This window comes from Podarcis pityusensis, assembly GCF_964106645.2.
Source record: "Podarcis pityusensis genome assembly, chromosome: 13".
In the NCBI taxonomy this organism is placed as follows: Eukaryota; Metazoa; Chordata; class Lepidosauria; order Squamata; family Lacertidae; genus Podarcis; species Podarcis pityusensis.
This window is the reverse complement of record NC_138038.1, coordinates 17,243,601-17,525,512: the sequence shown is the minus strand read 5'-3', so window position 1 is coordinate 17,525,512 and position 281,912 is coordinate 17,243,601. Positions and strand designations below refer to the sequence as shown.

General features: G+C 47.6%; 11 protein-coding genes across 31 annotated transcripts in view; 4 read left to right on the top strand and 7 right to left on the bottom strand.

Annotated features, from left to right (window-relative positions):
- Window positions 1-1,142: 1,142 nt before the first annotated feature.
- Window positions 1,143-10,843, bottom strand: FUZ (fuzzy planar cell polarity protein). The gene is made up of 11 exons (XM_080976911.1): window positions 10,564-10,843; window positions 9,219-9,340; window positions 8,023-8,107; window positions 6,954-7,022; window positions 5,618-5,722; window positions 5,012-5,209; window positions 4,837-4,932; window positions 3,431-3,537; window positions 3,194-3,264; window positions 2,992-3,093; window positions 1,143-1,903 (listed from the first exon to the last, which is right to left on the bottom strand). The coding sequence occupies exons 1-11, from the start codon at window positions 10,663-10,665 to the stop codon at window positions 1,698-1,700; spliced, it is 1,263 nt and encodes a 420-aa protein (XP_080833037.1). The 5' UTR covers window positions 10,666-10,843; the 3' UTR covers window positions 1,143-1,697.
- A 126-nt stretch (window positions 10,844-10,969) lies between these two features.
- MED25 (mediator complex subunit 25) lies at window positions 10,970-37,159 on the top strand. 3 transcript variants are annotated; one of them, XM_080976692.1, is made up of 20 exons: window positions 10,970-11,102; window positions 13,004-13,149; window positions 13,709-13,754; window positions 14,821-14,945; window positions 15,757-15,855; window positions 17,608-17,728; window positions 18,620-18,776; window positions 20,141-20,271; window positions 20,362-20,455; window positions 21,180-21,376; window positions 23,060-23,182; window positions 23,287-23,369; window positions 25,526-25,583; window positions 27,858-27,965; window positions 29,065-29,238; window positions 30,921-31,022; window positions 31,691-31,765; window positions 33,761-33,934; window positions 35,859-36,066; window positions 36,900-37,159. In XM_080976692.1, exons 2-20 carry the CDS (start codon window positions 13,013-13,015, stop codon window positions 37,007-37,009), a joined length of 2,322 nt encoding a protein of 773 aa, XP_080832818.1. In that variant the 5' UTR covers window positions 10,970-11,102; window positions 13,004-13,012; the 3' UTR covers window positions 37,010-37,159. The 3 variants fall into 3 exon arrangements, with proteins under 3 accessions (XP_080832818.1, XP_080832817.1, XP_080832816.1); XM_080976691.1 differs by having other exon boundaries at window positions 23,284-23,369; window positions 29,068-29,238; XM_080976690.1 differs by having other exon boundaries at window positions 23,284-23,369.
- Window positions 37,160-38,626: 1,467 nt separating this feature from the next.
- LOC308460580 (lutropin subunit beta-like) lies at window positions 38,627-43,565 on the bottom strand. The gene is made up of 3 exons (XM_080977158.1): window positions 43,515-43,565; window positions 40,987-41,181; window positions 38,627-39,116 (listed from the first exon to the last, which is right to left on the bottom strand). Exons 1-3 carry the CDS (start codon window positions 43,527-43,529, stop codon window positions 38,886-38,888), a joined length of 441 nt encoding a protein of 146 aa, XP_080833284.1. The 5' UTR covers window positions 43,530-43,565; the 3' UTR covers window positions 38,627-38,885.
- A 13,968-nt stretch (window positions 43,566-57,533) lies between these two features.
- SAXO3 (stabilizer of axonemal microtubules 3) lies at window positions 57,534-66,043 on the bottom strand. Its single transcript, XM_080976997.1, has 5 exons — window positions 65,797-66,043; window positions 64,894-65,082; window positions 62,774-62,935; window positions 59,879-60,006; window positions 57,534-58,085 (listed from the first exon to the last, which is right to left on the bottom strand). Exons 1-5 carry the CDS (start codon window positions 65,950-65,952, stop codon window positions 57,731-57,733), a joined length of 990 nt encoding a protein of 329 aa, XP_080833123.1. The 5' UTR covers window positions 65,953-66,043; the 3' UTR covers window positions 57,534-57,730.
- On the top strand, window positions 62,250-175,512 carry SNRNP70 (small nuclear ribonucleoprotein U1 subunit 70). 4 transcript variants are annotated; one of them, XM_080976873.1, is made up of 11 exons: window positions 62,250-62,259; window positions 161,626-161,700; window positions 162,937-163,096; window positions 163,235-163,297; window positions 163,531-163,585; window positions 163,785-163,849; window positions 165,087-165,149; window positions 166,047-166,128; window positions 172,711-172,812; window positions 173,892-173,979; window positions 174,561-175,512. In XM_080976873.1, the coding sequence occupies exons 3-11, from the start codon at window positions 162,950-162,952 to the stop codon at window positions 175,249-175,251; spliced, it is 1,356 nt and encodes a 451-aa protein (XP_080832999.1). In that variant the 5' UTR covers window positions 62,250-62,259; window positions 161,626-161,700; window positions 162,937-162,949; the 3' UTR covers window positions 175,252-175,512. The 4 variants fall into 4 exon arrangements, with proteins under 4 accessions (XP_080832999.1, XP_080832997.1, XP_080832998.1 ...); XM_080976871.1 differs by lacking the exon at window positions 62,250-62,259 and having other exon boundaries at window positions 161,611-161,700; window positions 162,940-163,096; XM_080976872.1 differs by lacking the exon at window positions 62,250-62,259 and having other exon boundaries at window positions 161,622-161,700.
- Window positions 70,293-73,510, bottom strand: LOC308460556 (neurotrophin-4-like). 2 transcript variants are annotated; one of them, XR_013978577.1, is made up of 2 exons: window positions 72,422-73,510; window positions 70,293-70,994 (listed from the first exon to the last, which is right to left on the bottom strand). XR_013978577.1 is itself a non-coding variant. In XM_080977121.1 (2 exons), exons 1-2 carry the CDS (start codon window positions 72,521-72,523, stop codon window positions 70,430-70,432), a joined length of 657 nt encoding a protein of 218 aa, XP_080833247.1. In that variant the 5' UTR covers window positions 72,524-72,580; the 3' UTR covers window positions 70,293-70,429. The 2 variants fall into 2 exon arrangements, 1 of the variants encoding a protein (XP_080833247.1); XM_080977121.1 differs by having other exon boundaries at window positions 72,432-72,580.
- Window positions 74,759-93,173, bottom strand: LOC308460566 (neurotrophin-4-like). The gene is made up of 3 exons (XM_080977138.1): window positions 89,664-93,173; window positions 78,700-79,078; window positions 74,759-76,741 (listed from the first exon to the last, which is right to left on the bottom strand). Exon 3 carries the CDS (start codon window positions 76,718-76,720, stop codon window positions 76,106-76,108), a length of 615 nt encoding a protein of 204 aa, XP_080833264.1. The 5' UTR covers window positions 76,721-76,741; window positions 78,700-79,078; window positions 89,664-93,173; the 3' UTR covers window positions 74,759-76,105.
- KCNA7 (potassium voltage-gated channel subfamily A member 7) lies at window positions 125,808-156,340 on the bottom strand. The gene is made up of 2 exons (XM_080976858.1): window positions 155,156-156,340; window positions 125,808-133,694 (listed from the first exon to the last, which is right to left on the bottom strand). The coding sequence occupies exons 1-2, from the start codon at window positions 155,729-155,731 to the stop codon at window positions 132,813-132,815; spliced, it is 1,458 nt and encodes a 485-aa protein (XP_080832984.1). The 5' UTR covers window positions 155,732-156,340; the 3' UTR covers window positions 125,808-132,812.
- Window positions 175,513-179,272: 3,760 nt separating the features above from the next.
- On the top strand, window positions 179,273-195,428 carry LIN7B (lin-7 homolog B, crumbs cell polarity complex component). Of its 3 annotated transcripts, XR_013978578.1 has the most exons (7): window positions 180,599-180,827; window positions 181,375-181,493; window positions 183,264-183,335; window positions 185,935-186,144; window positions 187,548-187,711; window positions 190,050-194,834; window positions 194,980-195,428. XR_013978578.1 is itself a non-coding variant. In XM_080977131.1 (6 exons), exons 1-6 carry the CDS (start codon window positions 180,472-180,474, stop codon window positions 190,069-190,071), a joined length of 618 nt encoding a protein of 205 aa, XP_080833257.1. In that variant the 5' UTR covers window positions 179,273-180,471; the 3' UTR covers window positions 190,072-195,428. The 3 variants fall into 3 exon arrangements, 2 of the variants coding, with proteins under 2 accessions (XP_080833257.1, XP_080833256.1); XM_080977131.1 differs by lacking the exon at window positions 180,599-180,827 and adding an exon at window positions 179,273-180,502 and having other exon boundaries at window positions 190,050-195,428; XM_080977130.1 differs by having other exon boundaries at window positions 190,050-195,428.
- Window positions 195,429-208,775: 13,347 nt separating this feature from the next.
- Window positions 208,776-270,438, top strand: PPFIA3 (PTPRF interacting protein alpha 3). 13 transcript variants are annotated; one of them, XM_080976517.1, is made up of 30 exons: window positions 208,777-209,014; window positions 220,109-220,428; window positions 232,650-232,751; window positions 235,339-235,503; window positions 236,914-236,988; window positions 239,925-240,005; window positions 240,142-240,354; window positions 242,638-242,784; window positions 243,234-243,368; window positions 243,870-243,953; window positions 244,924-245,055; window positions 246,136-246,198; window positions 248,364-248,443; window positions 248,676-248,820; window positions 250,685-250,884; window positions 252,299-252,521; window positions 253,720-253,883; window positions 254,714-254,859; window positions 256,532-256,625; window positions 257,537-257,618; window positions 259,096-259,296; window positions 259,434-259,496; window positions 261,094-261,120; window positions 262,490-262,665; window positions 263,995-264,092; window positions 264,238-264,413; window positions 265,717-265,785; window positions 265,880-266,051; window positions 267,581-267,655; window positions 269,407-270,438. In XM_080976517.1, the coding sequence occupies exons 2-29, from the start codon at window positions 220,192-220,194 to the stop codon at window positions 267,637-267,639; spliced, it is 3,609 nt and encodes a 1,202-aa protein (XP_080832643.1). In that variant the 5' UTR covers window positions 208,777-209,014; window positions 220,109-220,191; the 3' UTR covers window positions 267,640-267,655; window positions 269,407-270,438. The 13 variants fall into 13 exon arrangements, with proteins under 13 accessions (XP_080832637.1, XP_080832643.1, XP_080832642.1 ...); XM_080976516.1 differs by having other exon boundaries at window positions 208,778-209,010; window positions 253,717-253,883; XM_080976519.1 differs by having other exon boundaries at window positions 208,778-209,014; window positions 250,700-250,884.
- Window positions 270,439-277,794: 7,356 nt separating this feature from the next.
- The window catches only part of HRC (histidine rich calcium binding protein), an 8,446-nt gene continuing 4,328 nt past the window's right edge, over window positions 277,795-281,912 (bottom strand). Inside the window, exons 3-6 of the mRNA XM_080976845.1 lie at window positions 280,052-280,120; window positions 279,868-279,919; window positions 278,390-278,426; window positions 277,795-277,963 (exon numbers count right to left, since the gene is read on the bottom strand). Coding sequence (XP_080832971.1) covers window positions 277,927-277,963; window positions 278,390-278,426; window positions 279,868-279,919; window positions 280,052-280,120 — 195 coding nt within the window. The 3' untranslated portion in view covers window positions 277,795-277,926. The remainder of the gene's footprint in view (window positions 277,964-278,389; window positions 278,427-279,867; window positions 279,920-280,051; window positions 280,121-281,912) is intronic.

Sequence of the window (281,912 nt, the reverse complement as noted above, 5' to 3'; positions counted from 1 at the left end):
CCAAAGTAACACAAATTTGTGTGGCTCAATTCATAGATTTTCAGAGTGCCTTCTTAATGACCTAAGAAAAAACAAGGAGCCTAGTCTTCTTACAAACCCAAATTATATTGCAAGGTGGCTCATTAACAGCCTGATCAATGAAGCCCTGCCTGGAATTTAATATTTATGTATTACAGTGGTGCCTCGCAAGACGAAAAGAATCCGTTCCGCGAGTCTCTTCGTCTTGCGGTTTTTTCGTCTTGCGAAGCAAGTCCATTAGTGGTTTAGCGGATTAGCGCTATTAGCGGGCTTAGCGGATCAGCTGATAAGCGGCTTAGTGGCTTAACGGATCAGCTGTTAAGCAGCTTAGCGGATCAGCTGATAAGCGGCTTAGCGGCTTGGGAAAAAGGGGGGGAAAGGAAAAAAACTCCGCAGGAACTCGCAATACATTTTCGTCTTGCAAAGCAAGCCCATAGGAAATTCGTTTTGCGAAGCACCTCCAAAACGGAAAACCCTTTCGTCTAGCGGGTTTTCCGTCTTGCGAGGCACCACTGTACTTTAGAGGCAAATGTTTGACTCCAATTCCCACCATCCCTGATTATTTGCCTGGAGCTGATGTCCAAGATTTGGAGAAGCAGATTAGCCTGCTCTGCTTTTACAGTGTTCAAAGTGCCTCATAGCTATCATTTCACTAATACACACAGTAGACTTGTAATAGAGGTCAAGCAGTTATGGTGATTGAGGCCAAGGAATCAGTACTTGCTTAATGACAGGCAAGATTTGGGGATTTCCAGTTCAGCCATGGCCACTGTAGCACATCAACTCATAGAAAGAGAGTATCGAAGATGCTGCACTGCTGCAGAAGGAAAGAGCTATTCCTACCGGAAAGGGTGAAATCAGGAAGGAAAAGTATGAGAAATAAATAGAAGCAAAGAAATTACAGCAGCAGCAAACGCACAGTGCTATAAATACCACACTGAAAGCTGGCAACACCAATTTCAGTCATTATCGAATATCCCATGGTGCTGTAATACTCAGCATGCGACAGACCAGACATAATGGCTGTCCTGAGGTGTACTTAATTGGATAGAAAGCACCATTTCAGCACCCTACCTCTGCCACAGGTTAAGTTCAAAAAAATCAATCTCAACTCTTCCCCAGAATCAGGTACAAACAAATTTTATGGATGCAGCATTTGAACTGATATGCCTTCCAGCAGAGACTGGTTTATTAGGGCACTGCCCCACCTGTCTGCCTTCTTACGTCAACCATTCCAGGGCGAAGTATTTGCTATCAGCTTCCTCCTCAGTTTCACTGTTGCCCTTGTGGAACTCAGTGAGGAGAATGGGAGACAAAACTAGAATTTACTTGGCTGCCCCTAATATCGCTCTTCCTGCCAGCCCCGCCAGCTACACTGATGCCTTAATACAAACATGTCTAGACAATGGTGGCTTTCCATTTTTTCCTCCCAAGAGTAAGGAACAGATATGCAAGACCTAAACTGGTACTCATCGCCATTGCTAGCCCAGCGACCTCTCACTTCCATAAAGAGCAGGGAGTGAGTGGATTAACTCTAGTCTGTAGAATCTCTCCTGCCCCCCCCCCCCCCACAAATCCAGGCTGGTCCAATGCAGGGTAATCAGAGCTTGCATGGGAGGTCTAAGGGCTCTGTCTCAGTGCCCACATCTCATCTTGGGAGTCTGGTAGGGAACATCCCCTCAGAAGGCCGAGTCCTCAGATGTGAGGGTCTGGAGGGTGCTGGTTGCCAGAGACCGCAGAGCAAAGGTAGGCACATCTGGCTTCACAATCAGGAACAGCTGGTGCCGCTTCCCATGGATGGCATAGGCCTTGTACGTAGAGTAAACCAGGTAACAGTGCTGAGGACAGTGGGAGAAGCCAGCCTGGAACTCCTCCTGCAGAGGGACTGAGGAAAGGACAACGAATATCAAGCTCCACAGGATATAACAGAGGCTGGAGGGCAAGTTTGGCCCCACATGCAGAATAGCAATTTTAAATAATAATTTATTATTTATACCCCGCCCATCTGGCTGGGTTTCCCCAGCCACTCTGGGCGGTTCCCAACAGAATATTAAAAACACGACAAAACACCAAACATTAAAAACTTCCCTAAACAGGGCTGCCTTCAGATGTCTTCTGAAAATAAGATAGTTGTTTATTTCCTTGACATCTGACAGGAGGGCGTTCCACAGGGTGGGCACCACTACCGAGAAGGCCCTCTGCCTGGTTGCCTGTAAACTTCACTTCTCGCAATGAGGGAACCACCAGAAGGCCCTTGGCGCTGGACCTCAGTGTCCGGGCTGAAAGATGGGGGTGGAGACGCTGCTTCAGGTATACTGGGCCAAGGCTGTTTAGGGCTTTAAAGGTCAGCACCAACACACTGGATTGTGCCCGGAAACATACTGGGAGCCAATGTTGGTCTTTCAAGACCGGTGTTCTGTGGTCTAGGCGACCACTCCCAGTCACCAGTCTAGCTGCCGCATTCTGGATTAGTTGTAGCTTCCTGGTCACCTTCAAAGGTAGCCCCACATAGAGCACATTGCAGTAGTCCAAGCGGGAGATAACTAGAGCATGCACCACTCTGGCGAGACAGTCTGCGGGCAGATAGGGTCTCAGCCTGCGTACCAAATGGAGCTGGTAGACAGCTGCCCTGGACACAGAACTGACCTGCACCTTCATGGACAGCTGTGAGTCCAAAATGACTCCCAGGCTGTGCATATGCAATCTGCCACCAGGGAATGTTGGCTTTGGTTATGGAAAAAAAGGAGGGGAACTATCTTTAAGCCTTTGAAGTTACAGTAAAAAAAAATTACTTAGAAAAGGTCCCTATGGCCACTGCCTCGCTGAGTCACCAGGAAGTTCCACCTGTCACAAGAACCTGAATTTTGCATAATAATAAAATGTTCCAACATGCAAATACTTGCCACAACTTGAGATGTCACAGAAGAACTTTCTGATTCACAGGACGAAAGGGATAAAAAATCAAGAACTCACCTGCACTCTCTTCGAACTTCTCACAGGGGAAGTACAAGGAGACAGTGAGGGAATAGAAGGAGCGGAGGGCAGAGAGGCGATTTTTCAGGGGCATCTCAGATCCTGTAAAAGTGCGGAAAGATACATATTTAAATGCTCTGTTGAGAGAGAAAGGGCTGGGCTCTCTCTGGCCTTCTCCAGCACAATGCAGCTTGCGCCATACCTTCAGCTGAAGTGCCCTGAGGCTGCACGGTGAAGAGGCTTTTCCTCTGATCTTGGTTGATCAGCAACAGCCTGTAGGAGATGAGATTGTGAACAGCAGCTGGTTATACTGGAGGCCGGGGGGGGGGGGATGCTGGCAAGACTGGCAGTATAATTTTCAAAAGGGTGGAACAAACATGAAGCCAGCCCCTACAGGGGTTCAGATCCTCAAAGCGCTCTCTTCTCCCAGAAGACTCACCCCAGGATCCCAGGGGCAAGAGCGATGCCAGGAGGCAGGCACCGAGGAGGGGCTCTGGCACTTGCCTTCAGAAGATCCAGCAGCGGCTGCCAAAATCGCTTCACTAACTATAGGAAGAAAGAGAAAGGGCTTGGTAGCGCCACTCGGTTCCAGTTCTTTGGAGGGATAGAGAGAATGCCCTAAACAAGGAAAACCCCAAAGGCTCCCTTCTTCCTTGAATAATAGTAATAATAATAATAATAATAATAATTTATTTATACCCCACCCTCCCCAGGCAAAACATCAAATATATGACACATTACCATAAAATCAAGCAATCAATTAAAATACATCCTAAAATCAACTCAGAATCACAGTGAAATCCAATCAGATGGCAGCCTGCAAAATAGGGATGGGGGCCTTAAATGCTCACCAGGCCTAACTGTTTATACTGATCTTATATGAGCCTGTGAGAAAGGTTGGGGGGCCACTTTCATGCAGGTTCTTATAAGGAGAGAGGGGGAGTCAGACTGGCTCCCGGCCAAAGGCCTGGCAGAATAGCTCCATCTTGCAGACCCTGCAGAAAGATGTTAAATCTCGCAGGGTCCTGGTGTCGTGTGACGGAGCATTCCATCAGGCCGGGGCCACAGCCGAAAAGGCCTTGACCCTGGTTGAGGCCTGTCAGGGAACTGCAGGCAGCGAGGGAGGAAAGAATTAGAGGATACAGGGAACGATCTCCACTGCTCAGTACTGAGTCCTCCTCAGAAGACAGAGAAGAGGATAGTGAGTCTGGGGAGGAAGGGGTGCTTCAGAGAGAGGGGGATCCACGTCACAGGGGAAAACGGAAGGGGCTGATCTCGAGGGAGAGGGAAAAGAGAAACTAGTCAGAGCAACGCGTCATGAGAGACGGATCGCTTTGTTTATTCTGCATGTAATCTTGTCAGAAGGAAATAAAGAAAGGAATTTATGGCTGGCTGCCGGGAGTGTTTTCTCTGCTAAGTGCAGCAACGCGTGCAGCTGGCTAGCTGACAAGGCCAGTCTAATTTCCTTGAGGCCCGGGACCTCCAAGATGTTATCATTTGCAGACCGTAAGGTCCTCCGTGGGGCATACCAGGAGATGCTGCCCCATGCAGACCAGCAAAAGTGAAAGGATGAGGATGGCAACCAATGCCCTTTGCAAGGGGAGGGGCAAAAAACTGAATTTCTCGTTCTTGCCTAAAGGGAATGGCCAGGAAATGGGTAGCACAGTCCGTAGAGCTATAATGGCACTCTTAATCTCAGGGTTGTGGGTTCGAGCCTCATGTTGGGCAAAAGATCCCTGCATTGCAGGGGGTTGGACTAGATGACCCTCGTGGACCCGCCCAACTCTACCATTCTATGATCCTATGAGTCCAAGTCGCTTCACTTCCAAGGTCTCTCTCTCTCACCTCATCAGCCAAGAACTGTAAGGAGGGCTTAGGCCCACACAGCAGCAGCACCTCCAAACCAGGCACGAGCTGGAGCGTCAAGAAGCGGTGGGGGACCTGTTGGGAGTGAGGGACACGGAGAATCAGAAAGCTACACTCCTCTAATGGCCCCTCCCTGAATCGCCAGCCAGCTCACCGTGGGGCTGCCATGAGGAAGGTAAACGGGCAGATCGCGGGAGGTGTGAGGGGGCAGCGAGCGCACCAGCCACACCAGCAGCATGGCCTCCGAGGCTGCCAGCTGCCACCACTGCTCTGTTGCACACAGCACCTGACCGCCCACAAGCAGGCTGCCAAACCGCGACTCTGCTGCAGAGGCAAAGACTTCCAGGCACTCCTGAATCGGGAAAGAGCAAAGCAAGACAGAGAATGAAAGAACAGCCACAACGGATTAGACCAAAGTTCCATCTGATCTGATTCAGCATCCTGTTCTCATCTAGGGGAAACCCATTAAGTGCACAACAGCACACTTCCCATGAGCGATTCCCAGTAAATGTTATTGAGAGACATACAGCCTCTGATATATACAACTAATCCAGAATGCGGCAGCTAGACTGGTGACTGGGAGTGGCTTCCAAGACCATCTAACACCAGTCCTGAAAGACCTACATTGGCTCCCAGTACACTTCCAAGCACAATTCAAAGTGCTGGTGCTGACATTTAAAGCCCTAAACGGCCTCAGCCCAGTATAGCTGAAGGAGCAGCTTCACCCCCAACGTTCAGCCCAAGAACAAGCCAGTCTCACCTGCAGTATTGCCCTGGAGGGCACCACTGTGCATTCCACACACTGGGTCAGGTCAGCACTGCATTTGCCAGGCTCCAGGAAACTGTCAATCAATTTGTAACATGCCTAAATTGGGGGAGGAGGAGGGAAATTAAATATTTAAGCTACCAGGGATAAAAACTGACTTCCAAACACATGGAATAGGTAATGAAATCCATTTTTAAAATATTTGAGTGATAAATGTGTAATGTGTGAAAGAAAAAGAAATCTGCAGGTAAGAATTCAGGCTTTGCCTAGTTTTTCACTAGGTCCACCTATTAGAGACAGGGCAAGACAGATTACCGTATTTTTTGCCCTATAGGGCACACCGGCCATAGGGCGCACCTAGTTTTTTGGGGGGGAAATAAAGAATTTTCCCCCCCCCAGGCGCTGAGCTGGGGCGGGGGAAGCCCGAGCTTCCCCCGACCCCAGCCCCCAGAACAGGCTGCTATCCGCAAGCCTGGGGAGCCCAGTGGGAACTCCCGCTGGGCTCCCAAGGCTTGCAGATAGCTTCCTGAAGCCTGGAGAGCGAGAGGGTTCGGTGCACACCAACGCCTCTCGCTCTCCAGGCTTCAGCGAAAGCCTGCATTCGCCCCATAGGATGCACACACATTTCCCCTTCATTTTTGGAGAGGAAAAAGTGCGTCCTATAGGGCGAAATTGTGATGTATGGAAGTGAGAGCTGGACCATAAAGAAGGCTGATCGCCGAAGAATTGATGCTTTTGAATTATGGTGCTGGAGGAGACTCTTGAGAGTCCCATGGACTGCAAGAAGATCTAACGCATCCATTCTTAAGGAAATTAGCCCTGAATGCTCACTGGAAGGACAGATCCTGAAGCTGAGGCTCCAATACTTTGGCCACCTCATGAGAAGAGAAGATTCCCTGGCAAAGACCCTGATGTTGGGAAAGATGGAGGGCACAAGGAGAAGGGGACGACAGAGGATGAGATGGTTGGACAGTGTTCTCGAAGCTACAAACATGAGTCTGACCAAACTGCGGGAGGCAGTGGAAGACAGGAGTGCCTGGCGTGCTCTGGTCCATGGGGTCACGAAGAGTCGGACATGACTAAACAACAACAACATAGGGCGAAAAATACGGTAGGTACGAGGGAAGAAGCAGGGTGCCTTTGAGCATATGCTAAACCCAGGAATCTGCAACCAGAACAAGAACCAAGTTGTTCCATGAAAAAATCCACTACTGGTTCCACCCATTCTGAAGTATTTTTTATCAACATCATTCGGAGGGAAGAGCTTTTTAGTTGTTACAATTGATACAGCAACCTCCAAGTCGCTAGCCATCCTCAGGTCAGGCATTACCTTCAGGTCTTTTTTGAGACGTTCAATGTTGCGTGCATTCACCAGCTCCTCCAAGCCCAACACCAGCACCTGTAGTAAAACACACAATTGCCTCCTAAAGATCCTCTGGTCATTCCTCCTGCTTAAAGATTCTTAGAAAAAGATCCTCTGGTTATCCCTTCTGCCAAAGAGGGTATGTACCACCTTGCCACAGAGAAGCACAGCACCCAGTTCCTGCATAAGCCAAGCAGGTTTCTAGACACAGCTTGATATGCATGTGCTCTAGTGGATCACAAGCTGTGGCAACAGAACACCCGTGTATTTTAGGAGCCCAAACTCCTGACTTCTCTGGCCTCAAATGTATACGTTACGCCTTCAGATTAGCTTATCTAGAAATAACCCCCTGCAAGTCTCCTCTCCACACCTAAGGGTGCCCTGGAAGTGGTGCCCACCCTCCAGGTTCCAAATTTGCATTCTCTGCCATTCTTTCTACAAATGCGAAAGGGTAGTTAAGGTGTGCTATGGTTAACTAATGCACAATTAGCAATCAAACTGCACAAAAGGCTTAGCAGGTAGGACAGGTAAGCAGCTGGGAAATGAGAGTTCTTGGGAAGATTTTAGGGGAGACAAACTTTCCTTTTCCATATCTTACTGAAATAGACCATTTCCTATAAGACACCAGACTGGGCTTGTGGGTTTTTTTGCTATTCCGCATCAGCCTTCATCAACCTGGTGCCCTTCAGATGTTTTGTACTACAATCAGCCCCAGCCACCACAAGGAGCTGTAGTCTAAAATATCTGGAGGAAGCCAGTTTGCAGAAGTTTTCTCTAAATCAGCAACAGTAGCTCTAGGCACACATCACAACTAAGATATCTTGGCTGAAGAGGATCAGTACGCTATGAAGTTTATATAACTATTTAACAAACACACACAAACACTAGAAAGCACAGTTGCTTAAAACTGAATGCCACTCAACTGAGACAGCTGCTCCCTTTGGAATTATGTACCATTCCAATGCACTGGCTCGCCTCCCACTTTCCTGTTACAGACTAAGGCCGAAATGACATTCCACCACCTTTGACTGCTCACCATGGCACTGAAGACATTTTCAAGGAGTCTTCCAAGGCTGAAGTCACTGGCACCTTCATCTGAGGACAGGACAATGAGGGTGATGCTGGGAACACCAAACACAAAAATGTTAAGGATATAAATATAGGCAGGAAATCTACAGGAACTCTTCACCTTAAATGCCACCATGTTCAACAGAGATGCAGCCTACAAACAGCTGTCTACAACCATGATGGCTGGCAACTTGATTTGGTTTGCCATCACAAAAAAATATGTGAAAAACTTGAGTGAACCCTATAAAGCAATATTGTATTTATGTGGTAGCCTGCTAGCCATGGATGGCAAGGCACTGTGTGCAGGAAAGTGAAAAGGCTGATAGAGGAAGGAGGACAAGCATAGTAACACAGCCCACTTTCCTTCCTCTGACAGCCGCAACTGACTAGGAAAAAATTATGTAAGTTAGCAACTGTTGCCCCTAATTTACTAGGTATCTGCTGCTACATTAAAAAAAAAAAAAAGATCATTAGGGCTGAAAAGCCTAATGAAAAGAAGCTTGTGTGTGTTTCTGCTCAACTCTTTAGTATTTTTGTGTTAAAGGGTGGCGCTGTGGGTAAAACCTCAGTACCTAGGACTTGCCGATCGTATGGTCGGCGGTTCGAATCCCCGCGGTGGGGTGAGCTCCCGTCTTTTGGTCCCAGCTCCTGCCCACCTAGCAGTTCGAAAGCACCCCTAAGTGCAAGTAGATAAATAGGTACCGCTTTATAGCGGGAAGGTATACGGCGTTTCCGTGTGCTGCGCTGGTGCCGGCTCGCCAGAGCAGCTTCGTCACGCTGGCCACGTGACCCAGAAGTGTCTCCGGACAGCACTGGCCCCCGGCCTCTTAAGTGAGATGGGCGCACAACCCTAGAGTCGGACACGACTGGCCCGTACGGGCAGGGGTACCTTTACCTTTACCTTTATTTTTGTGTTACATTTTAGAACAGAGTTTTGCAACCATGAAAGCAAGAATGAAATACAGTTATTAGGGCTTGAAGAAGGCCCCCTGGGATTAAATAAAATATATAAGAAGGCTGCACAGGTCTTATGAGACATTACAAATGAGAGGGATTTGTCCCTCTGCCCCCGCTGCTCCTGCTAGATTGAAATTCGTGCCCTCTGCTGAAGCAAAATGCACCCCTCTTACCGCAACGAACCCTGACGAAGGCATGGAACCTCACCTATTATGAAACACTTTCCACACCACTCGAGTATTCTTTGTACAGGCAGCTGTCAGTAGGACATCCAGGTTGGAGCCAAACATATGAACCCCATTCAGGGAGCCAATCACAGAGAATGGCAGCTGTGGGATAAAGGTAAGCTTTAGTATTCTATATATTAATATGCAAAGCTGTTATATACTTAGTCAGACTCCTAATTTTCCCCATTCAGACTGACAGTAGCAATTCAAAGTCAGTGTGGAGGCTTATTTTTTTGCCCTGCTAATGGAAGGGGTTTTAAATCAGCTTTTGCTAACCTGGTGCCCTGCAGCTGTTTTGGACTCCAACTTCTGTTACCCCCACCAGCCAGTGGTAGCCAGGGCTGATGGGAATTGTAGTCCAAGGCAGCTGCAGGGCTGTAGTTTGGTGAAAGCTGCTTTAACTTTATCGTGTTTTTAATCTGTTATGTAATCTCTGTATTTGAATTGCTCCTCTCTGATTTTAAGTTGCTTTGATACTTTTTTTGTAGAAGGCAATGAGAAAAAATCCCATATCAGATCATTCAGTATTGACTGACTGATAATGACCCCTGCAAAATATCAGGCAGAGAGAGTCAGAGAGGTCTTTCCCAGGCCAGCCAACTGAAATTAGCTGCAGATTGTCAAGGGTTGTAGCAGGAACCACCTTCAAAGCATGTTGCTATACTGCTGAAAAATGGATCTTCCGTACAAACCTATGAAGTCGCTATGTCATACCACTGGGCCACATACCCCAAGGCTCTCTACTTTGACTGACAGCATCTTTGCAGGCGTTGCTCTTCCCCAAAGGTAATTCCATAAACAAAGTATATGCTGTACCCACAAAGAATTGTAGAACTGTAGAGTGGGAAGGGACCATGAGGGTCAGCTGGTTCAACACCTTGCAATGCAGGAATCTTTCACCCCAAAGGGGTCTTGAACCCATGACTTTGAAATTAAGAGCTTCCTGCACTACTGACTGAGCTCTCTTTGATGAACAGCCCTGAGATCTTGCGATGAAGGGTGGTATATAAATCTAATACAGTGGTACCTTGGGTTAAGTACTTAATTCGTTCCGGAGGTCCGTTCTTAACCTGAAACTGTTCTTAACCTGAAGCACCACTTTAGCTAATGGGGCCTCCTGCTGCCGCTGCGCCGCCGGAGCACGATTTCTGTTCTCATCCTGAAGCAAAGTTCTTAACCTGAAGCACTATTTTTGGGTTAGCGCAGTCTGTAACCTGAAGCGTCTGTAACCTGAAGCGTCTGTAACCCGAGGTACCACTGTATATAAATCTAATAAATAAAAACAAGGGCGCAGCGGGGTGGGAGCAGAGGCCGCAACCCCCCACCTGCTGCTTGGAAGAGCCACCTCGGCTCCTGCAATACAAAGGCACTCCGCTGCTGGCCGTGAGGCACAGCAAAGTCACGGAACCTCCTGCTTCGTCCCACATCTTGGGGGCTCCTCCGCTCGCTCTTCTCCGTCAGCGGCTCTGCGCAAAGGAAGAAACACCCCCCCCCCCCGATCACCGCCGACGCCCCGTCAGGTCTCCCCGCCGCTCTTTCCGCTCCTCCAGCACGACCACATCAGCCGCCATCTTGGGGAGCCCGAGGCACGCTGGGGCGCGAGCGACGCCGTCGCCGTGGCAACAGGCGCCTCTCAGTGATTGGCTCGTTCGCTCCCCTTCCCTTCCCACGCCACGCCCCCTCTCTATTTCCATTCGGTCCTCCTGGGACCAGGGGGCGGGAGGCGGTGCTGTCAATCCAGAGGGGAGGGGAAGGCGCCTACGCGTTGCGTCCTCGGCGCGCGCCGGGGAGCGGACCAGAAGGAAATCGCTTCCGGTGAGGTTCAGAGGGAGAGCGAGGAAGAGAAGCCGGATGTCTGCGTTGGGTATGGGAATTGGAAGGGGGGTGGGGCTGGAGGTGGGGGGCCGTTGCTTAGGACAGGTGGGGGTTTTTTTTGGGGGGGGGTCCGAGGAGAGCACAGAGGCTGAAGCTACAATTCCCCTCCCTGCTTTTCTTAGTAGGCGCACCTCCCCCCCTTCACCGTGCCTCCCTCGCCCTCAAACTCTCCTCTTCTCCAGCAAAGCCAAAATGTTCCTTTATAATTTGTTCAGGAGACCACTCTAAGCAAGTGAAAACATTAGCAGGATTTTCATAACACTTGTAAAGTAGCAATTATCATGGACAATATGGAGAGATAAACAAAAATGGATTATGGAATCATATGCAGTTGGAAAGGTTGACAAAGGGACCCATGGAGGGCACGGTGGGAAGCTTGGAGATTCAGGGAAATCTCTAAATATGGATATGTATTTGATATTGTTATAGCTTTATATTTGTAAAATCAAATAAAAATTATTTCCAAATATATATATGTTGCACGATGGGGAGAAAATGGGGGGGTGTCCTCCTCCCTCCCACCCCAGAACTCAAAGCCAAGCAGCAGAAACTTCTGGGCTGCAGATTCACGGCCGGCAAGCGAGGAGCCTTTGTTTTGCCCAGTGCAGTGTTATTACATTTAAGGAACTCGCTGAAACAAGATGGAAGAGGGAGAAAGGTTACGCTAGTGCAGTTTTATTTAAACAGAAATAGATGGCTTAATGTTGTTTTTCAAAAGGGGAACTGTCAACTGGTGCTAAGCATGACAGCTACGTGGCTGCTGCTGCCCCACCCCCTAAACGAAGGCTGTTTCTGAAAACCGGTTTGGGGTGGGGTTGTTATTAGGTTTCTCATCTGCCTAGCGCCGTGAGGTTACAGCAATATAAAAAGGCAATGCTGAAATCAGTTTAAAAGCAAGCTAGAAGAATAGGGTGGGTCCTAAAATATATATTTCTGCTGTCAGAGGCTTGTAGACTCATGGGAAGTAGCCAGCCAGCCAGTGTGGGAAGTGGGATGTTGGACTAGAATCCCTTTCTCACCACATGACAAGCTCCTTTGTTACTGCTGAGCTGTCACTTTCCCTCTCTGTAATTGTCTTCTCTCTTCACCACCTTATTTGGATTACAGCCCAGGAACGCGGGTGGCGCTGTGGGTTAAACCACAGAGCCTAGGACTTGCCAATCAGAAGGTCGGCGGTTTGAATCCCCGCGACGGGGTGAGCTCCCGTTGCTCGGTCCCTGCTCCTGCCAACCTAGTTCGAAAGCACGTCAAAGTGCAAGTAGATAAATAGGTACCGCTCCGGCGGGAAGGTAAATGGCGTTTCCGTGTGCTACTCTGGTTCACCAGAAGCAGCTTAGTCATGCTGGCCACATGACCCAGAAGCTGTACGCTGGCTCCCTCGGCCAATAAAGCAAGATGAGCGCCGCAACCCCAGAGTCTGTCACGACTGGACCTAATGGTCAGGGGTCCCTTTACCTTTGCCTTCACCACCTTATTTGGATTACAGCCCAGGAAAGGGGGAAAGGCGATGAAGGGCTGGGGTTGGGGTTAAGGAGAGGCCCTTAGGTTGCATCTGACACATGTGCTGGAATTTCCCCACCCTTGGACTAGAATTTTGCTGTGATTGAGCAGGTCTTTTGCATCTACTACCCACCTGCCTGACCCTACGTTACCTTCAGATCCACTTCCATTTGACTTGCTTCTCTCTCTTTTACCCATTTCTCATTTCCCTCCTTCTCCTCTTCTGCCCTGCTTATTTAATGAAAAGACAGTGACCCCTTAAAGAGACCACAAGGTTCTGTGTTTTATACAGCATGTGTGCCTTTGCTATGGAATAAATGTTAAATAGCCGTTGATTTCAATCTTGCCTCTGTTATTAATGTTTTTGCCACATTACCTCACCACGGGTAGCTGGAGGAGATGGTGGTGCCAACCCTGGACATGCCTGCTCAGCCCATGGGGATGGTTGCTGATGTGGTTTTCGTCATCGAGGGCACTGCCAATCTCGGGCCCTACTTCGAGTCCTTGCGCAAGCATTACCTTCTTCCTGCCATTGAGTGAGTGTTTTGCATGGCCCCAGGATGCAACTGCAGTAGTAGCTTTGTTGCAAGAAAGGAGAGGCTCTTGGGAGACCCTCATAGGGAAGGAACTGTTGGGGGAATGCTCCTTTCACGGGAAGGACTGCAATCACTCACTTTGCATCCTATTTGGAAATGAGCTTCACTGAAATTGATGAGATTTGATGCTTAGTAAGAGGCATTGGAACAAGGGAGTGCAGGATTAAAATATAGTCCAAACAGGGTTTTTCATCAGCTGAAGAAACAACTGTAAGTAGAAAGATTTGTTAACTTTCCTGATCCCAAATGACATAATTTTGGGGCATGGAGAGGAATCTAAATTAAAAGAAAAACACATTTGCAGAATTAAACTATCATAAATAATTTTATTTATGTTTGCCCCAGTAACCAGGCAAGTAGAGCATGTCAAGTGACTAAATTGGGAATAGTGATAATAGAAAAAATAATCCTGTGATTTCACATCCTCAAGTGCATTCCAGTTTCTCTAATGTGAGCCAGCCCTTCTGCATTTTTGTCAAATCTTCTCTTTTATTGCCAGGTACTTTAACGGTGGTCCCCCTGCTGAAACAGACTTTGGTGGAGACGTAAGTGTGTGGATGCACTTTTGAATTTGTTAATGAATTCAAGGAATTTTGTGGGCTCTGAAGATCACCTTTCTTTGAGTATACCTAGCTGCTTACTTGCTTACCTGGTTGCTTGCTTGCTTACTTACTTAAAGCATTTTTAACCTACTCTTCAACTGAAAAGATTGAATGATAGTTCCAACCCTAAAGCTCACAAACACACAATGTCAAAGGAAAAGGGATATTGGGGGGAGGGGAGGAGCAAGTAATTGACTAAGTCATTAAGCTGTGCATGTCAAAGGGTAAGTGGATAGCACATGAACACAGCAATGATTTTCAAACTTGTGAAGAATCATCCACATGCAGCCAGTGAGCTGCCTGAGATTTGCCAGTGAGCTAGTATTAGTTTAGTTTTTCCTGTTTTCAAAAATATATATATTTGGGGGTTAAAATTAAAAATGTGAGATGTAACTAATAACAATTTCTTCCATACAAACAACCACACAAATTTGTGCACACACCTCAATGGCACAGACACACACTTCTGCAACTTTGTAAAAGTTAATTTTCAAATGCCAGAATTCTTGCATGTAGATTCCTGCAGCCTGTGTGTTGATCCACATTCAGTCATCAGCCTATTGCTTTTTGTCATGGGGAGGTGACAGGAGCTGTAACAAGCAATGGAGTCTCTTTCCCTGGCTGCCCAAATCTCTAATCATACAATTTTTGATAATGTTGTCATTATTTAAAATGTCCTTTTTAATAATGAGAACGGGCAGATTCTCTTCTCATGAAGATTGATCAAGGCACTGGGGGATAGTCAACATGGTGCCCTCCGGATTTAATAGACTACAAATCCCATCACCCCTGACCATTGGCCAAACTGGCGGGGGATGATGGGAGCTGTACCCTCCATATCACCTAGAGGGCACATGTTGGTTACTTTAATGGAAGCCAAAGCTCCTGATTAGCGACACAGCCAAGCAGAAGACCAATGTCCTTGCTTATGATAGTCAGGGTACTGAAAATTCATTTGGCCCAGAGCTACCCTATCTAACCAGCTTCTGCCTCCCATCCTCGTCTACAGTATGGTGGTACCCAATACAGCCTGGTGGTGTTCAATACGGTGGACTGCGCCCCTGAGTCGTATGTGCAGTGCCATGCACCAACTAGCAGCGCTTTCGAGTTTGTCACATGGCTCGATAGCATTCAGTGAGTCTGGGACCGTACATTATGTTCTTTTATTGGCTGCATTGTGCTACACAAGGGTTGCATTTTCGTGTGTAAGGGCTTAGTACTGAAGAGGAATCTGATGTCTTGTGACTTTTTGCAACCAGGAAATACGTCTCAGCAAAACAGCACAGCAAATGTTATGGGGGAATAATGTTCAGTTGCCCTTAGTTTGGGTCCATGGCCTGCCTCACAATTATCTTTCTCCTCTGCTTGTGTAGCATGCTGAGGCCTAGGTTCATCTATGAAGAGAATGGCCTGGTTGGGAGAGGGATGGGTCATCCATTTCTGGATGATGGAATGGAAGGAAAAGCTTCTGGGTTTTCTAGGATTGGTATCCAAGGTCTTCCAAGTTTCCTGGGAAACATATGAAGTCCTATATCTGAATCTTGACTCCATGACTTCACAAATATTTTATTAGCTCTTTCAAGTTAATCAATTTAAAGGATTTGGGTGGTAGACCTGGGAAAGAATCTCTGCATAAAACCTTGGGAGATCCACTGCCAACTGGAGTAGACCAGCCTTCTCCAAGCTGGTGCCCACCAGATGTTTTGAGCTACAACTCCTCAGCCCTAGCAAGCGATACAAAAGGTTGGGGATAATGGGAGTTGTACTTCAAAACATTTGGAAGTGATCAGGGTCAGGTTGAGGAAGACTGGAATATTGGATTAGCTGGACCAAAAGCTTGATGGTATTTAGCATTTGTGTGTATTCCTGGGCTCTGGGGTTTGAGAAGGAGACCTTTGGTTCCCTGCACTGGTCCTCTTTATCATTTTGGTTTCCCTAATTTCAGATTTGTGGGTGGTGGCGGCGAGAGCTGCAGTCTCATCTCAGAAGGGCTCAGCACCGCTCTGCAGCTCTTTGATGACTTCAAAAAGATGAGAGAGCAAATGTAAGTGGATTTTTGTGTGAAGGGAGGGCAGGAAGGATACAATGGGTGTGCATCTGTGTTTAATACTTACAGAACATTAGATGTTTAAAATTGTGAAACCTTTTCGCTTTGCTTTGTGGTTTCCCTAGATCTGGAGTTGTTTTGCAGAAAAAGGGCAAAAACATCGGTCCAGGTTGCATGCCATATTGAAAACAAACTACTTCTGTGATTGAGCAGTGTGCTGGTGCACTGTACTGTAATGTTCTTGCTCTGCTACTCCCTTCCTCCTGCTGCTGGGATACAAATGTTAGTCCAGCTTGTTATGACATCTGAACTCCAAACAGATCCCAAGCAGTAAGCCAAGAGCATACCTTGATCACTACAGTCGTACTTTGGTTCTCAAATTTAAACCGTTCCAGGAGTCTGCTCGACTCCCAAAATGGTTCAAAAACCAAGGTGCAGCTTCCGATTGGCTGCAGGAGTTTCCTGCAGCCAATCAGAAGCCGCTCCGGACATTCGGCTTCCAAAAAACGTTCGCAAACCGGAACACTCACTTCCGAGTTTGCGACGTTCAGGAGCTGATTTCTTCGACATCTAAGGCGTTTGACTACCAAGGTATGACTCTACTGGGTTGTGTTTCTTGTCATGGTGTTTTTCAGAACCATTTGTGATTTCCTTTGGAAAGTCATAAGATACCTAGAAATGAAAGGTCTCATGGGTGGGGGTGGCGCTTGAGCTTCTGTGCCAACTATGGAAGCTTTTTCATGCCCTTGTTTGTTTGTTTTTTAAATTATGTGCTTCCCATCTCCCCAAGTGGCTCAGAGTTCCTGGGGCAGCTATACCAGCTGTTGTTTTTAGATGATTTACAAATTGCTTACATTTTAGGGGTGAAATATAAGCAGTTTACAATATATCTTAACATCCTCAATAAAGATCAAATACAAACAATGCTATAAAAGTACCTGTATTACAAACACCAGCATTAAGTAGGGCATCCTCTTAAACATCAGAATAAATATTAGACATGAAAGTTGACTACAAAAATGCAATGGAAATCCCACATTTTAGAACAAGTTAACTGAACAAAGCATCTTCTAAACTTCAGTATAAAAAACTACAAGTGGAAATTAACTACAGAACGATATATTCCGTATTTTGAATTAACCTAATCGTTATTTTTGGAGAGAGCACAGGAGATACATTCAAATACAGTGATACCTTCCATCTCAAACTCCTTGGCTCCCGAACAAATTGGCTCCCGAATGATCGAAGCCTGGAAGTGAGTGTTCCGGTTTTCGAATGTTCTTTCGGAAGCCGAACATCCGATGGAGCTCCTGCAGCCAATCAGAAGCCACGCTTTGGTTTCCAAACGTTTTGGAAGTTGAACAGACTCCCGGTACCGATTCTGTTCGACTTCCAAGCTACGACTGTACTTGCTTTAGTTGCAAATATTGAAGCAGAGTTGAAGGCAGTTTCATCCCTGAAAGCTGAAGGAAAAGCAATTGCTTTTCTGAAAGCTAGGATTGGGGAATCTCCAGGTGGGATGCTCGAGGCTCAGGTCAGCAGGACATTGCAGATGGGCTGATGTGCACCTCCTCACAATCCCTTCTCACTTTATTCCCCCATGGGTTCTTTGAGCATCTTAGTAGTGCCATCAGAACGCTACATTGCTTTTGAAAACCTAACTGTATCAAAGCACTGCACGCTTGGACCTTTTGGTCCCCAAGACTCACCTGTTTCTCCCCCCACTCCCCATGTTCTCCCCTCAAACAGAGGTCCCACACATAAAGTCTGCATCCTAATCTGCAACTCCCCGCCCTACCTGCTTCCAGCTGTGGAGAGTACCACATACTCTGGCTACACAACAGAGAATTTGGTGCAGAAGATTGGTGATGTGAGTAGAAGAAGCTTGGTTGAAACTAGACTCCTCGTTTCTCCAGATTCATTCATTCATTATTACATTTTTATACACCTTTTCTTCTAAGGAGATCAAGGTGGTGTTTATTGTTCTTCCTCTTCCCCAGTTCATCCTCACAACCAAACCAAGATAGGCTTGTTGTTGTTTAGTCGTTTAGTTGTGTCCGACTCTTCGTGACCCCATGGACCAGAGCACGCCAGGCACTTCTGTCTAAGATAGGATTAGTTCTGTCTAAGATAGGCTTAGTTCAGGGATATTTAAAAAATAATAATTTTATAAGTCATGCGTCCTTGTTTCTCAATTTGATCATTTTATGTGGTTTTGTACATTTTGTGTTACTTGTAGCTTTGTAAGCTTTTGTGGTATTTTATGCATTGTTGCTTTTTTTTATTATAGTTTAGTCTTTGTCGTAACTGTTAAGTGTAAACCATTTCATTGTTATTTGCCGATATTCAGTTTTACCGTTTGCTGTTGAACGCTAATGGATTATTGGATATTGCTTTATTTGATCTAAGTTGTTTATTTTAAAATTATGCTTTTATTGTGGCTTTTTTGTGTGTGTTGGATCAGATTTGTTATGAGGCGTGTGATGATCTTCGCTGTCTATTCTGTTGCTTCTTCAGCTTGTAAACCGCCTTGCGTGTAGCAACGTAGAAAGGCGGCATACAAATTAAACATGACGTGAAATTGAAATGAAAGGTGGGGCACCATGTTCCCTCCTCTGATCACCTACCAGGATTCCTTCCCACATGCCAGTCGGAGTTAGACAGTTCAGGGGATTTGGGGAGCTTTTAGGGGTCTCCTTTCAACATGGGAATGTGGGAATTGATGCTTCCTCTGCTCACCTGCTCCGTCTCTGTTCCGCAGCGTGGGATCCACTTTTCCATTATCTCCCCCCGGAAGCTCCCTGCACTGCGCATTCTCTTTGAAAAGGCCGTGACGGGGGGCATGATGGAGGGCCAGCTCAAGGACTACAGCCAGGACCCCCGGCATATGATCCTCATACGCGGCATGGCTCTTCCAGGTAAGATCTGGCCTGGGAACAAGCTGTGGGCAGGCTCTAAGAAGCATCACACACACCCTTTGAGTCAAGAAAGGGTCTTGGGCGTGTGTTTACTGCAGGGTGATAGCCGTGCATCAGGCTCTAGGACTGTGCTCTACAACAGAGAACTGTTTATGGACTACAGTTCCCATCATCCCTGACTATCTGCTAGCTAGGGATGATGGGAGTTTTAGTCCAAAAACAACCGGAAGACCCAAGCTTGGTAAACCTTCTGTTTACTGATATTTTTTGCCTTTCCGCTAGTCTGCTCAAGGAGGACAGATCAGTCTCCTTCCAGCCTGTGCTGGTTTCACACCTGTCAATTCAGAACTCTGTTCTTACTCATTTCTGCAGTGATCGGCCACAAACGGTCTAATGGACACCAAAGCACATATTTAAATGCAGCTTTTGAACATATTTTACCCTACAACAGCCATTCTAGTATGCATTTTGGTACGTTTCTTGAGCCGAGAACTGCATTGCAACATTTGGAGAAGCGGGAAACCTGAAAGATAACTGTGTTCTGATCCATACACAGGCCTGGGGCGTGTGTGTTAGCTCTGTCCCTATCAGAAGGAACAGAGGACTCAAACATCCCCTGCACTCGGGGTGTTGAGCAGCACTTGGACTAGAGAAGTTGGGCTAAACGAAGATCAAGATAATTTTAACAGTAGAAAATGGAGCAGGGAATTATAGGGACAGATCTACCTAAATTGTATAGAAATTTATTTATGTATGCTACTACAGCAGCAAGATTGCTACTTGCCCAAAAGTGGAAGAAGCAGGGGTCCCAGTAAAGGAAGAATGGATACAAAAAATTATGGAATATGCAGAAATGGCGAAACTTACTGGAAGAATGAGAAATCAAGATAACCAACATTTTATTTTGAAAAATGGAAATGGTTTATTGAATACTTACAGATAAATTGTAAACAGATGAAAACATTAGCGGGATTATTGTAGTAACCTGCAGTTTCATAAGAGTATATATCTACAGTAGATAATTAAATGAGCAAGCTAAAGGAATTTGGATATGCAGAAGATATTAAAAAATAAATTGAAGGAATTGCAGAAAGAGGGGTGAGGAAGTCAAATTTTGAAATGTTAAATTGATTGTAAAACTAATGAAATGTATTAATTTGGAAAGTATAAATAAAAACTTTTTTTAAAAAAGGAATTCAAAAAAAGAAAATGGGGCGGGGGAATGTTAGTCCCTCTTCTGTTACCGGCAGCAGGAGGGTTGAGTCAATGCACACATCCTGCTGTATGGGGGTGGGGGGGAGAGAAGTGTCTGTTGCGCACTTCCTGCTGATGACTAATATCTCCCCTGTCTTTTCCATTTGCAGTAGGCGGAGGAGCAGCCGCCAACACGCTGCAGGCCAAGCAAGCCGTGCCCCAGCCCCAGCTCCCCACGGTTCCACCCCAGCTCCCTCCCACCCCACCTCAGGCCCTGCCGGCAGTTTCTCAGCCATACCAGGTACATCCTTTGCCCTGGTAGGTGGCGGTGGTGGGATGCCGCCTCCTGAAAGCTCATCCTTCTCCAACCTTGCCCATCTCTTCTTTTTAGGTGACGCCATCGGCTACGCTCACTGCGGCCCAGGCTGCAGCTCAGTCTGCCGTGGAGGCAGCCAAGAACCAGAAAGCCAGCTTGAGCAACCGCTGTGAGTCCCTCGTCTCTTCCCCCAGGATTGGGGTTTGTTGGGGAGGGAAGGAGGCTCCAGGCTAAAGAGGGGTGAGGCAGTGGAATTTTTCGTGGTGGAATACAGTGGTACCTCAGGTTACATACACTTCAGGTTACATGCACTTCAGGTTACAGACTCCACTAACCCAGAAATAGTGCTTCAGGTTAAGAACTTTGCTTCAGGATGAGAACAGAAATCGTGCTCTGGCGGCATGGCAGCAGCAGGAGGCCCCATTAGCTAAAGTGGTGCTTCAGGTTAAGAACAGTTTCAGGTTAAGAACGGACCTCCGGAACGAATTAAGTACTGTATTTTTCGCTCTATAAGACGCACCAGACCACAAGACACACCTAGTTTTTGGAGGAGGAAAACAAGAAAAAAAATATTCTGAATCTCAGAAGCCAGAACAGCAAGAGGGATCGCTGCGCAGTGAAAGCAGCAATCCCTCTTGCTGTCCTGGCTTCTGGGATAGCTGCGCAGCCTGCATACGCTCCATAAGACGCACACACATTTCCCCTTACTTTTTAGGAGGGAAAAAGTGAGTCTTATAGAGCAAAAAATACGGTACTTAACCCGAGGTACCACTGTAGTTAGGGGCAGAGGTGTCAGCTTGCAAGGGCGATTGGGGTAGGGAGAGGAAATGTCCTGATGTTGGGGTTCATGGTGGCTGGTCCCGTGACCGTATTTCCTTCTGTCTCTTCCATAGTTGCCTCCTTGAACCCCATGCAGCCTGCCTTCAGCCAAGCTCCCGCACAGACCCTCCCCGCAGGCTCTGTACCAGCCCTGCCTCCCAAGCTCCCGGCTTCTTCGCAGGCCAGTCTGGTCTCCACGGTAACCACAGGCTCCGGCCTCCTGGTCCCACAACCAGTACAGGCCCCGCCACCGGCTGGGCCCTCAGCCATGGTATGTACGGTAGGCCCCCGGAGGTCTTTGCGTGAGATGCATGTGGAGGGGAGAAGTGTGTGTATCTTTGGGGGGGGGGGGGAGGCCGCCTTGTCCTTTGAGAAGCGGTTGTGAGATGTATGCTTTGCGCAAAGGGTGACGGCCGAAACACTATCAGAACACTCAGTTTGCAGGGAATGCTTTGGAAAAGGAGTGTGCCAAATTCTCCTCTTGGCTCTCAAACCGGCTGCAAGCAACTGGTTCATTTTGCTGTTGCTTTATTCCACCTCCCCACACTTGCCTCTGCACAGGACATAATGCCAAGAGATCCAATTTCTTTTCTTTAATGATTCTTAATTAAAATGCAAACTCAAGAATAAAACAAAATCACAAAAACAGGTATGAAATATTGAAGCTGAGACAAAAGAGGGAGGGGGTCCAAAGGGGGGGTTATTGGGTTGTCGTTTTTATTCTGATTATGTATTTTGTGGTTTTACATTTTGATTTTATTCTGTGAACCGCCCTGAGACCTCTGGGTATGGGCCAGTATATTAATAAGAATAAGAATAAAAAGAATAAAAATAAATAATAATAATAATAATAATAATAATAATAATAATTAATAATAAAACTTCATTGAGAACAGATATTTACTTACAAGCTGATATACAGATGCTATTTAACTCCAAAGAAGCTACCTCAAATGCACAGAAATGTATCAAACAAGTGTTGGAAATGTAAGGACTGTGAGGGGTCGTTCTGTCATACGCGGCGGACTTACAGGAAGGCATATATAATGAAATTAAGGACAATCTTAAAGTGACTTTCCCAAGAGGCCAGGATCCTTCCAGCTGGGGATACTAGACAGCGAAATCCCAAAGGATGCCTCGGCAGTATTTATGTCTGTGACTACACCACAAATTCTGTGTGCTCACAAATGGCAGGAGAAGAGAACATCCTCAAAGGAAGAATGTTTGATGAAAATCTTGGAATACACAGAGATGGCAAAATGGATGACGTTGATAAAAGATACGAGTTTAGAATCTTTTAAAGAAGACTGGAAACCCTTTCTAGTCCACATTCGAAGATCATAGCGAGGGTTGAAGTGTTAGAAAACAGCAGAAACCCATATTAAGGAACATGATAAAGAGGGATGAAATGAAATAAGGTGGAACCTTAAGACGCAATTGTATGTAATTTGGGTTATAGACATCAATGTTGGGTGAGCAGGAAGTCACTTGTTTTGTTAGAGTACCGTAGTATCTCAGAAGTCAAATGGAATCTGTTCCGAAAGTCCATTTGACTTCCAGAACATTCAGTAACCAAGGCGTGACTTCTGATTGGCTGCAGGAAGCTCCTGCAGCCAATCAGAAGCTGTGGAAGCAGCGTCAAGACGTTCAGGTTCCAAAGAACGTTCGCAAACCGGAACACCCACTTCCAGGTTTGTGGCATTTGGGAGCCAAAACATTCGATTCGCAAGGCGTTCGGGATCCAGGGTACGACTGTATAATCGTTGAGTAACGAATGGAAATAAAATAAAAGATCATTATAAAAAGAGAACAAAAGTTTACAGACATGTGAGAAAGCCCTCTGGAAATCAACGGCCTCAGGGCCTGGTCTCAAGAGCGTTGGGCTCCAGACCCTGATAAAACACAGCCTGGGCTCCCAAACATTATGTCTCTCTCTTCTCTCCCCACCCCACAGCCTAGTGGCGTCCCTCCCAACAGCATGAACGTGGCTCAGCCAGCGCAGCCACAAATCGGGGCCACACAGCAGTCGGTCACGAACAAGGTGATAGCGTGGAGCGGCGTGTTGGAGTGGCAGGAGGTGAGAGCTGACTCGTGGCGTGGGGGGAAGGGTGAGCCGAGAGCACAGAACCGGTTTTGCCTGGCATGTTTTGACAGTCTGCCCCATCCCTCTTCCCCCAGAAGCCCAAGCCGGCTTCAGTGGATTCCAACACCAAGCTGACTCGTTCCCTGCCCTGCCAGGTGTACGTCAATCAAGGAGAGAACCTGTGAGTGCCTGTCTGCGGGTCACCAAAGGAGGGGGAGAATGCGGTGGTCAATGGCTACGGGGCAAAATATAGCGATATTCTGCCTCCACTGTCAGAGGCACCGAGTTTCTGGGCACCGGAAGTAGGGAGAACTCAGCTGTGATCAGGGGCTGCTTGCGGGGTTTCCCATAGGCATATTGTTTAATTATCTGATGGATCAAGTGGTTGCATTTGTATCCCATCTTCTTCTCTAAGGATCTCCCAGGCCCTAGGTCAGCACTCTAACCACTGCTCCGCACTGCCTCTCAAAGGCGTCAGGATTTGAACCAGGGGCCTCTTGATCTGCGGTCAAACGCTCTGCCCTTCTTTTGGCTGCTGTGAGGAGACCAGATGAGCCATTTGGACCGATCTAGCGCTGTGGGTTAAACCACAGAGCCCAGGGCTTGCCGATCAGAAGGTCAGCGGTTCGAATCCCCACGACGGGGTGAGCTCCCATTGCTCAGTCCCAGCTCCTGCCAACCTAGCAGTTCGAAAGCACGCCAAAGTGCAAGTAGATAAATAGGTACCACTCCAGCAGGAAGGTAAACAGCGTTTCCGTGTGCTGCTCTGGTTCGCCAGAAGCAGCTTAGTCATGCTGGCCACATGACCCGGAAGCTGTACGCTGGCTCCCTCGCCCAATAAAGCGAGATGAGCGCCGCAACCCCAGAGTCGGCCACGACTGGACCTAATGGTCAGGGGTCCCTTTACTTTACCTTAGCAGGGCTTTTCCAAATGCTAAGTTTGAGAGGCGTTGTTTGTGGTGAGGCAGCCACGTTGGAATAAAGACAGACTTAAGATACTGGAGGAATGGACATGGGGGCGCGGTTCAGAGTTAGGTAGGTTTTCAGAAAAGCATGCCAGCAATGAAAGTGGGCAAGGAGCTTCTGATCCCACCTCAGCCATGCTCTTGTTTGCTTTTTAAGGGTGCCTGGGAAGGATCTGGGGGCAAGAACGGGTGCAGCTGTCTTTAAATTCCAAAAGAATAGCAGCCTCCCTGGTTTGTGACAATTAATGGGGGAAGGATACATTTGCCGTAACCCGAGGTGGAGAGCCTCTAAACCAGGGGTGGCAAGATGTCTCCAGATCCCACCATCCCTGACTATTTGGCCATGCTGTCTGGGACTGATGGGAGATGGAGTCTTTTTTAAAAATCTGGAGGTTCCACAAGTTCGCCACTAACGCTATCAGGCTCAGCCGCCGGATAAGGCCCCTTTCCTTTTTTTGAGAAATTACCGAATTTTTCCGTCTATAAGACACCCTCATGTATAAGTTGCCCCCTGTTTTGGGGAACTCTGATTTAAGAAAATGGGGTGAGATGGGCCCCGTGTATAAGGCCCCCAAATTTTGGACATTATTTTTTAGGGGGGGAAACCTAGTTTTATACACGGAAAAATACGGTAGATCCCATCAGGGTGCTTGGAGCGGGGCCTTCTCAGTGGTTGCAGCTGCCGAGTGGCCTCCTTAGGGAATCCCAGTGAGTTTTTCCCCTGGCTGATGTTCAACATGTTGTAAAGATCTCCACCCCCAACCACCCCCGTCCCCAGGAGTTTTAAGCTGAATTTGGTGGCTATGTGGATGTGTGGTATCTCCCATCGGCGTGTTTCCTCGTTGGATTTTGATCATTGCTAATTGCTTATCATCATCATCATTTTTTATTTCTTTGCCACTTTTCCACAGTTAAAAAAACAATGCTCAAGGGGGCTTACAGCATAACAAGATTTACATAATTACAACAGTCATAAACAATAAATAAACCACATTAAAAAAATACACAACCAAATGGGAAACAATTTCCACATAAATCTAAAACTAGGAATACAGCATTAATATCACAGTTTAAAATGACATAGGTAAAAAATAACAGCAATTTAAACAAAAACAAAACAGAGCCCTCTCTGCCCAGCGGCAGCAGCAGCGGCAGCAGTCCTTTATAGAGCCCATCAGGCCCCGCCCTGAGCCAGGTTTTGAGTGGCAGGACTGGGGCCCTCAGGCGCTGAGCAGAGGAGTCCTCTGTTAGATATTTTGCGGCTGCGCATAGCCTTATTTTAAGGGGCAAATAGTACACCAGGTTAATACAATGTGGCGTTGCTGTGGGGGTGGGCATGCTGCTAACTTGCCTGTGTTTTGCTCCATTCCAGGAAGGCGGAACAGTGGCCCCAAAAGCTCATCATGCAGCTGATCCCCCAGCAGCTTCTGGTAAGAGGCGAGATCCAGGTGGTTGTAGGCGGAGCCTGTCATAGTGTTAGGCTATAACCCAGGGGTGGAGGGCTTTTTCCAGCTCAAGGGCCACATTGCTTTCTGTGCAGCCTTTCAGAGGCCGCATGCCAGAGGTGGTAGAGGTCACAGGCAAAAAATAAATAAATAGCCAGTGCAACTACTAAACCTTGCCATTGTACAGGATGCTGGTTTCAACACACAGTTGCACATCCCTCCCTGTCACGGCTAAAAATTGGCCGCTGTTTCTTTGATGCTAAAAGAACTAAGTCAGCATGAGTCAGCGGCCTACAATGACTCAAGCAACCTTTCACCAAATTGTACCTGTATATATAGAGTGGTCGGGGACGCAGGTGGCTCTGTGGTCTAAACCACAGAGCCTAGGACTTGCCAATCAGAAGGTCGGCGGTTCGAATCCCCGCGACGGGGTGAGCTCCCGTTGCTCAGTCCCTGCTCCTGCCAACCTAGCAGTTCGAAAGCACGTCGAAGTGCAAGTAGATCAATAGGTACCGCTCTGACGGGAAGGTAAATGGCGTTTCCGTGCGCTGCTCTGGTTTGCCAGAAGCAGCTTAGTCATGCTGGCCACGTGACCTGGAAGCTGTACGCCGGCTCCCTCGGCCAATAAAGCGAGATGAGCACCGCAACCCCAGAGTCGGCCACAACTGGACCTAATGGTCAGGGGCCCCTTTACCTTTACCTTTATATAGAGTGGTCAGTGTTAGTGTTGGGTGTGGGTTGGTTGGATGGTAGAAAGCTGGTTGCGTTTGGTGTGTGTAAAAGGTGTCAGTCGTGGTTGGAGAAGAAGACTTTTTAAGAATAAAAGCAGCAATACCCTGCAAGAATACTCTTTCTCAAATACTCTTTTGTGCCAACTAAGGTCCGAGGACTAGGCAAAGGAGTAAAAAGCAGGTCAAAACCTTTTCTTTTTCAAACACAGTTACTCCCTACTATTCATTTGTGCAAGAGAAAGGCCCTCATCCAGCCCACCAGTGCATCCAAGCACCAGTTTAAGACAGTTACAGCCTCCTCTCCTGATTCAAATCACACACAGAGAGAGACAGAGAGCTTGGCACCATGAGCACATTGATGACGTCACGCCCCCAATCTCCTAATGGCCGCTCCTGAACAGCATCTGTGTTTTTAACGTATCATTTTTGTTTGTTCAATTTGGTCAGCGATATCTTTAAGCTACTGAGAGATCAAACAAGAGCAACATAAGTTGCACCTATGCTGCATCAGGTACGGCGCTCGATTGGCTGCACGACTGAGTTTGAAACTCCCTTGTGCAGCCAATCCCTGCAGAAAACAGCCAGTCCAGCCCACTTGCTTGGGGAGTCCCAGGTCTCTTGTGTTAGTTTCTGTTTTGTGCCACTGTGCAGCTGCTTGGAATCACAGGACTCTGTTTACATTACATTACATTACATTACATTACAACAACCTTCCAGGCTGTTGGAAGTCTCACGGAGATGGGAGACGGATGTGACATACTGGTTTCCTTTTCCTTTGTTCCTTTATTTCAGTTGCTCTCTGCTTTCATAGAGAGAGGATGTATTTTTTGAGAGACAGTGTGGTGTAGTGGTTAGGAGCGGTAGACTCGTAATCTGGTGAACCGGGTTCGTGTCTCTGCTCCTCCACATGCAGCTGCTGGGTGACCTTGGGCTAGTCACACTTCTTTGAAGTCTCTCAGCCCCACTCACCTCACAGAGTGTTTGTTGTGGGGGAGGAAGGGAAAGGAGAAGGTTAGCCGCTTTGAGACTCCTTCGGGTAGTGATAAAGCGGGATATCAAATCCAAACTCTTCTTCTTCTTTTCTGTCTGCGTAGCTTAGAAATAAAACTCTTTGCAATGTAGCCATAAATCTCATCACTTCCGCATGCTGCTGGAAACTCTGCTTAATGGGAACGTGCCTGAGGCCTCCTCAAAGGCTCAGGTCGTTAATTATTCTTCGGAGGCGATTCCGAAGGCTCGGCCGGAGGAAAATGAGGCTTTATCAGCTTGGCTGAGCGGAGATGGCGACATCTTGCACTGCAGTTCCCAGACACCCAGCAACCAGCTGGCTGCCGGGTGCTTAGGAAGCACCGTGCAAGAGACTTGCAGCCCACCTGCCAGTTATCCTGCGATGCAGTGGTGTCAGGCGATGGGATGCAGGTGGGTTGTCAAAGCGGAGTTATAGATAGCAGATGGGCTCACCAAAAAACGTTTGGTTTGCCGTGCGCAAGCTCAGGCTCCTAACTGTGCTTTTCCTTTTCCCCTGCAGACGACTCTGGGCCACCTCTTCCGCAACTCGCGCATGGTGCAATTCCACTTCACCAACAAGGACCTGGAATCACTCAAGGGCCTCTACCGCATAATGGGCAACGGATTTGTAAGGCACTACAGGGGATGGGGGGGGCGTAACTCAGGTGATTCGGGTGGCATCTCCTCAGGGTGGGTTGGGCATGTCAGGCCAGTCAACATGATTATACAAGCCTCCCATATCTCTCTGCAAACCGACCGACCGATCGGTGCGTCTGGCTGTTAACCAGAAGGTTGGCGGTACGAGCCCACCCAGGGACAGCTGCGGGCAGGATTCCTCCATGGCAGGGGGTTGGAGTAGATGACCCTTGGGGTTGAGGATACGCAGAACACAAGGCAAATGCAGGATTGATTCCCAGTTGCCCCACCACACTACTTTCTTGCCAGAGTGGCTGTTCAGTTTTGAACATCCCTGATGGTAGGAGGTGGGTTTTTCACCCGGAGGGTGGCTTCCCTTGGGAATTCAATTTCTTCCCATGGGGGACACAGTCTTGCAACAGACAAACCTTGGCCATAGAGGGCAGAACCTCCCATTTATAGACGGAGCTTCTTGGTTATGGGGACGGAACCATCATCTTCTGAATCAGGCAGCAATAATAATAATTATAATTATAATAATAATTTTACTATTTGTACCCTGCCCATCTGACTGGGTTGCCCCAGCCACTCTGGGCAACTTCCAGCATATTTAAAACATAACAAAACATTAAATGTTAAAAACATCCCTATACGTGGCTGCGTTCAGACGCCTTCTAAAGGTTGCATGGTTACTTATTTCCTTGACATCTGACAGGAGGCCATTCCACAGGGTGGGCGCCACCACCGAGAAGGCCCTCTCCCTGGTTCCCTGTAACTTCACTTCTTGCAGTGAGGGAGCCACCAGAAGACCCTGGGAGCTGGATTTCAGCGTCCAGGCTGAACGATGGGGGTGGAGAGGAGGAGATGGGGGGGGGGGCAGGTAATTTTCTCTGTGGGCCGGATTCTGTAGCACAGGGGTGGCTAACCTGCGGCTTCCCAGCAGGCGTTGCTGAGCTCCATCTCCCATCACCCCGACGATTGGCCTTGCTGGCCCAGGGGGCTGCTGGGAGTTGGTGCCTCAGCTGCGCCCAGAGGGCCGCAGGTTAGCCACCCCTGCTTTAGCAGATGCATCCTTCTCGTCGTCACATGAGCAGGCGGGCTGCGTCCACTTCCCTCACACGACGCCCTGCGAGGTGCGGGTGCTGATGCTGCTCTACTCCTCCAAGAAGAAGATCTTCATGGGCCTCATCCCCTACGACCAGAGTGGCTTTGTCAACGGCATTCGGCAGGTCATCACGAACCACAAGCAAGTCCAGCAGCAAAAGGTGCGGGCAGCTGTTTCCCCTGAAGGCACAGCTCTGTTCTCTTCGGCTGCGTACGCACAATACGTTCAGAGTGCATTTTTCTCCTCAGAGAATTCTGGGTGCGGCTGTTGTTTCAGAAGTGTTTCTGTGAAACTGTAGCGATGTGAGGAAACCGCAAGGCCCAGAATTCTTTGAGAGGAAAAACATGCTTCAAATGTGCTTTTTAATAGTTAGTTCAAAGGTATACAGAAATGCATACCCACTGCAAAAGTATCTTTTTTATAATACACAGAAATAAAACAGCTGCTTAATATAAAGAAAGAACAAGGGCAGAAAGGAGAAAAGAAAAGAATAACCTAAAGAGATGCAGTGATACCTCGTGTTACGGACGGGATCCATTCCGGAGGCCCGCCCGTAATGTGAAATCCCCAAAACTCAAAGCGCTGTGTCTGCGCAGGCACGCGGCGCGATTTGGCGCTTCTGTGCATGTGCGAAGTGCGATTTAGCGCTTCTGCACAAGCGGCAAAACCCGGAAGTAACCCGTTCCGGTACTTCCAGGTTGCTGTGGGACATAACGCGAAAAGACAAACATGAAGTGGACGTGACACGAGGTATGACTGTACAGAGACAGTAGGGCTGGGTGATTGCCGGTTTTCAACATTGCAATACAGTATATCACCAGCTAACCATTGCGATATACTGATATAGCACTATGTCTGAAATAAGGATGGAGCTATGCAGAGGCGTTGGCTGGCTTCATGGTTTTCCCCACATTGTGATTTTTGCAAAGCACATGCACACATAATAATTCGCAATATATTGCCAGGTCAAAAACTATCAAACCGATATCATGGTTTGGATTTCAGACTGGTTTTGGATGAAATATCACCCAGCCCTAAGCGAGAGAAGAAAAAGAGAAAAGCTTAGAGAAAGATAAAGAAAGATAAAAGTACTTCCCCCGGCTATAGTATTCACTCATTAAGATCCAACCATTCTATCGTCTGTAAACCAGTATTTTTTCGATCTTCAAATCCTGATATTACAAATTCATGTTCTCTTTTGTGCAAAAAGTCCACAAGTTCAAATGGACTTTAAAGGAGTTTGTATTACAGCCTCCATCTCCTTGTCTCTCTCTTTTCCCCCACCCAAAGGCACATTGGCTCGTCACATGTTGAAATCTCTATGACTCTCTCTAACCGCATCGCATCGTGCACTGTCTCCCAGCTGAAGTTGGGTGCCACAGCCCCCCCCCCAAAAAGCCCCAACGTCACAGGCCATTTCTAGTCATGTTTCCACATCTGCCTCTGACCTGTAAGCCTGGGGAGAAGACCCTCCAACATTAAGCTATTTGGCCATGGAAATAACTTGTGGGCACATCAACTGGAGTTTCTAGCCTCACTCCAACTATTTGTTGCATGGCTTTTATGTTTGCTAGCGAACCGCGTACTTCCTTGTGCACAGGTGGAGATTCATGCCTCTTCACAGGCATTTGCTCAAACGCCTGCCTCGATTTCCATAAGCCTTTAGTGACAGAAAGATACAGGCTATTATTTTATTTCTTTATTTTGGCTTAGGTGGTGCCTGGCCAACTCAGATGGTTTTCTCTCCTGGCTTTGGAATCTCCCGGTCTCTTCATTCCCATCGCGTGTCCCACCCCCCTCCTCAAGTGCTCATTGTTCTCCTGTCTCTTCCTCTCTTTGCAGCAAATGGGGGGGTCCCAGCCCCTGGGATCCACGGCCGGCGCACAGCCATTCCTGGCAAAGCAGCCTGGTGCTTTGCCGGTGACACAGGGGGTCCAGCAGCAGGTAAGAAGGGGGATGAGAAAGGAAGAGAGAGAGTGTGTAGAAGAGACATGAATGGAAGAATGTAGTGTTATTCAATATGGAGCAATGGTGGTGGGAAGTTAAAAAGGGGGGGGGGAATTGTTAACATTTATCAATAATAATAATAATAATAATAATAATAATAATACAATTAGGGAACCTATCTTGGACTTTTCGTAGGAAAAAGAAATGAATGGTTATGCGACACCTTGGCTTAAAAGAAATATTGTTTAACAGAAAGTGGATGTTTGTATGGATCAAAAGTTTTAAGTAATCATATTTTCTGGGGGTTTTTATGTAACCAGCAGATGGAAAACCGTTCTTTTGTTAATGTTTTCTTCTTCTTCTTTCCCCCTCTCTTTCTTTTCTTTATTTCTATTCTCCCTTACTTTTCTGTTTTTACTTATTCGATTTGTATCTTCTGCAGTTGGGATTTTACTGTATTATGGGATAATCTTAATAAAAAATCTTAAAGGGAGGAAAAAAGGCAAAAGAGAGTTTGCTCTAGTTGTTTGCCCGGCGAGGGTGGGAAGCAGCCGTAATGAGGAGCAATGGGGGGAGGCTATCCGTTGACAACCTTGGCATCGCACTGCCTGCGCTCCTTTCTCATTGGCCACCTCCCTGCGTAATGCCCCCCTTTTTTATTGCAGATGGGTGGGCAGCAGGTGAGCCCTGGCATGCCTCAGGTGGGAATTATGGAAGAGCAGCAACGGCAGCAGGGTCTGGTGAGTCACTTTGCAAAAGTGTCTTGGGGTGGGGGGCTCATGCCGCCCTCGGAGCCCCAGTCTTTCATGCAGCTCACCCTCACTGACCCCATGGGGCTGAGTCCTAAAACCCAAAGGGAGATGTATAGGGTAAGGGGGATACCTCTGGGGATTAACCTGGCTGCCTAATATCCTAACGTTTCCGAGCACAATTCAAAGTGTTGGTGTTGGCCTTTAAAGCCCTAAACAGCCGCAGCCCGGTATACCTGAAGGAGCGTCTCCACCCCCATCATTCAGCCCGGACACTGAGGTCCAGCGCCGAGGGCCTTCTGGGGGGTTCCCTCCCTGCGAGAAGTGAGGTTACAGGGAACCAGGCAGAGGGCCTTCTTGTAGTGGCGCCTGCCCTGTGGAACGCCCTCCCATCAGATGTCAAGGAAATAAACAACTACCTGACGTTTAGAAGACATCTGAAGGCAGCCCTGTTCAGGGAGGTTTTTAATGTGTGACATTTTAATGTATTTTTAATCTTTGTTGGAAGCTGCCCAGAGTGGCTGGGGAAACTCAGCCAGATGGGCGGGGTACAAATAATAAATTACTATTACTATTACTACTAACTGATGTGGCACTTCAGTTAGAAAACCCAGTACTCTAGCAACACCAACAGGCCTAAATTTTATCTCTGCCACTTGTTTTTCTCTTGCTGTCTCAGGCTGGCAGAAGCAGGCTAAGCGTGAGGTAATAAGACAGTTCTTTTACCCATGAGTACTTTTTTGCCAGAGAAAAACCCCGCTTTCTCACAACAGCCTGTCTTCCCTTCAGGCAAACCTCTGTGGTCTAAACCACGGAGCCTCTTGGGCCTGCCAATTGGGAGGATGGCAGTTCGAATCCCCACAACGGGGTGAGCTCCCGTTGCTCTGTCCCAGCTCCTGCCAACATAGCAGTTCAAAAGCACGCCAGTGCAAGTAGATGAAAAGGTACCGCTCTGGCGGGAAGGTAAACGGCGTTTCCGTGAGCTCTGGTTTCCGTCATGATGTTCCGTTGTGCCAGAAGTGGTTTAGTCCTGCTGGCCACAAGACCCGGAAAGCTGTCTATGGACAAACACCAACTCCCTCGGCCTGAAAGTGAGATAAGCGCCGCAACTCCATAGTTGCCTTTGACTGGACTTAACCATCCAGGGGTCCCTTAAAGGTAAAGGTAAAGGGACCCCTGACCATTAGGTCCAGTCGTGACCCACTCTGGGGTTGCGGCGCTCATCTTGCTCTATTGGCCGAGGGAACCGGCATACAGCTTCCGGGTCATGTGGCCAGCATGACTAATCTGCTTCTGGCGAACCAGAGCAGTGCACGGAAACGCCGTTTACCTTCCCGCCAGAGCGGTACCTATTTATCTACTTGCACTTTGACGTGCTTTTGAACTGCTAGGTTGGCAGGAGCTGGGACCGAGCAACGGGAGCTCACCCTATTGCGGGGATTCAAACCGCCAACCTTCTGATCGGCAAGTCCTAGGCTCTGGTTTAACCCACAGCGCCACCCGCGTCCCTAGGGGTCCTTTACCTTTACCTATAATACCCTTTTGCAATCTGGCCGCTGCGGAAGCATTGCAAATAATATGCGTACCTGCTCTGGGTGGCTGCCGATCTTTGTACCTATCAACTGAATCACTCACAGAGACACGTGCTGCTGTTGGTCCCGGATGGTGCTTTATTAGCTAACCCCCTCCATTTCGGCAAAAGGGTTTGGGTGGCAGCCCATCTTGTGGGTCAATCTCTGCATTGCCCTTTCACGTGTCTCTCATTCGCCAGGCACTGTTAGATTGTATATGGAGGGTGCAGGCCCAACCTAACCCTGAGCTGGGGTGACGCCAGCAGCACCACTTCACTGGGTGGGAACAGCAGGGCAGGGCAAGGCAGTACGGCCTGTTTCACCTCAAGCGCCGAAAGGGGATTCTCCACCCCTGGGAAGCCAGAATGGCAAGCTTGACCATGTTTCCTTCTTTTCCCGCCCCCCCCCCCCCCAGTTGCAGCTCCGAGTGCAGCAGCCTCAGCCAGCAGCTCCAGCCACCAACCAGCCTCCGCAGGCACAAGGCCCCCCCCAGGCCGGGCCCCAGGCCACACAAGCAGGCGCCATGCTTAGACCCCAGAACCCTGGAGCCAATCCTCAGCTCCGCAGCCTCCTCCTGAGCCAGCAGCCGGTAAGGGCGATCTCCCTCCTCTCTCCCATGGCATCCTGCTTTAAAAAAAAAACCCCATTCATTTACTTAGAACCATAGAACTTTCAAAGTGGTCATTAGCGCCAGGCGAAAATGTTCCTCTTTAGCCAGGCCTTTGGCTGATTGACATCCAATGCCCTTTTAAAATGTGTTATTGGGTTGCTCTTGTTTTTGTTTTTATTATGTATTTTTATGTTTTTATCTTGTGGACTCCCGAGACAGGCAGGTGCAGGGCGGTATACAAATTTAATAATAATAATAATAGTAATGAATGTGTTGTGGGAGAGGGGATTATTGGTTTGCTTGTGTTCTTATTTTTATTATGTAATTTGTGTGTGTATATATATATATATATATATATATATATATATATATATATATATTCATTTTATGTTGTGAATTTCTCTGATATCTATGGATGAAGGGCAGCCTTCAAATTTAATAAATGATGATGATGATGATGATGATGACGACAACAATAGCCCAGCCCTGCTCAGTTCAAGTCCTGTGATTTTGGTGCAAGAGAATGAGTCGGTTCAATCTTCTGCATAACAGCGTTTGAGCTGTTTCAAGGCAATTTCACGAAGGATCTGGATTGATCTGGAACCGTGCAAGAGCTGTTTTGGGAATGACAAGATTCCCCCATTTAGCTCTGCCAATAGGAGGGTCCACCGTGATTCTCTTGGACATAGAATCATAGAGTCGGAAGGGACCCTGAGGATCATGTAGTCCAACCCCCTGCAATGCAAGAATAGACAGCTGTCCCATATGGGGATCGAACCTGCAACCTTGGTGTTATCAGCACCGTATTCTAACCAACCGTTCTCTCTCAGTGGAGGAAGCCTGCTGGAGAGGGTGACTCCTCCATAGGAATATCCAAAGCAGGGCTAAGTAAACTGCTATACTCCTCTCCAGTAGAGGTCAGTCCACCGCCATCTCCCTGTCCGGTTCTGTTCTGCCTTCACTGGCAGAAGAAACGGAGAGCTTTTGTATAATCTCCAGGGCCATCGGCCACAAAGCTTTTCCTCTTAACCTAGATGTATATTCAATCCTTCACCGAAGTCCCACCCCACCCCTGCTTCTTTTAGAGCAGGAATGTCCAACAGGTCGATCGTGATCTACTGGTAGATCCCCGGGAGGTTTTGGTAGATTGCGGTCGATCGCTGGGTCCCTTTCCTTAGCGTTGGTAAAATAGAATCCTGCCCCGCCAACTCACCCTACCCTCCATTGTTGCACGGTCTGGGAAGACAGAGTTTACTCAGTGAGGCTGTTGGTTTGTTTCCCCAGCGATCTGTTGGCAAGTGGCTGATCCCCTTTCTCCCACAAGCTGTGACCTGAACCCCTAAAAAATGGGGCTATCCTCCTCCTTAAAAGCTCAACAACTTTGACCTGAACCCCCAAAAAGGGTGTAGATCACTGCCAGTTTTTAATTCTGTCAGTAGATTGCAGTCTCTTGGGAGTTGGCCCCCTCCCCTGTTTTAGAGGAACCAGGGTCCAAAGCCTATACTGAGCAGGTACACACTGCAGTACACCTGAAGTGCTGGCCAGGTGGGTGAAGGGAATGGAATCGCCTTCTGGTAGAGGGAGAAAATAGCCCCACGGCCTCTCATATGTGGAGAGATAGCCTTGTGCCTTGTGTTAGCCACTCAGGGCAGACCCTGGTACCTAGGAGAAAGGTGGCGGCAGCAATATTTGAGAGAGGGAGGGATGGAGACTTCTAAAGATGGAAGTAGTTGCATTCGGAAGGTGGGATGCTGAGGGCGAGACGGAAAGGAGCAATCGCTTTGCACTGTCTGCTCTGCAGTGTTGCTCAGAAGGTGTACCTGTTTGAAGACTCGTCTCCTCTTCCCACTGTGAATGAATCATCTCTTGCCCTCTGATCTTCTCTACCTTCCCTCCTGCACAGCCCCAGGCGGGAGTTCCTCAATCCCAGCAGCCCCTCCACCACCTCCAGCAAGGTTCTCCAGGAATGTTGCCCCACCAGCCCATGGGAACAGCTCTGGGGCATCAGCCTCCTGGACAGCAGCAGCTCCAGCTCGCTGGACAGACCCTCATGCACCAAGCTCCAGGGCAAGCGTGGCCAGGGCAGATGGGACCGCGGGCGGCGCTGCCAGGTAGGATGCGCGAAATCTGCCTAGAACCAAACAGCCAGATGCCTTTGCCACTCCGGAAGCAGCTGTATCTAAGAGCTGGGGGGGAGGGTCTTTGTTTTTGGCCCAGAGAGTGGCAGGGAAGAAACAGGGAGATCATCAGCATCTTGATGACACCTCACCCCAACTTCCCCGATGTTGGCACTCAGCGGCTTCTTATGGGATAAGGAGCTGATCTTTGCAGAACTCCACAACACAGTTGCCATGGGATGAAGTCTGCTCCCGCGAGCAGAAGCAGTGCCCCCCCCCAACTTACAGAGCCAGTTCTGGAAGATAAAAAGGACCCCTGACCATTAGGTCCAGTCGTGACCGACTCTGGGGTTGCGGCGCTCATCTCGCTTTACTGGCCGAGGGAGCCGGCGTACAGCTTCCGGGTCATGTGGCCAGCATGACCAAGCCGCTTCTGGCGAACCAGAGCAGCGCACGGAAACGCCATTTACCTTCCCGCCGGAGCGGTACCTATTTATCTACTTGCACTTTGACATGCTTTTGAACTGCTAGGTGGGCAGGAGCAGGGACTGAGCAACGGGAGCTCACCCCGTTGCGGGGATTCAAACCACCAACCTTCTGATCGGCAAGTCCTAGGCTCTGTGGTTTAACCCACAGCGCCACCCGCGAAGATACCCCATAGTTGATCAGAAAGAATCGGCAAGAGTTATGCTCCCCTCCTTCCTCTCAAGTCAAGGCAACCAAAGCTTTTCTCGGTGGCAAAACCAGGCTGAAACAGGTCTAGATAATCTGCTTCCACCTTTCTTCTTGTCTATAATGGCCTTCCCTGCTGTATCTCCCCCTCCCAGGTCAAATGCTGATGAACGCTGGTCCCCGGGGGCCAGTCTCCCAGCCAGGTTTGCAGCAGGTTCCTGCCCCCAGCATCATGGAAGACGACATCCTCCGAGACCTCATCTGATGGCGGAGGGTCCTGCTTCAACGCCACCCGGGGTGGAGATTGTTTCTGCGTTGTGGACAGTGCTGCTCTTCCGGAAAACATTGCCATCTTCCTTTCTTTGTGTGTAATATTCCCTCCACCCCCCGTTTGTTAATAAATGTTATCCTCTTCCCTTTGTGTCTTGGTCTTTCCTGAGACAGGTTCGTGCCCACAGCATCTCTGCCTGCCCCTCCCTCCCACCTCCAACCAGGCTCAGAGCTGAGGAGTGGACTCAGGGACCCTGCACATTAGCTCAGCAGCTGACCCTTCACAGAATTTGGGAGGGTGAAGATGGATGGGGGCGGGTAAGAAGCAGTTCCCATGCCAGCTTTGGTGAGGGTTTGCGCTGCAGAATTGTGAGGCTCCCAGAGGGAGATGTGGGATTGAATGAGTAAGAGCAGGGGTGATAAATCGGGATCTGTAGGCGATACAGTAGATCAGTAAGGGTATCTGACTCTCGGTAGATTGACAACAACAACCACTACTACAAAATAATAATTCTGTGCCACAGCTGGACTTGTGATGATCATTTATCTCTCAGCCTCAGTGTCCCTTACCTGTAAAATATAGAGTATTAAATGGTTGCTGTTGTGCAATTCTGCTGGCTGGTTTTAGTGTTTTATACAGTAGTACCTCTGAAACTGTTCTTAACCTGAAGCACCACTTTAGCTAATGGGGCCTCCCACTGCTGCCGCACCGCTGCCACGTGATTTCTGTTCTCATCCTGAAGCAAAGTTCTTAACCTGAGGTACTATTTCTGGGTTAGCAAAGTCTGTAACCTGAAGCGTATGTAATCCGAAGCATATGTAACCCGAGGTACCACTGTATTAGATTCCATGACCTGAAGTTTCTCAGGCAGAGATTTCTGATTTGAATACGTGCGTGATGGGAGTTCGCTTACACTATAATAATTCTGTTAGTCTTTAAGGTGCTGCAATATTTCTTGTTTTTCCTTCAAGTTACTAGCCTGACTATCCCTCCAAAAACAGAACTATCCTGTGTCCCTAACTTTCATGCTCCACTATCACTGCACAAAACATTGCAGTCCGCATTCAAGCTAGTTTTCAGACTGCCTAACTGTTGCGTTGCCCATTTTCTGAAATGTTAAGGTTTCTTAGTGGAGAAATCTAGTTCTGTGGATAACAGTGGCTTGAGGAAGGAGGTTAAGAACCACAATTTTTTTAGGAGTTAATGTTGTTTATTGTGGGCGAAAACTAATAGAGATGAGGAGATTGGAGCTCAAGAGTTCTTTAGGAAAGCTAAGGTGTACCCTGTTAGAGAGGAGTGGAAAGGGATACAGAATGGGCAGAGAACAAGCGAAACAGACTAGAAGCCAGGACTCCAGAGTTCTTTGTACCTATTGACTGAATCACTCACAGAGATGCATGTGCTGCTGTTGGTTCCGGATGGTGTTTATTAATAATAATAATAATAATAATAATAATAATAATAATAATTTTTATTTATACCCCGTCCTCCCCAGCCAAGGCTGGGCTCAGAGCAGCTTACAAGTAATAATAAAAACAAGTTGAATGATTACAACTTAAAAACAAAATTAAAACACAACATTAAAATACTGAAACATTAAAATATTAAAATGTAGCCTCCTCGCAGGAGGAGAAGAAAAAGAAAAAAGAAAGAGAGGGAGGGAATCAAATTGGCACCAAGCCAAAGGCCAGGTTGAACAACTCTGTCTTACAGGCCCTGCGGAAAGAAATCAGATCCTGCAGGTCCCTGGTCTCATGAGGCAGAGCGTTCTACCAGGGCGGAGCCAGAGTTGAAAAGGCCCTGGCTGTGGCTGAAGCCAATCTAACTTCCTTAGGGCCCGGGACCATTATTATTCGCTGCCCCCCTCCATTTAGACAAAGGGGTTTGGGTTGCTACAGGAGTTTGGCCCAGTGCCCTGAACAGTGCAGTCGCTGGAGGCCACTTTGCAGAGGTCGCAGTGGCAGCTGACAGCCACAGGGTACGTGAAGATCGGATCGACACCTGCTGGGCATCCGCGCAGCAGCATGGTCTCGTAGCGGACCTCCCTGTAGGTGCAGACTCTCTGGTTGAAGACGATTCGCTCGTCCTTCAGCAACATCTCCTGTAAAGGAAGTCACCGGGCAGGGAGGAAAATAAAGGGAAGTTATAGACATGCCTGACTCGCCCTTGCTAACATAGGAGGAGCAGGGCAGCAACCAAAATGAAAAACCTGACAGGGAACTTCGTAAACGTTGAGTTCTTTTCTAACCATCAAGCAGTGTATAAATTTCACGAAACAAATCGACCTTTAACATTGCCACACTTAACATATTTCTATCCCTCCCGTCTTCCAAGAAAGCCAAGGTGGTTTACATGATTCTCCCCCTGTAAGTAGCAAACCCAAACACAGACGGTGAGGCATAGTAATGTAAAGGACCCCTGGACGGTTAAGTCCAGTCAAAGGCGACTATGGGGTTGCGGCGCTCATCTCGCTTTCAGGCCGAGGGAGCCGGCGTTTGTCCAGAGACAGCTTTCCGGGTCATGTGGCCAGCAGGACTAAACCGCTTCTGGCACAACGGGACACTGTGACAGAAACCAGAGCAGCGCACAGAAACGCCGTTTACCTTCCCGCCACAGCGGTACCTATTTATCTACTTGCACTGGCGTGCTTTTAACTGCTCGCTTGGCAGGAGCTAGGACAGAGCAGAGGGAGCTCACCTCATCACGGGGATTCAAACTGCCGACCTGATCGGCAAGCCCAAGAGGCTCAGTGGTTTAGACCACAATGCCACCCACATCCTTTTATCTTTCTTTTCTTTTCTTTTCTTTTTTTCCCTTTTTTTTTTTCTTTGAGGCATAGTGCCAGCACAAAATTCTTATCTGCCCTTTTCTTAGCACTGCTTTTTGGAGGGCATAGTGACATGCTTACTCACTTCGGGGTTCAGTGCTAAAGCCCCCCAAAAGGAGTGCACTTGTGTGCCTTCTAATTTTCAAGAAAGACGTTTGTCAATCGTGTAGACCAGGGATAGGGAACTTTAGGCTCAGGCCCTGAATGGAACCTTCTGGGCATCTCTTCCTGACTTTCCAGGATGTACCTTCCTCAGTGCCTTTCCCTGGTCTCCACAACCTCCTCAAGTGGCTTAGGACTCTCGTATTTATGGGACCACCTCTCCTGGTCTGCTCCGCAGAGGACCTTAAGGTCCATGAATAACCATAGTTTGGAGGTCCCGGGCCCTAAGGAAGACTATCCTCCATCAGGGCCAGGGCCTTTTCAGTGATGGCTCCGACCTGGTGGAATGCTCTGTCCCATGAGACTAGGGCCTTCAGGATTTAACCTCCTTCCGTTGGGCCTGTAAGACAGAGCTATTCCGCCTGGCCTTTAATTTGAATTCAGCCTGATCTTTTATTTCCCTTCTCTTCCCTCCCCCTCCCCTTTTATGAAGATTACCCGCTCTGAGACCCCACAGCTAATTCTCCCCTGGCCTCCTCGCTGGCCCAAGTAGGACTAATTCAGCCAGCTAGCCCTGGTGACTAATGCTTATTAGATGGATTTCCCCCAAATTGATTTCTGAACTTTGAGTTTTATTGTTGTTCATGCTTTTATACTGTATTTTATGCTGCTTCTACAATTAAGTGTTTTAAATTTGTTATTAGCCGCCCTCAGCCCGGTTTTCTGAACCAGGAAGGGCGAGGGATAAATAAAAAATTATTTATTATTTAAGTGCCTTCAGCTGTTAAAATGTCCACCACAGTGCTGGCAGGCGAACTTTTCTCTCAGCTTGCCCAATCGGATGCACTTGATGCCAGGACCGATGGGAGCTGGAGTGCCGGCGCCATCTGGTGGGCTGCCTTGATTTAGCAACACATGCTCCGCTCAGGTCAATACTGCATAATTCTGAGCTTCAAATGGGTGCCTGGCTTCCTAGAATGGCATTCCCCATTCCCCCGCTTCACAACGCCCCACATATGCACACAAGCGCGCACATACACACCCTGGTCTCGCAGTAGCCACTGCAGATGGTGGTGGTGATGGGCATGCAGACGAGGCAGTCTTCTTTCTCGGCCGCGATGGTGACATTGATGGGGCGGCAGGCAGGGGTGTTGCTGGTGATGCCCGCGTTGCTCCTGCGGCTGGCGGTGGGGGTAGCCACCAACAGGAAGAAGGCTGCCAGCAAGAGGATCTTTCCCTGGTTGTAAAAGGAGGGAGAGGTGAGAAGCAGGGATTGAGGAGTCTGAGAGCGAGGCTAGTCTGAGGTCTATACCAGGTGTTGGTGAAATTGTTGCCATGGTGGTTTTAAGGGGTTGGGTGGGTGGGTGGGTGGGTGGGGGTACCAGAAGGAGGCAAGGTTAGAGCTAATGCGGTAGGAAGTGCTTGAGCATCAGGAGAAAAGTCTTGACAGCAGGAGCGACAACACAACTGTTATAAGAATTTTAAGGTCTCAAATATAAAATACCGTATTTTTTGCTCCATAAGACTCACTTTTTCCCGCCTAAAAAGTAAGGGGAAATGTGTGTGCGTCTTATGGAGTGAATGCAAGCTGCGCAGCTATCCCAGAAGCCAGAACAGCAAGAGGGATTGCTGCTTTCACCGCGCAGCGATCCCTCTTGCTGTTCTGGCTTCTGAGATTCAGAATATTTTTTTTCTTGTTTTCCTCCTCCAAAAACTAGGTGCGTCTTATGGTCTGGTGCGTCTTATAGAGCGAAAAATATGGTAAATGTTCATCAATCTACAAGGCAAACACATACGTAAGTATATAAACCACGTGTCTGAAATACAGTAGACGACCGGGTTGCGAACGTGATGCACGTTTGCAACCCATATCTGCGCATGCGCAGGTTGCGATTCGGTGCTTCTGCACATGCACAAAGCGCGATTTAGCACTTCTGCGCATGTGTGACTGCCAAAACCCGAAAGTAACCCGTTCCGGTACATCCAGGTTTCGGCGGTCCGCAACCCGAAAAAACGCAACCTGAAGCGGCTGTAACCTGAGGTTTGACTGTAGTACAGGAGAACAGTCCTGAAGCCATTTTGACTCTCCCAAATAAGCTTTCCAATTGTCTTTTTGACTGTAGGGACTTGCACCTCCCTTTTCAAATACAGTTTGGGAAGTATCTGTTAAGCTGAGCACACTATCAATATGTGTAAGAGATTCAGGAACTAAGTATTTACCATCATAAAGGAATGGCAAGGCTACAGATTTTCTCCTACCGATAGGGAACCCACCTAAGGACTCTATACAGGCTCTGGAATACCCCATAAGGCAGTGTTGTCCAAACTTAGGTCTCCATCTGTTTTTGGACTACAATTCCCATCATCCCTCACCCCTGGTCTTGGTAGTTAGAGATGATGGGAGTTGTTGTTCAAAAATAAATGGCGAGTTTGGGAAACCCTGCCATAAGGGAAAGGGAGCAGTTTTTCTTATAACACAACCAATTACCTAGAGCGGTGTTGGGCTCTCCTCCCTGCTGAGTTCTACAAGGGCAAAACCGAGGCACCACCAGCACATTTAAAGCAGCAGCATACCACTGTGAACAGGAATGCTTCCCACTTTAAGGCTGGTCCAACACATTTTGACGCCCGAGGCAAGACATGCCACAAGTACCCACCCCCAAATCCGGGCTCACACTCCTGCAGGATGGTAGGAGACCAGGATCAATGCAGCCGCTCTGGGCAGAAAGGGGGCATTCCACTAGCTGTTACCACTGTTTTTCGGTTTTCAGCTACCTCCTTTGGCTTACCCGAAACCGAGTCAGGATTGGGACCTCTCGCCCCCTCAGAGCATGCCTCCCAAAACAGGTCACCTCACACTGCCTCAATGGCACGCCAGCCACGCTCCAGGGCACTGAGATTAGGGCAGGGAATTGCCTCCTAAGCGTTTTCCCTCAACAAAAAATTGTAATTCTGTAAACCTTAAGATTCCCTTAGCCCTGCTAGTGTCTTTTTCACTATATAGCATACCCTCCAACATTTCTCTAATGAAAATAGGAACGTCATTATTATTATTATTATTATTATTATTATTATTATTATTTGTTTATAGCCTGCTCAGCCACTCTGAATGGCTTCCAACATGTATAAAAACATTTTTTAAAAATTAAAATTAAACATTAAACATTAAAAAACTTCCCTATAAAGGGCTGCCTTCAGATGTCTTCTAAAGGTTGTATAGTTACTTATCTCCTTGACTTGGTGGGTTGGGTCACGTATCTCCATATTTATCCAAGGAAAATTGGGACGTGCCGGGATCAAATGAGACACTAGGACGGCTTCTGCAAATCTGGGAAATAGGGGCACTTGGAGGGTTTGCCCGTAGCTTGCACGATACCCTTGCTGCCGTCGCACTCCCTGAAATGCTTAACCCATCTAGCATTCGAAAGACCCAAGCAGTAACCATTGCATTGCAACCTCAATAAACAGTTCATGCTATTCTAAAGTTGCTTCCCTCAGCAGTGAATGAGCAAGAACCGCACGCTGATCCCATGTTCTGCTTGAGTGGGCGCCTTATTCGTTTACACCTACCTGGATCAACTTCATCTCGTCTCCTGGGCTGGCCTGGATCGGAGTACCTCCGCCCCCTACCTTACACCTCCTTTTATAAGGTCTTCCCCCTCCCATCACCCAACCCACAGAAGCCTCAAGGACAAAGCAAAGGGGGATGTGATGATATCTGGTTGCCAAGCAGGTTGCAGCATCAAACAACGCCAAAAAGGCACTTTCACTGTTCTCTTGGGAAGCGCCGTTTTTCGGCGCTTCCTTTCCATTCAGCCAAGAACAGCACCCTCCAACATTTATCCAGTGGAAATAAGGGATGTCCGACCATACCCTCTAACATTTCTCCAATGAAAAATGTGTTGTTGTTTTGTTGTTTAGTCGTTTAGTCGTGTCCGACTCTTTGTGACCCCATGGACCAGAGCACGCCAGGCACTCCTGTCTTCCACTGCCTCCCGCAGTTTGGTCAAACTCAAGCTGGTAGCTTTGAGAACACTGTCCAACCATCTCGTCCTCTGCTGTCCCCTTCTCCTTGTGCCCTCCATCTTTCCCAACATCAGGGTCTTTTCCAGGGAGTCTTCTCTTCTCATGAGGTGGCCAAAGTATTGGAGCCTCAGCTTCAGGATCTGTCCTTCCAGTGAGCACTCAGGGCTGATTTCCTTAAGAATGGAGAGGTTTGATCTTCTTGCAGTCCATGGGACTCTCAAGAGTCTCCTCCAGCACCATAATTAAAAAAGCATCAATTCTTTGGCGAATTGATGAAAAATAGGGACGTCCTAAGGAAAGGCAGGATATTCCGGGATCAAATCAGAAATCAGGTGGCTTCTGTAAATCCGGGACTGTCCCTGGAAAATAAGGACACTTGCAGTATGACTACCATATGTCCAGGATTTTCAAAGGCTAATTTCCAAAATGTGGTGCTTTGTTCTGCATCTTAGGCAAGGCAACAGAAAATTCACGTTTTTTGGTGGCGTTTTTGTAGAAAAAAAGCTAAACAATTTTCGGGTTTTCTTTTAAGAAGCTCAACAATTTCGGTGGTTTCTAATAATAATAAAATAATAATAATAATAATAAAGCTCTTCCTAAAAACCCCCAGGCTGTCCTGGTTTTTACATTCTGAAATATGGCAGCCTTAACTTGGAGGGTCTCAGAGCCTTAAAGGCCATGGCAATGTGATATGATGTCCAATGTGCCTGAAGGCCCCAAGGCGGGCTTCGGCCCCTGACAGTCCTTTTGCCCATTCCCCGGGGTCTGAGTCAACTTCCCCTGCCTGCTAGGGGCACCTCCAGAGTCTAATCCCAGCCGTTTCCCGTTTCCCGCTCATTCCTCCTCCCTCTCTAACTGGTCCCGCCAAGGTGTCTCCACAAGGCTCATGAGTAGGGGTGGAGCAAGGTGGGGACGGGGGGGTGGACCGCCCCGGGTGTCATCACTGAGGGGGGTGACATTCGGCATGCCACACACCCGTCAGGGGAAGGGGGGAGTTGCACCGCTTTGCCAGCGGCCTTCCCCCTTCGTTTTGACATGGAGGAGGCAGGCAGGGAGATGACGGGAAGAAGAAAAGAAGAAGAAGAAGAAGAAGAAGAAGAAGAAGAAGGAGGAGGAGGAGGAGGAGGAGGAGGAGGAGGAGGAGGAGGAGGAGGAGGAGGAGGAGTTTGGATTTGATATCCCGCTTTATCACTACCCGAAGGAGTCTCAAAGTGGCTAACACTCTCCTTTCCCTTCCTCCCGCACAGCAAACACTCTGTGAGGTGAGTGGGGCTGAGAGACTTCAGAGAAGTGTGACTGGCCCAAGGTCACCCAGCAGCTGCATGTGGAGGAGCGGGGACGCGAACCCGGTTCCCCAGATTACGAGTCCTCCCTCAAAAAGCTCAACTTTGGCCAACCCTTCCCTTAAAAAAGCTCAACCACTCCTGCCTCCTGGCAATGATGACAATGAGTAGATCACAGCCAGTACAGTGGATGCTTGGGTTGGTAAACGTGATCCGTGCGGGAGGCACGTTCGCAACCCACAGCGTTCGCAACCAGCAACCCGCGCGTCTGTGCACGCATGGGTTGCGATTCGGTGCTTCTGCGCATGTGCAAAGCACGATTTAGCACTTCTGTGCATGTGCAAGCAAGGAAACCCGGAAGTAACCCGTTCTGGTACTTCCGGGTTCGGCGCAGTGCGCAACTCAAAATCGCGCAACCCGAAGCATCTGTAACCTGAGGTATGACTGTATTTTTTTACTGTGAGTAGATCGCAGTCTCTTGGGAGTCCAACTCGATTTCAATGGGGGGCGGGATGTGACAAGAAATTTTCCACACCGGGTACCACCTGACCTTGCTACGCCACTGCTCATGACAGACAAAGGCTCAGCAGGTTAACAGCAGGTTCTAGGCCCAGGGCCCGTTGAAAACATTTAGTTTCCTGAAGCAGTGCCACAAATTCCACCTGTCCTACAATACATATAGTACCTCAGGCCAGCCACGTTTTATTGGCGCCTGAGGAAGCGAATCCCACAATCCCCCTCTCCGCTCTCTGGCAATAAATATACAGTTATAATAATGCCTCCCTTATTATTTATTATTTTTTGAATTCATATACCGCCCTATACCCAGAGGTCTCGGGGCGGTACACAGAATTAAATCAAAATATAAAACCACAACTTCCATAAACAACAACAACACAATAACCCCCCCCCCAAAACCCCACATTTCCCTTGAAACTTATGTTTGTACAATGCTCTAAATTTGGGGAAAAGTGCTGGATTGTATAATTTTGACCATCCAGAAAAAGCTGAAATTTTCAGCAGAGAACATTATTCTGAACTGTATACCTATTGTGTGGAAGTTAACAACAGGACAACGAAAATGGATTCTATGCGCTCTAATGGTAACCAAGAGACTGATATTGATGAACCGGAAGGATAAATATATGATCCCCTTTAATAAATGGATTGACAACATGATAACACTCGCAACTAATGAATAGACTGCTTACAGACGTAGACTTTGTTTGGATAAATATGACAATATATGGAATATGAGTTTATGCAAAATGTAGCAGGCTATTAATATTTACATATGTATTAGGAGAATAATATCAAATTTATATGAGAATGTATGGGTTAGGGCATTTCTCATATATTGTAAATACAGTGGTACCTTGGTTCTTGAACTTAATCCATTCCGGGAGTCCCTTCGACTCCCGAAACCGTTCGAAAATCAAGGCACAGTTTCCAATTGCCTGCAGGAGCTTCCTGCACTCAAGCGGAAGCTGCATTGGATGTTTGGCTTCCAAAAAAGTTCGCAAACCAGAACACTTCCAGGTTTGTGGCATTTGGGAGCCGATTTGTTTGGGAGCAAAGCCGTTTGAGTACCAAGGTACCACTGTATTAGTATAATGCTTCTTTCTACACATTTTTTAGACCCCCCCTTTCCCTTTGCATCACTTTATTTCTTCATATTTGAAACCTTCTCAATAAAAATTTAATTTATAAAGTTACAAGAAATTAAATCGCAAAAAAACCCCCAAAACCTGTTGCCTCTTCAGAGCACCCAAGATCAGCTGCCTGAGGCGGCTACCTCACTCTGCCTATTGGTGGGGCCAGTCCTGTCTAGGCCTGAGATAAGGATCAAATTAATCCTGGGGGTGCTGGCGGATAATTAAAAAAAACTAATTTCATACCCCACAAGTGTTCTGGAAAAAAACAGGACATATTGGAGGTAATGTAATCTGCATTTCAAGATGAAATCAACCAGTTTTCATCTCCTGCTGCCAGCAGTAACAAAAAACAAATGAAGTGGCTAGAGATTTTTTCCTAGGCCACGGGTTCCTATTTCTTGTCCAAGGCCATTAGCTCTGGGCTACACCAGGTGTGTTGCTAGGTGACAAATCCCTGCTTCCTTTGACACATCCCTTCTACCTGAGTGGTGTCCCTGAAGCCAATCCCTGCCATGGCGGAAAGTGTAGGAAGACAGCAGCTTGCCTTGAAAAGCAGCCAAGTGCCGACTAGGCTTGAGCTTGGTTTCCTAAGAGACATGAGCCCGTTGGGATGCAAACGGTTCAGTTCTGTTTGGCGCTGGGCTGAGACCCCCTTAACACAGATGAGCTGATAATGATTGACGATGGGCTTTTTCCACAAAGAGATCAAAGGAAGTTGGCAGTGCCAGGTGGGAAAGGGATCACGAATTTTAAGGATAAAATTTATTGAGTGAGTTTACTTATATGCCACATCCTCCGACGTTTCTCTGATGAAAATAGGGACGTCCCATTCCACAAAACCCTACGCATCTTACTGGGTTGCCCCAGCTACTCTGGGCAGCTTCCAACATATGTAAAACATTAAGGTAAAGGGACCCCTGACCATTAGGTCCAGTCGTGACCGACTCTGGGGTTGCGGCGCTCATCTTGCTTTAATGGCCGAGGGAGCCAGCGCAAAGCTTCCGGGTCATGTGGCCAGCATGACTAAACCGCTTCTGGCGAACCAGAGCAACGCACGGAAACGCCGTTTACCTTCCTGCCGGAATGGTACCTATTTATCTACTTGCACTTTGACGTGCTTTCGAACTGCTAGGTTGGCAGGAGCAGGAACCGAGCAACGGGAGCTCACCCCATCGCAGGGATTCGAACCGCTGACCTTCTGATTGGCAAGTCATAGGCTCTGTGGTTTAACCCACAGCGCCACCCGCATCCCCACTTATACGCCATATCCTCCAACAGTTCTATGATGAAAATAGCGATGTCCCATTCCACAAAACCCTACACATCTTATTGGGTTGCCCCAGCTACTCTGGGCAGCTTCCAACATACTGTTGTACCTCGGGTTACAGATGCTTCAGGTTACAGACGCTTCAGGTTACAGACTCTGCTAACCCAGAAATAGTACCTCGGGTTAAGAACTTTGCGTCAGGATGAGAACAGAAATCGTGCGGCGGCGGCGCAGCAGCAGCGGGAGGCCCCATTAGCTAAAGTGGTGCTTCAGGTTAAGAACAGTTTCAGGTTAAGAACGGACCTCCAGAACGAATTAAGTTCTTAATCCGAGGTAACACTGTATTGAGAAGCAAAGTGGCTAGTAAGCCTGGTCTTTATTAAAGGAAATAAACTGTTGTAATAGGGTCCCCACTCACCACACGCAGGAGGGAGGAGGAACCCAGAACAATGGTGCGCAAGCCCTTATATAGATTTTTGATCTATACCACTGTATAAAACATTATTAAACTTTTTTTTTTTTAATCCCTATACAGGATTGCCTTCAGACAGCTCAGGGGCAAGATAACTCCATACCCTACCCTCCAACATTTCTCCAGTGAAAATAGGGACATCCTAAGGAAAAGTGGGACATTCTGGGATCAAATCAGAAACTGGGACGGCTTCTCTAAATCAAGGACACCCCTGGAAAATAGGGACACGTGGAGGGTCTGATTTGCTGCTTTCCCACCATGAGCTGTGCCCAAATCAGCTTACAGCAAACATTCAAAACATCAAAATACAAATATAAGAAAAATGCAGAGCACGTCAATAAATTTTTAAAAATGACTGAGATAAATTTAACAAACATAGAATAAATTAATATTGCAAAAAAGAAGGAAGGATGGATGGATGAAAGGGAGGGAGGGAGGGAGGGAGGGAGGGAGGGAGGGAGGGAGGGAAAGAAAGAAAGAAAGAAAGAAAGAAAGAAAGAAAGAAAGAAAGAAAGAAAGAAAGAAAGAAAAGCAGTTTTTGAGCTGGTTCAGGGTCAACCCTCTGGAACAGGCACCTCTTCAGTGCGCTGTTTATCAGAAGTGAAGCTTAGTATATGTCCTTGGAGCAAGCTTCTCTGAAATTGGATTACCCTGTGTATGCTGTTGTGAGTTGTTTTGCCAGATGGGCAGAGTGCAAATAAAACAGGATGGAACAATGATGGGCAAAAAATGACCCTCAAAAAGGGCGCTCAACTCCTGATCAAATGGAAAGGTAGCAAGGAATTGACAATGGAAACTGTTGCTCTCTTATCCTACCAAACAGTCTTCCTTGTCTTCCTTTTTGGTTTATTATACAGTGGTACCTCAGGTTAAGTACTTAATTCGTTCCGGAGGTCTATTCTTAACCTGAAACTGTTCTTAACCTGAAGCACCACTTTAGCTAATGGGGCCTCCTGCTGCCGCCGCACCGCCGGAGCACGATTTCTGTTCCCATCCTGAAGCAAAGTTCTTAACCTGAAGCACTATTTCTGGGTTAGCGGAGACTGTAACCTGAAGCGTATGTAACCTGAAGCGTATGTAACCCGAGGTACCACTGTATTATAGTAGGTTTCTTACACAGCTACACTCCCAAAGAGCCAAAGTTAACGCTGCACCTAGCTAGCTTTGTTAAAACACAGGCTTTAAAAATGCACTGAAACTTGTCTGCATATGTTTGTGTGCACTCAAAACACATTGCTGTGATTAACAAAACAGAGGAAAAAGGGTTTCGGAAGAACGTGTCTGACAAAGGCTGAAGCTGAAACATTTTGCCACATAAATAAAACCCCGATTCTGTTAAATCACAGTTACACATATATTATTTTAGTGATTAACTAAATCCCAGTCCCCAAAGGGATATGGAGCAAGCTTGTGGAAAGTGCTGTTGGATACCTTTATCTACGCACACGTACCTTTTGAAAGGTCTTTTCAAAACACACGCTGTTGATTAGAGCCGGCGCTACAGCTTGTGTCTGGAAACAGTTAAACTACACAGCAGTATTGAAGAGCTTGTGCTGGGTACTTTTTAAGAGATTCCCCCCTGGGCCACCAGCTGGTACCTGCTGAAGCAGTACTTCGAAAACACACTGAAGCAATGAAAGCCAAATTGATGTAGAAGCTAAAATGTATTTATTAACTCACTTCTTTTATCTATATATATTTTATTTGGTTTTACATATTTAAGTTTACAATCATACCACAACACATCCAAGGTTACAAGGGTCTCCCGAATCTCTGGACTTCTTCCCCTCCCTGGGTTCTGTTAATAAACCTTTTCTACTGCACCTTTTTTTAAATAATCCAAGTTTTTTTTTATAACTCCGTTGTGTCCATAGTTCTCGTTACATTACAAGTGTTATTGCAGGCCTGCTAATGTTTTCAACTGCTTACAGTGGTCTTTAAGGTAAATTGTAAATTTCCCCCATTCCTTATTAAAGTTTTGTTCTTCCTAGTTCCTGAGCTTTCTGGTTAGTTTTGCCATTTCGGCATCGTCCGACAGCTTCATTTGCCATTCTTCTCTGGTAGGGACTTTATCTTCTTTCCATCTCTGAGCTAACAGCATCCACGCAGCTGTCATCGCATACATAAAAAGTATTTTCTGCTTCCTTGGAATTTCGGCACTTATAATTCCTAATAGAAAAGCCTCTTTTTTATATAAAGGGTAGTTTAAACATTTTTTCCCCAATTCATTATATATCATTTCCCAGAATGCTTTTATTACCTTGCACGTCCACCACATATGGTAAAAGGTGCCTTCCTTTTCTTTACATTTCCAGCAGGTACAGTGGTACCTCGGGTTAAGAACTTAATTCGTTCTGGAGGTCTGTTCTTAACCTGAAACTGTCCTTAACCTGAAGCACCACTTTAGCTAATGGGCCTCCTGCTGCCGCTGCCATGCGATTTCTGTTCTTATCCCGAAGCAAAGTTCTTAACCCGAGGTACTATTTCTGGGTTAGCGGAGTCTGTAACCTGAAGTGTCTGTAACCTGAAGGGTCTGTAACCCGAGGTACTACTGTATTTGTACCTGTCATATATTTTTGCTGACATTGTTGTTGTTGTTTAGTCGTTTAGTTGTGTCCGAGACTTCGTGACCCCATGGACCAGAGCACACCAGGCACTCCTGTCTTCCACTGCCTCCCGCAGTTTGGTCAAACTCATGCTGGTAGCTTCAAGAACACTGTCCAACCATCTCGTCCTCTGTCGTCCCCTTCTCCTTGTGCCCTCCATCTTTCCCAGCATCAGGGTCTTTTCCAGGGTGTCTTCTCTTCTCATGAGGTGGCCAAAGTATTGGAGCCTCAGCTTCAGGATCTGTCCTTCTTTTGCTGACATACTTGGTATTAAATACCAACGGTACATCATTTCTGTTAGGTGGTGGGTTGACATAGCAGCCGGCACAGCGATTTCTTCAAGTAGCTCTTTATTATGGTAAGCTGGAATAGAACTAACTGCGAACAGCTCAGCCGGCCTGTATTTATAGGCAGCCGGCTGTCAACATTGTAACCACAACAGCCCAGAGTTCCCGCCTAAAATAACTGCCGCGGACCTGAGTGAAAACTATCTACAGACCTGAGTGAAAACTATATACAGTATCCCCCTGTTGGCCCAGGGTGAAACTACACTACATAACACCCCTCCCCACCGAGATAAGGCGTTAGTTACAATCGTAATGGTTTCCTTATATACAGCACTACGCGTAATGGTTCAATTAAGCACAAAAGCATATCGGTTACATTTCCCATACTTAGACCAACAGTGATACCTGTCCAACAACATAGTCCTTTAAATAAGTTGGGTGCTTGGAAACTCTGCCAGACCGCCGGGGACTGGTAGCCAAGTCCGGAGGGCCACACAGTTCTCGCTGAGGCTGTGGTGCGACCCTAGGTGGCGTTGGAACCAACTCCCCTGGATCCGTTGCTGTGGGTGGAGCCTCCGCAAGTGGAGTGGTCTGAGTCTGTTCTGAAACGGCTTGGTTCGGCTCCACGCTGGCAGTTTGTGAGGGAGGTGTAGGTGGGGCCTTGCCATCTGTACGTGTCTCTTCTGGAGCCGCAAGCGCAGTTGGGGGCACCTCGGTAGTGTCCAAGTCCCCAACCCTGCGCCTAAGCTGGTCTATGTGCCGTCGCCACAAGCGTCCGTCTTCGAGTGCCACCTGGTACGAGCGAGGTCCAGTGACTCCCACTACTGTGGCTGGCACCCCAGGGATGTCCCCCACATAGTTCCGGGCAAAGACCTGGTTTCCTGGGACAAATGACCGTGGTGCGTTGGCACAGCCTGGGGGTTCAGCCACGGCAAAGTCTGGGTGTAGCCGGTCGAGCGGTGACCTGAGGCGGCGGCCCATAAGCAGTTCAGCAGGACTCCTCCCTGTGGCCGCATGAGGGGTGATGTGTTGCACGAACAAGTATTCGGCGACCCGCTCATGCCAGTCTCCCCGGTCCAGGCGCGCCAGTGCCTCTTTTGTCGAGCGCACCATTCTTTCCGCTTGCCCGTTGCTGGATGGATGAAAAGGTGCCGTTAGGGCATGGCGGATGCCCAGTCCCAAAAGATACCGCTCAAACGTGCCTGACGTGAACTGCGGTCCGTTGTCAGAGACAAGGACATCAGGACACCCATGCGTTGCAAACAGGCCTCGCAGCACCCGGATGACAGCTTCGGTAGTGGTGGAGGGCATCAGGGCGACCTCCAGCCATTTGGAATAGGCGTCCACCACTACCATAAAGGTCCGGCCGTGAAAGGGGCCAGCCAGATCGATGTGCACCCTCGACCAGGGTGTCTTTGGCGTCTCCCAGGTGTGTCCCTTAGCTGCCGGTGGTGCAGGCCTCGACTCCTGGCACGCTTGACAGGCGGACACCCAGGCAGTGATGGCATCGTCCATATTAGGCCACCAGACGTAACACCGAGCCAACGCCTTCATTTTGACAATTCCCGGGTGGCCAACGTGCAGAGCCTCCAGGACGCGCTGACGGAGTCCCTGGGGAATCACGACGCGGTCTCCCCACAGCAGGCAGCCACGATGAGCTGAGAGTTCATGTTGTCTGGTTGCGAAGGGCTGGAACTCCGATGCAAAAGGCCCTTGTGGCCACCCCCTCCACACCCAGTTGAGCACCCGGCTGATGGTGCGATCCTGGGCAGATTCGGAGGCCACAGTGGCAGCCGATACAGGCGCTGCCGGAAGATCCTCAATCAGAAGGAGCGATGAAGCTGGAGCCGGGTCTTCCACAAATGCTGGAAGAGGGCAACGGCTGAGGGCGTCGGCATGGCCCATCGATTTCCCCGGGCGATGGATGAGCCGGTAGTGGTAGGCAGCCAGGAAAACAGTCCATCGCAGCATGCGTGGTGAGAGGACCGGTGGAGTTGGACGATCACCGGCGAGGAGGCCCAGGAGTGGCTTGTGGTCAGTGATGAGGTCAAAAGTCCTGCCATAGAGGTATTCATGGAACCTCTTCACTCCAGCCACAAGTGCCAATGCCTCCTTGTCGAGCTGGCTGTAATTCCGTTCCGTCGGAGATAGTGTCCTGGAAAAGTAGGCGAGCGGTGCTTCTCTTCCATCTGGAAAACGGTGACTAAGGACAGCACCGAAGCCAAAAGGTGAGGCGTCGCAGGCAAGGACCAGCGGCCTGGATTCACTGTACTGTACCAGCACACTGTCTGAAGAAAGGAGAGCCTTGACCGCGTTGAAGGCCGCCGTCTCCCGATGACCCCAGGCCCAAGGCGTCTTAGTGCTAAGGAGTCGGTGAAGAGGCTCAGCCACTGTGGCTTTGTGGGGCAGGAACATGTTATAAAAGTTCAGCAGCCCCAGGAATGCCTGCAACTCCGTTTTGTTCTTTGGGGTGGGGGCCTGCTGGATAGCGCGGATCTTGGATGTGGTTGGATGAAGACCGGAGGCATCGATAAGATAGCCCAGGAACTCTACCTGTGGAACGGCGATCTGGCACTTCTCCCTCTTTACCTTGAGCCCGGCCTCCTGGAACCTGGTCAGCACGGCACGGAGGCGCTCGAACAGCTGCTGGTGTGAGTCTGCAGACACCAAGACGTCATCAAAATATGGTACCACGCCCGGAAGCCCTTGCAGGAGACGCTCCATAAGGCTTTGGAAGATGCCAGGAGCCACACTCACCCCGAACTGCAACCGGCGGCAACGGAAAGCCCCCCGGTGGGTGACGATCGTCTGGGCTTCAGCAGTGGCATCATCGACTGGCAGTTGTTGATAGGCTTGGGCAAGGTCCAGCTTAGCGAAGACCTTACCCTCACCCAGGGAATGCAGCAGGTGTTGGACAACAGGAACCGGATAAGCGTGCTGCTGAAGTGCCTTGTTGATCGTGCACTTGTAGTCAGCGCAGATTCTCACCGACCCATCTGGCTTGACAGGCGTGACGATGGGGGTTTCCCACTTTGCGTGGTCAACCGGCTCCAAAACTCCTTGGGCGATCAGTTTGTCCAGTTGTTCATCCACCTTAGCCTTGAGAGCAAAGGGAACCCGGCGTGGCTTTAGCTTGATGGGGGCGACTTGTGGATCAAGGCTAAAGGAGATGGGCGTACCTGTATATTGGCCCAAGGTGCCGTCAAAAACCTCGGCAAAGTCTTTGACCAGACCCTCAGTCTCTGCGTTAGAGATGCAGTTGATGCCGGTGACTTCCAGGCCGAGGGCATCAAACCAGTCTAGCCCTAGGAGGCTTGGCCGCTGACCTTCGACCACCACCAACCGGAGCAGGCCCGAAAAATCCTTGAAGGCGATCCGGAACCGGCCAACGCCTACCACGGGAATGTCGTTTCCCTGGTAGTCTCTCAGGTGTACGCGGTGAGAGTCGAGTTGCCTTTTGGACACTCTGGGTACCAGTCTTTTGATGGTGCTCCATGACACGATGGACAGGGCAGACCCGGTGTCGATCTCCATGTCACATGGAGCTCCTTCAATGAGCACCGTGACGTTCAGCTTGCGTCGCGTAGGCGAGTCGGTTTGGCCAATCGTGGTTCCAGACGGGCAGCGGCAGTTGGTGAGAGCGAAACAACTTTCCTTGGCAGACTGGAGTGAAGACTTGGACTTGCGAATCGATGAAGGGGGGGTGTCAGACGGAGCCGATCGGCAGACCTTAGCGATGTGGCCCCTTCTGGAACACTTCCTACAGATGGCGTCTCTGAATCGACACTTGGCACGGGAATGGTTGCCTCCGCAGCCAGCACATTCCGGTTGGCCCTTGGACTTCTGTTGGAACTTCCTGCGCTCCCGCTTTGTCTGGTGCACGTCATCGTCTTCACTGGAGGATGCCTCCTCACTGCTGGCCTTTTCATGATGCACCGGAACTGGCTCCCTAGCAAGACGCGGGCTGCTGGACTTGCGGATCTCCTGGGCGGAGCGTTCAGCAGCTTCTGAGGCCACAGCCTCCTCAATGGCTTTCTGTAGCGTGAGGTCTGGCTTGGCTAGGAGGCGCCGTTGCAGATGGATGTCCCGGACCCCGCAGACGATTCGATCCATCAGGGCATCGTCTAAGTCTCGGAACTCACAGTGCATTGCAGCCTGTCGCAGGGCGGTGGTGTAGTTGTTGATTGACTCCCCCTCTGCCTGGTTCCGGTGGTAGAACGCATGGCGGGCAGCAATCTTGGACGGCTTTGGTGCGTAGTGGTTGCGGAGCTTCTCTTGGATCGTGTCCCATGGTGTTGCCTGGACTGCTTCAGGCGCAACCAACGCTCGGGCCGTCTCAAACACCTCAGGCCCACAGAGGCTGAGGAATAGGCCCCGCTTCCGCTCCTGTGATACTTCTGTCAGCTCGTTGGCTTGGAGGTAGCAGTCGAACCGAGCGAGGTAGGAGTCCCATGATTCAGAGGCTGGCGCAAACGGCGGTAGAGGCACAAGTGAAGCCATGATTCCGATGCCGGCGTGAAGGGCGATGGATGGAACACAGTGCTCTAGCCAGAACAGTCAGCTCTGAATTGGTTCTGCCCAGTGATTTCGCTCAGTGATTTCGCTCTGTGATTCAGCTCAGTGATTCAGCTCAGTTCAGAGGCTGGCCGCATCTGGCTGTGCTCTGATGTCCATCAATCCCACCTTCGTCGCCAGTGTTAGGTGGTGGGTTGACATAGCAGCCGGCACAGCGATTTCTTCAAGTAGCTCTTTATTATGGTAAGCTGGAATAGAACTAACTGCGAACAGCTCAGCCGGCCTGTATTTATAGGCAGCCGGCTGTCAACATTGTAACCACAACAGCCCAGAGTTCCCGCCTAAAATAACTGCCGCGGACCTGAGTGAAAACTATCTACAGACCTGAGTGAAAACTATATACAGTATCCCCCTGTTGGCCCAGGGTGAAACTACACTACATAACAATTTCCATATAATTTTCTTTCAACGGACAGCATGCCGTGAATTTCAAATCAGTTTTCCATGAAATATTTATCAACTCACTTCTGGTGTTTTGGACTACAACTCCCATCAGCCCCTGCCAGCTGAGGCTGATGGGTATTCTTCCAAGGAGTTCAAGGGAGAAGCATACATACTTCTTCCCCTCATACTGTTGTCATAACAACCCCATGAAGAAGGTGGAATGGTGTGTGGATGCATGTGATTGGATCACTGTCAACCAATCAGATCCAAGATGTAAACATGGATCACACCAGCCCTTATCCAATACTTGCACCCACAACCTCATATCGGCTCTGGAATGATGGACTTGAGCATGATTTGCTCCAGTTTGTCAAATCCATCCCTCCTTCCACGCCCACCTGTGTGAGTTAAAATGGGCAGGTGAGTACGCAAGGACAGCCCTCCTAAAGCTAAAAGTATAAATTACAAAATGGAAAACAACAACAACTGAAGATTTCTATCTCAGATCTGTGCCGTTTTCTGAATGCTTCTAAATGCCAGACTGTGAAGTATAATTCTTGAATGAACATTGAAATGGAAAATAACACTATAATGTGTCTGCATGTATACTGAGAAGCATGGCATGAAAATTTCCATTGAAGCGAAAGAAAACTGTGAGGAGAACCTAACAAGTTAATAATTAGTGAGTATATCTACTTGGCTCAGTCACATGGTGTTTAAAACACCTGAAATATGTATATGTTACAAGCACATGCTAATCTGTGGTCTTCTATCTTGGGAGGACTGTATCTTTGTTCTCAAGCTACTGAAGAGAATGGATGTTTTACTCCCTCTCTCTGGTAGAACAGCCTCAGCCTAATGGAGGCTGAAATGGAGAAGAGACAGAGCTTTAATTTTTAGTTCTGGAAGATATTCATAATCTAAGACATCTCACCTATGCCGGCATCAGTATATTATGCAACAAACTGGATGTAAATTTATTGCTTGAAGTCGAATGAAGTTTGAGTTCTGCAAGTAAAGCTTTCCGAACTGTATTTTTGGACTGGACAATTTTTATTTCAAAGAAGAGTCCGCTTTTATTCATCCAAACTGCTGCCCATATGTGCAGCGTTAACAATATCAATAGAGACTCGGTGGTCATCTCTGCAAAACGGACACAAATGCTAGATAAGATAGATTCTATAGGTTTGCTCTGCCTGATCCTTGCAAAACGCTCGCTGCCCCTGGCCTCTCACACCGGCATGGGCTTGCCACTCCCGTAGCATTTATACTCTGTTTCGTACATGCGAGGAACGCACATGATCTCCACCACAGGCACCCGGCAGGAGACCGTGGGAGGCTTCTCCACCGGGCAGAAGCGGTCCCAGGTGCGCTTGTAGTCATGGGGAGGCTGGTAGGATTCTCGGGTCAGGGGAAGCAGACCCCGGTGGGGAACGGCAGGTATGTGTGGCCCCAGACGGGGCACTCGGGTTGCTTTGAGGAACACCTTGATGTCCCGCATTGGTTCAGGATCACGGATCACGGGGTATTCGCCACACTGCTGGAGCGAGAGAGCATCCTTCCTAGCATAGCCTTGTCGTTCCTTGCTGCAGGAGAGAGAGGAGGGAGGAGGGATCAAAATGCGTCCATTTCTCTGAAAGTGGGGTGAAACCAAGCAGTTTAAAGGAGAGAACACTGTCTGGAAGGAGCTCCCTGTGTACACACCGCTACTCTTGGCACTGCAGAATATGATATTGTTTGGGAATAACTTGCCGTATTTTTCGCTCTATAAGACGCACTTTTCCCCTCCTAAAAGTAAGGGGAAATGTGTGTGCATCTTATGGAGTGAATGCAGGCTGCGCGGCAATCCCAGAAGCCAGAATAGCGAGAGGGAGAGCTGTGCAGCGCTCCCTCTCGCTGTTCTAGCTTCTGGCTTAGCCATGCAAAGCCTCCGCAGGGCAGCGGGGAGTGGCTCTGTCCCTTCCCCCACCTCCCAGAAAAGCCCCCAAGAGCCGCGCCCAGGAGAGGCTTCGGTGGCTATCCCAGAAGCCAGAACAGCAAGAGGCTATTCCAGAAGCCAGATCCCTCTTTCTGTTCTGGCTTCTGGGATTCAGAATATTTTTTTTCTTGTTTTCCTCCTCCAAAAACTAGGTGTGTCTTATCGTCTGGTACGTCTTATAGAGCGAAAAATACGGAACCTTTTTCTTGATCCTGTGATACACCATACTTTCTTTGCATGCCTGCACTCGGGTAGCACACAGACGTTTATCACTGGTATTTCATTAAAAGCAGTAAAAATACTGATACCTACGGTGCCGCCTCTCCTGGTACGTCCCACGGAGGACCTTACGGTCTTCAAACAAAAACATATTGGAGGTCCCGGGCCACAGGGAGGTTAGGCTGGCCTCAACCAGAGCCAGGGCTTTTTCAGCTGTGGCTCCAATCTGGTGGAACGCTCTGTCACAAGAGACTAGGGCCCTGCGGGACTTGACATCTTTCCGTAGGGTCTGCAAGACAGAGCTGTTCCACCAGGCCTTTGGCCAAGGCACAGTCTGACCCCCTCCTTTGGCAATCCTCACAGAACTCTAGCCCAATGGTTGCCATTAATATGATTTTGAATTGATTTTAAAATGAATTGATTTTAGAATGCTGTGTTACTTTTATTGTTGTTAGCCACTCTGAGCCCGGCTTTGGCTGGGGAGGGCGGGATATAAATAAAACTGTTGTTGTTGTTATTTCAACAGCAAATGGGATACCATACATAAATCGGGCAACAGCCAATATCTGCCGTAATCACAGATATCATAGAGTTGGAAGGGACCCTGAGGATTTTCTAGTCCAACCCACTACGATGCAGGAAGATACAAGCTGTCCCTGACGGGGATCGAACCTGCAGCCTTGCCAGCACAAACACTCCAGCCAGCTAAGCTATCCAGCTGTCCAGGCACATTAGGCATGGTTGTCAACCTAAAAAATACAAGTTCTGTGCCATTGTAAACAAGTTGTCCTAGCGATAGCAAACAAGGGTCAAAGAGTGGAATGTGGGTTCAGAGACGAGACAATAAATAGACGAATAAATAAATGAAATAATATTTATGCCCCACCCATCTGGCTGGGTTTCCCCAGCCACTCATTAAAAACACAATTAAACATCAAACATTAAAAACTTCCCTAAACAGGGTTGCCTTCAGATATCTTGTAAAAGTCAGATAGTTGTTTATTTCCTTGACATCTGGTGGGAGGGCGTTCCACAGGGAGGGAGCCACTACCGAGAAGGCCCTCTGCCTGGTTCCCTGTAACCTCACTTCTCGCAGTTGCACCCTAGAGGATTATGGGAAGGGAGTGTAGGCAGTGGCAGAGGTGTCTGGGGTGGGGAGAGAACCTTGGAAGTGCTACTTACTCAGTGAAGGGATGGAAGTCCCGGCTGGTGACAGAGATATAGGGGTCATTCAGCCGCAGAACTGCCTTGTCCCGGATGTAGAAGGGTTTGCCTGCCATCTCTTCATTCCGTGTGCTGGCCACAATGGACTGCGGAGAGCAAAGGAACAAAGCCACTGTTGTGCGTGGAAATCTTGAACTCCTCAGCCCACCATAGTGGACAACCCCAACCAAGCCTGGTATTACCACGCAACATTCTTGAGTGCCACCCACAAAAGAGGATTGGTCATTCAAATTAGCTGAATTTACAGAATTGGCGAAATTAACTGCAGCAATAAGATATAAAACAAATCAGAAATTAAGGTCACAATGGGTATGGTTTGAAGAATATATGAGTAAACACTGCTCTAAAGATAGCATGCTGATATGTTTAGACTAAGCTTGTAAAGTTGATTTAGATAATATATTAGTACAATAAAATAAGTAAGGTATTTATTTATATTATATTATATTATATTATATTATATTATATTATATTATATTATATTATATTATATTATATATTTTATTTTATTTATTTATTATAAGGTATTTATATATTATTTACATGAATTGCAATGTAAATAAGAACTTTAAAGGAATAAAGATGATGAGCACTGGTGGAGGGAAGTCACAAGGGTGTGTCACACCATCCACCTATTTTATGCATTTTTTCTTTACCTATATCTTCTTTCCTTTTTTTGGTTTGTTTGCTTGCAAGTATACGTATGTTACTGGTTTGTATGTATGTTAAATAAATAAATAAAAACATTTTTTTAAAAAACAACGTTCTTGAGTGCCTCCCAGGGCCCAACAATGACTGAGCCGCCATTTTAATTTCCCACAATGCCCCTGGAGCAATGCTGTCTTAAGGGCATTGTAGGGGAAAGGAAAGGGTGTAGCTCCTTGCGGCTGCCAAGGAAACCTGCCAGAATCAGGAGGGGACTCCCTCAGATCCTTGACCCCAGCCTTAGTTAGAGCTCTTGGGTCTCAAGCACATGACCTGCTTTCTTTGATTGGCAGGCCAGCAAAATAAAGAAGGATGTCAAAGAAAAGACCAGGCATGTTGGGGAAGGGATAGGGAAGCCCCAATGTGAGGCCCAATACCAAGATCAGAATCCCACCTCGAACTTGCTGCAGAGGCACCGAGGATAGCCCAAATACAGTCCATACCTCGGGTTAAATTTGCTTCAAGTTGAGCGAGTTCGAGTTGCGCTCCGCGGCAACCCGGAAGTAACAGAGCGCGTTACTTCTGGGTTTCGCCGCTTGCGCAGCTTGCAGACGCTCAAAATGACGTCACGCGCATGCGCAGGAGTGGCGAAAAGCGACGCGTGCGTGCGCAGACGTGCCGTCGCTAGATACGTTTACCTCTAGATGCGAACGGGGCTCTGGAACGGATCCCGTTCGTATCTAGAGGTACCACTGTATAAGCAGTTAGGCCAGGGATAGAGAAGGAACTGCAAATGTTGTTGAACTACAACAGCTCCCATCACCTCTCACATCATTGACTGCATTGGCAGCGGCTGATGGGAGCTGGGGGTCCCACAATATCTAGAGGGACACAGGTCTTCCTTCCCACTAAAAGCAGACAGCACCAACCTTCCCCACACGCCAGGAAATAATGGATACTGATTGGTCTGATTCCATGGGTAGCAGGGAAAGATGTGCAAGCTTTTGTTGGAATCCATCTGTCTCAAGAGACAATGGAGTGCACCTCTGGGGGTGAAGCCAAATTGACCTCCCTGGGGCGCAAGCCTGGGCAGTGTGTATGGAGGTCCTGGGCTGCCCAAATGACAAGACCCACCCGCCCCTGGCCTTATTGATGTGGTCCAAAGGACAGCAGAGCAAGACATTTGGCACCAGCTGAGCTGCAAGAGTTGCCGGAAGGAGGTGCACAACGTGTCTTAAGGACTCCACTCTGGATTTGTGTAGCATTTACTTTACTCCTGTTATGTACTGAGCTGAATCCTAGAACAATAGGATCCAGAATGCAGCAGTCTGATTGGTCTGCAGGAGCAGCCAATCAGGCTCCTGGATGAAGTGACTCAGCGACCTGATTGGCCTGCAGGAGGAGCCAATCAGGCTTCTGGAGGAGGTAAATCCGCAACCTGATTGGCCTACAGGAGCAGCCCGGAATTAGCCAATCATGCGGGGCCCATTGTGTAAATAATGTATATATAGCTACATGTTTTGGGGAAAGATTCATTCATTGCTACTATGAGCTGAATAAAGGGCATGAAATTCACACTCAACTTCGAGTATATTTCAACTCCTTAGCCTTTTCTACTCCTGAAGATGTCCCACAAGGCAGCAGAGGTTTGGATCAGTTTTCCTTCTCCTAGATGAGCTACCTTCCCAGCCTGACAAGTCCTATCTGCCTCTCACTTCCTTCTACAGATGGTGCAAAAACTACCTTCTTGACCGCTAGACCCATGATTGGTCGCATCTCTTCAATCTGCCAGAGCCTGTCTTGGCATGCAAATTAAAGTCCCTAACTCACTGAGGCTTTGAGACCCATCAGCCAATCCTCACCTGCTTTAGCCGGCCAGTCAAAGGCATTCCTGGGGTGTGGCCACTGTTGTATACTGACAGCTTCTAGGAGCCACAGGTGAGAGCTGAGTGCAGGTGGGGACCAAAGGTGAACAAACCACCCCAGAAGTAGCACAACATGTCCCCCACCAAAGGCACTACCCCCTCCCCTAACACCCTAAATATATATGCAAGCAATTGTTTGTAAGGTATGCAAAACCAAGCATCCTTTAGGTAGAGATTGTCAACTGGTTAACCTAAAACAGAACACAAAGATGTCTTGGTCAAAAGGAAGAAGATGTCCAGCATAGGGGGGATGTCCTCTCCCTGCTTCAGAAGCACCAGATACCTTGGATGGTCCATCCAGGTGATGGTCAGCCAAGCTAAATGGCTGAGGCCCAGCATGGAAGGTGGGCTCTTGTGGGAGATTGGGCCAGCCAGGGTAGCGCTCCCTCGTCTCGCTCTTCTGGTTGCCCATGGTCAGCGGGAACCTCCATGCTCTCAGCTGCAGCTGTCGGGGAGAAGATCAGAAACAGGGGTACAGAGAAGAAGGGGTTGGGGGAACGGTCACCATGACTGCACAAGGACACCCTCTCATGCAAATGTTTCCTCATTTGCCTCGGGGAGTTTGCCTCCTCCAGCCTCTTGTTTTCAAACAGAGCCATGGAGGAAAGATGATTTGTCTTTCCATCACCTTGTCACTTGAGGGCCTTTGTTCTTCCCCTTGAACAGGGGCTTCTGCTGAAAAACATCTTCATGTATGCAACACCGGCCGCAAGAGTTTTAATAGCACAAGGATGGAAGACTGAAGAAACCCCAACTAAGGAATCATGGCAAGAAAAATTGTTGGACTATGCAGAACTGGCAAAACTGACATACAAGCTACGGGACAAGGATAACTGTGACTTTAAAGATGAATGGGAACCCTTTACAAAGTACTTGAAGACGCAACAAAGCGAACTGGACTCTTTGGCTGGCTTTGAATAAACATTCACAAACTTTTTATTGATAATAATCAGCTAAATAGTTTTGAGGATCTATACAACTGTATAACATGCAGAAAACAGCATTTTTAGAGAAATCAAAGACTGGAACTGAGGGAAGTCGGGGGATGGGGGTGGGTGGGTTCTGTGGGGGGGAGGGAGGAAAAATGGGGGAGGGAAAATAAGGATGATATGTTTCTGGATAATATGTTTTGTTTTAATTTTGAATAAAAAAGTTATTTTTTAAAAAAAGAAAGAACAGGGGCTTCTGGGAAACTCTGCAGAATCCTCGCCCCTGTCCCATTCTCCTGCCTGGACGGCAATCACAGAGTAAGGGGTGTGTGGGGCTCCATCGATGATATTTCAAGATTACTCCCTGAATGTCCAGCTGATTCAGTGTGCTTCTAAATGGGGGCTTTATACAGCAAACCTGTTCCTCAGGTCTGATTTTTTTGTGTTTTGTATTTGGCACACCCCCCCCCCCATTTTTTCCAGTCACAGGTATTCACTGCTATTCCACCACTGCTTGCTCATCAACACTAGTGGGCGGAGTTTGACAGAATGTGTCCAATTGGGTTTTTGTGGGGGTGGGATTTTTAAGTGTGTGTGTGTGTCACCCATTGCCTTTAACTTTACTGGGCATGCATGTGAATACTTCTGTACCTATTTGCATACATCTTTAAATTAAAATAAAGGAACCCTAGAAAAGCATACAAGAGCAGATGCTTCTCATCTTAATATTGTCATGTTTTGGAATGAACAGAAACGGGGGCTTGTGATTTTTCAGAGCAGGTAGGCTGCAAGTAAATAAATAAAAATACTTAGCTAAAAGTAGAAATAATCAGAATATTTGAAACTGAAATGCTCGCTGAGGTCACTTGGGTGATGTTGTGACACATTCTAGCGATGCAACTGGCAACCTGACTGAGCAATAGGCATGGCTTCCGCAAACTGGCCAATCGCAGTGCAGGTAGCTCGGTCCTGGCCCCCCCCCCCCAAATCCTGACTATGCCCAGGCTCAATTGAACTTACTTCTGAGTAAGCTCACACAGAACCAGTCTGTAATTTACAGACTGGATTCATTCCACCCATTCCCTCCTCAGTAAAGCCACCAAGCCTAGGGAACTTCAAGAACTGTCACTATTTGGGGGTGGGATTCAGTCACAAATTCAGGTTGTGCAGTTTAGTTGGCTGGAAACTCTTGCGCAACAAACCTGCTTCTGCAAAAGATCAGACTTTTTGCAAGAAGCAAAGTGACAGGGGAAAAAACACTGGGAGTTCCCATAACACTTGGGTTGACACAACACCATCTGACCTCCCTGAAAGCAAATCATGACAAAAGCAGATTAAATTGCCAACTTTGTCTAATCCCCCTGCAAACAAATGCGGACAAATCCTCAAGACACTGGCCATCTGGATGTACCCATTGACCATTTGGGCTTCTATTCCCCTTCCCAGATCTCAGAACTTCCTGCTTGCCCCTTACCTTCTCTCTCAAATCTTTGTTGTAGAGGACGTCCCAATGCGCATAGGCAACAGAGTAGCGGGGGTGAGCCAGGACTCCCCCGTGGGTTTTCGGGCCATAAGCGAGTTGTGAGGTGGTTGTCAAGCGTGGGATGACCTCATCTCGGAAGACTTTCTCAGATGCCGGGGGCAGCGGCTCATAGATCGTAGACTGGCGATGAGCGAAGCGGGGGCGCGAGGGAGGAGGTGTGGGAAAGAGCAGCAATGGGACAAACCATCAGGAAATGGGAAAATGAGTGCATGGATGAAAAATAGAACCAAGACCCCGCCCCCCGTAAGACCCATTTATTCCCGCAGGAGTTCTGGTTCCAGGCAGCATTAGCCCGCCTGCAGAGTACCTAGACAGGGGTCAGCAAACTTTTTCAGCAGAGGGCCGGTCCACTGTCCCTCAGACCTTGTGGGGGGCCGGACTGTATTTTGGGAAAAAAATATGAATGAATTCCTATGCCCCACAAATAAGATGCATTTTAAATAAAAGGACACATTCTACTCATGTGAAAACACCAGGCAGGCCCCACAAATATCCCAGAGATGCATTTTAAATAAAAGGGCACATTCTACTCATGGAAAAACACACTGATTCCCGGACCGTCTGGAGGCCGGATTTAGAAGGCGATTGGGCCAGATCCGGCCCCCGGGCCTTAGTTTGCCTACCCATGACCTAGAGGCATAGCTGTCAACTTTTCCCTTTTCTTGCGATGAATCCTATTCGGAATAAGGGAATTTCCCGTAAAAAATGGAGAACGTTGACAGCTATGCCTAGAGGTAGAGAGAGGGGGTGTCAGTCCCCCGCTACAAACCACATCGCTTCCACTAATCCGAATTGCACCAGCCATCCCCCTTAAAGTCACCAGCTTTGGCTCACTCGTGCATAGGGCGGCGGGAAGGGCAGTGGGGGGCTGTAATTGAGCCCCACTCCGCTGCTGGTCAGCCTCCAGTCATGCCTGCGTCCCTGCCGGGGCACCAGCGTCGGGGAGTCCACCTCCCAGTCGAAGGGGAAGGCGGAGAAAGTGCCCGCCATGTCCGCCTCCGCTTTTGGGACATGGTTGCCGGGCGGCCGGGCGGAGGAGGAGGAGGAGGCGGCTGGTACCCTGGGCACCAGGAAAGGGGCGGGGCCCCTGGAACGTTAGCGACAAACGTCGCCATGGAGATGGAACGCTCGGCAGCCGGGCGTTCTAGCGCCCCCTTTGATCGAGCCCTAGATTCCATCCGGTCCCGTCCTAACGAGTCCCAATGGGATGCTGGACCGCTGTGGGAGGGGGAGCCAGGGCTTGCACCTGGATTTCCTGGGGGCCGGAAGGCCTGCTAAGGATCGTTGCTACTGAGTGCTAAAGGCCGTGGCTGAACGGTTGGGGTGCAAGCTCTTGTTGTGCGCAGCCCACCCTATTCGTGTTTACTGAGGAGTAAGCCCCTACCCGGTCCCTCAGCCCTTTCCACCTTGCTCCCAAGTAAGCGTGCATCGGGACTGTAACTTCAGTCGGAGGATGACGGTTCCTATCATCCTTCATTGCATGCATGCACAAATGGGAGCTGCAACATAATGTTGCAGTATGGCAGGGGCAGAGGACCTGTGCCCCTTCCATTGGTGTTGGACGCCAACTCCCATCAGCCTTTTCTAGGACATCTGGTCTCATCCCACCTCTGTTTTCTGTCTCCACACGCCCCACGCCCCACTGCCTGCCTCCCATGGCCACTGATCAAAGCAAGCAGTTATTGCAGTTCAAAGGCCTTTAGAAGACATATTTATTATTAACATTTTTATTGTTGCTGTTGTTAATATGATTATTGAAAGGTTATGTCCAGTCAAATTCGACTATGGGGTGCGGTGCTCATCTCCGCCTTCAGGCCGAGGCAGCTGGTGTTTGTCCACAGACAGCTTTTCTGGGTCATGTGGCCAGCATGATTAAACCACTTGTGGCACATGGGACACCGAGAACATTACTGAAGCTCATGGAAACACTGTTAACCTTCCTGCTGCAGGGGTACCTATTTATCTACTCGTGCTGGTATGGTTGGCAGGAGCTGGGACAAAGAGACAGGAGCTCACCCCATTGCTCGGATTCGAACTAACGATCTTATGATTGGCAAGCCCGTTGTTGTTGTTGTTGTTGTTGTTTAGGACATCCCTATTTTCATTGGAGAAATGTTGGAGGGTGTGACAGACCCTCCAAGTGTTTTGGATTTACAGAAGCCTTCCCTGTTTCCGATTTGATCCCAGAATGTCCCACCTTTCCTTAAAAGGTAAAGGGACCCCTGACCATTAGGTCCAGTCGTGGCCGACTCTGGGGTGGCGGCGCTCATCTCGCTTTATTGGCCGAGGGAGCCGGCATACAGCTTCAGGTCATGTGGCCAGCATGACTAAGCCGCTTCGGGCGAACCAGAGCAGCACACGGAAACGCCATTTACCTTCCCGCCACAGCAGGACCTATTTATCTACTTGCGCTTTGACGTGCTTTCAAACTGCTAGGTGGGCAGGAGCAGGGACAGAGCAACGGGAGCTCACCCCGTCATGGGGATTCGAACCGCCGACCTTCTGATCGGCAAGTCCTAGGCTCTGTGATTTAACCCACAGTGCCACCCGCGTTCCTTAGGATGTCTCTATTTCCATCAGTGAAATGCTGGAGGGTGTGGAGTTACGCATACCCCCCCCCCCAATCCAAGTAGATAAGTAACTATACAATCTTTAGACATCTGAAGGCAGCCCTGTTTAGAGAAGTTTTTAAATGTTTAATGTTTTAATATGTATATGTTGGAAGCTGCCCAGAGTGGATGGGGCAACCCAGTCAGATGGGCAGGGTATAAATAATAATGTTATTCCTTTTATCATTAGGGAATAGGACTTCCCTATTTTCACTGAAGAAATGTTGGAGGGTATGCGGGCAGAGACCTTGATGAGTCAGCTCTTCCAACCTTTCCCAAGCCTTGTTAGCTCCCAGGGAGATACGTCAGTGGGACGTCATGCACCATTGATACTCTTGTGTAGGCCTTCCAAGGGGCAGCGGGCAGAGACAGCCCTGCTCAGAGAAATTGGATAGGAGAAAGCTCTTTAATGCAACAAAAGAAGCAAGAACAATTTAAACAATGGGTCTGCTAGGGCTGCAAGAGACCCGTCTCAGGTATGGACGGCTTAAGAGAGCAGAGCCTCTTGCGTGGATCTTAAAAGCCGGGACTCGTTCATTACAGGGAGGAAATGGTTTCTGGGGTAACCTGGTCCTAAGCCATTTCTTAGGGCTTCAAAGGTCATTGCTGGCACTGCTAAATGGAGCCCGGAAACAAACAGGCAATCAGTACAGATGGAATCAGTTCTGATCTTGAAGCGCCGGATAACAATCTGGCGTTTTGTACTAATTGAAGTTTCCGGGCTCTTTTCAAAGGGCAACCTTGCAATAAAGAACATTGCAGTTAATCCTTCCTAGAAATTAAAAAAGGAGAACCTTTTGCAATTTTACAGTTGGGTGCTTTCTTCAAATCGTGTGTTTTCCAGCTATCACAGGTGTGGCGGAGAACCTTGGTCCCTCCAGATATTGCTGAGCTGCAGGGGCCAGTGAAGGGAATATTTATATATTATATATTATATTTATAATATAACGTTGCAGGGTGGAGAGCTGAATTTCAGAATCCCATCCCATCCGCTCCGTTCCATTTCCCCTTCCTCCCTGCTTTCCCCAGTGTGCTGTAGCAGTTGGAGCATCAGACTAGGACCTGGGAGTCCAGGGTTCGAATCCCCACTCAGCCATGAGGTTCACAGGGTGACCTTGGGCCAGTCACTGCCTCGCAGGGTTGTTGTGGGGCTCAAATGAGGCAGGGGCGAAACCGTGAGCTCCTTGGAGAAAAAGGGTAGGATATGAATATAATCAATCCATAAATAGTCAGTGACCATGCAGGCTGCTTGGAGGCAGGGTTCCTTATGATGTTATTCTAGAGGGCTTTTGTACTTCTGCAAGCTGAGAGACTCCCCCAAGGCTTCTGATGCCCAAAGCTCGTGTGCAATCCTAAGGAGCACCCATCAACTGCAACCCACACCTCCAATAATAAAGACTTGCCATTTTACTTTCAGCCATCCGATGGCACTCAGGGTCAGTGCACACTATCACTTTTGGAGTTCCAGGTGGGTGGGATGGATTTGGAGAGGGTGGGGTGCATTTTATTGGTTTATTTATTGAATTTATATACAGTGGTACCTCGGGTTAAGTACTTCATTCGTTCCAGAGGTCTGTTCTTAACCTGAAATTGTTCTTAACCTGAAGCACCACTTTAGCTAATGGGGCCTTCTGCTGCCGCTGCGCTGCTGCTGCACAATTTCTATTCTCATCCTGAAGCAAAGTTCTTAACCCAAGGCAATATTTCTGGGTTAGCGGAGTCTGTAACCTGAAGCATATGTAACCTGAAGCGTCTGTAACCCGAGGTACCACTGTACCACCCTATATCCAGGGGACTCATGCATGCTCCTAGCAACCCTGAGAACCAGTGAGGGCCAACTTGAATTAAAATGGGGGGGGGGAGCCCTGCCCCGCATAATTGATTACATGACACAGTGCATGTGTGCCACGGCTAAAAATTGGCCGCTGTTTCTTTAACGCTAAAAGAACTAAGTCAGCATGAGTTAGCGGCCTACAATGACTTTCACCAAATTGTACCTGTATATATAGAGTGTTCAATGATAGTGTTGGGTGTGAGTTGGTTGGATGGTAGAAAGCTGGTTGTGTTTGATATGTATAAAGCTGTCGGCCGTGGTTGGAGAAGACAACTTTTAAGAATAAAAGCAGCGATACTCTGCAAAGTACTCTTTCTCAAAGACTCTTTTGTGCCAACTAAGGCCTGAGGACTAGGCAAAGGAGTAAAAAGGAGGTCAGAACCTTTTCTTTTTCAAACACTGACAATGTGTACTATTTTAATGGCAATGCCCATCAACTTTGGGGGTCCCTGGCCCCCTCAAATATTTTATTGGTGGGCAAAGACCCCCTTGGCTCCTAAGAGTTGGCTCCTGTGGTGTGATGTCACACAGGAAAAACGTGCCCTTTTGACAAACAGGGCTTGGAATTGGGTAGGGGGAGCGAGCAGGTAGGTGAGGAGGAGTTGTGTGGGGCAAGAGGTGTTCTGGGAACAAGAAGGAGGAAATAGGTAGAACTTGGTGAGGGGTGTGTGTGTGAAGGCCATCTTGGCACAGGGGCAGGGATATGGGGTTCACGGTGCCTTGGGTATCCAGTGCTGCGTTGCTGGGGAAACAAGCCCCTCTTGAGATCTAATGCTCTCCAAAGGAGACTCGGGCGTGAATAGGTGTTAAGAAGCCATTTTTCTTAAAGACATGACCGTCTCCGACACGTCTCGATTCCCAATGGAAACATGACTCTGGAATCTGGCTACCGCTTGGCACAGATGGGGGTGGTGGCTCCATTTGTTTATTTGTTTCAAAAGGCGAAGGCGATGTAGGCCCTTATCCCCAAATACCTGTGGTGGCTAAGGCCTCCCAGGGTCGCCTGCTGCCCCAGCAAAGCCTGTTATGATATCTCCTGCCCGCCATATTCCGCTGCGTCTTGCTGCTGCGGTCGTATTTTGCAGACACACCCTGTGTCTATCCTGACAAAGCGCCAGGCAGCAGCCTTCTTGGAATCCATAGTGAAGGCCCTCACATAGGTCTGGGTCGTCTGGCACTCAGAGATCCAGTAGTTTCGATCCACCCCGCGGCAACCGCCCGCAGTTCCCCTTCTGGGTGTGCACTTGGTCTCGAAAAAGTACTGCCTCAGCCGGCCGTGAGGCGTCTGAAACTCAGAGAGCAGCGTCACATTCCTGCCACGGATGTCCACAGCTGTATGTTTGTCTGCCACCCAAGTGCTCGTGCTGTCACACACGGCCAACATCGCCTCAGCAGTGTCTGACAAGGGTTGGGTGGTCGGCTCACTTCTAGAAAGAGCAACACGGGGAGACAGGAACTCCTCGTCCCCGACTGGAGGAGCATGAGTGCCGAGGACGTCAGCAGCGTTGGGAAGCGGGGTGACATGAGAGACGACGCAAAGCCATGCGGTGACCACAGTAATCAGCATGGCTTCCTCTATGATGGGGAACCTGTGCAGGAAGTGGGGAAAGGCAAGCCTGGGAAAATGCGTCCGCCAATAAAACGTCCCATCCACAACACAGGTTGCCAGCACGTGGTCCCCCCCCCCCCCAAAGGCCACATCAACCTCATGGATTTAGGGCAAATCCTAGCTTCCCTGCCCCCCAATAATTTTCGTACTTTCGCAAACTTTGGAGCTCCCCTAAACCTGCTGATACCTCTTTTTTAAAAAAAAAAAAATGCATTACATTTATATCTCACTTTTCCATCAAAGAGCTCAAGGTAATGTATACAGTGGTACCTCGGGTTAAGTACTTAATTCGTTCTGGAGGTCTGTTCTTAACCTGAAACTGTTCTTAACCTGAAGCACCACTTTAGCTAATGGGGCCTCCCGCTGCTGCTGCGCCACTGCTGCACGATTTCTGTTCTCATCCTGAAGCAAAGTTCTTAACCTGAGGTAATATTTCTGGGTTAGCAGAGTCTGTAACCTGGTGTATGTAACCTGAAGCATATGTAACCTGAGGTACCACTGTACATGGTTCTCTTCCTCTCCATCTTAACCAAGGGTGCCAACCAGCGGCGTAGCGTGAGTTGTCAGCACCCGGGGCAAGGCAAGTAATTTGCGCCCCCTAACCCGGGGCAAGGCAAGTAATTTGCGCCCCCCCAACCCCTAACCTGCCGATCTGAGTCGAGTTGCTGCTGGCGCTGCCGCCCAAACCACGCCGCTTGCCCGGAGGAGGAGGGGGGCAGAGAGGCGAGGAAAATGCAACATGGCCCAGCAGCTGCAGCAGCAGCAGCGGAGGCGGGGCTGTGAGGAGGGGCTGCCTGGCACGTCCTCCGCGGCCCTGACGCGCGGGGCTGAGAGCCGCTGCCTGCCGGACGCCTTCAGCCCGGGCGCGCGCACAGCTCGTCGGTTCCACGAGACATGGGGCTCTGCTACAGCCTGCGCCCGAGGCTCTTCGGCGACTCCGGAGGCAGCGAGCGCGCCCCCCCAGATGTTGCGCCCGGTGCGGCCGGCCCCCCTGGCACCCCCCACGCTACGCCACTGGTGCCAACTTGGGGGATGGGCAGCCCCCTCAAATATTTTATGGGTGGGGAGGGAGACAAAGATATATTGGCCCCTAGGAATTGGCTCCTAGGCTCTCAACAACCCCGTGAGGTAGGTTAGGCTGAGAGATCGTGACTGTCCCAAGGTCACCCAGGGAACTTTATGGCTGAGCAGGGATTTGAAGCCCAGTCTCCCAGGCCCTAATCCAGCACTCCAGCAGTACTTCCTCCTGAACTTCACAAATAGAGGGAATGACAGTGAGGATTGTGTCCATCCCTCCACCTCTTATAAAAGTGATTTCCCCAACTTTTCTGCCAGACCCAGGGCCCAATTGTTAACAACAGCAACCTGCACCGAGGGAAATTTTCTTAATTTTGTATTTTTTTTTACCTTTACCTACTGGGATCTGTTCTCTCCTCTACTTCTTGATTCACTCTTCTTTCCTTTCCTTTCTTGCTCTATCACTCTCTCCCCTTTCTGTTCTGATGACATTTGCAGTGCTGCTGTTGCAGACCACAGTAAGTCAACAGAGCTCTCTCTTTTTTGGCTACAGCAAACAAGAGGTCAAAGTACCCGGATATGGTGTCTTTTAGGACTTTGTCCTTCTGTGGCCAACTAGAATCTGCTGAAGAGAACATTTGGGTAGTTTCATGAATTCCTCAGGGCCAGGGGCCTGAAGTTATTTGGCTGCACTAAACTAGAATCTGACAGAACTTATGAGATATACAGTGGTACCTCAGGTTAAGTACTTAATTAGTTCCGGAGGTCCGTACTTAACCTGAAACTGTTCTTAACCTGAAGCACCACTTTAGCTAATGGGGCCTCCTGCTGCTGCTGCGTCACCAGAGCACGATTTCTGTTCTCATCCTGAAGCGAAGTTCTTAACCTGAAGCACTATTTCTGGGTTAGCAGAGTCTGTAACCTGAAGCGTATGTAACCTGAGGTACCACTGTATACAGTCATCCCTTGGTTTTTGAACAGCTTAGTTCTCGAATGTTTTGGCTTCGGAACGCCACAGACCCGGAAGTGACTGTTCCACTTTGCAAACTATTTTTGGAAGCTGAGTGTCCGATGGGGCTTCCGCGGCTTCCGATTGGCTGCAGGAGTTTCCTGCAGCCAATCTGAAGCCACGCTTTGGTTTCCGAACGTTTTGGAAGTCGAACGGACTTCTGGAACGGATTCTGTTCGACTTCCAAGGTACGACTGTATAGAGGCACTTGCCTCTGTCGAATCACAGCTTGGGCATTTCATGGAGATTACAGCTGGGGAGGGTGGCAAGTACTGCAGGCACGTGTGTGGTGCCCACAGTGGTTTCTCTGGTTTGCTAATGTGCCCACAGGTCTAAAACAGTTGGAGACCATTGCCCAAAGGCAGTCCAACTCTTCATAAGGACTTGCAACTCCACATCAAGCCATCAGGTGGCGCTCAGGGCCAAAGGACACTTTCCCCTTCCAAAGCTACAGCAGGCGAGGACTATAGCATGGGTAGGCAAACTAAGGCACGGGGGCCGGATCCGGCCCAATTGCCTTCTAAATCCGGCCCACGAACGGTTAGGGAATCAGCGTATTTTTACATGAGTAGAATGTGTCTTTTTATTTAAAATGCATCTCTGGGTTCTTTCTGGGGCATAGGAATTTGTTCATTTTTTTTCTTTTTTCCAAAATATAGTCCTGCCCCCCACAAGGTCTGAGGGACAGTGGACCGGCCCCCTGCTGAAGAAGTTTACTGACCCCTGGATGATAGTGTGGATGTGCAAAACACAGCTTGTGGAGATAACACACCACACATTTAAAGGCTCCCCACCTGAAAAGAATACGCTTCAGGTTACAGACTCTGCTAACCCAGAAATATTATCTCGGGTTAAGAACTTTGCTTCAGGATGAGAACAGAAATCACGCAGTGGCGGCGCGGCAGCAGCAGGAGGCCCCATTGGCTAAAGTGGTACCTCAGGTTAAGAACAGTTTCAGGTTAAGAACGGACCTCCAGAACGAATTAAGTACTTAACCCGAGGTACCACTGTACTAGGGACGCAGGTGGCGCTGTGGGTAAAACCTCAGTGCCTAGGACTTGCCAATCGTATGGTCGGCGGTTTGAATCCTCGTGGCGGGGTGAGCTCCCGTCTTTCGGTCCCAGCTCCTGCCCACCTAGAAGTTCGAAAGCACCCCTAAGTGCAAGTAGATAAATAGGTACCGCTTTATAGCGGGAACGTAAACGGCGTTTCCGTGTGCTGCGCTGGTACCGGCTCGCCAGAGCAGCTTCGTCACGCTGGCCACGTGACCCGGAAGTGTCTGCAGACAGCGCTGGCCCCTGGCCTCTTAAGTGAGATGGGCGCACAACCCTAGAGTCGGACACGACTGGCCCGTACGGGCAGGGGTACCTTTACCTTTACCTTACCACTGTACTTGGTTAAGGGTGCTGGGAATTGTAGCTCTTCATGGAGCAAACTACAGTTACCAGGATACTTTGGGGGCTGTGCAAAAGGTGCCTTTAGATGTTTGTTGTATATGCAGCCTGAGAGAGCTACTAGGAAGGCTTGGGCTGTCAGGGAGGAGCTGGCTGCCACCCACATTTCTTTTCCATGAGTCTTGCTTTCTGCACGCTCCTTCCCCCCCCCCCCAGGAGCCCGCCCCCCCCCCCAGCCAAAAGGAAGACATTCAGGACACAGGAAATACAAGCAGCAGGCATCATGTCTTTTTGTTTTTTAATCCTCCCCACCCACCTCCACACACAGACATCACACACACTTTCCTAGAAATCATCCCCCCCCCCTCCAGAGTAATGAACGCAAATAAGTTAATAATTAAGACGACAGGATCAGGTCAGACACAGGCTGTAGCTGGAGGGAAGGGAGGTAATAAATATGAAGAGAGGAAAGAGAATGAGGGAAGGGAGATTCCAGAAGGAAACTTACACCTAGCAATCCCCCCCCCCCTGAAAGTATGTTCCAAAAGAACTCTAGGGATCTCTAAGACGCTTATCCCAGGCTCCTCAATGAATACCGTATTTTTTGCTCTATAAGACTCACTTTTTCCCTCCTAAAAAGTAAGGGGAAGGGTGTGTGCGTCTTATGGAGCGAGTGCAGGCTGCGCAGCTATCCCAGAAGCCAGAACAGCAAGAGGGATCGCTGTGCAGAATATTTTTTTTTCTTGTTTTCCTCCTCCAAAAACTAGGTGCGTCTTATGGTCTGGTGCGTCTTATAGCGCGAAAAATACGGTATATCAGTCGTGATGGACTTCAGATTCAATGGATCTCCCACTCCAATCGTCAGCTGGAAGGGAAAGTGGGGCGCATGCAAAGCGGCAGATTCGGCGCTTGCATTGAGGCTGCGTGCGTCTGAGGCTGTGCAGACGGCACATCTGGTGTGTACAAAGCAGCGGCGAGGCCTGGCAGGCGTGGTTGGTGCCCACACGTGTACAGACAACACGCCCTAAAACATTCCCCAGGATCCACCTGCCGTGCACACGCAGGGAATCTTTGGCAAATGCGCCAAGATGGAACAGGTTCCCCGAGGGTAGGCAGTCGGAAAAGCCCTGATCTCGCAGACTGCGCTGAGGGAAGGACTCTGGAGTCCACTGTGCACCGCAAGGGTGCAATGGCAGCACTGGTGTGTGTGTGTGAGAGGCAGCCGAAGGCAGGTTTAAGTGACTCTAAAGCAGCGCCCACAAGACACCAGTGCCCTGACACATGTCATAGGTATGAAGTTTTGACCACTAAGGACCACTTCATGGCCCCTCCAGTCCACAAAGTCTGCCTGGCTGCATCTCAATAATGCTTAAAGTTTGCTTCTCCACTGTAGAAGTGCAGCAACAACGTCTCTCCCGTCCAGCAAATGGCCACGTTTGCGACGATGAACCTTGTTGACAGGGACTTCGCGGGGCAATAAGCAGAGCCAGACAAGGCAGCCTGAGGCCTGCCAATCAGCCAGGACCACACACCTTTCTTCTTGTTCAATGGGAACCATGCACATTTCCCTTGGCCAAAGGGCGGCCATCTTGGGCCTAGCGGTCCCATTGCTCCATCTCCATCTCTTCAGTAGCCAAAGTGACAAAGGTAGATTACCAGTCGCCTGTCTCCCTACGTCCGACCAGTACGAGTGAGCAGGGTGCAGACGCACGCGGTGTCGATGCGGATCCAGCGCCAGGTCACGATCTTGTCAGAATCCATGGTGAGGGCCCTCACGTACGACTGCTTGGCCTTGCACTCAGAGATCCAGTGTCGGCGGTCCACACCCCGGCAGCCACTCGCCGTGCCCCCAGCCGGGTTACACTTTGTCTCAAAGAAATATTGCTTCAGCGGGCCGGTCAGGGTCTGGACCTCGGAAAGCACCGTCACGGTTTTGGCGCGGATGTCGACGGCTGTCCGCTTGTTGGTCACCCAGACGTTGACGCTGTCGCACACCGACATTTCTCCCCGGCGGAGGGATCCGTCCAACGACCGCTTGGACCTGAGAGTCCGGTTTGCGGCCTGCGCCGGCTGGGCGCTGGAGTCCTCCATGAGGAAAAGCAAGGGCGGCTCTGCCGGTTCGCTGTTGGAAAGAGTGACACGCGGAGAAAAGAGGTCCCAGTCCCTCAGGGGGGTCTCGGCCCAGAGGACATCGGTGGCGTTGGACTGGGTACTGGCGCTGGGAAGGGGGGCAGCACGGATGACGCAGAGCAGTGGCGTGACCATGGCATGGAACAGAACAAGCATCACTCTCTGCGCGGCGGGGACCTGGGAAGACAGGGAAAGAAATGAGTCTCCAGAAATGCTGCACGCCTGCCGACAAAGGGCTCAAGAAAATGAGACAGATCTATGGATCCCCGTCATTATTTTCACTATTTTTAATAGATAATTTTATTATTTATTTATTTTCCCTCATGTTCTCTTTCTTTTGATTTCTCCTTTCCTTCTCTTTTCTTCCTTCTGACTTTGTTCTCTTCTAGACTAAGTAGCTGTTTTATCTCAGTAGTATATTATAAAAAAGATACTTTGTAATGGGTATATATATTTGTATATCTTTGAATAAGTATCTTTTCTTTTTTTAAAAAAAAAATATATCAGTTTATTACCTATTGAAAGGCACTTAGAGAGATCTTAATACAGTCGTACATCAGGTTACAGATGCTTCAGGTTGCGTTTTTTCAGGTTACGGACGCGCCGAAACCCGGAAGTACCGGAATGGGTTATTTCCGGGTTTTGAAATCACACTTTGCGCATGTGCAGAAGCACCGAATCGCAACCTGCGTGTGCGCAGACACGGCGCTGCGGGTTGCGAACGTGCCTCCCACAAGGATCACATAAATAACCTGAGCATCCACTATACAATCAAGCGGTATAACGATTGTGTTACACAAAAGATAAATAATAAACCTCTTTAAAAATATTGCCGCAGCAACAGGTAAAAATGACACCAGCAGAGTGAAACAGTACAAACAGGCAGTGAAAATGGCAAATTAAAAATACTGGCAGTATTTGCCTTTAGGTTAGCTCAAAACAGGGTCAGAAGTATTTTGGCACCACAAAGCAACAATTGGACAGGGCACAGAGCTATTGGATGGGGTTTATGGTACAGTTGCCATATTTCAAACAGTTGCTAAGCTTCTTTTGGCAAAGTTGTTGACCTACTGAATTCAATAGAATAACAGAAAATCATAGAGCTAGATGAGAACCTCAAGGGCTGGGGCGATGCAGGAATTTCAACGTGTGGTCCCCCATCCAATTTGAAACCATAGCAGACCCTGCTTAACTTTGCAAATGTACTTGCAGTGTTATTCCTGCATCACAACAGGACTTCCTTCTGGGCAGACATGGTTAGAAACTGCACTGCCAGAAGCCTATTTGGGCAGCGAGAGACATATACCGTACTTTTCCATGTATAACCCACCCCCATGTTTAAGACGCCCCCTATTTTTGGGGACTCAAAATTAAGAAAATGAGGGGATGTTGCCAGGAGTTGTTGAGCTATGGGGGGGGGGGGGAGGATTGCCCAATTTTTGAGCTTTTTTTGGGGGGGGGGTGGCATAAAGTTGTTAAGCCTTTTTTCAGAGATTGCCGAAAATCGCTCACCCATCTGCCTGACGCTGTAAGCCACAAACTTACACAACCAATCAACCCCAGCCTTTGCCGCAACACGCCCAATAGCCGCTGACGATCTCTGGCTTGCAGCAGGAACCAATCCCACGTCCCACCCTATGCACTATCCATGTATAAAAGGTAAAGGGACCCCTGACCGTTGGTCCAGTCATGGCCAACTCTGGGGTTGCGGCGCTCATCTCGCTTTATTGGCCGAGGGAGCCGGTGTACAGCTTCCGGGTCATGTGGCCAGCATGACTAAGCCGCTTCTGGTGAACCAGAGCAGCGCACGGAAACGCCGTTTACCTTCCCGCCAGAGTGGTATCTATTTATCTACTTGCACTTTGACATGCTTTCGAACTGCTAGGGTGGCAGGAGCAGGGACCGAGCAACGGGAGCTCACCCCGTCGCGGGGATTTGAACCACCGACCTTCTGATCAGCAAGTCCTAGGCTCTGTGGTTTAACCCACAGCACCACCTGCGTCCCTTATCCATGTATAAGGCGACCCCAATTTTTGGATGTAACTTTTTAAGAAAAAAACCTCGTCTTATACATGGAAAAGTACGGTAAATTCAATTGATGGTGATGGGAGTAGATGGGGTGACGGGACAGTTACCTGTGGGTTCAATGCTTTCTTCAATCACAGCCAAGCAGATTCCAGGTTTTAATCATGTCCTTCCAGGCTGGCGTCCTGCTGTGTTGCTCCCTGATGTAAGCCAGTCTGGGAAGGAGGGGATCCTTTTGTTTCTGCAGCAGGAGCTGCTTTCTGATGCCCTGTCCCTTAATGGGTGCTGGTGCTTCCTCGCAGCTCACGTGCCCATAAGTCTAGGCTCCTTGGGACGTCTGCAGATCTCATGCTGCATCTTTGCTTCTCCATGGGATGAGCAAGAAGAAGGGACCTTTCTCACGGAAGCAAGTGTTTCGTCTCTGTCTCAGAGGACAGGAAGATGTTCTGGGGTGTCATTCACTTGAGGGCTTGATGCTACTCACAGCATCTGGCAGAGGAGATAAAAAAACAAACTCTTCAATGGACAAGATCAGAGTAGGCAACCTAAGGCCCATGGGCCACAAACAGCCCACGGGGGTTGTTTAACCGGTCTACAAGCTGCCCCCAAACTGAGCCGCCTGCTCAGCGAGTCCCCGTGCGCTGTGCTAAACTGGCACAGCACGATGCAGGGACTCGCTTCTGCGGCGCCAGAAATCGCGTCTATGGAGACGCAAAAGCTGGAAATCACGTCTATGGAGACGCAAAAGCTGGAAACCGCGGGTGGGCGTGCTCACACACATGTGCAATCTGGCCCACGAAGGGATCTCTGCTTGAGTGAACTGGCCCAGGCAAGGTTAACCTTGCCGACCCCTGGACAAGATTGAGGAGTCCCAGGTTTCCTTGCAAAAATCCTCAGGGGGTTTAGTACCATCACCTTTGCATAAAATCCCCTCTGTGACATATTGCAACCTTCCGTTGTTTCAGTTGGCTGTGTACACACCATAAACACGAACTCAGGGCAATACATGCTAAGAGGAAGGCATGTTTGGCAAATCCTCACCGTGATCAACTCCTGCCCGGAAATCTATGTCCCCACTGTGGAAGGACGTGTGGATCCAGACATGGCCTCCACAGTCACTTACGGACTCATTGTTAAAACCATATTCATGGAAGACAATCTAATTCGACTACAAGTGATTGCCAAAGAAGAAGAGGGAGGCACACCATACATTTAACATGCTTTACTTCCCCCCCAAAGAATCCTGCGAACTGTTAGTTTAGTTCCACAGGGACGCAGGTGGCACTGTGGGTTACACCACAGAGCCTAGGACTTGCCAATCAGAAGGTTGGCAGTTCGAATCCCCGCAACAGGGTGAGCTCCCGTTGCTCAGTCCCTGCTCCTGCCAACCTAGCAGTTCGAAAGCAGGTCAACGTGCAAGTAGATAAATAGATACCGCTCCGGCAGGAAGGTAAATGGCATTTCCGTGCGCTGCTCTGGTTCGCCAGAAGCGGCTTGGTCATTCTGGCCACATGACCCGGAAGCTGTGCGCTGGCTCCCTCGGCCAAACAGCAAGATGAGCGCTGCAACCCCAGAGTCGGCCACGACTAACCTAATGGTCAGGGGTCCCTTTACCTTTTAAAGTGATGAAAGCTCCTAAATTATTGGCTTGTGAGAGCCATGCGGTCTGAAGTGGAGCAAGCAGTTCAGACCTCACACGTTGATTATCTAGTCCCTCCCAAGGCGAGCTAAGCCTGGCAGGACAGCTTACTCTATGGCAGAGCTTTCCAAACTGTGCGTCACGACACATTAGTGCTCTGGCTGCAGTGTGTAGGTGTGTCATGCAAACGCTCCCTGCGCTCCTCCCGGGGCTGGAAAATGGTTAGTTTAACCTCCGGTTTGCTAGTGTCACGAAATGATGCATATCTAAAAAATGTGTCACCAGCATGAAAAGTCTGGAAAACTCTGCTCTATGGTCTATGGCATCAAATAGAATTAAGCATGTTTGAGGCTGGTTATCCCAGTTACCTCAGGGAGGGTATGGCTGGCTGACAGGAATACTGAACAGCAGAACTACTAGGAGGTAAGGATACACTGCAACAGGTGCTCAGTGTTTTCAGAGAACCTTGTGATGTCTCTTGCCTTTTTACCGAATCCAGAAGGTTCTGGATCTCTGTCCCATGGCTAAAGCTCACTCGATCTTTCTCCTTCCCAAGAACTCAGGATGGAGACATGGTTCTACATAACACCTGCTCTGGATCCCACCCAGTTTGCAAAGAACATAAGAATGCAAGTGCCCTTCCCAGCTCTTGTTCCTAATCCATCAGCAGCCAACATGGTGCCATGCAGATGTTCCGGACTACAGCTGCCAATCATCCTGTATAATTGGCCATGCTGCCTGAAGCCAAAACATCTGGAATGCAGCACAGTTGGCTACCTCTGCTCTAATCCACATGATAACATCAAGAACAATTTTATTTTATTTTTATGTTCCAAGGGCGCTGGAAGACACCCAAGAGATCATGCAGAACCTACCCCTCATTTATGACGATTTAATTAATTTATATACCACTTATAATTGCCAAAGTGGCTACTCAGCAGTTTACAAGTATAAAAGCAATTACGAAAAGAACATAAACGTGTGTAATTGAAAGACACAATAAAACGATCCTGCCAAAACATTAAAATAAACATCCGCAATTAGAATGTGTGAGGAAACCAGTCCATTAAAGCAGTTAAAACAGGAGGTTCAGGTTAGGAGATCAGGGAAATGCTTGTTTAAACAGGTCTGTTGTCAAGAGCTGGCAGGTTGCCAATATCGATGGGGGTCTCTTGTATTTCGGCAGGGAGAGCAACTCACAACGCTGGTGCCACGAGTGATATATCCTGCCTCTGTGTTACCGCAAGCTGATAATCGTCAGACCTTTGCAAAACTATCTGGGTTACGTTTGTTGATCGTAATCCCCCTACCAGACAATGGAAAGGAGCACCACAATATGCCATACAGCAGAAGGTAAAGAAGGGACGTGGGTGGCGCTGTGGTCTAAACCATTGAGCCTCTTGGGCTTGCCAATCAGAAGGTCGGTGGTTCAAATCCAGTTGCTCTGTCCCAGCTCCTACCAACCTAGCAGTTCGAAAGGATGTCAAGTGCATGTAAATAAATAGGTATTGCTCCTGGAACTGAAATGCTGTAATGCTGAGCTGGCCCTGAAGTTAGACTTCATGCCACAAGCAACCCACTTCCACCCAAAGACTGGCTCTGTGGTAGAGCCTCTGCTTTGCATGCAGAAGGTTGCAGGTTCGATCCCAGGCGTCTTTGGTGTAAAGTTGCGAGAGAGAAAAGTAAAGGGAAATGTAAAGGACCCCTGGACGGTTTAGTCTGGTCAAAGGCGACTATGGGGTTGCGTCGCTCATCTCGCTTTCAGGCCGAGGGAGCCGGCATTTGTCCACAGTCAGTGGACAAATGACTAAAGCACTTCTGGCGCAAAGGAAAACTGTGACGGAAGCCAGAGCACATGGAAACACCATTTACCTTCCTGCTGCAGTGGTACCTATTTATGTACTTGCAGTGGCATGCTTTTGAACTGCTAGGTTGGCAGGAGCTGGGACAGAGCAATGGGAGCTCACCTTGTCGTAAGGATTCAAACTGCTGACCTTCTGATCAACAAGTCCAAGAGGCTCAGTGGTTTAGACCGAGGGAACCACTGTCTGGAACCCCTGGAGAACTGCAGCCAGCCAGACCAATGGCCTGATTCCGTCTTAAGCCACTTCCCGGGTGGAGATAGAGGCTTACGAAACACCTTTTTAACTCAAACACTCGCCGCCGCCCCATCCCACCCCAGGGGCAGCTGGGAAACATCAGGTGACGCCTGCGAATCCTGCAGCTGCTGCCGGGAGCCAGGGGAATGGGATCCAGATGTAGCAACATCTGGGGAGGACAGCCACGTGGGGGATGGGGTTGGGAGGGTAGCTAATCCCTCTCGCCTTTGAAACTGACACTGATGGAGCTCTAACTCCCCCCCCCACCCGCTCTCCCTTTCTTCCCCCCACCCCCACCCCCTGCCATCCTCCAGCAGCCAATCTTGGCTGAGCTGAATCTATATCCCTTTACCTTCCTCACCCCTGCCATTCATCCTGGGGGGGGGGGACACAGGAGAATGGGGTGGAGCGGTGGGCAGGGAGGGATAGGGACTAGGAGGCGATTGGGGAATAAGCCGTCTCTTTGCCTGTGAAGGACTGGGAGAGATTGCATGGGAGGGGGTTACAGGGATCAGGCTGTATAAGACACAAACAAGACATACTGCACTGGCATCTCCTGAACATGCAGAGAAAGGCATGGACAGATTAAGGGGAGCCAGAAAGGAATTAGGACACAGTTAGGACCCCGCACTGTGGAGATTTGTCCATTAGGGCAGATGGGACAATGATGACCCACAACCTCAGCCAGCGCCCAACTGACTGGCCTCCTTACATCCTGTCCATGGGGCGGCACCAGCTGCCACCTTCTTCCTCCTCAGCCTTAGTGTTGCCATTATAGAGCTCAGGCTGGATAGCTCAGTTGGTTAGAGCACAGTGTTGATAATGCCAAGCTTGCAGGTTCGATCCCTGTAGGGGAGATCTGCCATATTCCCGCATTGCAGAGGGTTGAACTAGATTGTGGGTAGGCAAACTAAGGCCCGGGGGCCGGATCTGGCCCAATTGCCTTCTAAATCTGGTCTGTGGACGGTCTGGGAATCAGCGTGTTTTTACATGAGTAGAATGTATCCTTTTATTAAAAATGCATCTCTGGGTTATTTGTGGGGCATAGGAATTCATTCATTTTTTCCCTTCAAAATATAGTCCGGCCCCCCACAAGGTCTGAGGGACAGTGGACCGGCCCCCTGCTGAAAAGCTTTGCTGACCCCTGAACTAGATGATCCTCAGGGTCCCTTCCAACTCTACAATTCTATGATCTATAAACTCAGCAAGGAGGGAGAGGATGGGGGCAAATCTGTGATGGGTTGGCTCGGCTCTGGTGCCCCTCTGGTCCTCCATCTTTTGCCCTGCTAGTCACAGTGGGCACCATACCCAGGGCTATGGAACGGGTATAGAGGAGGGCAACCAAAATGATCAACGGTGTGGAAACCAAGCCTTAAGCTTGAGGGAGTTGGGTATGTTCAGCCTGGAAAACAGGAGACTGAGAGAAGGAGACATGATCGCCATCTTTGAATACCTTAAAAGCTGCCACGTGGAAGATGCAGTAAGCTTGTTTTCTGCTGCTCCAGAGTGCAGGACCCATGGCTTCAAGTCACGGAGATCCCAACTCAAGATCAGGAAGAACTTTCTAGTGCTAAGAGCTGTTCTGACAGTGCAACGGGCTTCCATGAGAGGAGCTGGACTCTCCTCCCTTGGAGGTTTCTAAGCAGAGGTTGGACGGCCATCTGTCATGGATGCCTTACCTGAGATTCCTGCATTGCAGGGGATGGGTTGGGCTAGATGACCCTCGGGTCCCTTCCAACCCTATAATTCTATGATTATAAAACTCCTGCTTTCCCTACCAAGGGGAAGGAAGAAAAGAAGGGGCTACAAGCTCAAGGGTCTCCAGGAACAAAGTGGAATCCAAACAGGTTAGGGCAGAGGAATCGGGCATCGAGCCCCCTTGGGGTGGGGGAGGACGGTGTTGTTTTGTGGCTGGGCAGCCTGGGGAAAGGACTCTGGAAGGCAGTATTCTCTGGCTTAGAGCAGGGCGAGGCTTGGGCTCCTGGCTTCCCTGGCAGGGGAGTGGTGCCTAGTGGCTAAGCAAACAACTCTGAAGAGAGTTAAGCCCGACCCTTGGGCTATTGGCAGAAGCATCTATCTGTTCTCCCCCCCACAGTGCCCAGTGCCCGTGACCTCTCCCTCTCCTGCAAGAAAGAGGGGGGGCGGGTTGTGGGTGCTGCTGCTGTGCGAAGCTGCAGGCAGTCAGCGCAGGGGAACCAGCCCCTGCTCCAAGGAGGTATGCGTAGCTTAGCACCGGGCAGGCTGCGACCTGCCACCTCGCAGTGCGAGCACCGAGCAGCAAGCAGGAAGCTGCGGCTTTGTGGAGGATGCCCAGAGTTCTGGCCCGCAGCTCCCACAGAGGGGGCTCCCAGTGTCCCATTCATTATTTCCTCTCCCTCGGTGGGGCATCTCGGCCTTCTTTTGCCCACACCCAAAGGCAGCAGCAGATCAGCTTCTGCAGGAAGGCAGCCCCAAGCTCTGTACAAGACAATCCAGTTCCCACAGCTTGGATTTCCGCAGCAATTGCTGGGTTTTTGGTTTGTTTGTTTTTTGCACAATGCCTTTCCCCTTTCTATTTCTAAAATCGAAGCTTCGCCCCCACCTCTGCCACACATGTATGTAGGCTTGTGGAGAAGGAGGAAAGGGAGTGAACAATGAGAAGCGGGTTATATAGGACCTGCAAGTACCGTATTTTTCACTCTATAAGACGCACCAGACCATAAGATGCACCTAGTTTTTGGAGGAGGAAAACAAGGAAAAAAATATTCTGAATCTCAGAAGCCAGAACAGCCAGAGGGATCGCTGCACAGCGAAAGCAGCAATCCCTCTTGCTGTTCTGGCTTCTGGGATAGCTGCGCAGCCTGCATTCGCTCCATAAGACGCACACACATTTCCCCTTACTTTTCAGAAGGGAAAAAGTGAGTCTTATAGAGCAAAAAATACGGCAGTACTCCAGGGGGAGACAAGAAGCAGCATGCAAAGTGCTGAAGCCCTCCTGTATGACTACTGCCCACAACCCGAGCCCTGACTCTGCCGCCCGTGCATGAAGACTAGAAACTTGCATTTGCCAAAGTGAAAGTCAGGATTCTGAGGCCTGTGTGGCTCCTTGGCGCAGGCACCCTAAGACCTGGTGAAATGCAGACTGCCCGAATTTCAACGTTGTTTAAATTAACCCTTTTAACCCAGGAGGCCCAGAATTCTCCCCATCCCCACAAACCTCTGCACTGAAGCCACCTTTCCGCCCCATCTCCCCTCCAGGACATTTTACAGCCTTGCCTAGTTGGCAGCTCTGAGCCATAAAGCACCCGGGAGTGCGAAAACATCGCAGCACCTGCCCCCATTCCTCTCTCCTACTGAAGGTGTTAGCAACACTTGGATGCCTCGCCCTGTCAATCAAGCAGCTCTGAATTCACCCTGAAGTGAAAGCAGATGCTTTGGTGTGATTGCTGCCCCAGGAAACCAAGTCTTGAAGCTGGAGGGAACCGGCGTACTTCAGAACCCGAGGGTGCTCTTGGGACAAAAGGCCGCGGAGAGGAAGGCCTCTCAGCCTTTGGATCGCATGACTAAAGAAACTCCCAGAGACTTGGGCTAAGAGGAGATCCGATTTGTTCCAGAGAACCCAGGCGTCCTGACATCTTTTTGACCCTCGAAAAGAATTCAGATAGCTTCTACCTACTAAGCCAGTGACTGTGGAGAACCATTTTTACTTTGGAGGGTTGCTTTCCTCTCTCTCTCCGTGTGTGTGTGTGTGTGTGTGTGTGCGTTTTGTGTGTGTGTAGCAGGTAGGCTACTATTAGGTGAAGCCCACGCTGATGACGGGTGGAGCCACAGCTGATGATGAGCACAGACAAAAGTGTCCTGGATTAACTAATCCACAATAAAAACAGCTCAGCTACTCTTCTGGAAAGCCAGTGAAAGTAATTCCTTTCTTAACTTTGATCTGCAACATACACAAACATAGATATATGGCAGAAACCTACTAATCCGTTGTCAGACAGCTGGGGTGGAGAGCTTCTTTTCCCCAAGCCATACAACAAGGGTTTTGTGTGTGTGGTTGTTGCTTTTTATTGCCTTGTTTTATCACATAAAATACTGCCTCTTCCAAATGTTCCCAACGGAGGGAACAGGAAGGAAGGAATTCAGAGAGAAGAATGGAGGCTACAGGTTGACTGCCTGGGATTTAAGGAGGGCTTTTTCCCCCAGCTGGAACTCGCTGGAACTCACTGCTGGCACAACAAGGGAGGCATTCATGTTGAGTTCGGTCACCTCTTTTTCTAGAAAAATAGAGCTGGCTTTAAGCTATGAGGTTGGGCACCCAGGAACCTAAGCCACTAGGCTGGGTAATTCACAGGTGCCAACTCTTAGGAGCTGAGCTCCCTTCAGCTCCCCCCTAAAATATTTAAGGGGCAAGCCGCCCCCCAAGTTGATGGGCATTGATATTCAAATGCTGTGTGCACCCCACGTCTTGTGATCGATTATGTGGGGCTCCCAATATTTTATTCAAGTTGGCATCCCTGCTACTATGACCACTCAGAGCAAATTAACCCACAAGCCATTGGGGCTGTGTAGACTTTTACGGGGACACGGGTGGCGCTGTGGTCTAAACCACAGAGCCTAGGGCTTGCCGATCAGAAGGTTGGCGGTTTGAATACCCGCGACGGGGTGAGCTCCTGTTGCTCAGTTCCAGCTCCTGCCAACCTAGCAGTTCGAAAGCATGTCAAAGTGCAAGTAGATAAATAGGTACAGTTCTGGTGGGAAGGTAAACGGCGTTTCTGTGCGCTGCTCTGGTTCGCCAGAAGCGGCTTAGTCATGCTGGCCACTTGACCCAGAAGTTGTACGCCGGCGCCCTTGGCCAGTAAAGTGAGATGAGCGCCGCAACCCCAGAGTCAGTCACGACTGGACCTAATGGTCAGGGGTCCCTTTACCTTTACCTAGACATTTAACAGCTGAAAGCACAACTCAATTGCTTGATTCCCCCTCCATTTCTATCAAAGCTGCTTTGGTGGGAAAACACATCCAAAGGCAGTATTTCGTAAGAAACTACAGGACAGAAACCGGATAGATACAGAGTGTGGCTAACACCACGTGTACTATTAGGACTGCCACATTTTCCCAGACATTTCAGCGACTTCCACCCGGACACTGTTTCTGACTGCCATATTCCGGCTATGTCCAGGAAATTCCAGAAGTATTGACAGCTCTATGTACTACGCTTCCCAAACCAGTGGTGGGAGGGCACTGGATGCCGGGTAAACAGGACTGCGTACACAGCCTGGTTCTCTGCTGATGTATCAGGATCCAGTCTTCCATCCCAGCTTGACCTAAACTAGATTGCAACAGCAGCATTGCCCCCTAAGAAAGATATGGTAAAACAAGAACAATAACAAGAAGAATGTATGTTTGGGCTAAATGTGGTGCTGGGGCCTGACATACTGAAGACTAGGGTTTAGTCAGAAAAAAATCATAACAAGTCATAATGCTCAGTTCCCACCCTGGTGGGACCTACTCCTGGGGAACCCCTTTTAGGATAAGGTAATTTTCAGACTATTATTATTATTATTATTATTATTATTATTATTAATTGAATTTATATACTGCCCTATACCCGGGGGTCTCAGGGAGGTTCACAAAATAAAATCAAGATATAAAAGCACAAGATACATAATAAAAATAAAAACAACAAACCAATAGCCCCCCCCCAAAAAAAACAGATTTTAAAAAGGCATGGGATCAACCAAAGGCCTGGTTAAAAAGGAACATTTTTGCCTGGCGCCTAAAGGTGTGTAATGAAGGTGCCAGGTGAACTTCCCTAGGGAGAGCATTCCATGTGTTTATTCCCTATGAGCATCTATTTTCTCAGACAACTCGCTGATTCTACCAGCTATTATGATATACAAGAAAATGAGTCTACAAAGCTACAAGTCCTCCTGTGCATCTCTGCACGGGAGAGATGTGCAAACTCTTGTACGGCATCTGTTCTAACTCCTGTCCCTTTCACAAAAGCTTAGGTCTTGGCTGTGTAACTCTGGGAAACAGGACGGAGGGTAGAGGAAACTTTAGGCTCAAGGGCACAAGACGCAGCCACCTTGCTGAAGCTAAGCAGGGCCAGGCCAGGTCAGTACCTGGATGGGAGACTGCCTGAAAATGCCATGTTGGCCAGCGATGGATGGAAGCGTAATGCAAAATAACCAAGCCAGCACCTGTAATTCTTGCCTTTACGGTCCAAGAGTAAATCTTAGTTATATGGAATAAGAAACCACTACCTTGCTGAAGCTAAGCAGGTCTGGGTCTGGTCTGTGCCTGGATGGGAGACAGCCCGGGACCTACATGTATGTCTTGGGATCTACGATGGGAGAATTGTTAGAAAATAGCCAAATAGTGCAATGATATCTGGAGATCAAGGAGCTGACTGGTATGTCCTTCATCATTTCTCTTGCCCACCTTGCTCGGGAGCAGCAGACAAACAGTATTTGATTGCACCAGGAGCCCGCCTCATCCCAGGTAAGCCCTGGACGGAGATTGCTGAGATCCGAACACGCTGGCCTTTAACCCCTCTCCCAAAGCTAGCAATCTGGGTGGTTCCTTCCTAGGGAGATTTCTGCTTTTCAAAGGTCAAGATTCTAATCCACCTTTCCTGGGTTCTGCGACTCTGGGAGAAAAGGGGCGAGTTTGTGTGTGTTTGTGTAAGGGGGTGACCCCGGCTTCCCTGTGCGTTGCATCACCCTCTTTTCCAGGGAACCCAGGCGTCCTGCTTTCCATCACCAGCAGGTAATCCAAACCAGGCGGGTGAAGGGGCGAACATGCAAGGGATATTTCCGCCTTTCCGTTCGTCTTCTCTCCAGCTGGTTTCCATCTAGCCCAACTCGTAGGCAAATGTGTGAGCGTGTGTGTGTGTGTGTGTGTGTGTGTGTGTGTCTATAAGGTGGCATATTTCCCTTGACCATGAACTTGTCCTCCCCTCCCCCTTTACCTGGGTGGGATGGACGGGCAGCAAAGTGGGGGCCAAAAACCCCTGAAGGGCTTCAGAGGTGCTCGGACTCCTGGGTTCTTTCAGAGGGGGGTGAGGTCTAATGTTGGGTGGATTGGGTGTGAGAGAGAGGGGGAGAGTTAGGACAATCCTGGATGCCTGGGTTCTCTGGAGTAACAGTCCATTGAGCTAGCATGCTGGAGTCCCGGATGCCTGGGTCCTAGGCAGAAAGGTGCGTGCGTGTTGTGCTGGGAGGGGAGGGCTGGAATCTCGGGCGCCTGGGTTCTTTGGGAGGGAATGGGATCTTGAAGCTGGATTCCCCCAGCTTAGGAAGCAGGCTTCCTTACGAGTAACCAAGGCTAGCTCTCTCTCGCCCACTTGCCTCCTTACCTTTACGGCGCCCTCGCTGCGCCCCGGGCCATCGTCCTCCTGCCCCTTGGCATCGGGGGTGAGGGGGGCACCCCTCCTCCTCTCCCAGCCAGACGGGCGCCTTCAGGTTTCCACACGCCCAAGGTGAGCCGCTGACCGTCGGGATCCCATTCCCCGCTTTGCTGTTCAAGCGAGCGCAAAGGCTGCTGGAGACGACTTGGAGATTGGAAGTGGGGGGAGGTTGGAGAGAGGGAGAGGGAGGCTCCTCCGCTCCCCAAATGGGGGGAGAAGGGGACGGGACGGCGCGGAGAGCAGGGAAAGACCCAGGTGGAGGAGGACCGGAGGAACTGGTTTGGAGGTGCCGGAGAAGGAAGGAAGGAAGGAAAGAAAGAATGAAAGAAAGAAAAGTGAAGATCGGCAGAAGGAGGGAGCGGGGTGTTGGAATCTAGACGGAGGGGAGACCGTCGAGGCTGCGCTGCGCTCTTCTTCCCGCTTCTGGAGGCTTCCCTCCTCCCTGCAGCTTGCCCGGTCTTGCCCTCCCCGACGCCCGCCTCTCCCGCCGCGCCGCGCTCGCTCTCCGAAAGGGCCCGCCAGGCGCCCGTCGAGGCGCAGACGTGACCTGGCCCCGCGCATGCCCGCCTTCTGAGACGCCGTCTTTCACCGCGGACTAGTCTCCCGCCCAGAGGGTTTCCTCGAACTCCCGGCGCCAGGGCTGGGGGGGGGGGGGAGGAAGTCCGAGAAGAGACCCCCACCCCCCTCGGGGACCCCGTCGAGGCATCTAAGCTAATGTCCTCCTTCATCTTTCGTCGCCACATCGGGGCTCGGCTTTCCGAGAGAGAGCCCGTGAAATCTACAAGAGGAGGAGGGCGAAGGAAGGAGAGAGAAAAACCCAGCCTGGGAGAGCGCCGTCGGTTAGAGCACCATGGTGCTGAAAAGGCCAAGGTTGCAGGTTCGATCCCCACGTGGGACCGCTGCATGTTAAGTTGGGTCCTTTCCAACGCTACAATTCTGTGGTCCAGAAGACGAGCTGAGCCAGCAACAGCTTCGACGACCAGAAAGGGCATTTCCCACAGTGACACCCAAACCCCGATTTGGGAATGCCAGCACGGTGTTGATAGCAGTTAAGGTTTCGGATTCGGAGCCTGTGGACCAAGGTTCGAATCCCCGCTCAGCCATGGGTTTGGGCCGGCCGCTTGCTCTCATCCTGACCTACCTCACAGGGTTGTTGTGAGGACGATATGGGGAGGAGGAGAACGACGTATGCCGCCTTGAGCTCCTTTTGGGGGTGCAAATGTAAATGAATACAGTGAAGCCTGTAATGCTGGTCATTTGCCCCCCCCCCCGGACGGCTGTGGGCAGGATTCCTGCATTGCAGGGGGTTGGACTAGATGACCCTCGGGGTCCCTTCCAACTCTACAATTCTATGAATCGATGATTCCGTGGCTTCGAATATAATGTGCAACCTAGGCAGCGGCTGCTTCCTCGCAACCAAATCTAAGAAAGGAAGGATAAGGAAGACGAACTGGTTTATTACGATGGGAGCTTTGTGGGCCAGAATTGACTTCAGATGTGTGGAGCGATATGTACTCAGTTAGGAAACAGAGTTTGTGCAAGCAGTGGGCCCATGTGCCCCTGAAATGTACAGGGCACAATTGGTGCCAGTTCTGTGTAAAGCTTACATGTGCTGTGCGTATCTTGTATGTATTCAGGCTTCGCATTAGAACTGACGCTGCCTGTGTCTTGTGCATTTCAGGGCCATCTGACCTCCGCAGTTGACAGTGTTTGCCTCTGTCGCAGCACATAGCTAGGGACACACTTTATGCCAGGGCTGTGTAACCTGTGGCTTTCCAGGTTTTGCCGGACGGCAGCTGCCATCATCTCCAATCATTGGCCATGCTGGCTGGAGCTGAGGGGAGTTTGGCCACAAGTTCCCGCACCCTCATGCTTAATGCATCTGAGGCAGAATGGCCGGCCCTACCGTTGGGGTGAGACAGCCGCCTCAGCTAGCTAGCTAATTTTGGGTGCCTATGAAAGGGTGGCAAATAGTTATTTACAGTGCTATCCTAGGCAGAAACAAGTGTCGCTGAGTTCAATTAGACTTACTTCCAGATGAGTGTGTACTGTATAGGTTTGCAGCCTGAATTTATTATTGTTGCATTTGTACTCCCAGGGAGAGGTGTGGTTTCCTGCCACAGGGGGTCAACATAACTTGGCCACCCAGGGGTATTATGCAATATTGCTAGGGGACAGTGCAGTGGGGAGGGCAAAATTGGGCAGAGAGATTGCCGCCCTGCCAAGTACAGCAAAATGTCTCTGATCAGTCCTGTTAGAAGGGGCTGTGGTTCTTGAAATTTTATGTCCTGTTCTAGCGCTCTCCATTCCTCATTTTTCCAATCTGAAATTCAGTTCTTTACATTTTGCAGCAGTTACCCCTCCCCAAAAGTTTTCATGCCACTCTCTTTTCATAAACACATTTTCGTACGCCGTCTTCATTCAATATATTCATTTCCACGCACACTTTCCTCTCCAGCATATTCATTTTTGTGAACTTTGGCTGGTCGGAGCACTGCCTCACAAATTGCAGACGAGTGCAAATTTTTGAAGGATGGTGGTGTTTCGGTCTTCAAATTATTTCAGAAAGTGTGAATTGGATCAATTCGGCTTCAAATACAGATGGAATCGAATTTGTCCTCCATTCCTTTGTAGGGAGTAAGGCTGCAATCCTAAACCCACAGACCTTGGAAGCAAATTCCACTGGATTCAATAGGTACTTCTTCATAAGCATGGCTAAGATTGTGCAGCATACTTATGTCATGAGATAATAAAGATAACAATATATGAGCGTACCAGAGCAATTCTAAGCATATTTTAATCCAAAGCTTTGCTGTGTTCAATGAGATTTTACTCCTGCAATAAGGGTGTTTAGGTTTGCAGACTGTATCTATTAGTCTTAAGTGCCAGAAGACTGTGCGTTTGATGTAACAACTCAAACATGGCTACCCCTCTGGAATTTGAGACCTAAAGAAGTTTCTCAGCTTCTGTAATGTGAATGTAAAATTTACACACGCTGCCATGTGCATTTGATTTGAACATTGGCTTTCTTTTCTCACTTCCATTAAAAACATTCAAGGTAGTGAAAAAGCAGTCACACAGAAGGGATGGGAACTGGGGACAGTGGCCTCGCAGCAAATCAGGTGACGGCAAAGTGATTTTTCAAGTGATCATCCCAGGGCTGGCCCTGTCATCGGACAGAGTGAGGCCGTTGCCTCAGGCGGCTGATTTGGAGTATCACAAAAAAGGCATCATGAACGTATTCTTTTTTTCCTTTCCTTTTTTTTCTGTAAAAGGCATTTAATTTGTTCTGATTGTCCCTGGTGGGACTTTGTTCTACCTTAGGCAGCCAAAATCTCTGGATCGTTCGTAAAATATGCCACACTTTTAATCTTCCTCATCACACTTTGCTCACATTTTAACCAATGTGCTATCCTGCCTGGGTCATAACTGCATGATTTATGCCCTTGCTGTGGAACCATCTGCAAAGAGCCATCTTTGGGTGCTTGACAAACCATATGTTTGGGTGCTTGACAAACCATAAGAGGCTTGACAACCAAATGTCAGGAGTGCTCTGATGGTGTTTCCTGCTTGGCAGGGGGTTGGACTCGATGGCCCTTGTGGTCTCTTCCAACTCTATGATTCTATGATTCTGTGATCTTCAATCATTATAGCCTGATACAAGAAATCAACCCATTGACTTGCAATTGTTGACACCTGCATCTTCACCTCCTCCCACCCACAGCGTTGCAATTCATTCATTCATGGTAATGCCCTACCTTTTCTCCCAAGAGTTCAAGTTTCTACTCCTCCCCCTGCCACATTTTATTCTCACAACAGCCCCGTGCAGTAGACTTGACAGATAATTATTGACCCGGTTATTTTCATGTCTGAGTGGGTTTCCCCTGCCCTAACCACTATACCACACTGTCTCTCAACTTAAAACCACCCTCCTCTTTGATTTACAACTTCTTGGAAGTCACCCAGAGCTGCCACTCTCATTTCTAGCTCTGCTAGTCACCTAGCAAAATTGTGATAGAGGCACAATGTGATAACAGGACTTTTTGGCGCTTCCAAATGACCTGTTTATTGAGCATTCATCCTGATTCATTTGCAGGGAGAGTAGATGATGTTTTGCGTCGCTGTTACCTGCGTTGAACCATAGGTGGAGTGTTCCGGAAGGCCTGCAGATGCCATCTTGGTAGCCAAGGTAACCCCAAAACTAATTGGCAGCTGCTGCAGGAATGAACTCATATACGTCTGTATTCATTTGCTTTGATATGTGCTAATTGGCGTGCTTTGATGCTTTGCTTATCTGTGCACCTTGGGGTGCTACGCTTTTGGCCCAGAGAAGGGAGCTATCTGTAAACTTTGTATAGTTGCCTCATGGGTGAGGTGGACTGATGAGAAGTTCTGGCCAAGCTGCCATAAGATGCTTTTTGTATATGTAATTAATATGCATTTTCATACCCTCCAAGTGTCCATATTTTCCAGGGACAGTCCTGGATTTACACAGACTGTCCTGGTTTCTGATATTATCCCGGAATGTCCCGGTTTTCCTTAGGACAGAGGTGCCCAATTTTTCCCCAAAAAGAGTCAGATTTGATGAAGTGAACATGAGTGAGGACCCACCAAAGATGTTGACCTTTTTTTTAGGATTGAAGTTGTTGAGCTTCTACGGGGGCCAGATTAAACCAACCGGCAGGCCGGATAAGGCCCCCAAGAGGGACTTTGGACATGCCTGCGTTAGGGCATCCCTATTTTCACCTGAGAAATTATTTTGGAGGATATAGAGTCATGCAACTTCTGAGCCAAGGAGATGAGTAACTGTACAGCCTTTAGAAGACATCTGAAGGCAGCTCTGTATAGGGAAGTTTTTAAATGTTTAATATATGTTTTTTTTAATATGTTGGAAGCCACTCAGAATGGCTGGGGCAACCCAGTCAGATGGCCGGGGTATTATTATTATTTTATTAGTATTATTAATATGCAACAGGACATCCCTAGGGGGGCGCGGGTGGCACTGTGGGTTAAACCACAGAGCCTAGGACTTGCCGATCAGAAGGTCGGTGGTTTGACTCCCCGCGACGGGGTGAGCTCCCATTGCTTGGTCCCTGCTCCTGCCAACCTAGCAGTTCGAAAGCACGTCAAAGTGCAAGTAGATGAATAGGTACTGCTCTGGCGGAAAGGTAAACGGCGTTTCCGTGCGCTGCTCTGGTTCACCAGAAGCGGCTTAGTCATGCTGGCCACATGACCCGGAAGCTGTACGCCGGCTCCCTTGGCCAATAAAGGAAGATGAGTGCCGCAACCCCAGAGTTGGTCACGACTGGACCTAATGGTCAGGGGTCCCTTTACTCTTTACCTAGGACATCTCTATTTTCATTGGAGAAATGTTGGAGTGTGTGCATTTGCCTAGGTGACGATCTCTCATTGTCTCCATCTGTAAAGGCCATGGGGCTCTGCAGACTGTGCTGCAAGTTTGCTCTTTCTTATAACAAGGCACTAGAATTGATCTCCCCAACATTTTTGACACCCTTCTTCGATATCCCTGCACCAAACCACTCCCACAAGCCCGCCTTTGGGCTGGTGGATTAGGCCACACACCCCCCACACTTGCCACTCCATTTCCCCCTTACTTTCCTTACGGGAAAAAGTCTGATCTTTTTTTGGGGGGGTGGAGAGTGGGTTTCTCATGCAGGACCTGCCAATCAACTGTAATGGAGCAACCTGAATCTGCCGGCATCTGACTGACTTCCACGCAGAAACAGCAACAGTCTGGAAGCGCTCTTGGTGGTTAGCTGTGGTAGGGAAGAGAATCTGAGCTGTGTGTTTATAATTCTGCCTTCTGATCAAGATAGCTAAATGTCGCCCCCAAGTAGCTTATATATTGCCTCTGCACTACAAAGCTGTTTGAACCCCCGTTAGAAGGTTTTTTATTTGAGGTTGGTGGGGATGGGATAGCTCAGTCGGCGGAGCATGAGAGTTATGGGTTCGAGTCCTGAATCGCAAGGGGTTGGACTAGATGACCCACAGGGTCCCTTCCAACTTTATGATTATTATTGATAATAATAATATATTTCCGTCCATGTGCTATGCTAGGGAGTCTCAGCAGGACATGGCTGGTTTCAGAATGCTTTTGCCTATCTCTGGGGCCCAAGTCCAACCTTTTCTTGCCTTTTGGGAGCCAGAATAACCCCCGATATCCCTCTTCCCTGGGCTGGGTCCTCCTGGCACGGAAAGGCACTGCGCTTTTGTCATGACAACAAAGCCAGCTGCTCCCTTTCAGCACCTCACTTCAAACAGGGCCGAGCAAATCCCAGACCTGTCTCTCCCTGGCTTTTGTTAGCATGAATAGGCGGCCTTGTCTGACTCAAAGAAGAGGACAGAGACACAAGCAATTATCTGCAATGGGCTTCTCCAGTTACCCAGGACAATATCGAAGGGAGGAAAAAAGACATAGTCCTCGCCTCCCCTTCGCTTCTCCGAAAACGGTTTCGTTCCAGGTGGAAACAAAACCTGCTGGAAAGAGGGTTTTAATAATAATAATAATTAATAATAATAATGAAAGGCTTCAAAGGAGGCCTACTCGATGCTTTCTTTTGAAGCACCTCTCTACATTCAAAAACCAGAATGTCCCACACAGAGAAGTTTGTGAAAAGAACTTTCTGACACCCAAGGGGAAAGCCAGCTCGGTTTTTTTGCATAAACTGACTACTTTGGTTTGTGGATACAGAAGGGGCTACAAAGACCCTTGAGCCGATCCCTAATTCAAAGGCAAAGCCATACGCTGCCCAGCTTAACTACAGCTCAGTCAAGAATTTGCCACAAAAAGAACAGGTGCAGACCCTTCAAATGTCCCTAATTTCCAGGGACAGCCCCAGTTTATAAAAGCCGCCCCGGTTGTGATTTCACCCCGGAATGTCCCGCTTTTCCTTAGGACATCCCTATTTTCATTGGAGAAATGTTGGAGGATATAGAGCTATGCGACCCCTTGACCCAAGGAAATAAGTAACTATACAACTTTTAGAAGACATCTGAAGGCAGCCCTGGATAGGGAAGGTTGGTTTTTTTTAATTAATGTTTAATGTTTTATTATGTTTTTCTATATGTTGGAAGGCCGCCCAGAGTGGCTCGGTATATCTAACCCAGTCCGATGGGCGAGGTATAAATCATAAAATTATTAGGATGGATATGGAATAGGACGTCCCTATTTGGGAGAAAAGCGATGACATCACCTTGCCGACAAAGGTCCATATAGTTAAAGCTATGGTTTTCTCTGTAGTGATGTATGGAAGTGAGAGCTGGACCATAAAGAAGGCTGATCGCCGAAGAATTGATGCTTTTGAATTATGGTGCTGGAGGAGACTCTTGAGAGTCCCATGGACTGCAAGAAGATCAAACCTATCCATTCTGAAGGAAATCAGCCCTGAGTGCTCACTGGAAGGACAGATCCTGAAGCTGAGGCTCCAATACTTTGGCCACCTCGTGAGAATAGAAGACTCCCTGGAAAAGACCCTGATGTTGGGAAAGATGGAGGGCACAAGGAGAAGGGGACGACAGAGGACGAGATGGTTAGACAGTGTTCTCGAAGCTATGAACATGAGTTTGACCAAACTGCGGGAAGCAGTGGAAGACAGGAGTGCCTGGCGTGCTCTGGTCCATGGGGTCACGAAGAGTCGGACACAACTAAACAACAACAACAATTTTCATCAGAGAAATGTTGGAGGGTATGCTGAATGTTATGGGAGCGGGGACAACAGAAAATGTTAGAATGGAATAGAGTGGCTGCACTCCTGACACACCACGCTGCAACATTTTATTGTAGGTCCCACCTCCCTTCTAGAAAACCAGCAGACATTTGTCATATAGACACTCCTGAGGGCCCTGAACTCAAGCAAAACAATAAAATAAAAATAAATCCCACCAAAGTCTTCCCAAATAAATTTTTATTGGGTACAAGTCCAATTCTCTCCCAACGTTTCACAGATGCTAATATTTGGGGCAGATAATAATATCCCGATTTCAAAACAAACATTGCTTTACGAGCCTCATTGCCTCCACTATTAAGTGTTGAAGGCTCTTGTCTGGCTGGCAGGCATGTTCTTTTACTCTGCAGTCTCCCCCCCCCCCCCCGCGCCACTTTGGTTAAAGATAGTAGAATAACATGTTACCTACAGGCCTTGTGCTCATATGCTGTCATGTCGCCTTTTGTACATGTATGCGCATGCTTACATCTGTGTTAGGCGTGTCCACCCACACAAAGATTTAGGACACAATCCTTTCCTTTAATTACACTAGCTGAGGAGCTGCAAGACAGGGTGGGGAACCACCTTTTTTTAATGCCCAAAAGCCACATTCCCTTCTATGCAACTTTGCAAGGCCCTGGATAGGTAAGTTGGTTAGAGTGGTGCTGATAATGCCAAAGTTTGCAGGTTCAATCCCCGTATGAGTCAGCTGCATATTCCTGCATCACAGCAGGTTGGACTACATGATCCTCACAGTCCCTTCGAACCGTTAAAAGAAAAACTGCTCCCTTTCCCTTATGGGGTATTTCAGAGTCCTTAAGTGGATTCCTATTGGTAGAAGAAAATAACAGAGGCCAACCAGAGTGTACAGTGGTACCTCAGGTTACAGATGCTTCAGGTTTACAGACGCTTCAGGTTACAGACTCCACTAACCCAGAAATAGTACTTTGGGTTAAGAACTTTGCTTCAGGATGAGAACAGAAATCGCACGGAAGCAGCAGGAGGCACCATTAACTAAAGTGGTACCTCAAAGTAAGAGCAGTTTCAGGTTAAAAACGGACCTTCCAGAATGAATTAAGTTCTTAATCCGAGGTACCACTGTATTGAGAAGCAAAGCGGCTAGTAAGCCTGGTCTTTATAAAGGAAACAAAACTATTGTAACAGGGTCCCGCTCACCACACGCAGGAGGGAGGAGGAACCCAGAACAATGGTGCACAAGCCCTTATATAGATTTTGAAATTGCCCACCCTGTAGGCCAAGACCCACCCCCCAAACATCATACATACATCACAGAAGGAGGCGGGTCTACTGCAGAAATCATGTCTGCCAGGGATACCTGATAGTGGTCACTGATTGCATTACCTGGGCAGCCTGGCCATTCTTTGTGATGGTTAATACTTTAGTTCCTGACTCCAGGTCACAGGCTCACCCTGTTCATACACAAATATGCCCTTGAGACAGGATTTGCAAGCAAAAAGACAACGGGAAGGCTTTTCCCATTTGCCTCCCTACTGCAGAGGAATATTTGAGGTCCCTGGGAGAGTCAAAATGCCATTAGGTTTGCTCTCCCTTACTATTTCAGACACATGGCTCATATATTTAGATATGTGTGCATTTATGAATATTTATTCTATGTTTGAGACCTTAAAAATTCTTACAACACAACTCTACAATTCTATGATTCTGTGAAGGGGCCAGAAACAGCAGCAAATGTCTCCCCCTCTTTGTACAGTAGGCTTGTTTCTATACGCAACTGAAGCATCCTTCTCTAACCCTCCATCCAGGGAAGCAAGAAGCATTCTCAGAGTTTGAGGGCAAATTTCAGCTGGGCAAAAACATGCCAGGAGGTGAAATGTAGGGCCAGTGAAGAGTGTGGGCCTGGAGAGAGTTTCAAGGGCCACATGGCGTGGCCCAGGGGCCGCATTCAGATTCTAGGCCTGCAGCCCCATCGCCGCTAGAGGATATGGCGAATGTTGCACCAGTGTAGTTTTGCTGCCGTATCTCTCTCGGCTCTTTGGCGTATTTGCAGTGTGCGACTGCTTTGCTCGCTTCTAGAAATCTGGAGAGGGATCTAAACCCTAGAGAATAACAATTAAAGCAAATCACACCAACATAAATTTAAGAAGACATCTCCCCCCCCCCCCCACCCTGCAAAGGGGTAGGTGCAGAAATAGGGATAGTGATACCCTAGGGACGGGTGCCAGGAAATAGGGACTGTCCCTGGAAATTTGGGACTGCTGTAGGATTTGAACTCAACGCCACCTTGACATTCTGCTTATAATGGTGGAAAGAGTTAATGTTATGTACTGAAGTTCTCACCCTGGGCCAGCAGGGGGATACTGTGGATAGTTATGCAAATGAAGGATTGAAAGTGACGTTCAGTGATTGGATAGTTTTAGAAAGTTGTTACAGTAACGTGGTACTGGAGCTCTATATGAGCAGGCTGACTGAGCCCTTCAGCTCAGTTCTGTTCTGGCCTCGGAATAAACAAGAGCTGTTTGAAGAATCGCTGTGTCGTCTGATATGTTCACCCACAACTTAACACCTCCAAAGAAAAGGACACAAGCAAATCATATGCATGCTAAGAGGGAAAGCCTCTCCTCCTGACCCTGGCAAGCCATAAATGAGAATCTGAATAAAAATTAGAAGATGGGGGTGCGGGAGTGTTTTGCCAAACATCTTTGCAAGAGAATATTCGTAACTGGCTTCTTTTGCCTTTGCTGTGATTTATGTGACACCCCACGCCCCCGGCCAAGGAGATACAACCATTTGGGACTCATCTACATTTGTAAAGATAAAGCGCTTTATATGCGTTATAACACTGTGACACCAGATGTCACTGTGGAATCCCGTTTTTCGCCAGTGAGATTTCCCTTTTAACTGACTTGCTTCTTTGATGTGTCTAGATCAGGCATGGGCAAACTTGGCCCTCAATATGTTTTGGGACTACAATCCCATCATCCCTAGCTAGCAGGACCAGTGGTCAGGGATGATGGGAGTTGTAGTCCCAAAAAACATCTGGAGAGCAGAGTTTGCCCATGCCTGGTCTAGATCCAGCTCTGACGTCAGCCCTGTGCAGGGAAGTCTAATGTCTTATTATGTTTTTTATATATGTTGGAAGCCTCCCAGAGTGGCTGGGGCAGCTCAAATCAGATGGGTGGCGTACAAGTAATAAAATTATTATTATGGAATAGGACATTCCTATTTTCATTGGAGAAACGTTGGAGGGTATGTTCACATCGTCTCTTTGCCATTCACGTGGATGGTATATAGTGGAATATATTGCTATCAGTGCAATAGTCCTGATAGTCTAGGAAGGCCTTTGCAATTCTGCTTGTAGTTTACTGTGGAAAAGCAATGATTAATAGCATGCCAAAAACTGCCCATCTGGAAACAGCCTGTTTGAAGTTCTGGAAAGGCATCTCTGAGCTCTGATGCAAAAGGTGATGGTGTCTTTTGCGCTAGGATGAAGGAAATATTGCAGCTGGTAGCATTTCAAACACCCTGTTTAGTATTTTGACATGCCAGCACGCACCAGGACTTAAACCTCCGTGGGTGTAGCCAGAGGGCGACAGGGGGCAGCTGCCCCCCCCCCCCCGATCAAGTAAATAAATAAAAATACTTAACTAACAGACCGATCGCATCACAGATAGCTCAGTTCTTTCCCCTTCCAATAAAAGTCCTGCCCCCCCCCAATTCCTGGCTATTGCCCATGATAACCTCCATTTTATCAGAGAGAGAAGTGCTGATATTGCAGCAGAATCCTGTTTTCAGGCGAGTTATTGTCTGGCAAACCCCATTTTAATCGTATTTAGTTATTTAATAAAGTTTATACACCACTTGATAGTGAAGAAGAAGAAGAAGAAGAAGAAGAAGAAGAAGAAGAAGAAGAAGAAGAAAACTCTTATTTATTTATTATTTAGATATCACATTCTTGACTATTTTTTCTCACCAAATTGTGTGTATCTGAAGGCACTTCCAGACTACCCTTGTTTTCGGGTAGAATTCAGTCACATACCAACTAGCTCGGTTTGCGCCGTTAAAGTTGATTTTGAGCTTTTTGTGCTTCACTCCCTGCCCTCTCAAAAGGAACTTTTTGCACGAAGGAAATTGATGGGTAAATGCTTTGGAAAGGGTGGGATAATAACACTTGCAAATGAATGAACGCTCAGGAAATAATAGCTGACGTTGCCTAACTAAGCTCCTGCAAACAAAATCAGGGCAAATGTTCAACGTACAGCTCATCTCGACGTGACCTAAATACTATACAGGTCAGGATTTCAAAACTTCATATGTGTCAGCGGCCAGAGAGCTGAGGCGGCCCTTGAGGTATTGTGGTCCTGAGCCGTTTAAGGTTTCATAGGTCAAAACCAGCACTTTGAATTGGGCCTAGAAACTAATTGACGGCCAGTGCAGTCAGACCAGGGTCAACCTGGCTGCTGAATTCTGCACCAGCTGAAGTTTCCAAACCAACTTCGTATAACTCATTGCAGTCAGTAATCTATCCTACAGGTTAAAAGAACTGCAACTCAGTGCAGTGGTACCTCGGTTTTCGAATGTCTCCATTGACGAACGTTTTGGAACTTGGAACGCCGTAAACCTGAAAGTAAATGCTTCCATTTTCGAACGCACCTCAGAAGTAGAACTTCCAAGGCGGCTTCCTGTTTGAGTTTTCCATATTGAGTTTTGAGGCTTCCGTATTGAGTTTTCAGTTTTCAATCGTTTTGGAACTCGAATGGTCTTCTGGAATGGATTACATTCGAAAACTGAGGTACCACTGCTTGAGCTTGCTTTTCCCTCCTCAATCCCATTCTTTTTTCCTCATTCGTTATATCCTTTTAGATTGTAAGCCTGAAGGCAGGGACTATACCTTAATACTGTTTTGCCAGCAAGCCACTTGAGGCTTTGGGGCTAAAGGGCAGGGAATGGATGCTGTACACAATTAAAAAAATAGGTGGCGCTGTGGTCTAAACTACAGAGCCTAGGGCTTGCCGATCGGAAGGTCGGCAGTTCGAATCCCTGCGACATGGTGAGCTCCCGTTGCTCAGTCCCTGCTCCTGCCAACCGAGCAGTTTGAAAGCACATCAAAGTGCAAGTAGATAAATAGGTACCACTCTGGCGGGGAAGGTAAACGGCATATTCATGTGCTGCTCTGGTTCACCAGAAGCAGCTTAGTCATGCTGGCCACATGACCCGGAAAACTGTCTGCGGACAAACGCCTGCTCCCTCAGCCAGTAAAGTGAGATAAGCGCCGCCGCAACCCCAGAGTCGTTCACGACTGGACTTAACTGTCAGGGTCCTTTACCTTTACCTTTAATATTGGATACCTTTGGCAGAAAATTTTCATGGTCTCTGGCCTGGTGTCCCTAACCACTTGCTACCCTCCTCCTGCAAAAGAACTCAGGATTGTTGGCTTGGCACACCCTGTTCCATTCAAGTTTAAATCCCTGCCTCCCTCCGTTTTGTCTCAGGCACAAACAGAAACACACCATTTGGACAAAGAATGTGAAATAATGGGTCAAATCATATGTTTTTAAGGGGTTTGCTGGGGGGGGGAGGGGGGAAGGATGAATGAACCAATCAAGAGCATTGCTGAGGTGGGAGGGAGAGGAAATTGCGGGGGGTGGGGGGGTTTGTCCCACATTTGGTAAATATTAGTGCCCTAATCCGCCAGTGCACAGCCATATGAACAATTCTTTTATTGTTCATTTTGCCCTTTTAAAAAACCATTTTCCAAATTAATAAAAGGGATGCTGGGAATGAATGTGCTTGAAGGGATATGTTTGCGAGGGCTTTGAAGTCTTCCCTTCCAGCCCTCTTAGATGGATGGATAGACGACTGGATGGATGAGGAAAAGGGAGGAACAGAGCAGGCAAGTAAATTAAAAATAACTGATGGCCTGGTTGTAACATCTGCTGAGCAAGCGAGAGAAACCTGATAACTCTTGAGCCCTCTTGTAATTCACAGGGACCAAAGAAATGCAAAAAAAAGGAGAAAGAGAGCAAAAGACCCCATGTTACATTTGTAAAAAGGTAAAGGACCCCTGACAGTTAAGTCCAGTTGTGAATGACTCTGAGGCTGCAGCGTTCATATCGCTTTACTGGCCGAGGGAGCCGACGTTTGTCCGCAGACAGTTTTTCTGGGTCATGACTAAGCCGTTTCTGGCGAAACCAGAGCAGCGCACGGAAACGCCGTTTACCTTCCCGTCGGAGTGGTACCTATTTATCTATTTGCACTTTGATGTGCTTTCAAACTGCTAGGTTGGCAGGAGCTGGGACTGAACAACAGGAGCTCACGCCATCGCGGGGATTTGAACCACCGACCTTCCGATTGGCAAGCCAGCGCCACATTTGTACCTCACAATAAATTCTACAAGAATAGATGGATGGATGGATGGATGGATATGGGGGAAATGGATAGAGGGAAACTGGGGGAAGGAGGAGGGAATGGTTGTGAACAATGAGGACTAGGGCCTTGCACAGAAGTAAGTACATAGGAAATGTCCTTATATCACAGGCCCATCCAGCTCAGTTTTGTCAATATACCAACTGCTGCTACGCTTTCTGACTGTGGTTTCCCAGTTTGAGCTGAGATGTCAGGGACTGCGTACGTAACACAAGTGTAGGGGAGTCAGGGAGAAAGAGGAGGAAGGCTTGTTAGGCATAGGCAGCCAGACAGATGGACAGATGGATCTCTGTGTGGGGATGCATCTGGGCTTCTCGGTCAAAACGAAAATTGCAACAGCAGCCAATCCAGTATGCACGATAAGTGACATCTGTTGCTGCCTGTAGGACAACACTATTTCCTAGAAATAAGGGAAGCCTGTTAAAATGATTGCATAATCCACCTGCCTTAATAAGGGTGGGGTGGGTGGTGCTTTAGATAGGGTTGCCATATTTCAAAAAGTGAAAATCAAAGCACAAGAGTTGAGCTTTTTCTTCTTCTTCTTCCCAAAATCTCAAAATAAAATAAAATGAAGTTCTGAACTATTTTAAAGGAAATTTGCCAAAATCTACACTTCCTGGATTTTCCTGGACATTTAAGCAATTTCTGCCAAAACGCTGTTCATGAGGGCTGAATCCTGGCTACGTCCAGCAAATTCCGGAGGCACATATGAGGAAGGTGGATGGGTGGATGGACGAACAAGTAGAAAGGACTTAAGTGGTGTAGTAAGCTGCCGATCAGAAGGTCGGTGGTTCGAATCCCCGTGATGGGGTGAGCTCCTGTTGCTCTGTCCTAGCTCCTGCCAACCTAGCAGTTCGAAAGAACGTCAAAGTGCAAGTAGATAAATAGGTACTGCTCTGGTGGGAAGGTAGACAGCGTTTCCATGCGCTGCTCTGGTTCGCCAGAAGCGGCTTAGTCATGCTGGCCACATGACCCGGAAGCTGTTCACCGGCTCCCTCGGCCAATAAATGAGCGCCGCAACCCCAGAGTCGTCTGCGACTGGACCTAATGGTGAGGGGTCCTTTTACCTTTACCTACCCTCCTATACCTGCACCACCATGGGGAGCGAAAATGTTGTGTCTGTGTGTTTGCTATTAAGTCTATCCCCCCCCCCCCCATTTTTCTGAGTCTATATGTGCAAACCCACCAAGTCTCCCTATTTTCCAGGAACAGTCCTGGATTCATAGAAGCCGTCCCAGTTTCTGATTTGATCCCAGAATGTTCCGCTTTTCTTTAGGACGTCCCTGTTTTCATTGGAGGATATGGAGTTCTGCGACCCCCGAGCCAAGTAACTATACAACCTTTAGAAGACATCTGAAGGCAGCCCTGGATAGGGAAGGTGGTTTTTTTTCCTTCAGTGTTTAATGTTTTATTTTTATATATATATAAACTGGAAGCCACCCAGAGTGGCAGGGGCAAGATGGGTGTGGTATAATGATAAATAAATATCTTTGCTCGAACACCCTTGAGCATTTTGGTTACTGATTTATTTAAGGCATTTAAATACCTCCCATCGTGCTGTTTATCCCAAGGTGGTTTGCAATGGAAATGAAAGCAAATGAATGTTATGCAATATATTGATATCTAAACAGCAAATTTATTTGTTTAATAGGCGTTTAAAATGCTTTTGTAGGCAAAATTGCATCCCAAAGTGGTTTTCAACCACATACAAATAAAATCTCCATAAAATACAACAATAAAACCATTTAAAACAAAATATCAATTTTTATCCCATAAACATACATAACAGGATACCATACAATTTCTATTATTTATTATATTTTTAAGTCACCCTTCCATCCATAACCTATAATCTAACTCTGAAAAACAAATAACACAATGGGATAGCAAGGAGAGCAGCAGTGAAAATGCGATTCCCGGTGTTTAAAATACAGTAGCCTTCCAGACCTAAAATGCAAGCTGTTAGAAAGCCGGGAAAATAAAAAGTACCTAAAACTGATGCCTAAAAGATAATTGCTGTTGTGTATTATTATTATTATTAGCAACTATCAAATTATGTGGCTTTACAGAGTAACACGAAGAACAGCAACAACAAAAAAGGGTTTCTGACGCACAGTATAATTAATATAAATCTCATTACATGGGGCAGTCAGTATGTTACATTCATAGCATGCAATTATCACAAAAAAACCGGTTCCCATATTGCTATTGAATTATCTCTCTCAGCAGCTCCAGACAACTTGTTTATTCAGCATCCACCCTGATCTGTTTGCACTGAGCTTATGCAGAGTTTGGAATGTGTCGGGACTTTATTTTTCACTCATTCGTTCTGATTTGCTCACGAGGCAGATATATGACGATGAGCATTCGCCCTGATCTGCTTGTGGGGAGTTGACACATCTTCCTGTTAATCGTTTGTCCCATCCCACACTTTCCAGTACAGTGGTACCTCGGGTTAAGTACTTAATTCGTTCTGGAGGTCCGTTCTTAACCTGAAACTGTTCTTAACCTGAAGCACCACTTTAGCTAATTGGGCCTCCTGCTGCTGCCGCACCGCCAGAGCACGATTTCTGTTCTCATCCTGAAGCAAAGTTCTTAACCCGAGGTACTATTTCTGGGTTAGTGGAGTCTGTAACCTGAAGCGTATGTAACCTGAAGTGTATGTAACCCGAGGTACCACTGTACATCCCTCTGTCACTTTCCTAATCAAGAAAAATAATCTGAGGGTTTTTTTTAGAAAAGTGAATTTGTTGTGCTAGGGTAACAGAGTGCACAAATCTAAATTTCTGGAATCCTTCCTGCAAATTAGTGACAGGCTAGAGATACACCTGGGACGCAGGTGGTGCTGTGGGTTAAACCACAGAGCCTTGGACTTGCAGATCAGAAGGTCGGCGGTTTGAATCCCCACGATGGGGTGAGCTCCTGTTGCTCGGTCCCTGCTCCTGCCAACCTAGCAGTTCGAAAGCGTGTCAAAGTGCAAGTAGATAAATAGGTACCACTCCGGCGGGAAGGTAAATGGCGTTTCCGTGCACTGCTCTGGTTCACCAGAAGCGGCTTAGTCATCCTGGCCACATGACCCGGAAGCTGTACGCAGGCTCCCTCGGCTAGTAAAGCGAGATGAGTGCCTCAACCCCAGAGTCGGCCACGACTGGACCTAATGGTCAGGGGTCCCTTTACCTTTACTTAGAAATACACCACCACCTCTCTTGATTCAATTGCATGGTCTCCTGCATTACAATTGCTGCAACAGGCAGAAGAAAATCCTTAAATGGTCCTCAGAAATTTTCAAGTGGCCCCTGGAGAAAAAAGTTTGGGACCCACTGCTCTATAGAGAGAAGCTTATTTTCCTTTCTATGAAGAAGCACAGAGAGGGGATAGACGGCTCTGTGATATCCTGCCATTCCTCCAGCAAACGTAATTGTCACAATAGTCTTTCCTCGTTACTATTTCAATTCCTTACTTTTTAGCTGAGTCACAGAATCACATAATTATAGAGTTGGAAGGGAACCTGATGGTCATCTAGTCCAACCCCCTGCAATACACGGATCCTGCCCACAACCATCCCTGGGTGGGCTCGAACCACCAACCTTCTTGACTTCCCTCCACTCCCCCTCTTGGCTTCATTGTTTAACACTTACTCATGCACTTCCATAAAACCTTCTTGTTGTTGTTGTTGTTTAGTCATTTAGTTGTGTCCGACTCTTCGTGACCCCATGGACCAGAGCACACCAGGCACTCCTGTCTTCCACTGCCTCCCGCAGTTTGGTCAAACTCATGCTGGTAGCTTCGAGAACACTGTCCAACCATCTCATCCTCTGTCGTCCCCTTCTCCCTGTGCCCTCCATCTTTCCCAACATCAGGGTCTTTTCCAGGGAGTCTTCTCTTCTCATGAGGTGGCCAAAGTATTAGGGCCTCAGCTTCAGGATCTGTCCTTCCAGTGCGCACTCAGGGCTGATTTCCTTCAGAATGGAGAGGTTTGATCTCCTTGCAGTCCATGGGACTCTCACGAGTCTCCTCCAGCACCATAATTCAAAAGCATCAATTCTTCGGCGATCAGCCTTCTTTATGGTCCAGCTCTCACTTCCATACATCACTACTGGGAAAACCATAGCTTTAACTATACGGACCTTTGTTGGCAAGGTGATGTCTCTGCTTTTTAAGATGCTGTCTAGGTTTCTCATTGCTTTTCTCCCAAGAAGCAGGCGTCTTTTAATTTCATAAAAACCTTAATTTAATTTCATAAAACCTTATATTCTTAATAATCCAATTTGAAACCTTCTTCATCTTAATACAAGTGACTTTTAAAAGTTATACTAATGTAAAAAACTACATAGATTTATGTATCATGTTTTTTACTGTTTTTTATTTTACTTTTTAAATCATGCTGTTGTTGTTTTTTATTTTTGGAAAATTAATAAATTGTTATATGTATAAAATAGAACCACCAACCTTCTGGTTAGCAGCCAGATGCACTGACCCATTGTACCACAGACAGGGTAATTATAGGTGTGTGCAATTCTAAAGCTGGTCATCTTACTGTTATATCTGCATATACTGCTTTGATTAATGCCAAATTGACTTTTGTGTGTACCACCATAATATTTATGGTGTGTGGTGTAGAGCCAGTGTGGTGTAGTGGTTAAGAGCGGTAGTCTCCTAATCTGGGGAACCGGGTTCGCGTCTCCGCTCCTCCACATGCAGCTGCTGGGTGACCTTGGGCCAGTCACACTTCTTTGAAGTCTCTCAGCCCCACTCACCTCACGGAGTGTTTGTTGTGGGGGAGGAAGGGAAAGGAGAATGTTAGCCGCTTTGAGACTCCTGAAGGGGAGTGAAAGGCGGGATATCAAATCCAAACTCTTCTTCTTCTTCTTCTTCTTATTGGAACGAGGGAAAGTAGGCATAATGTTTATATTAGCTAAACAGTACTAGGTTGAAATTTTATAAGTGATTACTGCTGTCTATGATTTCTCTTCTCCTCAACCCATTATGAATAAACTAAATCTAATTGTCCATAGTTGCCAGATATAATGAACTATGAAAGGTGAAATGTCAGAGGTCCTAACTTTTCAGGCCTGGGTGGGAGTGCTTGACTAAATGAACCTCCTGGTGTGGCCTTATTGGAATTCATCGATTGAGTCAGCATTGCTCCGGGACAGGAGGAAGGAAGTCAAACGACACCTGAGGTTGATTCAAAGAAAGAGTTTATTCTGCTCTCCGGATAGCAAAAGGCACTTGCGTGATCAGGTCCACAGCAAGTCCAAAGAAATGACAGGTTTCATGCAGTTTATATATCCTCCAGGCACTCTCTCACTCCTCCCCTAGGAGCCCAACCACATTGGCGTACGTACACAGGTTGACATCACATATGTTCCTGCTCTGGTACTCTCAACCATAAAAGGATCTTCCTTCCTGTACTTCTGACCATAAAAGGATATTCCTGTTCCTACTCCTATCTCAGAGCAAGAGGTCACTACTTCCGAGAACATGCTCTGGCGTTAGTCCCAGACTTGGGTCTCTGCGTCATTTGTGGTCAGGACATAAGATATGTCTGTGTCTGTTCTACTGGTAAAGTCAAGGCCAGTCTTGCCGTCAAACTGATAAGGGAGAGAGCTGTGTTCTTGTTTTGCATTTGCTCAACGGCTAAAGTTTATGCATTTTAGTTAGGAGAAATGGGGATTTTGGTGCAGTTTAAAAATTGCCTGCACAGTCAGTTTTGGGTTTTGGAAACCCATTCCTTCACTGGCTTTTAAGGGCTTCCATTCTCTCTGAAGGAAGGCAAGGCCATCTCCACAAAGAAGGGGGCAATGGGTGCTCTTTTAGCAGGTAATGCAAACCATCTTCTTCCAAACCCAGAGGCATCGGGGAGCTGGCAAAGAGACAAGTGGGAGGGAACAGGAAATATGGTTGACGATGCTCTACATCCTGACCCTAGGTTTGCCCTCCTGCAACATTTAGTTATACAGTGGTACCTCGGGTTAAGAACTTAATTCGTTCTGGAGGTCTGTTCTTAACCTGAAACTGTTCTTAACCTGAGGTACCACTTTAGCTAATGGGGCCGCCGTGCAATTTCTGTTCTCATCCTGAAGCAAAATTATTAACCCGAGGTACTATTTCTGGGTTAGCGGAGTCTGTAACCTGAAGCATCTGTAACCTGACGTGTCTGTAACCCAAGGTACCACTGTACTGTAGATACCATCCTTAAGGCTCATAATACCTTTCAATTAAAGGGACACGGGTGGTGCTATGGTCTAAACCACTGAGCCTCTTGGGCTTGCTGATCAGATGGTCGGCGGTTCAAATCCCCCAACAGGGTGAGCTCCTATTGCTCTGTCCCAGCTTCTGCCAACCTAGCAGTTTGAAAGCACACCAGTGCAAGTCGATAAATATGTCGATAAATAGGGAAGGTAAATGGCATTTCCGTGCACTCTGGTTTCCATCATGGTGTTCTGTTGCGCCAGAAGTGGTTTAGTCATGCTGGCCACATGACCTGGAAAGCTGTCTGTGGACAAATGCTGGCTCCGTTGGCCTGAAAGCGAGATGAGCGCTGCAACCCCATAGTTACCTTTGACTGGACTTAACCGTCCAGGGGTCCTTTACCTTTTTTTTTTTTTTAACTTTTCAATTGCAATAATGAGGAATTCAGTAATGTTTCCCTAAAACATTTTGTAAAGGTAAAGGTAAAGGGACCCCTGACCATTAGGTCCAGTCGTGACCGACTCTGGGGTTGCGGCACTCATCTTGCTTTATTGGCCGAGGGAGCCGACGTACAGCTTCCGGGTCATGTGGCCAGCATGACAAAACTGCTTCTGGCGAACCAGAGCAGCACACGGAAACACCATTTACCTTCCCGCCGGAGCAGTACCTATTCATCTACTTGCACTTTGACGTGCTTTCGAACTGTTAGGTTGGCAGGATCAGGGACCGAGCAACGGGAGCTCACCCCGTCGCGGGGATTCGAACCACCGACCTTTGTATCAGCAAGTCCTAGGCTCTGTGGTTTAACCCACAGCGCCACCCATGTCCCTAAAACTTTTTGCAAGGAGCCTCCAAATACTCCAATCATTTTGCGGAGCTCACAGTTCTTCATACCAAAAGGGATCTTATTATGCAGGCGACTCCCCATTTACATGGGGGGTGACTGTCCTTAGGGATTCTGCCATCTTCCATTCAGTGGATACGACCAAGCCAGTGTAGAGGTCGCTGAGACAGGATTTGCGAACATGCTGGGAATGTGAGCTTGAGAGAGAGCACATCTTTGCCAGCCTTTTGCCTGTTGACATCTCCTTCAAGTCTGCTTGCCGACTCTCTGGTAGGCAAGGGATGGAGGAGCCTGCTCCCGTTTCAAGCTATCCTCCGCGAAGCAGGTGTGGATTTCGGATTGACCTGACTTTCCCTGCCACTGCCAAATTATTTAATACCTGACATCTGATAGGAGCAAAACAGAGAGAGTGCGGAGGAAGCGAGAGGTGAAGAATCCAGATGGCATTGAAGAGAGAGGCCGGAGAATGAAAAAAGGAGGGCGCTGGGACTGTGGGAAGAAGAACTGGCGATCATCAAAGGGACACGCCAGAGAGAAGACGCTTCGCCCCGGCCCCCGCCACATCCCTGGCAGAGATCACCAGGAAGGCGCCCTACTAATCATTAAAGGGGTGTGCTGGCAGGAGGGTCCCTTCAACACTGAGGGGGCCAGACCCCCTGCCCAGAAATTTTTAGGTAGTTAGAACACCTGAATCTCAGCACCTTTAGCAAATGACAGCTCCCAGAATCCTTTGAAGGAAAGCTGTGACTGTTTCTAGTGGTATGCCGTAAATATGTGGCCTGACTGAAAAATGCACAGGGAAGTGCCATTATGCTCGAGAGCTTTCTCCACAGCCAAAAAGAGAGGCACACTCCTCCTGCGAAATGCAGAAGGCATAGGCAAGAACATAGCCTTGTTGGCCTAGTGTAATAATAATAATTGCTTTTGAATTATGGTGCTGGAGGAGACTCTTGAGAGTCCCATGGACTGCAAGAAGATCAAACCTCTCCATTCTGAAGGAAACCAGCGCTGAGTGCTCACTGGAAGGACAGATCTTGAAGCTGAGGCTCCGATACTTTGGCCACCTCATGAGAAGAGAAGACTCCCTGGAAAAGACCCTGATGTTGGGAAAGATGGAGGGCACAAGGAGAAGGGGATGAGATGGTTGGATGGTGTTCTTGAAGCTACCAGCATGAGTTTGACCAAACTGCGGGAGGCAGTGGGAGACAGGAGTGCCTGGTGTGCTCTGGTCCATGGGGTCATGAAGAGTCGGACACGACCAAACAACTAAACAACAACAACAATTTATTATTTATACCCCGCCCATCTGTCTGGGTTTCCCTAGCCACTCTGAGCGGCCTCCAACCGAATATTAAAAACAACACAGCGTCAGACATTAAAAACTTCCCTAAACAGGGTCGCCTTCACTTGTCTTTTAAAAGTAAAATAGTTGTTCATTGCCTTGACATCTGCTGGGAGGGTGTTCCACAGGGCGGGTGCCACTACCGAAAAGGCCCTCTGCCTGGTTCCCTGTACCTTCACTTCTCGCAGCGAGGGAACCGCCAGAAGGCCCTCGGCGCTGGACCTCGGCTCGGAAACATACTGGGAGCTATGCTTAGTTGTTTCGTCCTGCCGCTAATCTAGTCGTCTTTCCCACACGCAATCCATCACAGAGACACCCGATGATGTAAATCACATTAGCACTCCTGCGTGTGGTGAAGTTCCCTCAGTGTACATTTCTTCTTGTCTAATGGCCTGTGGAAGCACAGCTTCCCGGTGGTTTGTTTGAAACAGACCCAGTAGCCACCTGGGAAATGACCTTATAAAGACGTTCCAGAGGAGAACGTGTGTGAGTCTGATGCGTCTGACAAAGCAAACGCTACAATAAATTAGTTAGCCTTTAAGAAGCTGCAATGCTTGAGCGTGAAAACAGTTGCTGAGCAGGGTTAGGCCAGATGTTGTTTCCCCCCCCCCTCATGTTTTTCAAAAAGCGATTGGTGCCTTCGCTTGTCGTAAATGAGTCGTACAATACACCCAGATGACGAAAACCGATAGCCTGTGAAAGAGGATAATGGATATGGCAGCGTTCGGTTTATTAGCAACGTTAATGTTTGTTCAGGCGTACCCTGATATTTTATAGCCATCGCTGATATTTTATAGGAAGATTCACTGGTTATCTTGAAATACATTGTGTATGCTAGTAGGCCATGTTAGCGCTTTTTGGCCTGATTGTTCTTATTCTTCTCCAGCTGCTAAGTAAAGCTTTTCTCTCTGTTTACTTATGTTTCAAATAAAGTAAGACTGTTTAAAGGCTGGCTGGGCTATGCGTTGTGCTCTCTCCGAACTGCAGCACATTTATGCTGCACATTTTAGAGCTTCAAGAATACGCCATCGTTTTCAGCACTGTGGTGAGGTCCGCTTCTGGATTGCTTTCGAATTTGTCATGATTTTGAGGGAGGGATTCGAGAGCACAATCCAGAATCTTGGGTTTTTGCAATAAGGTGGATTAAAGGGCTCTGTGGGACGCGGGTGGCGCTGTGGGTTAAACCACAGAGCCTAGGACTTGCTGATCAGAAGGTCGGCGGTTCGAATCCCCGCGACGGGGTGAGCTCCCGTTGCTCGGTTCCTGCTCCTGCCAACCTAGCAGTTCGAAAGCACGTCAAAGTGCAAGTAGATAAATAGGTACCGCTCCGGCGGGAAGGTAAATGGCGTTTCCATGTGCTGCTCTGGTTCGCCAGAAGTGGCTTAGTCCTGCTGGCCACATGACCCAGAAGCTGTACACCGGCTCCCTCGGCCAATAAAGCGAGATGAGCGCCGCAACCCCAGAGTTGGCCACGACTGGACCTAATGGTCAGGGGTCCCTTTACCTTTACCTTTAAAGGGCTCTGTGGCCTAGCACAACAAAGCCACTTTTAAAAAGAACCAGGGTCATTGCGGTTTGGAAGTGTGGGGGGAATGAATGACCACTAACAGGAAGTTGTGTGAATACCTCACAAGCTTACGTATCTACTCATTGCATGAATACCCCATCTTTCCTCCCCATGTTATCCTTGCAATAACTACCCTGTTGTTAGGGTAGGCTAAGGCACTGTGAGTGGCCCAAGGTTACCCAGAAAGTTTCAGGGCTGAGCAAGCATTTGAACCAGAGTGGATTTGATTTAAATCAAATCGATTTAAATCACAATTTAAATCACTAGTCATTAAGACGTGATTAAAATCACTAGTCAGTAAGACTTGATTTAAATCATTTTTTTTTTTACAGAAAGACTCATTCTTGCTGGTATAATCTCAATATTTACAACCAGATGAAGATTTAATTTTTGGAATAATAAATTTTCAGAGTAGTTTTTACAGTTATATCAAAAATTGCTGATTTGGTTATAGTATTAGAAATATAAAGGCAGGTAATTATGAAATTATTGTTTATATTTGGACAACTTTTCTGCTGTACTTTATTGGAAGGAGAAAAAAAATCATATCCTTAATAACAAGTTAAACTATTTATTTAACTAAAACAATAACGTTATAGCATATGTATCCATGTTTGTTAACTGATGTGGTTAAACGATTAAAAAACCCCACCTTAGACTGAGTTTTAGCACACATGAAAAACTTAAAACAAATCCTTATTTCCTGATGAATAGCCTCTGGACTATAATGTAACTTAAATAGAAAACTATCTTTATAAAGATTTTTCCTCCAAAAGCATTTTATTTTTAAAAATCCGATTTAAATCAAAAAAATCTGATTTAAATAATAATAAAAAATTAAATTGCCTGGTGGCAAGAGCCGGGAAGGGATATAAAGTCAGCATTTTCCCTTCAGCTCTTTGCCACAGTAACACGTTCTCTGCCTTGCTGCGTTTGACTCCTTGCTTCCTGACCATCAGACCCCTGACTTTGTGACTTCTTGTGTCTTGATCCTCAGACCCTTGACTTTGTGACTCCTTGCTTCCTGACCCTTGGACCCCTGACTTTGTGACTTCTTGCGCCTTGATCCTCAGACCCCTGACTTCGTGACTCCATGCTTCCAGAACCTCAGACCCCTGACTTTGTGACTCCTTGCTTCCTGACCCTCGGACCTCTGACTTTGTGACTCCCGGCTCTCTGACCCTCAGACTCTTTTGGCTTTCTGACTCCTGGCTTCTGGACTCCTGTCCCTGCTCCCACCCCGTCATTTTGCCCCCAGTCCCGACGTCCCCAGCCAGGACTTTGATCGCCTGTGAACCGGACCGTGACAGATTGTTCATCTAGCATAGGTAGGCAAGCTAAGGCCCGGGGGGCAGATCTGGCCCAATCACCTTCTAAATCCAGCCCCCGGACGGTCCAGGAATCAGCATGTTTTTACATGAGTAGAAGGTGTGCTTTTATTTAAAATGCATCTCTGGGTTATTTGTGGGGCATAGGCATTCATTCATTCCTCCCCCCCCCAAAAAAAATAGTCCGCCCCCCCCACAAGGTCTGAGGGACAGTGGACCGGCCCCCTGCTGAAAAAGTTTGCTGACTCTTAATCTAGAGCAACATAACATGTTAATCCACTTTGATGCAATCCCTCCCACAAATGGCTAGACTTATAAGTGGTCGGTATTGTGGTTACATATAGAAATAAATGGAGCAGTGTAAAACTATGAGCTGCAGGGGGCAGCAGGGAGAAAGAAAAGAGAACAAGGGACACAGACAGGCTGCAAAAAGGTTTGCTGGGCAGCTTAATGCGTTACATCACATTTGAGCCACTCCCATTCAACTCATTACTGAAATGTTCCTTTTTGCCAAAGAGCTGTACGAGGAGTGAACACATGTATTCCTTCTCAGGGGAGGGAATCTCTTCTGTCTCCCCACTTTTCCACCCAGATGTGCCCCTGCCTTGCTGCCCTGCTTGCCTAATTTCCTGTTTTCCCCAGATGCTGAAAAGATGCTTTATGGGGGGTGGAAAGTGGGGGAATCTTGCTACTAATCCCAGATTGACACTTGTTTTCTAACTAATAGGATCAAAAACAGACCAGAGAACTAGATCTGGAAGGGGAAACGTACAGCAGGAGGGTGCCCAACCCAGGGATCATCTTTTCCTGGACTGCGTTAAAATAGAAAGGTTTCTGGGTTCCAACTCTCTGCAAGTTTGCTTATATATTATTGTTGTTGAAGAAAAAAAGGGCTTTTTGATGTTTTGTTTCATCATTATTCAGTGTGCTTTAATTGAAAGCAGAATCTAAAATAATTCACACCAGGCTAACCTGAAAGACCACCTGCTCCCTGTAGAGAGCTGTAGTTTGCAAACGGGTGCTGGGAATTGTAGCTCAATGGGGGGTAAACTAGCATTCTTTGGAGGGGAAGTCATGGGGTTTAAATATACGGTATGTATGTAACCAAGCGGATGTGGGTGGCACTGTGGTCTAAACCACAGAGCCTAGGGCTTGCTGATCAGAAGGTCGGTGGTTCAAATCCCTGCAACGGGGTGAGCTCCCGTTGCTCAGTCCCTGCTCCTGCCAACCTAGCAGTTCGAAAGCACGTCAAAGTGCAAGTAGATAAATAGGTACCACTCCATCGGGAAGATAAATGGTGTTTCCGTGCGCTGCGCTGCTGGTCACATGACTCTGAAGCTGTCTGCGGACAAACGCCAGCTCCCTTGGCCAGTAAAGTCAGATGAGCGCCACAACCCCAGAGTCGTCTGCGACTGGACTTAACAGTCAGGGGTCCCTTTACCTTTACCTTTTATGTAACCAAGAGGTCTCCCACTCTTCCTTCCCATCCTGCTATGTGAACTTTCAAAAGGAGATATCTCACAGAGCGAAGCCCTCCTGCACACTCCTCTTTTCTGTGTGGAGGTGTCAATTGTCTGCCCAACTAGATGGGCTCCAAACAGCTGCTGGAATGGGAGGATTGCTCACCCCCCCTTTTTTTTCTTCTTCTTTTATGGGCGGAAATTGCATTCTGGCCAGTAAAAGCCAGATGCAGCAGATGTAGGGAAATGAGACTTGTATTGTTGGAGGCTGGTGCGGGGGAAGAGCAAACTTTAAAAATGGGCATGGTTGGTTGTTGCTGAAGTTGTCTGCCCATAAAAGGCTTAGTTAGTTAGCAGATGCCTCTCTGTAGTAAGATGTGTAATGCTAAGGCAGGCTCTTACAAAATCCAAGATCAGGGAAAGAGATAACTCTTTGTACACCGGGCATCACCTTCTGAGGCAGTCCATTCCACTGTTGAACAGCTCTTACCGTCAGAACTTTCTTCCTAATGTTTAGTTGGAAACTCCTTTCTTGTAATTTGAATCCATTGGTTTGGATCCTGCCCTCTGGAGCAGCAGAAAACAAACTTGCTCTATCTTCCATGTGGCAGACTTTCAGATATTTGAAGATGGAGGCTCCAATACTTTGGCCACCTCATGAGAAGAGAAGACTCCCTGGAAACGACCCTGATGTTGGGAAAGATGGAGGGCACAAGGAGAAGGGGATGACAGAGGACGAGATGGTTGGACAGTGTTCTCAAAGCTACAAACATGAGTTTGACCAAACTGCGGGAGGCAGTGGAAGACAGGAGTGCCTGGCGTGCTCTGGTCCATGGGGTCATGAAGAGTCGGACACGACTAAACGACTAAACAACAACAACAACAACAACAACAACATCATATCACCTCTCAGACAATCGAGATATGCTACTTATACAGCATTCCCCTTATCAACAAAGCTTGTAACACTATGAAAAAAAGAAAAAATATTGGTCTGGCAATGGCCTGAAGGCCTTCAGTGTACCTGGCCAAAGAGGAAAGGACCCTGCCCCCCATGAGGCTGACAATCTAAAATATGGCATAGAAAAATCAAAAAGTGGGTATGAGGATCCTTTGCCCCGTCAGATGTTGCTAAACTACAGCTCCCACAATCCCTGTCCATGTTTGCTGGGGCTGGTGAGAAGTGTAGTTCAATAAATATATAGAAGACCAAAGGTTCCCCATATAAAGGAAGCAGTAAACAGGAAAAGATTTTTAGGATTTTTATTATACTGTACATTGTGATTTATAGGGGAATAATAATCGTAATCCAGTAGTGATGTACGGAAGTGAGAGCTGGACCATAAAGAAGGCTGATCGCCAAAGAATTTATGCTTTTGAATTATGGTGCTGGAGGAGACTCTTGAGAGTCCCATGGACTGCAAGAAGATCAAACCTATCCATTCTTAAGAAAATCAGTCCTGAGTGCTCATTGGAAGGACAGATTGTGAAGCTGAGGCTCCAATACTTTGGCCACCTCATGAGAAGAGAAGACTCCCTGGAAAAGACCCTGATTTTGGGAAAGATGGAGCGTACAAGGAGAAGGGGACAACAGAGGATGAGATGGTTGGACAGTGTTCTCAAAGCTACCAACATGAATTTGATCAAACTGCGGGAGGCAGTGGAAGACAGGAGTGCCTGGCATGCTCTGGTCCATGGGATCTCAAAGAGTCAGACATGACTAAACGACTAAACAACAGGACCACGGATAATAATCATAATAAATTGCACGGAAAATAATCGTAATAAATTGCAGGTAGCCATGCTGGACCAAAAGGACCTTTATAAAGGCCGTTGAAAATGCTGCAAAGAAGTCAAATGTTTACTTACATCATAACTGCTCATCAAGGGTGTATGACTAAGAGTTTTGATGAACCTAAAAGCTTGCACGCTTCTTTGTAAGCTTTTTACCTGGTACTTATTATCAAAAAGGCAGGTGATGACAGGTGATGCACCTGGGCAGAACGTCCTGTGCAACTTTTAAAGGTACAGCTGCTCTCTCTGCCTGCAAATATCAAGCCTATGCTGTCGTAAGGGCAGACTCCCTGTGTCAACACACTTCACTCTCTCACCTGGTAGAGGTGCATCTGAGGCTGGCTGTCAGGGCTGAGATTAGCAGCACAAAATAACTGGTGAAAAGATCGTGCAGCGGCTGGCCTCATCCTCTTCCCACTTTAGGCCCTGGAGGGATGTGGGAAGTTGGCAGTCTCCCTCCTTGGTCATGAATATGTCCAGGAGGAAAAGGGATTAACAGAGCTAACTATAAAACAGACAGGAGTTTATTTGGCCCAGGGCTGGGGAGAGGTAACAGCATGGAGGAGAAGGTGGAGTCAGGGGTCCTTGGGTAAGATCAAAGCGAGGGATGTATCTCACATCCTTCTAATAATAATAATAATAATAATAATAATAATAATAAATTTTATTTATATCCCGCCCTCCCCAGCCGAAGCCGGGCTCAGGGCGGCTAACAACAATAAAATAATGCAACATTCTAAAATCATTTCATTATCAAATTAATACAAATCAAATTGATGGCAACCATTGGGCTAGAGTTCTGTGAAGATTGCCAAAGGAGGGAGTCAAGCTGTGCCCTGGCCAAAGGCCTGGTGGAACAGCTCTGTCTTGCAGGCCCTGCGGAAAGATGTCAAGTCCCGCAGGGCCCTAGTCTCTTGTGACAGAGTGTTCCACCAGATCGGAGCCACAGCCGAAAAAGCCCTGGCTCTGGTTGAGGCCAGCCTAACCTCCCTGTGGCCCGGGACCTCCAAGATGTTTTTGTTTGAAGACTGTAAGTTCCTCTGTGGGACATACCAGGAGAGGCGGTCCCGTAGGTACGAGGGTCCTAGGCTGTATAGGGCTTTAAAGGTTAAAACCAGCACCTTAAACCTGATCCTGTACTCCACCGGGAGCCAGTGCAGCTGGTATAGCACCGGGTGAATGTGATCTCGCGGCGAGGACCCCGTAAGGAGTCTCGCTGCGGCATTCTGCACCCTCTGGAGTTTCTGAGTCAGTCTCAAGGGCAGCCCCACGTAGAGCGAGTTACAATAATCCAGTCTGGAGGTGACCGTCGCGTGGATCACAGTGGCTAGGTTCCCTGGGAGACCTTGGGAGACCACAGTGGCTAGGTTCCTTGGGAGACAGACATCTAGATTCCTTGGGAGACCAAAATGGTCGATCCGTGGTCCTGGAAGATGGATCGTTGTGTCTTTAAGAACTGTGTGAATGCCAAGCAGATGTTCAACAGATGAAGCTTTCCAGGAAATGAGCTAGTGGTAGAGAGAGCTCTCGTGTTGAATATCTGACTCCGTTAATGGCACAGGAATCCTGAAGTGAGACAAGTCAACAGCCCTATTTGTGAGGTTGGGTTCCTGGCAGGATCCAGCTCCATCCAGCTTTGTAGAGGACCAGGACAAACTCTCTCCCCTTCTCTGCTGGTGAGCCCTGATTGGCTTATTTGGTTGCAGCGGTCAAATCTCCTACAATGCCCAAGAATGATGCTAGGTGAGAAATTTGAAGGATGGTTAGATCTGGCCTCTGGTGCTGCTTGGAGAGCTGGATTGAGACGGGAGGAAATGGAGGAGTAATGCATGCCTCAGATGTAGGCATGACCAAGAATGCCAGCTCTGGTTCATGGGTCCTCAAGAAATAAAAGAGTTTTGGCTGGAAGAGATGTGAGAACAAGGAAGAACTGCCAGGGAAATTATGGCATGCCCACTTTCTCTAGAAGAAGAGAATTGCAAGAATACTGATTTTTCAGGAGTATGTCAAGAATATACGTACATCGGCTCTATATTTTGGAAAGCGATTTGTTTGTCAGTCTCGCTAGCTGTCCATCTGTTCTCTAGGTGTTCGTTCATGTGCCTCTCAATATATTGTTGCCTGATTTGGCACAATGGTTCCTTATTTCAAGGAGAGGGTTTTGGTCTTATTCTGGATACTATCCAAAGCCATATTCATTCAAGATGATGGACTAGGCTAAACTGGCACAAAGGTTTCTGAGATGGAGGAGCAGCTTTCGGTTTACGTTTGGAAACTGTTGGGTGCCATGTTGAATCAAGATGGCGGAGTGAACCGCTCTAAATCGCACTGATTTGTATATCTCTGAAGATAAGTAAAGGTAAAAGGACCCCTGACTGTTAGGTCCAGTTGCGGACCACTCTGGGGTTGCAGTGCTCATCTCTCTTTATTGGCCGAGGGAGCTGGCATACAGTTTCCGGGTCATGTGGCCAGCATGACTAAGCCACTTCTAGCAGCACACAGAAATGCCATTTACCTTCCCACTGGAGTGGTACCTATTTATCTACTTGCACTTTGATGTGCTTTGGAACTGCTAGGTTGGCAGGAGCAGGGACCGAGCAACAGGAGCTCACCCCGTCGTGGGGATTTGAACTGCCGACCTTCTGATCGGCAAGCCCTAGGCTCAGTGGTTTAGACCACAGCGCCACCCATGTCCCATCTCTAAAGATATTGCTGCCCAATTTGGCATGAAGATTCCTGAGATCGGGGAGCCTATGCTTGGACGTGGGACCTCATTTTGAATCAAGATGGTGGAATGAAACGTTCCAAATGGCACTAATTCGAATACCATTGGATGCCATTTTGAATCAAGATGGTGGACTGAACTGTTCCAAATGACGTGCATTTGCACACCTCATAAAAGTAAGATTTTGAATCAAGCTTTTGGACTGAACCTTTCGAAACTGCTTTGATTTGAACCAATTTTTGCAGGAAATGTATTGGAATGTCCACTAGATTCAGCCAAAGCTGCAACTCTGAATTGAATCAGGCCAATTCAGCTGTTCAGCGATGAAACTGACTCCCTCAAATGGTGGGCTGTTCTTCACTAGAGGTTTTCAGCAGAGGCTGAATGTCCACTGGTCAGGGATTCTTCAGCTGAGATTCCTGCATCATAAGGCATTGTACTCTTTGAGTTCCTTCCACCTCTACAATTCTGTGAATCAGTTCAGGTGGATCTGTGTTTTGACTGAGTCAGGTCAAAAAAGCCCTGAATTGCTCTAGGTTGGGCAGCCTGGAGCAACCGTCAGGGTGCAGGGCGTCAGACAGGAAGAACGAGAGGTAGATAGTGTCTGCCAAGCGCAGTGTGGGGCTGTTTTCAAGAAGGCCTTTGAACAGCCCTTATACTGCACTGTGGCTGTTTGTTTCCAGCAGAGGAAGACACACACATATGCCAGTCTGAGCTGAACTGACCCTCAACTCTCTTATCACTGCAGGGGTCTGTTATGCCAGCATTCTCCTTGCAGGGAATTCTGCACCCGGCAGAGTTGAACCCTCCTGCCCTCTGCAGGGCAGTCAGGGAGGAGGGGGAAAGAGACGCATCTCCTTATCACCCCCCCCCCTTCACTGTACAGGGTTAAAAAAAACCTCTTATTAGTAGACATTAGCTCTGCCCTCACCCCCGCCTGACTCCAGATCCAGATCATGTGTTCCCCAGATCCCTGGCTTGATCCAGCAGGAGAACAGCCGCAGCCCTAGAAACTAACAGAAAACACTATTTATAACTCTCGTTAATTTTTGTTTCTTAGAATTCCTGAGTGATACCTGGAACTTTCAACTGCTACTCTATACTGCATGGATAGGCAAACTAAGGCCCGGGGGCTGGATCCGGCCCAATCGCCTTCTCAACAGGCGATTGACAGTCCAAGAATCAGTGTGTTTTTACATGAGTAGAATGTGTGCTTTTATTTAAAATGCATCTCTGGGTTATTTGTGGGGCATAGGAATTCGTTCATCATCCCCCCCTTCAAAATACAGTCTGAGAATCAACTTGTTTTTACATGAGTAGAATGTGTGCTTTTATTTAAAATGCATCTCTGGGTTATTTGTCGGGCATAGGAATTCATTCATTTTTATTCCCCCCCCCAAAAAAAAATAGTCCAGCCCTACACAAGGTCTGAGGGACAGTGGACCGGTTCCCTGCTGAAAAAGTTTGCTGACCCCTGCTATACTGTATTGGGTTTGCTAGTTCTCATTCCCTTTGTAGGCACTGCCTCCTGGTGTACGCAACGGGGACCACTCCTTTCTTGTCACTGGACTCTAGAATTCCCTTTTTCCCCAGCACTGCCTCGAGGGCCTGGGATTACCTGAATTAAGGTCGGGTGGGGGCTCCTGTGGGCTAGGAAGGCTGCTTGTTGAGACATCTTTCCTCAGCCAAAAGCCTCCCTCTCTCTTGCGCAGCATTGAGTGGCATGGGAGCCCCTCTTGGGGGCAAAGAAGGTGGTGAAGTTTCCCTGTCAGGAATTACTGCCCCTCAGCGGGACATTCCTTTCCCCTCTGGGCTTTTCCCACTTCAAGGCCAAGGAGGAGGTAAACCCTGTTTCTCTCCTCCGCTTGATCTCTCATGTTACCAGGACAGGCTATTCTTAGCTACCTGGAGATGCAGCGTGTTTACGTTGGAGACAGAAGTTTGCCCTCAGCTGACGGGGAACCACGTGTGATTCCCTGGACCCAAAGTTAGCACAAGGCATATGGGGTGGGGCGTGTGACATCTGCCACTGCTGCCTCCAGTGACCCTGCTCTCAGATACCTACTTGCCTCCAGAATTACATATCTATCCATCCCTCCATCCTTCCATCTCCTCACTTGGAGCAAACATTACCTTTAATACCATGCATACAAGTGTTTTCGAACCTTTCTGGATCCAGGAGTCTCACCTTCTACTTTTAGCAAGTAGGCTCTACTTCTTACGCTGCTTATTATTATTAGTAGAAGCAGCACCTTTCTCCTCCATCTTTCCTCATCCTTCCTTCTGTGGCTTTTTGCTTCTTTCTTCCCTCTGCCATTTTGCATCAGCTTCGGACAAGTGTTCAGCTGCAGCCACCAGGGCCGGCCTAAGACATTTTGTTACCTGAGGCAGAACAGCAAATGGTGCCTACCACCCTCACCCCACCTGGCCACAAGTCCAGGTGCGCAGTATCCAAGGCTGACAAAGTTATTTGGGCAACTGAGACAGAAATACCCCCCCCCCGAACCTCTCTCTCGAAACAGGCAAGTAAATAAAAAGGCAGGGAAATCCATTTCCTGCTTTTTGTGACACACAGAATTAGCTATCTGAGGCAAATGTTTCACTCTGCTTAATAGTAGGGCCCACCCCAGTAGCCATTTTAGATGGACTTGTGGTCTATCAGCCAATGATCCCTCAGCTGAAGATTAGTAATGTATAACAAGAATAGCTCTCCCCTTATATCACAGACAGAATAATATTTACCATGTCATGGTTCCACTATGTAGCTCTAGAAAAAGCCCAGGAGCCCTGGGGGGAGATAAAGGTGGAAACCCACCACAGGTGATCTGACGCTGGGAGGTGCACATAGGGCACCACCATTGTCTGCCCCATAGAAATTGTTGCCCTTCCTCTGTTCTTAGGCTCCCTTCAAAACTTCCCTGCCCCTTCTCTGGTTGTGTACGGTATCATACAACTGTGGTTCGAAATGTGAGGAAAAAGGACCTCCTTGCATTTTCAGCTGCTAACGTGTACACACGGCCAAATTTACGGAGGGTTAAGACTATCAAGGGATGTGGGTGGCGCTATAGGTTAAACCACAGAGCCTAGGACCTGCCGATCAGAAGGTCGGTGGTTCGAATCCCCGCAACGGGGTGAGCTCCCGTTGTTCAGTCCCTGCTCCTGCCAACCTAGCAGTTTGAAAGCACGTCTAAAGTGCAAGTAGTTAAATAGGTATCGCTCTGTTGGGAAGATAAACGGCATTTCCGTGCACTGCTCTGGTTCGCCAGAAGCGGCTTAGTCATGCTGGCCACATGACCCGGAAGCTGTACGCCGGCTCCCTCGGCCAATAAAGCGAGATGAGCACCGCAACCCCAGAGTCGGCCACGACTGGACCTAATGGTCAGGGGTCCCTTTACCTTTACCTTAAGACTATCAATGGCTTCTAGCCACCATGGCTATTTTGCTGTGCCTCCACAGCCACAGGCAGTAGTGGTTCTGCTGGGAGCAGCAGGAGGGGAGAGGGGTCTTGATCTCAGGTCCTGCTTATGGGCTTCCCACAGGCATCTGGCTGGCCACTGTGAGAATAGGATGCTGGACAAATGAGCCACTGGCCTGATCCAGCAGAGTTCTTATTGGGTTCTTAGAGAGGGCACTTGGAAAAAGGCCCCGTTCTGCAGATCTTAAATTTTGGAGCAGGTACTACTCCTCTTCTATCCCTAAATGCTACAGACAAAAGGGGACAGATCGAAGGAATTCTGTGATGGTAGGTGGTGGTGCATGTAAAATATAATAATAATAATAAAAATAATAAATAAAATAATTTATTTATACCCCGCCCATCTGGCTGAGCCTCCCCAGCCACTCTGGGCGGCTCCCAATCGAGTGTTAAAAACAATACAGCATTAAATATTAAAAACTTCCCTAAACAGGGCTGCCTTCAGATGTCTTTAAAAAATAAGATAGCTGCTTATTTCCTTGACATCTGATGGGAGGGCGTTCCACAGGGCAGGCGCCACTACCGAGAAGGCCCTCTGTCTGTATTGTCAGACATCCATCCAAACTTGAAACCTTGTCCAAAAGCCCTAAACATACCAACAACAATGATGGCGGTATGTCTGTTTTCTTGTAAATCTGTACAGAGGGGAGGAGAATTCGTTTTGTGTGTGTGCATGCACCCTGAAGCTTTACAGTGCAAAATTTCAAACTCTTCTGTCGCCACGTACATTGCTTTCTATGTGCTAGCCAAGCCAAACTCAATTTAGCTGAATAATGCAGCCTTTCCCTCTCTAGGATTTGGTCCAAGGTAACCTCTTGCCAAGGCTTCATCTGGGCAACTGGTTTCCACAAGGGGACGCCCTCGCCCTCAGAGATGTCATCCTGCATTATGCCTTTTTTAACAAGAGTGTTCGGCTCCCCTAAAGTCTTGCTTGTCCAGCCAATTTTTTGTTGCCTGAGCCTAGTTGGAATCCAGGCTATTCTAGAAGCCTATATTTAAACTTTGCCACCTCAGCGGGCCAGAGGTGATGACTGGGCCTCCTAAGACAGGGATGGAGCTAGGCTTATGTACCATGAGGGAGAAGCTGAGAGGAGGGGCTAGCAGGAGGTTCATTCTGGGTTGCTCCTGAGCTAATCGAAGGCCTCTTTACCTCATCCTGGGTTTTGTTGACACAATCTGAAGAGGATCCCCGGTGGGGAAGGGAAATAGAAAACTCTTCTCTGTTCTCAACAAATAACAAGTGCCGTGTACTTTATTGTAGATAAATAAAACGGGATGAGAGACCTTTTCTCTTCACGGCAACATACAAGATGGCAGCTGGGAAGTTCTTCTATGAGAGAGAGAGAGAGAGAGAGAGACTTCTCTATAGCGAAAAGCAAAAGCAGTGTTCTGTAAAAAACACAACCTCTTACATCAGGTGGAAATCCAGAACCCCAGTAATCCATTGTGTCAGTCACTGGATTCATCAGTGTGTGACGTCTGGTTGAGAGTCCTCTTGAACGTCAAGTGTGAGTTTTTCAAAACGGCACTTGGCAAGCAAATCGGCAACTTCTCCAAATGTTGAAACGTGTCCAAATATTCCCCCGGAAGAAATGGCCTCATCATGAGCCTCTCATTGCTGACAGAAGCCAGTTGCCTAGGTACATAGGAAGATTGTTTCTTTGATAGAGGCCCAACTTAACTTCCGCTGGAAGGCGACAGAACTTCTGGTGAGCAACCATGGGGCTAGTAAGTCAGATAAATAAGCATCAGCACCTGAGGTTCATTCGCCTGGCTATTATCTTTGCAAGGGGCTGATCAAGCTGGAGGAACCAGGAAGCGTTTCCACTTCCACAATATGGGGTAGAGGCATTATCAGAGAGCAGACCTTGTGCCACTGCTGAAAGGTGTGATGGCATCAGAGGCAAAACATCGGGTGGGGTCCACTTGAAGCCCCCTTTCTTCTGAGGTTTCAAGACAAGGATGGGGAGATTCCATGTATGGAGAAGGTCAGAAGACCCCCTTGCCAAAGGTATATTAAACCCTGCCTCTGAAATATGATGGGGTATTGTATCACAGAATCGAGCAATTGCTATGTATATTTCACTTTTAACAAATTAGCTGTCATGGGAGATGCTTCACAGCATAGTTCCACAGTTAATCCTTGTGTGTGGACAATCCCCAGCAGGTATAGCTGCTACATAGCTGAGAACAACCAAACTGCCAATCTCTTATTCTGAAGCATTCCCACCCCCACCGCCCAATCATTTCCATGTTTACTCAGAAATATGTCCCACTGGGCTCACTGGGAAGCATGTGTCCTGGAAGCATGTGTACCACTGCAGCTTTAATGGTGCTGCTATGGGAGGAGTGAGGAACCAGTTGCTCTCCATAAGTTATTGGACTACAACTCCCATCATCCCAGGCTGGCTGGGGTTGATGGGAATTGGAGTCTAATAACATCTGGTGGGGCACAGTGTTTCCCTATCCCTGCACTATGGAGTGAATCACATGCATATTACTGTTCCATGCACAACAGTTACGATGTATGAATAGCACTTGCAACTAACATATGGTTACCAGATTTTTTTCAATGAATCCGGGGACACTTTTTTTTTTTTTTTTTAAGCTGAGTAGCAACAGGGAGTCAGTAGTGGGGATGGTGAGGCAAAAGACCCTGGGCCCAAGCACACATGCATATTGTATAAAGGTGCAAAGTCCTTCTTTCGCACCCTGTGAAACATAAATGCACAGAGTTTTTAAAAAACTGGGCAATGGCGCGCTGCGTGCCCATAACTCCCGAGCCTCCCCCAATCTCCTGCCCCCTTCCCCCTTTATTTTGACTGATTGGGCGGCCGTTGCCCAGGAGGGGCACAAGGCGTGCAGTTTCTCTGCCAGGCATGGTGCAAAGCCCTTTTTTCACACCCTGTGAAACATAAATGCACAGTTTTTAAAAAACTGGGCAATGACCACCTGCCCACAACTCCCGAACCTCCCCTGATCAGTCAAAACAAAGGGGGAAGGGGGCAGGAGATCTGTACCGCCAGACGTCCCCGGTTCCCCTTTGGCAGTGGCGGCGGCAGTCAGCAGCCCGGAGCCTGCCTGGTGGTGCAGTTGCCTCTAGCTGGCTTCAGAAGCTGCTGGCTGCCATGGCAGCCAACATTTTTCCTCACCAGAAGTCCCCATATGATGTGTTGCACACAAGACACATCATATGGGGACTTCTGGCAAGCAAAAATGGCAGGCGCCATGGCAGCGAGCAGCTCCTGAAGCCAACCAGAGCCAACTGCGCTACCAGGTTGGCTCCGGGCTGCTGAGGCTGCCACTGCCATGTTTCCTGGGGACAGATTTGCAAATCTGGGGACATTCTGGGGATGGAATTTGTCCGGGGACAGATTTGCAAATCCGGGGACTGTCCCCGGGAACCGGGGAAGTCTGGTAACCCTAAACTAACAGCAACTCTGGCAACTTACAGGGCTCTAATACCTTAAGGATTGCCTCTCCCCATATGAACTGACCCAGACCCTGCGCATGTCATCGGAGGCCGTTCTGACTGTATCTTTAACAGGTGCAGCTTTGGCTGTGGAATTTCTACCTGTGATGCAGCTGTTAAAGACCCAGAACCTCAATGGGGTGGGTGTGGGTGGGGAGAGAATGGCTGTCACTCTTATTTACTACACTATGCACTCAACAGTAGCACCAATTCAGAGAGTCATTCTCAGCAATTTACATGTCATTTTTACTTTTAACATGACAGCGCCCATCTCTAATGCCGTTTTTGTGCAGGTACACATAAGGCATTTATAAAATTCCCTATAATTGCAGTTCTGCAATGGTAATGGAAGACTTAGAACTGAGCTACTCATGCAGCAGAATCACATGGTAGCCTTTCCTGGACAAGATTGCAAGAGAGGAGCAGCATCTCTGAACATTCCCCTAAGACGGGGTTGTAATCTGCACATAGAAAACTATGTCTTAAGGGGGAAGCAAGTCTATCGTCATCACAGGCAAGGAAAATGTGTATGGGAAAGCATGTGTCTGAGGGCAACAGATGACCACTTTTCTATATAATAAACTTATGCAACAGTTTTCACGTGGGTTCTAGCTGTTTGGATCCACACAATAACAAGCCCCTGCTTCTAAACTATAACTTCTGAATTGTATCTGTTCTTTAAACAGTGACTTGTGTGTCCACAACAGCAGAGTAATAATTGCAAGGTAATTGAATATCAACAGCGACGCAGCCAGCGCAAGTTTGGTTAGCAACGACAGTGCAGCTATTCTGTACACAAATCACACTGCGGTTACTGGATTACACAGAGAAATTACATGCTACTCGGATGTTTGAAAAATGCAGCATACATGCGAGGTCACAGCTGTTACAGAGATGGGTGCCACCTATATTTGTGGTCCTGGTTGTTAAACAGCTACAATGCAGCCACTATGAGATCGAAGGTTTGCCTAGTGTGCAGCTATGAAGTTCCTCCTCTGTTAAAGGCACAGAGCAGCAATCAGAAAAGAAGGGGACAACCTAAATAAGAGTCACCTTTTTTTCTTCTTAGCTGTGTACACTGGCTTAAAATGCAGCTTTCTTTTCTCAATTCAGATTGAAGCTGCGGTTTGGGGGGGGAAGCATCAAAACACAGTATTTCATAAGGAATTATGGGATAGATAAGGATTGTTGCTAATGTTGTACAGTACACCGCTTCCCAAACCAGCAGTGGGAGCATGCTGGGTGCAAAATAAATGGGAGTTTACTCCTTTCACTCCAGTTCCAGTGTGCTCCCACCAATGGTTCTTGAGGCTCAGTACACAGGACTGCAATGCATATGTAGCCTGCATTCATGAAAAACGGTCCTCTGTGATGTGCTTTCCCTGATGATAAGAGCTGTTTGACAGTGGAACAGACTACCTTGGAAGGTGGAGGACTTCACTGGAGGTTTTTAAATAGAGATTGGATGGCCATCTGTCAGGGATTCTTTAGCTGTGATTCCTGCATCGCAAGGGGTTGGACTAGATGACCCTTTGGGCCCGCTTACAACTCTACAGTTCTACAATTCTATAAAACCAGCCTCCATCCAATTAGAAAACAGAAGCTGCAGCGAAGGTGAGGTTGTAGACTTTGGAGACCAGCTATCATGCCTGTGCAGATGTCAGCACATACACAGATATCAGCTTCAGTGAACTGGAGATCAAATCAGATAATGTGCTCTGGGTGAGAAACATCCCTCTTCCTCTCTCTGATGTGTAAAGCAATGTAAAAAAAAGAGACTTGAAACACAAATGGGAAGGGGTGACATCACTGCATTTCAAGCTGCTAATGTGTACATATCCTGACATCTAGCTTTGTTGTAATAAGTGCACACGCACAGTTTGGAGAATGTGGAAATAATTTTTCTCTCTCCCTTTTTCATAAAACTGGAACCCAGGGCATGCCACTGAAACCATTTGGCAGGAGATTTGACCATAGGCAAAGAGGAAGCAGTAACTTTGTGCAGTATGCAATTTGTGACATTAATCCACATTGCCCCAGATAAAAGTGGATGGTGCGCTACTAAGTATTACCCAGAAGTAAATGGGCCTAAGTTATTCGTAGAGGGCAATTCTGTCCGTGGCTGCTGGTCACAATGGCTGCTTGCAGCATCAAGTGAGGCAGTGTGCCACTGCTAGGATTACAACTGCTTGTAGGCTTCCCAGAGTTATCTAGTTGGCCATTGTGGGAAATATGATGCTGGATTAGATGGGCTTTTGATCTTACCCAGCAGAGCTCTGCTGGAGCCATACTTGCATGGACGGAACGCCACCTGAATGATCACAGGGTTCTGTCTTGTCCCTGCATACCAGTTACAATCTTCATCTGCTGCGGTTTGCAACGTAAGTTAACACTCTGACATAACTTACAATTACCTTGCAAACCAAAATCTGAATGAAGGGGGGGGAGGCAGTATTGGCATAACTGTAGCTACCCTTTTATTTATAGGTACCATAATCACCCTTTTCTTAGGTAATTGCACTGCTCTTCATTTCTACCCAGACACCTTCAGCTTACTCACACACATTACTCACACAGTAGCTTTTATTCTCTTATGGCATAAGTCTTACGCACATCCTAATGAAGCCCAAGTAGCTATGGATTTCTTCTTCTTCATTTGTAAAGCATTTCTGCTCCGCGTTCTCTCTGCAGCCAGATAGGGCGAAAATGTCACTGTGGATGAATGAATGTAAACTTCCCCTTAGGTCTCGCTCTACCCAGCCTGTAAGACCAATGGAGCAGGAAACAATACGTATTAAGACAAGAAAGGTGGCTGGGAGAGTAGGGATCGTTTGCTGGATACTTGCTGGGTTAAGACTTTTGAGAAACGCTTCACTTGTCCCCTCCTGCGAAAATATCTCAGGCTAGATCATAGGGGTTGACTTTGAAAGAGACATCACTTATCAGAGCAGAGATTCCCTGGAGGGAGTGAAGGGTGCTCTTCAGCTGGCAGACCAAACTGAGCTCACGTGGCTAAGTATTTTGTAGCTAGCCAGACTGGGGTGGAAGAGGGCCATGCTGCGGCTTGAGTGGATTTGAAAATGACTGAACGGAAGGTGATTTTTTTTGCCCAAGGATGCCAGAGAATTGTGACTGGGCTGAGAAGAAGGGTCAACTCAGAGGGAGCAATAAGGCAATCCCCTTTCGAGTTATGCAGGTGGGAAGGCTGTAGCTCAGTGGTAGAGCAACTGCTTTGAATGCAGAAGGTCCCAGTTTCAACCCCTGGTGTCTCAAAGTAAGGCTGGGAAGATTTCTACCTGCTATTTCTACCTGCTAGTTATGTAAGATTTCCTGGGAGAGCCACTGCCAGTCAGGGCAGATAGTACTGAACTAGATGAACCAATGGTTTGACTCAGTAGGAGGCAGAATTCTAAGCTTAAGACATTCTGGTGCCAGAAGCAGAATGTTCAAGCAGTATTCTTCGCTCTCCCCCTTTCCATGGTGGTAAACATTTAATGCTATCTCAATCGAGGTGGCTGCCCTGTGGTTCTCCCTGGCCCATTGACTGTTCTAGCTGGGGCTGATGGGAGTTAGCATCTAGCGGGCCACCCCTGAACTCGGTAACTGATCAGCTGCTGCCCCTTCATGGGTATCACCAAAATCTGAAGCATGATCTAGGCTGCCCTGCCCTGCCTAATGATCAGTAGGGAGTCAGTCCTAGAGATGGGGCAAAAGGTTTGGCTGTGCTGCCCTCAACTGCCCTCTTGGGAGGGACACCGAAGCAGAAGAAGAGGACAGGCTTGGCATTTACCACCTTGCGATGAATGGAAGAATGGTTTGGGGCTGAGTCTTGGAAGAAAAGGGAGAGCTGTCATAGGATCTGCATGCAAGGCAGATGCTCTACCAGTGAGCTATGCTCACAACAAAAGTTATGTAAGCATTACACCTTTGTTGTAGCCTAAGAATTAACATGTGTCTGCCCCTATCCCTTTCACTGTGGATTGTCAGCAAAATGAAATATAGCCACCTAATGAAAGGGGATCCTATAAAGACGGACAGATGGATGCTGACAACTCCTTTGCTTCTGCCAGTTGTATCCTGGAGATGTATTTACAGTCCCCCCGCCTCAATGCGCTAACAGTGTTCCCTATGATGCCCTGATTCAGAAGCGGGTGGCTGATGGCGTTCCCTTATTTATCCCCCGCTCTTGCTATTTGGGACCGGGTCACTCTGGGTATGTTCCACTGTGCGCTCCAACAGATGTAACCCAAGAACGCATTGCTGTGATTTCATGGAGGCATCTTCATGCCAGGGCCTCTTTGACTCACAGAAGGGTAGCGGCGTGTGACAAGGCAGAGGGAGAGGAGCAAAGGAGGGTAGGAGGGACTGTTTCTTCCTGGATGGACTGAGCCCTCAGCCAAACAAGCAAGGAGCAGAGCAAAAGGGTGTGTCTGTTTGTCTAACTGTCTCCTTGCGACCGAGTTCATGTGATGCCCCCTTATTTTGTGTCCTGCCATGTGCTCTGCCGGCAACCCACTGTGACTTGCCCCATCCCAAATTTAATTACAGCTGTCTTTCTCCTCCAGTCTCCTCTCTAAAAGTGATGCGAAAGGTTCTCTCTGTACCCAATGTACTGTCTTTGGGTTCGAAAGCCAAACCAGAGACCGGCGTTTGGGCTAATTGGTATTTTGGGTTTTGCTTTTGCAGAGCCTTCCAGTTAAGACAATGAGGTGCAGGGCTAAGTCAGGTCGGGATGTGGGGATCGGTCACTTGGATAGGTAAGGTGGGTCACACTTGGGTTACGAGACGTTTGCTGGGGTTTTCCGAGTTGCCCATAGGCACCACGCCGTCTAGCAGTTCTGAATTGGGCACAGTATGGGGGGTATCCCCATGGTGATGCTTCTCCTTGAGGTGGGCCCTCTCCCGGATAGCGGCAGGGGCAGGGGAGGGCGGCGGGGTGTATGGGCAGGTGGTAATGTGAATGTACTGCCCTGTCTCCTCGCACTCTGTCTCACGGTGGTAGAAATAGCTGAAGTTGGAGACAATGACAGGCACCGGGAGGGAGATGGTGAGCACTCCAGCAATGGCACACAGGGAGCCTACAATTTTGCCACCTACAGTCTCAGGGTACATGTCGCCGTACCCCACGGTCGTCATGCTGACCACAGCCCACCAGAAGGCAGCAGGGATGCTGGTGAAGCTTGTGCCTTCGTGGTCAGCTTCGGCGAAGTAGACAGAGCTGGAGAACAGGATGACTCCGATGAAGAGGAAGAAGATGAGCAAGCCAAGCTCCCTCATGCTGGCCTTGAGTGTCTGTCCTAGGATCTGCAAGCCTTTGGAGTGCCTGGAGAGCTTGAAGATCCTGAAGACCCTCACCAACCGGATGACCCTGAGGATTGCCAAGGACATGGCAGGCTGGCCCACACCCCGCTGGCGGGCAAACTCTGTGCCGAGGGCTACAAAGTAAGGGATGATGGCCACGAAATCAATCATGTTCATGACGTTCTTGAAGAAGGCGGGCTTACTGGGACAGGCGATGAACCGCACGAGGAGCTCAAAGGAGAACCAGCAGATGCAAATGGTCTCAACGATGAAGAAAGGGTCTTCAGCATGGGACTTTTGTGGTGGCAGGTGATGTACTATGCTGCTGTTCAAACGGTGATGAACCATCTGTGGAAAGCAGGAAGGGGTGGAAGAAAGAGAGAGATGTTAAGGCACGGTTGTGTTAATATGACTTGTTAAACCTGAAAGAGTTCACAAAACTCTCTATCTGCAGCACAGCGAGAAATCTGTCTGTCATGCTGGACTCAAATATGATGCTTATTACCAAGCTACACTGCTCATATGGTTTTTTCTGATTTTGGTTTTGTTTGAAATTCTTACTCTGTTTCAGCAGAATTATAACAAAAAATATCTGTATAGTACAAAGCATTAGGGTCAAGGGAAAGTGTTTAGTCAAAGTAAGATGCAAGGACTTGCATCCCTGGATATATTTTGTGCCATTCTGCCAACCTTTCCCCAAAGACCACTGCATCTCTTCCTTCAACACAGAAAACGGAAACAAAGCCTTCCTGCCTTCTTCACATTTCCCATTAACACAATCACAGCTAAAACACACAATTCACATCACTACCATAGCATTCACACTAGTTCCATACAAGGGCCGTGGCCGGTCCTCCACTCAGGCAGATGGGGCATCTGTCCTTGGTACTACTGAAGGATGCTGATGGGAGTGCCAAGGAAGCTGTATCTTACACTACAGCAGATGTAGCCAACATGCTGCTCTCCAAAAGTGGTGGACTGCAACACCTATCAACCCCAACCAGCATGGTCAATGGTGAGGGATGAATAGGAGTTGCAGGCTAAAGCACCACATTGCCTACCTCTGCCTGACAGGCTGTGCTGTCTGGGAGGCGGCAGCATGTTCACAGAGCCAGCCTACAAGCATTCACAGTTGTGCCACAGCTGCTGCACTACGGTCTATCTTGCTAGTGCCAGGCAAATCCTTCCACATAAGTATTATAGGTGATCTCCTGCTACTTTAAAGCCCTAAATGGCTTAGACCCCAAATATCTGGAAGTCCCCCTTCTTCCAGCACTATTGGGTGTTAAGATCAACAGAGGGGCCTATGTGGTAGTTTCACCACCCTCAGAAGTTCAGGGGTTGGTGGCCCAAGAGGGAGCACTCTTTCATAGCCCCCAAGGTGTGGAATTCCCTCTCCACAGAGGTGCATCTGCCACCTTCCTTGTATAGTTTCCATCATCTGCTGAAGACACACCTCTTTACCTTGCTTTTTGACACCTAACATGGGTATAGCCAGGATTTATGTTAGCGGGGCAGAACCTCAGTTAGTTTTTTTATTGATTTACTTGATTGGGGGGGCAGATTCCACCCCCTGGCTATGCCCATGTACTCAAATAACAACAACAACAACAACAACAACAACAACAACAACAATATTTATACCCCGCCCATCTAGCTGGGTTTCCCCAGCCATTTTTGGCAGCTCCCAACAGAATATTAAAAACACAATAAAACATCAAACATTAAAAACTTCCCTAAACAGAATTGCCTTCAGATGCCTTCTAAAAGTCAGATAGTTGTTTATTTCCTTGACATCTGATGGGAGGGCGTTTCACAGCGCAGGCGCTACTACCGAGAAAGCCTTCTGCCAAGATATATATTGTCATAGATTTGTAGGTGCTAGAGCAGGGGTCAGCAAACTTTTTCAGCAGGGGGCTGGTCCACTGTCCCTCAGACCTTGTGGGGGGTCAGACTATATTTTTTTGGGGGGGGGGATGAACGAATTCGTATGACCCACAAATAACCCAGAGATGCATTTTAAATAAAAGCACACATTCTACTGATGTAAAAACACCACAGCGGCCCCACAAATAACCCAGAGATGCATTTTAAATAAAAGCACACATTCTACTCATGTAAAAACACCACGCAGGCCCCACAAATAACCCAGAGATGCATTTTAAATAAAAGCACACATTCTTCTCATGTAAAAACACACTGATTCCCGGACAGTCCGCGGGCCAGAGTTAGAAGACGATTGGGCCAGATCCGGCCCCTGGCCTTAGTTTGCCTACCCATGTGCTAGAGTTTAATTAAGGCTTGGAGTACTAAAACTGGGAAATAGCCAGGCTCATGTGTCTTTAGGATAGATCCATGTATACCACAAGCTTCCAATCCTTTAATTAGCATATGTGCAAGACTAATGAAGTTAACTTCCTAAACTGTGTATTAGACACCTCGCCAATCCCTTAATTTTAAAAGTGTTAGAAAGTAATAACCCTTGAGATGATAGACTGGGGTAATGGGTCGTTCACACAAGAAGATCAAAGGAAGTGGGGCCTCTGTTGAAAGAGGCCAGTGCTTAGGTTAGGGAGGAGAGTAGGATGGGATGTGATTTTGGAAACAAGGCAAGCTGCAGGGCACAGAGCAATGAAGCTGCTGTGGCTAGGGGACAAGCAGGACTTGCATGGAATGCTGATGCTCTGATGCTCTATGGCAGGTTCAGGTTGTATAGATGGGTAAATGAAACATATAACATAAAGACACCACAGTCTCTGCTGTGCCTCATTGTCCAAAAGGAAACAGAGACCCTTGTAAGTGTGCTTGAAACTCCCTGGAATCTCAAACTGCTCAGAGATTGAGGGTGGCGTGTAACAATACTTACTACTACTACTAGCCTTCATTGGCACAAGGTGTAACAATATTTTAGGCCCTACTCCGTTATCTTCATCGAAATCCATTTTAACTGTGTTAAATTGTATTTTTGAAATTACTCTTGGACCTCATGATGGCAAGGTAAGAAATCTACTATTGTTGTTCGTTATTATTTTACTTGGAAACCATCCAAAGCTACTTCAGCAGGAGGAGGAAAGCAACAGGCGCAAGCTGACTTTGGGCGGTGGCAGCAAAAAAGAGCGACTTTGACCTATAAAAATAGGGAAAGCGGAAAGGAACAAAAGCAGGAGTAATGAAAAATGTGGAGCTAGGTCTAGAACACTAAAAAAACAAAAACCTTTGCTCAGCAGATTTAATAACTCCCTGCTATCCTGTCTTCTTTTCCTAGTTTAGAAACTACATTCCACTGAATGCTTCATAATCCACCATATCAACACTGGCTAAGTACACATAATATATTTATAGCTCATGACCCCCCCCAAAAAAAAGAATCCTGGAAACTGTAGTTCCCCTCGCATAGCTGCAATTCACAGCACCCTTAGCCAACTACAGTTCCCAGGGCTCTTGGAATGTGTGTGCTTTAAATTAATGGTGTGTATGCAGCAACTGAGAAGTTCTCACTTTTCCCAAAAGACTTCCTCAACTTCCCCCCATATAATTCCTGTTCTGTACATGACACCACTGTTACACAATTTTTGCACCACAGAGAGCAGCTCAGGCTGTGCTTTCACATTGTACTCCATGACATCCTACGCACCCCGTCCTGCAGATGACCTCTTCTTGGTTTTTCAGAATAATGGGGAAGCTGGGAACAGAGGTGGGTATGTGCATGATACAGAGATTGGTGGATTACAGGCATTGATTCTTGGCCATCACTGTGCGGTGCTCATTCATACATGGAGAGAAGGTAGAGTATAGTAGCTAAGAAACTTGGCTGTGAATCAGGAAGGAGGGAAGGGGAAGGGGAATTCTGTTCAGATTTTAATGCAAACCTATCATTTAACTGGCACCTTCTTATATGCAAACCAAAACACAGCTAGCTTTCGAAATTTGCACTTCTTTGAATTTTGCATTGCACTTCTTCAACCAAATAGTGTGCATATGTTAGTGAAAAGAAATACAAGAATGTTTGCTTAAGGGTGTACATCAGGCAAAATTTAATACAAAAATGTGAATATCAAACAAATGTGGAAGATAGGAAAATGGGAAGCCAGAATGGGCAGATTCATTCTAACTGCAGGTCCCTGGTTGGAATCTTGCTACTGACACGAACCCATAGGCAAGCCATATTCTCAGCCTTTACAACCCCCTCTCTCTGCATCTGCAATGTGGAAGACAATAACACTGGCATGCCTGGCTTAAAGGGTTGTTGTAAGAATTGTAGCTAGACACACACAGGAAGCACTTTGAACACTTACAAGTTGTATACTGGTGTTAAATATTATTTTATTAGTGTTCACCCTGAATGCTTCAATTGAATTAAGTTGAATGGACAGCACATTTTGTTCTGAATGGACGGTATTTTGTTTCTAATGCTTTGGAATTGAAAAGCAATGCAGTATACAGAAATGGTACATTCCTTTACTGATATGCATATACAAGAAAATGAGAAAGATGGAAGAGCTATTTATTTTTATCCTTTATAAGTTGGCAAGTGAGTTCTGTTAAGCAACTTAGGTCTCCTGTTTTGTTTCCACAGCTGGCCATTTCCCATCCTCACTGGAAACAAGCAATTTGAGGGAATCAAAGCAATTTGAGGGAACCTGTGAAGAACAGATGAAAGTTCTGGGTACGTTTAGCTCAGTGAAGAGAAAATTCTGGCTGTGTCACTATTCCTTTAAAACACGTTCAGAACACCCACCCCAACAGTTTGTTAAGAGTTGCTGGGAATTGTAATTCTGTGAAGCGCAAACTACAGTACCCAGAATTCGGGGGGGGGGGCATGAATGTACTTTGAATGTGTTTTAAAGATATAGTCTGTATGTAGCCACAGGGTAACTGTCTTCAAATATCTGAAGAGCTGTCAGACAGCAGATGGGAACAAACTTGTGGAAACTGCAAAGAAGCAGATTTTGGCTAAGCATTAGTAGAACATTCCTCATGGTAAGAGCTGTTTGACAGTGGGACAAACTGCCTCTGGAAATGGTGAGATCTGCTTTACTGGAGGCATTTAAGCAGAAGATAAATAGCTGCATCTTACATTGTAAATCCTGAACTGAGCATGGGACTAGTGTAGATGGCCTAGATGGTCCCATCTAAAACTTTATGATTTAGACCCCTTCTGAAACTCTATGATTCTGTGACTTGGGCTGCATACACACTATACATTTCAAGCACATGGCTTCTCTCAAAGAAACCTGGGAGCTGTAGCTTATTTAGATTGCTGGGAATTGCAGCACTGTGAGGGGTAAATTACAGTTCCCATGATCCTTTGTGGGAGCAAGTAATCTACTTTGGGGGATTCTTTGGGGGAAACCACATGGATCCACAGTGGGGTAGGGAGAGAAGGGTCATATAAAAATGTATATATTGCCCATTGGGAGCAGGGACACATACCAGTTTGGCCTATATATTCTCAGGGAGAATCAAAGCTGTTTCTAAAGTCTGGAGAAAAGCCGAATGTCAAGGTCAAATACCCCTCCCAGCTCTGTCCTCTGGTCAGCTCTAATTTCCTGGCTCGCTAATTTTGACTCCTGTTCACTATGTAAGAAGGACTTGTTTGCTTTGCAAGCAAGTGAGGCGTGTAGTGGGTTAACGGGAATTCTGTCTCAGATCTGTTCGGACTCAGAATAGCCCCTGGACTAGGTCAGTCTGTCTGATGCCCATGTGTAGAGAGCATACTTAAGAGCTGCATTCAATGTCAGGCATACGCAGAGCATGTTTTAATGAACATGACTGCCATGCGTCCATTCATTTCAATTGGCCTCCCCTGAATAGAACTTAGTTGCTTCACACTGGCTTAGATGCAAGCAAGGCTTCTTTACATTTGTGGCGGAGAGAACCCCGACAGTCTCCAGAGAAATCCTGCATTTTCCACGCAACCTGTGTCAATTCCTTAGTGCCTACTGTTCTCCGGACAGCTCAGAGTGGAATCAGTTCAGCTGTCAAGCAATCTCTAATCCAGCTATTGGGAGGCCTCAGATTCACTTCACTCTGGTCTACAGAGGGAACTGCATCATTTGCCTTTAGAGACCTCTCTCTAAAACCCATAGCACATCCTACATACTAATAGCAAAAATATTCTCCAAGCTAGATCCTTATCCATCCGAAACAGCACCACCTCCATGCAAGAGGGAGACATCAACCAGTTTAGGGCATCTCAGCAGTTTGCAAAAGTGCAAAAAAACTTTTGGGGGGGAGGAATCCTAAAGGTAGAGAGAGAAAGCCCAGTTACAGCTTAATCAGTGGCATGCGGTGATTTTTTTTGTAGGGGAACAGTTAGGGCCAGAGGTGCTAGTTTGTGAGGGCAAAGAGGGGGGCAGTGTTGCACATGTGATGTCCCAACATTCTGACATCATGCGCAGGAGCTTCCTGAGCTTTGGGAAGGAGGCACCAGTGTGTTGGAGGGCAGGGGTACATGCAGCTAATAATTGGGAGGCTTGGCGACAGCCTGGTACTGTCCCAATTCACACCATTTTTGGTCCAACAGGAAATTAATTAAGTGACACAAGCATCCTACCCACATTTGCCCTGGAGGACACAGGACTGAAGTTGCCTTTGTTCTGCAATTTTATTATCCATTCTGACTCTTTAGAAGGCACAGGCTTTAGGCTTAAATAAAACAAATAATCTATGTTAGGCCTCATGTAGAGGATCAAATCCTGTTGCCATTATGAGATTATGCAGATATATTGATCCTACTGATTTCCAGTGATTCAAACTGCAGATGCGTAGCTTGTTACTCCACCAGGGGAGTTCCACTGTATTTAGCCTCTCCTTGAGTGCAATGCACATATTTCTATACTAACCAGAGTGCAGAAATTGTGTACAGTATTTCTGGGCCTGATTTAAGGTGCTCACCCTAGTGTTTAAAACTCTGGGTGACTTAGGTCCCAAATATCTGAATGAATGCCTCCTTCCCTACAGACTCTCTCAGAGGTTAAGATCAACAGAGGTGCATCACACACATTAATTTTACAGCTTTTGTGGTGTGCTGAATTCATGGGGGGGGGGGAGTGATGTACTTGAAATGTATGGTGTGCATGCAGCAATTTGATGTCATTTAAATGGTGCCATAGGTGGGCTGCCTCACCCTTTCTGAATTGTAGGGCTGGTCTAGTTTGCCCTATAATCACACCAGCAAGCTGAATGCTGGTTCCCTTCATGCCTGAGGTGTGCTGCCTGCACTTAAAAAACATTTATTTTAAACAGCCATATAATATTGATCCTTCACCTTAAAAAGCAAACTAATGAAAACAGTTGAAAACTCCTCTGGGAACTAGGGATAGGGATTTTTCAGAGCTTATTATGTGACAGAGAAAAGTCTGTTGAGTATTGAATGCTAAGGGCGTCCTCGAACTGGCCTCAGAGTACTTAAGACATTAAATATTGTCTTCCTAGGCTCTTGACGGTTTAAGTCAATAGTTACAACATGAAAAGGGTAATTCACAAAGCTCCTTCCAGATCTGGAAAAAGGGTACTTCGGCCAAGGTGAGAGGAGGGTGAAACTGAAGGCGCTTCCAGACTGTCAGCATTTTGGGATGAGATTCAATTTCCTATCAGCACATTCAGATTCAGCGATTAAAGTTGAATTGCAGCTCTTGCGCAACAAAACCCCTTCCTCTTCCCCCCAAATCAGACTTTTTGCAGGAAGGAAAGTGATAAGGAAATGTACTGGAGAGTGTGGGATAACATTTGCTTGTTGCAATGTTGCCTAACCTCTCCACAGACAAAACTGAATGAATGCTCAATAAATAGCTGACATCACGTCATCTCCTAACACAAACTTTCTGCAAACAAATCAGGATGAAGGCTTGATTAAACAGGTCATCTAGGAAGCAACTTTAGCCTCAAACATATGGAGGTTCTTCACATTTCAGAGGTCATCATGGCCTCACGAGAAAAGAGGGGGAATAAACTAAGGAGACTTCCAGATTGTCACCATTTTCAGGTAGTATTCAATCACATCCAGGTAAATTCAGGTTGCGAAATTATAGTTGAATGGGAAGTCTTGTGCAGCAAACCTGTTTCCTCAAGAGATTGGACTTTTTGTGATAAGGGCAGTGATGGGGGAATGCATTGGAAATTGTGGGGTAACACTGGCTTTGACATGATATCATCTAACTTCCCCGTAAACAAATCAGAATCATGCTCAATAAATAGCCAACTTTCTCTAATTTCACTGCAAACAAATCAGGATGAATGTTCAATAATCAATTAACCAAACTGCAATCCAAACTGAGGCCACTGGCACAAGCCTCATCAAGGCACAAAATCAGAGAAGCAAGGGATGCAACAGAGGAATGTACACACTACACAGAAAACACATTGAAAGCACATGACTTCCTCCCATGAATCCTGGGAACTGTAGTTTGTTAAGGATGGTTGGAATTATTATTATTATATTTATATCCCACCTTTTCTCTTGACCAGGACTCAAGGCAACCTACAGATAAAGTAGAAACAGCTAAAACATTGGGGGGGGGGGAAACATCATTAAAAAGAATTAAACATTAATAGAATTAAAACTATACATATGATCCATTAAAATTAGTAGTTCTGTGAGGGGATAAACTACGGTTCCCAGGATTTATTGGTGGGTCATGTGCTTTAAATGTATGGTGCATAGCCATCGAACTGAAACAAAAATCAAATTGAGCTGAATTTTCAATTCCAGATCCCCAACCTCAACATTTGAGTTTTAGGGATGCTTTTAAACGTTAATCACACACCAGTAAATGTTACGGTAATTGCACTGGTTTTAGGTATGAGCTTGCTAAATTTAGTATGCCCTTATTTTCGTTTGAGTGGCTCAAAACAACTGTTTTGGTCCTGCTCAGGTTCACCTTAACAACTAAATATACATTGCTCTTCAGTTAGCTATGCGTATATATGTGTATATTAGGGGTGTGGGAAACTCCTACTCAAGGGAACTAGCTTGGCGCAGCAATAACTGTGCCTTAGTTTAACCCCCGCCGGCTGCCATCAGGGCATTACATAAAACGGCTCTGCTGAATATAGTTCCAAGTAATTAGCCTGTGGTGTTGATGGCTTTCTAGACAGTGGTGGTGACCAAAATAAGACAACAAACGCCACAGATATGTCAGCTCAGTTTCCAAGGGGATGGGGGGGGGGTGCTGGGCTTAAGACTGTGAAAGGAATATCTTGTGAGTGACCTGTATAAGGGTTAACTGTGTCTTGTGCAAGGAAAACAGCCACCTCCAGGCTCTGTGTGCCCCTTCAGGAGAAGGAGTCCCACAATGGGCACACAGAGAGACCTATATTAAATTTGCGGGAGAGGGCTTTGGTTCAAGCAGTTATGAAACACCACATTTTAAGTATAACTTAAACCTCGTGTCTCTGTCCCTTCGCTCAAGCTACTTACATTTTGCATGGCTGACCCCGCACTACATAAAACAGTAACAGAAGACTTCTGGAACTTTACAAACTTTAAGATATCGCACACACACGCACTTTCTCCCTGTCAATAATAGGAAAAGCCTTGTGGATGTTTTTAAAAGTTTATCATGATTTTATATTTGTTCTAATCCTCTTCCACCTTCTGAAAGGCCTGTATTTGAGACATTTTGCTATATTAAAGGTAAAGGGACCCCGACCACTAGGTCCAGTCGTGGCCGACTCTGGGGTTGTGGCGCTCATCTTGCTTTATTGGCCGAGGAAGCCGGCGTACAGCTTCCGGGTCACGTGGCCAGCATGACTAAGCCGCTTCTGGCGAACTAGAGCAGCGCACGGAAATGCCGTTTACCTTCCTGCCGGAGCAGTACCTATTTATTTACTTGCACTTTGACGTGCTTTCGAACTGCTAGGTTGGCAGGAGCAGGGACCGAGCAACGGGAGCTCACCCCGTCACGGGGATTCGAACCGCCAACCTTCTGATCGGCAAGTCCTAGGCTCTGTAGTTTAACCCACAGTGCCACCCGCATCCCTCTTTGCTATATTACACTGTGACTAAATCAGTAACGAATTGCTACTCCGTTTTTTAAACAGGTTGCATAAATATGAACTGGTTACTTGTGTTCGGTCTTACCTACTTCTTGAGGTTGTTGTGAACCTAAAATGGAGGAGGGAAAAGAACCACGAATGCTGCCCTAAGCTCCTTGGAGCAACTGGTTTGGTTGTGCTGGGTGCAGAGCCTTGGGGGCACCGCAACATTGATGTGGAATGGAAGGCAAGAAGAGTGGGGGCGTTGAATTTTGGCATCGCTGAAATTTGAGACCCCACGGTCTACCACTGCTTGGAGGAAGGGTATGTACAAACATAATAAATATATACAAAGTAAAAATAATCTTATGAGATAGGGCTACACTAAAAGAGAGTGGGTTGGATCCAGACTGAGTTAGTAGCACTTTAGTTTTATTGAAAACATTGGGAAGCTGATCAACCCTATGCTGATGGGAGTTGGAATCCAGCAACATCTGGCGGGCCACAGGCTCCCAATATGTTCACTAATAATACAAAAGGCTCAAAAGTGATTTTAGTGTCATGTGCAAAACTACTTCAATTTAGCTATTCTTTCCATCCTGTTCATATAAGGTGCTATATTGTATACACACTGGGTTGTATCCAAGTAAGTATCCTACTCAGAGTACGTCCAGTGAAATTAATGAAACTAACTTAAAAAGGTAAAGGTAAAGGACCCCTGACAGTTAAGTCCAGTCGTGAACGACTCTGGGGTTGCGACGCTCATCTCGCTTTACTGGCCGAGGGAGCCGACGTTTGTCCACAGACGGTTTTTCCGGGTCTTGTGGCCAGCATGACTAAGCTGCTTCTGGCGAAACCAGAGCAGTGCACGGAAACGCCGTTTACTTTCCCACCGGAGCGGTACCTATTTATCTACTTGCACTTTGACGTGCTTTTGAACTGCTAGGTTGGCAGGAGCTGGGACCAAACAACGGGAACTCACCCCGCCGTGGGAATTCGAACCACCGACCTGATCGGCAAGCCCTAGGCTCAGTGGTTTAGACTACAGCGCCATCCGCGTCCCTGAAACTAACTTACTCATGCCCAGTAGTTTAAATGGGTCTGCTCTGAGATTGACTAAAGTTGGATGCAACCCATTTACCTGGAGAATTAAGCCCCACAGAACTGAGTGGGGCTAACTTCCAAGTTGACAAAATAGCATTGTACTGCGTGAGTGAATATCTACCATCTGTGAAATGTGTCTGTTCAACCTGCAGTTCATCCTGTAGTAAAGTAAGTGGTCACGTGATTGCTCACGATGCAACTCAGTTACAGCTTACCCCACATTTAAAGTGTCACTGAAACCTTTGAAAGAGGTTGGTGTTATTGACACACTCAAGGCATGACAACCACGTTCAAAGCACATTCTTTGCCTTGAATAATTGTGGGCACCATAGGTTACCCCTCAGAGTCACAATTCCCAGCAACTCTTAACAAACAGCCATGCCCAGAATTCTTTCATGGAAAGAATGTGCTATGGATGGATGTGCTTTAAAGGTATTATAGTTTGTACATAGCCTTTAGTCACATCCAAACTGTGCATTTAAAGCATGTTGCTTCCCACAGAGAATCCTGAGAACTGTGATTTGTTAAAGGTGCCAGGAATTGTAGCTCTCCGAGGGGTAAACTAATGTATGGTGTGAATACATTTGTGTTAAAGTACACAGCAATATAAGAAAGATGGGGACCAGAGGAAAGAAAAGGAGTGAGAAGGATAGGGAAAAGGGAACATAAATAGGAGACTAGAATGCATATCTGCTTTTATTTTATTTATAAAATATTTATAAAATATTTTAAACTATTTTATTTTATTTATTATAATCTTTTATCTTTCTCTTTATTTTTATTTTATTTTCTGTAAAGTAGGTGTATGTAGTAAGTTTTGCAATGTGTGGTGTATATATTGTATTGTTGTGTAAGTTAATGTTGATTGTTTAATAAATATTTTTCTGATAAAAAAATAGAATGCATATCTGTTATTCCTCTTGGATATGAATAAGGTGTTTAGGTATGGATGCATTGGCTGGGTTCACACCTTTACATGCTGTTTTATCATGGTTTTTTTGTTGTTGTTTTTGTTTTACTTGATCTTATTGCAGTTGTGAAGCAGGTCATAGTCAATAAAAGGAAACATAGAACATAAAGGAAGCCAGCCGCCTTATACCAAGTCTGACCGCTGGTTCATCCAGTTCAGCAATGGCCTGGTTCATACAACACGGTAAGTTAAACTATCATTTGCTGGGACTGTGCAACTGTGTGGGCTCTTGGAGAGGAGCTCTTAGCTGCTTTGCTTCTCCCTAGACCTTTTTAATGCTGCACTCAGCTAAGGCAAGGTTTGCCTTTGCATGTCATTCAAAGCAGGACTTGGGGTTAAGCTCTCTCCTCACCAGTGTTCAAAATTCTCCTGGTGCCAGGTACATTTTGCAACTGGCGCGGATCCAGTTGTGACCACGTGGAGATCTCTGAATACCAGGTTGGCAACCGACATCTCCATCTGGCTGACCCCTCCAGTTTTCATAAGCAGGTAAGCAAAAAGGGAAAGGTAAAGGACCCCTGACCATTAGGTCCAGTCGTGACCGACTCTGGGGTTGCGGCCGAGGGAGCCGGCGTACAGCTTCCGGGTCATGTGGGTCAGCATGACTAAGCCGCTTCTGGCGAACCAGAACAGCGCACGGAAACGCCGTTTACCTTCCCGCCGGAGCGGTACCTATTTATCTACTTGCACTTTGACGTGCTTTCAAACTGCTAGGTTGGCAGGAGCAGGGACTGAGCAACAGCAGCTCACCCCGTCGCGGGGATTCAAACCGCCGACCTTCTGATCGGCAAGTCCTAGGCTCAGTGGTTTAACCCACAGTGCCACCCGCGTCCCTAGGTAAGCAAAAGAGCTTATTTATTGCAGTTATATGCCATCTTTTTCTCCAAAGAGTACACGGTTCACCCCCCTCCTCAGTTATTCCCTACAATGACCTTGTGAGGTAGGTTAAGTGGCTTCTCCTTCCACAAGATACCTCAAACACCTATCCAGACATTCATTAATTTTTAGGTTAGATTTTCCTTTGAAATCCATGAGGACTAGAAATAAATGGGTGTGGAGATGTTCAGGATTTTGCTTAAAGGTTTTAATCATAGCTGCTGTCTCAGAACAGAAAGCAAAAATGTGTGTTGGTAATTGAAATGAATGCTTACTTCCATTAAAATGAGTCAAAACCTCACCTCACTGAAATATGGAATTGTTAACTGTAATCAGTTATCAATTAATCACTTAAAAGCAAGAACACTTATGTAGTAAAAAATTTTTCATCCAGGCAGAAGGGGAAGAAAAACCCTTCCAAGCTGCATTATGCACCAGGTATCTCATCTCCATGGCTAAATAAACTTTTGTCATTTGCAAACGATTGGCTCAGCTACCATATATAGCTGGTGACCACCAGCATTTTAGCATCTGAGGGGGCTGGTATCAGCAACAGAATATTCCCAAACATTGCAGCTGCTCTGCAAGGGATGTGAAAAGTCAGTTTGACTAGGCACTTCAGGACTGATGGAGAAAGCAGAGGTGGGGTGCTGGCTAATCAGACAGATTATAAAGACCAAGAGGTGGGGGAGCTAAACATAGGAAGCACAGAGGAAGGGTGAATGAAAGAAGAGATCATAGGAACATAGGAAACTGCCTTATATGAAGTCAGACTATTGGTCCATCTAGCTCAGTATTGTTTTTTGATGCCTGGCAATGGCTCTCTGGCATTTTAGACAGGGTTCTCCCCTAGTCCTATGTGGAGATGCTAGGGATTGAACCTGCAACCTAAAGCAGATGTGAAACTACCACTAAACTATGGGCCTTCATGCAAAGAAAAAAATAAGTTTGCTGAGAAGGAGGGACCTGAAAGAAGTATAGATGGAGAAGAATGGAGCCTGAGAGAAAGGTGCAGGGAGGGGGGGTGCAGCAGGGAAAGGGGAGATGACAAGGAGAAGTGTAGCTAGAGACTAACTGTCCACAGGCTCCAGGGACAGAGGAGGCTGGGGGCTGTTGAACCATGGGGGCAAGATGAGGAAGAAGGTCCCTTTCAGTACAATCCTATGCAAGTACTATATATTCAAAAGGAAGCCCCGCTAAGTTCAGTGGGGCTTACTACCTACAAAGGATGCAACCCTATACAGCACAATTACCTGGGAGCAAGTTCCACTGCACTTAACGGGCCTTGCTTCCGAGTAGACATGCATAGCATCGCAGTGTTAGTGCCCCATTACACCCATCTGCCAATTTTGACGACTCCTTCCTTGCAAGGAGGTTGGGAGAAATGTACAAAACACCAAGCTTTATTGTGAAACTCCCCAAATTTAGGTTCCAGAATTTAAAAAGGGCCCAAAGAGAACAGGTTGCTCTGAAAGAAGAAAATGGCTTCTCTTTGCAAAATGTTATTGGAAGGCGGCATTAGGAATCAGCTGTTTCTATTGGTGATGTAGATGCTTCCATGCTTGCACCGAAACAGGTATCAGGTAAGGGTGCATCTGTGTGATGCAGTCCATGATGTGGAGGGGCAGTGGGGGCTCTGCATGGCAGTGTGCCCCATAGGGATTCCCCTCTTGGCCTCAGAAGCCAGGTCCTTTTGGCCTTTAAAGCTAGAAACATCACATCAATTATCTCCTGCTGCCTCCCCTCATCCTGCTGCTGTCAGGATCCCTTGATAGTGAACACAGCACCAGGGGTGTTAATCCAGCCCACCTGCTCATGCCCCCTCCCACCCCCCCGCCAGCCGCTGCTGCAGAGCCAGCAGCAGGTTAACGCCAGTCACACCAGCAGGAAGGCAGGCGCCAGAGAAATCTTGCTGGACAGCCAATTAGGGCGCCTAGGCTATCTCTGAGAGGATGGGGATTTGCAAGGTATGAGCAGAAAGTTTTTAGGAACGATGCACAGTGGTTATAAAGAGGATGGAGGTGGACAAATTAGTCAGATTCAGGCTGTGTACACGCTCCCATTTACTCTGTATCCAGTGTGCTCCCACCAATTATTTGGGAAGTGGTGTGCACAATGTCAGCCACAATCCATATCTATCCTGTCATTTCTTATGAAATACTGCATATAGATATGTCTCTCCCCCCCCAAAAAAAACAAACTAAATTTGATCTGCATTGAGAAAAAGAACAACCTGGCTGTGTTTTAAGCTGGTAACGTACATATGGCTGTTGTGTTGTAGTTTTTTAGTTGAAAAGGGAAAAAAATCATTTTGTACTATCAGTTGGATCCAGACTCAGATAGCTGTACTTGGGTCCCATTGAAATCAATGGGACAAGTTCCATAGATTTCACTGGGAATTAAACTTACAGTACAACTAATTGTTGTAAACTGCCCCAAGTGATGTGTGAACACTAGAAGGCTGAGGTATAAATCCTTATGCAAATTAATCAATAGATGCTTCCAACCACAGCAACGACAGTTCGGTGTTAGTTTTCATCACTGAACAGAGTCTTATGTTTTGAAATAAGTCATCTTCTGCCTGATCATGTGAAGGAATTTGCTTAGATCAATTGAAGGACCAGAGCTACCAGACACATGACTGACAAAGAGCACACTCCATTTGAGAAATTCATTTGCTGTGTTGTGCAATGTTCCAACAAGAAAACAAGAAGAGCATAAGTTAGGAAAGAGGAACCTATGGCCCTCCAGATACTGCCAGATTCTAACTCCCATCAGCCCCAAGCAAGCATGGGCAATGGTCAATGGTGATGGGAGTTGTAGTCTTAGAACATCTGGAGGGCCACAGATGCCACACCCTTGATGTAAATACCGATAACTCTAAGTCAACCTTCTTCAGTTAAATCTAACTAAATAGTCACGGCTCCCTCTCCCACATGCTGCCATACAGCTGAGTCCACATTCATCAAGGGTAATGGGTCTAACCCCCCTGCAAAGTTAAACACCCACCACACATACACCCTATTTCAATTCCTGCAGAGAAATACGACAGCTGGGAGCCAGAACTCCAGAGTCCTCTTGGAAAGTGTCTAGTGGTTTAGAGTAAACTAACTGTGGGACACAAATGCGTGTAACTATGACGACGTTTAGCAAATTATCTCAACTTTGACAGTGGACATTTTTGCCTGGATAAATACTGTAATAGGGGGAATAGGCAGCTTAACCCTTTCTCAGCCCAATGTTTTCCTGCCACAACTTCCCAGTTTTATCTGCCCACTAATTTCCTGCTGTGATTTCTCTCTGCCAAATACTCCTGCAGAGTTTTGAGTGCATGTTTCTGAAGGTCTAAGACGTTTGAAATGGCTCTCTAGAAAGGAGGTTAAATGGGTTGAGAGAGAGTGGAAATCAGGACTCTTGCATCCCATCCCTATCACTTAACTTTTGTACAGCTACAAATTACACAGGCACACTTGAACTTATTTTTTTGTCTCAGTGCTGGAGTGATGATGGGAGGGCCTAGGTAGAAACATCTAGGTGAAGAGACTGTAAGGGAGAATTGACAAGGAGAGGAAGAGTTAAGCATCCACTTCCTGTCCACCATACTTGCTTGCAAACATCTCCCATCTTCATATTAATGATAAAGGGACAAATACAGGATTGGGAACTCCATGATATGCAGTCTTAGGGGAGGGAAAATAAATTTATCACATCCATACCATACAATTAAAGTACTCTTATGCCACATTAACAGTCATGGTTTCCCCCCAAATATCCAGGGGAACTGTAGCTGGGAACTGTAGCTCTGTGATGGTGAATTATTCCCGTCATTATTTGGGGGATGCCGTGACTGTTAAAGTGCTTTAAGAATGTGGATGTGACCAGAGAAGAGAGAGAGGAAAAAGAGATCAGAAACAGGACTCAGCTATCTCTGGTACTTCCGTGTAAAATATTATGTTATGGCCAAGCTCTCTAGTCAGCGGTTATTTCTAATAAGCTAAGATATTTTGCTGCCTGATGGGGAAAGCAGCAATTGGTGTTCTTCAGCTCAAGGTGAAGTGCCCAACGCCAGTGAAGGTATATTGGTATTTGAGGCACAAAATCCTAGAAGCACACTCTTCCTGGGTGGCAAAAATACAACAGAGATAATGAAATAATAATTTATATGATGCCCTTTCATGATGCCCCAAATCACTTGCCTGAGGTGGCTGCTTCACTCTACCTCAAAGCATAAACTGCTGAGCTCTGTTTGAAAGCCATATCTTCCAACCTGGAATCTCTTAGTCCTTAGCACATAGGTTATGTTAGCTCACTGATGGGGGAAATGCATTCTACACAAGTTTTAGAGATAAGCCTTGGCTCAACATAGTCCCTCCCTATTCCCAGGATGATGGAATCTCTCTGTTCTTTCTAAGTCCCCTGATCTAATCATACCACACAGGGATCTTACTAGCCACTGTTATGGAATTACTCACTCCAAAGCCCTGTAGCACCCAGCTTTCATCCACCACTGCAGTTCTTTTCTTTTGCAGGTTTCCTTAAGAACCACTTAAAGATCCTACCACATGGATCCTATTTTTCTGACCAGTTTCACACTGGCATTCCTGATGTCCAGGTCTAAGGCCCCACCTGCACTATAAATGTAAAGCAATATCATAGACTTTAAACAGCAATGGGTCGTCTTTGTCCCCGCCAGCCCCAAATCCTGGGTTCTTTTTTTAAAAAATAATAATATTTTATTAAGGATTTTCTTGTTTTACAGAAGTGTAGTGCCTCGTATTTTTTTCTTTCCATGTAACATTTTTACAAATCCATTTCATTTGTTGAGGCATTAGGGGGAGAAGGAAAAAAAAAAAAGAAAAAGAAAAAAGAAAGGGGGGGTGGAGAGAGGGAAGATGGGTAGGGGTGGGGTCGGGTGGCGGTGTTTCTATTATGTTTAATGTATGTAGAGTTTGGTGTCAGCGTTGCTTGTGTTGTTCACTTGTGTTCCTTTGGCGGTGAGAGAGGTTGGGGTTGGCCTAGGGTGTGATTGTTTGCTTGTGATTGGCTGTGGTGATCTTTGTTTTCGTGTGTGAGTGAGGTGGGTGGGTGTTTTGGATCAGGTTAGCCATATTGATTTGTATGCTGTTGGTGGATTATTGTCATTGTCCTGTTGGGCTGTGTATGTGATAAAGGGGAGCCATACCGGGGTGAAGGCGTCTTCTTCTGTTTGTCCCCGTGTCAGTTTCAGTTTATTAGTTAATTTTTCTAGTAGTGCTGTTTCCCATACTATTTGGTACCATTGGTCCATGCTTACTCCTGACAGGTCTCTCCAGTGTCTGGTTATGGTGTTTCTGGCTGCTGAGAGCAGGTGGGTTATGAGTTCTTTGTGGTGTAAATGGGCATTGTTGTCTTGGAAGATGTTTAGTAGGGCCAATTCTGGGGTGATGTCTATTACTTGCTTAGTTATTTTACATATTTCTTGCATGGCTATTGTCCAGAATAGTTGGATTTTGGGACACTCCCACCACATGTGGAGGTATGTGCCTGTGGAGGTGCACCCTCTCCAGCATTTTGGTGAGGTTCCTGGGTGTATTAGCGCTAGTTTCCTTGGTGTTAGGTACCACCTGTAGGTGAGTTTCAGTGTGAGTTCTTTTCTTCTCATTGATATGGATTTAAAGGGGGGTTTAGACCACATTCTTGTCCATTGAGTGGGGTTAATCTCATAGCCTATGTCATTCTCCCATTGTTTTTTGATTGCGTCTAGGGGATTTGCGGGATTATGGAGTAGTATTTTGTATATTGCGGATACCGTCCCTTTACCGTTTCCCTGTGTTGTTAGGAGGAGGTTTTCGAAGGTTGTCAGGGGCCTAGTTGCTGCTGATTTTACTGTTGGGTTGTTTAAGAGGGCATGTAGTTGGTGTTGTGTTAACCAGGGCATTTGGGTGTCTTCTAGTTTGTCTTGTATTTCTTGTGTTGACAAGGGTTTGTTATTTTTATAAAAGTCTATTAGGCGATATAAGCCTTTGGTTCGCCAGGTTTTTATCTTGAGGTTTTGTGCTGCATGGTGGAATAATGGGTGGTACGCCGGGGGATTAGTGGGGATGGGGTTGGGGATAGTTTGCCTATTTGTGTTTTCCATGCTTTGAGCATGGTCTGTGTGTACCTGTTAAGTGTTGTGGGAATTTTCTTTAGTTTGTTTGGGAGGAGTGGGTATGTTGTGGTGCAGGTGTTTTCAATTGTGTCCCTCTCTAGGTGTACCCATTGTTTTGTCTCATCTTCTAGTATATATGGGATTATATGGCGTATTTGGTTGGCATTGTAATATGCTTCTATGTTGGGGATTCCCCATCCTCCTTCTGAGGTGGGGAGGTGCAGGTATTTGGGGCTTATTCTTGGTTTTTTATGTGAGAAGATGAAAGAGTGTAGTTTTCTCTGCCAACTGCGAAGTTGGGTTGAGGGGATCCAGATTGGGAGGGTTTGGAATAGGTAGGTTAGTTTTGGGAGTGTGATCATTTTGATCATGGCTATTTTGTCTGAGAGAGTGAAGTTCATGTTCCAAATCCTGGGTTCTGTAATTTGCTAAGGGTGCTGAGAATTGTCAGGAGACTCCTATTTCCTTTACAGAGCTACAATTCTCGGAGTTCCTTGGAGAAATGGATTGTTAAACCACACTGGGAACTAAAGCTTTCTGAGGGGCATAGGGAATCTTCCAACAATTATCAGTACTCTTAACAAATGACACTTCCCAGGATTCTTTTGGGAAAGCCATGGCTATTTAAAGCAATAGGCTTCAAATGCACAGTGCAGATGGGACCTAAATCCAAATCAGCCAATATGTACTGAGTTACATTCAGTACAATGTATTTGTTGCTGTACATTCCACCAAGGTCAAAGCAGATCCAGTGGTCATGGAAGATGAACGGGACATAGTCTAGTAAAGAGTGAAAACAGTGTGCCCATTCCACAGCATCAGAAGATTGATTATAACCACCCGGCAGTGACTGGGGGTTAGAAATATCACACAGATGGTGTAGGCAATGGAGATGGCAACATGATCTGGGGCTTCTGAAGGTTTGCAGTTTGGGGCTGTAGACTAGAAAAGGCATCTTTTCATAACATTAAACCTCCAAGTGTGAATTCATGCAAATGTTTCTCCCACTGCTACAGGATTGTTCCCAATAGAGACACATGTGTAGGTGGGACATCAGAAGGGCCCAAGGTATGGTGAGGCTGTGGGCCCATCAACATTAATCTCCATATGTATTGGAATGGGACCCTTCCCACTATCATTTTCTACATGTATTTGTGGCTAGATGATGGCAACCAAAGCTGTAGGAATCCACTTTTACTACCCTTCTCAAAGGTGTTCAGGTTGCCTCTAAAATAAAAAGATAAAATGCTAATAATATGAAAGCATAGCATGCAGGGTTGTGGGATGTATTTCGTTGCTAAGACATTGTTCCACAATTCCAGGATGTCATAGCCTCACAGGAAATATACTTACCAATCCATAATATTACAGCTTGTGATTTATCCCTATTTCTGCTAAAGGTAAAGGTAAAGGGACCCCTGACCATTAGGTCCAGTCGTGGCCGACTCTGGGGTTGCGGCGCTCATCTCGCTCTATAGGCCGAGAGAGCCGGCGTACAGCTTGCGGGTCATGTGGCCAGCATGACTAAGCCGCTTCTGGCGAACCAGAGCAGCGCACAGAAACGCCGTTTACCTTCCTGCTGGAGCGGTATCTATTTATCTACTTGCACTTTGATGTGCTTTCGAACTGCTAGGTTGGCAGGAGCAGGGACCAAGCAACAGGAGCTCACCCCGTTGCGGGGATTCGAACCGCCGACCTTCGGATTGGCAAGTCCTAGGCTCTGTGGTTTAACCCACAGCGCCACCTGCGTCCCTTTCTGCTACTTTCATCTTAATGATGGCCCTGAGAGGTTCTAATATGAACCTATATCTCTGAGGGATAGTAGGGGATGGAGAAGAGAATGCTGAAGTTCTTCCTCAAAAATCCACTTATTTGACTCATCAGTAGTATTTTGAATTGCCTCCTGTTTCTTCCAATACTAGATAGCAGCCCCCAATATTCACAGCTGGTCATATGCAACTCCCACTAAAGAGTTTCTGCAATTATAGGTAAGAAACAGTTTATTTGGGGAATTTATATTATGTGATATTGGGGCCAAGATAGAGCCTTGGGGTTCATAGACTGAAGATTTGCCCATATCCCTATCACTCTTTACAAGGAGACATCCTAAATCTCAGGTTTCCAAGCGAAGGTAATGTGGTGAATGGGAAATAGTTTAAAAAATAAAATAAGAAAGTCACATTTGACATTTTTCATACGTCAAATTCAATATTTGCCATCAACTGATTCTCCCTCTCTTCTGCCTGTGAAAAAATACCCTTGTATTTTAGTGGAACTACTATCTTGGTGGCAGTGGTGGTAGATGATTATTTCCAAATCTCAGTGGTGAAATGTAGGTGATAAAACCTAAAAGCAGGACTCATATGAGAGTTGTATAAAATGTGGAAACTTTGGAGAAGGCTTAGCTATAATCTGACAATTTTGAGGGACAGGAAATAAGAATACCTTTTAATGCCGCTGGCCCTAGGATGTTGGGCTCAGGAATGGCACCTTCAATGCCCGCCCCACTGGGAGAGAACTCGCTGATACCTGACCTTCTTGGATACTCTGTGCAAATTGGAAATGGTAGCATTGCTAGGGTGGTGGGCCCTCTGCTGGACTTGGAGCCCTGGCAAATGCCCAATATTGCCACCCTCTGGACCTCACCTTGATTTGGAACCTACTAAAAATGTTATGGCAGTGCCACTAAGAGAAGACAAACGTTGGAAGCAAGTGCAGAGAAAAAAGATCAATGTGGAGCTAGTCACTCACCGGCAACGTCATGTCCCTCTCATCTCGAAACTCAGGAAGGGTCTCCAGGCAGAAGATCACAATAGAGATGAGGATGACCATCACTGATATTATTGCGATGATACGAGCAGCCTGGGAACTCTCTGGATGCTCAAAGAGCAGCCACACTTGCTTGAGAAACTCCCTATCAGGCATGGGCTGCTCTTCTTCCTTAATGAAGCCCTCATCATCGCGGAATTTGCTGAGTGCCTCCTCCCCTAGCTGGTAGAACTTGAGTTCCTCCAGGAAAACATCAATGGGGATGTTGGCTGGTCGTCGGAGCCGCCCTCCCGACTGGTAATAATACAAGATGGAGTCAAAGCAGGGCCGGTTTCGGTCAAAGAAGTATTCACCACGCAGTGGGTCGTAGTATCGCACGCGGCGTCGCGGGTCACCTAGTAAGGTGTCGGGGAACCTGAGCAAGGTCTTCATTTGGGTCTCGAAGCGTAGGCCCGAAACATTTATCACCACCCGCTCACAGCAGTCCTTGTGCCGACACCCCCCACCATTGGCAATGGGTTCATTGTCCACTGCTGTTGGTGGCAATAGCTTCTCCATGGCAGGTTTGCAGCTACAGTGATCCTAGCATGAGGTCAGGAGCCATGAGCTGGACTTCACCCTGATGCCCTCTCCCTCTCCAGAGAATGGTTTCTGGCTGTTCAGCTATTCTGTACACTTCCCAGTATCAGTTCACTCACGCCGTTATCTGAATCTCAGATGGCATCTTCTCTCTCTTATTTTCCTGCTGTTCTAGCTCCCTTTCCTTTCCTTTCACTGATCCACTCCTTACTTCAAGCATATCTGACCTCGCTTCTGGCTTGATTCTCTCTCTCTCTTTCTCATTTGCTTATTACCCCTTCCCTACTTCACACCATCTCTTTCCTTTCTTGGCATGAACTTGTTTTCGTAATGCCAGTCTCCTGCCACTGACACCCACGTGCCACCTCCCTTACTCTTCCCCTCTTGCTCCACTGCATTCAAGCTTCCTCTGGTTTTCTCTCTGCAAAGGGGATAGACCCGCAATCTAGATCCCCCTCCCCACTGCCCTTCTCTATGTCCCCTTTCTGAGAACACCCCTGCCTTCTAGTGCCAGCGTCCAAGGTTTCTGCCTGTAAACACTTTCCTCAGACCTAGAGGTATCAGGTTGCCCAGGACGGTACAGACTCTTGGCCCCCTTGCCAAAAAAACCAGCACCGCCCCCATCCCCAGCAGTACACTGATCAGAGGAGGGGAGAGCTAAAAATAACTGGAATGGCGGTGACATAGGGGCAGGCAGAGTGCCCGGGGCAGAGAAGGGGGTGGGCAGGGCACCTTCAAGATGGTAGGGAGGCCTGCCAGCCAGAAATCTTGTGCTGTCTAGAAAGAAGGAGTGGTGCTTCTGCCAGAACACCTGGGTCTCTGAGAACAGAGCGGGGTCTCGTGAGCTAGGCTGAGAGACTTGGGAGGACTCAAGGGTTGTTGTGAGCTTTGGATCAGCAGCCAAGGAGACGCCACACTAAATCATATTTAGTGCCCCAGGCTTCTCTGACAGCTAAACTAGCTCTATCCTTGCTTGCCAATAACCACACTCAAAGAAAATGCAGACACACCAACACAGGGCTGGCCGGCCCTACCATAAGCCTGAGTGAGGCAGCTGCCACAGGTGGCTGAGAGTCATGATAGGGCAACAAAGTTATATTTAATTATTAATGTCTTTTTACTGCAGAGGGCGTGGGGGGAAGAGAAGCACTTGTAGGGCTTTCTGCCTCAGGTGCCAAAATAACTCAACCAGACTTGGGTTCTAGATGGGGAGGGCGGATTTGCTGCTCTGACTCAAGTAGCAAGATGTCCTGGCCCTGCACAAATGGCACCCCTCATCATTGTATTAAGTTTAAACACCTTCTATGCCTCTTCATGATAGTTGTTCTTCTAATCTTTTTATTGCTTCTTCTGTATTCTTCTCCTTCCACCGAAAACAAAGCTTCATGCTCAGTCTTCATTCTCTTTGTGTTATTATTAATTTCCTTGCTTTTTTCTCCCACAGTCCCTTGTGCATTGCTCTCTTGTTCTCAATATTTGACTGGCCTTTTCTTTGTCTTCCTTTAAGAACTGATTCAAAATATCTCTCTCCCACATTTCCTTCTGGATATTCTATTTGATTTCTTCAATGATTCTCCTTCCTACTGCTACATTCATAACTGTTCGGGATTTAACTCTTTAAAAATTTTTTTTTGTTTTTCACTCAACAAATACAAAGCTTTCCCATTCTCTCCAATGCCCCTCTCCTTAAGGCTGTGTATGCAACATACACTTATGGCATATTTGAAGCAATAAACTGTCATTTATTAAAGGTGCTGGGAATTATAGCTCTGTGTGGGGTAAACTACAGTTTTCAGGGTTATTGGGGGTGGGAGATGTGCTGTAAATCTGCTTTAAATGTATGGTGCATACAAAATTGTCTCATGTGTTTTCGATTGTGAATCAGCAAGCAGGAATCTGTTCAATTTATCCATGTACAACAGCCAGTATATTTTAGATGCATTTATCAATAATAAGCGGTGATGATGATGTATGCACCTCAAGCATTTCCCTCATGCTAGTGAGAGTATCAACATTCAGGTATTTTCGCTAGCCGGCTCCTCCAGACAACCTATTTATTGAGCTTTCACCCTGATTTGTTTGCACAAAGCATATAAGGGGCTCAGATTGTATCTGTTTCTTATTGAGCATTTATTCTGATTTGTTTGCCAGCTTGAGGGGTTTATATACATATGTATTCAGCCTGCGTTCATCCTGATTTGCTTGCCAAGTGTTTGCACATCTTCCTACACTTTCCCCACGCTTTTCAATGCATTTCCCTATCACTTTCCAAACTTCAAAAAGTCCAGTTCTTTTTAAAGAAAAAATTTGGAAATGAGAAACGGTGAGAAGCTGAAATTGGCAGTTTCGCTAATCCCTACTACTCCCTTTGCTTAGTGCAAACTGAGAATGCATCCTGGGACAATGGCTAGCTCTCTCCCATGGCTGCACTTGGCATGAAAGATTGATAGTGGCGAGCAAGGTATGTTTTGAGGATACTGCCACCATTACCGGTCTTCTAACTGAAGAGCCTGATAAACATTGAGGGAAGCCCAGGCTTTTCTGGAAGGAAGTTTGAAAACCACTGTCCCAGATAATGAAATAGTAGCAGTGCAGGGTGGGATGAGCTAATCAGTAGCTTACTAATCATAATAGTTACCCCAGCCAGCAAGGGATGGAAGAATCGATAAGTTTCGGTTCTGTCTAATTTCTAATTTTTCCAATCTAAAATTCAGTTCTCTACATTTTGCATTAAAAAAAAATCCTCATCAAAATTCATCAGCATTTTGGCAATTTATTACATACACCAACAATACTGGACTTACAGACTGATTATCAGCAGCAGCATTACAAATTTGGATGTTGTAATTACAGACTACATCTCCTTTCAGGAAAAATAACTTTTCTTTCTTTGTGAATGATTAACTGACTGCTGCTGACTTTGTGCTCTACCCTTTATGCTGTAGAAACAAAAGATGATGTGAAAACTTGAATTTATTACAATGTACCATTGTACCATTGGCAGGAGGGTTTTGGGGGTCTTTATGTCTGTTCCTGTTATTGTTTGTTTTTCTTCTTATATTCAATAAAAAATTTTAAAGAGCATCAGGATTTTAGTGTGAATTTCTCATAGCAACACGTGTGTAAGTGGTTTGTAAGCATCATCTGGAGAGCCACAGGTTCCCCATCCCTGCAGTAAGAAAAAGGATTAAAGGCTTCTGGGTGTGTTTTACACACTCTGCTCTAAAGAATCTGATCTGTTCTGCCCCATCCAAGTTACACCACAGACAGCTGTGTTTCCTTAACTTGTAATGGTTGTGAGCACAATATCATCATCCATGAGGCCTCCAGTTGTCTTTGTGTTGTGCCCTTGCAATCACGCATATTTACATAGACCTCTAGCTCTTATTATGCTGTGAGCCTTGACATTCAGCCCTTTTGCTCTGTGCAGTTTTAGGCCATAAGGGGAACAGGGTATCTGGAGCTGACACTTTCAAACTGTTTCTCTGCCCTGTTTATGGCCACACCTTTCACTGTACTGTGGATTGTTAAAAGAGACAAGGGCTTAACTCTGAATTGTTTTCAGAGTTCAATTTACATCCATATTGCAAGGAGAGCAGGTTCACCATATCTCTTGGAGTCTTGAAAAGGATTGCAGCCCCACCATGGAGTAATGCCTAATTACTTTTATAATTGAGATACTCCATCGTATAGCAGAGCTTTTATGCTAACTCGTCTAAATGCATTCCCCTCATCTGTATTGTTTGGAAGGTTTCAAAAAATCCCCTTCCAGATCAGATTCTGTTCCTGTAATAAGAAAACACCAATACATCACATAATTTTGGATTGCCCTCTTCTCCACACCCATCGCAGAAATCTCCTACCAACTCCCTTACAGCTCAAAATATTGATTTGCAAAGAGTCTATAATCCAGTATTTCCTGAGGGATGATACTCCCAAAACTACCAAGATTGTTTTGGGGTACTTAGCCAAGATCTTTAAAGCTAAATCTAAAGTTGCCTGATTTATTCAATGGTGGTTATCTAGTCTTTTATATATTGTTTGCGTTTGGATTATCAGTGTATTTGGATGACTTTGTATGATTTTTATGATTTTACTGTTTTAACTTATGCCAATAAAGGCAAGAAAAGAAATCTTGAAAAGTTATGTATTACTGCTTTCTTTCACCTTACACAAGCAGGCAGATTGTCTCCTGATGAGTATTTCTGAAACATTCACTATCTAACAGTGCCACCTGCTGCCAGTCAATTCACTTCAGATATATTCCTTTCTGCAAGCTGCTGTGCAGTAATTGAGGTTCTGGTGAGCTGTTTTGGGAAGCTTTTAATGTTTGATTTTTTATTTTATTTTTTTAAAGCTGTATTTGTATTTTTGTTGGATGCCACCCAAAATGACTGTGGCAGCCCAATCATATGGATGGGATATATAAAATTTATAAAATTTATGATGATGATGATGATGATGATTGTGAGCTGGAGAAGGGTCTCATTTCCCTTTCCTGTTATTGCTTTGGTTTGCCTGCTAGACACTATGCTACTCCCCAAATGAAATTTGATCTGTCCTGTTCACTTACCCTAACTTGGGTTCACGTCTGTGTTAATGTGCATATATGTGCAGCTGCTGCCTTGTGTGGGCTTGTTGTGTGGTGATGTTGTGCTGTTGACATAGAATAATAGAATCTTAGAGTTGGAAGGGACCCCTGGGGTCATCTAGTACAACCCCCTGCAAGGCAGGAACGAACATGGAATCATTTTCATTTTGCAGCACGGCAATGCAGCAAAGGAGGTTACTTACACTGGCACCATGAATATGATAGAAACTCCTGTCCCTGAGAACTGCTGACGTAAAGACGCAAAGGTGGTGTCCACGGTTCTCCCTCTCCCCATTTTATCCTCACTGCGATCCTCTGAGGTAGGTTAGGCTGAGGGACTCAAGGTCATCCTGTGAGCTTCATGGCTCAAAAGTGGGAAAAGTCCAGCATTTGAACCATGATACTGGCTCCTAGGTACCATTATATTAATAATAATAATTTTTTTAAAAAACGGTTTCTGGCCTTTGTAGAACCTGGGATATGAGGCAAAATGAGCAGGTCCTATTCTTTTTTTATGAGAAACTAGACTGCTCCTCCCTTTAGTGTGCCTTTCTTCCCAAGACTGCACCTTAATCTAACTTTAACCACCCTACTTTAATCGGTAAACACTTTTTGCTATGCGGTGCTAACGGAAAAACAGCTTCTTGCACCAAATCTGAGGGTTTGAAAAGATTGCCCCTGCCCTCTGTATTCAACATGATCAGGAAAATCGGGGCGAAATGACTTCTAGTCGTCCTTCTGGCCAGAGGTAACCGACGGAACTCCCTTCCACGTGAGATTTACCACAGGCACGTTGACATGCGCCAGAAACTAAAGCGCGGTTTTCCTACGCGCGGGTTTTTGTCGCGTCAGAAGGGTTCAAGGTAGCAAAATGCCACACGGACTTTGGAGTGGGGTTTTTTTTTTTGGTGGGGTGTTAAAACTCCTCAGAGGAGAAACATTCAAAATGTGCAGCTTCCCCTCTATAGCCCCGATGCGATACACTCCAAACCTTCGCCCACCCTCGAACTGGCCTCAGCGCAGCCAATACATAACATTTTATTCTTCTAAAGAGGACTACTTCCCTCGCCCTTCCCCCACCAGCGGCTCCCCTCAGCTTCTTCCAACCGTAAAACTCGCGCGGAGGGATCACCGCCTTTTTTAAAAGGCGGTAAAGAAGAGCCGGTCGCGTAAGGATCTGGACATGCTGACTGGAGGAGGGAGGGGGGACTGGTTGGTTGGTTGGATGTTGGAGGCTGAGCATGCGCAGAGGCAGCAGGGACTAGGCCCAGCCTGAGGCGGCGGCGGCGGCGGCGGGCGCCGAGGCAGCTGAGGAAAAGAGCGCCCACGGCCCACCGCAGTGAAAGAGAGGCGGCGAGTACGTGAGGGAGCGTGGTCGCAGCCCAGGGGCGGGGGGCAGTAACTGGGGGGGGGGGCGCTGTGTGAGAGGAAGAAGTGGGGTTGTAGTGGTGTGTTTCTACCCCCCCCACATTTGTCGCGCGCGTGTCTCTGTGCGGTTGGGCCAGAGGGGAGGGGCTTGGGAATAACGGGTGTTTGGGGGGGGGAGGTTAAAGGGCAGCGATTTTATGAAGGGGGGGCAGAGAAGCAAAGGTTGATTACAAAAGAGGGAGAGGGGAGGTTGTGATTCTGGGTGAAGAGGGGGAGGGATCCAGGAGCCTCGTGGGATAATGATAATAATAATAGTAATAGTAATAGTAATAACTGCGGTACTGTATTCACATCGTTCTCAAAGCACTGCACTTAAGTGCTGTGTCTGCTTCTACAGCAACCCTGCAAGGTAGGTCACCATATGGTTATTTCCCACCCCCTCCATAAGGCCACTTTCTGAGGCCTCTACCAATGCATTATGAGGGGGGGAGGACGGGACAGGAGGGCTAAGGTGGTGGAACGGACTGTACCACTTCAAACTGCAGGTGTGCATATGTGTGCACTCACGTTCTTTGAATGCTCTCCTGCGTTGTGAAAACGGGGATGGAAGGGCTGTGCACTGTAGAGAGAGAGCGGTTTGGTCTATAAAAGTTCTCTTGCTTGCGTGCGTCTTTTCACTCCTTGCAAGTGGTTTTGTACGCAGGGGGAAGGGGCCCCGAGGAGCACTGGACAGTAATAAATTGCCCACTTGCGATGTGGAATGGTACAGTCCACTCTACCCCCTTCCCACCCACCCACCCATTTGCTGCATGTCTGGAGCAGGCCTCAGATCGGAGCAGATTCAAAACAAGACTTCCTGCTTTGAAGCAGTCTCTTACCAGTGGCATTGTCTGGGTCTACTTACTCCCAGATGCGTGTGTATAGTATTGCAACACTACTCGCTGCTGCACCAACTGATAAGAGGTGTAGTATAGGGAGGAGGGAGCCTGAGAGATACTGGGTTGAGCTTAGTATTATTTACTTCTGAGTAAATGGGCATAGGATTGTACTATAAGTCCAGCTTCCAACCTTTGATGTTCAGAAGTGGTGGTTTGTTTTTAACTGATTCGTGCATGGATGTGGATTACTAACAGTTCTTGTGCCATGTTAAGAACTTCTTAGGGAATGTCTGCACCAGCTGTCTTTATCCTGTTCTCAAACTGTCTGTTCTTTTTCTTATGTGTAGCAGGTTTTCCAAGATGACGCAATTCCTGCCCCCAAATTTGTTGGCGCTATTTGCCCCCCGTGATCCTATACCCTACCTCCCTCCTCTGGAGAAACTACCCCATGAGAAGCACCATAATCAGCCCTACAGTGGCATTGCCCCCTATATTCGAGAATTTGAGGTAAGTACATTTAAGAATTGGCCTGATTTGTAATTTGTTAGAACATTGGCTAGTGCCTGCAGAATTTGGCTGTTGCAAGAACAGCTTTTATTTCTCAACACTTTCTCCTTTATTTAAAATGAGCTCTTTCTCTTACAGGACCCACGTGATGCTCCTCCACCTACCCGCGCGGAGACGCGTGAGGAACGAATGGAACGGAAGGTATGTACAGGGCATAGCAATTTGTGGGTTATTGCAACAGTAGCTCTGATCCAGGACTCCTAGATTGCATGGGGGAATGCTTCAGGTTCCACCCTTGACTGTTAGTAGCTGTTTTCCTTAGAAGCTGAGGTTTATGGGTCCCTATTGCTTTCAAAGGGATGTATTTCTTCATCTGGTTAATCTGAACTGGAAGGTAAGCATTAATATTCTGTCCTTGACACCTTTCCTTGCAGAGGCGAGAGAAGATTGAGCGCCGGCAACAAGAGGTTGAGACTGAGCTGAAGATGTGTAAGTCAGGGAGAGGAGCAATGGGGGAAGGAATGAACTCTGTGAAAGTCGCACCACTTTTGGTCTTTAACCATGAATGAATTCAATGTTTCATTGATTCCTCTTAAGATGAGCCTAATGTTCACATGTGTGAAAGAACAAACAACCCCCCCCCTTTTCCTTCATTTCTTATCCATTACCTTATTCTTCTTCCAATCAGGGGACCCTCACAATGATCCCAATGCTCAAGGAGATGCCTTCAAGACTCTCTTTGTGGCCAGAGTTGTAAGTTACCTTCTTCCTCCTGCCAATACTTTGTTTAAAATAAATTGCTAGTGTCCTTACCAGTAAGAGAGATTAGATTACAGATGGAAACAAACAGCTGCTTTAGCAGTTTCCACCATTGCCAACAGTACTTTCCTATGTAAATAAGCTTATAAAAACCAGGGTTAAAAATTATGGCACAGCTTTTAAGGTGGTGTTAAAAGTACGGAAAGAGCACAAAGAACCCCTCGTGCCAGGGATCTCCCCATTCATTCCCATACAAGGTCATTCTGATTTTCTTGGGAGAAACAGGCCATTTCTGAATGACAGAAACGGGCTAAGCTTCATAAACTATTGGAATTTTACATGGGAATGTGGCTCTAGGGAGCAGTGGAAGCATTAACTACACCATCCCAACATTGTGTGGCTTTCATAGTAGCAAGGAGGATCATTTTCAGATTGCCCCACATTATGGGACAAGCAACCAGAGACCTGGGTCAGTATGAGAAGATAATTTTAGAAGTAAGTGACAAAGATGTAAAGGGCTAGTTTCCATTTTGCATTAGTTCTTAATACAATGGACATGCAATCACCTGAAGAGTTAAGAAAAGTCTGGGAAACGGGACTGGGACCACACAAAAATGATAATTAACTCCCTTAGGACTTTCTTACTTTCACAACAATGCATCAGCATTATGTTGTAGAGGTTTTAAGACAATTGGTATTTCAAACACATGTGGTGGACATGTCATAAGGGATGAGATATTTGAGGAAATTTTCAAAACAACTAGGCCAACAAATTATGAAATCCCCAGAAATAAATATTACATTTGTTTTTAAATAATAATAATGGTCTGGAAATTAGGGCCTTAATTGGTTATTTGGTGAGGGCAGTGATTGCAAAAAAAAATGAGGACGAATCTGGAGCTACAATGAATAGTTGGAATTCAAATAGTCTGGCTGAAAAGCTATGCAGATTGGTAAAGTTTTATTTCATACGCATATAAATGAGAAAATAACAAGGGTTCCTAGGGTATTTCAGAATTTGTGCATATTGTGTAGCATGGTGTCTGCATCAAATATAATATTTCTCTTTGAGGGGGGAAATGGGTTCTCTTCTGCGAACCTTTAACTGCTTCTGTGATCTTTGCCTGTCAGTTTGTTTATGTCCTTTAAGTCATATCTGCAAAACACAAAAACAACTAGCAGTTATAATCTCTATGCCTGCTCCTTATTTGACTTCCCATTTTCCTTGCAGAACTATGACACAACAGAATCCAAGCTGAGGCGGGAGTTTGAAGTTTATGGCCCTATCAAAAGAGTAAGTAGAAAGGTTATTTTTGGATCTGTTTGGCAATCAATAAAATTCAATAGCTGTTAGATAATAATTTATTGAACATAATAATCATATTTTCAAGTGATGAATTGTGTAGCCCAGTATTTTGTGGTGTAAGGGTGGGTGGAGTGGTTTCTGCTTAATTTCGTTGTTTTAATCCCCGTTTACCTCTTTCTAAGAGAGCAAGTTTTAATCTTCGTTTTCTTCCCACATTGTTTTACTTCATTTCAAAGATAATTGTTTTGGATTCAAATGCTTCTGATTTATCAGAAGCACTTCATATATTTGGAACATATCTCTAGTTCTGTGGATTAGGATAAACCAATTTGATTTTAACACTGCTATCTTTCCAGTGCCTCCTGTCTCTCACATCATTTTATCAAAGACATTCACAATGCTGGGGTGGAGAGAGGTGCAAGTGACCCCTGGGAAAAAGCTGTTTCTATCTCTGAACTCATTGGAGCACTGTTCTTTTTTTTTTAAGCACTTATACATGGAAGACAGAACTTATTCCCTGAGATTTCTACGTTCCTCATCTCTTCTATCATTTCCTCATTTCTCTAGTGCTCTCGCAGCTACTCTATATAGAGGGCACAGTGGGAATTTCTAGGCTCCATTCACACAAAATGTAATGTGGGCTTTGGAATCTGGAGCTTCCAGTGTCACTTAGGTATCTTTTTTTTTGCAGAAATGCCCCTTTAATTACACCATAGCAGGCATGGTCAACCAAGAAGCCGAGAGCTGAATGTGTACTGATCATTTTCCTCTTTGTGTTCTCAAGTGGAGTTTTATAAGGAGGTGGACTTCATTTGGGTCCTAAGAAGGTATTAGGGCTATACATTTAACCAGTTAACCCTTGCTGCCACTTCAATTCCATTCCAGATCTACATGGTGTACAATAAGCACTCCGGCAAGCCACGTGGCTACGCCTTCATTGAATACGAACATGAACGTGACATGCACTGTAAGTACAATAGTTTTCTGGGATGTTTTTATGACTTGTGTGTTTTGTCTTTTTATAAATTAGTTTTTCTATTACAAAAGCATGTTTTTTCAAAGCCCTTGAGTTATTTGAGGGCTTGGGCTCCCCCCAACAGGTAAGTACAGAGTGGGGGAGCCTGGCTTGGTTTGGCAAGCACCCAAGCTCCGTTAATCTGGCCCTGTTGGGTTTCCGAGTGAGGACCCTTCCAGTCATACCAATAATAGAAAGTGGGGGGGGGAGGGGGGAGAGAATCCTTCCAATCACATCAACAGTAGAATCCAGAAGGGAGGAAGTTTTACACTCTTCTCCCTATATATTTTGTCATTCAGTCATTCATGTAGGGTTTGGACTTGGGAATCTCAGTTTTACTCTAGGTAGGCTTGCTCTCTTTCGAGAGCATCACTTCCATCTCTTTGTCTAGTTCTGAAAAAAGAAATTAACGTAGCTGGGGTGCTGCAAATGCAATGTGTGTGTGTGCGTGTGTATGCTAAAGTAACAGGCAACAGTTCAACAGCTCTCATCTTTACCCCTCAAGATTCCCTTGTGTTGGGGGGAACCCTGTAGACCGAGGGTGGGCAACTAGTCATGCCAGCATCTTTTTGGGCAGGCTGGAGTTCCTGCTTGCATTGCAGAACCCAGCAGGGTCATAAAGGCTGCCCCCACACACTGAACTGTTGCCCATCTCCTTTCTGTTAATTTTTTTTAAAGAGGGAGAATGAATGCTGTGAAGAAGTAGTTCTTCTAAAGCAAGTGTAACTTTGACCTGTAGCTGTGTTTTGAAAAGATGCTGTTGTTGAGAGGCGTGTTGTGAGCGGGGTGTATTAATTCTGTGTTCTTATTGTCACTGCAGCCACCTTTCTGATGGCTATTGCCACTGCTGGCTTGCAGCTGATCCTTATGCTTCCCCTTTACAACATCTCATTGTATGGTTGGTATAAGGGTTTGTATAATTGGTAAGAAACCGCAGTACCCAACACACTTCTATACACAAGCCAGGTCAAAGGCAGATGCTAGGTGACATGACTTAGTGTGGAGGTGGGGTGGAGGGAAGGAAGAGGAATATGTTTCTCTTCTGGCTTCTGCGCTGTTCTCTTGCTGTGTGGAAGGAGAAGGAGAAATGGGTTCCTTTGCTTGGTTGTTGGCCTTATATTTTGCAGCATAAATATAATGGGGAGGGAGGGAAGAATAATAATAGGTCAGCCCTCTCCAGTAGGGCTCAAATATCCTGAGTGAACCCTCCCTCTCCAAGACACACATGTGCTGTTTTACGCTCTGCAGTCTGTGAGGCTGGATTGGCAATCATTAAACAACGCAGGCAGAAACAGTTGGCGAGTGAGAATTATTTCAAAAATATCATTTTATTATGTTTGCCCCAAGTAGGTAGGGGCTCCTCAGTCCTTTTCAGACTGGCTAGACCAAAATGCTTCCTCTCAATCATTAACACACATAAGAAAGCATCACAGTATTTGAGGTCACTTTCTGAAATCTTCATGAGAATGGTAATCTTTCCACTTTCAATCGCTGCTTACATTAATAGTGTAGACACAAGTGATGGTAAAATCTGGTGCTAATACGAGGCTCCCAAATATCCTGACAGACCTGGGTTAGATTGTGTTAGTGCTCTTTGGAAAGGACTGGGCTCTGTTAGTCCTCTTTGGAAAGTTGGAAAACCTAGACTACATCATTCTTAAACATTCTAGCTTATATAAAAGCAAGTTGCAGCATATTAAGGTAGCTTTGTAATTTAGCACTTGCCTGATGTTTGTGGCCAGTGACAATTGCCCAAAGACGCACCTCCAGTGCCAGAGGGATAGAGCCACTCACATATAAGCTCCATTATTCTATCTTGAAAACAAGGTAGCATCATAAAGCATGTGTACCTGGCTGTCTTGGACAGACACCCGGACTAGGTGCCTGGGCAGTGGAGTGACTGGTAGCAGTGAGAGGTGGAGTGGTATTGGTAAGCTTAGGAATGAATGGGAAGCCATCCTCTGAACAATTATTTGCACAGCTGTATTAGGGGAGAGCAAGCATCTATATCAACTACCACTTGAGTCAGTTTTGAATTTAAGAGTTTTAACAGATTGTACATTTGTGGAATAGAGGATTCTTCCCAGTTATTGGGTCACTTGAATCAGATTGAGACACACTGGGCCTTACACAAGTTACATTTTAAATCTTTTGGCTTTGGTTCTAGATACAGAAATTGCATTGACTAAAAATATTTTACCGTGAGCCACTGCAACTTGCCCCTGGCCAAACTTGGAGGCAAATATCTTTTGATGCTCCTGTTAATGTACATAATCCCTGAGTAGGCTGATGTGTGTTTCTTAGGAGGGAGTGCATTTTTATGCCTGTGCTCTTCGATTGATAGGAACCAGGACTGAGGATATTTGAGCTCTGCTTTTAGTTAAGAAGCTGATGGGTGGTTGGGTAGTTAGCAAGAGTGGGAGCACAAAGCTATGTAGAGTAATTCCTCTGGCTACCCTTGCAGGGCTTGCCAAGGCCGTAATGGGACCTGCAAGTGGGACACGGTTGGGATGTCTGTCTCAACAGAGGTTCTAAATCGTTGATTCCCCATTGTGGGTTTTAACATGCAAGCAGGCAACTATACCACTGTTTTTGGGTTCCTAATTATTGCTAGAGAAGGCAGTTCAGAGACATCACACATACCTTGCTGTTCTTTCTTGTTATCTTCTTTTCTGTCTGGCTCCTTTAGCTTAGATCTTTCAATTGTGTAGTATTTGGAGCCCTCAACCCTGCCTAATGCAGGCTATAGCTAGGAATGCCAAGGTGGGGGGAGGCTTGGTAAAATTCAGGACTTAAGCCTGAAAAGGACCATCCTGTTGCCTCCCAGTATTTACGTTGGAAGGATGTGTTCCATCAGAGGCCTTTAAGCTTTGGAGTATTGAAACGTAATAAGGATTTATATGAGGCCCTTCAGCTTGCCATTGTCTGCAAGGCAAGATCTAGAATGTCAAAGGCAGCAGTATATTGCTAAATAGCAAACCATAAAGGCCAATGTGCACTTACTGTCCTCCTCTGCTTTGCTTTGGGGCACTGTTGACAAGGTTGGAAAGTTAATTAAACAAAGAAAAACCCACCTTTGCCCTTGAAACTTAACTGCTGACCTCTGAATCCTAGGGGAAAAGCGGTAAGTGCTGCCCTTGGATCTGTTAAAGAACAGGAAAAAACAAGAGTGCCTATGGTTTAGTATTGGAGCTATAAACTGCTTAGTGTGCTGATTAACAGGTGTTCGCTGTTGGCTCCTTGAGGGACTTGGTAAATTCTGAAAGCTCCCTCCCCAGCATTGCGATTACGTGTCTCCAGCAATCCAGAGCAGAGTGTTACTTTGCCAAATTCTGATAAGTAAGTGCTACTTACAGAGAGTCTCATACTCATCTTTTACATAGCAATCTTGTCACAAGATGGAGGGATTCCTTATACATTCTTCTCTGTTGATTTGTTCTCATAAAGGTGTGCCCTTATAAAAAGGATGAGAGAGGTACAGTGAATGGAAATGCACACCCTGCGTGTCCTTGCCTCTTATTAATTGTGCAAGCACATGAAAGCATGAAGAATTATTAGGAATCTCTTTGTGGTGAAATTTCTGTATGAAAAAATGAATTCACCAATTTATCCAGAGTAACGTGTGAATTGGCCTCTCCTAGAGAGAAAAGTTTGAAGGTCTAACTTGGCATTGAAAAGCTTTGAAAACCCAGGGCTTGGTCATTGATGGGATACCAGAAAGGGCTTGAATAGTAACTTTTCAGGCCTAACTAATGTGACAACAGAGCTGTTCTAGGTGAGCTTCCCCAACATGTCAGCTGCTGCTGCTCAAAGCCCTTGAATGCCCTGAGAAAAGCTTGGGGATTTTTATGCTAGGGCCATTGTGCTTAATTATAAAATGTCCCAGGAAGGTAAGATGCAATGCAGAGGGTGGTTTCAGGTAAGCAATCTGGGACTCGCCCAACCATGGACTGACCTCTTCACTGGAGAAAAGGCCCAGCTTCGTCTCCCATCTTCAATAAAATGGTGGTGAATATGGGGGGCAGGGACGCTGCTCCTTGCTGACTTTGGTCCACTGGCTGCCCATTTTGGAAATGAGCCATGAGGCTAACTTGGAGACTCAATTTGTAGGGGGTGGCGGTCTGTCATCGTGCCCCAAGATCCAAACTGTGACTGGCTTCTGATTCTCAGGGCTTCGAGGCCCAGGATGACATCTTTGCCATTGGTCATTGGACAAAGCCTAACTTGACGATGAAGATCTTGTCAAGCTCCACCTTCCACAGCTTTCTCTAGTAGCTGAACAATCTCCACTTTTTGTTCTGTTTTGTTTTTTTAATGAAGGTTAGGGGGATGGCAGACCGTTGGAAAATACATCCTCCTTCAAAGAAACTGATTTTTGGACTTTTAAAAAAATCAGAGCTTTTCTGCTGTGTACTGTTGCATCAGGATTTAGAACAGGTGAAATCAGAACAGGTGAAAATGTTTTGTGCAGTAATAAGTTAGAGCCAGTACTTTTTTCTTTATTTCATGGAACCTTCTGCTTGAAATGGAGAGCTTCCAAGTCTTTTTTTCTGAAGTAATATTTTCCCATTAAATGTATGTACATCAGAAGATTTTTGCCATTTGTTTCTATAAGAAGGGAATTTCAACCCTTTCCCCCCCAGTTACGTATATGAGAACATCCTCCTTGAGCATATATATGCATGAGTGAGGAAGGGGAAAATCCTATGTACCCACATCGAAGAGAGAGATTATCTCTTATCTTTTTTATGTGCATACTTAAGGATAATGTGTTTATTTTTTCTCTAATGCACAGTTTATGCACGTGGTTAGCTTTAAACCATTATAGTTAATTTGTTGTGCTTTCCAACGAAACACAGCCCCTGCATTTTTATCTAAAAATAACTGTACACACATTCCCCATCTCTTTTGAACTGTGCATGCTCAATAAAAGTAAAATTTCATTCCTGAAACTGTCCCCAAAAAGACAAAAATTCAACTATCTTGCTCTATTTTTTTGTAAAAGACACCCAGCACTTTGATAACTGATAATAAACAATAGCAACATTTGGCTCTCTAAATTTGGTGATGGGCATGTTTTTAAAAGGGAATACTTCAGAAATTTGTGGATTGAAGTCCTCTGGTAGTGTCTAGCGCTGCTTCACTGACCATGGGACCTACTGCCCACACCTGCATTCTTGACCACATATAGGTGCCTTTAGTATATTTGAGGAGTGGTGGCGCGTGGGAGCCACAAAGCTTGCAAGGACCCCTTAAGGCATAAACTATCTTCAAGCTCTTTAGAGTTTTATGTAGTTTTGGGGAGTGGGGTGATGCTGGGGGGACTGGGGAGGGGCTGGCAAGGGTGGGGTGGGATCTGAGTGTCCGACTTCCGCTGCTGAGACAGGTAAGGCAGGGAAGGTCGGCTCAGCAGCTAAAATGCAAAACCCAAAATACCGCCCCAGCCGGGGGCTCCCGGGCAGGGGGGAGCTGCGCCTCGGGCCCCAGCGCTAGCAGCCCGATGCAGTGAGTTTGAGGAGTTAAAAGTTGCAATGGTTTTGTAAGTAGTTTCTCCAGGTAAATGCTTTTATTTCCTTTTTACTTGTTAGCTGTGCTCGCCCACCCTTCCTTTAGCAAGTGGCTTGAGAACATTTCCTCTCCCCTTAAAGTCGTCCTAGAGATTTGCAGTGGGTTTGAAAGCGGCGTGGGTGAGGGCGGGGGGGGGGGGATAGCGGGTTAAAGTGGGCTGGGAGTGTTGAGCGAGGGTGCCAGCCAGTTCCCTGAGTGTTTTTCCTTGTGTATACTACCCTCTTCCTTCCCTGCCAGACCTTTCACTCCCCTGTAACCTAGAAAGCATTTCTATATACCTCTTTTCCCCCTCCCCTTCACCTGTTTGGTCCCCCCCCCCCAATTTTTATTTATTTATTTATTTTGATGGCAGGAACTCTTGCTTTGGGGTTGGGTTTGGGGGCATGGCCAATCTTGGGACTGGCTGGCTGGGGGTACAAATAAGCAGCAGAGCCTGGCCCACTCTGAGGTTTGCTGGGAGGGCTGGGGTGGAGGGCTTGCTTATCTGTACCCAGCCTTTTTCCTTCTGGGCAAGTGATGTATGTAGCGTGAGTCTTGACTGCTCAATAACCTTCCTTCTTTTTGCAGCAGAGGCCAGGGGGCTGCATTATGAGGTGGTGCTGGGGATTGCTCCACAACTCTGGGGCTCTGGGGCAGCTGTGGTCAGGCAGCCCATAAAGTTTCCTTCCAGTTGTGTCCCTGACCCACCCACCCACCCACCCACTCCCACAATGGTGTGGATTTTGCCCAGCTACTTTAATCAAGGCAAGCTTTTGTGTTCAGGAAGAGCTTTGAGGCAACGCTTCCCAAGCAGATGTGGAGCAATCCCTCGCCCGGGGCAGCGGGGCCAATGGGAGCCTCCTTCAGATTCCTTTGTGTGTGGTATATGTCTTTGGGGGCGGGTGGGCTTGTTGATGTGCAGTCGGGATAATGGCAGTTCCCTTTGCCCTCCCCTCCCCCCTGGATACCCCTCCTAATCTGTTGCAGCGGCATACAAGCACGCCGATGGGAAAAAAATAGATGGCAGGCGGGTGCTGGTGGACGTAGAGAGAGGCCGCACGGTGAAGGGATGGCGCCCACGCAGGCTTGGTAAGTGTATGCAGAGAGCTATACCACGCTTGCTGCCAGTTTTTCTGCCCCACCCTTGTCCCCGATAGTTGCAAGCCCCAAGAAGTCTTGGCGGGGGGGGTGTGAGGGGCCGACATCAGCGCTGCTGGACTGCTGCATTCTGGCCACCAAGGATGTTGACATTTAGTAAGTAGAGATCAAGCAATCTAGAAGACAAACTGAGGGAGCTACGTATGTCCAGCCCAGAAAGAAGGAAAATGAAACATAGGGAGTTGTGTACTTAAAGTGGCTATTCCCTATGTTTTCTGAGGGTGGGCCAAGAATGGTTAGGTCTTAACTAGAGGAAAGTAGACTCGAGTTAAACGTTTCTTTGAAAACCTGCTTACATGTGGGAACTGTTTGCCAATGGAGAAATGCTTTTGAAAGGTAGAGAAATCCCCTGTGCTTGAGAAGTTTTCAAGATAATGCTAGATAGGCATCTGTTGATGTTTTCTGTGAAGGTTGTTGTGTTGGGCCAGAGGTACTTGTTGATTCTTAGTCAGATTCTGGAAAGATGAACATGAACCATTCCAAGGTGCTTTCATCCTTCCTTCTGATCCCTCCATTTGGCAAGGTCTGCTTTCTGTACGTTTTTTGCGAGGCAGGAGAAATTGTTCTCACTGCATATGTGGCTCAGAAACCGGGAGAGATCCTTTTCCCCTCTCTCTCTGGTTTCAGATGAGTTCAATTTAAGCAAGATATATTAAAACTAGAACAGCGCACACTGGGCATACAAGTCTGAAGGACAATAGTTTCTTCCAGCCCTGGCCTTCTAATTGTGAACAAGCCTGGAAAGACCCAAGATTGTCAGTGTGGTGTAGTGGTTAAGAGCAGTAGACTCGTAATCTGGTGAACCGGGTTCGCGTCTCTGCTTCTCCACATGCAGCTGTGGGTAACCTTGGGCTAGTCACACTTCTCTGAAGTCTCAGCCCCACTCATCTCTCAGCGTGTTTGTTGTGGGGGAGGAAGGGAAGGGAGAATGTTAGCCGCTTTGAGACTCCTTTGAGTAGTGATACGGCAGATATCAAATCCAAACTCTTCTTCTTTCCCCTCCTTTGCAGGTGGTGGTCTCGGTGGCACCCGGCGAGGAGGTGCTGACGTCAACATCAGACATTCAGGCCGGGATGACACCTCCCGATATGATGAAAGGTGAGTTGAGCTGCATAAAGTATCCAACATTCATGAATGCATAAAGTATCACTGCCATTCTCCCTCTCTCCTCAGAAAGTTATACTGTTGTAGGAATTTCATTTCTAATACAAGAGAATGATTGGTGGCAGCTCCCATTCAAAGTATTACTTAGCTCCAAATGTGTGCTAAATGTACAGAAGGCTTACAGGCTTATAGTCAAAAGCAAATATCCTAGCATTTAAAATTAGAATATTTCTCAATTGCAGCCAGACCCTCCTCTTGTATCTCTTAAAAATTAAATACACACAAAATGGGACAGATTGAATATTTGTATAATTTGTTTCAAACCGCCCCCCCCCCGCCCCCGATTGTAAAGATAAGGGTATGAAACCAGATTCTGTGATTAAGGTAGTTTGGATTGCAAACCTTTTATTGTGTGTTGCTTTTGTATAATGCTGGACCATGGAAGACATGACAGTTAAACTAGTTTGTAGTGCAGATGTGTCCTTGTATAGATGGCATGTTCATTCATGGGTTTCCTCTTGTGTTGTACAGTGCCAAAGTAGTAGTTAAAGTCAATTACTTGACATTTGAGAAAGTACATTCTGTCCCCTCGCCACCACCCCGGCTCACAGGGATCGAGACCGCGAACGGGAGCGTGATCGCCGAGACCGCAGCCGAGACCGAGACAAAGAGCGGGAACGCCGTCGCAGCCGATCCCGGGAGCGCCGGCGGCGGACGCGGAGCCGAGAGAAAGATGAGCGGAAGCGCAGCCGGGAGCGCAGCAAGGATAAAGACCGGGAGCGCAAGCGCCGCAGCCGTTCCAGGGATCGAAAGCGGGACCGGGACCGGGATAGAGACAAGAAGGAAGAGCTGCCAGAAGTGGCTGAGGCCCCGCCTGATGAGGCCACCCTTGGCGAGATGGGCGTAGATGGGCTGGAGGTGAAGCCCGAAGTGGGGGAAGAGAAGGGCAGGGACAGAGATAGGGACAGGGACAGGGATAGAGAGAGGGATCGGCGGCGCAGCCATCGCGACAAAGACAGAGACAGGGATCGTGACAGAGAGCGTCGTCGTGATAGGGACAGAGACAGGGACCGGGACCGGGAGCACAAGCGGGAGCGGGGGGAGCGGGGAGGGGAGAAACGGGAAGAGAGGGGGCAGGACAATGGCATGGGAGAGGCCTTGGAAGAAACCAGCCAGGATATGTTCCTGGACCAAGAATCCATGCAGTCAGCTGATGGTTATTTGTCCACTGAGAATGGATATATGATGGAGCCCCCAATGGAGTGATGAATGGAGACGCTTCCGTGCCCCGTGTGGTCCAGTCAGGTGAGGCTTTTGTCTCCCAGGCTGCCTAACCAATGAGGCCCCATCAGCCAGTTGATGTAATTGATTTTAACTGGTTTTGTTTAGAAGGGTAAGTCTGTTTCAGTTCTGCCTGTCCTACCCCATTTCTTCTTAACATGTAACCTTCCACGGATCCCTTGTGTATTTGGATATTTTTCTTTAAACAAGAATAAAGTGGTGTTAATGTTTTCTTCTCCATGTGAAGTGTGTCTGGAACTGACATGTTTAAAGAGAGGCTCTGCTGGATTCCAGGTTGTCGGCGGCTCAGAGATCTACAAAGAAGGTCTTGGTTATATGTCAAACGCATTACTGTTGCTGGAACCTTTACTGGTAATGGAGTTATGATTCAGCTTTTTGCTTGCAGTGAAAAGTAGGGGAGAAGCAGCAGAAGTTGGAAATGAACCGAAAAACAGTGAGAACTTCATTCTGTGAATTCAGTTATAGGAGGGGTATAACAGAAAGATAGTGAGCAAATGCTAAAAATTGGTTAGGAGGAAGTATTTCAAAAGGGACTGGTGATAAAGGCAAGCAGGGTTCATCCCTGTACTGAAATTAAGCTCAAGTTTATTTAGACTTTGCCTAATGATGGCATCTGTGAGGAAGGTGCTCTATGAAGTTTAGGTTTTGTTGTGGATAATAGCCAAGGATTGGGAGAATTTAATTTGGAGCCCAGCAATAGGAAGAAAGTCTAGGTCCAGTGTTGTCAAGGCTATATATTTTCTACTGAAAGAAACTAGTTCTGTGTCCAAGTAATCCAGATTTTACACTAAGAAAAGTTGACTGTCACAATTTGTATGTTCAGAAGTATGCATTTTAAAATTTTTTTTAATAATTTATTCTAAGTGATAGGCAAGGGTGGGACAAGATTTACACCTGCAACTCACTGGGCATGTTTTAGCCAGCCCTCTTGTCTTTCAAGATCTTTGCCAGTACAGTGGTACCTCGGGTTACAGATGCTTCAGGTTACAGAAACTTCAGGTTACAGACTCCGCTAACCCAGAAATAGTACCTTGGGTTAAGAACTTTGCTTCAGGATGAGAACAGAAATCGTGCGGCGGCGGCACAGCAGCAGCGGGAGGCCCCATTAGCTAAAGTGGTACCTCAGGTTAAGAACAGACCTCCAGAACAAATTAAGTTCTTAACCCGAGGTACCACTGTATTGCTCCATTCACTTTCAAGTATGTCTTTGAAGCTGTGTTGGTAAGGCCCAGAATCCTGTTTTAGTCATATGAAAGCAGAGATTCCTAGGAAACCGTAGTGTACACATAACCCTGCCAGCACTGGCAGCTCAGAAGCTGGAGTCGTGGCTTGGCAGTAAGGCCTAGAGGTGGCGGCTGAAAGCTTTGGTGATGAGTAGATTACACTAGACGAGCAGAATCGAAGGCTTTTGGTGCCCTTGCTACCACCTCTCCTGAATACAAAATATATCTACAAATAGAATGGTTAGGCTGAGGTGGAGGTATTAAGAAATACCTTTTATGATTCTTCAGCAGGGGCCTACTTTTCTTGCAGGGTCTGAATATCATTTGTTTAGAGAAGTGGACATTTTCATGGCTCATCCTTCACGTACTGCATCTCTGCTGCAGCTTAATTTAATAGGAGGGCAGGCTCCTACAAGCAGAATTTGGCAAGGAGGCAAGCTGCATACAGCTGCTAGCCCAAACTGGTACTGGAGTAGAGAATTGCGTAAGAATGCCTGGAACAGTAGCAGAGTGTGTGGGAGAAATGTAGGCTATGAGCATGGGCTGTGGAACTCTTGCTTAGAAGCCCCATCTGCTGGTCTGTGTCTGAGCTGTTTACCATGCTATTTTTCTCTTGTGTGGGAAGCCTGCCACCATGGCAGGCTCATTTGTTGGAGAAAAATTGAATGCTTTGCTAGAGAACATTTTTATCCCATATGAAAATCCCACAAGCAGACTAACATATATACAGTGGTACCTCGGGTTAAGTACTTAATTCGTTCCGGAGGTCCGTACTTAACCTGAAACTGTTCTTAACCTGAAGCACCACTTTAGCTAATGGGGCCTCCTGCTGCTGCCATGCCGCCGGAGCCCAATTTCTGTTCTTATCCTGAAGCAAAGTTCTTAACCTGAAGCACTATTTCTGGGTTAGCGGAGTGTGTAACCTGAAGCGTATGTAACCCGAGGTAGCACTGTGTATATTTAATATCATTTTTCATTTTAAAAAAAATTGTATCTCATGAGAGCAGATCTGCAGGGGGACTACGCAGGGAGGGGCTGTTTGGAACTTCCATGCCCCCTGCCTGATCTACTCACCCAGCTACCAAGAGAGAGTTTGCCTTGCATCGGTTTGTCCTGTTAGATACCTGCTTGCAGCTTAAAGTGGGTGCTGATTGCAAGTGATACTCCTTGAATGTTGACTGACTGCCTATCAGCTAAGGCATGGGGGTGGTCCAGAGCCTGCCTTACTGTAGCAGCAGACTTGACACGTCTGGCAGAGTTAACTGTGGTGGGGTTGCTGCCTTTGGGGAGGTAAAGGGGCACGCACCCGTCAGCCAAGATAGGGAATTGTAGGTCAAGCATTGCAGGAGACAGGCCCATGACATGGTGATAGCCTGGAGGAAGGGAATTTTTGTTTGTCAGGTTCCCCTTGATTGAGGCAAAGAGGAGTGTGGCATGCACTTTCTACTTGGCCTGTGGCCTAATCTGCCAGCTGTGTAGGTGACACTTAATGATGGCACTAAGTTGTATCTGGGTCGGCAGATAGCAGGGAGTTGAGAAGATGCCCCAGTTTCAATGGTGGTGGGCCAGGGAAGGTATAGTTGGAGTGGAAGGGTTGACCACCATCTGGGACGGAGATGGCCCCCTGTTGCAGTCTTCCTACTACTTCAGAGGTTACTGGCTCCTCTGGTTTGGTGGTCTTATAAATGAATGCCACAATAGGACCATGCTGCTCCATGACTTAATTGCGGATGAAGGGGGTGCACTGGGTGCCACTGACCTGACTCAGCTGTGCCCATCTGGGTACTCAATACAATACCAGTCTGGACTGGGTTGTGTGTGTTGGCTACCATAGAAGCACCATCTCCTTTACCAGAATACCTCTTGGGGTGGTCTTAGACGTCTGCATCTGGTGGTGGGCTCGAAAGACAAATTGGGGGTGCTGCTGGTCTACTGGCCACCCTGTTGCCCAGTGGCATCCCTAACCAAACTGGCAGAGGTGGTCTCTAACATGGTGTTAAGAGGATCATAGGACAATAGTCCTGGATGACTTCAGTATCTATGTGGATGCTGCTGCTGGGCCAGTTTAGGACCTCATGGTCACATGACAACCATGGGGCTGTCTCAAATTGTCACTGGTCCAGCATTCGAAGGTTTGGAAGGGCACACCCTTGATGGAGTCTTTACCTCCGAAGGTTTGGACTAGTAGTGGCAATTTCTCTGCAAGGATGTTGGGTCAGTTCTCACAGTAGCCACCCAGATGCCCGTGGGAAACCCACAAGCAGGACCCAAGCACAAGCTTCTGGAAGCCACCTGCAGTGCCTGGAGAAACCCAGCCAGAAATGTGGGGTATTAGTATTATTTCCAGCAACTGATAATTCAGGGATACTGCTTCTGGAGGCAGAGCATAGCCAACATAAGTTTATTTAACGCTCTTCCAAGTTGGCCATCGCTGCCTCCTGCAGCAGTGAGTTCCACAGTTTAACTGCACTGTGCAGAGAAGTACTTTCTTTTGTCTGCCCATAATCTTTAAACATTCAGCTGCATTGGATGGCCACTGCAGAGAGGAAGAAAAACTTCACTATACGCTTCCTCCATGCCATGCATGAATTTGGAAATCTCAATCATGTCACCTCTTACCTCTCCAAACACTGCAACTTTCCCTCATAAGGGAACGCCTTCACCCCCCATCACTTTGGTTGCCCTTTTCTGAACCTTCTCCAGTTCTACAATATCGTGAGATGACTAGAACTATACACTGTATTCCAAATGCCACACCATAACTTTCTTAATCAGCAGTTTTATTATTCAATTCCTGTCCTAATGATTCCTGATGTGGAATTAGCTTATTCACAGCTGCCACCCCAGTGGATCAACATCTTCATCAAGCTATCCAAGGTCTCGTTCCTGGTCAGTCACCCCATGAATGTTTATGTGACATGAATTGCCTTATGTCACATTGAATTGCATTTGTCATGCTACTGCCCATTCCCCCAGTTTGGAGAGGTCCTTTTAGCGCTCTTCACAATCTCTTCCACTCAGTCCTGTTTCTCCATAACATCTATATCGGGAGGCCTTGCAGGCCCTGGACCAGTCAGTACCTGGATGCACTGATGGGATGAATGAGTGAAAATAAGCTGAACTTGAACCCTGGCAAGATGGAGGCACTGTGGGTAAATGGTTTTCTTACAATCGAGCAGAAAATTTTGTTAAATAAAAATTATCCAGGGAGCTAATTCTGGTAAACATGATTGCCGCCTCCATTTGATCTTCACATCCATCTTGTGCAATAGATAGTGATAGCAGTTCAACCCGTGGGATCTGCATGATTCAGTGGGGAAGAGAAATGGCTCTTGCATCCTGAATTCTGCAATGCAGCCCACCTTGGATGCCGTCTACCTTCCCATATATCCTATTGAAATCCAGCGTGCATAATTTTTATGCTCCAGATAGTTTGTGCAAATTTAACATGTCTGTCAGGTGTTCGCCTTTAGCTTTTCATTACACAATCGCCTACTATAAAAAATACTTGAGACCAGCTGGATAAAGTAAAGGGGGGGAAACGACACTGTGAGTCACCTGCTGACTGGACCGCCGTTTTCCACTTCGCTCTGGGTGCGAGCTTCTGGAAAGGAGGCCTGAAACATTAACAAAGATATTTTCCTGTTCAAGGCTTTCCAAACCTGTAATAAACGTGTACGTAAGGCACGGGACTTCTGCAAGGAGGTTGGGTTGCGTCCAATTCTTCAGAGGCGCCTAGAAGTGGCAAGTTCAAAGCGCTGATTCACCTGCGATGCGCTTTAATAACGATGCTAACATCCGCGTAAGGCACTCTCGCGGGGTGGGGGTGGAGAAAAGGAAGTCGCTGCGCATCCTGCACGGGTGGGAGCACGCGTGGAAGGGGATGCAGCGGTGAGCGGATCTCCCTCGTCGCCTCGCGCTGCTGCTGCAACGACCAAGGATCTCGCCTGGCCAGTCCACCATGGTGCCCCACCGGCTGCGGGTCGGACGCGGTATGTAGGCGAAGGGGGTGGAAAGGGCGCGCGCAGGATGATGGCTCCTCGGGCTGCTTCGCTCGGGCGTTTGTGTGGCGCGGCCCGGGCGCATCTCCTCGCCGCCGGGCCTAAGCGGTGCACGGGAGGGGGCCGGGCGCCCTCCGCACGTGCCGCGGCAGACACGCGCACCAGCAGCCCAGCGGGCAGGGCTGCGGCGTATCAGGTTGCAAAGCCCTCTTCCCTCCCCTCGCCGCTCTCCGCGCGTTGACGTGCGAGAGGCGGCGGTGGGGCTTCGCAAGAGCGAAGATGGCAGCGCTGGCCGAGCCTCTGGGGCTGGAGAGGGGTAAGCTGCGCCGGCGGTGGAGAAGGAGGGGAGACATGGTCTTGGAGAGGGGTGGGCATCTCCTGCGCCTGGAGTGGGAGAGATCCGCGGGTGGCTGGAAGGGGGAGATTCCCGCGTATATGGAGGGAGGAGGAGGAGGATCGGGGCGGATGGATCCGCCAGCCCCGGCGCACGAAAGCGAGCAAGAGCCGTGCGCCCTCGCTGCGTCCCAGGGGGATGGCGGGGAGGGAAGAGAGCATCTGCCGGGGCGCGCGCGGGAAGGCGAGATCCCGCGGAAAGATGGAGGTGGCGGGTGGGTCCTTCCTCTCTCCCTCCCTCCCTTGCTCGGCATGGCTGCTGAGGAGGAGATCGGAGCTGCTTCCTCGCAGGTCGCCCGGATCTTCGCTTTCGCGCGCCCTCCTTTACGCGCGGCGAGAGCGCAAGCGAAGCGCGAGGCGCTGTTCGCCGGGGCGGCTGAGGCGCGTCGCCCGAGGCGCGTCGCCCGAGGCGGCCCGGGGCTTCCTTCCGCTCCGCTGACAACCTCGCCGTCTCTTCTCCCTCTCCTCAGATGTGGCGCGGGCGGTTGAACTGCTGGAGCGGCTGCAGCGCAGCGGGGAGGTGCCGCCTCAGAAACTCCAAGCCCTTCAGAGGGTGTTGCAGAGCAAATTCTGCTCGGCCATCAGGGAGGTGAGCGAGCGACTCTTCCTGGGTCCTTCCTTGGCAGACGCTTCTCCTTTTCTTCATTTATACTTTCGTCTCTCCCCTCGCCTCCTCTCCTTTCCCGCGCTCCTTGCCTGGCCTTCTTCCTCTGTACCAGTTCGTCACCCACTTCCCCCACCTGTCACCGCGAGTTGCACCTGTGTCACACGCATCTGGCCTCTTGTCACTCCCCTGTCACCCCGACCTTTCCCCTAGGTTTGCAATCAGGTAGTGGCAGACTTGGGGCTTTCAAATTTCAGCACAGTGCCAAAATTTGGTGCATCTAGCCTCTTGCCTTCCGCTCTGCATCATGCTGGTGTCTGGATAGCTCAGTTGGTGAGAGCACTGTGATCATAACGCCCGGATGGGACAGCTGCATTTCAGGGGGTTGGACTAGATGGTCCCCAGGGTCTCTTCCAACTCCATGATTTTTATGATTTATTGCAGCGCCCACTCAGGGCGGGCAAACCAGTTACACTCCCTAACTCCGCCTCTGAACCAAGGCAGCCCTACTGTTAGGTGCTCGCCTCAGAGAGCTGATTTCAGGTTTCCTAAAAAGAGCTTCAAATCATTAGTTACTTAGCTGTATTATTATTTGCGCTTTTAATGTTGGGCAAAGGGGAGAGGTGCTTGTGGGATTTTTCTGCCTCAGGTGGCGAAATAACTTGATGGGCCTTGGTGCACTGTGTGCCTTTCATAGGAGCGGGGTGACACCACTTGCCGCCTCACACAGGAAAATGTCTGAAATGGCCTCTGTCTGGACTCTCCTTTAAACACTCCTAATCCCTTCTGTATCCCCTCAAAGTCAATACAGTGGTACCTCGGGTTAAGAACTTAACTCGTTCTGGAGGTCCGTTCTTAACCTGAAACTGTTCTTAACCTGAGGTACCACTTTAGCTAATGGGGCCTCCTGCTTCTGTTGCACAATTTCTGTTCTCATCCTGAAGCAAAGTTCTTAACCCGAGGTACTATTTCTGGGTTAGCGGAGTCTGTAACCTGAAGTGTCTGTAACCTGAAGCATCTGTAACCCGAGGTACCACTGTATTAGGAAGAAGGGAAGCAGCCTTATATATTTACTCAGACCATAGGTCCCATCTAGAGCATTAGTCATACCTCAGGTTACAGACGCTTCAGGTTGCGTTTTTTCGGGTTGCGGACCACTGAAACTGGGAAGTACTGGAACAGGTTACTTCCAGGTTTCGGCGGTCGCACATGCGCAGAAGCACCAAATCGCAACCCGCGTGTGTGCAGACCTGCTGCTGCGGGTTGCAAACATGCATCCCGCACGGATCACGTTTGCAACCTGAGCGTCCACTGTACTATTTCTGGGTTTGCTAACCCAGAGTCTGTAACCTGAAGTGTCTGTAACCCAAGGTACCACTGTATTAAGAAGAAGGGAAGCAGCCTTATATATTTACTCAGACCATAGGTCCCATCGAGAGCATTATTGTTTACACTGGCAGACAGCAGCTCGCCAGGGATTCAGACTGGAGTATTTCTCATGTCTACTCGTAGGTAGCGAGGATTGAATCATAGAAACATAGCACCATGAAAGGAGATGTTCTACCTGCTCCCCCCGCCCCCGTCTTGCTTCCATGCCCTCTTATCTCCTGTTCTGTCCATCCCATATTCCCATTCCACACCAGATGCTTCTTTCAAGTATCCTCCTTAGCATCTGTGTTCCAAATGGTGTCAACTCTGGACTCGGCGGACAAATCTCCCTGACCCCCCTCCTTTTATTGTCTCTTTTCTGGACAGGTCTATGAGCAGTTGTACGACACACTGGATATCACGGGGAGTGCTGAAATTCGGGCGCATGCCACGGCTAAGGTATGAGAAGAAACCCGTTGCTTTGTTTCCAGTTGTGTAGGTTCCCCTCCACCACCTGCTACATATTTTGGGAAGTTGTTTGCCTGCTTGTTGGGATTCCTCTTAAAACAATTTAACCAAATTTTGCATGATCAAGCAATACGATTTTGGTCTATGTTTGGATCCAGCCAGATGCCAATTTGAACAGAGGTGGCTGGCTGAACCTTTCAAAGCTGCACTGATTTTAACCAGTGGTTTCAAAACGGCATTGGTTTCAACTGCAGGTTTCAAAACTGCACTATAATTTTTTTTATCATTCTGTTCCTTAGAATTCTTGTGCAACGCTTGGTCTGAAGTTGCTAGTTCTCTTGAATTCATATTTCGTTCAGCTTACTGAATTTGCTGTAATGGTGCTAGATAGCTTTAAAGCAATGTTCGAAATTAGCCAGGCGCATTTTGCACCTGACTTTCCCAGGTGCCAGGATGGTGCTTGACGTCTCCACCATCTGGAGATGCCTGCCTGGTGAACCTTGGATCTTGGCTGTTTTCACACACTAGCAGCACATCCTGTAGAATTAAATCCGTTATATTTTAACTGCACAATCAGAATGAATTTCAGGAACCAACCACAAAGTCGTATTGAAAAATACTGCTTCCGAGCTGTCTGGCCCCAAAATCAACTAAACATTTAAGGAGCCATTTGGTGCCTAACTTATATAGCTGAGTTTCTAACCCTGCTTAAAAGGCTGTGGGCCAGCCCTTTCATTAGACAGAGTGAGGCAGATGCCTCAGACAGCTCATTTTCAATGTCACGGAATTACAGCAACCTGATATTTAGTTTTGCTGGGCTTTTTAAAACTATTATTTACTAAGTGATAGTTGTACACCCAGGGAGAGGTACCAGTGGGATTTTTGTGCGTCGGGTGTCAAAATAACTTGACCGGCCCTTGGCTGCAAGCACCTTGACGTGGGGCCGGGATGAGGGCAAGATGCCATCAAGCAGCAAAAACAGCTTAGTCCGGCCCTGATTAAATAGCTTTAGAAGGGGATTAGAGCAACTCAGGAAGCCAAGATACTTTCAGTGGCTATTAGTCATAATGGCTATATGCACCCTGGAGGCAGTATACCTCTCAGGATACCAGTTTGCTGGGAACAACAGCAGGAGAGGGCTGTTTTGCCTTGCTTTTGGCTTCCCTGAGGCACCTGGATGCCCTGTGCTGGAAACAGGGTGGTCAACTGAATGGAGCTTCCTTAGAACTAATATCTGTATTTCAAATATGATGTGAAAATCGCTAGAAATGGGCTGTTTATAAAGTGGTCTGCCTGTGCTCTTCTGCTTGATAGTGTTCTAAAGTAGCTTGCATAAGATGAGTAAAAGCAATAGGAAAGTAGGGTGTCCTTGTGTGTGTGCAAGTTTACAATCTAAAAGGCATGGCACAAAAGGAAAAGATGAGGAGGAGGGAGGAGGAAGTGATGGGGAATACAAGACTGTGTGTGTGCCACAGTTTTGTAGGGGTTGGAGGGGGAACACAGAATGTTACTGTGGTTTCAAAATCTAATTTCTGAAATTCTCTGCTTTCATTTCTTTTTTAAAAAACCAAGTTTCTAGTCCTTATAGCCCCAAATATATGCTTGAAAGTTTGCGGACTAATACGTTTTTCAGTTATTGGAAGTGAGGCTTCAGGGCCCTGTGCAGCGCTTGCCCCAGTAACTTAAAAAAGAAAAGAAAGAATAGGTCTTACAATATAAGTGATGACATGGTAGCTGAGCAATCTGCATAATTTATATGGGGTTGTAAAATTCAGTTTATCTTGGCACTGAATTTATTTACAAATTCTTAGCATAGAGTATGCAGAACCCTGGGTAGAAATATGCACATGGGTTAATTTGAGTAATTTGACAGTGGCTGGGGGAACCCAGTTAGATAGCCAGCATATAAATGATGATATGATATAATAATAATAATTTATTTATACCCCGCCCATTTGGCTGAGTTTCCCCAGCCACTCTGGGCGGCTCCCAATTGAGTGTAAAAAACAATACAGCATTAAATATTAAAAACCTCCCTAAACAGGGCTGCCTTCAGATGTCTTTTAAAGATAAGATAGCTGCTTATTTCCTTGACATGTGATGGGAGCACGTTCCACAGGGCAGGCGCCACTACCGAGAAGGCCCTCTGTCTGGTTCCCTGTAACCTCACTTCTCGCAATGAGGGAACCGCCAGAAGGCCCTCGGAGCTGGACCTCAGTGCCTGGGCTGAACGATGGGGGTGGAGACGCTCCTTCAGGTATACTGGGCCGAGGCCATTTAGGGCTTTAAAGGTCAGCACCAACACTTTGAATTGTGCTCGGAAACGTACTGGGAGCCAATGCAGATCTCTCAGGACCGGTGTTATGTGGTCCCGGCGGCCACTCCCAGTCACCAGTCCAGCTGCCACATTCTGGATTAATTGCAGTTTCCGGGTCACCTTCAAAGAGAGATGATGAAGGATGAGTCGGAAATGAAAACCTGAGGGAATTGGGGCACGAGGGGAAGGGTGTTGCCACTGACTTTTAACGAAGTCTTTGAAACGGTCCTAAATACTGGTGCAGAATCCTCTCTGCTTCCTCCCCATATCCAGGCGACGGTGGCTGCTTTCGCAGCGAGCGAAGGCCACGCACACCCACGGGTGGTGGAACTGCCCAAGACGGACGAAGGCCTGGGCTTCAACATCATGGGGGGCAAGGAGCAGAACTCGCCCATCTACATCTCCCGCATCATCCCAGGGGGCGTGGCTGACCGCCACGGCGGCCTCAAGCGAGGAGATCAGTTGCTGTCGGTCAATGGCGTGGTGTGTATATTGGGGGGCAGGCAATACGAAAGGTTCCTTTTTGGGTGTATGGAAGCGGGATAAGGGTTTGCAGGAAGCGGAAACAGTTGGGGTGGGTGGAGATCCAAAACAACTCTGGGGGTGCAGAGCGTGCTCAGTCAATTGCAGAATGCTGATTGGCTGATTTTATTTGTGGTTGCACATGTGTTGTTGATTTTATATAGACATAATACATAAAACTGGGAGGCGGGTGGCGCTGTGGGTTAAACCACAGAGCCTAGGAGTTGCGGATCAGAAGGTTGGCGGTTTGAATCCCTGCGACGGGGTGAGCTCCCGTTGCTCGGTCCCTGCTCCTGCCAACCTAGCAGTTCGAAAGCATGTCAAAGTACAAGTAGATAAATAGGTACCACTCCCGCGGTAAGGTAAATGGCATTTCTGTGCGCTGCTCTGGTTCGCCAGAAGCGGCTTAGTCATTCTGGCCACATGACCCGGAAGCTTTACGCCGGCTCCCTTGGCCAGTAAAGTGAGATGAGCACTGCAACACCAGAGTCGGCCACGACTGGACCTAATGGTCAGGGGTCCCTTTACCTTTAATACATAAAATTACATGGTTTCCAAAAAAACATGTGTGCTGTTCATCTGGAGGTTTACTCCAGCTGATAGTTATTTTTTCCTTATTATTTATAGATAGATCTCAGGGTGGTTCACAACTTAAAATCGCAATAAATTAAATAAGAAATATAGTGGTACCTCGGTTTTCGAACATCTCCGTTGATTAACATTTCGGTTTTCGAACTCCGTAAATCCAGAAGTAACTGCTTCAGTTTTTGAACATGCCTTGGAAGTTGAACGGTCTTCCGGAATGGATTATGTTCGAAAACCGAGGTACCACTGTAATAAAAAGATCAGAAACAAACCAATAATCTCCTCTCCCCAGCACATTTTAAAAGGGCATTGGATGTCAATCAGCCAAAGGCCTGGTTAAAGAGGAACGTTTTCGCCTGGTGCCTGAAGGTGTATAATGAAGGTGCCAGGCGAACTTCCCTGGGGAGAGCATTCCACAGACGGGGAGCCACTGCAGAGGAGGCCCCGTTCTCGTGTTGCCACCCTCTGGACCTCTCAAGGAGGAGGCACGCGATGGAGGCCCTTGGAAGATGATCTCAGGGTCCGGGTAGGTTCTTATGGAGACAGGCAGTCCTTGAGGTGTTGCAGTCCTGAGCCATTTAAGGAGAGGGAAAACGGGGCTGGCTTCACACTGCAGCATTTTGCTGCTAGTCCCGCTTGCGTAAATAGGTCATTTGAGGCAGGGATGGCTGCTTCTCACGGACCTCAGCAGTGACGATGGGAGGCAAAAGGTGGAGTCTTGAATCAGGAAATGCACTTACTGCTCTTGTGGTGTTGCTTTTCTTCCTTGTTTCCTGCAGAGCGTGGAGGGCGAGCAACACGAGCGGGCGGTGGAGCTCCTGAAAGCAGCCCAGGGTACCGTGAAGCTGGTTGTGCGTTACACGCCCAAAGTACTCGAAGAAATGGAGGCGCGCTTTGAGAAGATGCGGACGGCGCGGCGCCGGCAGCAGCATAACAGCTACTCGTAAGAGCGGGCCGGGAAATGGGGCTTTCCAAGTGGTTCTCCCGGGGGATAGTTTGGGTGGCCAGGGGCAGAAGAGGGCGGGGCTGCCACACCTGGAAGGTGAGATGGCAGCAGGTGTACCGTATTTTTCGCTCTATAGGACGCACCCGACCATAGGACACACCTTGTTTTAGAGGGGGAGAACAAGGGGGGGGGGAATCTCCCCCTCTCTGCGCAGTGCCCCTTCAGCGAAGCGGCAGGAGAAACGGAGCCCCTTCCATTTCTCCTCCCGCTTAGCTGAAGGGGCACTGTGCACACTGACCCCTCTCGCTCTCCAGGCTTCAGTGAAGGCAACCTGAAGCCTCTGGAGCGCAGCGGGAATGCTCCCTCTGCGCTTCGGAGGCTTCGCATTGCTATCGCTGAAGCCAAGGAGCCTGCATTCACTCCATAAGACACACATACTGTACATTTCCCCTTAATTTTTGGAGGGGAAAGTGTGCGTCTTATAGAGCGAAAAATACGGTAGCTTGAAGCCAGGTGGCTGACAGTGTCAGCTGAGTCACACAAGTCCAGCCATTAGGTTTGGGAGAGAAGTTGGGGTTTCTTTTTGGAACCTGATTTATCCCCATTGCTGGCATCAAATCTGAAATCCCAATGTTGAAATCTTCCTGGTATCTGATCAACATGTGCAAATCTAGAACTGGGGTAAGGAATACATGCTTTCCCTCTGGTTTCTATTAATCTGTGTGTCCCTATAGAGAGAGGGAGAGAGATCAATATTTGATACTTCCCAGAGAGCGTCTTGCAATTGACACAATTGGGTGATGGCAAGGGGAAAGGGCAGGCACAGAAGAGAGGAGAAATCCGGGTGCAGAACCCTCAGTATTAATTTATTTAGGGCCATTTATTTTAAATATATCTAAGGAGTAAATGGCAACTTAAAAAAGCAAACAAACCCAAATTACCAAAAGCGATACAGTCATACCTCATGTTACGTTTGCTTCAGGTTGAGTGTTTTAAGGTTGTGTCCCATGGTGACCCGGAAGTACCGGAAAGGGTTACTTCCAGGTTTCGCCGCTCGCGCATGAGCAGACATGCAAAGTGACGTCATGCGCAGAAGCGGCAAATCGCAACCTGCAGAATCACAGACACGTGTTGCGTTCTGCTCTTGTTGCAATTGGGCCTCCGGAACGGATCCCGTTCACAACCAGAGGTACAACTGTACAATAAAACGATCAATGCAAAGTACTGACAACATCAGTAAAAAGTGCAGAAATGCAATAAAGCATGATAATATAATAACAATATTAATATTAATAATTTATTATTTATACCCAGCCACTCTGGGCAGCTCCCAACAGAATATAAAAAACGTCAAAATTAAAAGCTTCCCTAAAAAGGGCTGCCTTCAGATGTCTTCTAAAAGTCAGATAGCTGTTTATTTCCTTGACATCTGATGGGAGGGCGTTCCACAGGGTGGGCGCCACCACTGAGAAGGCCCTCTGCCTGGTTCCCTATCACCTCGCTTCTCGATAACATGCAGAAGATGATTGGCTTTAATGACTGGTCAGAGACGAGGAGGAGGTGTCTTTAGAAATTGACTGAAGCAGGTGACCGACAGTAATGCAAAGAGGCAGCATCATAACTATGCAATGTTAACCAGGAACCCTTAACCCTTTTAATAGTTATATATGATTTTCAAGCTTACAAAAAATGGTTGTGGTACAAGGAACAGAGGAAATGAACAATGCAAAGTCCTTAGCTCCTCCTCCTCATTATTTCACCTTTGTTCAGAAACCAATCGATCTGGTTTTCTTGTCACCCACCTCTTCCTGCCTCTCCTTTGCCATCATCACATCCTAGCTTGCTCTTAGACAAAGGTAAAGGGACCCCTGACCATTAGGTCCAGTCGTGGCCGACTTTGGGGTTGCGGCGCTCATCTCGCTTTATTGGCCAAGGGAGCCGACATACAGCTTCCGGGTCATGTGGCCAGCATGACTAAGCTGCTTCTGGCGAACCAGAGCAGCGCACGGAAACGCTGTTTACCTTCCCGCGGGAGTGGTACCTATTTATCTACTTGCACTTTGACGTGCTTTCAAACTGCTAGGTTGGCAGGAGCAGGGACCCAGCAACGGGAGCTCACCCCGTCGTGGGGATTCGAACCACCGACCTTCTGATTGGCAAGTCCTAGGTTCTGTGGTTTAACCTACAGCGCCACCTGCGTTAGTTAACTAGAGTGGCCACATGAAAAAAAAATATTAGTCCTCTCTCAGAGTTTTAAGAAAAACTTCTTTTGTGGCTGCCTGCCTCCCTGCTTGCTCTCACGGTTGGTATTTCCTGTCTCTCTTTGTTTCTTCAGATCCCTGGAGTCCCGAGGATAATTTGCATCATTATCTATCTGGTTTGTTTGGGCTGGCCTGCGATTTTTTCCCCCACCCCACCGCACCCTCCCCGATGGTTTTATCTGTATAGCAGGAGACATATTTATCTGCCTTCCTCCTCTTTGCCAGGAGGTGGGCTCCTATGTACAGTATTTATTCTCCACAATCCTCTTATTTAAAGATGTTCTGTGTGAGTGACTGTGTATCTGTGCGAGTCCCTACCCTTTGTGAAACTGAAGAAGGTACCACAAAGCCCCCAAGAGCCTGTACTTTGCTGCCTATGATGTACAGGGCTATAAAAAATTAGAGGAAAATGGAAAGCTCCCACGTATAATGCCTCTCCTCTAGGGAGGGTTTCATTTCCATTGCGGGGTGAAGGGTCCCCTCTCTAGCCAGCCTCCCACCCTAATAATAATAATAATAATAAAATTTATTTATATCCCGCCCTCGCCAGCTGAAGCCAGGCTCAGGGCGACTAACAACAATAAAATAGTGCAACGTTCTAAAAACAATTCATTATAAAAATTAATTAAAATCAAATTGATGGCAACCATTAAGCTAAAGTTCTGTGAAGATTGCCAAAGGAGGGAGTCAGGCTGCTCCCTGACCAAAGGCCTGGTGGAACAGCTCTGTCTTGCAGGCCCTGCGGAAAGATGTCAAGTCCCGCAGGGCCCTAGTCTCTTGTGGCAGAGCGTTCCACCAGATTGGAGCCGTAGCCGAAAAAGCCCTGGCTCTGTTTGAGGCCAGCCTAACCTCTCTGTGGCCTGGGACCTTCAGGATGTTTTTATTTGAAGACCGTAAGTTCCTCTGTGGGACATACCAGGAGAGGCGGTCCCGTAGGTACGAGGGTCCTAAGCCGTATAGGGCTTAGACACAGAAACGCCAGCACTGATGAGAAGGCGTGGTGTAGCCCTGGCTTTGGGCCTGGGTTCAAATCTACCTGGCTGACCATATCACCTGTCCATCTCTCTCCTCAGCCTAACCTACCTCACAGGATTGTTGTGAGGCCAGAACAGTGAAAACCCATGTTTGGTGCCCTTGAATTCCTTGGGATATCTTGCCAGTTAATACTGATAAGAGCCTTGGAGGGAGAGAATTGTCCCAGGACTCTAGGGCTACAACTTTACCAAGCCAAACCATTTTTTTTCCTATAGCAACCCATAGTAGAATGTGATTTTTAAAGAAAAAAGCAAAACAAGGTTGGATATGGATGTGGGAAATCACAATAATTTCAGCTGCAAAGCTCACTGGCGATCTTTGGGTAAGCTTGTGTACACTCAGCCTCAGTGTTCCCATCTGTAAAATGGGGGCTGGAACGGCCTCCCTTGCAAAGTTGCTGTGAGGATTAATGAGATAAAAAACAGCAAAACGCTATGGAGTTTTATGAATAACACGACGTGTATGTAAATAATGTCTGTCCAGATTATACTAAGTAAGAAAAGATAATCCCCCTTACCCCACAACAATCACAACAGATCTCTGTTTTAGATTTCTCTTAACAGGCCTCTAAATGACTATCCTGTCACAGACAGCTTTCCGGGTCATGTGGCCAGCATGACTAAACCGCTTCTGGCACAATGGGACACCGTGAGGGAAACCAGAGTGCACAGAAACGCCGTTTACCTTCCTGCCACAGCGGTACCTTTTTATCTACCTGCACTGGTGTGCTTTCAGTTAGTTCCAGGGGCAACAGCTCCATCAGAGTGTTGGCAGAAAGGGGAAAAAATCAGAATGAAATAAGCTGCAGTGCAGTTTGACCCTTTGACCAGCAGGTGGAGCACTTAATGAATCTCTTGTCAGGATTCATGAAAAAGTAATGTTTAGGTGAATTTTGGGGAGAAGTTGTGGCTCTAGCTGCATAATAACTATTTGAGAATGCTGACATAAAATATCATGGCTCCCAGCCCCATCAGAATGCGAAAGCCTGTAGTTTTCAGCTGATCCATGCTGACTTGAAGTCACCTGATTGCTTCAGTCTGAATTAGTTGGCATGGGTCAGAGAAACCCACTGTTACTTGCCGTGACATTCAGAAAGCCAAGCCAAAGAGTTACCGTATTTTTCCGTGTATAAGACGTCCCCATGTATAAGACCACCCCAATTGTTTGAGCCCCAAATTAAGAAATAATTGCAACATTTCATGTATAAGATGACCCCCCCAATTTTAAACTTTAAAAAATTGGGGGGAAATATAGACTTATACACGGAAAAATACAGTATATGCAGAAAGGTCGCCCAGGCTGGGAGTTGGCACAGGTTTGCATGAAATCTGCCAGTTTCATGTGTCAATAGGGTGCAATTTAGGAAGAAGACCCATAGCTCAGTGGGTACAGCCCATGCTTTGCCTGCAGTAGTTAATAATAATGACAATAATTTTATTATTTGTACCCCCGCCCATCTGACTGGTTTGCCCCAGCCACTCTGGGCGACTCTTCCAGGATAGGTTCAGGCCCTGGTGTTTTTCAGCTGAAAGGATCGGAAGATACCTGAGACACAGGAAGAACCATTGCCGGTCAGAATAGACAACACTGTTATGCTAGGCCAGGGATGGGGGAAGCCCTCTATTTGTTGCCGAACCACAACTCCCAAAAGCCCTTGCCAGCATGGCCACTGCAGGGGTGGATGTTGGGAGTTGTAGTTCAGGAACAGCCAGAGATGTTTCTGCATGCCTGATATAGAGGATTGCAGGTTCTCCACCCAGGCCTAGATGGACAAAATTGTCTCTGACCTTGTGTGAGGCAGGTTCTTCGCAGAAAACGAAGCGTGCACTAGCATCATATTGATAGGCTCTGCGTGCAAACAAAATAAAATAAATCTCCCAGGTTGGGAACAGATGGATGAAAAGCCTCTGCCCCTGTTGTAAGGCGACTTCCTAATTTACAGCGAAATAGATAGCTGAGCAGGCTGTTCAAACTAGTCTTTCATTTAATCCCAAGAGCACACCTGTATGCTAAAATGCAACTCTTAAGAGTTGTCCAGCTCTTGTGTTCAGTCCAAGCTGGTTGTATTTACGACGGCAAAATGTGTCAAATAGCAAAAATTTAAAAAGAAATCTTTTCCTGGATGCTGGGATTCGATAAAATAATCCAAAAGGAGTGTCGAATCTCCTTGTAAATGCCTATATTTATTTGAATACGGTGTTGCTTTTTTCCGGATCGGTGCTCTGCGTACAGTACTTCCCCTGAGCTCAAATGAAAAACTGAGTTTTTTCCGAAAACATCCCTCCTTTCAAGTTGTGCTTCTTCGCAGAACTGGGACCCACCCCATGTAAGCGCAGAATATGGGCTCAGGGCCAAGCCACAGACTTGACGTGCTGGTTTTTTAAAATGCAGGTTGCATCAGCTTTGAGGGATGGGGGCCGAGGGTGCTGATAATTAACGGGATTAGTGCAGGCATGGAGAGCAAATTCCTCCCATGTCACAGTCCGGAGGAAAATCTTCTGTAATTGGGGCTGTAAACCAGAAGTTTATGCAGGAGTTACGTTTCGGCGATCGCGTCTAAAAGCCAGAGTTGCGTATAGTCAAAACACATTGGCTTCAGTGGTGGCTGGGATTCCCAACGTCATTTTTCCTGGAACCCTGCGCTCTTTTTAATTTTTCCCACGCGTGTAAAACTTGAAGGTGCACAAGTTAAAGGTTCACAAGTGGTGGGCTCACTTCATCTGCTTTTGGAGGATGATGTTTTTACCCACTCATCCTCAACAAACTCATGCCATGTTCAAGAGGGCTTTGCTTCAAGACTGCTGCATGGGAGGAAAAGGTTAAATTTCCTTTCTACATCTGCTCTGATCCTGTTAATTATCAGCCCCCTAAGTATGCTGATAGGATTTTGTAATTAACTTGCATTAAAAAAAATAAATTGCAAAAGGCTTTTAACTTCAGGTCTAGTTTGGCTCTGAGAGGAGGTCATGAAAAGAACATATGCTTTAGCGCCTTAAAAAGCAAATACTGTATTTTTTGCTCTATAAGACTCACTTTTCCCCTCCTAAAAAGTAAGGGGAAATGTGTGTGCGTCTTATGGAGCAAATGCAGGCTGCGCAGCTATCCCAGAAGCCAGAACAGCAAGAGGGATTGCTGCTTTCACTGCGCAGCGATCCCTCTTGCTGTTCTGGCTTCTGAGATTCAGAATATATTTTTTCTTGTTTTCCTCCTCCAAAAACTAGGTGCGTCTTGTGGTCCGGTGCATCTTATAGAGCGAAAAATATGGTAAATACAACTTTTCAGGTCCTGGCTATTGATGCTCATAGTCTCTGTTGGGGGTTCCTTGGATTCATGCCTTTGCTCAGTCTGTCCATTAGTTTTGGGTTTGTTTAAAACTCCGTATTCCCATCTCTGATCAGCATATTCCTGTGACATGTTTCACGGCACTCCCAGGCTTCTGTTTTTTAAAAGCAATTTGCCATGCACCACGGAGGCTGGATGAGTGAGAACGCAAGCTCAGAGGCTCCCTTGGTCTTGTTGTCTCTTCAGATTGCTGAAACGGTCGAGGATGCCGTGCCATGGTCAAGAACGAGAGCGGCGAGCCCAGTGTTTCCCAAACCTGGGTCTCCAGCTGTTTTTGGACTACAACTCCCATCATCCTTAGCTAGCAAGACCAGTGGTCAGGGGTGATGGGAACTGTAGTCCAAAAACAGCTGGACACCCAAGATTGGGAAACACTGGGCTAGCCCTGTGGCTTCCCAGATGCTGTTAGACACAGCTCCCCTCAGCCTTAGCTGGCATAGTAAATGGGACTTGTAGTCCAGGAAATATCAGGAGGTCTGCAGGTTTGCCACACTTGATTTAGAGCAGTGGTGGCCAAACCTTGGCCCTCCAGCTGTTTTGGGACTACAATTCCCATCATCCCTGGCCACTGGTCCTGTTAGATAGGGATGATGGGAGTTGTAGTCCAAAAACAGCTGGAGGGCCAAGTTTGGCCACCACTGATTTAGAGGGACCAAATAGCTTGCTTGTGGCATTATGCCCCCCTAATAATACACTGTTGTTGGGGAGCACATGCAACACTTTGCCATTGCTAGAGTGGGGTGCAAATATCTTTTTCCTGACCCAGTCAAACCCCCACCCCACCCCGCCTTGCCCAAAGGCTCAGCCAAAAGTGTTGTGCTCCACCTAATAGCTGATTAACCCTCTCTAGGAAAATCTGTCTTCCTTTAGCAGAACCCCATACTTCAATGGGCTTTTTTGCCAGCTACCCGGTCCCCATGGGTGTCATGTGATTATACCACTAGCAGGTCACTGGTTGATCAGCGCTGTAAGGGAAGAGTGACAGGGAACTCCTGTGTAAGCTGTTCCAAAAGAAGAGTGTGATTTAAGTGTAATACATCAATAAACTAGTAAAGCACAGTGTTTGAGAAGCCTCACTTCGTATTACAGTCTGTTTTTGCATCTCTCTCCCCCCGCCCTTTCTGCTCTTTAAAATGGGTGTTTGTTTGTTTTTCAAGTAAATTTTTATTGTTTTCCTTACATATTCTTTTCCAACAAACCATATTAATGCCATACATTCCTTTTGACTCTGCCGAGTCGCGACTCCCCTCCCTCCCTGGGTGTTTGAACCTCAGTTGGAGAATGATTATGCAAATGTACACACTAGGGTTGGGCGATTCCTGTTTTTCAACATTGTGATATATCACCTGCTAAACATGGCAATATACAGTGATACCTCAGGTTAAGTACTTAGTTCGTTCTGGAGGTCCGTTCTTAACCTGAAACTGTTCTTAACCTGAAGCACCACTTTAGCTAATGGGGCCTCCTGCTGCCGCTGTTCTCATTCTGAAGCAAAGTTCTTAACCCGAGGTACTATTTCTGGGTTAGCGGAGTCTGTAACCTGAAGCGTATGTAACCTGAGGTACCACTGCAATGACATATCACGATGTCTGAAGTAAGGATGGAGCTATGTAGATGTAGAGGCGTTGGCTGGCTTCACGGTTTTCCTCACATTGTGATTTTTGTGTAGCGCGCACACACAGACACACACAATTTGTGATATATTGCAAGGTCAAAGATTATGAAACCGATATCACAATATGGACTTCAAACCAGTTTTGGACGCTATATTGCCCATCCCTAGTACACCCCCAGCTTAGTTCTGTGTCACAACACTCAAGGCATTTGTTACATCAAGGGCCTCTCTTCTCTCTGTCAATAATATGTGGTGTTATGGTGCTTATCATACACAACTATGCCCTTTGCCGTAGAAGAAATGTTGGCAGATTTGATTCCAAAGCAGACTAGACTAGATGAAATATTGGCAAACTTGGTTTCCAAAGGCACTTTTCTGTCAAGTTTGTTGGTTCGTTCACCATTCACAAAGAAAACCTAATACTGTACAATTAAGTGACATAATTTAAGATATTAAAACTGCATTGCAAATATTAAAATACAGCATCCAGCTAGGGCAGATCGACATAACGAAACCTCTGGGACTAAATATCAGCAGAGGCCTGGGAATATGCCAAAATCAATAGTGTCTGTGACTATCTGAGCCTACGGAGAGGGGCCAGCACCGAGAAGGCCTTCTGTCTGATTACTACCAAGTTTTTCTCCAAAATGGCACAACCAAGAGAAGTCTCCTCAGCTGATCTTAGTGAATGAGAAAGGTGATGCTGCAGGTAACCTGACTGCCAGTTGAAGGGCTTTGTAGATCAAAACCTTAAACTGGACCCAATAGCTTATTGGCAGCCAGCAGATGTCTGCAAGGTCAAGGTTCATAAAACCAGTGGCTAGGGCTTTATGGCTGGCAGAGCACCCCCTACTGGGTTTCCGGTGTATTTACACCTCCTTTAGTGCCTTGCTGGTGCTGCATTCTGTTTGTGGCCATTCCAGGAGTGTGTGTAAGGAGCATTTTCATGGTACGTGTATCTCTTGGAATAGAGATGTTGCTTTAGCCATCGTAGGTGCAAAATCTGTTTCACCAGCGGCTTTGTCCTGCCACATTACTGAGTTGATATATCTGGTTTGGGCAATGGGATCCTGGTTACATACACGATGGAAGTGCCCCAAGGTGGTGGTAGGATCCTGGGAACACGGTGGGTTTTTATCTAGGGAAAAACAGTTAAATGTATTTTTTTAATTATTAAAAAAAATAAAGCTAAAATATATCCTGTCATTTGGCCTTCAATAAGGTTCACAAGGCAAATTTTAACATCAAAACAATATAGAAAGATATAATTTGGCAAAATATTTGGACTTTATGATATGTATTTGTATAATTTGGAATATTCAATGTGATTTGATTGGATTGTTAAAATGGAAAACTTAATTAAAAGTATTATAAAAAAAAGAAACAATATAGAAAGCAAAACACTAACATCAAACACACACAAAATGGAGCACTGTCTCACCTAACATAAGCAACAACTAAAATTGGGGAGCAATCTCAGAAGTCTGGGAGAGGGGATCTTTCCTAACAATCTGAAGGCAATGGAGTTGGATGGACTCCTTTGGAAATAATTCCACAGGGAAGATTTCTGGCAGCTATCAAACTGAGCTTAAGGCAGCCCCTTACATGTCTCCGGAAGAGGATGGTTATTTGCTTAAAATGTGCATATGCTGATTTTTGTGTTTAGATGCAAGTTTAGAAATAATTACTATAATTGTAAATAGAAATACAGAACACCTCACTATCACAGAGAAAGCTGTGACCTGCATGCGTACTTAGTTTGCTATTTAGGAACTCAATGGGCAACTTCAAGGCTCCTGAGCTCTGTCTTGTCTTCAAAGGGCACAACTTGGTGTACACCCCTGCTTCCTCCCTCGTCACCATCTCCAAACTTGAGATTTCATTCAAAAACAGGGAGGAATGAGACATGCTCCTCTGTTAGATCCCATTCATGAGGCATCAACTGACCATCCTGGTCCATTCATCAACAACCCATTTAGCAAAGGAATGGTCAGTCAGCAACTGAAATTATGTGTTTCAAATTACTTAAAACGATGAAACCTTGGGTTTGCTAGATGATTTTGCTAAAAGTAAACCAATGATAAATATACTAAGCTCTTGCAGTCTTGAACACAAGTGAGCTGATCCCAAAGTGTTTTGCTTTTATCTTGCAAGCTCAGCTATTGGGGGAAGTCTCATTTCATCATTTAATTTAATCCCTATAACATTCAGTATGCTTCAGTGATCACTGTGAAATTGACCAAAACAAGGATGGCAAATCGGCCTTCAAATTCTCAGCAATATTTTTCAAGGCTTGCTTCAGATACGTTTAAATGGTAAAGAGAAGCAGCATGTTTTATGCATGGCAAAGGCACAGATCCCTTTGCTTCAATTTTAAAAGGTTCTGATCTGTGCTGAAAATCTTGCTTAGTTATCAGTTGCTCCTTTATTACGTTCTTAAGTAAAGGAATGAGTGCCTTTGGTATGTGAACCTAGTAGAGACCCATTGGTTGTTTGTTAATAGTAAGTCACTCTGGGTTGTATCCAACTAAGTTATTGTTGGCTTCCGTCGGCCTCAAAAGACAATGGATTGCGCTTCCGGGAGTGAAATCAAACTGCTGGAGAATCACAGCGCCTGCTGTGGCTGCTGCAGAGACTGGTAACTTGTAACTGCTGCCTCCGGCATTTGTGCTGCATTAGCAGAAGCAAAGTGAACTATCTGGAGCACAAGCCTGAGCAACATTTATAGGGATCCTGGGGTGCCCTGACAAGATCCCCTCTGTGCCTCACTGCCATGGTCCAAAGGAAAGCAGAGCAAAACAGTGGTACCTCGGGTTAAGAACTTAATTCGTTCTGGAGGTCGGTTCTTAGCCTGAAACTGTTCTTAACCTGAGATACCACTTTAGCTAATGGGGCCTCCCGCTGCTACCGTGCCACCGCTGCGCGATTTCTGTTCTCATCCTGAAGCAAAGTTCTTAACCCGAGGTACTATTTCTGGGTTAGCGGAGTCTGTAACCTGAAGCGTATGTAACCTGAGGTGCCACTGTACATTTGGCACCAGCTTGGCTCAGGAGTTGCTGGAAGGAGGCGTACAAGGCGCCATCTAACCATCGTAGGGAATCCACTCTGGATAAGTGATAGACCCTTTGAAATGAATAACCTGAAATATAGGGACTCCTGAGGAATAATCATATGTGACCTAAAACTGGGGTGTGGATGAGCCGAGGCCAACTTATTCCTACCCAAAATGGCACCCCAAGGTGCGATGGTTGGAAGGTTTCTGTCAGTGAACCAAGAGGGTCCCCCTACTGAGGAAATCCTGGCTTTTAGGTTCCTTTGGCAAATACCAGTTATTCATTAAAGGTTCCCGTGTTCCGATATCCTTCAGGACACATGTATTTCTAAATATGGAAATGGTTATGCCAATATACCTTTATTCTAATACAGGGGTGGCGAACCAGTGAACCTCCAGATGTTCTTGGGACTCCCAACTCTCATCAGCCCCCATAAGTAGTCAGGGACAATGAGAATTGGTCCAACAATGCCTGGCCACTGGTTCCTCATCCCTTCTAATATATGTGATCATCAGCAGATATATCTGGCTATTTGATGTTTTGTGTTCACATTAAAAAAGAACGGTGGTGTGTTTCTTTCCGTGCCCTCTTATATTTATCATATTTGTTTGTTTCCCTAAAATTTCTAGGTTCTGTTTTTATAAATTACGAATAACAGAGGTTTCCAGCAGGGCCAGTCTCAGCCCTTTGAGGGTAATACCCTCAGTGGGGTGCGTGTGTCTCTTCCTATACCCTCCTTGCCTAGCAGCACTCCTCCATGGAAATTTTCCACAGAGTGAGGCTGTGTCAAGGGCCTTGTAGGGAAATTAAATGGCAGCTGCCTAACGCTAAGCACCATGGGAATTTTTTTAAAAATGGGAGTCCAGGACAGCTGTTGGAGGTGGCCCCTGGCAGGTTGCGATGGCCTCAGCAGCTTCCTGAGGATGCTAGATGCAATTCTCAGGGTTTGCAGCCCAAAAGTGAAGAAGACATGACACATTAGGAAGGAAAGTTATTTCTCTCTCTCTCTCTAACGCAGAGTTAGTGGCCGCTGGAATCGCAAGAAGGAACGTGCACCTGGGTATTTCAGGACCACAACTCCCATCGTCCCTGACCACATTCTATTTTCTTTTCTTTTTTAAAAATATATCTTTATTGTTTTAAAATAGATACATTTATGCCAGGAAAGCAGACAAACCAACCAACAAACATACAATCAAATAAACAAACTATAAATTGACAAACAGACAATAGGAATACAGTGGTACCTCGGGTTACAGACGCTTCAGGTTACATACGCTTCAGGTTACAGACTCCGCTAACCTAGAAATAGTACCTCAGGTAAAGAACTTTGCTTCAGGATGAGAACAGAAATCGCACGGCGGCGGCAGGAGGCCCCATTAGCTAAAGTGGTACCTCAGGTTAAGAACAGTTTCAGGTTAAGAACGGACCTCCAGAACAAATTAAGTACTTAACCTGAGGTACCACTGTATATGAAACAACACAATTCTTATAACTAACATCATTTGTACTCCCAGTGATGTGAACGATTGTAAAACTTGTAAAACAAGAAATAAAAAATGACTTCCAATTAGTCTCACTGTACTTTATCTGTTGATTATCTTATACCGCACAGTTACATATTTCTGATGTAGTTTCTATTAAGTTCCCTACAAACTCATATTTATACAATGCAAGGTTCAGTCTAATTCTGCCCTGACCACATTCTTGCTGACGGAATTTGGAGTCTCAACAGCATCTCCAGTTCCTCAAGGCCCTCAGGAGACTCAGGTATATCCTGGCTCCAAACTGCCTCCATTTTGCTTGCTGCTCCCTATCGCCTCCAAGCAGGCCTTTGGGCGCAACACATTTCAGGTCCCAAATAGGTTTTTAATGGCAGGTTCCCAGCCGTTCCTCCAGCGTGTTCCCCCGCCGCCATCACTCCCTGATCCCAATACAAGGTCATGGTTTTTTTAAAAAAGACAGGTCTGTGCTTGCTTAATGGAACAGGTGCCATTTCAGGAGAGGCAGGTGAGGGGAGCCACAGGCAAAAAAACCCACACATGTGCCCAGCACCACACCCCTCAGTCTCATGTGCTAGGCCTATTCCCTTCGTAGGCCAAAGGAAGGAGCGGGGGAAGTAATGGCTCTGTATTGCTGTGTGTTTGCCACCTACTGCTACAAATTGAGGTCTCGGTCTTGTTCCAGAAAGACGAGAAAAATGCTGCTCCCTGCCCAATGGGTATGTGAGTCACCCCACTACGCTTCCAGAGTTGGTTTTACAGGTTGGGTTGCCCTCTGGAGACTCATCTACCAAGAAAGGGTGGGGAGAAAGGACTCTGAAAGCCAGCAATGCCTCGCAGGGCAAGAGAGAACCTAGCAGGGAGAGCAGGAACTCGGGGTTTCTGGGTTCTTTGGAAAAGTTGCCGTTCAGGAGCAGCACTGAAATGAATCGGGAAGAGGGGGAGGTAGTTCTCAGGCAAACCGCAAAAAATAAAATGTTTCTTCTGCCGTTTGAACGCAGCATTCTAAAGTTAAGCCCATGAGGTTTCGACAGCCACAAAAGCGTAGAAACAACATTAGATCTGGAGGCCCGATATTTAACAAAGTTGCCTGGAAGTCAGTCAACAAGGCAGGTGGTACTCAAGCTAAGCCCTACTCAGAGTAGACCTGCTGAAGTTGGTAAACCTTGGTCACATCCATCATCTTTTATTGGTCTTAACACTATCCAGTAGGCACCTTTATCTCTCACGTTTGAATTTTGGAATCAAAACGTGAGATTTTGAAACGTTCTCAGGTTTCAAATTTAGGTCTAATTCTGCAAGGGGTGCAGGTGGGTTGGGACTGGGTAAAATGCCCACCTCTTGCCAACGCTTGCAGCATGTCCCTCTCCCCAAGGGCCAACCTTTCTCATTGCCCATTGGCCTCGCTGCAAGCTGTGGGAAACTAGATCTGGGCCGGGGGGAGCAGATCCCCTCAGTCCCACACCCTGCGAAGGCCAACTTTGACAGTAGGGTGAGACCGCCCCTCCTGTCAACCACTTGGTGTCTTAAGAATGCCAGGTGATTGACACCTGTCAAAGTTGGACGGGAATCACTGTAATCACCCCCAATCAGCTGATGGATTGAACATGTCCACCCCGGGTTGCACCCTTTAGATAGCCCTTTTTGGGACAAAGGCACACTCACAGTGAGGTTCTCTTGGTATCCAGCTTCTCACTCTGCAAGACAGTTGAGGGCTAACTCTAGCCTTGGGCATTTTGATGGTAGGGGAAGCGTGTGCGTGTGTGCATTTAAGTTGACTCGCCATCATCTTGGTTTAACCTCTATTCATTTATATGTCAGTTCATGTTGCAGTCTCTGCTCACATCTCTGTGTCGGTTTCCCCAGCTCCTGCCTGCCTGCCTGCCTGCCTGCCTATAATTCGATTGCAGTTCTGGCGCGCTTCAACATTCCTGAGTTTTTAATTTTCACCCGGTGGTCTGATGAAAACAAACACTATAAAGTATGCCAGTGCAAATAACATATTTTTTCATTGGTATGAATTACATTTGTACACCACCCTACAGCTGTAGATTTCAAGGCGGATCACAACATAAAATTACAATATATAAAAACAAAACACATAATAAAAATGAGAACAAAAACAAGCCAGAAATCTCACCCTCCCACAACACATTTAAAACGGCTTCGGATGTCAAATCAATCAAAGGCCAGGTTGAATCTTGGGAATTGTGCTTTGCTAAGGATGCTGGGAATTGTAGCCCTGTGAGGGGGAACTGCATTTCCCAGGATTCCTTGGGAGAAGCCATGTGCATGGTGTGCCCATCCCACCTAAAGAATGCAGTATGCAGTGGCACCAAAGGAGGCAGAAGACCCCCTATTCTCCTCACAAAGCTACACTTCTGTGGGAAGATGATTGTTAAACCACAGTGGGAATTTTAGATTTATGAAGGGAGCAGGGGTCTCCTAAGACCTCTCAGCACTCTTAGCAACCTACAGTTCCCAGGATTCTTTGGGGGGAGCCATGGCTGTTTAAAGTGGCATGATACCTGCTTTAGATGTACAGTGGTACCTCGGGTTAAGTACTTAATTCGTTCCAGAGGTCCGTTCTTAACCTGAAACTGTTCTTAACCTGAAGCACCACTTTAGCTAATGGGGCCTCCTGCTGCTGCCGCACCGCTAGAGCACGATTTCTGTTCTCATCCTGAAGCAAAGTTATTAACCCGAGGTACTATTTCTGGGTTAGCGAAGTCTGTAACCTGAAGCATATGTAACCTGAAGCGTATGTAACCTGAGGTACCACTGTATAGTGCAGCAGGGTCCAGAAATGATAATTGCAGTGCTTCTGCTGAAGCTTTGAAGCAGATGAAAAGGGGATGTTGAAGGCATAAAAGAAAGGAAGTCGGGTGCTGACTGCTCTGATCAGTCTAGGAATACAGGGATTCCTGTTGTCTGTTCCCAGAAAGAGCTTTGGAGCTGCCGGTGGATGCTGTGGAGCAGGCACATTAAGTCAGCCAAGTGCCATGGCAACAACAGCACCAAACCCTTGGCTAGGCTCACTGCTTCAGCTATGGGGGAAGAGGTTCCATGGCAAAATTCCAATGAACCTGCAGTTATGTCTAAGTCAGAAACTCTGCTCGCCAACCTGGTGCCCTCTAGGTGTTTTGGCCTATAACTCTCAAAATGCGCAGGCTGGGGCCTGAGGTCCAAAAACATCCGGAGGGTACCAGATTGGTAAACGCTGGTGAAATCTAATCCCAGGTGCAAGGGGCAGTCTATTCTAACAGGTGTGGGGAGCCTTTGGCCTTCCAGATGCTGCTGAACTACAACTCCCATCAGCCTCGGCAAGCATGGCCAATGGCCAGGGGTGATGAGAGTTGTGGTTCAGCAACATGCGGAGGGGCCAAAGGTTACCCACTCCTGTAATACAGGCTTCCAAGAGCTGGCCAAGTTAACATAGAATCAGAGAATTGTAGAGTTGGAAGTGATCCCAAGAGTCATCTAGTCCAGGAATCTCAACCCCCCCAAAAAAATCTCCACCTGAGGTCCCCCATCCAATTTGAAACCATACTGGGCCCTGCTTAGCTTTGCAAATGTGATAGCAGTTTCATTGCTGCGCCACAGACTTTTGAGGCTCACCACTGTTTTCTGATGCCCAACATGGGAAAGGCGGTGAATGAAATGATTTTTCTATGCTAGCTGGGAAAGTGACTAGGCTACAATACATGTTATTTTCCTAAAAGGGAGGCCGATGGGTAGAGTCTACAGTGGTACCTCGGGTTAAGTACTTAATTCGTTCCAGAGGTCCGTTCTTAACCTGAAACTGTTCTTAACCTGAAGCAGCACTTTAGCTAATGGGGCCTCCTGCTGCCACTGCGCCGCCGGAGCACGATTTCTGTTCTCATCTGGAAGCAAAGTTCTTAACCCGAGGTACTATTTCTGGGTTAGTGGAGTCTGTAACCTGAAGCATATGTAACCTGAAGCGTCTGTAACCCAAGGTACCACTTTATTCTGTAGCCCCATGAAGATACAAAGGCTTAAAAAATGGTGTTAGTTATTATTGTTGTTCTTATTTCTTTTTTACCATTGTCCAAATGCAGCTATCTCATGTCAGGGATGGGAAACCTTTCCCGCCTGAGGGCCACATTTCCTTTTGTGCAACCTTCTGGGGGCCACGTGCCAATGTTGGGCAGAGCCAGAAGCCAAAACGGGCGGAGCAATGAACGTAAACTTTACCTTTTACGGTGGGCTAGATCGCTATCCCTGATGTATTCCTCCTTCCAATGAACAATATGGCTCTCAATTCAGACCCGAAGCAAGAAGCACAAATAAATATCCCCATCACAATTGCGTATCATGATTCCTGCCTCCTGAAGCAGCAAGATGATGTTTCAGGGCGTTATCCTGGCTCAGGTTGAGCTCTTCTGCTGTAGCCACCAACCCTTTGGACCGCAGACCAACAGGTCCCCAATGTCACACGGACCAATGATCCAGAAGTGAGCCATCTCCACATCAAGGAATTTTTAGTGAGCGTTGTCTAAAATTAACCGATTGCTGCTATGGAGATAGGGTGTGGGATATTTTTAAAAGAACCAGACAGAGATAAAAGCCAAGCAGGAAGGGTTTACAAGAAGGTTTGGTGCAGGAATTTAATTTGAGTATACCTAGCAAAAGGGGTGCACTTTCAGATTTGGGGGAAGTGTAGAGATGCGAAGATTTCTATAGGGAACACAATATTCCCAGCGGGGACGATAGAAATCTGTCTTAAATTGGGAACAGACTGGTTCTCCCCCTAGCTCAAGGCTGTCTAGCAGTGACTCTCCCTTCACCTGCTGCCTGATCCTTTGAATTGAACATGGATGCAAAGCAAGTTCTCTTCCACTAAGCTATAGCCCTGGAGTAGAGAACCATCACCCCCCCAATTCTGGACAGCCATGTGCCAGTGGTAGCAAACACATAAATGACAAAAATATCTAAAAACACCCAAATTCCAACATTTTTACAGTGGTACCTCGGGTTACAGACGCTTCAGGTTACAGACGCTTCAGGTTACAGACTCCGTTAACCCAGAAATAGTACCTCGGGTTAAGAACTTTGCTTCAGGATGAGAACAGAAATCGCGCGGCGGCAGCTGGAGGCCCCATTAGCTAAAGTGGTGCTGCAGGTTAAGAACAGTTTCAGGTTAAGAACAGACCTCCAGAACGAATTAAGTTCTTAACCAGAGGTACCACTGTACCTAGTTTCTGCAAGCGCTTACCACATCCCTCTGTAGTTTCCATTCTGGCAAGCAAGAGGCGTTTTCAAATTTCTGAGACACATTCCCTGCATACGAAAAAACACTCCACCTCCCATCGTCCCCAGCGAGCAATGATCAAGGATGAAGGAAGTTGTAGTTCAGAGAGCCATAGATTCCCTGTTACTAAAACAGCAGTGATCGTCCCTGTAGCATAGTCGTCTTTCTCATGGTTTAGACGAGTGATGTGGAGTCTATGGCCCGCCAAATGAGGCTGGACCACAACTCCCATCATCCTTGACCATTGCCCATGCTAGCTGAGGCTTGGGAGGCTGTAGGGCCACAGGTTCCTCATCCCTGGTTTAGACAAACAAAGAATGTTTCTAGGAACACCTATGGGCTGTGACCTATGATAGCTCAGCTGGTTAGAGCGTGGTGCTGATAACGCCAAGGCTGCAGGTTCGATCCCCGTATGGGACAGCTGCATATTCCTGCATTGCAGGGACTTATGACCAGATGATCCTCAGGGTCCCTTCCAACTCTACAATGGCTTAATGAACTCCCATTTACACAGGAGGTATACTATGTAATAACGAAGCCCCTGGGAAAGGAAACAGCCCATGATCTTTATGTTCTGTAAGTGCTACTGGAAATGATGTTGGACCAGTTGGAACCTCTGGTCAGATCCTCCTACAGATTGCGTGTCTACATACTGGTACGCTTCTCTCTGGGATGCCTAATTATGATAGAGTGTGTACTTTGCAATGAACTGCACAGTGTAGTTGAATTCCTCAGGTTCCCCACTCTCTCCTGTGTGCAAGAACCGGCTAACATGTCACTGTTGGATCAGAAAACTGGGCTGTGTTTCCTTCCTAGCAGTTCATTCTTCACTGGCCACATGAATGGGCGCTACAGCTTTGCTGAAGATGAGCAGCTAATACAAATGTGTGTAGTTCCTTGGTTCTTCTTCCACATCTCTGTAAGGCTACACAGGGTCCCACGGCCTTTGCCTCTTTTCACAGGGCCACAGTCTCTGAATTACCAAATAGGGACATTTTCATGCAATCTGATGTTTCTTGCACCATTACTGCGATGGACTTCCCAAGTTTTATCTCCTTGCGCTTGACAGGCAGTCCGTGCCGACGGAAATTCACCACTGCTCTCTGTTATGATCAGAATATTACCTACCGTCTGCATGCATTTGACACATCTTCGTCACAGATTCGGCACATTTCTTCGGGCAGTTCCAGAAAACACTTTTCAAGTGCTGAGTTGCAACTCACTCCCTTCAGGGCAACAGCATTTTGCCAGTACTAAAAGCAAAATATTATGTCACTGGGCAAAGATGATCCACAACTCCCTTCCCAACTATAGTCAATTACTGTGGTTGAACAAGGACCAGTTGGCTAGTGCCTGTGCATCGCTGTATTTTTGTAAATCATTTAATACCAAGCTTCCCTTTCTTCTTCTTTTTTAATAGACTGGGTGCTTCCCAGTTGCACCACCAATGTAACTGACAAACCCCAGGACATATACCATCCTCCTGCAGTCTTGCCATTCATGAATCTTTTTCTATTCCTTTTTCTCTTTAAACTTTTTTTTAAAAAGATTGTGTTCTTTGAAGGTTCTGCATCCTCCTTCCCTCTCCAGCCAAGGAAATGTAAAAAATAAATAAAGAAAGAAAACATCAGAAAGGTTACCAATGAGGACAAAAAGCATATCCCAGAGTTTATTCAGAGCTAGCATTGACAGAGGACCAAGAATAAAATGTGTTACTTCCCTCCCCTGCCATCTGGAAAGGCCCTTAATGATGCACGGTTGCTGCTCCCTCCCTGGACTGTCTTCTGCCTTGCAATGATTTGCTGTTCCGATTTGGCTTCATGCATTGATTTTTTGCACCTTCCCCTACTGCTCCATGTCTTTATATATTTCCATGTCTTTCCTGGGTTCTCTTAAGCAAGCGCATCTCATCCAGAGAGCTCAGCAACCAAACCCCTTCCTTACCTTGCTGGGCATTGTTTCACGTTTCTCTTTTGCACAAATGAGTTTTCCTAGGTTGTTGCATGGCCATTTCCTTAGGGTGGTGGATGGATCTCTCTAGGCTATGCCATTTTTTGGACTGATGCATTATTTTTTTTACACCGACTTGCATGAAGTGGTGCATTTCTCAGCAGCACGTGGTTTGGCGTGTCACCCCTTTCCTCCCCTTCCAGGTTCTCTGGAGGTTCACGGTTTGCTGTTTCCCCCCTGCGTGAAATGAACTGGTGCATCTCCTCATAACGGGGCGCCGTGATTTATTTCTCTTTATGTCGCATGGGCCGGTGCATTTTCACTCCTCCGTAGCCCACCGGCTCCTTTCGCAGAGAGTTTGTGCATCTCGGGGGCGATGGGGCTGGAGTGTCTCCTCTTGGTGCTTTCCGCCGGGTTGCTGCATTTTCTCAGCTGTAGGTGTATCTCCAGGTGGTACATGCATAAATATCCTCTCTGAGCTGCATGAATCGGTGCATTTCACTGTCTCGATTTTTCTCTCTATGCACGCATCTGGTGCATTTTCCGCCCGTGATGCAACGTCTCATTCTTCTCACCGGACTGTTGCGTTATTTAACACGGGCTGGGACGCTTCCTTGGGTCATTGCACGGATTTCGTGCATTTTTGTTACTCTCCCTCCCCCCCCCCCGCTTTTTTTTAAAAAAAAAAACCTGCGATGCATCTGATTTTCTCCTCCTCCTGTTCCTTCCCCCCTCCTTTTTCCTAAAGAACCACCGGATGACATCATCCTAAAACTGAGCCCCGCCCATAGGCTTCCCCAATTGGCTTCTCGCAGCCCCCCCGCCCACCAGCTCGCCCAACCCATTGGCTCTGCCACCTTGCCACTCGGAGCTCGGCTTCCCCTCCCTTCCCCACGCGTGGGCGGTGCCTAAAGGGCTGTCCCGGACCATGCCGCAGGCTCGTTGGTCGGAACGCTTGTCAATCAGAGATCTCTTAAAGGGGCAGGCGCGCCCAAGCTCTGCGCTGGGCGAAGGGGCGGGATTTGCTTCTCTTTTCGCTCTCTGGATCTGCCTGGGCGGGCTGGAGGGGGGCGCCAGGCGGTGGCCGACCGGCCGGCCGGGAGGGAGGGATGCCGGGGCTGGGGAGTGGGGTCCCCCTGAGGGATGGCAATCGCCCCTGAAGGCCGGAGGAGGGGGCCCAGCGTCAGCATCAAGGCTCCCTCCTGCATCCCTCCTGCATCAGCACCACCAGGAGCAGCACCGCAGCCTCCCCCGCCTGCTGCAAAGGCAGGTAAGCGCCGAGCTCAGGAACCCCCATCTCCTCCCGGGAAGCCCCGCGCTGCGCCCCGCTGCACCCGATCTCCGCGTCCCTCTCCAGCGGGGCGCCACCTCTCCACCAGGGGACCGTCCGGAGCCTTTGCTCCATCGTCTCCAAAGCTGCCCAAAATCGTCCGGCAGCTTCTTCTTGCCGTCTCTGCATCCCTCCCTCCCTCCCCGCCGGCCTTTCCCCAATGCGCCTCTGACTCCCGCATCCCAGGGCTCCCCGCTCCCCATCGCACCCCCTGCGCTGCCACCCGCCGCTGCCTACTCTCTCCAACCACCCGCACCTTTCTCCGTGCGCTCCGCGCGGATCCGGCCACCACCACCCCGGCACCCACAGCCTCTCCTACCCGCCGCCCCCCACCCCACCCCGCGCCCTCGCCCATCCCGATTCTCCGGCACGCTCCCTGCAACTCAACTCCTCCGCCCAACCCAGCCTCCCCGCCGGTGCGCCCTGGCGCCTTCTCCGAGCCCCTTTCCCACGAGATCGCGCCCTGCCTCTTCGTCTCTGCCCAGCCGCGCACAGTCCATCTGCCTGCCGCCGCCGCCTCCTCCTCCCTCTCCGGCTCCTCTCTGAAAGCCCTGCAGCCTCGCTCCGGGCTCCCCTTCTCCTGGAACCTTCCAAGCCATCTCCACCCAGCCCCAGAGACCCACCTTCCCGTCCCCTCCGTCTCTCCACCCACCCGGGCCCTGGAGCTTCTCCAGATAGGTAGGTCGACCTGCCGTGATGGCCAGCGCTGGGGATCTACAGGGTGCCCCACCGCCAAAGCTGGGGAGGCGCCTCTAGCCTCTAACCCCCTCCCCAGTCGTCTCTTTCATGGAAGCAGCAGCTCACGAAAGGCCCTCTCTGTTTCTCCAGGGGCCTCTCTCCTCCAGAATCGCCTTCCTTCTGCCCATTCCCCAAGCACAGAAGTCTTCCCCCTCCACTCATTTATTCCCAGATCCCTTGACCAACCTTGTTTGTAGCTCTGCTCCGCTGTCCCTGGTTACCCTTTGAGCCTTGGATGCCCCCACTTAAAGGAAACCCAAGCAATCTACCCAGCTCCACCAGACCCCCTTTCCCCACCAAGTTCTCTTTTCCATTTTGCACACCCGATAATTTACAGCGTGCGCTCTCCCCCCCCCCGACTTTGTTCCCGTCTGGGCCCCCTAAAGACCCCTAAACACCCGTTCTCCCTGAGCGCTGTCAAATTTCAACATTGCTCACAGGCGCAGCCGACATCGGCTCCATCATTCTGCCCAGCAGTTCCTCGCCCCTGCTTGGCTAAAGCAACCCACATTCTATCTCTAGGCAACCCCCTCTGCTCTTTCCTTTAGGAAACCTGCACCCTGTTCCACCAAGAAACCTATGTCACTCCACCCAATGCTACTCCATCAGATTTTTAAAAAACCCACAGCCCCCTCTAGTTTTTTCTTAATTGGCCCATACCCACAATTCCATCCCTTTTGCCCATGCTACTCAATGGCCCCCAGCACTCTTACCTCTATGGTCTCCTAGATTCCTGCTGTTTTGAACCTGTGCCTTGCCACCAAATCTCTTTCCAAACAGCTTCTTCCTGTGCGTCTTACACCCTGCCTGATTTTTCTTCATTACCCTTCACCACACAGTCCTATGAGCATAAGAGTCTGAGGCTCCGACCCAAACCCTTAATATATTGTGTTATCAATATATTCCCATGGGTTGTCTTTTCTGCACCTCGTAATACAATGAAATGGTGGCCTAACATTTTGCAGAGTGGGGTCTTAGCAGAAGCAGGAGATCAGAATGGCAGGTGCCAGTTTGACGGTGCGGGGACGGGATTTCGAAGTAGATGTTGCAGGGAGTGGAGGACCAATGTGGAAACATAGCTGAAGAGAATCCAGTGCAAGTGTTTGGGAGATGGAAATACATGATGGCTAAGAAAAAGGAAGCAGGATGTTGGTTCTGTTAAAAATGGAGGTGCCTATAGACAAAGAAAGTATCAGGCTATAAGGCATCATCACATTATATATCTCCCAAAGGTGGAGAGTTATTAATATGTTGATTAAAAATTGGGAGTCCTTTATTATGTGTTTCCAGGCCTACCTTTCCTATCTGCAAGCAGCTATTGTATTACAACTGAAGTAAGGCTATCTATTGGATGGGTTAATGATAAGATTATAATTTGTGTGATTCCCACTTTCATTCTCCCAAATTCAGCGATCACCCATAGCTATATTTAATACAGCTCAGGTGCAGGTGTGTAAAAGAAGGTGAAAAACATAGACTGCCTGTGTGTGTGTGTGTGTGTGATGCTGTGGTCAGACACATGTTAGGCAAGCTCATAACAATCAACATGCGCCGTCCCTGTTTCACAAGCGTGCTCCAAGCTGTGATGTACAACCCATTTGCACAAGCAACAGTAAGTGCTGCACTTTCTGCTTCCCGGGGGCAGGAGATAATGCACGTTCATTGACCGAGATCCATTCTTATGTGCATATTTGTCTGCATATGCATTGCAGTACAAAGGTGTTATAATACTGCACAAAGGTTTGCATGCAGGGCAGCCGTGCAAACAGGAGGGTTAGTCACACGTGCAACATGCGCATGACCACTCGCAAAAATGCCAGAGATGACATGCTGGTGTAGGCAGCTGTGACAACAAGTGTTGTATGTGCAGAAGCATGGGGAAATACCAAAGTGTCATCTGTTGGGGCAAGTATATAGGCGCTACAAGCTTTTTTGTGTGCGCGCGCACAGTTATACTGGAATGTGTATGTTGCAGGTGGCTGTGGTGTGGAAAGATGTATAGCTGCACTAGGTGTGGGGTGCATGTAATCAATGTGTCAAGATGAACATGGATGAATGTGGTGAGATTCTAAACAGATTGAAGTCTGACAGGTAAAAACCAGTCTTTTTTCTAAGCCCAGCTGTGCTACATAGAAGTTACAGCACATGTGTTGGATTTTGTACAATGGTTTTTGTACAGATGTGGTTCCACTTGTGCCAACATGTGCCCATTGTTATATTTGTTTCTTTGCACCTTCTGGATGAGCATGAAATCTTATGTGTCACATCATAGCTGCAAACGAAAAGGATTGGAGCACCAGAGGTGGTGTTTGCGCTGCGCATGTGCGGTGGTGCACTGTTTTGGTTTGCACGCACATGCTCACCTTTGCTAGTCATAGACCTGCAAATAAGTTTGTACACTGCCCATGGGTTTGGCAAGGCCTGTTGTGAGTGCATCCTGTGCTATTGCATGCAGAGATGTCTGTGTGCATGCACAGAAGTCAGAACCTGTTGTGCTTTGTGAGCACCACCACCCATGTCCCAATCTTAGCAGTGTGCAACTGCGTTCAGGGTCTGTGAATGTACAAACGCCTAAATACTAGTGCAGTGTTGGTGAAATTCTATATTCTGCTCCCCAGAGATGCAAATCCTTAAAGCAAACTAAACTCATGTTATGCTACTGTGAAGTTACATTAGCATAGTTTAGGCCAGGCTTCCTCAACCTCGGCCCTCCAGATGTTTTGCGACTACAGTTCCCATCATCCCTGACCACTGGTCCTGCTAGCTAGGGATCATGGAAGTTGTAGGCCAAAAACATCTGGAGGGCTGAGGTTGAGGTTTAGGCTAATTTTACTTCTTCTTCTCATAATGTTGCTTCCATGGGAGAAGAGTTTCTTCAGATAACCTACCATGTTTGACAGCAAATGGGGGAGATGACAAGCTGAAAGGGAAGTGGTGGTTATTGTGGAGGGGAATGTGGCTTTTCCCTCCCTTGAATTCATAGTGTTCACTAGACACTAGTCGTGAAGGTTAGAAATTTACTGGTTTTCAACAAAAAAATAAAAGGAGCGGGAGATGCTCAGAATGTCTACTACTGTGCCAGAGTCTGGATTCTGAGCTTGTTTTATGTATCTCCAATGCATGTGTTCTTATATAGCTCCTTTGCTCATGCTGTCTATGAGTGTGTATGTGAGAGAGGGGTGGGGGAATGTGAATGTTCAATCCTTGGTGTCTCTTTCATAGCAGCCTCAATATCCATAGATGTATACATAAATGTCTCAATCTCTCTCCACTTCTCAGGTGTAAAAGCTGTGTAAATCCATGGGCCAGAATTACCGTCTGCGGTCTGTGGTTGCACATAAAAGAGCAGAGCAATCTAATGCCATCCACAAGCCTCTGACCATTTTGTCTATATTTGTGCTGCATCCTAGACTTTGTGTGTCTGTTCCCCTGACCAGCTGCTAATATAAGTTCTTAATGTCTTCTGAAAGCATGAGAGTGACTGTGCATGTGTGGGCCTGTCTTGGCCTTGGAAACTATATTTTTTCAGAATCTGTAAGATTATGGGGATACTCAGATTTTGCCACCCCCATTTGATGGGCTGTTTGCTTCCATTTGTTTGGCTTGGTGGAGAAAGAGGGTATATTAGGCAACGAGAGTGACCTATGGCACGTCTCTGTTGAGTATTTTCTTGCATGTTTTTATATGCAAAGTTTGATTTTGGCCAGGATTTCACGTTGCTCAACCCTAGAACTTATCAGTGGCAAGGTTTGGCCCTTGAATAGGTGAGAGCTCTTTTCTTTTTATCCGTTCGAAAGCATTTCTATCTTACGAGCCCTGCTCGCATCTTTTCTAGGCACTTCTAAGGGAATCTGTTTATCTTGTTGTTCCAGGGAAACTGAACCTCTCCAACTGGAGATGGAATATGGGCATAGAGGGAGGGAGAGAGAGAGAGAGATGCTTTTAAGTGCTAAGTCCATCATAGACAATGGGCTTCTGACTAGTTTGAGCAGTTGTTATTGAATACCTGAAGCCAAGCCTCATCCTGCACCTTCTGCCTGGCTGGCAGGAAACTGCCCCTTTGGACAATATACAGAGCATCTTTCCCTAAGCAGCGAGGCACTTCCATGTACCTCTGGTGCAGTTAGGTAATTTTAACCTCTGGACTTGGTGGGAAATGGCTCTTTAGATGTTAGCATGAACTACTTCACTTACTTCAAAATGTGGCAAACCAGCTCTGAGGTGTTTGGGGCCCCCCTGCTCGTTCTGCTGTGGGGGGCTAGGAACATTTGCCGCAGAGTCCTGCCCTGTTGGTACCACTGCCTGTGGGACTTAATGGGGAGGACCTCTCCATCGTCTGGAACCACTTCTAGATAGGTTTGATTCCCTCAGCTCCCATCGCCTTAAAAAAATAAAATAAATCTGTTATTGTGTTCTTGTTCCAGAGGAGGTGAGCATAAAACCTCGTCCGCCACAGTAGAGTTGTAATTCTTAGCTTGTTTGTAATATTGTCCAACATTTCTCTGATGAAAATAGGGATGTCCTAAAGAAAAGCAGGACATTCCAGGATCAAATCAGAAACCTGGATGGTTTCTGTAAATCCGGGCCTGTCCCTGGAAAACAGGGATACATGGAGGGTCTGTGTATGTGTGTGTTAAATTTGAATGCCTCTGTGCAGAAGGAGGGAGTACTGGGTCTAGACCGTGGCTTCAAATTCCAGGGGTTAAACATTAGCAAGAACTATTGCTAAGGGGAGTTCAGCAATGGAACAGAGTGTTTATGGAGCTTGTAGAATCTCCTTCCTTGGAGGTGCTCCAAAAAAAGATCCCACAATTGTTCTGCTTGGGAAACCTGTGGCCCTCCAAATATTGTTGGACTACATCACCCATCATCCCTGACTATTAGCCATGCTAGAGGGAAGAGTTATGAGTGGCCACAGTGGGTGTTTGTGAGAATGAATGAGTGAAATGTCAATATAAATCCCTGTTTTTCCTAGAGGACCTATTTGAGAAGAGTAAGGAGTGATGAGCCAGCCCCACACCTTGACGTAGTTGTCAAACTCTGGGACCATGGGTGCCCCCTACACCATAGCTGTCAACGTTTCCCATTTTTAAGTGAAATTCCCTTATTCCCAATAGGATTCCTCGCAAGAAAAGGGGAAAGTTGACAGCTATGCCCTACACTCTTTCCTCTACCCTAGCAACATGGGTGCCAACTTGATAAAATATTGGGGGGGGGGGACAAGTAAGCCCTGCCTTGCATAATCAATCACAAGATGCGATGCACAGGCACCATTTTAATGGCAATGCCCATCGACATTTTGGGGAGAGGGTCGAAAACCCCTCACCCCCTTGGAATTGGCTCCTATGCTTAGTAACAACAGGGGAGGGGAGTTAGCAAACAGCGTCCCTGATAGTCTTCCATCGCCAACCCTCTAGTATACAATATGCAACGGACCTTTAAACAAGGGGCCCAACTATAAGCCGGATGCCTGAGACTTGGAGGAAGCCCAAGCTAGGCCTCACTGTGGAAACACAGGGGTTCGCTCTGCTCCCTCTGAGACAGCTGCTTAGTGTTTATTTTTTTTAAATTTCCGCTGTCCAGCAAACTCTCAAGGATCATAGATGAGCCTTGGGGTCAGCATCAAGCCCTTGGGAGACCAAGCTGTGTCCCCCATAGTGGTTTGCCTGTCTGGCTGTGGCCCTGGTTGCCCACAGCTAACCACAGGGCCTTGCCTTAGGCTACTTAGTAAGGCCATGGCTGAGTTAAAATGTGAACCAAGGTTGTCTTGCAAGGGAACAGGGGAAAGGTAGGAGAGGTTGCGGAGAAAGAGTATTGGCCCAGGAACAATTATTCTGAGAGGAAAAACAAGGTTTTGAGGAAGAGCTTGGAATATGGAGGCTGTTCCATGCAGAGGGAGCAGCCTGGCAGAAGGCAAAGAGGCAGGCGTGAGGAGGCAACAGAGGGACGGCGGCTGTGATGGCAGGGAAAGCGTGTGACTTGATTAAAACGGGGTAACATTTTAGGACACAGACTTGATTCCCAGCAAGCAGAGGTGGCTGCAGTTTATTCAAAGCGCTGCTGCTGCTACTGCTGCTGCTTCCCACGCCAAGTTAGGTTCTCTGTCTGGAGTGCAAAGCAGTGCAAGAAGGGAAAGGTAGAGGAGGCAACGCGTTTCAGTGAGAGCACAGTTTGCAACGGGGGTGAGGAATCTGTGGTCCTTTGAGTGTTGCTGGATGGCAGCTCCCATCATCCCTGACCATTGGCAACAGGCAGGCTCTCCATCGCTGCTTTGGGAAGATGTTCTGCGGCAGTGTTTCGTTTCGCGGAGGATAAGGTTAGCAGCGGCTACTCCTGGCCACAATGGCTAGCTTCTGCTTCCATTGTTGGAGACAGTATGCCTCTGAATCCCAGTGGCTGGAAACCGCTGTCACACCTGCTTGTGGGCATCTGCTTGAGGACAAGAAGATAGACTAGATGCCTGATCCAGAAGGACTCTTCTTATCCCTAGTTGCATTGAGAGAACGGGGCAAGGGCATTGTTAGAAACTCAGATATATAAGCTGGGTGCCAAATAGCTCCTTAAACCGAGGTTGTAGTCGCCAAAACAGAATGTCTAGTTGCCATTTTGGGGCAAGACGGCCATAAAGTCTTTTTTTCAAACGATGGACTAACTGTGATTGATTCTCCATTAAACATCTGGCTCGTTCTGATGACAAACTTGAGCTAGGTTAAGAACTTTGAGAACCTAAAGAAGAAAAGTCACTTAATCCAGAGACAGTCCACATATATATTGGCCCATTCCAACCTCTTTTTCTTAATGGTGACATGGACCACTCATAACATAGGAATATTCTTCACAACTGTGAGCAGCAGTGCAGTATTGGGGGGGGCAGGTTTGGTAAGTGAAGACAAGTGACAACAATTAACTATATAATGTTGTTCCCCGCTCCTGCTCAGGCTGCACAGAAAAATACAATTTGGTTCCAGAAATTCCTTCCTATCGTGCAGATAAAATATAGCAGATAGAATTCTATGTAATAGTGTGGGAAAACAGTCCAGATCCAATGATCCCCAGATGGTGGAGATGTCAGTCGTAAATGGTCAAAAGACTTCAGATTAAAACTGCAGAGTGGAAGGACCAGGAGGACTCTCTGAGCAGCTACTCTCTGAAGACTGAAGAGACCCGCTTAAAAAATGTCTAGGCGTGCCTTTTTTATAACAAGAATACAAAGCTGAAAATGAAGGAACTGCAGCTAAAATATCATGTTCATTTTTCTCGTGCTCTAGTCCTTCTCCTGCCCACCCCCTTAATATTCTTAAGAGGGTCTCTTCTCCAGTCTTCAGAGAGTAGCTGGAAGTAGGGGAGGCAGAAAAAGGTCCTCCTTTCCTTCCACTCTGCAGTTTTAATCTGAAATCTTAGTGTTGTGCCCAGAGCTCAGAAACTGCTTGCGCTAATGGAATTCCCTGTCGCAAAATGCGCCGAGAACAATGGGAGTTTCGAACACTGGTCATAGTGCGTCACAGGCTTGAAGGGGTGAAATAATCAATGGCACTGTATTAAATTGCACACAAAGTGGAAGTCAGTGGCATCAATGAGATGTTACACTGCTCCTACAAGTGCTGCACCCATGAGGGAGTGTCTAAAGATGTTCTGTCTCCCTCCATTGCTTTGTGATCAACGGAAGTGCCTTTCCCCAGTTTTAGCAGCCCTTGCTGTTGCTTCTGGTTCAATTCCATCCCCACAACTCATCAGGTCACATCCACACAATGCCTTTAAAGCACATGACTTCCCCCAAAGAATTCTGGGAAGTGTAGTTTAACCCCTCACAGAGCCACAGTTCCCGTAACAAGTTCCCAGGATTATTTGCAGGAAGCTGCGTGCTTTAAATGTGCTTAATATATATATGCAAACCCTCCAACATTTCTCCAATGGAAATAGGGGTGTCCAGTGCTTTTTTTTTCTAGAAAAGAGGTGCCAGAACTTGCCACAAACACCTCTCTCATTCTCTTAGAATGGCAATGACACCCAGCTGAGAGGTTCCAGAATTGAGTTCCGGCAAGTTCTGGCTGAAAAAAGGCTCCGAGGATGTCCTATTCCATACCCTCCAACATTTCTCCAATGAAAATAGGGACATCCTAAGGGAAAGTGGGACATTCCAGGATGGCTTCTGTAAATCCGGGACTGTCCCTGGGAAATAGGGACACTTGGAGGGTCTGAATACGGTGTGGAGGTGAACCTCAATTCTCCACCTTGCATATAAGAATGTAGGCCCCTTGCACAGCAGCCATGTTACTTAATAGTTCTGTACAGCACCTAGTGCATCCTGGTGAAATTAATGCTGAGTCAAGAAGAGTGTGGAAACAGCCTCCCTGGCACCAAGTTAAGCAGACTTGCATAATTCATAACTCAGCACAATTTTTTGGAAAAAAAACTTTTACTTACTTTCAACACAACATCACCATCAACCTTCCTTCATCTCATTTGCCCTCCTAGACTGTAAGAAGGGCCCATTTATTCCTTGCATAATCCGTGTGAAGTGTTGTGAACGTTCAAAGGCAGCCATGCGAATGCTGAGCATTGTGCCAATTTTATAGATTGGGAAAAGCGAGGCAGAGAAGTTGATTGCCCAAGGTCGCCTGATAGCTTCTGTTGTGAACTGAGCTACAATCTGAATCTAGGCAACACAGATCCGTGACCACTAGGCCTTATTGTGTGGGGAATGGGAACGAAGCATCACAGGGCATAGTCTGCATGGACTGTTGTTTCCTTCAGCTAACGGTTGTGGGGGGAGGACATGGGGCAGGGGTCATTTTGGCACTGAAGTCAGACTGAATTGGCCCTAGCTGAGACAGGATTGAGGGTGTTGCTCTAGGGAACTGGTTGCCCCATATGGGAAAGAAAATAAATGTTAGGGTGGGGCAGGGTTGCTTTTCTGGCAACTCCAGTTCCCCAACCGGCTGAGCCTCATGCCTGCCCCGTGATTACACTTGATCTCCCCATCCGCCCACAGAGTTAAATCTCAAGCTCTTCCTTCCCCCCGGCCAACCCAGCGCTGCTCCCCAGAACCAATGCTTTTGCTTGGGAGGTGGCGACAAGAACGTCACACTTGCTATAGTAACATCTCCGCTCTCCCATTATCTCCATTCATAATAAGTTAGCCGGTGTGTCATCTCAATGGCTGTTTCCCGGACTCCTGGCTCCCAACCTCTCCTTCCTGTCCCCTCCCCACAAGGGCAGTGCAGATCTTCTGTGCTAGAGATCATAGTCGTCCTGAATTTATATGTATATATATCTCCTCCCATATAGCTGGTGGGTCCAGATTCACAGTTCCAGCCCTCAGCTTTTACCTTAGCCTGCTCTTCCCAGAGCCAGACACCACACCACTTATGGAATCCATGGAGCCTTGGGACATGGGAAGCTGCTCTATATATACTAGGTGAGACGATTTCTCTATCTAGTATTGAGTATTGTCTTCTCAGAATGACAGGTGCTGTCCAGGTTCTCAGGTGTCGTCCATCACCTACCTAAGGACTGAATTTGGGTTCTTCGACATGCACAGTGTGTCCTTTAGCTGTGATGTCAGCTGTGCAACTTTTTGGGATGAAATACTCTGATTTCCCTGTCCCCCTGCCTTTGAGTCAGACACACATTTCTTTACTTTTCACCTGTAGAACTCCAGAGTTCAGGGGTATTATTTGGAGGGTTTTGTTGTTGATGATGGTGATGTTAATTTGGCGGATCTTATGATTTATGTGGAAACTGGTTGTGTACTTTTTGATGTTTTGCTTATTGTTTAGGACTAATGATAGATATATAATCTTAATTGCCAAATGGAACCTTAAACCTAAGCTGCAGACACCACAATGGAATGTCTATGTGGCGTTCCCCCACCTCAGTGGGATTTATCTATTTATTATTATTATTGTTGTTGTTGTTGTTGTTTATTTATTCCATTTCTGGACTGCTTTATAGTTTAATGAAACAAATCTCAAAGTGGTTTACAGCACATTAAAACATCAAATAAGACAATCTGAAATAAAACTAGTTCAAGCTCCCAGGAAAATATTTCAGATGCTTCTCTAAGAGACATGTTGCTCCATTTGGTCAAAATGGGAACACAAAACATTCCCAGCAACTGACAGATTCCAAACACTGTTTATGACTACCTTTGTTAAGTTTGTAGTTCTGTAATTTGTGTGTGTGTGTGTGTGTTGTAAGACACCTTACGTGGTTTTGACTTTGGAAAGGCGGCATACAAATAAAATGATTTTTTTAAAAAGGACTTTCCTCCTCTCTTTCTCTTTCTCTCTCCAGGATCTGGGGCTAAACGTCCCTGAGAGCCTCCAGTCTTTCCCTGAGGAGCCCCCCCGGGGGCAGCCCTCCCCACCCCCCTTGGCATGATGATGTGCGAGGTGATGCCGACCATCAATGAGGACAACCGCCGCGGCTCGGCCTACGGGGCCGACGACGCCAACTTTGAGCAGCTCATGGTCAACATGCTGAATGAGCGTGAGCGGCTGCTGGAGACCCTGCGCGACACGCAAGAAAGCTTGGCCACCTCCCAGCTGCGACTGCGCGAACTGGGCCACGAGAAGGAGTCCCTGCAGCGCCAGCTCAACATTGCCCTCCCGCAGGTCAGGAATGGGGTTGGGGGGTGTTTGCGTGTGTGAAGGACGGCGGGGGAAGACTGCTGGGCTTGCTGGGAGATCTGGGAAGAGGAGTCACTGGCTGGAAGTTCAAAGCGTTGTTGGCTGTGGCCACGCTCACACCACCCATTTAAAGCGCTACGATACCACTTCGAACAGTCGTGGCTACCCACAAGGAATTAAGGGAACTGTAGTCCACTAAGAGTGCTGAGCAGTGTTAGAAACTCAGATATATACCGTATTTTTTGCTCTATAAGATGCACCAGACTACAAGATGCACTTAGTTTTTGGAGGAGGAAAACAAGAAAAAAAATATTCTGAATCTCAGAAACCAGAACAGCAAGAGGGATCGCTGCACAGTGGAAGCAGTGATCCCTCTTTCTGTTCTGGCTTCTGGGATAGCTGCGCAGCCTGCATTCACTCCATAAGACGCACACACATTTCCACTTACTTTTTAGGAGGGAAAAAGTGAGTCTTATAGAGCAAAAAATATGGTAATCTAATCTCCAAAGGGCACATTAAACCCAAACTGTGGTCACTACAATGGAATGTCTAGGTCCTGTTCCCCCCCCTCCATGGTATGTATGTATGTATGTATGTATGTATGTATGTAAGTGTATGTTATTTCCATACCGCTTTATATTTTAAATAACAAATCTCAAAGCGGTTTACAACACATTCAAGGTAAAGGTAAAGGGACCCCTGACCATTAGGTCCAGTCGTGACCGACTCTGGGGTTGCGGCGCTCATCTCGCTTTATTGGCCGAGGGAGCAGGCGTACAGCTTCCGGGTCATGTGGCCAGCACGACTAAGCAGCCTCTGGCGAACCAGAGCAGCGCACGGAAACGTCGTTTACCTTCCCGCCGGAGGGGTATCTATTTATCTATTTGCACTTTGACGTGCTTTTGAACTGCTAGGTTGGCAGGAGCTGGGACCGAGCAACGGGAGCTCACCCCGTCGCGGGGATTCGAACTGCTGACCTTCTGATTGGCAAGTCCTAGGCTCTGTGGTTTAACCCACAGCGCCACCAGCGTCCCTTACAACACATTAGAACGACAACAAAAACAAATCCAGGAGAAAACTACTGTACTTTTCCATTATTATTATTAATAATAAGAAGAAGAAGAAGAAGAATTTTATTTATACCCCGCCCTCCCTGGCCAAAGCTGGGCTCAGGTCGGCTAACACCAGTAAAATTACAGTGAAAACATAATAGGAAAAAAACCCTATTTAAAATACAGGTTAAAATGCAATTTAAAATGCAGCTTTATTTTAAAAGTAGCCCATAGATCAAAACCATAAGGGGAGGAAAGACATAAGGGTCAGACTGAGTCCAAACCAAAGGCCAGGCGGAACAGCTCTGTCTTGCAGGCCCTGCGGAAAGATGTCAAGTCCTGCAGGGCCCTAGTCTCTTGTGACAGAGCGTTCCATCAAGTCGGGGCCAGTACTGAAAAGGCCCTGGCCCTCGTTGAGACCAATCTAACCACCTTGCAACTTGGGACCTCCAAAGTGTTGTCATTTTGGACCTTAAGGTCTTCTGCGGGACATACCAGGAGAGGCTGTCCCGTAGGTACGTGGGTCCTAGGCTGCATAGGGCTTTAAAGATCAAAACCAGCACCTTAAACCTGACCCTGTACTCCACCGGGAGACACCCCCAAATCCGCCTCCCATCTGTCCCCTCGCCGGCAGAAGCTGCCAATTGCCCATAGCAACCAATCAAACGTCCGCCCTATGCACTACCCATGCATAAGGCGACCCCCACTTAATTAAAGCGACAATGAAAATATTTCAGATCCTTCTCTGAGTGACATTTTGCTTTCCCCAGTCGCATGATTGAAATGGGACCTGCGCCAATCGTCAAACGAGCCCGGCTAATTTCGAACGCTGGTGCTGAAGAATTGTTAGGAGGCCCCAGTTCCCCTTCCAGAGCTAAAGTTCTCAGAGTTGCCTGCGAAAAGAAATTGATTATTAAGTTACTCTGGGAATTGTAGTTTGGGGAGGTGGGGAATATGGGTCTCCTAACAGCCCTCAGCACCCTTTACAAACTACAGCTCCCATAATTCCTTGGGGGAAGCCATGACTGTTCAAAGTGGCATTGTGGTGATTTAAAGGGACGGTGCGAATGTGGCTTGCAAAGGTCTGGCATGCAGATGGGTTGTGCTGAGGGCATGGCTTCCAAAGGAGAACCCCTGGTGTTCTGGTGTAACTTTAGCAAGAGGAGGTCGTGTCCACTGAATAAAGGTAAAGGGACCCCTGACCATTAGGTCCAGTCATGGCCGACTCTAGGATTGCGGTGCTCATCTCGCTTTACTGGCCCAGGGAGCCGGCGTACAGCTTCCGGGTCATGTGGCCAGCATGACTAAGCCGCTTCTGGCGAACCAGAGCAGCGCACGGAAACGCCGTTTACCTTCCCGCTGGAGTGGTACCTATTTATCTACTTGCACTTTGACGTGCTTTCGAACTGCTAGGTTGGCAGGAGCTGGGACCGAACAACGGGAGCTCACCCCGTCACGGGGATTCGAACCGCCGACTGTCTGATCGGCAAGTCCTAGGCTCTGTGGTTTAACCCACAGCGCCACTAGTGTGCACCAATGTTTCATGTGCCCCAAGATCTCCTGCAACGATTTTGCAAAGTTTTTTGCAGATAAAATCACTCATATTCGGAAGGAGCTAGACACCACCGTGGGAGCAGGGCCAGGGCGGGAGAGTGCTAGAGCTCTGTCTGGTCAAGTTGCATGGAATCAATTTCAATCCGTTACCCCCGAGGATGTGGACAGGCTGCTTGGACGCGTGAAAACAACCACCTGTCTCCTTGATCCTTGCCCATCCTGGCTAATAAAAGCAAGCCGGGAAGGGCTGGGCGATGGGCTCTGCGGGGTGGTGAATGCTTCCCTCTGTGAGGGAACATTCCCAGATCCGCTGAAAGAGGCGGTCATTAAACCGCTTCTTAAAAAACCATCTTTAGACCCGGCCAGTATGGCCAACTATCGCCCAGTCTCAAATCTTCCATTCTTGGGCAAGGTGATTGAGCGCGTGGTTGCTGAACAACTCCAGGCACGCCTGGAGGATGCGGACCATTTAGATCCCTTCCAATCGGGATTCAGGCCTCACCATGGGACTGAAACTGCCTTGGTCGCGCTGGTTGATGATCTCTGGCGAGCTAGGGACAAAGGTGAGAGTTGTTTCCTGGTTCTGCTGGATCTCTCAGCGGCCTTTGATACAATCGACCATAACATCCTTCTGGACCGTCTAGAGGGGCTGGGAGCTGGGGGCACTGTTATACAGTGGTTTCGCTCCTTCCTCCTGGGCCGTGTTCAGAAAGTGGTGGTGGGGGATGAGTGTTCAGACCCCTGGGCCCTCACTTGTGGGGTGCCTCAGGGTTCCGTCCTCTCCCCCATGCTTTTTAACATCTATATGAAGCCGCTGGGAGAGATCATCAGTGGATTTGGACTGGGTGTCCATCAATATGCAGATGATACCCAGCTCTACCTCTCTTTCAAATCAGAACCAGTGAAGGTGGTGAAGGTCCTGTGTGAGTGCCTGGAGGCGGTTGGAGGATGGATGGCGGCTAATGGACTGAAGTTGAATCCTGACAAGACAGAAGTATTGTTTTTGGGGGCCAGGGGGCGGGCTGGTGTGGAGGACTCCCTGTTCCTGAATAGGGTAACTGTGCCCCTGAAGGACCAGGTGCGCAGCCTGGGAGTCATTTTGGACTCACAGCTGTCCATGGAGGCGCAGGTCAATTCTGTATCCAGGGCAGCTGTCTACCAACTCCACCTGGTACGCAGGCTGAGACCCTACCTGCCTGCGGACTGTCTCGCCAGAGTGGTGCATGCTCTAGTTATCTCCCGCTTGGACTACTGCAATGCGCTCTACGTGGGGCTACCTTTGAAGGTGACCCGGAAACTACAATTAATCCAGAATGCGGCAGCTAGACTGGTGACTGGGGGCGGCCGCCGAGACCACATAACACCGGTCTTGAAAGACCTACATTGGCTCCCAGTACGTTTCCGAGCACAATTCAAAGTGTTGGTGTTGACCTTTAAAGCCCTAAACGGCCTCAGCCCAGTATACCTGAAGGAGCGTCTCCACCCCCATCGTTCTGCCCGGACGCTGAGGTCCAGCGCCGAGGGCCTTCTGGCGGTTCCCTCATTACGAGAAGCAAAGCTACAGGGAACCAGGCAGAGGGCCTTCTCGGTAGTGGCGCCCGCCCTGTGGAACACCCTCCCATCAGATGTCAAAGCGATAAATAACTACCTGACATTTAGAAGGCATCTTAAGGCAGCCCTGTTCAGGGAAGCTTTTAATCTGTGATATTTTACTGTATTTTTTGTTTCTATGGAAGCCGCCCAGAGTGGCTGGGGAAACCCAGCCAGATGGGCGGGGTACAAATAATAAATTATTATTATTATTATTTGCAAATGGGGTGGTTAGAAGGGTTCTTAGTTCTTCTGTGGTGACCCCAGAAGCTCCTGTTTTTCTTCTTTTCGGTTCCATATAACTTGGTTTGCTTTAGAACTGGACAAACCACAAGTGTACAAAATGGGAGGTGACACTATATCAAAAGCAGAGGACTGGCAGACCCTCCCAAGTCTCCCTATTTTCCAAAGACAGTCCCAGATTTACAGAAGCCGTCCCGGTTTCTGATTTGATCCCAGAATCTCCCGCTTTTCCTTAGGACGGGAATCGGAGGGTGAAGCTCGTGGATTTCATTACGTGTCCTCCGTTAGTTGAGCACTGGTGCAGATTTCCCGGTCCATAGCAATCGCAAGCAGCTGACCCAACGTGGGCAAGCCAGAAAGCAGGCCAAGCCAGGAAATCAGCAGCCACTTATAGGTGTGACTGCATATATGCATGGTGCCAGGAAAATAGATAAATAAATAGAATCACACCAGGAAATGGCAGGAGAGAGCTGGAGAGTCCTCTTGACTTGTGAGGAGACGCTCCCTGGAGGCAAAAGAGGGTGTCATTGATGGTGGAGGAATCCCTAAGAGACCTGTTTAGGCTTCTCAGCCTCCCCGCCTAACAGCTGATGTGCGGGGTAGCACAGCAGCAATAGCAGTTGCGTTCCTGCATGGCCTCCACCCAGCCTCAGAGCTTCAACTCTAGATATTATGGTCTGGATTGGAGAGAGTGTGGGGAGAGAGCAGGAGGAAATTGGCATTTGGAGGCTTTTTAGAGGATGTTCCCCACTTTATGTGATTTTGCTTATATGTGTGGGGGCCTGGAACGTTACCCTCACCTACATGAGGAGACGCCTGTACAGTGGTACCTCGGGTTACATACGCTTCAGGTTACATATGCTTCAGGTTACATACACTTCAGGTTACAGACTCCGCTAACCCAGAAATAGTACCTCGGGTTAAGAACTTTGCTTCAGGGTGAGAACAGAAATCGTGCTCCGGCAGCGCGGTGGCAGCAGGAGGCCCCATTAGCTAAAGTGGTGCTTCAAGTTAAGAACAGTTTCAGGTTAAGAACGGACCTCTGGAACAAATTAAGTACTTAACCCGAGGTACCACTGTACTCTGCATTCCAGAAAGGGATGGTATAGTTTAAGTGTGGGGAACCTTTGACCTTCCAGATCTTGCCGAACTACAGCTTTCATCATCCCTGGCCATTGGCCGTGCTTTTTGGGTCTGATCTGGAGGGCTATAGGTTCCCCACACCAGGCATAGTTGTAGGGTTGGAAAGGGGATGTCCTGGACGTGAGAGAGTTTGGGACATTTTTCATGGTTCGGACAGATTGAGTCCTGCCTCAGGTATATAGATTCATTCTGAGGAGCAACGAAGGATCCAGCCTTGTTCATTCTGTGTCATTACCGTGATGCTAAAGTGCAGATGGGGCTATATTCATTTATTAAAGGAACTTTTATCCCACTCTTCAGCCAAAAAAAAAAAAAAAAAAAAAGGCTCCGAGAGCGGCTTACAGATCACCAGGAAGGAAAATACAGTCTCTGCCCTCAGGCTTACAATCTTAAAAGACACGACATACACAAGAAACTGTAGGAGGGTTACAGCAGCTGCAGGTTTTTTCTTTTGCTATATTCCCTTCTACCACCACACCCCTTCAGTGTTCCTGCTCGCAGATGTTAAACCACCAACTCATTACTCATAGGTAGCAAGTTTGACTTTTTAATGCCATTTTGATGCTGGCACCTTCTGGAAACTCAGATGCAAGCTACAGATGTAGGAGATGGGGTTGGGTAGAGTCCTGGATAACTTTTTAGTTGCTGCAGTTCCATCTTAGAAGTAGCTTCTTATTATATCAGGGTGCAAGGGGAAACTGATGGAAAGGAACACAGAAAAGTCATGTTCACAGTGAATGACAGTGAGCTTATATAGATCAGATAAATATCTGACCCCCTGGGCCGGAAAGATTTCCCCATCCCTGATATAGATGATGTGTTCTGAGAAGTATAGAAGTGCTCTTGACTTCCTCTTATTGTGTGGAATGTATATTATTTTTCTAGATTTTGTGTAGTAAGTACCTGCTAAAATCCAAAACCTCCACTCATTTGTGCAGCCAGTACGTCTATGGCAGAGATGTGATTCTGTCAGCCGCAGGCATGTATTGGATAGTAACAACGATGTCACTACTAATACAGTGGTACCTTGGTTCTCAAACTTAATCCGTTCCAGAAGTCCATTCTAAAACCAAAGTGTTCCAAAACCAAGGCATTCTTTCCCATAGAAAGTAAGGCAAAACAGGTTAGTCCGTTCCAGACTTTTAAAAACAACCCCTAAAACAACAATAATGAATTTTACTAACAAGAGCATTGATCCATAAAATGAAAGCAATAATCAATGTACTGTACTATAAAATAAATAAGACAGTAATATAGATGATAAAAATCAAAATTATTATTTTTTCCTTACTTGTTTGGACGGGGGGCTTTTATCCATTTCCGCAGTCACAAAATCATTCAATCAATCAGTAGCTGAACTGGCTTCCACACAGTCACAAAAACAAAATAATCAAAAAAGCCTCAAAAAAAATAAATAAAAAGCAAAAACAAAAGTGCCAAACTTAATCCATTCCGAAAGTCTGTTTGGCTTCTGAAATGCTTGAAAACCAAGGTGCAGCTTCTGATTGGTGCAGGCGCCCCGGAAACAATAGCCGACAGCCGCATCGGACATTCGGCTTCCGAAAAACGTTCGAAAACCGGAACACTCGCTTCCGGGTTTTTGGCGTTTGGGAACCAAGGCGTTTGGGAACCAAGGTGTTTGAGTACCAAGGCATTTGAGAACCAAGATACCACTGTATAATGATACATATTTTTTGTCCATGCATTTTTGGAACCTTTTTTTAAAAAGGTAGTTAGCTAGTATTCTAAACTTTAATCAGTAGATTAGTCAACAAAAGCCATGGTTGACTAATCCAAAAGGACAATTGGAGTAGGATTGGGGTCAGGGTCTTAGCTAAGGATCACAGCATTGGGTTAGGGTCATAACTAAGAAATAAGGGTATACTTATTTGAGAACCGTTCTTGGTTCTGGTACAAGTGTAATAGAGAACGAAGAGGAAGATACTGTATTGAAAGAGCAGTAGCTTTTGCTTATGTATCAATTAGTAATCTCACTCTTCCTTCAGTATATTATAAAAACACTTGTACAGTGGTGCCCCTCAAGACGAATGCCTCGCAAGACAGAAAACCCGCTAGACGAAAGGGTTTTCCGTTTTCAATGCGCTTCGCAGGACGAATTTCCCTATGGGCTTGCTTCGCAAGACGAAAATGTCTTGCGAGTCTTGAGATTTTTTTTTCACTTTCCCCCCCTTTTTCTAAGCCGCTAAGCCTTTAATAGCCTTTTAGCAGCTAATCCGCTAATCCGATAAGCCTTTAATAGCCGCTAAACCGCTAATAGCGCTAATCCGCTAAGCCGCTAATAGGGTTGCTTCGCAAGACGAAAAAACCGCTAGACGAAGATACTTGCGGAACGGATTAATTTCGTCTTGCGAGGCACCACTGTATTCAGGCTTTGTTAATATAACTATTGACTCTCATCTAAATATTTAAAGTGCAATCTGATGCATTTCTGCTCAAAGTAAGTCCCATTGAATTCAATGGAATTTTCTCCCAAGTAAGTTGTATAGGATTGCAGCCACATTAATCGGTTAAGAAAATGATGCTCCTATTCTTTCTTTAATAATGATGATGATGATGATTAGTAAGTGAGGGGTTTTTTTATGCAGGTCAGAAGAATGAGGGGTGGTATGATGGGAGGTTATAAAATCACCAGTACATTACGAAAGTGAATACATTTGCAATTTTTTCTTCACTTCGAAACTAAATCGGGAAGCAGAGATGACCAGCAGTAAAATAGCAACAGAAACATAATAAGTTAGGATGGGCTAATCATCTGCCTGAACTTTTTGAATGTCCCCAAAACCTTAATTTAAGGATTACATAGGGAATGGAAGACCTGATTAACTCCAAGGGCCCTGAAAATCCACATAGCTGTGATGGAATCCAATGACTCTATTAGAATTCAGAAAATGTCAAGTTGCCTCTTCCCCACCCACCCACCTCCCCTGTCTGGCTTCAAAGTAAGTCCTAAATCTCAGCGAAGCAAAGCAGAGGCTGAAAATGTATTTATTGGCAGTTCCAGCCAAAAAGGGTTAGGAGAAGCACGAGGGGGGAAATCTGGATAGCTGGGGTGATACGACTTAAACACAAGTTTGTGGGCTTTTAAAACCAGTTCAATATTTATCAAGGTATATAATTTAAAACATACAAAGGAAAGTATAAAGCACTTAACTTTATTTTCTGGATGGGCGTGTTCAGATAGCTGTTTCCGCATATGTAGATAATATGAGGCATTTCATGTTAATTATCTTCATATGTTGCCCTCATTCCATGTGCAGAATTTGGGGTTGTTTCTTTCCGCAGCACAGATAAAATAGTTGAATAAAAAGGTAAAGGGACCCCTGACCATTAGGTCCAGTCGTGGCCGACTCCGGGGTTGTGGCACTCATCTCGCTTTATTGGCCGAGGAAGCCGGCGTACAGCTTCCAGGTCAAGTGGCCAGCATGACTAAGCCGCTGCTGGCGAACCAGAGCAGCGCATGGAAACGCTGTTTACCTTCCCGCCGGAAGCTGCTCAAATAGTTGAATACTGTACTATAAAATTACCTCTGGACTATTGTGTTTTCGAGGAACAGTTATAGCAATCCTGCAGTCTCTGAAACATTAGGCCAGGGGTGGGAGACCTGCAGCTCTGTAGGTGTTGCTGAACTACAACTCCCATGATACTTGAATATTGACCATGCTGGTTTGCGTTGATGGGTATTGGAGTCCAATGACACCTGAAGGCCACAGGTTCTCCATCCCTCCTTTTAAGTGCTTCATAAAGGATGCTAAGGGGGACGCGGGTGGCGCTGTGAGTTAAACCACAGAGCCTAGGACTTGCCGATCAGAAGGTCGGTGGTTCGAAACCCCGCAACGGGGTGAGCTCCCGTTGCTCGGTCCCTGCTCCTGCCAACCTAGCAGTTCGAAAGCACGCCAAAGTGCAAGTAGATAAATAGAGGGTAAACGGTGCTTCCGTGCGCTGTTCTGGTTTGCCAGAAGCGGCTTCGTCATGCTGGCCACATGACCCGGAAGCTGTACGCTGGCTCCCTCGGCCAATAAAGCGAGATGAGCGCCACAACCCCGGAGTCGGCCACGACTGGACCTAATGGTCAGGGATCCCTTTACCTTTACCTTTAAAGGATGCTAACCTTGCAGATATACAAAGTGGCCAGAGAACAGCAGAAGAAAACGTTATCTATAATGGATCTATATGAACTGAATCGAAATCAGTATAGTGTGGTTATTTTTTTACAAAGGACTCTCGTTGGACTCAGAAAAACAGGAGCATTGTTTCTCAGATGAAGTAAGACTATCAGGGAGACAGCTGAAGTGTGATAATGGATGACTTCCAGCTACCCTCAAATTGACTGGATGAATGTAAATTCACGTAGTGACAAAAGGCTATTTCTAGATACAACGAGTTATTGTATTTTGGAACAGTTAGTCATGAAGCAGACAAGAGAAGGGGCAACGGCTGAGTCTTCTTGGTGGTGTCAGGTCTAGCACCAGTTGCAAGTGTTGTTGAATTGCTTGGAAATGGTGACCACAATGCTATCAAATTAAACGCAGGAGAGTGGGAAATTGCCCAGAGTGTCCAACAGTCACTTAATTTCGAAAGGAGAAATTTTATCAAGAGAGGGAATTGGTTAAAAGGAACTGGAATTGCAATTAGGAGGCTCATATCCTTTCAGGAAGCTTGGAGGCAATTTAAAACCGCTGTAGTAGAGCCTCAGAATTCATACATGGATTAGAAGAGGTACAAGCAAACCCGGGAGGATGCCAGTGTGGTTAAACAGTGGAGTCAGGGAGGCTAGAAAAGATTAGCACAATCAAGCTCCTGTAAAACTATCTCTGGGTGTTTGCAGTAGAAATCTCCTATGCACAAAGCAGAGTGGCCTAGCGGTTAAAGTGTTGGCGGGGATATGGGAGACCAGGGTTCTAATCTCCACTCAGCCATGAAGCTCACTGGGTGACCTTGGTCCAGCCACTGTCTTTCAGTCCTAACCTATTTCACAGATTTTGTTTGTGGAGATTAAGTGAGGATGGAGAGAGTCCCGCTTTTAAGGTATATTTGTACATGCACCGTAAGATTTTCAGTAGTGCAAGCAAGCAGCTGCCTAGGTAGCATGAAGATTCACTGTCCTGGGGGATTTAAAGGAAAAGATTGGAGGTGTATTGTGGGATTAGGGATAGTGATGCCTTGTGTTAGACCAGTGGATTGGATTGGGTAACTAATTTTATGAAGATGGCCCAATAGGAGATGATAGTCCAACTTTGATGGCAACATTTCTGCCTCAGTTTGGGACAAGGGTAGACTATCACTTTGTCTCTGTCCTCATTTATTAGTTTATTTAGGGGTTGTCACCTGCCCTCTGTCAAGTGGGAAATGGTTAAATATCGCCTTCCCTTGTTGGTATAATATTTCTTTTCCAGTGCTAAAATTAAGTGAATACTTAGAATTGGCTAAACTTACAGACTCAATAAGAAATCATTCAAAGGAGAGAATAAGGAAAGAATGGGATGTTTTTATAAAATATATGAAAAATGGAGGTTCCCAGAATATCACTTGGCTCAGCGTAGATTAAAATCATACTGGCAACCAAAATGTTTCTCCAAAGACTTACCAATTGAATACAGATATTTAGGAAAAGGAATCATCAAGTATGTTCATGGGAAGCAGGAAGTCATGTTAGGAATCAAGGAGTCAAGCCAGAAGTTGAAAAAAGATGGCTTGTACTCCCTATGAAGAAGTGTATTTGAAAATGCTTGTTTTTGAGGCTTTTTTCATTTCTTTTTTCATTTCTCTCCCGCCCCCCCAATTGCTGAAATGCTTTTTCTTTTCTTTCTTTTTCTTTTTGTTTAATTTTCTGTTATTTGGTGTGTGTGTGTGTGTGTGTGTGTGTGTGTGTTTATCGCCTTCCCTTGCCCTTCAACATTTCTTTGATGAAAATAGTGACATCCTATTCCATACTCTCCAACATTTCTCAGACGAAAATGGGGATATCCTATTCCATACCCTATAGCCTTTCTCCGATGAAAATAGGGACGTCTTAAGGAAAAGCGGGAACTCCGGAATCAAATCAGAAACCGGGATGGCTTCTGAAAATCTGGGCCCATCTCTGGAAAATAGGGACACTTGGAGGGTCTGTCTTCCCCACCACCTCACCACTGCCCTAATCTGACTTGTCTTCTTGTCTTTTCCTTCTCCTCCACTGGCTGTTAAGTTTTCCAAAAACATGGGAAGGCCCAAACTTGAATGTCCTGTATTACATCTATTTTGGCCTAGAGATTTAAAACAAAACAACCAGATTTGAAGTGTGTGGTGTGTTACTGGGATTGAAAGGGGATCCTGAAAATATTAATAAATACCACTGCTTTCAGGTAAAGTTGCCAAGTCTGAGCTTTGGTATGAAACGCAGTACTGTAGTAAGCTTGGTCCATATGGCTGGCTCCATCTAGCGGTTGAACAGTATAGTTGTCCCAAATGGAAATTCCACTGGGGGCCAATGTTCTCAGAATGCTTTAACGAAAGCAAGCGGGGGAAGCCACACTCCAGATTAATGCAGCAAATTGAGGCCAGAGAACCTTAAATTCTCCTCCATTGTCTCTCCACCTCACAACCACTTGTTCTCCTCCCCACCAGGAATTTGCAGCGCTTACTAAGGAGTTGAACTTATGCCGGGAACAGCTGTCAGAGCGAGAGGAGGAGATATCGGAGCTGAAGGCAGAACGGAACAACACACGGGTGAGCAGGGGAAGGCTCTCAACTTTGCTTTGGAATCCAGAACTTGCCTGACAGTGTCGCATTTTGTGTGTTCATGTTACAGAGTCTCTTCCAGAAACCCCCAGCCTGGTTGTACCCAGACGTTTTGATATACAACCCCCATTTGCCTCACCCCAAAACCTCCAGAGGGTACCAGGTTGGGGAAGACTGGTTTATGTGAGATTTTTAAGAGGTTGGTGTGGGAGGATGGTGGGATCTTGATGTTTTGGCAACAGTTGAACATCCTTTTTGGACAGATGGCTTTAGGGGGAGAAATGAGGTAACTCCTGCTCAACTGTTTGCTGCAGCAGGAAACAGAAGACTTGGGCCCAAAGCTCAGATGGAACAGGAATTAGGGTACTGTAGATTTACCAATCTCACTTACCTGGCCTGTTTTCAAAGGCCAGCCAGGCAACTTGAACTGAGTGGAGCCTAGTACTTCCACCATCATCCCTCACTGGTAAGTTCTTCTTCTGCAGCAAAGCTGTGGAAAGCTTACTAGGGAAGAGCTCATTCTAAGGAAGCTGCTAATGAAACCATAAAGGTACCTTACAGTAGATCCACCATTGTGCATAGGCTTGGTTCACAGATAACACTCAGGCATGAGTTAAGCATGAGTTGTCCCACGATGATCAAACAAAAAATGACTTGTTTATCTGAAGCTTGTTTTGATTTCCAGCTGCTCTTGCCGTGTGCCTTTGCAGCCTGGTGAGTTCACGTGCAGTGTAGGGCTGCCTACAATTTTGGGGTCTTCCTAAACACAGTTTAAATGAATTACCTAAAAGACCTACTACTTCCTTCCCAATGAAGAGCTTTTATGCTCGCAAGACTAAATGCTTTCCCCTCCGCAGTGACCACAGCTAGATACTTGCAGATTCCTTATCAAGCCTGCCTGTGTGGCTGCAATCAGGGAGTAGCAGATTCACTGGACCATATTCTCTTGGACTGCCCTTTGCACAGCAGACTCTGCAAACAGATTCTGAGCAAGATGCTGGACCTGTGACCCATGGCTCTGACAGAAAGCCAAATGAGGTTCCTCCTAGCTGACAGGGACAAGGACATTGCTGCTTCAGTGGCTTCCTTTTTATTCTCCATCTTACCCAAAAGGGTTCTTAATGAATCATCCCTCTAGGGTGAAGCAGAACATGCCTTGTGACCATCGACAGCCTCACTCCTGTCCCTTTTAAATTTATCCCAGTGATTTGAAATGTCTTAACTTATAATGTAAAAGGGATGTGGGTGGCACTGTGGGTTAAACCACAGAGCCTAGGACTTGCCGACCAGAAGGTCGGCGGTTCGAATCCCCGCAACAGGGTGAGCTCCTGTTCCTCGGTCCCTGCTCCTGCCAACCTAGCAGTTCGAAAGCACGTCAAAGTGCAAGTAGATAAATAGGTACTTCTCCAGCGGGAAGGTAAACGGCGTTTCCGTGCTTCTCTGGTTCGCCAGAAGTGGCTTAGTCATGCTGGCCACATGACCCAGAAGCTGTACGCCGTCTCCCTTGGCCAATAAAGCGATATGAGCACCGCAACCCCAGAGTCGGTCATGACTGGACCTAATGGTCAGGGGTCCCTTTACCTTTAACTTATAATGCCAGTAAAGGTATTTGTATTGTATTGTATTGAATCAAGTTTCATAAGCCAACAACAAACCATGGTTTCACTTAAGCAACTAGGCAGGGCTCACTCATAATGCTAAGCCATTGTTTAATAAACCATAATGGAATAAACCATAGCTGAATGTTAGTCATGCCATATTGTCAGTCAGAACCTGACCATAGCTGAGTACTTGATCTGTCTGATTCATTCAAAGGGACAAGCAAAATAGGTTTTCTTGCACTTACATTGTAGGGCACTGCATTGAGAAGATTTTCATTGTTCTGGTTCACCACTCTTGAGTTCTGGTTTGCCTATGAGAATTTCTAAAGTTACCTCTGTAATTGGAGCGTGTGAAGTTTGTCGCAACTTCCAGTTGCAACATTCTTCCAGCTGCATATTCTTTTATTTGCTTCTTCTGTGATGCATTTGCGTTTAATGAACTTGGATCATGTGTGCAGTCACATTAATATTGGTTTTCAAAGCACACTGGAGTGTTTGTCACTGCTTATTGAATGTTCTGACAGATTCATAATTTGTGTACTAATCATTCTGGGGTTGCTGTTTTTTTGGTCTGTTGCATTAAATTAGAGGCCTGTTATTTTTACGTTCCTTATGGGGTGTTCTTTTCTTTTTTCCAAGGTCTGTTTCCCCCCCTATTAGGGTAGGAACGCTCTTTCATTCCCCCTTCTGTTATTATGTTCGCTGACAGAACCTCCCACCACATGTGAGAGCAAAACTGCTCCCCCCCCGCCCCCATCTCTGCTTGTTGAGAACTCACTCCCTGCACCCCTGTTTGGCACAAAAGTGGCCATTTGGCAGAGGAGGCCATTTTAGAAAAGCAGAGAAGTATCTGTGTTACAATCTGTGGCTGTTGAGATTTGGGTCCCTGTCCATCCCAAGCCATGTACCTGCAGCTTCGCTATATCTCCATCAATCCTCAAGCAACGCTATATCTGTCTGTCTCTTCTCCCTAGTTGCTGCTAGAACACCTGGAATGCCTTGTATCGCGACACGAACGCTCCCTCCGCATGACGGTGGTGAAGCGGCAGGCCCAGTCGCCAGCCGGTGTCTCCAGCGAGGTGGAAGTGCTGAAGGCCCTCAAGTCTCTCTTTGAACATCACAAGGCCCTGGACGAGAAGGTGAAGAGAGGGCAGAGCAACTCCTGAGAAGGCAGTGGAGCTGGGCTGGTGGGGGTGTTCTAGGAATTTGTCCCAGGGGCCAAGCCTGGGTACCTGCAGTGTTAGAAACTCAAATATATAAGCCAGGGGCCAATAATGGCTCCTTAAACCAAGGTTAGGGACACGGGTGGCACTGTGGGTTAAACCACAGAGCCAAGGGCTTGCCGATCAGAAGGTCGGCGGTTCGAATCCCCACGATGGGGTGAGCCCCCGTTGCTCAGTCCCTGCTCCTGCCCACCTAGCAGTTCGAAAGCACGTCAAAGTGCAAGTAAATGAATAGGTACCGCTCCAGTGGGAAGGTAAACGGCGTTTCCATGTGCTGCTCTGGTTCGCCAGAAGCGGCTTAGTCATGCTGGCCACATGACCCAGAAGCTGTACACCGGCTCCCTCGGCCAATAAAGCGAGATGAGCGCCGCAACCCCAGAGTCGGCCACGACTGGACCTAATGGTCAGGGGTCCCTTTACCTTAAACCAAGGTTGCAGTCTCCAAAACATAAGGTCAAGTTGCCATTTTGGAGCAAAACGGCTCTAAAGTCTTGCTTTTCAAACGATGGACTGATTGTGATTGATTCTCAGTTAAACATCTGGCTAGTTCAGACGACAACCTTGGGCTAGGTTAAGGGCTTTGAGAACTTAAAGAAGAAAAATCACTTGATTCAGGGATAGTCCACAAATATATTGGCCTATTCCGACTTTTCTTCCTTAATGGCTGAGCTCCTGCTCAGACTGCACAGAAAAACCAATTTGGTCCCAGAAATTCCTTCCGATTGTGCAGATGAAATATAATGGATAGAATTCTATGGGATGGGGTGTTAGTGTGTGAAAACAGTCCAGATCCAATGATCCCCTGATGGTGGAGATGTCAGCCGCCATCCCAGGGCCCAGGCACCTTCACTTGGTTGCAGGTGGTCGAAAGCCACGTGCAAAATCTGCCTGGTGCCTGGCTCATTTAGAACACTGGGTACCTATGGCCTGCAGATGCTGTTGGACTTCAACTCCCATCAGCCCCAGCCAGCTTGGCCCAATAGTCAGGAATGATGGGAGCTGTATTCAAACAGCACTGGCAAGGTTTCCCCATCCCTGCTTTAGGGGAAGTGTCACTTGTACCATATTTAAATCATAACTGCAGCTGTTCTGCCACCAGCCACTACTATTTCTTCTGGCTTGAACAAAGTGTAGGAGCCAGCACAAGACCATCGGGGAAGCAGTACGTGGTTAGGGGAAAATCTGGTCTGTTGCCGAAGGTGTGAAAATACCATGGTTAGCAGAGTTGCATACTGGGGGAGGCAGGGACTGTGGGGATAAAGGAAGCTGGCTGTTTCTCTCCTGCCTGACTAACGACTCTTCGACTCTCTCTTTGGTGCACGGCAGGTTCGAGAACGGCTGCGAGTGGCGTTAGAGCGGGTTGCGGTATTGGAGGAGGAGCTGGAGATGTCCAATCAGGAGGTAGGAAGGAGATTCTGCTCCCGCCTGCAGCGGGAGGTTGGTTGAGATGTGTGCTGTGATCCTCAGGCACTACTGTGAGCCAGACTCAGCCGGCAATTCTCAGAGGTTTGCGAGCTGAGATTCCCCACAAGGGGACTGTGGGTTTGTGGATACTGGTGTGTTTTACTGACATGGCGGCCCCCAGAGATAAGCAGGGAAGGGGCATAACTGGATGCAGCTTGCAAGTCAATGGTGGGGGGTTGGTTTTGGAACAAAATTCCATGCCTCATTCATGAAGTAGATAGGTGAGTCTCTCTTGGAAGAGAATCCTGCTGTTCAGGCACCACCACCGACCAGGCCCTGCCTCTCATACTTGATGGTCCTTTACTGGCTTGCACACAGACTCTCTCTACGAATGCTGATGGAGGTCCAAAGTAGATGCAGGCATTTCCCGCTCCCTGCCCCCCATTTACGTGCATTTTACTTGAGTGCAATCACATATATGCACAGTGCCAGGAAATAATTAAATTCAAACCCGGAAATGACGGGAGAGAGCTGGAGAGTCCTTGTGGCTCACTGCTGCTCAGCCTCCTCACCTAACAGCTGGTTGTGGGGTAGCACCATAGCAGCAACTGCTTTCCCGTGTATCCTCCAGCCTTCTGCTGGCCCCAGAGCTTCAATTCTAGTTGTGATTTTTGGATACAGTATTTTTGGTATGGATTGAAGAGAGTGTGGCAGAGAGAGTGGTCCCCACTTTACGCCATTTCACTTAAGTGCACAGGGGTCTGGAACGTAACCCCCATGTAAGTGGGGAGTCGTCTGTACCTAGGGACCATCTTTCTTCACAGGTAGCACTGTGGTCTTGGGCCTCTTGTGCTTGCTGACCAGAAGGTTGGCAGTTCAAATCCCCACAACAGGGTGAGCTCCCGTTGCTCTGTCCCAGCTCCTGCCAACCTAGCAGTTCAAAAGCACACCAGTGTAAGTAGATAAATAGGTACCGCTGCGGCGGGAAGGTAAACGGTGTTTACGTGTGCTCCTGTTTCCATCATGGTGTTCTGTTGTGCCAGAAGCAGTTTAGTCATACTGGCCACATGTCCCAGAAAGCTGTCCGTGGACAAAGGCCGGCTCCCCGGCCTGAAAGCGAGATGAGCACCACAACCCCATAGTCACCTTTGACTGGACTTAACTGTCCAGGGGTCCTTTACCTTTACCTTCTGCTGCCCCATTGACAGTAGCAGAGTAGCAGTGGTGGTTCTTTGTGGGAGGAACATAACCAACTGCGGAAGATGCCTGTTCACTCCTCTCATCCTCTATACAGTCGTACCTTGAAAGCTGAACGCCTTGGGAGTCAAACATTTTGGCTCCTGAACGCTGCAAACCTGGAAGTGAGTGTTCCAGTTTGCGAATGTTCTTTGGAACCTGAGCATCCACTGTGGCTTCCAATTGGCTGCAGGACCTTCCTGCAACCAATCAGAAGCCGTGCCTTGGTTTCCGAACATTTTGGAAGTTGAACGGACTTCCGGAACAGATTCCATTCGACTTCTGAGGTATGACTGTATCTGAGAACAAGGCTGAAGCTTTTGCATCGCTAACCTCAGCCCTTGTTTTGCCGTGAGCCAATTCAATTGCCTCCCCTCCTCCCAGAAGCCACTGCTCAGCTGAGAGGTAGTCACTTTACCGGGGGGGCGGGCGGGGAGAAGTCTTATCAAGTCCTGAGTAGCAACCCCTAAGAGTGACAGAGGATGGACATCATGTCTTTTGTGTGGGAATTAGACTTTTGTTCCCATTGACAGAGTATGAGAAAGATAGCCCTGGGTTGTTTGACTCTTTAGTTCTCTTTTTTGCCCTATAAAAACTAAGCAGAACACTCTCGTTTAAAGTTTAAAGAACATGTAACTTTTGCTTCGTGTACTTGCAGTTGTCAGAATTTAATATACAATGCAGGCAGATGTTTTTTAAGTTGCTAATGCATCTTACATAAATTAAACTAACTAACATTTACAGATTGACTGATACTCTGACTTTGAGGCAGACAGCAGCAGCACAACACAACATACCTGCTGCTCTAACTGTTAAGACTTACAAGACTGTTAATAACTGAACCAGCTAAAATAATGGCCACAGAGTGTATGACATCACATGGTTCTATAGCCAGTTGTTGTTGTTACCCCACCTATCTAGCTGGGTTCCCCCAGCCACTCTGGACAGCTTCCAACACATATAAAAATGTAATAAAACGTTTCAAGTATTAACCCTTTACATATGCATTTTGCACGCTAACATCCCACATTTTGTTGCAGCGCAACGGCTGACATTTAACATGGGCAATAGGTTGCCCAGACTGGAATGATTCCCCAGTATGGCTGGAGAGACTATTGTTGTCCTACACTGATTGCCACCTGCCTCTCATTCCTCAATTTTATTTTTCCATTTCATTTTTATTTTTTAAAATATATTTTTATTAAGTTTTACATAACAAATTTAAATTCAAACATTAAACATCAACACCATCATTTAGGATTTCCTGAATCCTTTGACTCCCCTCCGCCTTTCCATGGTTACCATTATCAAGCTTATTTTCTCTATTTTAAAAAATAATAATCCATTTTTACCATAGTTTTTTTTTTTTTGTTGTTGTACATTACAAGCATTACTCAATTCCTGCCAAAGTTTTTAGTTGTTTACAGTGTTCTCTTAAATACGTTATAAATTTTGCCCATTTCTTCCTGGTTTCTGATTTTCCCGGTCAATTTTGCCATTTCAGCGTAGTCCATCATCTTCATCAGCCATTCGTCTCTGGTCGGAATTTTGTTTTCTTTCCATCTCTGGGCCAGTAGTATCAGCACTGCTGTCGTCGCATACATAAATAGTCGTATAAAATAAAAACAGCTTTTTATTTTTTCATTTTAAACACTAGTGCATCTTCTCCTTCCTTTTCTTCCTCTTCCTGTCTGCAGTCTCTTTCCCTTCGAGAGCAGCTTGCCCGACGCCGATCTGGCCTGGACGACCCCAGCAAAGAGGGAGACTCCCAGATTTGTGTAAGTGGCGCAAAAGGGAATATGGGCAAAGCACATGGCTATCACCAACTCTTCTCTTATGTGAGGTGGATGCTTGTTTCAGTGAGGTCAGCAGGGACAGTGTTTGTAATCCCTTTCCCTTGCTTCTGTTTCTCAGGCCAATGGATCCCTTGAGTTGGGGCGCGGTGGCAGGGAATCCGAGCTAGAGGAGGTGTTGGAGCGCCAGCGAGGAGAGCTTTCTCAGCTAAAGGAGCGACTGACCATGCTTTGCCGGCAGATGGCAGAGCTGGAGGAAGAGTTGGCTACAGCCCAGCGGGACCTCATCAAGTCTGAAGAGATCAACGCCAAGCTGCAACGGGACCTCAAGGAGGTAGACGGCCGCAGCTGGAACACTCTATACATTTCATTATAATTATTAAGTACCGTAGATTCCGGCGTATTAGGCGACTGGGCGTATTAGACGACCCCCCAAATTGGCAGCTGCAATTTGGGGGTTCGTCTAATATGCCCAGTCGCCTAATACGCTGGGCAGCTCCGCACCGGGAAAAAGCCACCCGGCGAGGAGCCCGCCCACCTTATACCTGGCATATAAGGCGACCCCTGACTTTTTAACCTCTTTTCCGGGGTTAAAAAGTCGCCTTATATGCCGGAATCTATGGTACATTTATATATACAGTGCTACCTCAGGTTACATACACTTCAGGTTACAGACTCCGCTAACCCAGAAATAGTGCTTCAGGTTAAGAACTTTGCTTCAGGATGAGAACAGAAATTGTGCTCTGGTGGCGCAGCAGCAGCAGGAGGCCCCATTAGCTAAAGTGGTGCTTCAGGTTAAGAACAGTTTCAGGTTAAGAACGGACCTGCGGAACGAATTAAGTACCGTATTTTTTGCTCTATAAGACGCACCAGGCCACAAGACGCACCTAGTTTTTGGAGGAGGAAAACAAGGGGAAAAAAATTATGAATCTCAGAAGCCAGAACAGCAAGAGGGATCGCTGCGCAGTGAAAGCAGCAATCGCTCTTGCTGTTCTGGCTTCTGGGATAGCTGCACAGCCTGCATTCGCTCCATAAGACGCACACACATTTCCCCTTACTTTTTAGGAGGGAAAAAGTGAGTCTTATAGAGCAAAAAATACGGTACTTAACCCGGGGTACCACTGTACAACTAATCCAGAATGCGGCAGCTAGACTGGTGACCGGGAGCGGCCACCGAAACCATCTAACACCATTCCTGAAAGACCTACAGTGGCTCCCAGTACGTTTCCAAGCACAATTCAAAGTGTTGGTGCTGACCTTTAAAGCCCTAAACAGCCTCGGCCCAGTCTACCTGGAGGAGCATCTCCACCCCCATCGTTCAGCCCGGACATTGAGGTCCAGCTCCAAGGGCCTTCTGGCAGTTCCCTCACAGTTCCCTCACAGACACACACACACAGCAATTTTATGTGATTCCTCCCTGGCAGTTTACATCACATTTTAATCAGTGTGTGTTAAAAAGTCTGCCCACAGAGTCTCTCATAAAGAAAAAGAAAAGGCTTTTCAGTTTGTAAGAAACAAGAGATTTGTGTGCAAAATCCAAAAAAGAAGCCTAGCATTAACGCCTCAGTGATGCCTGCACTTGTGTGGGAAGCTTGTTCTTACAACTGGTACCAGCTTTGCTATGGAGCATGACGACTCACAGAGGGGGATTTGTTTGTGCAGCAGAATACAACTCTGGACCCCAAACCGCTGCCTAAAAAACAGGGCGGACTCCCAAGAGCACAAGGTTTGGTCATCCCTTGCTTCACAGATCTGGGCTTTTTGATTTAGAAAGGGGGGGGAAAGACCACAAAGGTGGGGTATGACAGAAGTCGGTGAAATTATGAACAGCGTAGGGAAAGCGAATAAGTACTCCGTCTCAAAGCTACTAACACCTCAGTTTCACTAAAGCAGAGATGAGGAACCTGTGGCCTTGCAGATGTTGTGGGACTCCAACTCCCATCAGCCCCCGCCAGCATGGCTGATGGCCAGGAATGATGGGAGATGTACCCCAGTAACTTCTGGGAAGCCAAAGATTCCCCATCTCTACACTAAAACCTCAAGCGACCAGCAATAAGATTGCTGGGTGGGGTTAACAAAGGAATGCAGCAAACTGCTGCTCCCTCAAGTAGACAATACACAGAGAGAGAGATCTCCACATGTTATTTAGTGCATGCAAGGCACCGAGAGGGACACGGGTGGTGCTGTGGGTTAAACCACAGAGCCTAGGACTTACCGATCAGAAGGTCGGTGGTTCAAATCCCCACGACGGGGTGAGCTCCCATTGCTCGGTCCCTGCTCCTGCCCACCTAGCAGTTCGAAAGCACATCAAAATGCAAGTAGATAAATAGGTACCACTCCGGCGGGAAGGTAAACGGCATTTCCGTGCGCTGCTTTTGTTTGCCAGAAGCAGCTTAGTCATGCTGGCCACTTGGCCCAGAAGCTGTACACCGGCTCCCTCGCTGCAACCCCAGAGTCGGCCATGACTGGACCTAATGGTCAGGGGTCCCTTTACCTTTACCTTTTAAGGCACCGAGAACCTTCATTTCTTCCACAACTGGCAACTAAAGGAGATATGTGGGAGTTCCCAGTGTGACTTCTCCATCATTCCCTTCTCTTGTCTGGCGGGGGGTGACAGGCTCTAGCCCAGCGGGAGGACATGGAAGAGCGGATCACTACTCTGGAGAAACGCTACCTGAGTGCTCAGAGGGAGGCGACCTCTCTCCACGATGTCAACGACAAGCTGGAGAACGAGTTGGCCAGTAAGGAATCCCTGTACAGACAAGTGAGTCCCTTCCTTCCTGTCTCTCTGTGTCCTCTCCTGGCTGAGTAACCTTGGCTGTTCCCAACACCTCCCTCCTTAAACCTGGTTGTCCCAGGCATCCTCTCTCTACTCTTCCTACGCATGCCGGTGGTTGTGAAGTTGCCCCTGTCTCTTTCCAGTGAGTCCCCATCGGTGTATGCAGTTCCAAATGACGGAGATTCATTACAGCTTCCTCCTCTAGCCCAGCTTTGGTGGACTTGGAAAATCTTATTTCCAGGCTGTTTTATCACCTTCCATAGTTGCACAGGCACCTGAGGCTGGCTTAAGTTCCCCTCCAGGTGCATAAAGCACCCAAATTCCCTGGTTCTTTCCCTGCCCTGCCCTTGTCCAAAACATCAAGTTTGATGGGGTCACTGCTTGCAAGTCGTTCATTGACAAGGCCATCGGACCTAACCTTTTACCCTGCGCAGAGTGAAGAGAAGAACAGGCAGCTACAAGACTGGCTGGAAGATGCCAAGCAGAAGCTTCAGCAGACCCTCCAGAAGGCCGAGACCTTACCTGAGATAGAGGCCCAGCTGGCCCAGCGAGTGGCAGCCCTCAACAAGGTACTTGCGCGATGGGGAGGAAGTGGCCAGTGTGCCACATGGCTGGTGGAGGAAGTGGGCAATGAGGCACACCTGCTGGAATCAGAAAAAACGGGGATCAAATGGGAGTCATGGCTTAACACTCCCCTTCACTCTCTTCTTAGATTAGCCTCAACCAGAGCCAGGGCCTTTTCAACACTGGCTCCGCCCTGGTGGAACGCTCTGTCTCATGAAACCAGGGCCCTGCAGGATCTGATTTCTTTCCTCAGGGCCTGTAAGACAGAGTTGTTCCGCCTGGCCTTTGGCTTGGAGTCAATTTGAGTCCCTCCCCCTCTTTCTTTTTTCCTTTCTCCTCCTGTGATGAGGCTGCGTTTTAATGTTTTAATGTTGTATTTTAATCTTGTTTTTAAGTTGTATTCATTCAACTTGTTTTTATTATTGGTTGTTAGGCGCCCTGAGCCCGGCCTTGGCTGGGGAGGGCGGGGTATAAATAAAATTTATATATTTATATTTGTTATTTAGGCAGAGGAGCGCCACGGGAATTTTGAGGAGCGCCTGCGTCAGCTTGAGGCCCAGCTGGAGGAGAAAAACCAGGAGCTCCAACGGGTGAGGTCATGATGGGAAGTAGGGCAGGAGTTTGATGGGAAAGTGGGGTGCCAGGAATTGGAAGAAAGACTATAAAGTAGCTCATTGGTGGAACATGTTGCTCTGTGTGTAAAAGAGCCCAGGTGCATAGGCACCAACTCTGAGGGGCCCAGACCCCTTCAGCCCCCCCCCCAATTGACTGTGATGAGATACCCCAGCTTCCCTCTCTGCCACCACCGCATGAGAGTGCAGGTAAACTGCCTGATCATCCACCTGACTCCCTTTCTCCCTCCTCTCTTGCCCTCTGATGGCCTTGGCCTGAACCCTTCGCCCTACGGGCCCCCCACCACACAAGGGATTGCTCCTGGGCCAGCCATCGTCCCCCAGTGAGTCCACTGGCTCAGCCTCTCAGCGCCATCCCCAGCCCAGGCAACGCTGTCTCCCGCACCCAGAGCCCAGCTGCCTGGGTTATGGAAGTGCTGAGCAAGGGAGGGAGGAAGGCGGCACAGCCTCTGCCAGGCTGGGGACCCCCACTCTGGGCTACACTCACCTGGCTCCGGCCTGCCTCCCTCCCTCCTTCCGGCAACCTTCCGGCAGGGCTGGGCCCTCCAATATTTTGTTCAAATTGGCGCCCCTGCCCAGGTGCAATCCCCGGCAACTCTAGGTAGGGCTGGAAAAGGCCCCTATCCAAAATGCTGGAGAGCTGATGCTACATAGTGTAGACAACACCAAACTAGATGGACCAGTGGTTTGACTCAGTGTAAGACAGCTTCCTGGAATCCGATTTTAGAGAGCTTTTGTGGATACAGAGGCAATAAAGCATTGTAAAATCAAGTAAGGAAGAGGGGGCTGTTGGATGTGAGCAAGGCAAGACAGTGGGAGGTGGAATCAGAGGTGAAGGTTTCTGGGAGGTGAGTGAGAAAGACAGAGGCAGGGGTTGTTGCCCTGTCTCCAATGCCTGCTGCCTCCTTTGTTTTAAAACAAAAAACAGGCACGCCAAAGGGAGAAAATGAACGACGAACACAACAAGCGCCTCTCAGAAACAGTAGACAAGCTGCTCTCTGAATCCAACGAACGTCTCCAGTTGCACCTCAAGGAACGGATGGGGGCCCTGGAGGAGAAGGTAGGGTGTGTGGGCTTGTGGTGAGAGGTAGGGACGTGGTTTGGGGAGAGCTGCTTCGGAGCAGCCATGTGTCTGTTGTCCCTGTGCTCATCAGGTGGGTGGAAATCAGAGGGAGGAACTGTCAGAGCCAGGAAATGTGGCAGGGAGATAAGGATTGGCCTACTTGAAGGCAAGAAGATGAGGTGTCTCTGGAGCACAGACTTCACCTGTTCAAACCTCTTGAGGTCTTGAAAGGTGGTACTATCTGAAGCCTTGCCCTAGCAATTTGACCAGATGAAAGGCCAACAGCTCTATTCACATTCCCTCAGCAACCACAGCTATAGCAGTCATGTTGGTTTTCTGAAATACAGTCCACTGGCAAGTAGATAAATAGGTACTGCTGTGGCGGGAAGGTAAACGGCGTTTCCATGCGCTCTGATTTCTGTCACGAAGTTCTGTTGCACCAGAAGCAGTTTAGTCATGCTGGCCACATGACCCAGAAAGCTGTCTGTGGACAAACACCGGCTCCCACAGCCTGAAAGCGAGATGAGCGGTGCAACCCTGTAGTCGCCTTTGACTGGACTTAGCCGTCTACGGGTCCTTTTACTGGGAACTCTGGTTTTGGATTACTGTGAGTAAAGAAGCATGGCCACCATCACAAAAACCAAAATGGCAGCCATGTGTTTTTTAGCCACAATGCACCAAAATGTCCGTTTCCATGTACTTCAGGAAAATAACTGCTAGTTCCAGTCATGGCAACCACCCACCCAGATGCCAAGCTAGAAGGGAGCCCAGGAGGTTCTCCACCAAGGGCCCTCCTGTGAGGGACATTTAGGACTCTCAATGTTAGGCAATTGCTGTGATGGTTTTGGCTGCCATTGGGGTTGGTCTTAACAGCAGAGGCAACTGCAGAGAAGAGGCCGCAGCCCTTCAACGCAGCTTGAGTCACCTGATGCAGAAAACCCACCTTGGTTGAGCCTTCCATGTGGGGTGATGGAGAAAATGGGGCATGCAGGAAGGGAGGGAGGAACATTCTGTCAAGGGGTCCTACCTTCATTCTCTTGCTCTCACTAAACTCTTTCCTCCCCCCCCCCCATCAAGAACACACTGAGTGAAGAAATAGCCAACATGAAGAAGGTTCAGGATGAACTACTGGCAAACAAGGTGAGGCTAATTGTGGCTGAATTACTATCAGAGAGGGTGAAATTCACTAGTTATGAAATCCAGAAGGGAGGAGAATGTCCTGAATTTGCGGGGTGAGCTAAGGGCTAGAGGAAGAGGAAGGGAAACTTCTGGGAGTGTCTGAGGGCTAACAAACCGAGGCAGAATCCTGCTAAGATGGAGGCGTTGTGGATGAATGGTTTGCCTGTTTGCAAGCTGGAGAGTTTATCAGTTTGGGTCGGGAACAGAAGAAACAGGTGCATTGTTTTTGGGGTGTTCCTAGATCCATTCCTTTCACTGAAGGCTCAGATAACCTCCGTGGCAAGGAGCCCCTATTATCAGTTTAAGTTGGTATGCCAACTACACCTTTTCCTGAACATGAGTAGCTTTGCCACTGCGACTCATGTTTTGGTAACCTCACGATTGGACTACTGTAATGCACTTTTTGTGGGGCTTCCCTTGAGACTCATTCGGAATGATGTGGCCAGGTTGTTGAGTTGAGCACCTAAAGATGGACATTTTCCACTCTTGCCCATATTCTGTGTAATACCCTTCTGTCATATGTTGTTGGCATCCATCTGTCTTGGGGGTGAAGTCAAACTTCTGCGGCAGCAGCACCAAAGTAACCTCCCTGGGCAGTGTGTATGGAGGTTCTCGGCTGCCCAGACGACAAGACCCGCCTCTCAGCCTCAGCGATGTGGTCCAAAAGAAAGCAGAGCAATACCTTTGGTACCAGCTTGGCTGCAGGCATTGCCGGAAGGAGGTGTACAAGGCACTGTCCAACGATCTTAGGGACTCGGGATTTGTGTAGAGTTTCACTCCTTAGCCTTTTACAGTGGTATCTCTGGATGCGAACGGGATCCGTTCCGGAGCCCCGTTTGCATCCTGAAGAGAACACAACCTGCGTCTGCACGTGCGAGGGTCACGATTCACCGCTTCTGCGCATGACGTCATTTTGAGTGCCTGCACATTCGCAAGCGGCGAAACCTGGAAGTAACGCGTTCCATTACTTCCGGCTCGTCGCGGAGCACAACCTAAAAATGCTCAACCTGAAGCAACTTTAACCCAAGGTATGACTATATTACACTCTTCTGTGTTCAGCTGTTGTATGCTGCTTAGAGATAAATAAAACAATATATTTTAGAAATACCGTATTTTTTGCCCTATAGGACGCACTTTTCCCCCTCCAAAAATGAAGGGGAAATCTGTGTGTGTCCTATGGGGCGAATACAGGCTTTCGCTGAAGCTTGGATAGCGAGAGGGGTTGGTGCGCACCGACCCCTCTCGCTCTCCAGGCTTCAGGAAGCTATCAGCAAGCCTGAGGAGCCTGCGGGAGTTCCCGCAGGGCTCCCCGCGCTACGGATAGCAGCCTGCCGCCCGGTGCGCGGGGCACCCTGAAGCAGAGCACCCCTCGCGCCGGGCAGACATCCGCAGCGTGGGGATAGCAGCCTGCTGCACGGAGCGCGGGGCGCGCTGGAACAGAGTGCCCCGTGCTTCGGGCAGACATCGGCCAGCCCCATAAGCTCGGGGGACAGCGGGGAGGCACAGCGCCGCCATCCCGCTGTTCCCCAACCTGGTTTTGTGGGGGAAATAAGGGGGGGAAATTCCTTTATTTCCCCCCAAAAAAACTAGGTGCGTCCTATGGGACGGAGCGTCCTATGGGACGAAAAATACGGTACTATATCTTTAAAAAAATAAATATGATGGAGGGCTTTGAAGTCTGCTAGGTTGCTTCCAAGTTTTTGGGTTTTTTAATAATAATTTTTATTAGTTTTCAATTACAATAATCCAATAATAGCCTCATTATAACAATGCCAAATTATAATACAATTACTAATACCAATCATTCAGATGCCAGATTATATAACTTAGGTGGCCCCCCCACGTGCTAGAATTGATGGTTTGATGATTTACTTTATTTCTGCGTTCAAAATCTTATTAATTTCAATTACACTCCAGTCAAAATAACAATCCCTTATACAACAACTGCAGTTCTAATGACTTCCATTTGTATTGACACATTAAATGATATCCTTGTTCTTCCTGTGTGTGGTAGTTATTCTGTCCTTGATGTTTCTTCTTGTCCTTGTAAAATATTATGTCTATATTTTCCTGGTTGTTGCTGTTGCTTCCAAGTATTGATGGCCTTCTTTGCACATGTCCTACAGGAACAACTCTTAGCTGAAATTGAGAGGATGCACATGGAGATAGACCAGTTACGCGGGCGACCTGTCTCCACCTACTCCCGGTAAGAAGGCTCCTCCCCCTCTCAAATTACATTAACCGGTTTAGTGCAGCCCTACCCGCAAAATGTCAGGATTTCAAGAAAATCTTGTTACATGGCTCCCAACGGGCTGAGTACCTGAAAGTCTTATTTGGTTCAGGGGGGACTGGTGGGATCAAACCCCTTTACTTGCATGGTGGAGACCCTCTTCCTGACCATCCTTGCTCATGCTTCTCATTTTTCCTGCTCCACGGAGGTCCCTGCCGGGCAGCGCGTTGGAGCTACGTTACTCCCAGGCGCCCACGCTGCCCGTGGGGGCCCACGTGGACCATTACAGCAGTGCTGGTGTGGCAAGACGTTCAAAGAAGGGCCGCTGGACCGTCAAGGACGAAGCTACCAAGGTACGGGGTTGCTGTCTAGGGCTGGGCATGAGCTTTGAAGAGGGCGGGAGGGGGCACCCAGAGCTGGCCCCATACATTTTGGCACGTGGGGCGAATCACAAAATGGCAGCCACCACCCACCAGGGAAGACGGGGGTGGCAGAAGATCAACATCAGGAACAAGGGTGGGAAGAGGCCATTGGCGCCTCCGATTCACCAAGTGGCCGCTGTAGAGGCTGCATTGGGAGAAGGGGGCTGCCAAGGGGGTGGGCACATCCGGCCTCCAAGCAGTGTGCCGCAGCTGTTGCTGCCACCATGGCAGTAGCCATGGGTAATGCATTCCTTGGAGTTTGGATCTGCTGCCCTTGCGAATCCTGCTGCCCGAGGCAGTTGCCTCACCTTGCCTCATATGTGGGCTGGCCCTGGGGGCACCCAAAAAAAAGAGAAAGGAGTTGGTTTGGAGTGCTGGGATGGACCCTTATACCTACGGGACCGCCTCTCCTGGTATGCCCCACGGAGGACCTTAAGGTCCATAAATAGCAACACCCTAGAGGTCCCGGGCCCTAAGGAAGTTAGATTAGCCTCAACCAGAGCCAGGGCCTTCTCAACTCTGGCTCCGGCCTGGTGGAACGCTCTGTCTTGTCTCATGAGACCAGGGCCCTGCGGGATCTGATTTCTTTCCACAGGGCCTGTAAGACAGAGTTGTTCCACCTGGCCTTTGGCTGAGAACCAGTTTGATTCCCTCCCCCTCTTTCTTTTTCCTTTCTCCTCCTGTGAAGAGGCTGCATCCTAATGTTTTAATGGTGTATTTTAATCTTGTTTTTTAAATTGTATTTTAATCAACTTGTTTTTATTATTGGTTGTTAGCCGCCCTGAGCCCGGTCTTGGCTGGGGAGGGCTGGGTATAAATAAAAATTATTATTATTATTACTAGCACTGGATTAGAACACTTAACATTCCAGTTGCATTACAGTAGGAGCCACATTTGGCAATGGTGGCAAAGGAGATTTCCAGAGCAACAAAGCTATTGCTGCCATAAGCTCTTCCAGGCCCTACCACCCTCCCTGCATCCGACAATTCATTTTCGTTCCTTCTTGAGCCTGTGATTTTCCATTCCCCATCTGTGCCTTTTCAGTGGTGGCACTGAAAATGTGGGATGCCCTCTCCAAATGTGGAGGCCTACCTAACTCCTTCTATTTTAGTTTTTAGACATCTGTTAAGGATGTTCTTGTTCTGGTGTGCTTTTCAACATATGATTTTTTTAGCCTGCTGATCTGCTGTATCCTGCTTTTAACGTGGCTGCTGTTTTAAGACGTCTGTTTTCATCCCGATTATCTTTTAACGCTTGTCCATGTCGCTATTCTTTATGGCGTGTTTTTTATAAGGTTCTTTGTCTATGTGTGTGCATGATCTAAACAGAAAACTGGGACGGAAATAAAGAAAAAGGCCAGAACTAGACACTCTTGAGGATTCATGGCTTTAAATGGATAGTGCAATGGGGCCTGACAGGAGGAACTGTTGCTTGTGGCAGGGCAAATGGTATAGAGCAGTAGTTACATTACTTTCTCCCCTCACATTTTTTTTTCTTTCTCTCTCTCTTTTCAACCTCAATTTCCACTGGACACCCGCCTGGTGAGTCTCCCTCTTGACATCATTTTTGCGGCAAAGGCTGAGCTCACAGCAGTGCAGTGCCAGGGATCAAGGCAGGGGGTGAGGCGAGGTGAGGGCCTTGGTTTCCATAGCAACCATGGTCCCATCACCACCCAACTGAAGTCTGTGCTGCCCTTGAGGGGTTTTGCTGTTCTCTCTGGTGGATATCCAAATATGTCACGGGGCAAATGGACCGCACCCCCTCCATTTCCTGTCTTCTTGCACTTCCTCTGCAGGTGGAACCCTCTCAGGAGTGGGAACGCGCTCAGCAGGCAGCTGGAGGCCCTTTCGAAGGCGGCTTGGACGGCTCGGATGAAGACGAGCGTGATCCTCTCTTCAGCTCAGCCGACCTGCTCTCCCCCAGTGGGCAGGCTGATGTGCAGACCTTGGCCATTATGCTACAGGAGCAGCTGGAAGCCATTAACAAAGAAATCAAGTGAGTTGTCTCGGCCCAGCCCTTTGCAGCAAGCCTGCGCAAGCATTTTCCCATGATGCACCTCTTTGCATTGCTGTCATTGAACGTAGATAATTGCATATCCTCCAACATTTCTCCAATGTAAATAGGGATGTCCTATTCCATAATAACAATAACAACAACAATAACATTATTATTTATACCCTGCCCATCTGACTGGGTTACCCCAGCCACTCTGGGTTGCTTCCAACATATATAAAAACATAATAAAACATTAAACATTAATAAACTTCCCTAGTCAGGGCTGCTTTCAGATGTCTTCTAAAGCTTGTATAGTTACTTATCTCCTTGGCTTGGGGAGATACCCTCCAACATTTCTCTGATGAAGTTAGGAACATCCTAAGGTAAAGTGGGACATTCTGGGATGAGTTCAGAAACTGGGGTGGCTTCTGTAAATCTGGGACTGTCCCTGGAAAATAGGGACACTTGGGGGGGGGGGTCTGTGATAATGCCTTGTTTATTCCTAAATTAAGGGTATTTGATTCAGACTGAGTTGATTTGGTGTTCAGGAAATCGATGGGGCTTGTTAGTCTTGATGACTAACTTTTCATATTGATTTCAGTGGGACCTCAGTGCAAGTAACTTAGTCTGGATACAACCTAGAAGTTTTGGTTTTTGTTTAAAATGCACATTATTCCGGTCATCTTAACATATATTACTGATACACTGCAAGTTGTTCTGTCTTTATGGACAGTTAATAGTGCCTTGTTTACTTGTTCAGTTGTAGCTGGTTTTGCGTGCCTCTTCTGTAGCTGCGCATTGTTGGCAAGCATTGAATTTCCTATCCGGTGCTGAATTTGGCAAGCACAGCGGGTGGCGCTGTGGTCTAAACCACTGAGCCTAGGGCTTGCCAATCGGAAGGTCGGTGGTTCGAATCCCCGCGACAGGGTGAGCTCCTGTTGTTCGGTCCCTGCTCCTGACCACCTAGCAGTTCGAAAGCACACCAGTGCAAGTAGATAAATAGGTACCGCTCTGGCGGAAAGATAAACGGCATTTCCATGCGCTGCTCTGGTTCGCCAGAAGCGGCTTAATCATGCTGGCCACATGGCCCAGAAGCTGTCTGTGGACAAACGCCGGCTCCCTCAGCCTATAGAGCGAGATGAGCGCCGCAACCCCAGAATCGTCTGCGACTGGACCTAATGGTCAGGGGTACCTTTACCTATACACACACACACACACACACACACACACACACATATATATATTTATGTGGGAACCTGGATTAGGAAAGCACAATAAATGAAGCAAAAGGTATTCAGATCCACTTTGTTTACTGAGTGAAGATTTCGAAAAGGGCAAGGTACAAAGAGAGAGAACAGATGGCCGTGGTTATCCCAGAATTGCTCACGCTTTCCCCCTCTGCTCTCCTTGCAAGGCTGATCCAGGAGGAAAAGGAATCCACAGAACAGCGGGCAGAGGAAATTGAGAGCCGGGTGACCAGCGCCAGCTTGGACGGGTCCCTGGGACGCTACCGCTCGGGCACTTCCATTCCTCCCTCTGTCACCAGTTCCACTCTGGCCAGTCCGTCACCCCCCAGCAGCGGCCATTCTACTCCCCGCTTGGCGCCCCACAGCCCTGCTCGCGATGGAGAAAAAATGGTGTGTTGGGAGGTGGGCCAGGGACACGGTGGGCCTTGTCCGCTTCCTCTGTGCTTTCGATTTTGAAAGATTTCCCCTCAGGAATCTTTGTGTTGTGTGTGTTTATTCTTAAATGAGCACATGAAAGCGCCTCGTTCGCAAATGATTGGTTCGTCTGGTCCAGTATGGTGTCAGCAGAGCAGCCCTTCAAGGCCCCAGGTCGAGGGTCTTCTGGGCCTTTCTGCCAGTAATCCTTCAATTAACGGTGCCAGAAAATGAAGCCCACTCAGGGGTTGTGTGCCTCAGAATAATAGAAGCCTGGGTGGCAGCTGACCGAACGACTTGTTGGCTTCCTGGAGGTATCTGGGTGGTCATTGTAGGAAACAGGGTGGTCCAGTGGCATAGCCGTCAACTGTCCCTTATTTGGCGTGAAACTCCCTTATCCCAGCGCCGTGGCCCGCTGCCGTCCCTTATTGATGATGTCCCTTAAATTTCCCGGGTTTCAAAGGAAGCAGCTCCTCTCCCTCCCTCCCTGCCGGCCAGGGAGGAGGGAGGCTCCAACTGTGTTGCTTGGCTGCGTTGCTCACCCAACAAGGAGTCTAAGAACGACTGGGGGGTGGAGCTTGCATGCCTTGTGCCGATCAGATCGGCCGCGTTGCCTGGGGACTCGCCTTTGCTCAGCGCTTCCCAGCGGAGAGGTGATGGTGGTTTTCCTTGCTGCATCCCCTTTGCCGGGTTGCTGCTCTGTGGGAACCACCGCTTGAGGCTTCGTTTTGGCTGCTGGCTGGCTTTCTGCCTTTGGCTCGGAGGGGCTCAGAAGTTGAACATACCTATGCCCCGAAAATCCCTTATTTTGGCTGCTGATCCCTTATTTTTGAGGCTCCTGGTCCCTTATTTTCAAATCTGTAAGTTGACAGCTATGTCCAGTGGGCCTGCTCATTTGTTATGGACGTGAGTAGGAACGAGATTAGGAAAGTGAGGGTGAGTAGATGAGTGGGCTCCATAATGTTTGCAGCAGGCCGCTGAGGCAGAAACAGGTAGTCAGGGGCGCACACAGGTTCCTCAAGTGCTTTGGTTGGTTGCTGGAGTTATCAGTTGGGAGGGTCATAAAGTTGTCAGCCTCTCTTGGCTTGAGAGATTCCCAGAGTGGCAGCCTTCCCTTTTTCCTTAGCAGCACCATGCAAGTCTCTTTCTTTCTGCCTCTTTCCCCTCCCAGCAGAACCACGTTGCCAAGGAAGAGGGGCGAGGGTCCGAGGAGAAAGCCCTGGCCTTGTGCGAGCCCCCGGCTCCCTCCACCCCCCGCACGATGCGTCTTGAGCGCATGACCCAAGCCTTAGCTCTGCAGGCTGGATCCCTGGAAGACGGGAGGGACCTGAGAACCAGGTAGGTTGCAAGGGGTGGGACAGGACAATAGGGATCTTTTAACATATTATTCAGGCCACTTCTCCCAGTATGAACATAACTGGAGCCTTTGGTCTTCCTCTGATGTCTTCCTCCAGGTTCCCCCCTCTCATGGAGGGTTGGGGGGACAGCGAAGGAGAGAGCCTTTTCAGTTGTGGCTCTCTTCCTTGTGGAATGCTCTTCCCAGTGAGGTCCACCTGGCATTATTATTATTATTATTATTATTATTATTATTATTACAATATTATGGACTGTCCCGTGAATCCGCTGGATGAAATAGCGGAAGAACGTTGCCTCAGGAGAGTGAGGAAAATTCTCAGGGATGATTCACCTGCCCTCAGGCAGAAGATATAGAAGCATGATTAGTCGCACCAACAGGGTAAAGAACAGCTTCTATCCATGGGCTGTTAGGCTGCTGAATGAACAGATAACAACAGGGCAACTAAATTTCAGGTTTGGTGGGTGTGCGTCAGTAAATGAGGGGAATTAAGACTAAGAGAGCTGAGTGGCGGGTGCTTGTGTAATCTCACTGTATACAAGTTGTACAAGTAACAATAAAGTATTTCTATCATTAATGTGGTTTTGGCGCCAGGTAAAAGCGCACCTCTTTTGATGGATTGTACTTAGCAGGGGTTGGAGTGATGAGGCCAACTGACAGGGAGGAAGATCTTCTTTTAGGTTCTCATTTTAGGGTAGGAACCTCTCTGGAGGAGCAGGCCTTTCTTATTTAGAAATAATCCCTTTCTTATCCTGTCCATCTCTCTCTTTCTCTCCCTCTCTCTCTCTCCACCCATCTCCTTCCATTGTCACAGCCTGGGGTCTGATGCCACCAACAGCAGCCAAGACTCCTTGCACAAATCCACCAAGAAGAAGAGCATCAAATCTTCCATCGGGCGTCTCTTTGGCAAGAAGGAGAAAGGGAGGCTGGGGCAGTTGGGCCGTGAGTCCCCCTCGCTTGGTATGCCTTTCCCAACCCAGAGCCTCAGTTCTGTTGTCGTTCCCCCGCCCTCCTGTCCACCGTCCACATCCACTTCCTGCCTTTCCCTTCAAAAAAGAATTATTTCACATGTCCCTGTGGAACCAGGCATCAGGAACCTGTGGCCTTCCCAGTGTTGCTGGGTCGCATCTCCCATCATCACTAACCACTGACCATGCTGGCCAGCTATGGCTGATTGCAGCCTTGCCTGCTGTGGAACCTGGCTGTTCCACCAACTATCAGTATTAGGAACTCGCAAATAGACCTCTTGCCCCTCTGTCTCCCCACAAGAACGTTGCTCCTCAGTAACCTCTACTTGTGCGATTATTATAGAATCCTTTAAGTTTCTAGCCCTCAAGATTTTTGAATCCACTGTCGGGCCTGGCACCAAAAATTCCGCAGTTTTTTGGGCACATGCCAGGCCTCGGATAACCATTGTGGCCTTTTGAGCTGGGCTTCGCTTGTGAGCGCCGCTGTTCTGTAGGTCTCAATCCCAGTCCCTGGGGCCCTTTCCAAATAATCAGCTAATCGCAGATAGGAGGAGAACGATGCTGTTCCTTTGCACAAGGCTTCTGGAGGAGCTCAGGAGAGATTCACGCTGTCTATGAACTCCTCAAGAGTCTTCCTTGTCATAAGGGACCAAACTCACACACAACCTCTATGTCATGCAAAGGGCCTTAGCCGAGAGCAACACAAGAGGACTTGGTGGGCAGCAGGTGGAGGGGACTGCTTCTTCATAGCAAACCCATTATGCCCACTGATGCATCTCTTGCCTCTGGACCCCAAAAAACCTTGGCACTGATGGTAGCAAAAATGTCCAGGGTTCCTCTGTCCCATAGTTGTAGCCCCCTCTGGCCTTTGATGCTGCTTGTGCCAGAACACTCAGAAATACTAGCCCTGTTCAGGTCTTCTAAATCTCTCAGGCAGTGAGAGAGAGCAGAGGTGAGCATGCTAGTTCAGCATGTGCTTCACCTTCGCCACCACTGACCATCCCTGTCCCCAAGTTGGAGGGATAACTTCTTAAGTGGAGAACATTCCTGTAATTCCACCCCCTGTGCAGTGGCGTAGCGTGGGTTGCCAGTGCCCCGGGGCTGCACAGAGAGGGGAGGGAAATGAATGGAGTGTGCATGTGCATTAAACTGCCTAACAGCGTCCACATCGCCCAGGACATCACAGCCGCAGGGGGGAGAAAAGAAGAGTCATTCCATTGTCTGGAGAGGTCACTTCCTGGTTCACATGGAGAAGTTGTTCTCAACGGAGCCCAGCGACAGAAGCACACAGCTGCATTGAGGCAGTACCGAGTGTTGACATTTTGCACCTGGTGCAACCACCTCTGTGCCCCCATGCTATGCCACTGCCCCCATGCCATTTAGAATCCTTGGAAATCAGGGTTCTAGAACACACAGGGGAACCCACACGAGCTGGAAAGGCTCCCTGTGACAGATGTCACCCCTCCAACTTGGGGGCAACAACAGCAGTTTGGGGTATAGGGCAGAACTAGCACATTCACCTTCGCCACCCCAGCTCTCTCGCATGAGTCATTGGGAATGCCTGAATGAGGCTACTGCCCTCATGATGGAGGAGATTACCAGAGCAGATGGTCTAGGGTCCGCATGCCGTTCTCTGTTTGTAACTTGCCCATCTTTCTCCCTAGCTGGGACACCGTCAGACGAGATGTCGCCTGCAGATCCCCTGGGCCTTTCCAAACTGTCGGGACCAGTGGACAAAGACCGCAGGAACAAAAAGAAGTGAGACGTGGGCAGGGGTAACTGGCTGCAGGTGGCAGGGGTAGGGCAAAGGGGTGGGAGATTAGCAGGGTGAAGAGCTTCTCAGGACATGGGCTTGCGAGACCTGGTTGCGCTGGTTTGTGGATGAGTCACAAACACGCCACACACCTGCCGCCTTCAGCTTCCTGCCTGTGAATTGAGCATGAGTGTAAGTTTTCACTTGGGCTTGTTGTGCTGATGAACAAGGACTGTACAGTCGTACCTCGGAAGTCGAACGGAATCCGTTCCGGAAGTCCATTCGACTTCCGAAATGTTTGAAAACCAAAGCGCGGCTTCTGATTGGCTGCAGGAAGCTCCTGCAGCATTCGGAAGCTGTGAAAGCCCTGTCGGACATTCAGCTTCCAAAAATCGTTCAAAAACCAGAACACTCACTTCCGGGTTTCGATAGTTCAGGAGCCGATTTGTTCGGGGGCCAAGGCGTTTGAGATCCAAGTTACGACTACTGTAATGTCGAACTTTTAAAATTCCAAAAGGAACGCTTTGATCATCCAAGTACATTTGCGTTGATGGCTGGATTTGGGAAAAGGGGAATTTGTAATTAATTCTTTTTATTGTTGTTTCATCCATGTTTATCTCTCTCTCTTAAGACCATGGTTTTGAAGCGGCGCACAATAATATTTCCCCAAAAAAAGATGCTGTAGAGAAAATCCAGTTAAAATTCATAATAGAAGCAGAAAAAGTTCCTTAAAATGCCCAGTAAAATAATTTTAAAAGTCTTTGTCAAGCAACAGAAGTTCAAACAATATGGAGCACACAGCTCTGGGTACATACAGGCCGTAGGTCTGAGCCATGTGGGACAACCAATAGAGAATATATAATCGGATGTAGTCACCCCTTGGATTTTCAGATCTCCTTATTTCTTTTTCTCGCAGGCATGAGCTGCTAGAAGAAGCTTGCCGGCAAGGCCTGCCCTTCGCTGCCTGGGACGGGCCCACTGTTGTCTCGTGGCTGGAGGTAATGAGGAGGGAAGGGAATGCGGGCTGCAGCAAGGAGAATTTAAACTGAGCTATGTGGATGGGGCAGAGAAGGCAGATGTTTAATCATGGGACGCAAAGTGAAAAACAGCCCCAGTCCCAGCAGAATCTTTTGGGCACCAGTTAAAGCATGGCTGAAGGCCTTATTCCCATGCTGCATGGCGGCAAACCCTGCTTTGCCACTGAACAGATACACTCCACAAAGAGATATAGCCAAATAACTGCTGGGGGTGGGCACTGGTGGAGGAAAAGGAGTGCGGGAGGAGCAGACAGCCCCCGGCAGCGCGATCCCGGTGGGGTGCCATCGCCTCCCCTGCAGGCAGCGTGCCACGCCCCTGGGATGAATCATAGAATCATAGAGTTGGAAGAGACCACAAGGGTCATCGAGTCCAACCCCCTGCCAAGCAGGAAACACCATCAGAGCACTCCTGACATATGGTTGTCAAGCCTCTGCTTAAAGACCTCCAAAGAAGGGGACTCCACCACACTCCTTGGCAGCAAATTCCACTGTCGAACAGCTCTTACTGTCAGGAAGTTCTTCCTAATGTTTAGGTGGAATCTTCTTTCTTGTAGTTTGGATCCATTGCTCCGTGTCCGCTTCTCTGGAGCAGCAGAAAACAACCTTTCTCCCTCCTCTATGTGACATCCTTTTATATATTTGAACATGGCTATCATATCACCCCTTAACCTCCTCTTCTCCATGCGCACCAGCGCCACCCTGTCTGCTCTCTGCCCTGGTGCTGGAGCATGAAGCTCCACCATTGGGTGGGGGGCAGTTGTCGGGACTGCAGCACACAAGGAAATTCTGGATGCTCACCCGCCTCCAGTCCCATTCCTGATTTCCCTCTCTCCTCTCCTCCAGCGCACGGCATTTACGTTTTTAAAAAGATCACTTGCAACTTCCAAGTATTGTACAGGCTGCGACCATTTTGCATGGGGGTTCTGTTCCCAGCCCCCATGTTTGTTGGTAGAGCATGTAGGAGCACGCTCCATTCTGCCCCACTCCCGTTCCACCCCACTCCCACTCCTGCATTCTTTTGGGTCCAAAATCAATGCGGCGACGGCGCATCAATTGGACACGCCCAAAATGGTTGCTGCCTGTATTTTTCAGTAGGGCCAAACTGGGTGTACTCTTTACACGATTAGCAATTTTAGAGCAAGCAGTTGGTGTGTTGAGCACAATTCAGACTGAGCCCCTGGTAGGGTCAAAATAGGTGAGTTTAGCCAGGACTCCCGCACCTGCCATTTTAATGATCATGATGATGCCATTGCTAGTTTTGGTGCTTAGTAGGTCAGTTATTTTCTTAACTTTGTTTCTTAAAGGCAGACCTTTGCTAGAAGGGGAGCTGTGGGGATCTCAAACAGAGCAAAAGAAGAGAGGTTTTAAGGCTTCTGCTTTCCCCAGAGCTGCATGGCCGCTCCTTAACCACCTTTCCCCTCCCGTTTGCTCTCGACAGCTGTGGGTCGGCATGCCAGCCTGGTACGTGGCCGCCTGCCGCGCCAACGTGAAGAGCGGCGCCATAATGGCCAACCTGTCGGACACAGAAATCCAGCGGGAAATTGGCATCAGCAACCCATTGCACCGGCTCAAGCTGCGACTGGCCATTCAGGAGATGGTGTCGCTGACCAGCCCCTCGGCCCCCGCCACTTCCCGCACGGTGAGTGAGGGCCTGCTTCTTCCATCGCCCTTTCTGTCGGAGGAGCCGAGACCAGTGAAGTTGGAACTGTTTCTTTCATTAAAAAATAACAATAATACTGATAGACATCTCCTTTCTTTTGCTGCTGCTCTTGCTAGTCTACTGGGAACGTGTGGATGACGCATGAAGAGATGGAATCTCTCACCGCCACAACAAAGCCAGTAAGTGGCGCAGCTGTGCGCATGCTGCCCTCGTGCCTGCTTGTTTCCCTGTTCCAGGATCTTACCTTGCTGTTCCTGAGCAGCAGGCAAGACTAGCAGCTGCCTTCTTCCTCTGCACGGCGTTTAGGACATTGTGGTGGCACTGGGTATGAAGCTGAGGCGGGTGCCTTCTCAAAGCCTGATAAATGCTCGCCCGGCTTTGGGAAGAAGGCGAGAGGGCTCTGACAGGACCCTAGAGCCATTCTACTTCCTTCCTAAAGCCGAGAAAGCATCTACCAGGCTTTGGGAAGGAGGACGGAGGGCTCTAGGACCCTTCCAGAGCCTTGTGCCTCCTCCCCAAAGCCTCCAGGCTTAAGCCAGTGCTGCGAGGGCTGTGGGAAGGGCATCAAACGTTGGCCTTGTACAGGGTGGCATATTACCAAGATCCTCCCATGCAGTTTTCTCTGCTGCCTGCTGCCTTTGGGGTCATCTCGCTCCAATTAACTCTGCGGACCCTTCCTCCGTGTGGGGCATTGTGAGCAAGGCGGCCTTGGGAGAATGCCTGCGCCGCTGCCACATTTGCGGCAGCAAATACTGTTGAAAAGCTTCAGAGCGATAAACTTTTGAACAGGCGCTTCCCAAGGCCACCATGCCCACACATGCCTCGCTCTGAGGAAGGCCCCTTCCTCATGTTAAGACGCAGCTGAGTGACACGGACGGCACTTTAGCAGCCTGGCAGCTCCTTTGCTGCAGTGGCAGGGCAGCGGCAACACTCTAAGAGTCCTAAGGAGAGCAGCTGCGGAGCTGGAGATGGTGGCTGCTTTGCCAGGGGTGTTGGTGGTCAGCTGGCTGGCCGGCCAGCAAAAAGGTGGTGGGCAGCTAGGCAGGCAGTAGAAGCAGACAGGTTAAGTGAGGGCACCAATCTGCTGCCTCTTCCACCTGCCGCCTGAGGCAAGAGGCTCACCTCAACTAATAGGTGGGCCGGCCCTGTGTGTGCATATGATGGCGCTTGTATGCACCTGGGAGGTCAGAAGATGGCGCTTGCCTATTTCTCTGGGGACTTACTGGGTCCTTCTTGCAAGCGGACGCTATTTATCCCTTTCTCTCCTTCTGTTGTTTTTGCAAGAGTGGGTTCTGTGCTTCCTTCGTGCGTATAGAGGCAGGTGGAAGGCACTTGACGATGGCACTCTAGCTTATTTCTGGTACAAATCCAGCGGGTGGACAGATCAGAAAAGTCTATAGTCATTTCGTGTTGCAGGGTGCCACTTTTAATGCTTGGGTGTGCTTTTTAAATAAAGACAGCTTGCAGGTCAAAGGTTAGCGCACCATGTGCTAGGTTTCTGCTTGTAGGGAGCTGGTGGCGTATATGTGTGTTGTGAACAAACAGAATGATCCCAAAATATGATCCTAGCTGTATTTTAAGTGATGCAACCTATTCTGCCAAATGAGGACTCCTGTTCATTCTTCTGCATGTGCAGAGTAGGCCTGATCTGAGATCAAGTGAGAAATTCTTAACTCTGAGCTGTCAGTGGTCACATGTGCAAGCAAACTGTGTTTAACCCTGCCTTAACAATTCCTTTCTGCTTTCCTTCCTGCTTTCCATTTAACCTCTATCCAGGAGACAAAAGAAATCAGCTGGGAGCAGGTATGAGAGGGATCTGCACAATAGCCCTCTCTGTCCTTGCATGCCTACTTGTCTGTGGAAGAGGAGGGGGTGCGGGTTGTTTTTTGTTGTTATTGGAGAGCGTAGGGCTGGGGGAATCTGCAATACTTCAAGAGAATGGGTGGTTCTCCCATTGTGTAGATTCTCCTGTTTCAGTCTGTAGCAGAACCAACAGTTCCAATGAATTCAATGGCCATCTCCCCTTAAACCAAAAGGACTTCCCATTGTATAACACATTTAAGGATGTTCTGTGCGATGTTTTGTTTGAACAAAATTATTAGCACAGGTGCCCTGTGTTCCATGTCTATTTAATCCGGGATGGCTGCGTTTTGGGACAGAGAAAGAGCATTACATATCTGTTTGCACCCTTTTCTTTCTTTTGTCCCTCTCATTGTATTGCAAGTATCCGCCTGCTCTTTCTATGCTTTCTGGAAGAGGCCATCTGTGATGAGATGGCGCGAGAGCTGTTTCACACACCACCAGGGATAGGGGAAAAGGTGGGGGATCCAAGACACATAATACTCTGCTTTGGGGAATGGGTGAAAGGGGAACTTGCCCATCTGCCCTGGGCTAAGATGCGCAAGTTCCAACAGTGCCCAGAACCCACGCCATCTTGTCGCAAGAAAGAGGGGCATGTTCCGCTCTCCGGGAATCACACTGGAATTTAGGGAAAGCACTAATGTCTGTTGCTCAGGGATCTGCTACCTTCGTTGCACTGTAACGTCCACTAAGTTTATAAGTTGAAAAAGAAAGGGGATTAGAGAACCAATGGATTTGAAGAGCAAGTGGGCAGAAATTTTAGTTTTCCCATTTTTAGGGTGGAGAGAGGAGGGCCTGATGGGCTTTTTGCTGCTTTCCTACCCCCCCCCCAAAAAAAAGTTTGCACTTTTTAAATTCTGGTTCCATTTTGTCCTGAAATGGGCAAACTAATGCTAAGGACATGTGCAGCAACTTTGCTGCAGCTGGGCAGGTCTAGGTCCAGTACAGTATCTGGCTTGGGAGGCTCCCTAAGGGACATTATTAACAGCAACCGCAATAATAATAATAATAATAATAATAATAATAATAATAATAATATACCACCCTTCACCCAAAGATCTCAGCTTATTGGTTCCATGAAAGAAAGGCAGGTTATAAATGCAGTAACTAAATAAATACAATACAGTAGATGCACAGAATTCAGAAGGAAGGGTTGTCCTGAGAGAGGTGAGGGGGATTGGGGAAAGGTTTGTAACTGTGTTAATTAAACAAGCATCGCTAATTGCTCAAAGCCCAAAACATACATAGTGTGTTTGCGTGCGCGCACCTCCCTGTCATTCACACGGTCTTCCTCCCTTCTCTGTTTCCAAAGATCCTGGCATACGGTGACATGAACCACGAGTGGGTGGGGAATGACTGGCTGCCCAGCCTGGGCTTGCCCCAGTACCGCAGCTATTTCATGGAGTCGCTCGTCGATGCCCGAATGCTGGACCACCTCAACAAGAAGGAACTGCGGGGCCAACTCAAGATGGTGGACAGCTTCCACAGGTGAAGAAGGGGAAGCCAAGGGCTTGATTGAACCTTCTTGTCAGGTTAGGGTTAACCGTGCAGTGAGGTCCGAGTCCAGTCCGAGGTCGGGGGTGCGTTATGGAGGCTGTCCGTCAAAGCTGAAGCTGGGTCCAAGGCAGGGAGTCGGGTGAGGTCAGGAACTCTGGCAGAAGAGCAGAACAGGGTGCAGGCAGGAACAGGCTACCAACAATGTTGCTCTCGCAACCTGGGACTGGGGCTGGCTGGCTTTTATCTGCCCCGAGGCATAGGCCGGCCCCGGTCCACAGGTGACTCGCCTCTCCTGGCCTGGAGGCGAGCACTCCTCCTGCAGAAACTTAGTTCCCTCCGCCTTTCTGCCCTGAGCCTCTGCAGCTCAGGAGAAGCTGGAGGGTTACCGAACCCAGAGGCAACCCCGGCTTCCTCTGATGGGGCTGAGAGTGGAGCAACTGTAGGCAATGGGTCCTCCATCCCCTCAGGAGCCAGAGCAGACTCAGCTGGTGCCTGCACCTGAGGATCCAGCACAGGTGAGGACCCTTCAGGCTGAAGCCCCAGCCCCGGCTCAGCTGGTTCTGGAGGCGGGGACTTCTGTGCAGGCTGGGATTCCTCAGTTTCAGCATCCGAGTCCGAATCCCAGGCCATCACACTTCTGCAGATAAGATGTGTGCATCCACATTGAAAACGTAGTTTTACAGAGCAGTCCGGCACCTGTTTGCTCAGGAGCGAGGGCCTACCCCTGCACGAGAGAGCAGCCTTTGTTGTGAATAAAGCTTCCTGTAATGGCTCCACACACCCGCTGCAGGGGATTCTGGGTAGGGCGAGGGTGCTGAGAATAGCGATAAGCAAGCACCAAAGTGCCCACCTCCCAAATTGTTTTCTGCCTTCTGCATTAAAACCTAAAGCTTGGGAGCTTTCAAGGGGGTTCTCTGAGCATTTGACAAGAGGCTGAATTTGAACCAAGAATTTGTCCACTCATAGTCCAAACCTGGAATTGGAATGTGGCACCCACGGGTGGCTACCGAGGCCCCAGCTGATGCCTGTGGCACTTCAGCACCCCAAACAGTACTGGGCAGCCAGGGGTGGGAGCCACAATTTTCATTTCCCACAATTCCCTAGAGCAAGGATGTGCCAGGGGCATTGTGGGAAATTTAAATGGCGACTCCCTGTTCTGTTGTACCCAGTACTGAACAGAATGTTGCTGCCGCTGCCACCAGATAAACCCACCAAGACAGGAAGGAGTCCAGTAAAGGGGCCCCCTCGAACCCGGAGCCAGCCCTGTCTTAGCCACTCCACTTATATCTCAGGTGTAACCTCCTCTTCTATCTGTTTCAGGGTGAGCCTCCATTATGGGATCATGTGCCTGAAGCGGCTGAACTATGACAGGAAGGAACTGGAGAGAAGACGGGAAGAGAGCCAGAACCAAATCAAAGGTAGGTGTGGAACAGGAAGCAAAGGCCCAGGGTCATCCTCAGGCGGTGTCTACAAATAGTGTAAATTGGGACAGCGACAAACGGATTGTGAGGTGTGCGGGACTGAGCTTGCTGCTAAGCCTGCCTCCTCTACCCCCCCTTCCAGATGTGATGGTGTGGTCCAACGAGCGTGTGATGTGCTGGGTGCAAATGATTGGGCTGAAGGAGTTCGCCAACAACCTGATCGAAAGCGGGGTGCACGGGGCCCTCCTGGCCCTGGATGACACCTTTGATTGCAACGATTTGGCCCTGCTGCTGCAGATCCCTACCCAGAACACACAGGTGAGGAGCAGGCCTGGGAAGGCCGGATGAGGGAAGGGGAGGACTGAGGGGGAGCCTGAGGGATGAGGCAAAATGAAGGGTGCCTCGTGCAGGGGCAAATCCTGGAGCCTTGGCTTTACCTGGCCTTGGACCTCTCTTAGGTGCCTTCAGTGTGGCAAGTGGGTTCCCCTGACTTAAGAGGGGCACACACACACGGTCCCTCTTCATCAGCCTCTGTGGCAGGTATGGGGAACACCAGTCCTAAAGGATCTAAACTGGCTCCCAATACGTTTCCGAGCACAATTCAAAGTCTTGGAAAGAGTAGGAGGGAAGTAAAAGTAAAGATATATCGGGATTAAACAACCTGGAGGAATTTGGATATGTTGCCATTATTATTATATGTCCATGTTTTACATATGTTTTGTTTTATGCTTAAATGTAACAGAGTACGTATTGATGGCAAGATGGCAACAGAAAAGCAAATAAAAAATATTATATATTAAAAAATTCAAAGTCTTGGTGCTGACCTTTAAAGCTCTAAACTGCCTCGGCCTAGTATACCTGAAGGGGTGTCTCCACCCCCATCGTCCAGCCGGGACGGCCTTCTGGCAGTTCCCTCCCTGCGAGAAGTGAAGTTTCAGGGAACCAGGCAGAGGGTCTTCTGGGTAGTGGCACACGCCCTGTTCTTCTTCTGTTGCTGAACTACAACTCCCATAATCTCTAGTCTATTGGCCGTGCTTGCTGGGGCTGATGGAATTGGAGTTCAGCAACACCTGGAGGGTGAAAGCTTCCCCACCCCTTCTCTATGGGACCATAATGCCCTGGCTAATGAGATCCCTGGACGCAGGTGGCGCTGTGGGTTAAACTACAGAGCCTAGGACTTGCTGATCAGAAGGTTGGTGGTTCGAATCCCCGTGACGGGGTGAGCTCCCATTGCCTGGGTCCCTGCTCCTGCCAACCTAGCAGTTCAAAAGCACATTAAGTGCAAGTAGATAAATAGGTACCACTCCGGCTGGAGGGTAAACAGCATTTCCGTGCGCTGCTCTGGTTCGCCAGAAGCGGCTTAGTCATGCTGGCCACATGACCCGGAAGCTGTACGCGGCTCCCTCGGCCAATAAAGCGAGATGAGCGCCACAACCCCAGAGTCGGCCACAACTGGACCTAATGGTCAGGGGTCCCTTCACTAATGAGATCCCCAGACTCTGTTTCTCCTCTCCTTGATGCTTTGGGAGCAGAGAAGGGCCAAAGGAGACCAGTACCTTGTGGAGCAGTTGCAAGGGGTCAAGCCTGAAAGGACTTCTTTCTTTTTTCTCTCTCAATTTAGGCTCGGCAGATGTTGGAAAAGGAATTTGGGAACCTCATCACTATGGGAACCGACCGGCGGCTGGATGAGGTGAGCATCTCCTCCTTCCAGAGCCTCTGGCTTGGTGAGGTATTCCAACCTTCGTTCTGTGCACCTCATGCAATCGTCTTTCTCTGCTTCACAGGACAGTGCCAAGACCTTCAGTCGTTCCCCATCTTGGCGGAAGATGTTCCGGGAGAAAGATCTCCGCGGTGTCAGCCCCGACTCGGCCGAGATGCTGCCGGCCAATTTCCGCACAGCCTCCGTGGCCTCCATTACCTCACCCGGGGTGCAGCTTCGTAAGATGCAGCCAGAGGGTACATGAGCCGCTGTGTGGAGAAATCCGCTTCCCTTGCGCAGGGGCCTTGTATGGGCAGAGCTGGGTTATGAGCCAGAGCACAAAATGGCAGGAGCAGGCCTTGTGCTTCTTTCCCCACTATTTATTTATTTGCATATTAAAACACCTGCACTGTCTTTCAGTATAAATCTCCTCAGGTTTACACGATATAAATAAAACGAACATTAGAAAAACAGTGACAAAATTAAGCACTCGCTGGTGTCAGCAATGTCCGTCCCCGCCCCCTGCATTTTCAGGCTGCCAGAAGGCGAGAAGAATGCTTGTGAACATGTGTAAAATGATTCACTCACTACTAAACTGTTATCCCTGTACCTCCTAATCCTTGCTCCATAACCCCAACTTGCAAAGCTGGCTGGTGCATTTAGCACCTTACAGTTGTAACCACTGGACTGAGCACCAACTAAGTTGGCCCATTCTTCTTCTTTTTTGCAATGAAATTTTTATTTCAATAGAACTTTTAACAGTGACTGGATACAAGTCTAGTTATATAATCTCCACACAAAAATTGCCCTGAGTTTTTAGTGTCATTTCAAGCATATTCTCAAGACATTAGTGGTTAATATAGCCTCTCTGCAGACAAATTTGAGTAGTTGGTGGGAGAGAATTGTTATCTCCTTCCCTTACATATGAAAAGAAAGGAGACCAGGTTTCAACAACAGGTTTCAACAAAAGGTTTGCAACACCTTTTGCTACCCTTCCAAGCCCAGTTAGCTGCTCTAATATAGCCACATCCCAATTGTTGCCAGTCCATTCTTCATTCCCACTGGAATGGCAGAGACTTTGATTTGACGCTGATTTTAATGGGACCAAAGTGTGAAACAGAAGGCTGCATTGAAGTCACCAAGGTCACTGGTGCTCGTAGGGTTGCAGTGTGTCCTCTTTTTCCAGGACATGTCCTCTTTTTCAGGGGTAAAATTTCCGTCCAGGTGGATTTGTTAAATTTGCCAAAATGTCTCTGGCTATACTTTCTGGATGAGACATAGGCATAACTGGTGGCTGAAGACTTGCTTTCTTCTTCTCTTCTCCTGCCTCCCTCAGCAATATATCACAGCTTCTATAGCCTACATAGAGTAGGGCAGGCATAGGCAACCTTCGGCCCTCCAGATGTTTTGGACTACAATTCCCATCATCCCTGACCACTAGTCCTGCTAGCTAGGGATCATGGGAGTTGTAGGCCAAAAGGTTGCCTATGCCTGGAGTAGGGGTATTTGGAATGAGTGTTTGTCATAGCACCCTCTTTTTTGCTCTTCAGAATATGGCGGACCTACATGTGGGAAAACTGTTGGAGGGTGTACTTTTCAGAGGTGCAGGGTGGGGTGGTAGGAGAAGAGATGGGCAGGGACAGTTTCCTGTGCCAAAACACCCAGGTACTGCACATGTGGCCAGCCAGTGAGTGATCTTTGAAAGCTCAGGAGCATGAGGGCCATTTTGTTTGATCTCTTTTGCTTTTTGTTTCCCTGCATCTCCCCACCCTGGTCCTTTTCACAGGGAACTCATTAGGTAGCCAACGGGCAGACAGTATGTCAGTGCGAACGTACTCCTGTTAACGCCAAGATGACTAAGGTCAGTATGTGCGATTGCTCTTTGACACTGACTACATACCTGCAGGGTACTGTGAAAGCAACACGTGCCGAAGCAGAGACTCATGCTCGAGAGCTAATGTGGTGTAGCACTTAGCGCATGGGTAGGCAAACTATGGCCCAGGGGCTGGATCTGGCCCAATCGCCTTCTAAATCCGGCCTGCGGACGGTCTGGGAATCAGCGTGTTTTTACATGAGTAGAATGTGTGCATTTATTTAAAATGCATCTCTGGGGTTATTTGTGGGGCATAAGAATTCCTTCATTCCCCCCCCCCCCTCGAAATATAGCCCGGCCCCCCACAAGGTCTGAGGGACAGTGGACCAGCCCCCTGCTGAAAAAGTTTGCTGACCCCTGACTTAGCGTATCCGATGTAGACCAGGGAGACCTGGATTCAAGTCTCTCCTCAGTCCCAGAGCACCCAGGGCCACCTTGGGCCAGCCTAACCTGCCTTGGAGGCTTGTTGTGAGAATAAAGGGGGTGGAGGACAAGTCCATACAGTGGTACCTCAGGTTAAGAACTTAATTCATTCTTGAGGTCTGTTCTTAACCTGAAACTGTTCTTAGCCTGAAGCACCACTTTAGCTAAGGGGGCCTCCCGCTGCACCGCCGCTGCCGCGCGATTTCTGTTCTCATCCTGAAGTAAAGTTCTTAACCTGAAGCACTATTTCTGGGTTAGCAGAGTCTGTAACCTGAAGCATCTGTAACCTGAAGCGTATGTAACCCAAGGTACCACTGTATTTGGTTACAAGGAAGGAGATTCTAACTAAACATGAGGAAGAACTTTCTGACAGCAAGAGCTGATAAATAGTAGAATATACTGCTTTGGGAGGAGGTGGACTCTCCTCCCTTGGAGGTTTTTAAGCAGAGGTTGGATGGCCATCTGTCAGGGATGCTTTAGTTGTGATTCCTGCATTCCTGGGGGTTGGGCTAGATGACTGTACAGTTCTACAATTCTGTGATTCTGTGGTGCCACAAGTCCTTTGGAGGAGTGCTAAAAGCAAATCTGATAAAGTAACAAAACACCCCTCTTCCAGAACTGTCTCCAGGGTCCAGTTCACAGCTGATGGGACAATCATTAAAGGAGAGGAACAGGCTGGCGATGATAATAATAATAATAATAATAATAATAATAATAATAATAATAATTTATTATCTGTACCCTGCCCATCTGGCTAGGTTTCCCCAGCCACTGTGGGCGGCTTCCAACAAGGATTAAAAATACATCAAAATGTCACACATTAAAAACTTCCCTGAACAGGACTGCCTTCAGATGTCTTCTAAAAGTCCTATAGTTGTTTATTTCCTTGACATCTGATGAGAGGGCGTTCCACAGGGCAGGCGCCACTACGGAGAAGGCCCTCTGCCTGGTTCCCTGTAGCTTTGCTTCTCGCAGTGAGGGAACCGCCGAAGGCCCTCGGCACTGGACCTCAGCGTCTGGGCAGAACGATGGGGGTGGAGACACTCCTTCAGCTATACTGGGCCAAGGCCGTTTAGGGCTTTAAAGGTCAACACCAACACTTTGAATTGTGCTCAGAGTCAGCGAGGGTGAAGTAGCGTCGGGAGCATGTTGGTGGGGGGCCAGATCGAGAGGGCGGGCCGGTTGGCTTAGGCCTGCAGGCTAGGGGTTCCCCGTGACTACTTCAGGAAAAGGAAACTTGCCGTTTTTGTTTCTGTAGCGCGGACGCCCATTTGTTCTGCCCCCGAGGCAATAACGCCGCTTCTCCTTCCACGCAGATGCCGCCCCCGAGCGCATCTGGCCGCCACCACGCCTTGGACAGGAGGACTCCCCGCCACCGCTGCCCCTTCCTCATCGTGTGCGCCAATCCAGACTGTGAGGAGCCGCTGCTGTTGTAAAGAAGGAGAAAACGGGACCACGCGGGGAGGCTGGAGAGAGGGGAGGAGAGGGAACGAACAAGCTTCCCCCAACCCAACCCACCCCTTCCTCCTAGCAGCAGTGGCTTGTGCTCTCTGGCAAACCCTCGAAGGACTCAAGCTGAGGAGGGGGCCCGTCCCCAAGTCTGCAGGGGCTGCGGGCCTCCGCCTCTGGTGTCTATTTATTGTTGTTGTCGTTCCAGGCAGGGGCATAAGAATGTGAAAGAAAATATACGCCCAGCCCTGCCCACCCCACTCCTCCACGGCAGTCTGAGCTTCTCCCTGTCCTGATTCCCAGTAGATCCAGGGGCATCTTGCATCGCCCTCCTGTTGCCACGGATCGGACCGACCAGCCCACCTGCCCTCCTTTTCCCTGCCCTCCTAAGGGTGCTAAACGTCCATTGGCACTTTTTTTTTTTTTTAACTTTTGGGTTCTTTCTGCCTTGCTGCTACAAAGGTGTGCCTGGTTCCAGCTCGCGGCTGCCGGGAGGAGGTTGCTGCTCACGTTAACTCTCCTGCCCCTCTTCTCAACAAGAGCGGGGAGAACAGGGTGGAGGGTGAGTGGGTGGCGGCGCAGGTACGAGGGGGGCCTGGTTTCCCTCCCTCTGCTCCGGACTCTCCACGGGAAATGTGAAGAGAAGCGCTGGCGGATAAAGAGCCAGGGCCCACCCGCAACAGCTACTTGAATCGCAGAGCTCTGAGCTGGGGACGCTTGTATACTTTGCCGCTGCCTTTCCCCAGAAGCGGCTGCATCTTGGCCCAGGCGAATCCCCTTTTAAAAACAGCTTCCCTCTTTTTCTCGCCCGGCCACCAAGATGCAGCTCCCTTTCCCTCTGAGAGGAAGGGCCTGGGATTTTGATGTGCGATGGAGAGGGCGGTGGGACAACCCCCCCCCCCCAAAAAAAACCAACACCTATCCATACTATAATCCCGGCTCAGTGGTAGGACGAAACTGTATCCTGGCCAACGGTGGGCTCTTTTATTTCTTTCTCTTAAGAGGAGCAGGGAGTCAGGATTTCAGGTTTGAGATGCTCAAACCGGAAGAGGGAGATCTCAGCCTGGGGTGGGCAATTGAACTCTGGACTTTTACAATATGGCACACAGACCCCCCCACCCCTCCCTCCAAGACTACTGTAATATAAGAGTTGTATTTTCTGTGTATATCTGTGCTGTGGAATCTTGTGTAAATTGAATTTCTTTTCGAACGCCGTTACAAGTTCTCTGTTAATTTAATAATGTGTCCTTCTCTCCCCCCCACCCCCTCCCCCCTGCACGCCCATAATTTTCATTTGATGTTTATATTTTCTGCCTTTTTTGTTTTTGTTTCGTTTTTGTTTTGTTTTTTCCTGGGGAGGGTGTGCGGGGGTGAGGGGCAAACCAAAGGGGGTTGTTTTGCATGAAAGTGGGGAGGGTGGGGGAGAAGAAGAAAAAAAAATACAACCTTGACAAAAAAATAATTAAAAAATAATTCTTATCAGGGAGATTGTGAGGGGCAAACAGGAAGCGGAGGTGGTGCAGAAGAGATCTTCTGCTCGCCTCAACTCCAGTTTACCTCAAGGTGAAGGGGAGAGGATGGCGGGGCCGCAGTGGAGCGAGTGATAGGAAATGTTTAAAAAAAGAAAAAGAAAAAAAAGTTTGAAAAGATTTTCTGGGATCTCCAGATTTTTGTTTAATTCGACAGCAAGCACTCTCTTCTGAACAACAAGGAACATTGCCTGAAGGATCTCTCTCTCTCTTACTGGGCAACACCCCCAAAATGTCGTTCTCTGTCACAGCCTTTATAAGCCCCCAAATCTTCTATATTCTAGCGAGACCAGCCAAAGTCTGAGGGAAATTACTACAATGCTGAGACTGCAAATCCTACTTGCCTGAGAGTCAGACCTGTTGAATTCAGGGCAGCCCTAACTATTTGTCTACTCGGAAGTAAGTCCTGGTAGCAACCACATTTGGTGTCCCTGCAATGCCACTAATGTCGAGCCAGCGTTGTGATTTTTAACAGTGCGACCCTGACATTAGTGCAATATTGCCCTTGTTTGGGGGTATCCCGAATCCTGGCTACAACTTGCATTTGGTTGCCTAATGAACTTCGTTTGATTGGTATCCTACCTCCAGCTGCCATAACTGAACCACAGGATTGCATTATAACAAAAGAAAGAACCTGAGATGGGGTTTTGTGGCCAGGAGTTTGGTTCAGTTCTCAGCGGCTCCCATTGGAGTCTATAGGAATGAGTTCCATTTTAGGACACAGCTGAGGGTGCAAAAAACAACAACACCCAGGAAACTGGGTTGAACTTTTCCTCACTGTGTTTCTGAACAAACATCTTTATTTCCTCCCCTGTTAATAAACAGCTGCTTTTCCTTTCCTATTTGGATTTAAACAAACAAAAATAAAATTGTGCCCTTGGAAACCGCATCACCACAGGAGCAGAAAATAGCCTCCACTGCCAAGGTACACAGATATGCTTTGCAAAAATAAAAAAATCCGCCCCAGGCTTTTTGCACCTTAAAGGCCCCTCCCTTTGCAACCACTCCTCTGTCCATAAGGAAGTTGAGTGTTTTGCCAGGTTTTCTATAAAGAGAAGTTATTGGGTTGTGTCTGCCCAATCCATAGGAAGTCTTCTGGGTCCATGTGGCATCAAGGACGTGTGGTCTGCTTCGTTAGGGAGCATTTGCAGGATAATTGGGGCAACAACACATTGCAGCGTGTCTCCATCCCCCTGCCAGGGCCTTGCATGGATCCAAGATCCTATGGAGAACAAACAAGGGAAGGAGGGAGAGGGAGGTGACTTGAAGCCAAAATCAGCCCAGATTTTGAGACTTGCTCCTTCTGGAGAAACATCAGCACCTGGGAACCTATTTGAACTGACACAAGTCACAAAGGCGAATGAGCTCACATCCCACAGAACCCAAATTAAATTATTGAGAGGAAGGTGTGCTCACATTCGCCTCTTCAAACAGTGGTAGTTTACTCCTCTGTTAACTTCAGCGGTAGAGTACCTCACTTCTGTACTATTCACACTAAGGGGACTAAAGTACGGCACTTCCCTGGGCTCATCCACACTTATCTTTTCCCTACGCTTCCTAGGCATCCCAGGCCACTTTTCAAAGCTCTTTGAGCACTTTCCCCACAAAAACCCCTCTCCTTAACCTCTGAATTGGAACAAACGGCAATTTGGGTTTCCCATGGATTGCGGTTTGCTCTGATTCAGTGGTATAGAGCGAGTGGCCACAGGGAAAGCGCCAGGGCCAAATAAATACATAAATAAAAGTGCTCAGGCACAACTCTTTCAAGGGCAAACCCGTGCCTAGAAAGGCAACACAAGAGGAAGTCCGGATGAGCTCCCTGTCTGCTTTGCCCCCACCACATGAAGGAGAAAAGTTGAGGTTCTCCCAAATTCTCCTGCCTCGCTTGAGTGAAGAATTTGTCTTGCCTTCGAAAAAGACATTCGATTTGGCAATTTTTGTCGGTGGTGGGGCAGGAATGGTGCTGTTATTCCTGAATTCTTTGCCCTGCCTCTTTCAAACAGCAGTAAGTGAACCCACCAATGAATCTTGCAGTAGTCCATTTATTATCGAACTCCTGGTTAAGAGTGAGCCAGAGAGACAGCAGTTAGGATCGCACCCAGCAATTGACCCACCAGGAAAATACCAGTGGAGGGATTCTGTGTATCTCCAGTTTAAAAGGCTGACCATTTTTTTTATCATCTCCTGATTTTTTGTGGGGGGAGTGCATAGACATTGGAATCAAGCCATTAAAAGAGGGAAGGGGGAGCTAGCGGAGGAAAGTATTTTGAGAACGCTTTAAATGTCCCAGTCAGCAAAGCACTGCCTACTATTGCCTTTGATGTGTGAATGAGAATATTGAGATTTTAACAAGGATACAGCATTGTATGTCTGGAACTCAGTGCTTTTTTTCTTAAAAAAATGTTTAGGGGTACTCTCACTTTCCTACTTATACTGATATACTGCCCCTCAGTGAGGCCAATCTTAGATTCACAAAATGTTTAGGGGTATGCGTACCCAGAAAAAAAGCACGGCTGGAAGTACAGTGGTATCTGGTTAAGAACTTAATTCGTTCTAGAGGTCCGTTCTTAACCTGAAACTTCTTAACCTGAGGTACCACTTTAGCTAATGGGGCCTCCCACTGCCGCTGCGCGATTTCTGTTCTAATCCTGAGGTAAAGTTCTTAACCCGAGGTACAGTGGTACCTCGAGTTACATACACTTCAGGTTACATACACTTCAGGTTACAGACTCCACTAACCCAGAAATAGTACCTCAGGTTAAGAACTTTGCTTCAGGATGAGAACAGAAATCGTGCTCTGGCAGCACAGTGGCAGCAGGAGGCCCCATTAGCTAAAGTGGTACCTCAGGTTAAGAACAGTTTCAGGTTAAGAATGGACCTCTGGAACGAATTAAGTACTTAACCCGAGGTACCACTGTACTACTTCCGGGTTAGCAGAGTCTGTAACCTGAAGCGTTTGTAACCTGAGGTACCACTGTACAACTGCACCATTCCATTTAAGGCACTCTTGTACCACTTTGTCATGGCTTCCCCCAAAGAATTCTGGGAGTTGTAGTTTGTTTAGGGTGCTAGGCAACCCCCATTTCCCAGAGTGGTTTAGCAATGACTCCCTCTTCCGAGGGAATTGTAGGGTTTTTTGGTTTTGTTTTAGGCGGTTGGAGGGTCTCCTAGGGGTGCTCAGAACCCTTAAATTAAAGATCCTAGGATTCTTTAGGGAGAACGATGACAGGTAAAGTGGCATAAGAATGTGTTGAGTGCGTGGTGTTCAGAATTCCACTCCAGGCGGTTATGGGATAGCAGTGTCTGAACACTACTAAAATGCTCTAGGGTGGACAGGGTTCATGCTGGCAGATCTGGGGAAAAGAAGCAAAGAGATAAAAACTGGGGCAGGGAACATACGGAGGGAAAGAGCCAGGGGGAAATGGGTTAATTACAACCTTTCTAAAACCTGGAGAAATATCCTCCCGTTCACCCCAATTTCTCACTAACATAGGTAGAGACTTTGGAGAAAACAGCAACTATGTCGGAAGCAAAAAAAGAAGACGTGTTTTTATTTTCCATGGAAACAAGACAAAGCAATGGCTATAAATTAAGAATAAAAAAGGCAGGTGAGGTGGAGTATCCGTGATAGGAGAGGAGGAGAGATGGGATTTTGGACTGAGCCAAAGCAGGATAGTCCCAAAATACGAAATCAGTGTTTTTCCACATGCAGTTTTGTCTTCAGGCTTCGTGTACACAGAGTTTGCTTCTTGGAAAAGTTACGCTGCCAGGTAGTATCCTGCTTGTACCTTTAGGGCACTTCCAGACTAACAAGTTCCAGGTGGGACTCAAGCACATAATGGCAAACTCAGGGGTTGCACAATTTCTACTGATCGGAAGGTATTGTGCAACAAACCTGCTTCCCCACAAAAAAACGGCCTTTTGTGATGAAGGGAAACCACAATGAAAGTGCTTCAAGGCGATGACATCTAACCTTCCCACAGACAAATCCGAGTGTATAAACACAAGAAACAGGTTGTCTGGAAAGTGCCCTGCATCCTTTTGCTTCTGAACTCCTAAAAGAAGCTGCCAAATGTGCATCTCTTGGCAGATTCTATTTGCATTCCATCCTCCTCTTGCACAGCAATAACAACCCAGATTTCAGTTGGGATTTCCCATAATGGTTTAATAAGGTAAAAAGGTAAAGGACCCCTGGACGGTTAAGTCCAGTCAAAGGTGATTATGGGGTTGCAGCGCTTATCTCGCTTTCAGGCCAAGGGAGCCGGCGTTTGTCCAGAGACAGCTTTCCGGGTCATGTTGCCAGCATGACTAAATGGCTTCTGGCGCAACAGGACACTGTGACGGAAGCCAGAGCACACGGAAACGCCGGTTAGCTTCCTGCCGCAGTGGTACCTATTTATCTATTTGCGCTGGTGTGCTTTCAAACCGCTAGGTTGGCAGGAGCTGGGACAGAGCAACGGGAGCTCACCCCGTTGCAGGGATTCGAACCGCTGACCTTCTGATCGGCTAGCCCAAGAGGCTCCGTGATTTAGACCACAGCCCTAGTGTAAGCCAGCAGAGCTCCATCCAGAAGTTGCTGGACTCCCAACCCCCCAAATCCCTGGCTGTTGGCCATGTTGGTCAGATGAGAGAGCTGGGGGGGGAGGCCTTCACGTTGGCTTATTCTGCCCTCGGAGAAGATTGGCAAAATGTTCTGCATCTGTACAAAACTGCAGATTCGAAAGCAGAGAACGTTTCTGTATCTCTAGCAGTTTGTGCGGATGAAGGGAATTCGCCAGGCACAGCTTGACGTGCAAGGAGAAAAGGGGCCAGTGCAGAATAGAACCATAGAATTGTATAGTTTTGAAGGGACCCCATGGGTCAACTAGTCCAACCCCTCCTTGTCATGCTGGAATCTCAACTAAAGCATTCAAGACAGATGGCCAAGACAGCAGGGATGGGAAGATGCGGCACTCCAGATATCGAGGGACTACAACTCCCATTCTCTTTGATCATTGGCTATGCTGGCTGGGACCGATGGAAGCCAAAATCCAACAACATTCAAAAGGCAGCAGGTTTGCCATTTCTGCAGTGCAGGGCATTTTATCATACGCCTGTTAAAAATTCCCTGCTTTAGAGAACTTATTTAATACATAGGAGCCCTTAACATCATTTTAAAAAGCAGCTTTTGGGTTTCTAGCAAAGTCCAGTGTAGCCTGAGCCACGGGATGGCTTATCGCATGAATCAGGAACCTTTGGCCCTCCAGATGGGGCTGAACTCCGTCTCCCATCAGCCCCGGCAAGCATAGCCAATGGCCAAGGATGATGCGAATTGTAGTTGAGTAACACTGGGGGAAGGGGGGGGGGGAAAGGTTTCCCACCTGTGGTTTATCAGAAAGGGACTGTGGTAATGCTATGGAGACAATGCGACGCTCAACAGACCCTTTGGCATCTTCAAAGAAACCACAATGCCCAGAATTCCTTGGGGAGAAAATAGCAGTGAAGCGAGTGATGAGGCCATTGTAAAGCCATTTAGAAGCTGGTTCACCCAGTTGTGTTTATTCCTTGATGACTCAAGTTACCAACACCAGACTCTCCAAGTGTCCCTATTTTCCAAGGACAGTCCTGGATTTACAGAAGCCGTCCCAGTTTCTGATTTGATCCTGGAATGCCCTGCTTTTCCTTAGGACATCCCTGTTTTCATCCGAGAAATGTTGGAGGGTATGGAGTTAAATGATCCCTGAGCCGAGGAGATAAGTAACTATACAACCTTTTGAAGACATCTGAACCCTGTATGGGGAAGTTTTTAAATGTTTTCTTATGTTTTTTATATATGTTGGAAGCCACCCAGAATGGCTGGGGCAACCCACTCAAATGGGCAGGGTATAAATAATGAAATTATTATTATTATTATTATTAAATAGGACACCTCTATTTTCATTGAAGAAATGTTGCAGCGTATGAAACACCCATCTGTGAACAAGTAATGCCACACCATCACCACAGATCAAGCTTTCAAAAGGTTTCGGGCACAAACATTTCCGAAGAGACATTTCAAAGGAAAACATCTGGAAGCTGGTCGGTGTGCAATTCTGCAGCAAGTAGCCCAAAGGTTCAAAATTGCACGGTGTGAGTTGCCCCATTGCCTATTCAGTTGAGGCTGAGAGGGGGAAATTGCAGCTGCCCCACTGTTGCTGGACCCCAGTTGCCATCAACGCCAAGCCAGCAGAGCCAATATGAGGGATCATGGGAGTTGGAGTCCAATAACATCCAGATAACCACAGATTCCCTGCCTAGGGGCTGAGGCATGAACAGGAAACCTATTGCTCAGGAGAGCTATTGCTCAAACTTATTCAAAGGCTGGGGAAACGTACATCACTGAGGTGTTAGTAATCCCTTGCCCCAGGGTGGATTTGCTCAGTAAATGCGGGTCACCCTTCTTGCTCATCAGGCCGCAGCCTACCTGGGATGGCCTCCCGGCTAATTATAAAAGCCAGACTACACAAGACTGCCAGTTCTGAAATGGTGTGTCTTCCAACAGCTGCTTTTTTAAGAATGAAAAGTCCTGGGGGAGGCAGAAGTTGGAAGCAGGGGGTTGGGTAAAGTCCAGTTGCTTAACCCTCTCCCTTCTTGCCATCGGGTATCCTCTCAAAACCAACTCCCAGCAGATTTTCCAGATGTGGGGGATAAAGAGGACCCCATGGGAGAAAAACAACAGGGGTACGTTTTTGAGAGGACAATGATGGGTGGGGAAACAACCTCCGGAAGAAAGAATCGTGGAATCTTCCATCACACGCAGTTTGCCTCAAAAAAAATATATCAAGGGTCACCTGGTTCCCCCTCCCCCTCCTAACTTTGGTTTCTCCACCAGGGGGCGCTTCAATGCTCCTGCTGCTCAAAGATGGTGGCAAATGTCCTGAAAGAAAAAGAGAAGAAAGGGTTTAAATTAGGGTCTTTCATTACAATCCTTTTGCTTATTTCTGGTCAACAGTCATCTATCCTGCACTTTCTCCAAGGGGCCACAGCTGCCTACATGGAATGAGCAGGCAGTCTCCTTTCCAAACAGATGCCTGTCCTAGATCTGAATGCCTTGAGAAAGACCTCATATTGTTCCCATTTCACAGATGAAGAAAACTGAGGGCTGAAAGAAAAGAGTTTCCCCAGTTTTATGTGGCAAGCCGAGACAAGACTGGAGGTTAAAGCTGCAGGATCTCTGTTGGATCCTGGCTGTCCTCTCTCCAGGGGTAGAGTCTGCAACACAAGGAAAGGGGAGGAAGTAGATTTTGGAGCTCAGCTGCTGCCTCTCCTTAGGATTCGAATGGGATCCAGGGCTGTTACTTACTGAAATAAGGCTCCAGATAATTCATCCACGATGCTCCCTGCAAAACACAAACAGAACAAATCAGGATTTTGCTGTTCCTAGGGCACTTACCATCTGCTCATCTTGAGCTTACGTCTCCCCATTAAAACAAGCTTTATGAAGTTGTTTATTGCTGTGTTTATTGCTTATTTCTTGGCAGCCATTCTTCTAGGAGGGACATAGACCGTTCAGCCTATTTTCTCACAATCATTCTGGGGGTGGAGAATGGCTGAGTGGAATAAGTGGTGACGTGGTGGCTTGGCCAAGACGACACAGTGAGCTAGATGGCTCAGCTGAGATTTGAACCCAGGTCCTTCCTAGCCACTGCCACCTGCACCCCCAACCACCGAGTCCAAGTCTGACACTCAATCCGCTAACCCAGGGGTGGTCAGACAGCAGGCTTCCGGGATCTACTTCAATTTTTACTCAAAAAGCCACAACCCACAAACTGGAGCCAGGTGCAAACATACCCTTAGGCTCAGTACACACCATACATTTAGGGCATATTTAAATTAAAGAATCCTGGGTTTACAGAGATATAGTTTCCAGCACCCTTCACAAACAACCGTTTCCATTACTCTTGGGGGTGTACTTTAAATGTACGGTGTGTATGTAGACTAAAATTAAGGAACAGGGTGCCTCTGAGCATATCCTTAGCCACGGATAGGCAAACTAAGGCCCGGGGCTGGATCCGGCCCAACCCCCTTCTAAATCCGGCCTGTGGATGGTCCGGGAATCAGCGTGTTTTTACATGAGTAGAATGTGCCCTTTTATTTAAAATGCATCTCTGGGCTATTTGTGGGGCATAGGAATTCGTTCATTCCCCCCCCCAAAAAAAAATATAGTCCGGCCCCCCACAAGGTCTGAGGGACAGTGAGGGACACTGAAAAAGTTTGCTGACCCCTGCTCTGTATTGTATATAAAACTAAAAGAAATGTTAAAGGAATCATCGACGTTAGTAAAGAAACAACGATTTGGATGTGCTATAAACATGCAACACCAGATGGCACCAGAGGGCAGGAAATTTTAAAACACACTTTTCCATAGGGATTTCTTTATTTTGTTATAACAATCCAGTGGTGGTACGCAGGGGTACGCAGGGATACGTGTACCCCTAAACATAGGAATTCATTCATTTTTTGAACGTCCCCTTCAAAATATAGTCCGACCTCCCACAAGTTCTGAGGGACAGTGGACCGGCCCCCTGCTGAAAAAGTTTGCTGACCCCTGTCCTTAGCCAAGGACTTTGTTTTGTGTACTGGCCGCTGACTTACCATACAAAAACACACTCCTGCTTCCTCCCCACCCACATATTTCTTCACCTCAGCAGCCAAACTTAGAAAAGAGGCTTTCCCTCACTGCTAACTTGCAGGGTCTCCTACAAATCACGCAAGAGGTCTGCCGGTAGATCCCACCTGCCCACGCCAACGCTAAAGTCGCAAAGGGGGAAACCAACTCACCGGGTGCACAGGCCGTCTCGCACACAGGGCAAACGTAACAGAAATGGCAATACTGCAGAGAGAGAGATAAAAGGAGTTACCGCCGGCAGGGCACTGCTGTGGTTAAGGTTCACGAAACCAGAGTAGCAAGTCTGGGGCAAAGGGAGGGGTGGGGAGGAGGGAGGGGCAAGTTTGCGGCACTGACCTGGCAGCTTGCGCAGTATTCGCTGCTGTCTCCTTCTTTGCAGGGGCACTTGTCACACTTGTCACAATCCTGGGGGTGGAAATTCAGGAAAACTTAGCTGGGTCTGTTTGGGTGGCAAGTCCTCAGCACAGCTCTCCTTGTCTTGCGTGCCACAACCAAACCACTCTGCCCATGTGATGCCTTCAGAATGGTGGATTTCTTGTTCGTTTTTTGCAGGTGTATTTGGCAATCTGTCAAAGGACCTGTTGATGGCATTTTACCATTGTACTGTGGAGAGTGTATTAACTTATGGTCTGTGTGTGTGGTTTGGGAGCTGCACGGCCAGGGGAAAAACAATGCTGTCCAGGGTTGTAAAGACTGCAGAGAGAATAATTGGGTGCACTCTTCCCACCTTAGATCAAATCTATGCTTCCAGTTGCCATAAGAAAACTGAAGATAGCGCAGGATAGTACGCAGGATAGCTTCTGCCTTCTGGAAGAAGGTATAGGGTTATAAAGACCAGGACTAGCCGCCTGAGAAACAGTTTCTACGCAAATGCAATTCTGGTTCTAAACGCAGTATAAGGAGTCTCTATAGTATATTGTATTTTAAAATGGAGTTTCAGAGTTTTTAGGGGTTTTTGACGGTTTTACGTAGATTTTCAATTTCATTGTTCTGTATGGGACAATGACAATAAAGATATCGTATATCGTATATCCTTGCGGTTGCAATACTAGTGCATTAGTGGTAAATTCATACAACATTTCCCTTTATTAGTTGTTCCGTGATGCTTCCCTGACATTCTTGCATTCTTGCCATCTGGAAGGGCAACCTTGCACTATAGACAGTGCTTTTTTTCTAAAAGGGTGTTTAGGGGTACTCTCATTTTGATGCAAGAAAACCACCATTTTATAGTTCAAATTGAGAAAAATAAATACAGTAAATGGGCAAAAGTACAAAGATTCACCAAATGTTTAGGGGTATGCCTCCCCGTGTCCCCCCCCCCCAACAAAGCACTGACGATAGCACAACAAAAAAGGGCCAAAAACAACAACTACAGCCACCCCAAACAAGAACATTTGCATTATGAAAAGTTGCAGGGTTGCAGCAGGAAGTTACAGGGCATGCACTGGTTGGAAATGAAGCAGTATCTTTACATATATATTTTTATGGTATTTAGAACACAGCCTTAGATTGGACAAAAAAGGAGAGGAAAAGATATTTGATATTAAGTTTTAGTTACAGATAGGTAGCCGTGTTGGTCTGCCATAGTCAAAATAAAAAAATCCTTCCAGTAGCACCTTTAAGACCAACTAAGTTAGTTCTTGGTATGAGCTTTCGTGTGCAAGCACACTTCTTCAGATACACTGAAACAGAAGTTGCCAGATCCTTCTGTTTCAGTGTATCTGAAGAAGTGTGCTTGCACACGAAAGCTCATACCAAGAACTAACTTAGTTGGTCTTAAAGGTGCTACTGGAAGGATTTTTTTATTTTGATATTAAGTTTTGTATATTTCTTGATAAACCCTAATAAAGTTGATGCCATAAAAAAGGGGGATTCAATGAAGCAGTATCATACCCTCCAACATGTTGAATCCCCAAACCGAGATGCGCATCTTCGTGGATGTGCATGAATCATGTGACTCGTGCGAGATCACAGAGCCCAAAATATGCATTCCCCCCAAAATGCGCATTTTGGGGCTCTGCGCAAGATTTGTGGCCCCGAAAAAGAACTTTTCTCGCGGCAAGATCTCGGTGCCCAAAATGGCCCTCATGCACTTGCATGAAAAAATGGGATGTCCCAGTTTTCCCAGGACATTTGTGGGGTATGCAGTATAAACACTCCAAAACTTTTGCAGAAGTAAACAGTATTGAAGGCGGGG

Bases quoted from the DNA above. Each gene is read 5' to 3' on its own strand.
- FUZ (XM_080976911.1), bottom strand. From the start codon at position 10,665: ATGTGGGACGAAGCAGGAGGTTCCGTGACTTTGCTGTGCCTCACGGCC. The intron at 9,341-10,563 runs GTGGGGGGTTGC...TTTATCCCACAG, and splicing joins GTGGCTCTTCCAAGCAGCAG to CTGCCATTCTCTGTGATTGG. The intron at 1,904-2,991 runs GTGAGTTCTTGA...TCCTTTCCTCAG, and splicing joins GAAGTTCGAAGAGAGTGCAG to TCCCTCTGCAGGAGGAGTTC.
- MED25 (XM_080976690.1), top strand. From the start codon at position 13,013: ATGGTGGTGCCAACCCTGGACATGCCTGCTCAGCCCATGGGGATGGTT. The intron at 27,966-29,064 runs GTAAGGCACTAC...TCGTCACATGAG, and splicing joins GCATAATGGGCAACGGATTT to CAGGCGGGCTGCGTCCACTT. The intron at 29,239-30,920 runs GTGCGGGCAGCT...CTCTCTTTGCAG, and splicing joins AGCAAGTCCAGCAGCAAAAG to CAAATGGGGGGGTCCCAGCC.
- LOC308460580 (XM_080977158.1), bottom strand. The intron at 39,117-40,986 runs GTGTGTATGTGC...CTTCCTTTACAG, and splicing joins GTGGCTACTGCGAGACCAGG to GAGATGTTGCTGAAGGACGA.
- SAXO3 (XM_080976997.1), bottom strand. From the start codon at position 65,952: ATGGCGGGCACTTTCTCCGCCTTCCCCTTCGACTGGGAGGTGGACTCC. The intron at 60,007-62,773 runs GTATCTGGTGCT...TGCTCTCCGCAG, and splicing joins ACCTGGATGGACCATCCAAG to TCCATTGTGGCCAGCACACG. The intron at 58,086-59,878 runs GTAAGTAGCACT...TCTCTCCTGCAG, and splicing joins GACTTCCATCCCTTCACTGA to CAAGGAACGACAAGGCTATG.
- LOC308460556 (XM_080977121.1), bottom strand. From the start codon at position 72,523: ATGTCATCAGAACAGAAAGGGGAGAGAGTGATAGAGCAAGAAAGGAAA. The intron at 70,995-72,431 runs GTAGGTAAAGGT...CTTCCTGCACAG, and splicing joins AGAGGAGAGAACAGATCCCA to GTTCCCCATCATAGAGGAAG.
- LOC308460566 (XM_080977138.1), bottom strand. From the start codon at position 76,720: ATGCTTGTTCTGTTCCATGCCATGGTCACGCCACTGCTCTGCGTCATC.
- KCNA7 (XM_080976858.1), bottom strand. From the start codon at position 155,731: ATGGAGAAGCTATTGCCACCAACAGCAGTGGACAATGAACCCATTGCC. The intron at 133,695-155,155 runs GTGAGTGACTAG...TGCTTTCCACAG, and splicing joins AGAGGGACATGACGTTGCCG to ATGGTTCATCACCGTTTGAA.
- SNRNP70 (XM_080976873.1), top strand. From the start codon at position 162,950: ATGACGCAATTCCTGCCCCCAAATTTGTTGGCGCTATTTGCCCCCCGT. The intron at 163,097-163,234 runs GTAAGTACATTT...TTTCTCTTACAG, and splicing joins CCTATATTCGAGAATTTGAG to GACCCACGTGATGCTCCTCC. The intron at 166,129-172,710 runs GTAAGTACAATA...AATCTGTTGCAG, and splicing joins ACATGAACGTGACATGCACT to CGGCATACAAGCACGCCGAT.
- LIN7B (XM_080977130.1), top strand. From the start codon at position 180,791: ATGGCAGCGCTGGCCGAGCCTCTGGGGCTGGAGAGGG. The intron at 181,494-183,263 runs GTGAGCGAGCGA...TTTTCTGGACAG, and splicing joins TCTGCTCGGCCATCAGGGAG to GTCTATGAGCAGTTGTACGA. The intron at 186,145-187,547 runs GTGTGTATATTG...TGTTTCCTGCAG, and splicing joins TGCTGTCGGTCAATGGCGTG to AGCGTGGAGGGCGAGCAACA.
- PPFIA3 (XM_080976516.1), top strand. From the start codon at position 220,192: ATGATGATGTGCGAGGTGATGCCGACCATCAATGAGGACAACCGCCGC. The intron at 248,821-250,684 runs GTACGGGGTTGC...CTTCCTCTGCAG, and splicing joins TCAAGGACGAAGCTACCAAG to GTGGAACCCTCTCAGGAGTG. The intron at 253,884-254,713 runs GTAGGTTGCAAG...CCATTGTCACAG, and splicing joins GGGAGGGACCTGAGAACCAG to CCTGGGGTCTGATGCCACCA.